The 288,358-nt window shown below is 46.2% G+C and overlaps 2 protein-coding genes across 5 annotated transcripts in view; both read left to right on the forward strand.

Annotated features, from left to right (window-relative positions):
* Positions 1-3,077: 3,077 nt before the first annotated feature.
* On the forward strand, positions 3,078-141,009 carry PIGN (phosphatidylinositol glycan anchor biosynthesis class N). Its single transcript, XM_060244280.1, has 28 exons — positions 3,078-3,342; positions 3,893-4,014; positions 5,231-5,329; positions 13,870-13,976; positions 15,600-15,724; positions 20,016-20,146; positions 23,266-23,382; positions 26,768-26,808; positions 27,782-27,841; positions 29,887-29,979; positions 36,918-36,973; positions 45,708-45,786; positions 47,122-47,298; positions 52,912-53,051; positions 55,624-55,723; positions 55,820-55,912; positions 60,209-60,300; positions 62,794-62,905; positions 74,167-74,275; positions 76,786-76,888; positions 77,551-77,653; positions 80,647-80,733; positions 83,946-84,001; positions 85,945-86,020; positions 91,022-91,095; positions 99,097-99,139; positions 101,157-101,209; positions 140,319-141,009. Exons 1-28 carry the CDS (start codon positions 3,116-3,118, stop codon positions 140,440-140,442), a joined length of 2,799 nt encoding a protein of 932 aa, XP_060100263.1. The 5' UTR covers positions 3,078-3,115; the 3' UTR covers positions 140,443-141,009.
* Positions 141,010-170,516: 29,507 nt separating this feature from the next.
* Positions 170,517-288,358, forward strand: part of RNF152 (ring finger protein 152) — a 130,003-nt gene continuing 12,161 nt past the window's right edge. The window contains exons 1-2 of one of the 4 annotated variants that reach the window (XM_060244281.1): positions 229,873-229,959; positions 232,522-232,668. The gene's annotated coding sequence lies outside the window, so the exon portion shown is untranslated. Of the gene's footprint in view, positions 170,595-229,872; positions 229,960-232,010; positions 232,031-232,521; positions 232,669-288,358 lie in introns of those variants that run through there. The other 3 variants (XM_060244284.1, XM_060244283.1, XM_060244282.1) reach the window with 3 other exon arrangements.

A 288,358-nucleotide genomic window follows, 5' to 3' on the forward strand; every position in this document is an offset into this window, starting at 1 on the left:
TTTCAGTTGTGTAGTAGTTATGACTGCGGGCCATTTGGCATTTGTTGTTGAGGTAAGAATAGCATCATGTATCCCACTATCTGTAGACTGTCAAATGGGACTGTTTTGTGCACTGAGCCCTTCCCTTCCCCCACATTTTGTTTGGTCAGCAGACCCTTACGGGCAACATAGTATGTAAAATGGGGGTGGGGAGGGGTGCAGCGGGGGAGAGGAGTCAACAGAAATTACAGCTGCTTCTGCAAATGGAAACGCTTCCCCATTAGAGGATTGGGTTTGAGACCCAGTGTTTCATTGAGCCTTCAACCCACAGTGGGTCTTGTTGGTAACTTGATGGCTGTCAGGAGTAGATTCAGACTGTAATTGCGACTTGGTTCTGGCCCAAGAATCTCAGGGGAATCTGCTGTTGAAAACTTGAACTGATGGGCCCAAATGGGTCACGTCATACTCTCTGTAAAAAGCTAAATGTAGTCCCTTGCGCAAGCACCAGTTGTTTCCAACTCTAGGGTGACATCACATCATGACATTTTCACGGCAGACTTTTCTTTTTTACGGGGTGGTTTGCCATTGCCTTCCCCAGTCATCTACACTCCCCCCCCCCCAGCAAGCTGGGTACTCATTTGACCGACCTCAGAAGGATGGAAGGCCGAGTCAACCTTGAGCCAGCTACCTGAACCCAGCTTCCGCCTGGATCGAACTCAGGTCGTGAGCGGCGCTTGGACTGCAGTACTGCAGCTTACCATGCTGCACCACGGGGCTCAAACCCTTATGTGAATTGGTGTAACTTGGGCAATGACTCTGTTAGCTGCAGATAATCGTCCTTTGCTTCCCCTCTGCCACGACTTCATCCTGCCTCCTGCTTCATAGGATCTGGGTCTGACACAGAGTGAAACTATTGTTAAGCATAGTGTAGAGTAACTGCTGTTCTGGCCTGGACGGCCCAGGCTACCCTGATCTCAGAAGCTAAGCTGGGTCAGCTTGGCTAGTGTTTGGATGGGAGACCTCCAAAGAATACCAGGGTTGTGACATGGAGGCAGGCAAATCAGTGCCACTCCTGAACGTCTCTTGCCCTGAAAACCCTATGGGGTTGCCGTCAGTTGGCGGTGACTTGGTGGTGGGGGTGGGGAGAGAATGAACGAACTGGGTGCTACCACTGTGCTTTCGTTTTGTTCCTGTCTGCTCCAGTTTCTTGTCCTAGACTGGCATTTCTCTATGGCTTGCGTTAAAAGTCAATACACCAGTTTCTGGCAGTCCCAGGCTAAAATTGAAGGGAGGTAACATGGCCACACCAGAGTGGCATCATTTGTTGGGAGCGTGTAGCAGCCTTTGGAAGGTCCGAGGAGGGGACAGCAGCACACAGGGACAGCACTTGTTAAAGAGTCCCAGTTTCCATTGGAATCAGCCTCCGATTAAACCAGTGATTGTAGCAAGTGGTTATAAAGTTATTGTCTCAGGGTTAGCAGAGCAAGTAAACAATCTCAGAGGAAGTACTTTCTGTAGACGTTTTTGTCTTTCAGCCGAATCCAATGGTTCTAAGAAGACCAGCTCAGACACAGAAGTAGATTTTACTTGACTAAACCTGTATGCTCCAACACCATTTGAGCATATGTTTGGTGTAGTGGTTAAGTATGCGGACTCTTATCTGGGAGAACTGGGTTTGAGTCCCCACTCCTCTACTTGCACCTGCTGGAATGGCCTTGGGTCAGCCATAGCTTTCACAGGAGTAGTCCTTGAAAGGGCAGCTGCTGTAAAAAGCTCTCTCAGCCCCACCTACCCCACAGGGTGTCTGTTGTGGAGGGGGGGTGAGGTAAAGGAGATTGTGACCGCTCTGAGATTCAGACTATAGGGTGGGATACAATTCCAATACCATCATGTTCTTTTATTAACATTGCTGCTCCACTGTTTGGTAATGAGCAGCCCATTGGGGGTCATCAAGGGAACATCTCTTGTTTTATGTTCAAAAAAATAAAAAGTTTAGTGAAATTCTAAAATCTGTGTGATAACAGTCTTGGAGCATCTTAAGGAGAAATACACTCAGAAGGTGATCCTGCACTGGTCTGCTCAGAAGTAAGCCCTGCAGTATTCATTGCTTGCTCTCAGGGAAGTGTTTTCTTAGGATTATAGCCTTATTGTGGGATATGGTTTTGTCAGCTTTGTAAAGCCTTTTTTTTTTTTTTGCATTTTTACTCAATGAGCAGAAATAAGTAGAAATGTATAAATTTAAAATGTTTATAAATGGTTCTTCTGTTGTGCACCAGAGCCCCTAAGCAGTAAGCTACAGATAATTATTCTGTTTGTTTGTTTGTTTGTATGGCATGGACTTCATCTATTTGTAATGCTATCAATCAATGTTCCCTCTAAGCTGCAGAGTCTTGTGACCAAAAATTCTATTTTGTGAGCTACTGGCATGAAAGTTGTGAGCTACTGCATAATTAGTGTGCCCTGAGGACATCCTTCCCGAGCTAAGACTAAAATGTGTAAGCTGGAGTTTGGTACAAGGTGCTGGTTATTACCTTTAAAGCCCTATATGGCCTAGGACCTGCCTACCTTAGGGACCGTCTCTCCCCACATGTTCCCCAGAGAGTGCTGAGATCGAGTTCTCAAAACCTGCTTGCAATCCCCGGGCCAAAGGGGGCCCGACTTAAGTCGACCAGAGACGGGGCCTTTTCAATCACAGCTCCTTGCTGGTGGAACCAGCTACCAGAAGAGGTGAGGGCCCTGCAGGACCTTGGGCAGTTCTGCAGGGCCTGTAAGACAGTCCTCTTCCGGTTGGCATACAACTGATCGGTACTTGAAAATTTCGAATAGAAGGCTGTAGTATGGTATTTTGGTAAATGGCTTTGTTTTACTGTTTTTACTGGTATATGTTTAAATGTTGTAAACTGATGTATTTTAAAATTTAATCCTATGTTAGAACTTTTGTGTTGTGAGCCGCCCTGAGCCGCTTTGGTGGGAAGGGCGGGATATAAACTAAATGAAATGAAATGAAAATCTGTGAGCTAGCTCACGCTCACTCAGCTTAAAGGGAACACTGCTGTCCATGCTTCGCTTGGTTGACCACTGACAATTGTTTTGCTCTTCTTAGTGCTGGACTTTTCTCCGATGACAACCCATCACCATGGATATGTCAATCTTCATAGTGGCTGGCCTCCTGGTGCATTGTGTGTTCCTGATCTCTATTTTTGATATTTACTTCACTTCTCCTTTGGTTCACGGTATGCCTCCTCATCAGACAATGCTGCCACCGCCTGCCCGGCGCTTAGTACTTTTTGTTGCAGACGGCCTCCGTGCAGATTCCCTCTATGAGCTGGATGATAACAATACATCTGTGGCTCCTTACCTAAGGTGTGTTAGTTCTTCTTCCTGCAATCTTTCTAATGTTAGAAGTTGTTTGTCGTTAGGCTAGCTAGGCTGTCCGGATCTCGTCCAATCTTGGAAGCTAAGCCGGGTCAGCCCTGGCTAGTACATCGAAGGAACACCAGGGTCATGACGTGGAAGCAGGTAGCGGTAGGCCACCTCTGAAATGTCTTTTGCCTTAAAAACAAGCCTAGCTCACCACCTAGTGGCACATAATACTAAAAGAGCTAGAACTTCTGGCTGCCAGACAATCTTAGGATCTCTTGGCTATACTACACACAATATCATGTGGTGATGATGATAATAATTATCATAGTTGTTATTATTAAGCTGGGGATGAGATTTGCTCTAGAAAGACCAAATTTTGTAATGAGGGGAAAACTGAGTTCTGCAGTTAGGGCAAGATGGATCAAACTATGCAGATTTGCCCAAATGACCATACTCATATATCTGTTAGCCATAGGTAAGAGTTATTGTAACCTGCCTCTGTTTATCACCTCTGTAAACGATGCACGTTACCCCAGTATTTTATTTTCAGGAATATCGTAACATCCAAAGGCAGCTGGGGGGTTTCTCATACTCGTGTCCCAACAGAGTCTAGACCAGGGCATGTCGCTCTCATAGCTGGATTTTATGAAGATGTCAGCGCTGTTGCCAGAGGTATGCCAATAGCTCATTGATCCAATTGAGGTTTTACTGACCGAGTGTAAAAGATGTTTATCTTCTGTTAAATCGTTTTTCATTTGCTAGATGCATTCATCAGAAGGTTCAGGGGTTTTAGTGAAGATATGTCCATTGTTGCTGCTACTTTTAATTAGGGCGAGTTTGCTCAGATGTTCTTGCTCATGTTAGAGAATTCTAGACTAAATCAGGAGTGTCAAACATGTGGCCCAGGGGCCAAATCAGGCCCCTGAGCAACTGGCTGTCATTTGCTTTCTTCTCCCTCTCACTTGCTTCCTTCTGCATCACAGCATGCTTTGCCAGGCTTGCTCAATTGCAAAGGGGCTAAAGAGCAAAGCCTCAGCTGCCCTGAGCGTGCCTCGGTGGGGAGGGCAGAATATAAATCAAATAAAAATAAGTAAATCCATTGGCTGAGGCTCCTCCCTTGGAGAGGAAGGGGGAGAGGGAAGCTTGCTTTGCCAGGCTCTCAATCACACAGCAGAGCTACTGAGCCAAACCTGTCTTCCTTCTTTTGGCTGAGGCTCCTCTTTCTCCTGGTCTCCTGGGGAAGGAAGGAAAGAGCCAGAGCTTCCTTTGCCCAGTTCCCTGGATCCCATGGGAGAGATACAAAGAAAGCACGTTTAAGACCAAGGAGTGCTAAGGTTATAAGCGTGTTTTAAGTTAAAAAAAAACCTTTGTGTTTGTCTTGTGTCTTTTATAAAGTGTATATCTCTGTTACCTAGCATTACATTTTATGCCACACATGGTCCAGCCCAACAAGGTCTCATTTATGTCAGATCTGGCCCTCAGAACAAATGAGTTCGACACCCCTGCATAGTATTCGAAAAGTTCTGAATGCTCAATGGCAGGCAGTCTGTAATCAGACCTGCAGAAATGGGGGACACTCAAGGACTTGCAGGGGGCACCTTGTTTCTCCTTGTATCCACTTCTTCACACTGTTTCCTCTTTCCCTCCTTCTAGCAGCCCTCATATTTTAACTTTTTCTTGTTTCAATCTCTTCTTCCCACCACTTATCTTTTATCTCCCCCCCCCACCATCTTCAGCTTTACTATTTAATTTATACCCCGCCTTTCTCCACAGTGGGGATCTAAAGCAATTGTTGTTTGAAGATAATTTGTTTCTTTTTGAACATGTTGCTACTTAATACAATTTAATTAAAAACCCTAGCAGTAACAATGTGATTCTTGACCAACAGGATGGAAAGAAAACCCAGTGGAATTTGATTCACTCTTCAATGAAAGTAAATACGCTTGGAGTTGGGGCAGTCCCGATATTCTCCCTATGTTTGCGAAAGGTAAGCCTGCTTTAGTCTTAGCTGCAGAATTTCAAGGCATCATCACAAAAATGCAGCATTAAAAAGAAGCTCTTTGTATGTTCCTCAGCCGTTCTCTTCTGGAATATATAAATTTGAATTTAAGCCTGATTCCCACAATATACGTATCACATTCTTGGCTGGTGACATGATGTCTGGAGTGAGCAGTTGCCACAAATGTTGATTGTTGCCGACGCTAATCTGCATTGTGTTCTGTAAAGGATTTGAGTTTGTTTGTTTTAAAAACTCTTTTAAGAACATAAAAAAAGCCATGTCGGATCAGGCCAATGGCCAATCCAGTCCAACAAAAAAAACAGGTGCCCTCAGGAGGTCCATCAGTGGGGCCAGGACACTAGAAGCCTTCCCACTGTCGCCTCCCCCCCAAGCACCAAGAATACAGAGTATCACTGCCCCAGACAGAGAGTTCCATCTATACCTTGTGGCTAACAGCCACTGGTGGACTCTGCTCCATATGCTTATCCAGTCCCATCTTGAAGCTGGCTATGCTTGTAGCCACCACAACTTCCTGTGGCAGTGAATTCCACGTGTTAATCACCCTTTGGGTGAAGAAGTGCTTCCTTTTATCCGTTCTAACCCAACTGCTGTAATTTTCTATTACAGTGTGTCCCTCTCTCTCTTTTCTAGGAGCCCCGGAGGGTTCCTATCCTGTAAGTCTTTGCTAACTTTCTACAGGAAGTTGTAGGACACCACTTTCAGGGAGAACCATAGACACACGTATGGCCAGGCATTCTCTGTGATTGAAGTGTTTGGAATTGGAACTCAGTGACGAAAGATATCTACAGTCTGGCTCCCTGCAGGTATAATGCAAACTTCCGAATTGCTTGGGCGGCAGGCCAAAAAAAGATGATATCAAATCATCATGGAATTGTTTAGGCGGATTCGTGAGGTGGCAAGATAACAGCCCAAGTGATAATTGGCAAGTGCACATGATAATTCTTGTAAATGAACACTGGACCTGAGAACACTCTTTAGCTCGTTGTCATACTGTGTTGGATAAGAAATATTTGTCTTGCTGAAGAGCTGGTGTTTCTTAACACATGGTTTCTTCTTGACTTTCCAATAACTATTGCGAGCATTCGTTTGAATCCTCCTCCACTACTGAGGCCATAGAGATACGCTTTTTATTTTTTAAAAAGACCGTAGATTTATCCCCCGCCCTTCTCTCTGAATCAGTCTCAGAACGGCTCACCATCTCCTTTATCTTCTTCCCCCACAAAAGACACCCTGTGAGGTAGGTGGGGCTGAGAGAGCTCTCACAGCAGCTGCCCATTCAAGGACAACCTCTGCCAGAGCTATGGCTGACCCAAGGCCATTCCAGCAACTCCAAGCAGAGGTGTGGAGAATCAAACCTGGTTCTCCCAGATAAGAGTCCGTGCACTTAACCACTGTACCAAACTGGTCCTTAGAACACAACACATGAAGGTGCCTTATACTAAGTAGGACTGTTGGTCTATCAAGGTCAGCATCTTCTACCTCACAAGGTGTGTGTTGTGGGGAGAGGAAGGAAAGGTGATTATAAGCAGCTTTGAGACACCTGAGGCCTGCTGGGTGACCTTGGGCCAATCACAGTTCTCTCAGAACTCTCTCAGACGCACCTACCTCACAAGGTGTGTGTTGTGGGGAGAGGAAGGAAAGGTGATTATAAGCAGCTTTGAGACACCTGAGGCCTGCTGGGTGACCTTGGGCCAATCACAGTTCTCTCAGAACTCTCTCAGACCCACCTACCTCACAAGGTGCGTGTTGTGGGGAGAGGAAGGGAAGGCAATTATAAGCCGCTTTGAGACACCTGAGGCCTGCTGGGTGACCTTGGGCCAGTCAGTTCTCTCAGAACTCTCTCAGACCCACCTACCTCACAAGGTGCGTGTTGTGGGGAGAGGAAGGGAAGGTGATTATAAGCAGCTTTGAGACACCTGAGGCCTGCTGGGTGACCTTGGGCCAATCACAGTTCTCTCAGAACTCTCTCAGACCCACCTACCTCACAAGGTGCGTGTTGTGGGGAGAGGAAGGAAAGGCGATTATAAGCAGCTTTGAGACACCTGAAGCCTGCTGGGTGACCTTGGGCCAATCACAGTTCTCTCAGAACTCTCTCAGACCCACCTACCTCACAAGGTGCGTGTTGTGGGGAGAGGAAGGGAAGGCGATTATAAGCAGCTTTGAGACACCTGAGGCCTGCTGGGTGACCTTGGGCCAGTCACAGTTCTCTCAGAACTCTCTCAGACCCACCTACCTCACAAGGTGCGTGTTGTGGGGAGAGGAAGGGAAGGCGATTATAAGCAGTTTTGAGACACCTGAGGCCTGCTGGGTGACCTTGGGCCAGTCACAGTTCTCTCAGAACTCTCTCAGACCCACCTACCTCACAAGGTGCGTGTTGTGGGGAGAGGAAGGGAAGGCGATTATAAGCAGCTTTGAGACACCTGAGGCCTGCTGGGTGACCTTGGGCCAGTCACAGTTTTCTCAGAACTCTCTCAGACCCACCTACCTCACAAGGTGTGCGTTGTGGGGAAAGGAAGGGAAGGCGATTATAAGCCGCTTTGAGACACCTGAGGCCTGCTGGGTGACCTTGGGCCAGTCACAGTTCTCTCAGAACTCTCTCATACCCACCTACCTGACAAGGTGCCTCTCATGGGGAGAGGAAGGGAAAATGATAGTAAGCTGCTTTGAGACTTTGTAAGGTAGAGTAAGCCAGGGTATAAGAACCTACTCTTCTGCTGCTATTTTCCAGAAAAAAATATTGAAGGAGGTTCATGAGTCTTTCAGGGGTGCATCTGGCTTGACCTTCTCTGGCTTGTGATATTTTTTTATTTTGTGATATTTATTATTATTATTATTGTTACTTTCCTGGTTTAGAACTACAGTCTGTCCTTTTCGGAAACATTCCGGAATGTTCTTTGTTGTTCAGAACCATGTCTTTTGAACCGATTATAAAAACCTTAAAGAAATCCTGCCCTGTTTCTTTCCAGAATGATAGAAGCTATGCTCTAGGAATACCAAGGAGTTGATAAGAGACAGGAGTGACAAATGAGAAAACCTTGGGCTGTGTAAATGATGCAAAGAACCCCCCGGGGAGAAGAAACTATGTACCACAGTTCTGAAACCCATGGACCGGAATAATGTGATAAACTTCAGGGCCTTCCCTCGCTGTATATCATTTTGGAACTGCCAGAAGGACTTTTTAAAAATGGCAGTTGGCTGTACTGTGCTTGAAGCTTGCCATTTCCTGAATTTGGAATGCCCCTTTTCTTTTTTCCGTTATACTCTCATCTTTGGAAAACGCTTCTGGTGCAATACTGAGAAGAGTTACAGCCGTTTAAGACTATTGACTTCAGTAGATTTAGAATTTAGTTTAGAATTCACTGTTGGGGTTGGAATTGTCTCCTTCAGGTTATACCTGGGGTGGCCAAACTGTGGCTCAGGAGCCATATGTGGCCCTTTCACACATATCGTGTGGCTCTTGAAGCGCCCACTGCCTCATTGGCCAGCTTAGAGAGAAGGCATTGAAAGATAAAGTTGCTTTCTTTCCCCCTCCCTCCCTCCCTGCCTTCCTCATCTGACATTCATGTCTTGTGGCTTTCAAACAGCTGACATTTATACTGTGGGGCTCTTACATTAAGCAAATTTGGCTGCCCCTGGGTTATACTTTTTCTTTCAGGAGAGACCCTCCTTGGAAACTGGAAAACACAGGAGAATAGCGGGTTGTATCCTGCCTCCCTGCTCGGCTAACAGATGCATGTTCCTTTGACGCAAGAAGCCTTCTTTTGACTGTTGTGTTGGAAGAAGGCACTTTGCGCTGGCGGAAGGCACCTCTGTGAACCGAGCAGAGCATTTGTATGCATTATTTAGTTGTGCTCTGTTTTTAAGAACGTTGGGATGATTTCCAGAGAGTGTGTTCTGTAGAGGCTCCTGCCTTGTGGAATGGATCGCTCCCGCCATCTGGACCTTTTGCAAGCTATACGAAACTGAACTATTCAAGAGGGTTTTTCTCTGCAGATAATAAGGCTGCATAGCGCAAAATGGTTTCACAAACGTGCTTGGGTTTCTGGGAACTTGAGTTCTTTACTGCTGACTAAACATATGGAGTAGAGGTCTGTCACTGGCTCTTAGCCAAAAAATATAGATGGAACACTATGTCTGGGACAGTGTTGCTCTGTCTTCTTGGTGCTTGGGGAGCAACAATGGGGAGGGCTTCTGGAGTTCTGGCCCCGCTGGTGGACCTCCTGGTGGCACCACTGTGGGGCATAGTGTTTTGGACTGGATGGGTCTTTGGCCTGATCCAATATGGCTTCTCTTATGTTCTTATGTCTGGGGCAGTGTTGGTCCTTGGTGGGCAACAGTGGGAGGGCTTCTGGAGTTCTGATCCCAGTGGTAGACCTCCTGGTAGCACCTGGGTTTTCGCCACTGTATGGCATATAGTGTTGGACTGGATGGGCCATTGGCCTGATCCAGCGTGGCTTCTCTTATGTTCTTACATCTGAGGAAGTGCTGTTCTGTCTTCTTGGTGCTTGGGGGGCAACAGTGGGAGGGCTTCTGGAGTTCTGGCTCCACTGGTGGACCTCCTAGTGGCACCTGGGTTTTGGCCACTCTGTGGCATAGAGTGTTGGACTGGATGGACCATCAGCCTGATCCAGCATGGTTTTTCTCATGTTACATAGTGTATTGTCAGTAGGATCCTACTGTGTCATTTCCAGACTTCTAATACTCTAGTTCATGGTTTATTTAATGCTCCAATTTGCTTATTGAAGTGGCTCACTCACTGTAATCCATCTTGAGTCCATGTGAGAAAGGTGGACTATAAATAATAAGTGAAAAAATACATAAAATCTAGTAGTGGGCTTACTTAGTTTGGGTACAATGCCTCTTTGTTGTTCTATGCCAAGGGTGGCCAATGGTAGCTCTCCAGATGTTTTTTTGCCTACAACTCCCATCAGCCCCAGCCAGCATGGCCAATTGCTGGGGCTGATGGGAGTTGTAGGCAAAAAAAAAATCTGGAGAGCTGCTGTTGGCCAGCCCTGTTCTATTGGATGGGCATCCTGGCTGTAGATATGGGAAAGGCAAGGCTTTTTTTGTAGCAGAAACTCCTTTGCATATTAGGCTCTTACAGAGCCAGTTTGGTGTAGTGGTTAAGTGTGTGGACTCTTATTTGGGAGAACCAGGTTTGATTCCCCACTCCTTCATGTGCACCTGCTGGAATGGCCTTGGGTCAGCCATAGCTCTGGCAGAGGTTGTCCTTGAAAGGGCAGCTGCTGTGAGAGTCCTCTCACCCCCACCCACCTCACAGGGTGTCTGTTGTGGGGGGAGACGATATAGGAGATTGTAGGCCACTCTGAGTCTCTGATTCAGAGAGAAGGGCGGGGTCATCCTAGGGTTGCCAAGTCCAATTCAAGAAATATCTGGGGACTTTGGGGGGTGGAGCTAGGAGACTTTGGGGGTGGAGCCAGGAGCAAGCATAACTGAACTCCAAAGGGAGTTCTGGCCACCACATTTAAAGGGACCGCACACCTTTTAAAATGCCTTCCTTTCATAGGAAATAATGAAGGATAAGAGCACCTTCTTTTGGGGTTCATAGAATTGGACCCCCTTGTCCAATCTTTTTGAAATTTGGGGGGTATTTTGTGGGAGAGGCTTTGGATGTTATGCTGAAAATTCAGTGCCTCTACTTCAAAAAAACAGCCCCCCACAGAGCCCCAGATACCTGCAGATCAATTCTCCATTATTTCCTATGGGAATAAGTCTCCATAGGGAATAATGGAGTGCCCAGCAGACATTTCCCACCCCTCCCCCCACTTTCTGATGACCCTGAAGTGCGGGGAGGACCTCCAAACCGGGGGATCCCCTGCCCCCACCTGGGATTGAGCAACCAACAAAGAGCAATGCGGATAATGCAGCAAGGAGTAAAGGTTACAGCGAACCTCTGCAAAAATCAGCCTCAAAATTAATATACAGTTCAAAAACCATTCACAACATTTGATAAATCTACAAAATTTGGATATTGATTATGCCAAACGGATGTTGATGTAAGCAGCAGCATTTAAACTGGACGTAGTTATTCTTTGGAAAGCTCGTAGAAGCAATAGCAAAATGTGGATTGAGTACTACCACGTCGCGTTTTGCTTCCTGTGCCTTGCTGTACAGCAGATAAAATTTGTGGAGCGTGGATCTCCGAGGAAGACTTTTTCGAACACAACTTCAACCTTTTAGGAGCGGCGCTCCGTATGAAAGACTTTACCATTTGAATTTTCACCTACACCCAACTTTTGAAATATATCGGCGATTAATTTGCTTCTATGCGATTGGTGGGGTGGGTGTTTGTTCCTTAACGCCTTGCAATTTGCGAGTTGCGCAATAGAAATTTTGTAGATGTATCAAATGTCGCGAATGGTTTTCGAACTGTATATTAATTTCGAGGCTGGTTCTTGCAGAAGTTCGCTGTAACTTTTACTCCTTGCCCCACCTGGGAATTGGCAACCCTAGGTCATCCATACTAGTCCTTTGAAAAACCACTCCTGAATACTGAAATGATTCTCTGCTGCTGTTCCCTCTGAGTGTCCCAGGATTGTGCGTTTGAGCTGTCATTTCTGTATTGTCGGATGTTTGCTGCCTTTGGAAATTGCAAGCCTTAAAAAAAAAATGCATACTGGCTGCTACCGATAAAGCAGTAGATCCCGCCCAGTATATATTTTCTCTGGGAAGCTATGCGGAACCGGTGGAAATGGGCTCTCCAGACATCCGCACCATCGGTCAGTCAGGTGTTCAATGCCGTTGTTCATGAAGCAGTTGTGTTCGGCTGTTCTGAAGATGTCGGAACAGAAGCCTGCTCTCTGTTTCTCTGTTCTAAGGGGGGGGAATCAATAACAGTTCATTTTCAAAAAGATCTGTAATCAAGATTTCCGCCCCCCCACCCCCAAGCATTTTCTAGGTTACTTCATCCATGCAGGCAGAATATAGCGAGTATGCACTTGTGAAAATTTGAATCCCTGCTGATCATCTGCTTGGTGGGGAAGCAGAGGAGTGTGGCTGAACCCCTAGCTGGATTTCTTCCCTCTACCCCACTCCTTGCTGCCGGCTTGGAGAGTGCAATGGTTTTGGGGTGATACAATTGTGCACTTTATTTCTATTAGTTTGGCATGGTGGTTAAGTGTGCGGACTCTTATCTGGGAGAACCGGGTTTGATTCCCCACTCCTCCACTTCCACCTGCTGGAATGACCTTGGGTTAGCCATAGTTCTCTCAGAGTTGTCCTTGAAAGGGTGGCTGCTGGGAGAGCACTCTCAGCCCCACCCACCTCACAGACTGTTCATTGTGGGGGAGGAAGGGAAAGCAGATTGTGAGCTGCTCTGAGACTCTGAAATTTGGAGTGGAGGGCAGGATATAAATCCAATGTCTTCTTATTTTTATTATTACTACATTGTAATATATAATGAAATAATTATACAACTCAGGGCCCAGTTGCTAACAGGCCACAGACCAGTACTGCTCCATGGCCCTGGGGTTGGGGACCCCTGGTGTAGTGGATAGAGTGACTGTGGCTAGATAGAGCTCAAACTTCCATCTGCATTCGGTGACCCTTGGCTAGTCACCCTCTTTTGGCCTGACCTTTTTTACAAGGACTGCTATGCAGAGGCGTCACTAGGGTGGGTTGCACCCTGGGGTGTAACTGATTCAAGTCACCCCCCCCCCATTGGGCATCACCCCTTTTGGAGGACTGCGTCACCCCCTCCGCACACTTCACATGGCCCCTCCCTCATCCGTAATCCAAGATACCAGTTTTGCAGCATTTAAGTTTCCCCCACTCACCCACACGCTTTTAGCTGAGCCGGCGGCAGCGCGGCCCCGGTTTCAGAATCCCAGCCAGCCCACACACAGCAGCAGCGTTCTAGTCCCAGGGCCAGCCCCTTCCTGTTGGGGGGGACCATGGGTCAGTGCCTGGGGCCAATGAGAATGCTCTGGGGGAGGGCCGATAGCCCCCTTGGCCCCGCCCTAGTGACGCCGCTGCTGCTATGTTCACAAAGGATGGAGGAGAGGGGAAGAACCACGCCTGATAGGATGGGAAAGGACAGGGGTGGAATTCTAGCAGGAGCTCCTTTGCATATTAGGCCACACACCCCTGATGTAGCCAGTCCTCCAAGAGCTTACAAAAAAGAGCTTTGTAAGCTCTTGGAGGACTGGCTACAACAGAGGGTGTGGCCTAATAGGCAAAGGAGCTCCTGCTAGAATTCCACCCCTGGGAAAGGGCCAGATAAATATAAAATATAACAGAAATGACAGTATGGAAAATGCATTCCATAATCCAAAGAATTCAGCTTGTCAATCCATATATATTAGTGCACATGGTTATTATTAATGATCACATAAAGGAAAGATTTCACTCTCTTCTGTTTTTTCCTCTGGCTACTTTTTTTTTGTAATAACCTTTTTAAAAGGTTATATGTAGTTAGTATGGAAGTGGATCCTGCTTTTCTTAACAAAACAGGTTTGTGGTCCCTCATCTATAGTACTTTCTTGCAGGTGCCAGCGGGGATCATGTTTATACGCACTGTTATGAAGCGGAAAGTGAAGATTTTGGAGCCAAAGATGCCACTGTGCTGGACTCTTGGGTTTTCGACCATGTTAAGGTGAATAAAGATCTCTGCTTTTCCCCCTCTAGCGTTGTATAATTTGAACCTGGCCTGACCAGATTTTGAACAAAATGCACCTTTAAGGGCCACTTGGTAATTATATTCATACAGACAGGTGCCAGGCTGGGGAATCCCATCTCTCTCTCATTCTTACTGGTCTCCATGCACCTCCCGGTCTTTCCTGCACCTGCCGCTGGTCCCACTTGCACAGAGAATGCTGTTTTAGTTTGGGGAAAGTTTAACACACACACACACCCCATGTATTTTTAAAAAAAGATTTCAGATTTTTCTGCAAACTTGTTGTTGGTGGTAGGGGTCGTCCAAGTTTGCAGAAAAATCTGTTTTGTGCAGGTGTGGCTATAATCTCTGGATTTAAGTAACAGTATATAGCAGGGGTGGCCAAAGTTGATTTAACGTAAGAGCCACATAGAATAAACATTGGATGTTTGAGAGCCATGAGACATGAACATCAGATGTTTGAGAGCCGAAGGGGAGGGGAGGGAAGGGAAGGGAAGGGAAGGGAAGGGAAGGGAAGGAAGGAAGGAAGGAAGGAAGGAAGGAAGGAAGGAAGGAAGGAAGGAAGGAAGGAAGGAAGGAAGGAAGGAAGGAAGGAAGGAAGGAAGGAAAGGAGGGAAAGGAGGGAGGAAGGAAGATGGGGGAGGGAGAGGTGAAAAAGAAAAGCAACTAACTTTAAATGTATTCTCCAAGCCTCCAGCTGGCTTGGCTTGAAAAAATGACTTAAAGAGAGAAATGCCTTTTCCAAACAGGCCAATGTGGTGAGATGGAAGCTTCAAGAGCTGCACAATATGTGTGAAAAAGCCCCATGTGGCTCCCAAGCCGTAGTTTGGCCACCCCCGGTATATAGCATGAGAAATAATATCTAGATTCTCCTCTTTACTTTGGGCTCTGGGTGCAGAGTCTCCTTCGGTATAGTGTGGGAGGTGTACACATTTGGCATTTATGGCAATGGGGCTCCATGTGCCTGGTGTCTACAAATTTCTTGGCTCTTTCCCACCTCCTCAGGATTGCCTCGGCATTCCCAAATGCCAAAGGAGTTATTACGAGAAACTTCTTGGCCTCCAATCAGGAAACGGTTAAGATGGGGAGCGGGGTCAATTTGCCCCACTGTGTAGACACTGAGATGGTCCTTGACAAGGTAGGGCCGAGACCTCAGTGACACTTGTAGTTTCTCTACAGCCAGTTTGGTGTAGTGGTTAAGTGTGCAGACTCTTATCTGGAAGAACCAGGTTTGATTCCCCACTCCTCCACTTGCAGCTGCTGGAATGGCCTTGGCTCAGCCATAGCTCTCATAGCAGTTGTCCTTGAAAGGGAGAGCTCTCTCAGCCCCACCCACCTCACAGGGTGTCTGTTGTGGGGGAAGAAGGTAAAGGAGATTGTGAGCCGCTCTGAGATGCTGATTCAGAGAGAATGGCAGGGTATAAATCTACAGTCTTCTTCTGCATCTTCTTTTACAAGTGAGCAGAATCATTCATTTACAAAAAGTTCATAGTGGTTGTCTCTTCTGTGTGCATGCTTAGCAATACGATTCTAAACAAAAATGTCACTTGGCATTTGTGTAGCATTCAGATTAACTTCTATAAACCCTTTTTCCCCATGTAGGATTTTTTCAGCTCTGCTAGAAACAATGAAACTCTGTTTTCTAAGCTGCATGAGCAGAAAATTGTTTTCTTCTTGCACTTATTAGGGATAGACACAAATGGGCACGCTCATCGACCTCATTCAAGGTACGCTGTGTTAATTCTCATCATTTGGAATGTAATACAAGTTGAGTGTAATCCAGGCACAGCTGAACAGTTTCGAGTTCCTCTGATATCCATCAGAGAGATTGAAGGGTATGCTTAATTCTGCCATTCAGATCAGTGAACTTCAAAATGTGTTATCGTGATTGTATCAAACCCTCTTTGTTCTCCGGTTTTGTTGAATACTTTTGTTTCAACCACGTTAACCCCTTTTTGACAAATGCGTGCATGTCGTACGTCGATGCTGCAATGGGACTTGAAATTCAGACTCTTTGGAACGTTGGTTAACTTTCTCCTTGCGCTTAATTCCATCATAGCACTTCAGAATGTAATTTGCAGCGCCGGCTTCAAGCCTTCAATGGCACCCGAATAACAGCTGGGATCAGTGTTCCCTCTAAGCTGAGTTAGTGTGAGCTAGCTCACAGTTTTTTAGCCTCCAGCTCAGCCATTTTTGTCTTAGCTCAGGAAATATAGCCCCAGAGCAAACTAATTTATGTAGTAGCTTCCAACTTTAATGCCAAAGCCACTTTAATTACTCCACAGCTTAGAGGGAACATTGGTTGTGAGCCAGCAATTTAGCTACTGCATAAATTAGTGTGCTCTGGGGCCATCCTTCCTGAGCTAAGACAAAAAATGTGTGAGCTGGAGGCTAAAAACTGAGCTGGCTCACACTAACTCAGCTTAGAGGGAACACTGGTTACAACAGGAGCATAATCAAAGGCAACTGCATGTAGAATCCCACCCCATTCTGAAGATTCTGGTATGTACCAGTGTTCCCTTGAAGCTGAGTGAGTGTGAGCCTAGCTTTTTTAGCCTCCAGCTCACACATGTTTGTCTTAGCTCAGGAAATATGGCCCCAGAGCAAGCTAATTTATGCAGTGGCTCACAACTTTAATGCCAGTAGCTCTCGAAATAGAATTTTTGCTCGCAAGACTCCACAGTTTAGAGGGAGTACTGGCTGGGATCCAGTAATGTATGCTGGGGGGAAACAGTGGGTTTCAGCAGTGTTTTGTGATCCATTGTAGCAGGTAGATCCAAGTGGGCAGCCATGTTGGTCTTGAAGCAGTGGAACAAAGTAGGGGTCAAGTTTCACCTTTAAGACCAACCAAGTTTTATTCAGAATGCAAGCTGGGGCTGAGAGAGCTCTGAGAGAACTGGGACTGGCCCATCTTCAGAAGTGTGCATGCACACGAAAGCTTACATTCTGAATAAAACTTGGTTGGTCTTAAAGGTGACCTTGACTCCTGCTTTGTTCCAATGTAGCAGGGTTGGAGGAAGGAATGGTTTCCAGAGGAAGCCCAGGAAGCCCTGTTGAGGGTTAGCCCTTTTCTAATTGGTAAAGAATCTTGTTGGATTGCAGGCAGCCATATATGCTGATGTAGCAGACCTAAGAACTCCAGTGGGGCAGGTAGGGTTGGTGTGTTAAGATGTATCTCGTGTTTAATAAAATCCTTAATGCGATGTGCAGAATTTTGGGGATGAATTAAAGAATGACGATTCCCGATACTAGGGTTGATGTGTTAAGGTGCATCCCATGTTTAATAACATTCTTAATGTGATGTGCAGAATGTTTGGCATTCGTTAAAAATGACGATTCCTGGTTCTAGGGCAGCAGAACAGAAAAAAACCCCTTCATCCGCATTACTGGTTCAGAAGACCTGCCCCAAATGGACCGTGGAATGGTCTTTTGGGGGATAGTGCTCCATAATTGTGAACATAAGAACATAAAAGAAGCCATGTTGGATCAGGCCAATGGCCCATCCAGTCCAACACTCTGTACACACAATGGCCAAAAAACCCCCAGGTGCCATCAGGAGGTCCACCAGTGTGGCCAGGACACTAGAAGCCCTCCCACTGTTGCCCCTCCCAGCTGAGAATGCTAAAATTTTAGCATGAATGCTAAAAAAATCTCACTTGCTGAAAAGAATTTGGGTACCTGGGAGATTCAGAAGTAAGAAGGCCTATTGTAATTAATATCACAGATTTAAATATGCCATAGCTTCTTTCAAGGAGCTACAGCATTGTAGTCTGAAGTTGATGAGTTCCTGTCTGTTTCTCAGAAAAATTCAAGTATAGCCAGTATAACATAAGTATAGTCCAGTATAGCATAAGAACATAAGAGAAGCCATGTTGGATCAGGCCAGTGGCCCATCCAGTCCAACACTCTGTCACACAGTGGCCAAAAAACCCAGGTACTGTCATGAGGTCCATCAGTGGGGCCAGGACACTAGAAGTCCTCCCACTGTTGCCCCCCACAAAGCACCAAAAATACAGAGCATCACTGCCCCAGACAGAGAGTTCCAACAAAACGCTGTGGCTAATAGCCACTGATGGACCAATCCCCTCTTAAGAGCTGGGTCATCAGTGGCTTGTAGCCACAGCGTCTGTGGACCTCTCCTGTGGGGCAGTGAATTCCATGTGTTCATCACCCTTTGGGTGAAGTACTTCCTTTTATCAGTTCTAACCTGACTGCTCAGCAATTTCATTGAGTGGCCATGAGTTCTCGCATTGTGAGAAAGGGAGAAAAAGGACTTCTTTCTCTACCTTCTCTATCCCATGCATAATCTTGTAAACCTCGATCAGGTCACCCCTCAGTTAACGTTTCTCCAAGCTAAAGAGCCCCAAACGTTTTAACCCTTCTTCACAGGGAAAATGTTCCAACCCTTTAATCATTCTCGTTGCCCTTTTCTGCACTTTTTCCAGTGCTATAATATCTTTTTTGACCTTAAAGAGTAACAAGATTTGTGGCAAAGTGAGAGCATTCATGAGGCACTGGTCACTTCTTCAGATTCCAGTGTGGAGAAGAAAAGAGCAGCGACTCACAAAAGCTCCTGCTCTGCCACAAATTTTGATAGCTTTTAAGGTGCTCCTGGATTTTTGTTTTTTCCCCCCTACTGTTACAGACAGACACAGCTAACCATCTTGAAGTTTCTCAGAAGCTTGTCAGAATCCGGGCCCCTACCTGGTGGAACGAGCTCCCATTGGAGATCCGGGCCCTGTGGGACTTACCTAAGTTTTGCAAGGCCTGTAACCCTCTGACCTTCCCCCAGCACTTTACTCTCCATGCGCTTGAGTTGGGTCAAGGGTCTGAGGAGGAGGAGGAGGAGAAGAAGAAGAAGAAGAAGTGCAGATTTATATCCCGCCCTTCTCCCTGAATCAGAGACTCAGAGCAGCTTACAATCTCCTATGTCTTCTCCCCTCACAACAGACACCCTGTGAGGTGGGTGGGGCTGGAGAGGGCTCTCACAGCAGCTGCCCTTTCAAGGACAACCTCTGCCAGAGCTGTGGCTGACCCAAGGCCATTCCAGCAGGTGCAAGTGGAGGAGTGGGGAATCAAACCTGGTTCTCCCAGATAAGAGTCCGCACACTTAACCACTACACCAAACTGGCTCTCCACACCAAACTGGCTCTCCAACCTTAAGTGGCGTCAATGTCCTGGAGCTGTGCTAAGTGGTGTTAAGTAGCTGAAGTCATACCAACTGCTGAACTATGGCCTTTGGCTGTATTATTGTTGGAGTTATGACCCTCTATTTTATGTATTATGTTTATGAGATATTTTAAATTTGTTGTGTTTAATTGGATATGTTTTATTTATTGTTATTGCAGTGTTTTAATGTTGTAAGCCGCCCTGAGCCTGCCTTGCGGGATAGGGCGGGGTATAAATCACAAAATTAAATTAAATTAAGCTTAATTTCTAAGTTTGGTGTAGTGGTTAACTGCATGGACTCTTATCTGGGAGAACTTGGTTTGATTCCCCACTCCTCCACTTGCAGCTGCTGGAATGGCCTGAGGTTGTCCTTGAAAGGGCAGCTGCTGTGAGAGTCCTCTCAGCCCTACCCACTTCACAGGGTGTCTGCTGTGGGGTGGAGAAGATATAGGAGATTGTAAGCCGCTCTGAGTCTGATTCAGAGAGAAGGGTGGGATATAAATCTGCAGTCTTCTCCTCCTCCTCCTCCTCCTCCTTCATGATTGTGTGAGTTCGTGAAGGGAGAGGTTTGATGGAAGAGCCCATCACTCACATTCTCCAAATCTTTTCTGTTTGTACAGTACCTGTCTCTGTCATGCCCATAAGAAATCATTTTTTAAAATAAATTGGATAGTGCCATAAATCCAGAGGTCTAAGTGTGATTTGTGAAGGGAGACCACTGAAATGCAAACGGGAAAGAAAAACCTAACTCTTATTTATTTCTGTTGGTCACGTTGAAAAATCAGTCTTTGCTCCAAACATGTTTTGGTTATAATTCCATCAGAAAGTGATACTTTCTTTCCTCTGTAGCGAGTACAAGAGGAACATCGGGAAAGTTGACGAAGGCATAAAAGAAATTGTGTCGCTGGTTGAGGATTTTTACGGAAATGACAGCAACACAGCTTTTATCTTGACCTCAGACCACGGAATGACAGATTGGGGTGAGATTTTGCAGAACCTCACATGAGCAAACTTAATAGTTGTAGCGGCTGAAAGAGCCGAGAATGGGAAGAATGCAAACACAGAATGTTATTGTAGATGAGAAGAAGAGTAGGTTTTTCTACCCCATTTGTCTCTATCCTAAGGAATCTCCAAGCTTACAACCAACTTCCCTGCCTCTCTCCCCGGCAGACACCCTGTGAGGCAGGTGGGGCTGAGAGAGCTCTGAGAGAACTGGGACTGGCCCAAGATCACCCAGCAGGCTTCAGGTGAAAGAAGAGTGGGGAATCAAACCTTGTTCTCCAGATTAGAGTCCACCACTCCTAACCAGTACACCACTCTGGCTCTTGTAGCAATTGCCTGCATGGTCAGAGCCCTGATGAGCCATTTTGGTGCAGTGGTTAAGTGCGTGGACTCTTATGTGGGAGAACCGGGTTTGATTCCCCACTCCTCCACTTGCACCTGCTGGAACAGCCTTGGGTCAGCCATAGCTCTGGCAGAGGTTGTCCTTGAAAGGGCAGCTGCTGTGAGAGCCCTCTCAGCCCCACCCACCTCACTGGGTGTCTGTTGTGGAGGGAGAAGATATAGGAGATTGTGAGCCGCTCTTAGTCTCTGATTCAAAGAGAAGGGCGGGGTACAAATCTGCAATTCTTCTTCTTCTTGAAAGGGCAGCTGCTGCAAGAGTTCTCTCAGCCCCACCCACCTCATGGGGTGTCTGTTGTGGGGGGAGAAGATGAAGGAGATTGTAAGCCGCTCTGAATCTCTGATTCAGAGAGAAGGGCGGGGTATAAATCTGCAATTCTTCTTCTTAATCATCTCCATCTCCCTTACCAACATAGTGCCCTTTTTTCTTTTGTTTTGTTTTTCCTAAACAAAAACCATCAGAGGAGACTAGCTCATTCAGCTTGAGTTGTGCTTCTGCATCAATGGGGGGGGGGGGGAGGAGAATATTAATGCCAGAAATGACCTGTTGCTATTGAAGATGCTGATGCTGGGTTGGGTCCCATGAATGCCCTTTCTTTCATCACAAAGAGCTGTCTCTTGATGCGCACCTATCAGGGAAGGCTCCATGAGCAAAAGGAAAGCGCAACTGCAAGCGGAATGGATCTGACCAGATGATATTCATATAGGGCAGAACTGGTTTAATGTAAGAGCCACATAGAAATAAATGTCTTGACCTCAGACATCTGATGTTCGAGAGCTGCAAGACATGGATGTCAGATGTTTTGAGAGCCACGTGACAGGGAGAGAGGGAAGGAAGGAAATAGATGGGGAAGGGAGGAGGGAGGGAGAGGTGGAAAGAAAGCAACTTTAACTCTGAATGCATTATCTAAGCTGCCAGCTGGCTTGGCTTTGAGAAGTGGTTTAAAGCAGTGGCCCCCAACCTTTTTGGCACCAGGGGCTGGTTTTGTGGAAGACAATTTTTCCACAGACCAGTGGGGGTTGGAGTGCTGGGCTTTTGGCTGTCCCAGGCTGCCCCCACGCCCACACCCTGTCCCTGCCCCCCTATGGGGGTCTTTAAATGAGGAGTAGGCAAAGGTCTCTGCCTCACTCCATGGCCCAGTTGCTAACTGGCCACGGCCCAGGGGTTGGGGACCCCTGGGGACCCCTGGAGAGCCAGTTTGGTGTAGTGGTTAAGTGAGCGGACTCTTATCTGGGAGAACCGGGTTTGATTCCCCACTCCTCCACTTGCACCTGCTAGCATGGCCTTGGGTCAGCCATAGCTCTGGCAGAGGTTGTCCTTGAAAGGGCAGCTGCTGTGAGAGCCCTCTCCAGCCCCACCCACCTCACAGGGTGTCTGTTGTGGGGGAGGAAGGTAAAGGAGATTGTGAGCCGCTCTGAGACTCTTCGGAGTGGAGGGTGGGATATAAATCCAATATCTTCTTCTTCTTCTTCTTCTTCTTAAAGAGACCAATGCCTTCTCCAAGCTGGCCGATGGGATCTCAGGGGTTTTGAGAACCACATAATATGTGTGAAAGAGCCACGTGTGGCTCCCAAGCTGCAGTTTTGCCACCCCTGCTATGGGGTCTGCATAGGTGATGTTTTACAGAGCAACGTATCCTGCATTTGAGGGGCTTACAGTTTTAATTGAAAGGGGAGGCGAGGACGAAATAGCACAAGTGCGACACGTGCGAACAGCCGTGCTTCACATAAGGCTTGTTTTAGTTGCGGTGAACTGAAGGCTTCAACCTGATGAAGTCTTAGTAGGTTATCCAAAGACTGCATCGAAGCCATGTTTTTAACACTGGGTAAGGTGAGGCAGGCACTGACTTGGGCAGCCCAGACTAGGCCCAGATCTCAGGAGCTAAGCAGGGTTGGTCCTGGTTAGTATTAGGGTGGGAGCCCACCAAGCAGTGTCAGGGTTGCTGTGCAGAGGCAGGCAATGAATGGCAAACCGCCTCTGGACGTCTCTTTTGCCCTGAAAACCCTAGAGGGGTCGCCAGCAGCCATTTGACGGTCCTTTGGACCATTGCCTGGATACTGGAGATGGGGCGGAGGCGGTTTGGAGGCAACGAGATAATCAGGATTTCTTGAGATATTGAGGCTTTTAGGTGGCTGAGGCTAGTAAACATGAAGGGGGAAGAGGGCTGGTGTGCAAGGCTGTTATTGCAGCAGGGTAGATACGTGGGGAGAGGTGATGTGGCTGGGAAATGTCCATCAAGATTGTGTAAGGAAACGATGTGCTTCGCATTTCCCATTTGGGATTCTTCAGCAGGAAGCTATAAGCCGCCCTGAGCCTGCTTCGGCGGGGAGGGCGGGATATAAATAAAACTTATTATTATTATTATAAACAAACATAAATGTGCCAAGCAGGGCTTATTTTTGGTAGCAGGAGCTCCTTTGCATATTAGACCACATACCCCTGATGTAGCCAATCCTCCTGGAGCTTACAGTAGGCCCTTTACTAAGAGCCCTGTAAACTCTTGGAGGATTGGCTACATCAGGGGTGTGTGGCCTAATATGCAAAGGAGTTTCTGCTACAAAAAAAGGCCCTGGTGCCAAGTTACCATTTTGTATCTGTAGTTCCAGGGAGTCTAGACCAGGAGTGTGATGATAGAAGGCCAGCAACTTATTCTGAAGTAACTTTCAATTTTTATTTTTATTTTGCTCATGGGCTTAGGGTCTCATGGGGCTGGTCATCCCTCAGAGACTTTAACGCCGTTAGTTGCCTGGGGTGCAGGAATCAAATCTCCACAGCGAGTCTCTTCCCAGCAATTCGAAGACGAATTTTTGAAAGGTATGTGGGAGTGTCTGCATGGGTGATGTTTTTGTGACAGTTTAATGTCCCAGTGAGCCCCATGATGCAGAGTGGTAAAGCTGCAGTACTGCAGTCCGAGCTCTTTGCTCACGACCTGAGTTCGATCCCGGCGGAAGCTGGGTTCAGGTTTGAGGTTGGCTCAGTCTTCCAACCTTCCGAGGTCGGTAAAATTAGTACCCAGCTTGCTGGGGGGGGGGGGGAGTGTAGATGACTGGGGAAGGCAATGGCAAACCACCCCGTTAAAAAGTCTGCTGTGAAAACGTCATGATGAGACGATTGCACCTTTAAGACCAATTTAGTTTTATTCAGAACGTAAGCTTTCATGTGCTCTCTAAGCACACTTCATCAGACGAGGAATCTGGTACAGTGAGTAGAGCCACACATAGCTGGTAGGCAGTGGCCCAGAATGCAAAATGGTGATGCAGATGTAGGGTTCAAACAACCAGCCTGCCAGTAAACCAAAGGGGTAATTATAGAAGAAGTAGAAAACAGCAAGAGTCCAGGAGCACCTTAAAGACTAAAAAAATGATAGCAGAGCATGAGCTTTTGTGCGTCGTTGCTCACTCCTTCAGATGGAGCCAGTTTGGTGTAGTGCAGGGGTGGCCAACGGTAGCTCTCCAGATGTTTTTTTGCCTACAACTCCCATCAGCCCCAGCCATTGGCCATGCTGGCTGGGGCTGATGGGAGTTGTAGGCAAAAAAAATCTGGAGATCTACCGTTGGCCACCCCTGGTGTAGTGGTTAAGTGTGCAGACTCTTATCTGGGAGAGCCGGGTTTGATTCCCCCCTCCTCCACTTGCACCTGCTGGAATAGCCTTGGGTCAGCCGTAGCTCTTGTAGGAGTTATCCTTGAAAGGGCAGCTGCTGTAAGAGCTCTCTCAGCCCCACATACCTCACAGGGTGACTGTTGTGGGGTGGGGGGAGAAGGCACAGGAGATTGTGACTGCTCTGAGATTCAGAGTATGTAGGGTGGGATATAAACCCAATATCATCATCTCCTCCTTCTTTCTTTCCTCCTTCTTCTCCTTTCTCCTCCTCCTCCTTCTCCTCCTCCTCCTCCTTCTTCTCCTTCTGCTCCTTTCTCCTCCTTCTTCTCCTTTCTCCTCCTCCTCCTACTTCTTCTTCTCCTTCTCCTTCTTCTCTTTCTTCTTCTTCACGTTGTGACTCACAAAAGCTCCTCCCCTGCCACAAATTTGGCTATTCTTTTTAAGGTGCTCTCGGACTCTTGCTCTTTTCTGCAAGGAGATTGTGACTGCTCTGAGATTCAGAGTATGTAGGGTGGGATATAAACCCAATATCATCATCATCTCCTCCTTCTTCCTTTCCTCCTTCTTCTCCTTTCTCCTCCTCCTCCTTCTCCTCCTCCTCCTCCTTCTTCTCCTTTCTCCTCCTCCTCCTACTTCTTCTTCTCCTTCTCCTTCTTCTCTTTCTTCTTCTTCACGTTGTGACTCACAAAAGCTCCTCCCCTGCCCCAAATTTGGCTATTCTTTTTAAGGTGCTCTCGGACTCTTGCTCTTTTCTGCTGTTCCAAACAAGCTACCATGGCGACTCGATCTTGATCTGTCTCTGTAGGAGAAGAGCAGCGGGGCAGGGCAGGGTGAGGACGAAGCTTCATAGTAGTTCCTGTGTGGGGAGGGGGGCAGAAGGCAGAAAGCTGCAGTGGGAGTTTCCTGGTAAGTGGGGAAGGGTGCAAGAGAGCTGGAGATGGGGGTTCAAGTCTCACTCCCTCCACAAGCCTGCCCTTTTTTGGGGGGCGGGTATCCATTTGGCAGCTGTATCCTCAGAAAAGGGCGGGGCACCTGGATTAGAAACTCGGGCTTGGATCCCACAACTCCCTCCTGCCATGTTTCTCTCTGACCCTCTTCACTGAAGAATGATGTAACTTTGTTAGAGGAAACCTTTCCCGATCAGAAAGAGTTGTTCTCTTTTGGAGGAAGACTTTGTCTGCTGAAGGAAGATTTTGCGCGGGGATGTCAAACACGGGGGCCAAATCAGGCCCCAGAGGGCTCCTATCAGGCCCCCAAGCAACTGGCTGTCATCTGCTTCCTTCTCCATCACAGCTTGCCTCACCAGGTTTGCTCAATAGCACATCAGCTACAGAGCAAAATCTCTATTTTCTCAATTGGCTGAGACTCCTCCCTTGGGGAAGAAGGGGGGGGCAGAGTTTGCTTTGCCAGGCTCGCTCAGTTGCACAGCTTTATTTTAAGTTTTTTAAAAATTAATTGTGTTTGTGTTCTTTATAAAGTTTATGTCTCTGCTACCTAATCTTAAATAGGCACACACATGGCCCAGCCCGACATGGCCCGGCCCAACAAGGTCTCATTAATGTCAGATCTGGCCCTCATAACAAATGACTTTGTCACCCCTGATTTAGCGAAAGGGAGTCATGGGATTCCTGCTCCAGAAAGCCCCATCGTCTTCATTCTGCTGCAGAAACAAACAAAAGAAAGATTCATGTGGGACTTTTAGTGTTGCCAAGTTCCAGGTGCTACCTGGAGATCTCCCACTAATTGCAGTTGAAAGATGAGAAAGATCAGTTTCCCTGGAGGAAACGGCTGCTTTGGAGGGTGGACTCCATGATATGATGCCCTGCTAAAGTCCCTCTCCTCCTCAAACCTTGCCCTCCTCAGGCTCCACACCCCCCCCCCAAGATCTCCAGGGATTTTCCAACCCAGGGCTAGCAGCCCTAGACCTTGGTGGCTCAGTGTCCCATCAGGGGCTCAGTCTTCCATCAGAGGCTCAGTCTCCCATCAGGCGCTCAGTCTCCCATCAGGCGCTCAGTCTCCCATCAGGCGCTCAGTCTCCCATCAGGGGCTCAGTCTCCATCAGGGTCTCAGTCTCTCATCAGGGGCTCAGTCTCTCATCAGGGGCTCAGTCTCTCATCAGGGGCTCAGTCTCCATCAGGGGCTCAGTCTCTATTAGACTTCCTTCTCCCAGCTCCATAGAGATCAGGGCAGCCTCAGTAGGGAGCTGTAGCTCAGCGGGACTGCACGTAGTTTGCATACGAGGTCCCAGGACAAGATCTTTTCAAATGCTTACCTGTTGGCTTAAGGCTTTCTGTATCTGAAGTTGCCTTCTGCAGCTTTGCTGGGAAGCTCAAGCTTTCTGTGTACAATTTTGCCTTTTTTTGACAATGCATTTTTTAAAAGCTGAAACTGGTCTGTTTGGAATGCCTTTGGCGTTCTCCCTAGATTTGTATACTGAAACCGGAACATGCATCTCTTTTAGTAGGAAAAAAAGATCGTTATTGCTTTAGGAAGTCCTGGCAAATCATTGAGCATCACATGAGTTATTTTCCTCAGATTTGCTTATATCAGTTAGTAATGTCTCAAAATGTCTTTGCTTTTCTGTTATCCTGTTTATAGAGTGGAAACTGGAGACGTGGAGGCGGCAGGATGTCAACCAGGTACCTAGTTTATGGAGCTCGCCGCTTATTAATGTGTCTCTTTAATTTAAGCCACCGCTCCAGATATAGTTGGAAAGCTTATGCATTAACACCTGATAAAGCATGCAAAAAAACTGCAACAGCTAGAGTCGTGTTTCTGGTTTGCTAGGCCAGGTGAATCTGGATCAAGGTAATGTTCCACATGAAGAATGGAAGAAGCGATGGTTTTTATATCCCACATTTCTGTACCTCAAAGCAGCTTACAATCACATTTCCTTTCCTTCCCCACAATGGGCACCTTGGGAGGGAGGTGGGGTTTAGAGAGTTCTGAGCGAACCGTGACTGGCTGTAGGTCAGCCAGCCAGGCTCATGTGTCTCAAAGCAGTTTGCAGTCTTCTTTCCTCCCTCTCAGCGGGCACCTTGTGGGGTAGGTGGTGCTGAGGGAGTTCTGGGAGAACCGTGACTGACCCAAGGTCACCCAGCTGGGTGAATGTGGAGGAGTGGGGGGATCAACCCCAGATTATAGAGCTCTCCCAGAAGCTGCCCTTCCTAGAACAACTCATGTGAGAGCTATGGCTGACCCAAGGCCATTCCAGCAGCTGCAAATGGAGGAGTGGGGAATCAAACCCGGTTCTCCCAGATAAGAGTCCGTGCACTTAACCACTACACCAAATTGGCTCTCAAGGTTGAGGTGACCTTAACTCTGGTGTGTCATCTGCCTGCCTGTCTCAGAGGTGCTCAATTCCCAAACCGAACTTGTCTGTGCATTTCCTACCAACAGCATCAGGCTCCTCTTCTCCTTACACTCTTTGTGAAGTTTGGGTCTTTCTGCTGAATGCTCTAAAAGTATGAAATGTCAGCATCTCCCTAAATGCGGAAATAACGATTTCATAAATAGCTGTCTAACGTCACTGGTAACTTTAAAGTGCCACAGCTCTCTGTGTTTTGCTTATTAAACTTTTGTTTATTTCACCGTATCCTTTTTTGTTTGCAGGCTGATATTGCACCTCTGATGGCTTCTCTCATCGGAGTTCCTTTCCCTCTGAATTCTGTGGTAAGCCCTCTCTCTTGCATTCTCCAAGCCACTGGCTGGCTTGGGTTGGAGAAAGGATTTGAAGAGGCAAAATGCCTTCCACAAGCTGGCCAGCAGGGTGGTGAGGGCTTCAAGAGCCACACAGTAGGGGTGAAAGAGCCACGTGTGGCCACCCCGGACTAGACCAAGCTCACCCAGCAGGGTTCTCGGCCGAGGGGGCCCTAAACAGCTGGCTCTTGTGCCCTGCCCGTTTCCCTCTGTTGTCCTTGCTTTTGTGCCGCTGAGAGGGAGAAGCTAGGAAGGTGGCTGAAATAGAACTCCGTCAAACACAGGCAGGTGCCCAGATACAAATCCATGCCAACAGAAGGCCCAACAAAATGCCCATTGGACTACTGGGGGTGGGAAGCAATGCCAGAGGATTTAGAAATGGCCGCAAGTAATAAACAGCTTTGAAAGGGGATTAGATAGATTCATGGAGAATAAATCATGGTGACTGAGAAGAAGGAGGCTGCAGATTTATACCCCGCCTTTCTCTTAGAATCAGAGACTCAGAGTGGCTCACACTCTCCTTTATCTTCTCCCCCCACAACAGACACCCTGTGAGGTGGGTGGGGCTGAGAGGGCTCTTACAGCAGCTGCCCTTTCAAGGATAACTCCTACGAGAGCTATGATTGACCCAAGGCCATTCCAGCAACTGCAAGTGGAGGAGTGGGGAATCAAACCCGGTTCTCCCAGATAAGAGTCCGCACACTTAACCACTACACCAAACTGACTCTCCCAACTGAACCTCCATATCCAGAGGCACTAAACCTCTGAATCCCAGGGACTGGAGGCAACACCAGGGGAAGGTCTCGCCCTCTATGCCCTGTTGTTGGGCCTCCACAGGAACTGGTTGGCCATTGAGTGAGACAGGATGCTGCACGAGATGGACCACTGGTCTGATCCAGCAGGGCTCATTTTATATTCTTAGTTTTAAGAAAAGTAGAAATGTTGGGGAGTGTTTTTTTAAAGGGGTGGGAGAGTTTAACAGTTAATTAGGCAGGGGTTTTTTTGTAACAGGACCTCCTTTGCATATTAGGCCACACACCCCTGATGCAGCCAATTTTCCAAGAGCTTACAGTAGGCCCTGTACGAAGAGCCCTGTAAACTCCTGGAGGATCAGATACATCAGGGGTGTGTGGCCTAATATACAAAGTAGTTCTTGCTGCAAAAAAAAGCCCTGCGATTAGTTATTTGAAAGACTAAACTCTCATTAAAGGTCAGCACTGGAACATTTTCAAATGCACTGGAACTTTTTTGCAAGATTTTCATGCCTTAGGCAGTTCAGCCTGGTTGGAAACGTTGATCAGGGGTTCTCAGTTTTCACAGCTAATGAAAAGGGAGCGCAGATGTGTGAAAGCGCCTCTAATAGTCTGTGCCCAAATACGCTGGCTCACTTCTGCAGATCACTTGCATGAGCGGCGTAGCGTCAGCGGCTGTGAAATCATGTGAACGCAGGAGCTCTTCTGCGAACTGGGTCAGTTGCAGTGAGCCGTTTCTCTGCTTCATGCGCACTTGTGGCTCTGATCTCCTTCCATGGCTGTGGTCTTCCTTGTTCCGTACCAGAAAATGCCTCAGGCCAATCTCTCAGAGTGTGGCCTGCCAAAGTTTGAAATCAATATTGCTCGCGATGTTCACTTGCCTGAGTAGTGATTAGAGGAAACGAGACGGAAGCCAGCCAGGAGAACCCATCTCTGAGAAGAAATGGGAACATGGGCTTCAATCCGGACTAGATGGTTCTGTCAAGGATTCTGCCCTTGGACCATGATTTTCCCTTCCAACGATGGCCCCAAATGCCCCCTGAAATCCTGTTCTTTGCAGAGAAGAGAGGCAGGAAAACTGTGCTATGTAGATTCAATCCAGGGAAGGCATTACAAAGAGAAAAGGCATTTACACATTTCCCCTTAGAAACTGTACAGAACAACAGGTTTTGCCACCTAATAGAAACTACTGCTGTGTGGTTGTGTTTTTCTCCTTTTCCTTGTCTTGGATTGCGCGCATGAACGCAAATATTGTTATATTTTCAGGGAATTCTGCCTTTGGGATACCTGAACAACACAGCTCGTTTTAAGACAGAAAGCATGTTTACGAATGCTGCTCAGATCCTCGAACAGTTTAAGGTAAACTGTAACCCAGAAGCATTATGCATTCTCTCAAAGATGGGTAAGATAGTTGGTTCCCTTCCTCGAGTGCGGCGACCTGGCAACTGTGATCCATCCGGTCACCTCGAGACTGGACTACTGTAATGCCCTCTACATGGGGCTGCCCCTGTCTTGAATCCAGAAACTACAGCTAGTGCAGAATGCGGCGGCCTGGCTGCTATTGGGACTCCCCGGGTGGGAGCACATACGGCCGGGGCTGCGGGAGCTGCACTGGCTGCCAATAGTGTACTGGATTTGCTACAAGGTGTTGGTTATTACCTTTAAAGCCCTATATGGCCGAGGACCTGTCTACCTTAGGGACCGTCTCTCCCCACATATTCCCCAGAGGGTACTCAGATCTGGAACACGAAATCTATTAGCAATCCCCGGGTCAAGGGAAGCTAGACTACAGTCCACCAGAGAGAGGGCCTTCACGATTGCTGCCCCCTATTGGTGGAACCAGCTGCCGGAGGAAGGTAGGGCCTTGCGGGACCTCGCCCAGTTCCACAAGGCCTGTAAGACCGACACTATTCCGGCTGGCCTTCAACTAATTAATAAGTATTGTGCGCCATCGGAAATGAAATAACATCAAATGATATTAGCCCCTGACTATTTTAATGTTTTAATTGTAATTTAATTATGATGTATTTATGTGTTATTTATGTATATTGTGCTTTTATGGGTTGTGAGCCACCCTGAGCCTGCTTCGGTGGAGAGGGCAGGATAGAAGAAGAAGAAGATGAAGATGAAGATATTGGATTTATATCCCGCCCTTCACTCTGAAGAGTCTCAGAGCGGCTCACAATCTCCTTTACCTTCCTCCCCCACAACAGACACCCTGTGAGGTGGGTGGGGCTGGAGAGGGCTCTCACAGCAGCTGCCCTTTCAAGGACAACCTCTGCCAGAGCTATGGCTGACCCAAGGCCATGCTAGCAGGTGCAAGTGGAGGAGTGGGGAATCAAACCTGGTTCTCCCAGATAAGAGTCCGCACACTTAACCACACCAAACTGGCTCTCCAGAAGGTATTGGATTTATATCCCGCCCTCCACTCTGAATCTCAGAGTCTCAGAGCGGCTCACAATCTCCTTTATCTTCTCCCCTGACAACAGACACCCTGTGAGGTGGTGGGGCTGAGAGGGCTCTCACAGCAGCTGCCCTTTCAAGGACAACCTCTCTGCCAGAGCTACAGCTAACCCAAGGCCATTCCAGCAGGTGCAAGTGGAGGAGTGGGGAATCAAACCCGGTTCCCCCAGATAAGAGTCCACGCATTTAACCACTACACCAAACTGGCTCTATAAATCTAATTATACCTAAAACCTAAATACTTCCAGGGCAGAACCGCTTGGCTTTTATCACTCTCACAGTAGGAAGCACAAAAATGTTGGAAGTTTATGTCATTTATGGCGCAACCCTAAAAATACTTTTCCTGGGAGTAAGCCCCATTGAGTAGACCTGAGACGGATTCTGAGTTAGTCCTGCTTGCGATGGATCATTTAGGCAGCAAGCCGAATCTGGTCTAAGGACAAGGGAGTCCCCTGCGCAAGCACTGAGTCGTTACCGACCCATGGGGTGACATTGCATCATGACATTTTCTTGGCAGACTTTTTACGGGGTGGTTTGCCATTGCCTTCCCCAGTCATCTACACTTTCCCCCCAGCAAGCTGGGTGCTCATTTTCCTGACCTCGGAAGGATGGAAGGCTGAGTCAACCTTGAGCCAGCTACCTGAACCAGCTTCTGCCGGGATCGAATTCAGGTCATGAGCAGAGCTTGGACTGCAGAACTGCGGCTTACCGCTCTTCTATCTTGTTTTAACAATTTATTGATAACATATGGTTACAATGTTTAATTATATCCTTACTATCTCTAACCCATATGATATTTTCTATCCCCCCTCCCTCCGTTACTAGACTTCCCCCGAAGTTATATATTTAAATTCAATTGTAAAGGTACCCCTAACCAATCAAAGTTCAGTATCTTTTTCTTCTCATTCATGTTAGAAAATTGTCCGATTTTTTTTATGTTCCATTCTTGCTCTATATATCTTTTAAATTTCTTCCACTCATTTTTAAACACATCCAAATCACAGTCTCTTAAAGTTCTTGTTAATTTATCCATCTCACTCCACGATAAAACTTTCACAATCCAGTCCCATTTCTCTGGTATTTTTTCTTGCTTCCACAACTGCGCATACAATGTCCTAGCAGCTGAGAGCAAATACCAAATTAAAGTCCTGTCTTCTTTTGGAAATTTTCTATTTGTAATCCTAGCAGAAAAGTCTCTGCAACTTTCTTACCACTCTTCTTTGAAGCAAATCCAGTTTCATTCACTGGGGCTTACTCGCAGGATACCATCCTTGGATTTGAAGCCTTGGTATGGTAAAACGATCGCCCACTTAACTGTGATAATGAATTCATTAAAAAAAAATCAGCTCAGTGCAGCCTTAACAAAAATTGGCTTGAATTCTTGCAGCTGTCTGATATTTTTTGTTGACTTTGAGCATGCATATAAACGTTTCATGGTAACTGTGGTATTTGGCCTGGGGTAGGGACATTTAAATTTGAAAGTTCAACCTCCGGCTAGCCAACGTGAATCGAGGCCAGTGAAAGCAGTGCTTTAATAGAGGGGTAGAATTGGATTGGTTCTGAATTCTGATCTCTTAACTGTGTGGTAAAAGACTGTTGCTCGCTGTCCCGGTAGTGGTTTGCTGGCATGTGCTCTTGGTGCAGAGAACGGGGGCGTGAGTTCATATCCAGCTACGGAACTGGGGCTCCTGTTTCCTCGCAATTGAGACTGGAATGTTCCTGGTACTTGGCAAATAAAATCATGCTTGAAAGCAGAACCTCAGATTATTCCGTGGTTTATAACAGATCTGACGCTTCTGTAGCCTTTATAATAGACAAGGGAGCTGCTAGGGCAGCCTGTTTTGGGGATGCGTGGATTCAAACCGTTTCCAGTATGCCCGGGGAATTCTGTGCTGTCGTTCCATCTCTGTTTTTGATAGACAGGTTGGAAAGGGCAGCTGCCCCTGGCTATTGATGCGTCTGGTTCTGGGCATCCTCTGCAGAGACAGCAAATCCAGGTCTCCGTGGGGTATAATTGTTGGATTAAAGGGGGGGGGGGGATTCATTTGACTAATAATCATTTGACTCCTTCCTGAGACTGATTTCCTTTCCTTTTATTTGCTAGCTTCTTTGACCAATGGCCTTAAGCTCAAGATAAAACAAGAAAGTAAATAGAAAACAAATTACAGATAATTTAAAACCAAAATAGACTAACCACAAGAAGGACTGATTTCCTAGATCTTTTGACTCTGGTACTGGAGCAGGTTTTGCAATTGAGCCTGGTTTTGCCGTTACGCTTGACAGTCTTCCTTTGGAGACAGGCAGACGGATCACGATCCTATTCGTTCTCCTGTACCAGGGGTGGCCAGACTTACTTGATGTAAGAGCCACAGAGACCCCCAAGACATGAACGTCAGATGTTTGGAAGAGGAAGGAAGGAAGATAGATGGGGAGAGAGAGGTGGAAAGAAAGCAACTTTAACTTCAAATGCCTTTCCCAATGGGGCATTGGGGGCTTCGAGAGCCACACAATATGTGTGAAAGAGCCACACGTGGCTCCCAAGCTGCAGTTTGGCCACCCCGGTCCTATACCTTTCAGTGGCTTTTGAAATATTTTCTCCTCAAACGCTCCTGCGCAGCATGCCGGTTTGGGAGTGAGTGGGTGACGTCACTTTGTAGTGGCTTCATTCCTCTCTCTGTCTGGGTATATCCAGAAGGCAGCACTTTGCGCCCGTGAGTTCACAGCAAGAGATCTTGCAGGATTCACATCCCCAGGACTCTTGACCCTTCACATGCAGCTTCTGGGAGTGATCCCCTTGTCCACCGTTTCCCCACCTTTTTGGTATGGTGACCCCCAAGTCCAAATTTACTCTGTGTGTTCAAATGCCTAATAAAGGTTTCAGTTATCATACTCAGTGTGGTAACCTATCCAGGAGTGGACCAAGGGTGTTTGGGGGTTGTTTTTGCACCCTAGGCGAACTATGACCCGGTCACCCATCTAGTTCTGCATTCTATTTTCTACAGTGGCTAACCAGATGTTTTTGAGAAACCAAGGAATGTTGCACAAAAAGGGCGTGGCTGCCCCTGCTGTGAACCCCAAGCAAGTGGCATTTCGACACACGCAGTCTTTGCATGGGGAAGTAACCTTCCACTTTGACCACTCTCTGCTACTTCATCTCTCCCTCAATCCCCACCCCCCCACCTGGCCCGGTCCTGCCGCTAGGCGATTGGCTGATGGCTGGGGCTGATGGAAGTTGTAGGCAAAAAACATCTGGGGAGCTATCATTAGCCACCGCTGGCCTAGGGCGCTGGGGTCACCAAATTGGGCACCCCCCATATGACTCAGTGATGTTATCAGTGCAGGGGTGGGAGCTCCAGAAGTTAGCCACATCTAGGGTGCCACGCAGTCTAGGACTGGCCCTCCTCCCCATTTATAAGAAACTCACTCCCATTTTACTTAAGAACATAAGAGAAGCCATGTTGGATCAGGCCAATGGCCCATCCAGTCCAACACTCTGTGTCACACAGTGGCAAAAATTTTTTATACTTAATCAACATTAACTGCAATGTAGAAAAAAGACCAAGTAGTTTATGACATGGAAGATTCTGTTTCCTGGGTCAGATCTTGGTTTCCGACATTTAAAATAGAGTGATGGAAAGGGCGCAGGGGCAGCCATTAGGAAAGGCTGCCTCGTGACCCATGGTCCTGACCCACAGTTTGGGAAACACTGGCCTAGTCCATTTTGCATGCAGCACCATCAAAATGCTGATGGAAGCCATTTTTCCCCCCCATCAAATCCAGGATCAGCTGAGCCTAGGTCAGGGGTGACCAAACTTGCTTAACGTAAGAGCCACATAGAACAAACATCAGATGTTTGAGAGCCACAAGACATGAACGTCAGATGTTGGAGGAAGGGCAGGCATGCAAATAGATAGAGAGACGGAGGAGGGAGGGAAAGGCGGAAAGAAAGCAACTTGAACATTAAATGCATCCTCCAGGCTGCCAGCTTGAGGTGTTGTTGTAATGCAAATGAAGGGTAATAGCTGGAAACTGAGTCCAGATAAGACAGAGGCGCTGACCCCAACAGTTCCCAGAAGAAGTTTGTAGAACAGATCTCCCCAAATGTTCCTTTAGCAGTCTTGCCCCAGATCTCCCCTCATAACTGGGAGTCTCTTGAGCAAAACATATACAATAAATGGATTTGAACTTTGGAAACCTTATTCAGCCATTCCAACATTGAATCAAGTATCGACAGAGCACTTCTGAGCATATCTTCACATCCATAAGGGCAAGAAAGTTGCTCTTTTTAAACAGGAAAGAACAATGCAAAAGTATTTATCACTAATATGGGTTCCTTAGAATCATAGAGTTGGAAGGGACCTCCGGAGTCATCGAGTCCAATTCCTTGCACAATGCAGGAAAATCACAGGTACCTCTCCCTGCCCTCCTTCTCATGATCTGCCTGAGTTCACAGAATCAGCATTGCTGAGATAGTTGAGTGATTTGTCTTAAGAAATGTACTTGCACAAAAGAGAGCATAGTTTGATCATTGGGGCTGAGATGAAAGGCCCATGATGCTTAAGGGAGGAGAACATGTAAGTAAACAGACAATACCTGGATGAAAGAAATTATCGCCTGTTTGGTGTAGTGGTTAAGTGCACGGACTCTTATCTGGGAGAACCAGGTTTGATTCCCCACTCCTCCACTTGCACCTACTGGAATGGCCTTGGGTCAGCCATATCTTCCGTAGGAGATGTCCTTGAAAGGGCAGCTTCTGTGAGAGCTCTCTCAGCCCCACCCACCTCGCAGGGTGTCTCTTGTGGGGGAAGAGGATAAAGGAAACTGCTCTAAAATTCTGATTGAGAGAGAAGGGCAGGGTATAAATCTGCGGTCATCTTCTTCTGCAGGGCTTTTTTTGTAGCAAAAGCCCAGCAGGAACACACTTGCTTATTAGGCTGCACTCCCTGATGTCACTGTTGTTTCACACAGGGCTTCTTTGTAGAAAAAGCCCAGCAGGAACTCGTTTGTATATTAGGTCACACCCCTGGCACCAAGGTAGCTGGAACTACATTCCTCCGCGTGCCTGCTCAAAAAAGAGCCCTGTTCTTCTGTAAATAAGGTGGTCAAGTGCCAGGATTGTGCACCTCAGCCGTAGACAGCTTCTAGAAGAAGATGTTGATCCTGAAGATGTTTTAGATATTTATGGAACCACCGGCACCTCTTTTTCTACAAAATGACCCCTGCTGCATATGGGGGTGCGGTACAGAGGTGGACACAGAGAGATCCATTTGAGGTCAGGAAGTGAGTCAAAGGACCAAACTGCACAAGTTCTCACTTCTCTTACCCCTCTAACTCCATTCCTCTCCTCTTTTGGAAATGAATTCCTTTTCTAGCCCCCAGTAACCACAGTCGTGACTTAAGGAAGAAGAAAAAGTAGGGGGGTTTTAGCACGCCACTTTTCTCTGCTTTCAGAAGTCTCAAAGCGGCTTGAAGTCACATTCCCTTCCTGTCCCCACAACAGGCACCCTGTGAGGTAGGTGAGGCTGAGAGAGCTCTGAGAGAACTGGGACTGGCCCAAGGTCACCCAGCAGGCTTCAAGTGGAGGAGGAGTGGGGAATCAAACCCGGGCCTCCAGATTAGAATCCACCTGTCTTAACCACTATACCATACTGGCTGTCTTGAAGAAGGATACTGAAGTTGACAGGATGCTGGCATTTACTTCTTCTTCTTTTGGTCTTAAGTTTTATTTATTTTGCCTGTTAAAAATGTTCATGTCCTACTGTTTCAGTAGGTGTAAGCAGCCTACGTAGAAAGATTTGAAACAGCTTTTGTTGTCTTTCTCTGGTTATGTTCAGGTGAAGATGGCTCAGAGGAAGAAAACCACGTTACCATTTCTGTTCTCGCCGTTCAAGTGAGTGCGTCTACCACGTCTGCATTTTCTTCTGTAGTTGTTTTTTTTTAAAAAAAAATCTGTACTTTCTGCCTTCTTTCATATGCCAATGGCCAACGATCAAGAAATAAGCAGTAAAATGAGAGCAGCCCAAGCATTAAGCAGTAATGCTTAATTATTCATTAAGCAGTAAAATGAGAGCAGCCCAAGCAAATTAGTGAGGGTGGGAAGGTGTGGGTAAGATCCAGCAATAACGGCCACTGTCGCCAGGGATTTCCACTAGTGGAATAGGGCTCTGTCAGCTCCCCTGTCCTTCTGCAGGTGGAAATGGGGGCCTTGGGGAGACCAGGGGAGACCTGGGACAAAGGAGAGTTGGAGGAAGTGAACTGAAACTGCAACTCATGTCTGACACGGGGTGGGGTGGGGGGAGCCTGGGCTCATCCTGTGTACTCCATAAGGTGTGAATCTGCCATTACCCTCAGGGTGTGATGCAGTCAAAAGAAAAAAGAAGAGATTGGATTTATACCCCACCCTTTATGACCTGACAGAGTGTCCTAGTGGCTTACAATCTCTTTTCCTTCCCCTCCGCACAACAGACACCCTGTGAGGTGGGTGGGGCTGAGAGAGCTTTCCCAAAACTGCTCTTGAGCAGAACAGCTCTGAGAGAGTGATGGCTGACCCAAGGGCATTCCAGCGGCTGCAAGCAGAGGAGCGGGGAATCAAACCCGGTTCTCCCAGATAAGAGTCCGTGCACTTAACCACAGCGCCAAACTGGCTCAAGCTGAATTCGCACCTCTGATGTGGTCTCACTGCTTGGCATCAGTATCTCACTATCTCAGCCTTATTTACCAAGGTTTTAAGTGAACATGGGACTTACCCGTTTGGTGTAGTGGTTAAGTGTGCGGACTCTTATCTGGGAGAACCAGGTTTGATTCCCCACTCCTCCACTTGCACCTGCTGGAATGGCCTTGGGTCAGCCATAGCTCCGGCAGAGGTTGTCCTTGAAAGGGCAGCTGCTGTGAGAGCCCTCTCCAGCCCCACCCACCTCACAGGGTGTCTGTTGTGGGGGAGGAAGGGAAAGGAGATTGTGAGCCGCTCTGAGACTTTTCGGAGTGGAGGGCGGGATATAAATCCAATATCTTCTTCATCATCTTCTTCTTCTTCTTCGACTGGCACAGATGTGGAGCCGTGTCCCTCCTCTTTCTCCCAGATTCTTCCTCCAGAAGGCAGGGGACACCCTTATCCCACCTGCTTGGCCTCCCTTCCCTGTCGTGATGCTGTCTTATCTTAATTTATTATTACATCCTTGGGCCTGCAGTTGTTAGCCGCCCAGAGTCTGCTTGCGAAGTGGGTGACATAGAAATCCAATGTAAATAAAAGAAATACTGATTTATAGAATGTACCCAGTGGAAATTACTGCCTATGGCATATATGCTGCTTTGTTTTATTGTATTGTTACGATTTTAGTTTGTAAGTTTTAAAATTGTTTTAACTTCCACCCCGAGCCCGTTCGTGGGAAAGGGCGGAATACAAGCTAACAAAAATAAAGAAGGATTGGTTTCCCGGCGAACTGAATAACGTAGGAAAGATTTCCAGCTGTGCCGGATTTTCAGAAGAGCTTTTTTTGTCTGACACTTCTAGACTCAGCAGTGTTTGTTGCGGTCACGGAATCAAATGCGGATGGAAGTGAGCAGGTCAAGCGAATCCATACAAATACCTGCAGCCCATAGATTAATGACAATCCCTGTTTGCATTTGTAAAGTTCTTTGATGTAATAAAAACCACAGTGCTTACATTGTTCACAGTACAATCCTATGCAGAGTTACTACAATCTAAGCCTGTTGATTTCAGTGGGACTCAGACTGGTGCAACTCTGCATAGGATTGTGCCGTTGAGAGTCCTTTCGCTACAGATATGACAGTGGTCAGTATTGTTTGCATACAGTAGCTGCGGCTGAGTAGTTTGCCAAAGGTCGCCTCCGGAATGTGTGGCAGAGCCTGGGATATTCTGCGTATAAAGCACGTGCTCCACTACTCAGCTCTGGCTCTTCCAAAGGTGTAATTCAGAGTCAGACAGAAAGTCATCTCATGGAGGAAATGACACCCACCTCTGTCTGAGTGATGCTGGGCCAGAGGTCCCCATCAGGGTGCCTGTGGATGCTGTGGCACCTGCCAACACCATTCATGGTGCCCCCAATTAAGCGTGCGGACTCTTATCTGGGAGAACCGGGTTTGATTCTCCACTCCTCCACTTGCAGCTGCTGGAATGGCCTTGGGTCAGCCATAGCTCTCACAGAGCCGTCCTTGAAAGGGCAGCTTCCGTGAAAGCTCTCTTAGCCCCACCCACATCATAGGGTGTCTGTTATGGGGTGGGGGGAGGTAAAGGAGATTGTGAGCCACTCTGAGACTCAGAGTGGAGGGTGGGGTATAAACCCAATTTCTTCTTCTCTCTGTTAGATTTTTTTTTTTAGTTACCGCTTGCCCAAAGGGTCTCATGGCGACTTGCAACATTAAGTACCAGTAAGGTAAAAACAAATATAAAGTATTAACACTGAAATATTAAAATTACCATACTATTAGCACACCACTGTTAAAACAGCCCAAACGTGTGGTTATCCTCCAAAAGCCAACCTAAAGAATGCAGCTGTGCATGCCCTGTGTATACACAGCAAGTCTGGCAGAGCATGGGTGTCATCTGACAGTCCATTCCACAGAACAGGAGCCACAACTGAGAAGGCTCTTCTCCACAGGGGCCACAACTGAGAAGGCTAACCAACCCATCTGGAGGCTAGGCACTTGTATGAGACAATGACCAAAGGGAGCACAGGGGTTATAATGGGAGAGGTGCTGCCGTAGGTATGTGGGTCCCAGACTGCTAAGGGCTTTAAAGCAGGGGTGGGGAACCTCTGTCTTGAGGGCCGTATGCGGCCCTCGAGGTCACTTGGTGTGGCCCTCGGGGATTGCTGGGCCGAACCGAGCCATGTGGCAGCCTCTCTGGGGTCCGGCTGGCCAGCGAGCATCATGGAGCCCAGCTGCGCTGTGCAGCAGCCTCCCCAGGGCCAAGCAGGGATCACAGGGCCCAGATGTACTGTGCAGCAGCCTCCCTGGGGCCTTGCTGGCCGGCCAGAATTGCTGCAGGGCCTGGAAAAGTTACTGTCACAGTTCAGTTTGCACTTGATTATCCCAGATGGTGTGGCCTAATATGCTAATGAGTGTGTGACCTAATATGCTAATATTAGGGGATGTGGTCTAATATGCTACTGAGTTCCTGCTGGGCTTTTTCTACAAAAAAGCCCTGGACCTATGCATTTGCCTAGGGCGGTAGGCCAGGGGTGTGTGTGTGTGTGTGTGCCAGATTAGGCTCTCCCCACATGACTTCAAATAGAAAACAATTATTTGCATTAATTTTGCTGGCCTGAATCATTCTCCCTTGGTGGAGCACTGTTTTTTAAGTTGATAATTTTTTATGGCCCACGAATGATGTTATAAATATCCATATGGCCCTTGGCGGAAAAAAGGTTCCCCACCCCTGCTTTAAAGGTTAACACTAACACCTTGAATTGGATCCAGAGACTAACTGGTAACCAGGGCAGCTGCCACAGAACTGGAGTACTATGAGCTGAGCATGATGTTCCAGTCAGCAACCTGGCAGGTGTGTTCTGGACCACCTACAGTTTCCACTCGGTCTTCAAGGGTAACACTACGCAGAGCGCATTGCAGTAGTCCAGTCTGGAGGTGACCATTGCATGGACCAATGCTTCAAGGTCTGACCAAGACAAATAAAGAGCCAGCTGGCGGACCTGGCATAGGAGAAACAACGCTGACAGTTCTACCGTGGTTACTCATTGGCAGCTGTAGATTTCATTGGCTGTTCAGATTTTTTTAAACTATTGTTTTGTCAGCAGTTGCCACCACAAAACAAGGGTCTTCACTGTGCAACTGAAGGTAGGCTGTGGCAGCCATTTTGCAGGTGGAGCGATTTCCTGCAACAGCTGTTTTGTGGCAGCCCACAGTCCAAAAAAGGTTTGGGGGACCCCTGTGCTAGGCTGTGAACTGAGCGCTTGCCCTTGCCTGGAAGCCACTGTCATGTCTGAACTGGGCCTCGGTTGCAGTGAGGTGCCTCGACAGAACGGTATTGTTCATGTTCTGTTGGTTCATCCTAGGTCTTCATTAGTCTTCATTAGTGCATGCAATTTTTTTTTTAAATTGTTCTTGTTTGGGACCCAAGCCTACTTGCAACATCTTTTTTTCCCTCCTCTATTTTTTTTGTCAAAAACGATATTGTAGCTTTGGAAAAAGTCCAGAAAAGGGCAACTAGAATGATTAAAGGATTGGAACTTTCCCTACGAAGAAAAGTTAAAACACTTGGGGCTTTTTAGCTTGGAGAAATGTTGACTGAGGGGTGGCATAATAGAAGTTTACAAGATTATGCACGGGATGGAGAAGGTAGAGAAAAAAAGTACTTTTTTCCCTTTCTCACAATACAAGACCTTGTGGGCACTCAATGAAATTGCTGAGCAGTCGGGTTACAATGGATAAAAGGAAGTTCTTCTTAAGCCAAAGGGTGATTAACACATGGAATTCACTGCCACAGGAGGTGATGGCAGCTACAAGCATAGCCAGCTTCAAGAGGGCCCTTGGCAGAAAACACCTTGAATTGGATCCATATGGAGCAGAGGTCCATCAGTGGCTATTAGCCACAGCGTATTGTTGGAACTCTGTCTGGGGCAGTGGTGTTCTGTCTGGAGCAGTGATGCTCTGTATTCTTGGTGCTTGAAGGGGCTACAGTGTGAGGACTTCTAGTTTCCTGGCCCCACTGATGGACTTCCTGATGGCACCTGGGTTTTTAGGCCACTGCGTACAGAGTTCTGTACTGAATGGGCCATTGGCCTGATCCAACATGGCTTCTCTTATGTTCTCATGTTATCTTTAAAATAATAGCCATTTGAGACAGGTTACTTATGCTATTTTTTATTACTTACATTATTTGTTATCTGCCATGAGTTAAAATATTTTATCCCTCCCTCCCACCCCGTTAAAACTTCATATAAGGCAGGGGTGGCTAAACTTGCTTACTATAAGAGCCGCATAGAAAAAAGTCAGACGTTTGAGAGCTGCAAGACATGAACATCAAGTGTTTGAGAGCAGCAAGGAAGGAAGGAAAATAGAAAAATAGATGGAGGAGCTGGAGCTGGAAAGAAAGCAACTTTAAATGCATTCTCCAAGCTGCCAGCCAGTAGGGCAGTGGGGGATTTCAGAGCCACACAATATATGTGAAAGAGCCACATGCGATTCCTGTGCCAGTTTAGCCACTCCTGATATAAGGGAACTTCAAACAAAACAAAAGAGAAATGGGTGCGTGAGAGAGAAAATGACTGGCTAAAGATCACCTACCGAGCTTCCATGGCAGAGTGAGATTCAGACCTGGGCCTCCCAGAACGTCGTTTGACAAGCTAACCACTGCTCCGCTCTGGCTATACCACTGAGTAAATGAGCTAGGCAAAATCCTACTGTAAATTCCCAAGGCTCTTTCACCATCCTTAAAAAATGAGAGAGAGAGAAGGGGGGGGAGGGATTGAGCGTGCATAGCAGTGTGTGTGTGTTGTTCCGTCAGAGTTTCTAGATTTTTATCTTCTTAAAGGGAGGAAAACAAAATTGGCAGAGATAAGGTCTTCCGCCAGAAGCGACAGGAGAGGGAATTGCTGGCCAGGCAGAACTCCCTTGAGATTCCTCCACCGGGTTCATTTTGATCACAGACTTGCTCTCTCGGCTGTCAAATGAGATTCATTTAAAAAAAAAAAAAACAGGGATCATGATTGATGTGGTGGAAATATTAATTTTGTCAGGTGTACTCCCAGCGAGAGAAAGTAACATCTCATAAGGGACAATTTATAAGCCTCGGTACAATTAGCCCTCATGTTCAGTTACATAATTAACTGTGTTTGCGCAGGGACGAGGTTATTTGTATTACTGGGAACTAAAGAGCTTTGGTTATAACTGTTGTGGGGCTTCTTTGGTGAGCTGTTGTGATTTTAGAGGCTGCATCAGAGACCTTTTGGTCTCTTCAGCAGTGCATGAATCCAGTCCCTGTAAGATCTTGTTAGCTTGAGTGCGGACCTCCGAACTGCATTCACAGTAGTCACAGGCAGGCGTCATTTTGTAGAAAAATAGGTGGTGGAGCTCATTAACATAACTCATTAGCATATGCCACCCCTCTCCAGCCAATGCAAGAAAGGAGAGCCCCAAGCGAGCAAGGCCTGCTTGGGCTGGCTAGAGATCCAGCCAGCCCAAGCAGGCCTCACTCGCCTGGGGCTCTCCTGGGCCGCCTCTCCCCCAGTCAAAAGGCCAGCAAGCCACCCGCCACCCAAAATCCCATAAGAAGTAGAGAGAGGGTGGTGCGGGCTTCTCCAGGAGTTAATGAGGGCTGCCGGGGGTGTGGCAAAGTCCCTGGTGGTTGGCTGCCCGCTCTCCTAATCCAGGGATTGTTATGCAGCTGCACCTACTATTCAATGGACAAGGTAGGTGGGGAGGAAGAGGCAGAACTGCCAGAAAGGTTCATGTGAGCTCCTGCTGAATCTGAGGCCTGGTCACAGGTAATGCAGATTTATAGGCTGAATTTACTTTGTGGCAGAGGGATAGCCTCTGGGAAAGTGCAAAGATCCCTGCATTCCCAAGCAAGCAGTCTCTCCTGTCTCCAGCCAAGGGCCAACCCTCTCCTTAAAACCATAGAGTGCTGTCATCTAAGTTTTCAGCACCCAGAAAATCACTCTCTCACTCTTTGGTAGGGCTGCCAGCTCTGGGTGGGGAATTATCTAGAGATTTTTAGGGGTGGAGCCCAGGCAGGGCAGAGTTTGGGGAAGGGAGGGACCTCAGCTAGGGTCGCCAGGTCCGACTCAGGAAATATCTGGGGGCTTTGGGGGTGGAGCAAGGGGACTTTTCCATTCTGTAAATAACTAATACAGCAGTGCAGTTCCCCTAAAAACAGTACTCATTTCATCCTCCTCTTTTTTTGCTTACCCTGAAGGCTGCACTTCTACTAAATGAAAGTGAAATTTGTCATACCCCCGCAAGTCCCCTTGTCAGACTTTGGAAGCATTTCCAGGAATGGCTTTTTAAAGGGACACGCATGTACACTCACAAAGCAGCCAAAATAAACACTTTTTGCAAACCCACACTTTTGTGATCTCACTGTAATTTACTTATAGGAGTAGCTGAATGTAACCATCTGCTGTATTTCAGTCAGTTTCTTCAAGCATAGGAACACAAACAGAGAGCAGCCTAGGGGGTGGTGATGTCATCCATCCCATAATCAGGTTCCAACTAACACTTTACTATCCATTTTAATATAGAAACAACTTCTGAAGTTAATGCAAAATAAATGGAGGGACTGCGCTCCCTTCTCTGCCTTTCTCATACATGCCTTTCTGCCCATGTGGCTCTGCCTGCTCTCCCCACCCCCATCCAGCTCTCCTGCCGCCAAGATTTAAAGGCACACACACATTTGGAAACAACAGTTGCAAGCATGTCCCAACCCTGCTGAGATTTAAAGACTTATTCCCATATGAAATAATGGAGAATTGATCCGTGGGTATCTGGGGCTCTGCAGGCCCTGTTTTTTGAGGTAGAGGCACCAGATTTTCAGCATAGTATTGAGTGCCTATCCCCAAAATGCTCCCTAAGTTTCAAGAAGATTGGACCAGGGGGTCTAATTCTATGAGCCCCCAAAGAAGGTGACCCTATCCATTATTTCCTATGGAAGGAAGGCATTGAAAAGGTGTGCGGTCCCTTGAAATATGATGGCCAGAACTCCCTTTGGAGTTCAATTATGCTTGTCACACCCTTGCTCCTGGCTCCACCCCAATGTCTCCTGGCTCTACCCCCACAGTCCCCAGATATGTCTTGAATTGGACTTGGCAACCCTAAGTATAACTAATAGATAGATCTCACATTGTTTCCAGTAACCAGCTTAGTTTCAGCTTTCCAGTCTTTAACTTGTAAGAAAACCAAATCGATGCATTTCTTATGCATTCAAATTTTACCTTTTCCAATAGGTCAGTAAACGTATCTTCTAGCTAGTGAAAGATGATGCTAAGCAGCCAGTCACGGAGTATCCAACCAAACGTAACACATTCAGTGGCCTATGAATTAAACTAGAAAAGGCACTTCAGACCATCAGATGCAGGGTGTTAGCCTTATTTATTTAATTTTATTTTAAAAGTTTTGTTTCCTGCTTCGTCTCCTTAGCCTTATGAAGGCTTTCGGGCCTAGTTCCAAAGTGAGGTTTTGAGGTTCTTTGACTACACTGGGAATGGCAATTTTAAAAGAAAAGAAAAAGCATAAAATACCCCCATTGTTTTGTGACATCTCTCCTTCAAAAATGATATTGCCTAAAGTCCTATCTTTATGTGGCCTGCTTACCCGTAACTCTACTTTTTGGTACAGTTCTCCTCAGACTCCATGGCTTTCTGGTGAGGCTTTAATTCTGGCCGTAAATCTCTTTGCTTTTTCTGTTGCTCTGGATGTTAAAAGCACCCAAGGGGCTGTCTTTCCAATGAAAAATATCTTGCAGGGCTTTTTTTTTTTTGTAATTGTGCTCACTGTGAGACAATGATCAGTGGAAAGCAGAGCTTTAAACTTAAGAATGACCTGATACAAAATAGCTATTTGTCTGTCTCACCACAGTTACATCTTCCTTGCAAATTGAAATAAAAGCAGTATTTTAAGCTGTTTCCGCCCCCTATATTTTTTTTGTACAGGTCTCTTTCTGATTCAGAACAACTAGACTTTCTCAGAAAAGCAAGGACTTCTATTCAGCATGAAAAATACGAGGAAGGGGTAAGTGAAGGGTCAGAGTGACACTTAATAGTCCATCATCAACCCCATGAAGGTTCCTTATAGTGAGTGAGATCAAAGTCTTAAGGTCAAGAGTGTCAACTCTGACTGGCAAAAGCTCTCCAGGGTTTCAGGCAAAAGGTCTTTTCCCATCCCCCATGACCCAGTCCTTTTAAACTGGAAATGCCAGTGATTGGACCACAGCGCCCTCCCCATTTAGTTTTCTGTATGCCGCTTGAACTAGCTGCGCAACATCTTATCAAATGAGTTCGACACCCGTGCTCTATCAGTTGCTCCAAAATTGGGTTTGCAGTTAAAAATTCTTTTTTCTACTGAACGGAGCAAAGCGGCTTGAAGAAGAACCTGCAGAGGTGACTCGCTGTCACCTTCCTCTGCGAAGAAACCCCAGTCTTCTTGGTAGTCTCCTGTCCAAGTCCTGACTGCGGATGACTGTGCTGAGCTCCCAAGGTCTGGCAAGCCCGAGCCAAGCCAGGCTGTTTGGGCTGTTCAGCTAGCAGTTCAGGGAGCACAATTTTGAATGCACGGGTCGGGGAGGGGGGGAAGAGGCTTCTGTTTTAAGCTCAGTTTCATTTAATGTTTTTCATTAAAGTAAAAAACAACACAAGGGGAAGAATCAGTCTGCTGAAACATCATGTTTGGGGAGGGACGGTGGCTCAGTGGTAGAGCATCTGCTTGGTAAGCAGAAGGTCCCAGGTTCAATCCCCGGCATCTCCAAAAAAGGGTCCAGGCAAAAGAGGTGTGAAAAACCTCAGCTTGAGACCCTGGAGAGCTGCTGCCAGTCTGAGAAGACAATACTGACTTTGATGGACCAAGGTCTGATTCAGTATAAGGCAGCTTAATATGTTCATATATATGTTCATGTTACCGTTAGCAGGCCTCAGATTCAGCAGGAGCTCACAGGAGCACAGCTCCTGAACCTTTCTGACGGTTCCCCATCCTCCTCCCCACCTACCTACCTTGTCTGTTGAATAGTAGGTGCAGCTGCATAACAATCCCTGGATTAGGAGTGCAGTCAGCCAGACAGCCACCAGGGGCTTTGCCGCACCCTCAGCAGCCCTCATTAACCCCTGGAGAAGCTCACACCACCCTTTCTCCATTTCTTATGGGATTTTGGGTGGCAGGTGGCTTGCTGGCCTTTTGACTGTGGGGGGCAGCCAAGGAGAGCCCCAGTTGAGCGAGGCCTGCTTGGGCTGGCTGGATCTACAAAACGACCCCTGACCATTAGTCTTTCCTTGGCAGGCATTGGGGTTGCAAGAGACCAAGAGTTGGACTTCTGATTTGTAAAGTGACTCTTTACTGCTTCTTTTGTATCCACAGGTATCTCTTTGCAGTCAGCTGATCAGTCTGGCTTTAGAAGGACTGTCGTATTACCATACCTATGACAGATTCTTCCTAGGCACAAGCGTCGCCCTGAGTTTTGTAGGATGGACATCTTACGTTATTCTGGTCATTATAAAGGCGGAGGCAGGTCTGAGCTGGAGGACCCCAAATAAGGTAAGTTAAAATGTGTTTCCCTCTTTGCTCGCTCAAACATTTGAGCAAGATAAAGAGGTTTACAAGATAATGCATGGGATGGAGAAAGTAGAGAAAGAGGTCCTTTCTCACAATACAAGAACTCGTGGGCATTCGATGAAATTGCTGAGCAGACAGGTTAAAACAGATAAAAGGAAGTACTTCTTCACCCAAAGGGTGATTAACATGTGGAATTCACTGCCACAGGAGGTGGTGGCGGCCACAAGCATGGCCACCTTCAAGAGGGGTTTAGATAAAAATATGGAGCAGAGGTCCATCAGTGGCTATTAGACACAGTGTGTGTGTGTGTGTATATAACATTTTTTTGGCCACTGTGTGATACAGAGTGTTGGACTGGATGGGCCATTGGCCTGATCCAACATGGCTTCTCTTATGTTCTTAACATTTGCATAGTAAAAGCTGTTGCTACGTCTGATACACAAAACGTTTCTTGGTAGTATTGCACAAGTGACGTCCAGTGTTCCCTCTAAGCTGAGTTAGCATGAGCTAGCTCACAGATTTTTAGCCAGCTCACACCTTTTTGTTTTAGCTCAGGAAAATTGACCCCCCCCCCAAGACCACAATAATTTATGCAGTAGCTCACAACTTTAATGCCAGTTGCTCACAAAGTAGAATTTTTCCCTAAGGAGGCCAAACTTAAAACGACCAGGGAGCTGGCCTTCTCTATAAAAGCCCCCCAATGGTGAAATCAGCTACCGGAGGAGGTGCGGGCCCTGTGGGACTTCAATCAGTTCCGCAGGGCCTGCAAAACTGCCCTCTTCCAAGAAGCCTTTAAGATGTAACCAGAATAAATATTATGCTGCTGGATAAATAGCACCACTGTATTGTTTTAACTTTTTATAATAATTTATATTTGTACTTATACTGTTATTGATTTTATCTGTTATTATGATATCATGATTCCGTATCATGTCCTGTAAGTCGCCCTGAGCCTGCCTCGGCGGGGAGGGCGGGGTATAAATAAAAATAAAAATTTACTTACTTACTTACTTCACAAGACTCTGCAACGTAGAGGGAACACTGGTGACATGCCAGTGCTAGTTCAACCTGCACGGAAGGATTTTAAGTTGGTAGAGAGTTTATCAGCTGTACTTTGTTGCAAAAGGTTAAGAGGGAAAGGCCTTCTTTTAAAAACTTAATTAGAATAGCTAATGTAGTAATATCAAGCCACCAGCTGTGGGGGAGAGGGTGTGCTTGTCAGCTCCCGTAGCCAGAAGTACCACAGTGCTTCTGAGGGAAGCATGGTTTCTGCTAAGGGTGGGCACTAATTGAAGTTCAAGTCACGTTTTGTGCCTAAAATTGCCGATTTATGCTTTGTTCTGAATCAGTTTGGGTACTAGTGATGTACACGTCTTACAAAACGAAGCAGCTTGTTTTGGGGGCTTGAGTCATTTGTGTCATTATCGGCGGGGGATTCTTCTCGCGCGCCGTGGTATGCCCAGCGTGATGACGCCACCCGGAAGTGATGGTTGTTGTGCCAGGTAAGTTGCCCTGGCGAACATGCCCAGCTCGATGACATCACTTCCAGGTGACGTCGTCGCATCAGACACGTTGCGACACGCCGACGCTTTCTAGCCCTCTCGAACCAAATGAACCTTGATTCGTTAAAAAAAAATTAAAAAACACAAAATGAACCAACAAAATGAACCTGGAGAGCAAGTTTGGTGTAGTGGTTAAGTGTGCGGACTCTTATCTGGGAGAACCGGGTTTGATTCCCCACTCCTCCACTTGCACCTGCTAGCATGGCCTTGGGTCAGCCATAGCCCTGGCAGAGGTTGTCCTTGAAAGGGCAGCTGCTGTGAGAGCCCTCTCCAGCCCCACCCACCTCACAGGGTGTCTGTTGTGGGGGAGGAAGGGAAAGGAGATTGTGAACCACTCTGAGACTCTTCGGAGTGGATTGCGGGATATAAATCCAATATCTTCATCTTCTTCTTCAAATCACTGAATTGGGCGAACCAACGAATCGCAAAACTAAATGAACCACCATTTTCACGTTTCGTGCCCATCTCTAGTTCCCGCCCCTGCCCGTCTCAGAGCCAGTTAAAAAGCCTGCACTGATGTCCGTCGTAGAGCCTGCCAAGCTGGTGGCTCTGGTGTTGCTCCACGAAGGCCTAAGTGTGGAATATGTCAGAGAGACCCCAGGTAGGAGAGGAAACATCAGCTTTCTCTGTGGAGCAGCCCTGTTGACACCTGTACTTAAGAGCAGGTATATTCGTCACACAAACAGGCAATGAAGTAGATTTGGGTGGGCAGCCGTGTTGGTCCGAAGCGGCAGGACAAAATTCAAGTCTGGGAGCACCCTTAAGACCGACAAAGTTTTATTCAAGGTATAAGTTTTTCATGTGCAAGCACACGTCTTCAGAAGTCATAGTTACTAATACCTTGCAGTTTAAGTAATTTATTTTCAAAAACCTTTAGAAGAGAATATTTACAGAAGAACAATGAAGTAGTTAGACTGATACTGGGTTTTGGCACTCCAAACCTGGATTGAAACAATGAGCCTTGTTTCAATCCAGGTTTGGAGATTCCTGATAGGCTCTCCTAGGGGACAGTCATGCCCTTCAGATCTCTCCCTAAAACCCCTCTTTTCCACAAATGCATTGGTTTATCCCAGCATCAAAATGTAGCTTCTTAGACACTTCTTGAGCCATTGGTAGGATTGTCAGGTCCAATTCAAGAAATGTCTAGGGACTTTGGGGGTGGAGCCAGAAGACACTGAGGGTGGAGGCGGGAGACATTGGGTGGTGGAACCAGGAGCAAGGTTGTGACAGGCATCATTGAACTCCGAAGGGAGTTCTGGTCATCACATTTAAAGGGACTGCACACCTTTTAAATGCCTTCCTTCCTTTGGAAATAGTGAAGGATGGGGGCACCTTCTTTTGAGGCTCATAGAATTGGACTCCCTGGTCCAATCTTTTTGAAACTTGGAGGGTCTTTTGAGGAGAGGCACTGGATGCTGTGCTGCAAATTTGGTGCCTCTACCTTAAAAACAGCCCCCCACCCCCGAGCCCTAGATAACTGCGGCTCACTTCTCCATTATACCCTATGGGAATCAGTCTCTCCCCCCCCCACCACTTTTGATGACCCTGAAGTGAGGGGAGGACCTCCAAACTGGGTGATCCCCTCCTCCCACCTGGGGTTGACAACCCTAGCCATTGGCCTTGGCTTTTTTCCTTTTGTTGCTGTGAGTGCTAATTTTCCTTGATACGTACCATAGTAGGAAGCTTCTGTGGGTAAGCAATACAGCTTTAAATGCTCTTTTTCATTTGCTAGTTTCCTCAGTGCCCCAACGAAAGGGCACATACCCAAGACTTCAATAGTCTTTAATTTCAGAACCTAAAAGCAAGTCATCTTCCTTTATTTAGAAAATTAAAAGGCATTTTGCTCGAAAAAATGACTAGAAAGCAAAAATGTTTTAGTGGATGAAAATTAGAGCTCTCCTAACCAAATACTTCCTGTGAGTAACCAAATACACACAAGCTGTGGAGTCCTGCAAGCAAAAATTCTACTTTGTGAGCTACTGGCATTGAAGTTGTGAGCTGCTGAATAAATTAGTTAGCTATGGGGCTATTTTTTATTGAGTTAAGGAAAAACGTGTGAGCCGGAGGTTAAAAAACTGTCAGCTAGCTCACATTAACTCAGCTTAGAGGGGACACTGCTCCTAACAAAACTATTTGTTTCATTAAACTACTTTCTAATAAATCATTCTGATCACGCTTCTGACCTTTTGCAATGTTTAGTGCAAAATGATGTAAGCTTTGCAAAAGCTTCCAAATAAATACCAAACACATTTAGAGTGGTAACATTTCAGACTTGGTATTTGCTGTGAAATATCTTTCAAACAATTCCAAACTCTGAAATATTAACTCTGTAAATGTTATCTTTTAAAGGTTTTTTTTTAAACTGATTTACTGAAAGTGCAAGGTATTAGCAACTTAAGCAAACATACCAGTATTTAGAAGATTTTTATCACTTAAACATTGTCGACTGCCATTTCCATAATAAGTGTTCTTAAAACAGTAGAAAAAAAGCAAGAGTTCCGGTACCACCTTAAAAACTAACACAGGGCTGTCGAACTCATTTGTTATGAGGGCCTGATCATCACCTTGTTGGGCCGGGCTATGTGTGTCATAAAATGTAATGCCAGGTATGGGAGATATAAACTTCATAAAGCACACAAACACACACAGCCTAATCCACCTCACTGGCTTGTTGAGCCTCAGCCAACTGAAGGAGGAGAGGCTTGGCTCAGTAGCTCTGCTGTGCATCTGAGAGAGCCTGGCAAAGCTAGCTCTCCTTCCCCCACTTCCTTCCCAAGAGAAGAGTTTTGCTCTAGCTCCTGTGCAGTTGAGCAAGTCTGGAAAAGCAAGTGGTGATGCAGAAGGAAGCAGGAGAGAGGGAGAAGGAAGCAGACAACAGTGAGCAGCTCACGGGCCTGATAGGAGCCCTCTGGGGGCCTGGTTTGGCCCCCGGGCCGCATGTTTGACACCCCTGGACTAACAAAAGTCTGTGGCAAGGTATGCGCCTTTGTGACTCACTGATCATTTCTTCAGTTACCAAAGAGCAAGAGTCCAGTAGCACCTTAAAGACTAACCAAAATTTGTGGCAGGGCATTAGCTTTTGTGAGTCACTACTCATTTCTTTAGATAACAATATTAACTTAAAATAAGATAATTACCTGAGATTTTTCCCTCTCTTTTGCAGCTTGACCATAGACTTGCTTTGTTTTCCATTTATGCTGTGCTACTGATGCTGTTGTTTTATAAGCTTTAAAAGCTTTTTTTTTTTTTTTAAATCTAAAAACCATGATTTGGTTGGATCCAAAGGTGTCTTTGGTAGCCCCGTGGCACAGAGTGGTAAAGCTGCCGTACTGCAGTCGGAGCCCTCTGCTCACGAACTGAGTTCAATCCCAGCGGAAGCTGGTTCAGGTAGCCGGCTCCAGGTCGACTCAGCCTTCCATCCTTCCGAGGTTGGTCAAGTGAGTACTCAGCTTGCTGGGGGGAAAGTGTAGGTGACTGGGGAAGGCAGTGGCAACCCACCCCGTAAAAAGTCTGCATTGAAAACGTTGTGAAAGTGACTGGTGTTGAGAATGACTGTTGCTTGCACAGGGTACCGCCTTGACCTTTTTTTTTTTAAGGTGTCTTTGCAATAATGGGAAATGCACATGTGCAATGGGGGACACGGTCCCTTCCTTTTCCCAGTGGAGGCCCTGTTGCCACATGCCACTGCATACCTCATTCCAGAGGTTTCCTGACTCTCAAAAATGCCAGAGGAGAGGTATAGGAGACTGGGAGCAAAATTCCAGATATAGGCAGGGGTAGAATTCTAGCAGGAGCTCCTTTACATATCAGGCCGCACACCCCTGATGTAGCCAATCCTCCATGAGTTTACAAGGCTCTTTTTTGTAAGCTCTCGGAAGATTGGCTACATCAGGGGTCTGTGGCCTAATATGCAAAGGAGCTCCTGCTAGAATTCCACCCCTGGATATAGGTAAACGTTGTAAATCTGATGTCTCGAAGAGATATATTTTAAAATATCAGGGTAATATTTACAAATTATCTGTTTGATTTTTAGGAGATGATCAGTCTTCTCTGGTATGCCTTTTCCGCTGTTGGAGTACTGATAGCTATTTTCCTGCTCATTCAGAGCCTGCCGTGGACTTATTACATATATTGTCTGTTACCGGTCCCCATATGGCATGCCGTTTTAAAAGAGTAAGTTTTAAAATAAAAAAACCCTACTTTTTAAAATATGTTTTCAGATAAGAAATTTTATTTAATACATTCTGCATACTTATCACCCCACAATTTTTTTTTTTTGAAATTTACTAGGATGTGAGTAAACTTTAAAAGTAAGGTTTGCAAGAACGGGAGTGTCACGGAAAGGAGGAGACCGAGACCTCTCGTTGCTGCTCCACCGTTTATTTCTCTTCTCCTCTTCCATGCAACCCGTGACCACCACCCCATTTCTTTTTATCCCCTTCTTCCCCACACCTGGCTGCTCACGCAGCTGTCCTCACTAATCCAGCGGCTCCTGGCCTCTTAAAGGGGCCGCCGCTCTCCCGTCCCTGTCACAAGGAGCTTACAGAATCAAGAGAAACATCAGCAGAAAATCAGGGCAAGGAAGTCCGACAATACATATCGGAGCTAATCAGAAACTGGCCCTGACCAAATGACTTTGGCCGTTTTCCCACTGACCTTACCCCAGAGCAACGTCCCTCTTCACCGCGCAGCGTCTGCGCGGATTTCCCACCAACTGCTGCGCAGAATCAGGAAGTGCCGCAGCTTTTGCGTTGCAGATGTAAACCGCTAAAAACCAGTTTACATCTGCGACGCAAAAGCCGCGGCTCTTCCTGGTTATGCGCAGCAATTGGTGGGAAATCCGCGCAGACGCTGCGCGGTGAAGAGGGACGTCGCTCCGGGGTAAGGTCAGTGGGAAAACGGCCTTAGAATCCACCCCATACCACAGGAAAGGGACCTCTTCCACACCCTACTTCTCTGAAATATCTGGGACCTGCCAGCAAGAGACCCCCCTCCAAATGCACATAAAAATTAAGTCGGGGGTGGGGGAGGAAGAGGCCAAAGCAGTGGGCCCACCATCCCAAATTTATATACTGACTAAGAGAGCCAGCTTGGTATAGTGGTTAAGTGTGCGGACTCTTATCTGGGAGAACCAGGTTTGATTCCCCACTCCTCCACTTGCACCTGCTGGAATGGCCTTGGGTCAGCCACAGCTCTCACAGGGCAGCTGCTGTGAGAGCCCTCTGAGCCCCACCCACCTCACAGGGTGTCTGTTGTGGGGGGAGAAGATATAGGAGATTGTAAGTCACGCTGAGATGTTGATTCAGAGAGATGGGCGGGGTATAAATCTGCAGTCTTTTTCTTCTTCTTCTAAGGGTAAAAAAAGGAAAAGGCCAAAGCAAAGAGCTCACCTTCCCCCAAACACTTCACAGATAAAACCAGGGCATTTTTTTTTGTGGCAGGAACTTCTTTGCATATTAGGTCACACACCCCTGATGTAGTTAGTCCTCCAAGAGCTTACAGTAGGCCCTGTATGAAGAGCATTGGAGCTCTTGAAGCATTGGCTACATCAGGGGGGGTGGCCTAATATACAAAGGATATATGTTGTATGCCGCCCTGAGCTACTTGGTGGGAAGGGCGGGATATAAATCATAAAATAAATAAATAAATAAATAAATACGGAGTGCCTGCTACAAAAAAAGCCCTGGATAAAACCAGTGACACTACAAGAAAACTTACTAAGCCACAGTGCTCTCATTACAGGAGGAGGGAAAGACAATTATTTAGGAACAGTTCTGTTCGTAACTGTATAATGATATTTCTATCAAGTGACTGTATTCATGGCCTTTTTGACTTTGATTTTTTTTTCCTCTTAAGAGCCTCAAATCTAGATACAGAACTTGAACAGCTATTACTACGTACTTCTACCCTTCTGTGTTTTTGTATTCCCCGGTCCATTTCTGCTTTGTTTGGTTCTTAGTATGTTCCTCTTCCTGCTCTTGTAACATTTCCTCAGAAGGGTCATGTTGGGTTTTTAGGGTTCTAATCCATTCTTCCTGCCATGCTGTGTCACAATACCTGATCCCCTCGTCTGATGACGTGTGCTTAGAGAGCACAGGAAAGTCTACGTTCTCAATAAAACTTGGTTGGTCTTAAAGGTGCAACTTGACTCCTGCTCGGTTCAACTGCTTCAGACCAACACGGCTGCCCTCGTGGATTTATTTTTAAATTGTTTTCCAAATGATTGTTGATGTATGTAATTGTTGATTTAAATTGTTTTCATTGATGATTAATGATTGTTGATGTATGGAATTGGTTTATTATATATTTTATTTTTAATACTCTGTTTGTTAATTGTTAATGTTTTTAAACTGTTGTTAGCTGCCCTGAGCCCATCAGGGAAGGGTGGGATATAAATCTATTAGATAGATGGATAGATGGATGATAGACAAACAGACAGACAGATGGATGGATGATGGATGGATGGATGGATAGATAGATGGAGGATGGATGGATGGATGGATAGATAGATGGAAGATGGATAGATAGATGGAAGATGGATGGATGATGGATGGATAGATAGATAGATAGATAGATAGATAGATAGATAGATAGATAGATAGATAGATAGATAGATAGATAGATAGATAGATAGATGGAGGATGAATGGATGGATGGATGCAAAATAAGAAGCTAGTGGTGATATTTCTGGTTCGTAGGCACTTATGCATTTCAGAGGTTGTCCAATGGAATCTTTTTCTAACAGATACCACGTCATTCAAGCACTGGCCACGTCTCTCCTGAACCTGCCATGGACTCATTCTGTTGGATTTCTGCTAGCATCTGCTATGGGAATTGAAATATTAGTAAGTAATGTGCCCATTTATTCACTTTTTAATGGAAAATGTCATGGTTGCTAATATGTCTCTCGGTTTTTCCCCTCCTCATTTTGTTCGCACTAGGTCTTCTCCTTTTTCTACCGCTCCATGCTTAGCTTTGGCCTGATCTCCTTTTCGATGTGGCCCTTGGTCAGTCGGCTGTGGACTCAAGCTAAGGTATTTGCTGCCAGGGAGGATCTAGTAGCTTTGATACAAGGAGTTGTCTTGCCCATCTTTATATCTACGTGGGAATTTCCCTGGTTCTTAATTAATCAAAACTTCAAAGCAACAAGGGAAAGCAGAACTTGGAGTGTGGATAGGAGAGCATCTTGGGGGAGGTCCCTGGTGACTTTGAGATCTCTAGAATTAATAAATTAAGTAATTCCCTGCAATACTCCCTCTAAGCTGTGAGGTCACGTGAGCAAAAATTCTACTTTGTGAGCTACTGGCATTAAAGTTGTGAGCTACTGCTTAAACTAGTTTGCTCTGGGGGCAAAGACACAAATGTGAGGGCTGGAAGCTAAAAAACTGTGAGCTAGCTCACACTAATTCAGCTTAGAGGGAACATCGATTCCCTGAATGAATTCTTCCATGGACCAGTGGGTTGTCTGGAAGAAAAAAAAGTCTTACACCACTCTTATCTGCCTGGACTCTTATCTGGGAGAACCGGGTTTGATTCCCCACTCCTCCACCTGCCCCTGCTGGAATGGCCTTGGGTCAGCCATAGCTCTGGCAGAGGTTGTCCTTGAAAGGGCAGCTGCTGTGAGCACCCTCTCAGCCCCACCCACCTCACAGGGTGTCTGTTGGGAGAGAAGATATAGGAGGTTGTAAGCCTTTCTGAGTCTCTAATTCAGAGAGAAGGGCGAGGTATAAATCTGCAGTCTTCTTCTTCTTCTTGGAGGTTGGTGAACTCCAATCAGTGCCTGACTTTAAAAACTGAGAGAGATCTTCCTAAGATGTTTGCATATCCTATCCTGTGAATCCTTGCCTCTTATCTGAAACTATGTGGATAGGGATAGTCACAAACTAAAGTCCATGACAAATTTTGGCTGGTTCATGGTTCACAAAGTGAAGTTCGTGGCTGGTCAGCCAGCACAAACTTTCCATCTGTTCCTAGTGGTTTGTAAATGGATACATTTCCAGACAAACTGTCTCCACTCAAATCTAATTTTTTCAAAACTTCAAAGCAATGAGGAAGCAGAACTTGGAGGGTAGAGAAGCATGGTGGGGAGAGGTCTCTGGTGACTTTGATTACCTCTAACACGGCAAATATAAGGGGAAGACATGGAAGTAGTGACAGACTTCACATTTCTTGGATCCAACATCACTGCAGATGGTGATTGTAGCCATGAAATGAAAAGACATTTGCTCCTTGGGAGGACAGCTATGGCGAATCTGGGCAGTATAATAAAAAGCAGAGACATCACCCTGCCAACAAAAGTCCATATAGTCAAAGTGATGTATTCCCGGTAGTAATGTATGGCTGTGAGAGCTGGACCATAAGGAAGGCTGAGCGCAGAAGAATAGATGCTTTTGAGCTGTGGTGCTGAAGAAGAAACTTGAGAGTCCCTTGGACTGCAAGAAGATCAAATCAGTCGTAAGGGAAATCAACCCTGACTGTTCCCTGGAAGATCAGATGCTAAAGCTGAAGCTCAATACTTTGGCCACCAAATGAGAAGGGAGCACTCCCTGGAGAAGACCCTGATGCTGGGAAAGACAGAAGGCAAAAGAAGAAGGGGACGGCAAAAGATGAGATGGCTGGACAGCGTTACTGATGTGACTAACATGAATTTGAGCAGACTTCGGAGGATGGTGGAAGACAGGAGGGCCTGGTGTGACTTGGTCCATAGGGTCACAAAGAGTCAGACTCAGCCGTGCGACTGAACAACAACAAAGCTTGCACAAGGTCTGTTTTATGCACTCCTAAAACTGCGTCTGTCAAAATGACCGCCTATCAATGACTGCCTGGATTTACGAGGGTCAAGTTATGGTCCTCAGGAAAATGCTTTCTGGGGAAACGACAGACTCCGTAAATCCAATCCTCACCAAACGTGGAGGGCAGGTAGAGGAAAATCAACCAGAGATCCCCTACGCATCCGGGAGGGGGGGCGGCATTCCACTAGATAATGAACTGAACCGATTTGTTAGGCAGCTAAAATTTTGTGCTGATTCATGGTTCGCGAACTGGACACACCAGAAACCATGAACCAAACTGCATTTTCTCAGCTTGTGCCCCGTCCCTGATGGTGGACTGGTTGTGATTTCACAGTGCCTGCTGACACCTTCCCTAGTGCCTAGGGTTGCCAGTCCCCAGGTGGGAATTACAATAGAGGGAATCACGGAGAGAATGAAAACCCAACGAGAAACCGTGACAAAATAACGAACACAATTGTTAATTCATTTACAAATATTTAAGTATGCAACTTCAAAGCACTGATTATTATAACCCAATTCGACAATTAATATATCAAGGTAGGTACATGTAACTCATTTCCAAAAATGCATCTAAGCGCACACTTCATTAGAACAAATTGCTTAAAGTGCTTAGTGCTACAGAGTGCTTGTAGGTCAAAGTGCCTGTGCAGATTTTTCCAAAAGGAATGAATCCGAAGATTCCCCGACGTCCCTCTGACGGAGCCTGGAGCCGGCAGGACGCTTGTCGCACCGTTTCCGCTGTCTTTATCAAAGAGGGATATCCAAATTGATGTATTTCACAATGGCACTGTTAGCAAAGGCTGAAGCTAATACAAGCACGCGGTATCATTCCTAAGGCGTATTACTGCGGTAATAGGAATGATACTGTGTGCTTAGAGGGAACATTGGTGGCAACCATTTTATGGCTGTGTTCACTGCAGTTTGTTAGAACTCCCAAAATGGCCACAGGCTGAAAAACATTGGGGACCCCTGCTGTGTATCTAATTAGAACATATGAACATATGAAGCTGCCTTATACTGAATCAGACCTTTGGTCCATCAAAGTCAGTATTGTCTTCTCAGACTGGCAGCGGTTCTCCAGGGTCTCAAGCTGAGGTTTTTCACACCTATTTGCCTGCACCCTTTTTTGGAGATGCCAGGGATTGAACCTGAGACCTTCTGCTTCCCAAGCAGATGCTCTACCACTGAGCCACCGTCCCTCCCCCGTCTCAAACGGTGTCAGTGCTGTGCAGTTTTTTAGCCTCCGGCTCACCGTTTTTTGTCTTGGCTCATGAAAAATGGCCCCAGAGCAAACTAATTTGTTGTGAGCAACTGCATTGATTTGTTTGCTCTGGGGCCATTTTTCGTGAGCTTAGACAAAAATGGGTGAGCCGGAGGCTAAAAAACGGTGAGCTGGCTCACACTCACCCAGCTTAGAGGGAACACTGATCCCTACCAGTCTTCAGTGCACATCTCACCACTTTCATGCCAGGAGCTCACAAAGTAGAATTTCTGCTCACAAGACTCCACAGCGTAGAGGCAACATTGGCAGGGATTGAAGGCAGGTAGGTAAGGATGGGCAGATCCATGCATACAGGCACACCTGCCCAGTGTCTGATTCCAAATAAGTCTCTTTTGAACAGATTAAAGGTCCAGGTAGTCCCCTGTGCAAGCACCAGTCGTTTCCGACTCTGGGGTGACGTCGCATCACAATGTTTTCGCAGCAGACTTCTTTACGGGGTGGTTTGCCAGTGCCTTCCCCAGTCATCTACGCTTTCCACTCAGCAAGCTGGGTACTCATTTGACCGACCTCAGAAGGATGGAAGGCTGAGTCAACCTCGAGCCGGCTACCTGAACCCAGCTTCCGCTGGGATCAAACTCAGGTTGTGAGCAGAGAGTTTGGACTGCAGTACTGGAGCTTTACCACTATGCACCATGGGGTTCTTGGGCTTTAAACAGATTAGCTGAGGATCTTTTCTAAATTGATCTGTTTTTGTCAGATTGGGGAGGCCTCTGGGTCTCAGGTGCTCCCTATTCTGTTGCCCAGAAGGTTATGGGACTATATTGGCTTTGCCTGTTCATTGACTTCAGTGATAGGAACTGTAGGGAGGACGTTTCCACACATCAACCACACTACCCGTGGATGAGATCTAGTTTTCACTATGCTGTCACAGTGTGCACGCTGCATGTACCATGCTGTGTTCTCTGATATGCTCATAGAAGAAGAAGAGATTGGATTTATAGCCCACCCTTCACTCAGAGTGGCTTACAGTCTCCTTCCTCTCCCCACAACAGACACCTTGGGAGGTAGGTGGGGCTGAGGGAGCTCTTTGGAGAACAGTTTTCTCCCTACAGCATCAGGACCATCTCACAAATGTATTGTGAGACCCGCAGCCGCATCTTGAAGTTGTACACATCTTTTCCTTATTCAGAGCTTTCAGATAGCAAATCGCCAAGACTCGACCTTAACTCAGTTTATTTTTTTAAACTTTTGCATTTCATTTTCCACAATTATTTCTCTTTGTGCATGTGAATCTCTGTGAATTTGTTTTCTTTCAGGCAACGATGCTAAGCTGGATTCTTTCCTGTTTGCTTCTGTCCGTCTTCCCCTTGATGCCTGTCGTAGGAAGAGATCAAAATATTCCTCTGGTGTAAGAGCACAAACTCTTGTTTTCTTCATTTTCCCAGTTTTCCTTCTCTCAACTTACACTGATTTAAATAGAATTTTATCATTGGGTGGGAATTTCTCTTGGCAGCCTCCTGACGCTATTGCTGATGTTCTGAATTTAATAAAGTAATTACGGGTAAATGCATTCTTTGTTGAGAGCGATTAAATTGCTTCTGATTTTTTTGAATGATCCCCCTCCCCACGGAAGCATTGCTATCCTTTTTGTGCAAAAGGACATCCAAAAGCTAATGGGTATGTCCATTCCAACTACTTTAGTTCCTCCCAGGGGTGCAATTCTAGCAGGAGCTCCTTTGCACATTAGGCCACACACCCCTGATGTAGCTAGTCCTCTAAGAGCTTACAAGTCTCTTTTTTGCAAGCTCTTGGAGGATTGGCTACATCAGGGGTGTGTGGCCTAATGTGCAAAGGAGCTCCTGCTAGAATTCCACCCCTGGTTCCTCCCATGTGTGAATGTTCTTAGTGTGTAACAGCAATTCTTAGCATGTGGGTAGGATTTGAAGAAGAAGATTAGATTGGATTTATATCCCGCCCTATACTCTGAATCTCAGAGCGGTCACAATCTCCTTTACCTCCCCCCCCCCAAAAAAGACACCCTGTGAGGTGGGTGGGGCTGAGAGCGCTCTTACAGCAGCTGCCCTTTCAAGGACAACCTCTTCCAGAGCTATGGCTGACCCAAGGCCATTCCAGCAGGTGCAAGTGGAGGAGTGGGGAATTGAACCCGGTTCTCCCAGATAAGAGCCCACACACTTAACCACTACACCAAACTGGCAGTCACAGTCTGCTTTCTTCAGGGTTGGCCCTGCCACTAGGCAAGCTTGGCAATTGCCTAGGACTCCAGCTTTCTGGGGGCACCAAATTGGGTGCCCTACCATGTAACTTGGTGACGTTATCAGTGCAGGAAGGACACCAGAAATTAGCCTTGCCTAGGGTGCCAGACAGGCTGGGGCCAGTCCTGGCTTTCTTAAACAGGAAAGTAACTTTATTACTAAAGAGTAAACTAGATCCAAGAGGGCAGCCGTGTCGGTCTGAAGCAGTTGAAGAAAGCAGGAGTCAAGTGTCACCTTTAAGACCAAGTTTTATTCAGAACGTAAGCTTTCGTGTGCTCTCTCAGCCCGCTATACCTGACCCCCTCGTCTGATGAAGTGTGCTTAGAGAGCACACGAAAGCTTACGTTCTGAATAAAACTTGGTTGGTCTTAAAGGTGGGACTTGACTCCTGCTTTGTTAAAGAGTAAACTAATGCTTTACTACTAAAGATTAAGCAAGAGCTATCATAGTTAGGAGCAATGCTTTTTTCCTGGGGGAATGTGGCGGAACAGAGTTCCAGAACCTCTTTGTGGAAACGGGATTCTCAAAAAATGTTTAAAAGTTCATGAGGGAAGAGGGGCGGGCACCCATGTGCTTCTCCATTTCCCTCTTGAGAGTTCCAGCACTTCTTTTTCCAGAAAAGAAGCCCTAGTTAGGAGATACAGATCTAAGGAAAAGAAAGCATGAAACTTTAGCTAAATTCAGATGGGTTGAATTGAAGCAGCAGAACAAAGTTTAGTCTAGCTAAGTTACCATATAGGAAAGTTACCTTAGGAGGAGCAAAACATGCCCCAGTGTCTCTTCTGCCCCCTTGACAAAGGAAGATGAGTCTCAGAGGTCACAGCACCTGAGCAAAGTGTTTGAACCCAGAACAAAGGGAGATGCCACCTTTTAAAACGTTGGCCTGCTTAGGTGAACTCCCCTCCCCCAAATCCAGAGTTCGGAATTCTGCCCCTTGTGGGAGATATTCTGAGCTCTGCCAGTGAGAAAAACCTGCTCAAGAGGAGACAGCCATGGGCTGTTGTGCCAAAAGCCCATGGCTATCTCCTCTTGAGCAGGTTTTTATGATGCCCATTTGTCTCTTCCTTTGGCAGGTTAGCAGGCAAGTGACCATGAGGCTAGTGCTTGAGAGGAAACGGTGGATGGATAAAGATATTGAGCTGAGTTGAAAAGGTAGACGTGGTCAAGACTCAGTTGACTCAACTGTCTCACCTCTTCTAAAAGCTTAGCTGAACATTTTATGCATCTTCTTTAATTGTGCGCTAGAAGTTTAGATTGCTTTATCTTGGTGAGCAGCCTCGTGGTGCAGAGTGGTAAAGCTGCAGTACTGCAGTCCAAACTCTCTGCTCACGACCTGCGTTTGATCCTGGCGGAAGCTGGGTTCAGGTAGCCGGCTCAGGTTGGCTCAGCCTTCCATCCTTCCGAGGTCGGTCAAATGAGTCCCCAGCTTGCTGGGGGGAAAGTGTAGAAGACTGGGGAAGGCAATGGCAAATCGCCCTGTAAAAAGTCTGCCGTGAAAACATTGTGATGCGACGTCACCCCAGAGTCAGAAACGACTGATTGCTTGCACAGGGGACTGCCTTTACCTTTATCTTGGTGAGGAGCATTCCTAAAACTGTGCGATCTCACTGAGAGCCTGTCTTCTACAGAACAGCAGCGGGCTTCTTGGTCCTCCTATCTTCATCCTGCCTGGTGGCCTTACTTTGGAAAAGCAAGAAAAGACACGTGCCTGGTAAAGATCTCTACCTGTATCTCATTCAGGTCAGTAAGTCCTGTAATAACAATTACAGATAAATTGTAGCGTTCGTTTTCCCAGCCACTGTCTGAAATCAGGCCTGCCTGTTTGCCCAGTCATGTTCATTTTCATAGCGGGAAACTGTGTCAAGTGGTCCTCCCCCGCCCCAGCCTGGTAAGAACTGCTTACCTCAGATAGAAACAGATGGTGTTCACTGCCACAGGAGGTGGTGGCGGCCACAAGCATAGCCACCTTCAAGAGGGGTTTAGATAAAAATATGGAGCAGAGGTCCATCAGTGGCTATTAGCCACAGTGTGTGTATATATAAATTTTTTTGCCACTGTGTGACACAGAGTGTTGGACTGGATGGGCCGTTGGCCTGATCCAACATGGTTTCTCTTATGTTCTGCTATGAAAACAAATTATAATTTATTGAGCATTTGGGTTCTGATTAAAGAAGGTTATATGCAGGACCGGCGCGTGGGACTAGGCAAACCAGGCAATTGCCTAGGGCTCCAGCTCCCTGCAGGGGTGGGCACCCCCTCCCGGGACACGCCCTCCCGAGCCTTGGACTCACTTCCCGTCTGCAGCCCCTGCCGAACGCAAGCGCCACTGAGGGGAAGTGCCTAGTGTTTTTTCTTGGCTTTAATTTTTTAAAATTTATTTTAGTATATTTCTATTCTGCCCATTCCCCACAGGGCTCAGGGCAGAGTACAACATACGATAAAACAATCAAATACAATAAAAACATTTTATAAACAGACAACTCAACAGCACTCAAGAAGTATACCGTAATCACATATTGCCCAGCCTGGTCGTCTCACATCATGATAGCCCATAGAGACGGCAGATATTATTCTGTTTTATAGCACAGGTGACAGTGCCGATAGGGGAGGCCAACCAGATCAAGAATAGACGCCCGCAGCCTCAACTCAAGGCCTGGTGGAACAGCTTCGTTTTACAGGCCCTACGGAAGGCTAATAAGCCAGGTAGGGCCCGGATCTCTGTAGGGAGCTGATTCTACCAGGTCGGGGCCAGGACTGAAAAAGCCCTGGCCCTAGTTGAGGTAAGGTGGCCGTCTCTTGGGCCAGGGACGGCCAACAGACGTTGGAAGGCCGAATGTAACGACCTCCTGGGCATATATGGAAGGAGACGGTCCCACAGGTATGTTGGTCCCAGGCCGCGTAAGGCTTTAAATGTTAGAACCAAAACCTTAAAGCAGATCCGGTACTCAGTGGGCAGCCAGTGCAGACTGCGGAGCACCGGGCGAATGCCCACCTGTAAAGGTGGTGCAGTCAGTTCTCTGACCCCTTAAAGTCAAGAAAAAATGGGACTTGGCTTCCCTTCTGCTGTGCTTGCTGAGGTCAGCACTGCTGAGGGAAACTGACCAGTGTTTTTTCTTGACTTTAAGGGGTCAGGGGAGTTCTCCGACCCCTTAAAGCCAAGAAAACCGGCATTTCCCCTCTCCAGCACCCGCCCAGCGCCACGGAAGGGACATGGTGAGAGCCGGTGTGATGATGTCACCTCTTGGTGACATCATTCCACGTGCACACTTTGTGTACGCGTGAAATGTCTACTTGGGGGGAGGACATTGGGGTTCTGCCTCAGGCAACAGAACCCCACGCGCTGGGACTGCTTATGTGTCCACGAACCAGAAGAAGATCTTGTTTGAAACATGCCTAGAAACCTGGGATGTCCGTAGTCACGTTGTTTAATTCCTGACCAGAGAAACTTTGTCAATTTCAGCAGTCATGGGTACTGGTGGCTTGGATGTTGCAGCCACTGTTCAGCTCATGAATTTTGATTGGATGCTATGGACAATTAATTGATTCAAGGAGATCATTTTTTGTCAATTGTATGTTGGAAGAGATTTAGGGACATTCAGTTAATAAATAATATATCGTCTGATGAAAAAATCAAATTTATTAAGTATTCATGACATTGTTGTAAGTGGATTTATAATTGTAAATTGGCATAAATTCACGGTGTTTACATGTAGTTTTTGCTGTTGTCATTCAGCATCTGAAATCACATTCCAGCTGTATCTGAAGACGTTATCAATGACTCACTTAAAACACCAATCCTGCCACAAATTTGGTTACTCTCTAAGGTGCTTCTAGACCAGGGGTGGCCAAACTGACTGTGGCTCAGGAGCCACATGTGGCTCTTTCACATATTGTGTGGCTCTCAAAGCCCACACCGCCCCATCAGCTGGTTTGGAGAAGGCGTTTGTCTCTTTAAATCACTTCTCCAAGCAAAGCAAGCCGGCATTTAAAGTTATGCATTTAAGAAGTTAAATGCATTTAAAGAAGAAATGCATTTAATGAAGAATGCATTTAAAGTTAAAGTTGCTTTCTTTCCTCCTCTCCCTCTCACCTCCTACCCCCCCATCTATTTGGCTTTCTTTCCTTCCTTCCTGTCTTGCAGCTCTCAAACACCTAACATTCATGTCTTGCATGTCTCAAACACCTGATGTTTATTCTATGTGGCTCTTACATTAAGTGAGTTTGGCCACCCTTGTACTAGACCAGGCGTGGCCAAACTTGCTTAACATAAGAGCCACATAGAATAAACATCAGATGTTTGAGAGCCACAAGACAGCAACATCAGATAAGGAAGGAAGGAAGGAAGGAAGGAAGGAAGGAAGGAAGGAAGGAAGGAAGGAAGGAAGGAAGGAAGGAAGGAAGGAAGGAAGGAAGGATAGATGAGGGGAGGGAGGAGGGGGAGAGAGGTGGAAATAAAGCAGTTTAACTTTAAATGCATTCTCCAAGCTGCTAGCTGGTTTGGAGAAGTGATTTAAAGAGAGAAATGCCTTCTCCAAGCTGACCAACAGGGTTTGGGGAGCTTCAAGAGTTGCACCATATGTGTGAAAGAGCCACAAGTGGCTCCCAAGCCGCAGTTTGGCCACCCCTGTACTAGACTCTTGCTCTGTTCTACTGCTACAGAGAGACTTAACTTGGCTACCCATCTTGAGTGACTTGTGCGTATATCACACAAATTTGACCCATTTGCCAATCTTGTAGATGGTTCATACTTGTAAGGATTTGACTTAGCATTAACTATTCCTTTCCTAGGCAAAAAGTTTATCTAGAAGTGGTTAGTCTGCTTTTAATGGATGCCGATACATGTTGTTAAAGTAAATGTTCTCAGCCAAAGGAGCCCCTTTTGAAACGTGTTTCCAGCTTCCACTAGGTGTCACTGTAAATATGGGGTGGATAGAAAAAAGTTAACACCCACATGCACAAGGCAGCCTTTATTGGCATATATAAGATTATAAAATAGAGGGTCGGCCAGGTTACATATTAAAAGAATTATGTAATCCATACAAAATAAAATTGGGATTACAATATAAAAACAAAGTAGCAACATAGTAAAACCTGATACTTATCAGGACGAGTAACCATAGCTCTATAAAAAAAACCTTTGCTACTAATTCTGTTATTTCCGGATCAGAATTATCAAGCAAGAAAAGCACCTTAAAAGCATCAGAGGTCTCTGAAATTTGGGCCAATATGGAATATAAAAGATCCCGGCGGGACGCCAAATAGAGAGGACATTGGAGAAGAACATGGGCGACAGTCTCAACACAAAATAGGAGTCGATTGCACCTTTAAGACCAACTTAGTTTTATTCAGAACGTAAGCTTTCTTGTACTCTCTACACAATCCATCTTACAAGGACAGCACCTACTTTAATAGGGAGTCCCTCGGAATCCGCCAAATAAAATGGCTGACGGAAGGGCATTGAATCTGGCCCAGGAAAAAGCTCTGTGCAGATTTGGAGCTAGAAGTTGGTAGAAGTACACAGCTAGAATATTTGCGTTTGGAACAATCCCTAAGTTTAGGGGAGAACAGGTTCTTTTGGCAAGACTATAAAGATTTTGTAGCTCCGAGCTTAGTAGACGAGATTTTATTTCTAAAAAAGTCTTGGACTCAGAAAGCAAGGATAAGGATTCTAAAGATAGATTCAGTTTAAAAAAAATGTAATTTGCCCTACCTCTCAATTAGCATCTGACTTGCTTTGAAATGCTTCAGATTACCCTCTCTCCCCCCACCCCCCCAGCCTGGCATGAACTGGCTTCCACCAATTTGGCACAATTGGCTTTGCCATTAGCATCACTACTAGGAATAAGAACAATTCAAATGAGGATCACAAAGAGTGTAATTGATTTTGCTGTTGATCTGTGCGTTTCCGGTAGAGTCACCTTCAGTTTAAGTCAAAAGGGGATCAGAGGGAGAGTTCACCCACCGTGAATCGAGAGTTGAGAACTTCCAGAATTGCGATTAAGTACTAATCTTTTCTGGAAATTTATTTTTCCGGTAAGGATTAGCTTTTGCAATCGATTGCTGGTTTTACCTGATATCGTAACTTGGGTTTTGCCCAGCTCTGCTTTCCACTTGTCGCTGAGGCTGGTTTGTTATCCTATGGACATCCTCTTAGTTTTGGCTTGTTGCTCTGGGTCTGTGGCATCGCATCAGAACACCCCAAAGATGCCACCTGCAGCTTATGTATATTAGTGAACAGTTGCTAAGTTTCTTCTTAAAAACTTTATTTTTGCACTTAAAATGTCTTTGGTGTGTATCAAGGAAATAGAATGTGCAAAGTGATCCCTGGTATACTTGGCAGAAGAAAGTGGTCTTGTTTAGAACACCATTTATCATGTGATTTCCCACTCAGAATTTTTATTTAATTTGCACTTGGTCTTGCTCTGTGTGTGTGAAATTCCTATGAAACAAGAGGGGGAACAATTCAGGTTTTAGCCCAGTTGTGTCATCTGTGTCCCAATGGGCTTGGCTTGATAGGGTTGTCAATCTCCAAGTGGACCTCGCCTAGAGTATTGTGTGCAGTTTTGGGCACCACAATTTAAGAAGGATATAGACAAGAGAAGAAGAGTTTGGATTTACACCCCACCCTTCACTACCCAAAGGAGTCTCAGAGCAGCTTACAACTCTCCTTTCCCTTCCCCTCCCCACAGACACCCTGTGAGGTAGGTGGGGCTGAGAGCTGTCTCCCAGAACTACTCTTGAGCAGAACAGCTTTGAGAGAACTTGCGGCTGACCCAAGGTCACATCAGCAGGTGCATGTGGAAGAGTGGAGAATCAAACCCAGTTCTCCCAGATAAGAGTCCGCGCAGTCAACCACTACACCAAGCTTGCTGTGTGTGTGTGTGTGAAATTCCTATGAAACTAGAGGGAAACATGTCCAGAGGAGGGCAACAAAGATGGTGAGGGGTCTGAAGACCAAGTCCTACGAGGAAAGGCTGAAGAAGCTGGGTATGTTTAGCTTGGAGAAGAGATGACTGAGAGGTGATATGATCACCATCTTTAAGTAGTTGAAGGGCTGTCACCTAGAGGATGGTGTGGAGTTGTTTTCTGTTGCCCCAGAAAATCAGACCAGAACCAGTGGGATGAAATCAAATCAAAAGAGTTTCCGGCTCAACATTAGGAAGAAGTTCCTGACCGTTAGAACGATTCCTCAGTGGAACAGGCTTCCTCAGGAGGTGGTGGGCTCTCCTTCTTTGGAAGTTTTTAAAGAGAGGCTAGATGGCCATCTGACAGCAGTTACGATTCTGTGAATTTAGGTAGATCATGAGCAGGAGGGCAGGGGGAGGTTCTTATGATTTTCCTGCATTGTCCAGGGGGTTGGACTAGATGACTGTGGAGGTCTCTTCCAACTCTATGATTTTATCTCCTGGAGTTCAGTTCAGATGGAGAAAATAGCTGCTTTAACTGCATTATAATCCCACTGAGGTACCTCCCCAATCCCCACTCGGCCGAGGCTCACAACCACAGATCTCGAGGAGTTTCCCAGCCGCTTGAAACCTGGCCCCAAGTCCTGTTCTTGTGGTAAGAGCCCTGTGATCCAGTTAGCCTGACCAGAAATTGCCTCTTTCCAGCTTTTGCCGTTTAGCTCATTTCCACCCACACCCTTCAACCACCTCTACTCACAGCAGCTGTATTTCCACATAGACTGTGTGGAGTTCTGAAGCATTTCAGAGTGTTCCAAAACAGCCAGACAGAACCCCGTATAGCAGGGGGGTCAACCATGCAGCCTTCAGGCCCCCAGAAGGCTCCTTTCAGGCCCGCAAGTAACTCACTGTCATCTGCTATCTTCTCTTTCTCTCTTGCTTCCCTCTGCATCGCAGCTTGCTTTGCCAGGCTTGCTCCATTGCACAGGAGCTACAGAGCAAAGCCTCTGTTTTCTCCATTGGCTGAACCTCCTCCCTTGGGGAGAAAGATGGGAAGGGAGAGCTTGCTTTGCCAGGCTCTCTCAAGTGCACAGGATAGCTACTGAGTCAAGACTCTCTTCCTTCTGTTGGCTGAGGCTCCTCCCCCTCCTGGTCCCCTGGGGAAGGAAGGAAAGAGCCAGAGCTTCCTTTGCCCAGTTCCCTAGATCCCATGGGAGAGATACAAAGAAAATACGTTTAAGACCAACGAGTGCTAATGTTTTAAGCGTGTTTTGTTTTACGCTTTTAAAAAATCATTGTGTTTGTCTGTGTCTTTTATAAAGCTTATCTCTCTGTTACCTGGCATTACATTTTATGACACCCATGGCCCGACCCAACAAGGTCTCATTTATGTCAGATCCGGTCCTCGTAACAAATGAGTGACATCCCTGCCATGTAGTGTTACATTCCCCTTTGCTTATTTTTGTGGGGCCGCTGCTCTGATTTTAATTTCGCTGTCATGAAAAGGGCACTGAAGAACCCTAAAGCAAAAGCGCCCTGGCCTGTCATTGTTTGCTTGTCGACATGGGACACATGGTACATTTTTGGTGATCAGCTGGGTGGGTAGATTGCGAATGCAGTTGTGGAGGCAAGCAGAAATACTGCAGCACCATCTCGCCATAGGGCTCACTGAATCATCACGTTGGGGAGCCGGCTGCGGGTGCCTTTTGGATGGAACCATCTGGGCGTGTTGGAGCAACATGTGCGAATATGCTTGAGCCTTTTCTAGCCAGCTCTCTGTGCCTAATTCCCTTCTCTCTTCCTCTGCTACGGGTGGGTGGGGACCGCCTCCCTGGTAAGAACCGTGACTCCTTTCTTGACGACGGGCTGGATTCCTTTCAGCTCTTTTGTTTCCCCAAGCATTTAACTCTTAAGGGGAATAACAACATACCATCGGCAAGAACCTGAGATCGCCTTTGTAGAATTAGGATGGGGGAAGGTTAGTGTTATTTTTGCTAAGTCCAAAGCCTGGGATGATTGCAGGGGGGGAAGGAGAGCCCGGAGCCCAGTGTGTATGTCTTACGGTTTCCCCTATGGATAGTCACTTGATGGCACATCAGGAGAAGTTCATTAAACCCACATAAAAACCAGCACCAAATAGCTGCTGCTCGATGTTCGCCTCTAATTACCTCTCCAATCTGTAATGCTGAAAGCTTGAAACAGACTCCTATTGACAAATCAGGCTCACTTTCTTAAAAAAAAACCCCTCAAACTTCCTCCCAAGTCCTTCTTTTGGCTGAACTCGAGCGTGAAATACGGTTATGCAAGTATGAATCAACAGTTTGCTCTAGGAGGTGCTGAACGGTTGAAGGGCATCCAAGATGTAGTGGGAGTTATACAACCTGCTGGCTGTCGAACAAAAGCATGATATTCACATGAGAAAAATGCAAGTGGGGAGGGAGGGAGGATGTAGGGCTGGAAGAGGCCTCACACTGCAGGCCAACTGGCCCCAGCCTCCCCGCTCAAAGCCAGAAGACGGTTGTCCAGCCTTTGGCTGATGACCTCCCAGTGCAGGGTGGCCAGGTCTGTGTTGGAAAATACCTGGAGACTAAGGGGGTGGATCTGGGAGAGGGAGGGGGGAGGGGAGGGGTGGGGCCTCAGCATGGTGCAGTGCCATAGAGTCCACCCTGCAAAGCAGCCGTTTTCTCCAGGGGAGCTGATCTCCGCCAGCTGGAGATCAGTTGTAAAAGTGGGAGATTTCCAGGCCTCACCCGGAGGCTGGCAACCCAGTGGCAGAACCTCCCGGAGCTGCAGAGAGCAAGTCTTTGCCCTCTCTTCCAGCCCGTGTTTGAAGAACACGATCTCCCCTCAGTCTGTGGGCTAAATGTTTTAGGGGTGCCAGCCTCCAAGTGGGAATTGGAGCGCCTCTCCAGACTGCAGAGATCAGTTCTCCTGGAGAAAAGGGATGCTTTGGGGGGTGGACTCTCTGGCATTGCCGCCCAGGCTTCATCCCCAAATCTCCAGGCATTTCCCATCCTGGATCTTGCACCCCTACCCCCCCATCCCCCACCAGTGGCCAGGAGGCACCCCTCATGTATACTCAGTTCCTTCAACCTATTCTGTATTTTATGTATTTATTGATTATATCATAAATCGTCATATCCCACTTTTCCTCCTGGTTCAAAACACCTTACAATATTAGTTGAGACACTTTCAGTTTGAAAGCAATCATAGCAACCCCCCAAATCTCTCCCTTGCCTCCCTTATTTAGGACTTCCTTTGCAGGGTTAAAGCTGCAGTACTGCAGTCCTAAGCTCTGCTCACGACCTGAGTTCGATCCCCGGCGGAAGCTGGGTTTTCATGTAGCCGGCTCCAGGTTGACTCAGCCTTCCATCCTTCCGAGGTCGGTCAAATGAGTCCCCAGCTTGCTGGGGGAAAAGCGTAGATGACTGGGGAATGCAATGGCAAACCACCCCTTAAAAAGTCTGCCATGAAAACGTGAAAGCAATGTCACCCCAGAATCGAAAACGACTGGTGCTTGCACAGGGGACCTTTCCTTTCCTTGCAGGCTCCTCCCCCCAGCTCTCTTTGCTCCCTTCCTTTAACCCCATTCCCATTTCATACACTCATAGAATCATAGCATCGGAAGGGACCTCCAGGGCCATCTACTCCAAAACCCTGCATAATGCAGGTAACCCACAAATACCTCCCCAGTACACATGCACCCAGTGACCCCTGCTCTGTGCCCAGATGGCAAAAAACCTCCAGGATCCCTCGCCAAACTGGCCTGGAGAAAAATTGCTGCCCGATCCCAAAGTGGTGATCAGCATTTTGCTGGGCCACGAGAACCGAGCCCTAATGCAGCCTTTCCTGCAATCCTTCTTATGATCTGAGTTCACCCAATCAGCAATGCCGTCAGATGAACATTTAGCCTCTGTTTAAAATTCTCCAAAGGAGAACTGACCACCTCCCCAGAAAGCCTGTTCTACTGAGGAACTGCTCTCTCAGGAAGTTCTTCCTAACATGTGCTTGAAAACTCTTTTGATTTAATTTCAACCCGTTGGTTCTTGTCTGACCGCCTGGGACCGTAGAAAGCAACTCCGCACCATCCTCACCAACTTCATCGCCCTCCTCTGGACACGGTGAGCTACGCTGTAATTTCGAACAGCCGTTGAAAGTGCCAAAGTTGCATTTGGTTTTGGAGGTTCTCTGTAGTTTTTCAAGCAAGGAAAACTGATGGGAGATTTGGAAAGGCTGATATAGAATTTATAGGGAACATGTCATTTGCAAACAACGACAACAACAAAACCATAAGGGTTTTTTTTGTTGAAGAAAAACAAGAGATTCCAAAAATTCACCCTGTAGGCATCAGAATAAAGTCATGCTCTCTGTCCTCCTACAACATGCCCAGAACTCAGTCTGTGTTAGTCTGTCCGAAGCAGCAGAAAAGTGCAAGCACCTTCGAGACTAACACAGTTTGTGGCCAGTGTGCCCTCTAAGCTGAGCTGGCGTGAGCTAGCACACAGATTTGTAGCCTCCAGCTCACCCATTTTTGTCTTGGCTCGGGAAAGATGGCCCCAGAGCACACTCAGTTACGCAGCAGCTCACAACTTTCATGCCAGTCGCTCACAAAGCAGAATTTTTGCTCACAAGACTCTGCAGCTTAGAGGGAACATTGTTTGTGGCAGGGCAGGAGCTTTCATGGAGTCACTGCTCACGTCTTCAGATATGAACGGTGCCCCCTGGGCTTGTGTTTCAGGTCTAGCCCTAGCTTGTGTTCCAGGCAAATCTGCAGTTGTCTGCAGTTGTCTGCACCACTACCGCTCCTCAGTGATATTATATATAAGGAACATGTGTAGAGAGCAGGAGAAATACACGCAAGCCAGTGTGGCATCGTAGCAGCCCCAAATGCTCCGGTGCTGGGAAACTTCTCATGTAACAGTGATCAAATTTTGCTGGTCACGGCCCTGCCTTGTCATCTCTCCTTGCAAAGTTCTGATGCTGAAGATCTTCAGAATTACCCAGGTGGTGCTGTCCATTGTGAATGGCGTTTTTGTTTAACTATAAAAACTTGGGCTGAAATCTGAACATTTAAGCAAAAATGTGTTGTTTACAATCGATAGCACGGGGAGTCATTTCATAGAAAAAGAGGTGCCGGTGCTCATTAGCACAAACCATTTGCCTGTGCCGCACAGCCCTGACATCACTGGGAGGTGCACTAAATTGGATCAGCTCAGCATCTACCTTAAAATGCTTCCTGAATTATAATTGTCATCATAAAACCTTATCCCCATCATACTTTTAAAATTACTTTCTTCTGTGTGGCCGCAGTGGCAGGATGAAGATTTTTATCTCTCTGCTTTATATGTTTTGGTTATTTTCCCTTTTTTTTGTGTGTGTGTGTAAAAATATTAGCATGTTTGTCAGATCTTAGAATTCAGCAAAATTCTCACAGGGGGCTTGAACAATGGAGCCCAGAAGCAAGGATTTGGGGAGGAGGGAAGGGATGGTAAAAAGGAAAGGAAGGGGGAGAGAGGAAGGGAGGGAGGGGGAGAGAGAAAAGAAGGAAGGAAAGGAAGGAAGGGGGAGAGAGAAAGGAAGGAAAGGAAGGAAGGGAGGGGGAGAGAGGAAGGAAGGGAGGGAGGGGGAGAGAGAAAAGAAGGAAGGAAAGGAAGGAAGGGGGAGAGAGAAAAGAAGGAAGGAAAGGAAGGAAGGGAGGGGGAGAGAGAAAGGAAGGAAGGGAGGGAGGGAAGGGGAGAGAGAAAAGAAGGAAGGAAGGGGGAGAGAGAAAGGAAGGAAAGAAGGAAAGGTAGGAAGGAACGAAGAATTTAGAGGTTCTGGAGCTCCTGCCCAAAATGAGGCCTGGATAGCATCTTATGTAAATTATGCCACTTAAGATAGGGAATCTCGACCCTAGTAAGAAGACCTACTTATTTCTCATTTCCTTTTCTTAGTTTGAATTTTAAAAGGTGAGTGTGTAGAATCTGTACGGTAACATTAACTTTTCTCCTGTCCGCTTCTCCTTAATCACCACCTTGTGGAAGAACCAGCTGGGCGACTGGCCCTCTTCCTTAAAAGCACCTGGTTCTTTTCTTCTCTATGTTTTGCTTTCTTTCGTAGTTGCTGAGCCTGGCGCTTTCCTCGTACCTTGTGAAAAACACCCACAGCAGTCTGGAAAGCAAGCAAGGATTGCCTTTAATAAATCAAGTTATGAGCTGGACAACGCTAGGTGAGCCTCCTTGTCTTGGTCTCGATTAATCTGGAATATGGATGATGTGGGGCTTGCAAAGGAAGATGTTGGTTTGCTGCTGTCTCTGTTACTTTCTAGGGGGCGGGGGTTGGATCCCATTGATCCGTACCCCTTTGATGAAGGCATCTTGCTTGAAGAGCATCTTTATTGATAGGTATAGCAGAGTTGCAGTATATAACTCTCCCAGGAAGTATATTGCAAAAGTTAAACTTATATTCAAGTATCGATCCATTTGGGCAGCCATGTTGGTCTGAAGCAACAGAACAAAGTAGGAGTTCAGTAGCACCTTTAAGACCAACCAAGTTTTCCCCCCGAATGTATTATTCAGAATATATTCAAGTATATTCAGTTCACATTCCGGTTGCAGTTGAAAAGAGAACGTAAGAGGAGCACTGCTTGATCAGACCAGTAGTCTATCTGGTCCAACATTCTGTCTCACACGGTAGCCAACCAGTTCCTCTAAATAGCCAGCAACAAGGCTTAAAGGCCAAGGCCTTCATGAGAACGTAAGAAGATCCCTGCTGGATCAGACCAGTAGTCCACCTACTCAAGCATCCTGTCTCACACTGTGACCAATCAGTTCCTTTGGACAGCCACCAATAGGGCATAAAGAGCAAGGCCTTCCTGAGAACACAAGAAGGGCCCTGCTGGATCAGACCAGTAGCCCATCTAGCCCAGCATTCTGTCTCACACAGAGGCCACCCAGTTCCTCTGAATAGCCATCAGCAGGGCATAAAGGCCAAGGCCTTCCCCTGATGTTGGCTCCCGGCTCTGGGATTCAGAGGTTGACTGCCTCTGAATGGGGAGGTTCCTCTCAGTCACCACGGCTAGTAACCATTTATAGGCTTATCTGTCTGAATCCCCTTTGAAAGTTATTTATTCCTGTGGCCATCATTACATCTTCCAGCAGCGAGGTCCACATTTTAATCACTGTGTAAAGTAGTATTCCCTTTTGTCTGTTCTGAACCTATTGCCCATCAGCTTTATTGGAATTCCGTGAGTTCTAGTATTTTGGGAGAGGGTGGGGAAAAGTTCTTTTCCTCTCTCCATCCCAGGCATAATTTTATCATGCCCCCCCTTTAGTCCAATGTTCCCTCTAAGCTGTTCCTCCATATTCCCCCCGAGAAAAGCCCTGCCCATATGAAATATTCTCTCTTGATAGGCGCCACCTGTGCATGACTTCCTGGGTAGGCCAAAGCAATTGCGTTTTAGCCTTCCTACAAGTAGAAAGTTCTCCCTGTGGGGAGAAGTTTCCCCCAGGTTAGTTCCATCTTTTGTGAGGTAAATTCAAAATGGTGGCAGCAAAGGAAGTATTTCTCATTTGTTTTTCTGTCTGGTTATACTGGAATTCTCACTATAGAAGAGCGAAAAGAGTGTCTCTTACTGTTGCCTCTGAGCTAGACCAGGGGTCCCCAACCTTTCTGGGCTTATGCGCACATTTGGAATTGTAACACGGTGCTAGGGTTGCCAAGTCCAATTTAAGAAATATGTGGGGACTTTGGGGGTGGAGCCAGGAGACTTTGGGGGTGGAGCTAGGAGACATTAGGGGTGGAGCCAAGATCAAGGCTGTGACAAACATAATTGAACTCCAAAGGGAGTTCTGGCCATCACATTTAAAGGGACAGCACACCTTTTCAATGCCTTCCTTCCATAGGAAATAATGAAGGATAGGGGCACCTTCTTTTGGGGCTCATAGAATTGGACCCCCTGGTTCAATCTTTTTGAAACTTTGGGGGGTATTTTGGGGAGAGGCACTAGATGCTATACTGAAAATTTGGTGCCTCTACCTCAAAAAGCAGCCCCCCCAGAGCCCCAGATACCCGCGGATCAATTCTCTATTATTTTCTATGGGAATAAATCTCCCTAGGGAATAAAAGAGTTCCCAGCAGACATTTCCCTCCCCTCCCCCCGCTTTCTGACGACCCTGAAGCGGGGGGAGGGCCTCCAAACTGGGGGATCCCCTGCCCCCACCTGGGGATTGGCAACCCTACACGGTGCACAAAATGGCTGCTACAGGAGGTGAGGCCTCACAGAGGAAGAAGAGGGTTAGTTTAAAAAAATACACTGGGAAAGAGGGGTAGCAGAACCAACATAGTGGTATATATAGACATTGAAACTATATTACTTTAGCTATATTACTGAAACTATATTACTTTAACCTACATAGCCAATCAGATCTTCAGATGATCTACATAGCCAATCAGATAAGAAGCCGTACTGGGCAAGAGCCCCGCCTGGACCCACCTACTTTCAGAAACACTCAGTGGGCTCCAAGAAAGCTGTTGGCAGGCGCCATGACACCTGCGGACACAGTGCTGGGGACTCGTGAGGTAAACTTGGCTTCCAGGAGTAGGAATGCACAATAGCTGCTGGTTCATAAGAAACAATGAAACTTTTTTTCCCTCAGTAGCGCACCACTTTTGAGAGCAGTCAAGGGAGGGATTGTTCAAGTCCTCTTGCCCTGACCAATTATTTTCGATGTCTTGCAGCTTCATCCTTGATCGTACCACTGTTAAGCTCTACAGTGCTCTTCTTGAGGCTCCTGAGCATTTTCCTTTCACTGATGTCCACGTACCTTCTGCTTAGCACAGGGTAACACACTTTGTTGTGTTGGGTTTTTTTACAAAAAGAATTCAATATATTCTGTGTGTGTTATGTATCAAGTGCATCGAGTTGGTCCTGGAGGCAGGACTGGGGAAACCCCCCGGACTTAATGTGGCTGCCACAAAGTGGGGGAGAGCTTCCCTTTGAAGAGTCGTCACCTCAGAGAAAACGTTCTGCACGAATCCAGCGTGCCTCCTGCATGCTTTTTAGTATCTGATGAGTTAAAGGCTGTGCAATTGAAGTCCATGACTGCATGGAATGTACTCTCTTGACAGACACAGCCTGTGAGTGCCTTCCTGGGTAGGCCAAAGCAATTGAGTTTTAAACCTGTCTACAAGTAGAAAGTGGGAAACCCTACAGGGGGAAGTTTCCCTCAAGTTAGTCCCAGCTTTTGTGAGGTAAATTCAAAATGGTGCAAGTCCATTCACTTAAATATAGAAACTTGAGTTGTGGACTCCTGTTCCGTCAGGCTTTGTTAGTTCCTGGATCGGCTATCTACCCCCTTTTATCTGTTGTTAGTGTTCCCTGTGCATGTGTGAATGTGCACGTGGGGGAGAATAAATGGGGAATAAAAATCTATATTTTGGCCTCTTTATTTCCCTGATTTTACAGCTTAACTAAAACCTTTGTCGTCATTTGTGTTGGTGTAGATATGAAGCGCTTTTCCCACCAGCCTTGACATTGTTAATGTTTGTGTGGATTACTATGGAACAAGAAGCGCAGAAAAGTTATGGAGTTTCACTGAAGCCAAAGGTAATGTTTGATTTGTAACCCCCATTTACGCTGGAAACCTCTTTCACAAGTTACAGGCAATATGCATACCGTCTGTGCACAGTAGGCACTTGATTTTTCTTCATAATTTGAGTAATTCTCATGCTACATTCAGCAAATGTACAGCTGAAACATGTGATTGAAACCACAAGTTTATCCAACTCCTCATCCCTTGTTTCATCTGTTAAGTGAACATGTGTTGGCTCTTTCTTACCAATAGATATATATGCATTCACCGTAACATATTACTCTATGGTGACCGCTTCAAATTTTGACTTCAGTTAGAGTCTTCTGCTGGATGCAATTATTTATTCTGGAGGCCTCACTTCAAGAAGGGTGTGGACAGAAGGGGAGGGGTGCAGAGGAGAGCGACAAGGATGATCCGGGCCCCAGAGACCAATGTTCCCTCTAAACTGCAGAGTCCCGTGAACAAAAATTCTACTTTGTGAGCTACTGGCATTAAAGTTGTGAGCTACTGCATAAATTAGTGTGCTCAGGGTCATCCTTCCTGAGCTAAGACAAAAATGTGTGTGCTGAAGGCTAAAAATTTGTGAGCTAGTTCACACTAACTCAGCTTAGAGGAAACGCTGCTGGAGACCAAGCCCTATGAAGAAAGGCTGAAGGACTTAGGAATGTTCAGTCTGGAGGAGGCTGAGGGGGTGGGATATGATTGCTCTCTTGAAGTCTTTGAAGGGCTGTCACTTAGAGGAGGTCAGAGAGCTGTTGGAAAGGACACACATTAATGGGTTTTAATTAAGGGTGGGAAGGTACCAGCTGGATAAAGGTTAAAACGCTTGGGGCTCTTTAGCTTGGAGAAACGTCGACTGTGTGGTGACATGATAGAGGTTTACAAGATTATGAATGGGATGGAGAAAGTAGAGAAAGAAGTACTTTTCTCCCTTTCTCACAATACAAGAACTCGTGGACATTCAATGAAATTGCTGAGCAGTCAGGTTAAAACGGATAAAAGGAAGTACTTCTTCACCCAAAGGGTGATTAACATGTGGAATTCACTGCCACAGGAGGTGGTGGCGGCTACAAGCACAGCCAGCTTTAAGAGGGGATTGGATAAAAATATGGAGCAGAGGTCCATCAGTGGCTATTAGCCACAGTGTGTGTGTATATAAATATGTGTGTGTGGGTGGGTGTGTATACACACATACATATATTGGCCACTGTGTGACACAGAGTGTTGGACTGGATGGGCCATTCGCCTGATCCAACATGGCTTCTCTTATGTTCTCATGGATAGTAGGAAAAACTTTTTTACAGTAAGAATTTGATTCCAGCGGAAGCTGGTTCAAGTAGCCAGCTCAAGGTTGATTCAGCCTTCCATCCTTCCAAGGTCGGTAAAACGAGTCCCCAGCTTGCTGGAGGGAAAGTGTAATGACTGGGGAAGGAAATGGCAAACCACCCCGTAAAAAGGTCTGCCGTGAAAATGTTGTGAAAGCAGCATCACCCCAGAGTCGGAAACAGCTGGTGCTTGCACAGAGGACCTTTCCTTTTTTCTTCAACAGTGGAAGCAGCTACCAAAGGAGGTGGTGAGCTTCCCCTTTTTGACAGCTAAGCAGCAGCTGGACAAACACTTGTTGGAAGTGCTGTAGGCCAGAGGTGGCCAAATTGCGGCTCAGGAGCCACAGGGAGCTCTTTCACACATATTGTGTGGTTCTTAAAGCCCCCACCCCACCGCATCAGCTGGCTTGGAGAAGGCATTTGTCGCTTTAAGCCACTTCTCCAAACCAAGCCACCTGGCAGCTTGACTTGGAGAACCTCTGATGAGTGGCTTTTGAGAAAGCAAGCCTTTGGACAGGGGTGGCTGAACTTGCTTAATGTAAGAGCCACATAGATTAAATGTCAGTTGTTTGAGAGCGGCAAGGAAGGAAAGGTAGAAAGGAAGCAGATAGATGGTGGAAAGAAAGCAACTTGAACTTTAAATGCATTCTCCAAGCTGGCTTGGCTTGGCGAAGTGCTTTAAAGAAGATGAAGACTGCAGATTTATACCCCGCCCTTCTCTCTGAATCAGAGACTCAGAGCGACTTACAATCTCCTATATCTTCTCCCCCCACAACAGACACCCTGTGAGGTGGGTGGGGCTGAGTGCTCTCACAGCAGCTGCTCTTTCAAGGACAACTCCTGCGAGAGCTATGGCTAACCCAAGGCCATTCCAGCAGGTGCAAGTGGAGGAGTGCAGAATCAAACCCGGTTCTCTTGGATAAGAGTCCGTACACTTAACCACTACACCAAACTAGCTCTCTGGCTTAAAGAGACAAATGACGGGGTGGTGGAGGCTTTGAGAGCCACAGAATATGTGTGAAAGAGCCATATATGGTTCCCGTGCTGTGGTTTGGCCACCCCTGCCTTAGGAGAACCACAGAAGTTGTGCTATCTTCGCCTATCTCAGAGGCTAGCTGGATTTGTTCTAGGGTATCCCTGATATCTTCAAATCCAAGGTATGTTTCTCCTAAAGGAGTACTGGAAGGAGTTATAGGAGGGTAGATTTCAGCTGATCATTAGGATTTAGCCCCAGAGGCCTAGGATGTGGGTTCTCGTTCTCGTGCTGTGGAGATGGAGCTCTGCAATTCCTTTCCTCCGAGACTCACCAGGGGATATCGTTAAAGCTGCCGAACCCCATGTGACTTTTGCGAATAACGGCAATATGTCTCTTCCCATCAGTAGGTTTGGTGGAAAGGAAGGGGAAATAAGGTGGCAAACAGAAAGGTCAAGGAATTATTTCCTTACCTGTGGTGGTGGAGCTATTTCTACTGGATCACTCCAGTTCAGCGATAACTTTCTTGAAGAGAGCCATTAAAGTGTAATAAAACTGTGGGAGAAGCGGCTTCCATGGCGGCCCCGGCTGGCTTCCGTGAAGCAGCAGCTCCTTAATTTCTCATTTGTTCCCCTGAAAATATATCTTTAATATCAACATGAACTTAACTGACACTGCCGTATTGATTCTCTCTCACTATCTTTTATAGCTTGCTGCTCTCAGCTTTTCGCACACGGCCGATATAACTGAATTTCGACAACTGCACGTGGGTGACATCAGGCGATCTTTTTTCTACGTATCCTTGAGCAGTCCTTCATTGAGGAAACTTCAACTGTTGCACAGAAATCCCTGGGTTTACCAGGGGTCAGCGTGGGCCCCACGGAAAAATCATAGGGAGGGGACCCATTTGGAAGAACTGTTTTCCTAACCCCAAAATCTGTCCTCCCAAAATCCTCTAAACTCTCAGGGGCAAGCTGATTCCCTCTCTTTCCCTTTAATTAATACTTGACTGCTTTCAATGTGTAGTGGCTAGTGTATTGAACTTATGGAAATCCAGGTTCGAATCCTGATTCTGCCATGGAAGGTTGCCGGGTGACCTTGGGCCAGTCACAGACTCTCAGCTTCACCAACCTCACAGGTTGTAACAAGGATAAAATGGGTTGAGAATGACGGAGAGTTGTAACAAGGATAAAATGAATGAGAATGATGGAGAGAAAGGCAAATAAAAATTCAGTAACTATTTCCCCTTCTGGACCATTCTCATCTCTTATCAGGCAGTGTTTTGAGGGGTTTTCTCTCTTTTTGTTTAGTTTGCAAAGGCATGCTTTTTCGTATGTAGCCGGGGAGCCTCCTAAGTAGGTCGAGACTGCTGCTTTGAGCGTGGAGAACGAGATCTGGTGACTTTCATCATCCGGGTGGGGGTGAGTTTTCTGTTGGGTGCAGAGGGCCACTGGACTTAATTTGAAGGTGATGCTATCCGGGCCAACAGCCTAAACCCCAGTGGATCGTTACTTTGAAAGTAATAATCTCACTTGAAATGGCCCATGGATATTATTTCCCAAAAAAAAGAGAGTCCATCAGTACGATAGGCTGTCTGAGTGTAATGAAGTCTTTTATAGGGTATCCTTGTGCGATTTGCATGCAGATGTTTATTGTGCCCTGTAGGCTTTTCTCTCTTCATAATCTTGTCTCTGGATGTAGCACTATTTCACTTAGTAGAAGTCAATGGCAACTATTTATGAAGCTGCTCGTTCCCCTGATGACCCCTGTGGCCCCAAGCCAAATTAGTTGTATAGATCAGGACCTCTACAGAAGACCGTACTGGGCTCAGTTTCTTGGTCACTTTGGAATAAAGCTTTATTGTAGGTGGTCAGAGCGTTGGATTATGGCTGGGGAGATTGAGGTTCAAATCCCTGCTGTGCACAGGGCAGCTATCGGGCAAGGAGTTCTCATCCCAAATGATCTCAGTTTGTATATAACAACACAAGAAGAGCCCTGCTGTATCAGACTAGTGCACTGCTTTCTTTAACACTGTGCCAAGCAGGGCTTTTTTGAGCAGGAATACACTTCCGGCTAGCTTGGAATCAGGGGTGTGGCCTAATATGCAAATTAGTTCCTCCTGTGCAAATGAGAGCCAGTTTGGTATAGTGGCTAAGTGTGTGGACTCTTATCTGGAAGAACCGGGTTTGATTCCCCACTCCTCCACTTGCATCTGCTAGCATGGCCTTGAGTCAGCCATAGCTCTGGCAGAGGTTGTCCTTGTAAAGGCAGCTTCTGGGAGAGCCCTCTCAGCCCCACCCACCTCACAGGGTGTCTGTTGTGGGGGTAGAAGACATAGGAGATTGTAAGCCGCTCTGAGTTTCTGATTCAGGGAGATGGGGGGGGTATAAATCTGCAATTTTTCTTCTACAAATAAAGCTCTGGTGCCAAGTATGGTAATACCGCAATCTTGTGATACAAAATAAATGAATAAAACTTTATTGGGTTGATACCAGTCCGTTTTTGGAGAGCTGATGATTAAGTCTGGAGATCTGGGAGGAGGCCAGGAGAGAGACCACTCAGACGCCTCCTTCACTTAATCTGTCTCACTAAAGAAAACCTAGAGGCCAAAGTCTGTCATTAGTGTCCCCCCTGGACAGTTGAAGGGTGGGGCATGGCTGAGAAGGCCATAGAGACCCCTCCTCACCCCGGTCATAGAAGTAGGCAGGGCTTCTTTTGTAGCAGGAGCTCCTTTGCACATTAAGCCACACACCCCTGATGTAGCCAATCCTCCAAGAGCTTCCAGGGCTCTTTGTACAGGCAGGGCTGGTGCTGGGGTTTTTGGTGCACTAGGAGAGCTGCCCACTAGCGCCCCCGTCCAGAAATTAAAAAAAAAAGAGAATTGTAGCAGAAATGAAGAAACTTGAAACTATTTACAGTTTTAATTTACAGTTTTTTATTTGAAATTTTATTTTTTTTTTAAATTGTGAGATTAAGCAATGCAAATTGTGAGAATACTACTTGATCTTTTTAGCTGAAGGTGCCGGGGACAATGAGCCAGGCAGCGTCTGCACTCCATGGAGCCTGCTTTCTATTGGGGAAGGCAAGCTCCAAGGAGCACCCACGCTGCGTGTGGGAAGAGGGGGCGCCTAGTGGTGCCCCTTGGCTAGGTGGCACCCTAGGTGGCTGCCTACTTAGCCTCCTCCCGCACACCGGCCATGGGTGCAGGGCCTACTGTAAGCTCCAGGAGGATTGGCTACTTCAGGGAGTGGGGCCTAATATGCAAAGGAGTTCCTGCTGCAAAAAAAGCCCTGGGATAGGAGCAGACTCCCCTCCCTGCTGCCATCTTTTCCTTTTAGGCAGCAGAAGCTGAAGCACTGGGGCGTTGTGCTTTCAGACTCTTTCAAGATGCCTATGAGGTTAGCTCAAGGTGGTGCATTAAGACCTGCGTGGATCCAGCATGGCAGAAGGAAGCAGGAGGAAATGAGCCAAAGTCTGGTGCCTCAGGTCAGCTGAGGGCTGCAGGGAGTGGTGAGGTGCCTGGAATATTTTCAAGCCCACCTGTAGGTTCATTCAGACAAATGCCTCATAGGTCCTACCTCTTGGCTCCCTAGCAGTACATTCTTGGAGCAGCTTTCAGGCTTGTGTGCTTCTTTGTTGTCCTTGCTCTACATGAGATAGTCCTGTCCAAACAGGTCCAAACAGTACTGCGGAGGAGGTGTCTAAAGAGGCCCTAATTCACAAGCTGAGTAAAGTCTCTCTCATTCTAAAAGCGTGTCCAAATAGCAGCATTCCCAGAGGGGCTCTCTAATGTGCTTTTCTCACTTCAGTCCTTATTGAAGCTAAATCTTTAAATATGAGAATTCTTATATTGGATACAAAACTTGAGATTTCTTCCTTGACTGGTTGATTAAATATACCCTCCCTTTCCTTCAAAATGGCTGGAATATTGCTGGAATAGAAAAGAATTGCGATATTTTGCTTAAAAAAGGAATATGTTGTGGTTTGTTTTCCTTAAGACCCATGCAGGTTTTTTTCATAGTGACAGCCTTTTTCGGGACTGGAAACATTGCTTCTATCAACAGGTAACTATTGGTAGTTCCATTGAGAATCTGTGTGATGCTGTGGTTAGCTTGTTGGTCTGTTTGGTGTAGTGGTTAAGTGTGCGGACTCTTATCTGGAAGAGCCGGGTTTGATTCCCCACTCCTCCACTTGCAGCTTCTGGAATGACCTTGGATCAGCCATAGCTCTCGCAGGAGTTGTCCTTGAAAGGGCAGCTGCTGAAAGAGCTCTCTCAGCCCCACCTGCCTCACAGGGTGTTTGTTGTGGGAGAGGAAGATAAAGGAGATTGTAAGCCACTCTGAGACTCTGATTCAGAGAGAAGGGCGGGGTATAAATCTAATTCTTCTGAGGAGACCTGGGTTTGAATTCACATCCTTCCATGAAGCATGCTGGTTGACCTTAGCCTTCTCTCCCTCGTAAGGCTGTTGTGAGGATAAAATGAAGAGAGGAGAACTGTGTACTCCAGTCCGATCTTCAGGAAGGAAGGAAGGGATTGAAGTGTGCTAGACAGACAGAAACAGACTGAGTGGAAGAGGATGGCAGGCCATGCAAAACTGGGCAGATTGGCAGAATTTCTCTTACTTTGCACTGGTCTGCCATTTTAAAAATTGTTTTTAAGATAATTCCGATTTTGGTGTTTATAGGGACAGTTTTTTTCATCCCATGGATTTCAGGCTAGCTTATGTGATATAATCACTCCACGCCCCATGTGATCCTCACAACAAGCCTGTGAGGGAGGTTAAGCTAAGTTTGATCAATCCAAGGTCAGCCAGTTAGCTTCATGACTTTGTGGAGGGGGCAGGGGTGGAATTCTAGCAGGAGCTCCTTTGCATATTAGGCCACACACCCCTGATGTAGCCAATCCTCCAAGAGCTTAGAAGGCTCTTTTTTGTAAGCTTGGTTTGGCTACATCAGGGGTGTGTGGCCTAATATGCAAAGGAGCTCCTGCTAGAATTCCACGCCTGAGAGGGAGAGTCTGTACCTCGGTATCCCTGCTCCTAATCTGATGCTGTAATCACTTTAGCTGCATTTTTGTTGTTGTTAAAATTTAATTGTTATACTGTCCATTCCCTGTAAACAGGGCTCAGGGCGGTGTACAACAACAAAAAGTAAGGAAAGTAAAAGGCTGTGAAATCTATAAGGAAAGTAAAAGATTGTGGAACTGGAGAGGGCTGAGAATACAGCCGGAAGGCCTGAGGCTAAGAGCAGCTCAATTGCATGTGTAGGCTTTTGCAGAAGCCCACACAAGCACACACCTCTTTGGGGATGCTGGAACATGAGCCGTGCCAGATCTGTAAATGTAGATTGTAGCAGCTCCTCTTGTTTTCACAACACTGTGTCTGTGGTTGGTCTGGATGTATCCAAACGGAGCCATTGGCAATAGTTATGAATACAAATTAGAGAGTCCTTTTGTAGAACAAGAAAGTTCCAGTAAGAAGGAGCATTTCTTAGCAGGCAAGGACGACTGGTTCCAGACTTAAAACTCAAAGCAGAAATGAAAAGTATAATAATAATAATAATAATAATAATAATAATAATAATAATGGTGCCATCCCAAACAATTATACCCTTCTAAAGTCCACTGAAAAAAAGAGTGTACTTAGTAAGGTACAACTCTGTTTAGGATTGCAGTGCGATCCTGTAGTGTATCAACTTTTTTAATGATGAGGTAGACAAATGAAACACGTTGCTTCCAATGTTCCCTCTAAGCTGCAGAGTCTTGTGAGCAAAAATTCTACTCTGTGAGTTACTGGCATTAAAGCTGGGAGCTCCTGCATCAATGAGTGTGCTTCGGGGTCATCCTTCCTGAGCGAAGACAAAAATGTGTGAGCTGGAGGCTAAAAAGGTGTGAGCCTGCTCACACCAATTCAGCTTAGAGGGAACGCTGGTTGCTTCCTAATGGAGATAATTCTCATGCAAAATGCATCTGATTAATGTGAATTCTGCTTTTCTCCTGGGTGGGTAGCTTTGATCCAGCCTCTGTCTACTGTTTCTTGACCGTCTTCAGCCCTTTCATGATGGGAGGCTTGCTACTGTGGAAGGTCAGTAATTGCTTCTTGAAGAAAGGCTGCCATCCAGTTCACAGAATTTACCATGTTGCAGGCCTTTCGTATAGGACCAGCTGTGTGCTTCGCTAATTCCGCCCCTCCCCCAAGGTGCAGGCAGGGGGGGAAACCCGCACCTTCTGTCTATAATTCGTTTTGAATGCCTGCTGTGTAACATTATGGTTTTAACATGGTTAGGCTTTAACATACGTTTAACCTGATCGTCTGTATTTTTTGTAAAGTTACAGCCTGTGGCGACCTCTGGATAAAATAAATAAAATTAACGGTTTTGCAAATATGCCGAATTGCATATTAAATGACATTCGTAGCTGCAGCTTTTCATGGCAATAAATCATAACAAAACCTAAAAAAAGCAAAAGCCTGCAAGGTCTTTTCTCTGTCTTTTGCTGCACAAATTGCTAAGCGCAGAGCCTTTTCGAAATGCCAGATCACTCGTTCAGGTGGCGCTCACCCTGGCACAAGTGGCATGAGCTGCAGGGCATTGCCAGCTCTTATTTATCTGGGACCCCTGCAATATTGGCCAGCACTGTACTATCAAGCAGTGAAACTGAAGCAGTAGTTCCATGTGAACCTCTATAAGAGAGGCTGAGAGCCAGCGTGGTGTAGTGCTTAAGAGCGATGGACTCTAATCTGGAGAACCAGGTTTGATTCCCCACTCTTCTACATGCTGCCAGCTGGGTGACCTTGGGCCAGTCACAGTTCTCTCAGAAGTCTCTCAGCCCTGCCTTCCTCCTAGGGTGTCTGCTGTGAGGTCAGGAAGGGAAGGAGACTATAAGTCACTTTGAGACTCTTGAGTGAAGGACGGGGTATAAATCCAACCCTCCTTCTTATAAAGAATATAAGTGTACATCCCTAGAAGCCTAGGGATGCCAGCCTCCAGGTGGGACCTGTAGAACCCCTGGAATTTCAGCTTATCTCCAGACTACAGAGATCAGTCAGTTCCCTGGAGAAAATGGATGTCTTAGAAAGTTGACTCTACAGCACTATACCCCACTGAGCTCCCTGTCCCCAGGCTCCCTTCCCAAATCTCCAGGAATTTCCCAACCTGGAGCTGGCAACCCTACTCCCACATCCTGCCACTGGTCAGGGGGGACCTGGCAAGTCTAATTACTTTTGAGAAGAACAGACAGACCTTAACATTAGGGCCATGGAGGGGGAGGAGCTTATGTTGTTGTTGTTCAGTCGAGTCCTACTCTTTGCGACCCCATGGACCAGGTCACGCCAGGCCCTCCTGTCTTCCACCATCCTCCGAAGTCTGCTCAAATTCATGTTAGTCACATCAGTAACGCTGTCCAGCCATCTCATCTTTTGCCGTCCCCTCCTTCTTTTGCCTTCTGTCGTTCCCAGCATCAGGGTCTTTTCCAGGGAGTGCTTCCCTTTCATTTGGTGGCCAAAGTATTTGAGCTTCAGCATCTGACCTTTCAGGGAACAGTCAGGGTTCATTTCCCTGAGGACTGACGGATTTTATATACTTGCAGTCCAAGGGACTCTCAAGAGTCTTCTCCAGCAACACAGCTCAAAAGCATCTATTCTTCTGCGTTCAGCCTTCCTTATGGTCCAACTCTCACAGCCCTACATTACTACTGGGGATACCATCGCTAGGAGCTTCTGACAACCCCATTATTAAGCGTGTTTGTTTTGGTCTTATGATTTGCTGAGTAAGGCTAACAGAAGAAGTTCAGGAGAGGCTGGCAAATCACCAGATTGAAATCTACCTGCAGCAGGTGTTCAGGGTTGCAGATTGTCTCCTCTTTCTCCCCTGCAGTTCCATCTGATTTGGGGAGAGTTGATACCTGTACCAGCGTAAGAACTAGTTGGATAAGCAGGCAACGGTGAGGAAAGGGATTGGACACCTTTCCTTCCTCTTGCATAAGAGGATAGTGCCACTGTGAACAGGACAGATCAGTGTGATCCAACCTGGTGGGTGAGGCTTCTGATGGACTCTTGGAGATTTGATTGACTGTGCAGATTTTTAAAAATGTTGCTTAACATAAGAGCCACATAGACTACATGTCAGATGTTTGAAAGCCACAAGACATGATTGTCAGGAAGGAAGGAAGAAAGATAGATGATAGATGATAGATAGTTGGATAGTTGGATGATGGACAGACAGACAGGGGGAGGTGGAAAGAGAACAACTTTAACTTTAAATGCATTTTCCAAGCCGCTGACTGGCTTGGCTTGGAGAAATGATTTAAAGAGAAATGCCTTCTCCAAGCTGGCTGACGGAGCAGTGCGGGCTTTGCGAGCCTCACAATGTGTGTCAAAGAGCCACAAGTGGCTCCCGAGCCACAGTTTGGCCACCCCTGATCTCCACTGTGTTACTGAAATTATGCTGTGGGAATAATTTTGTGACTGTTGTGTTGCTGCGCCCACCATGCCGTGTCTCAGAATTCCAGGCTCAGAAAAGTCCGGAAACACTGGGCTAGACCATGTGTATGCTATTTGTCATAGAAACCAAAGGAAGCCACATTACAGTAGAATATCACTACACGCCTCGTGTTTAGTAATAGTTACTACCAGTGCCTTTTAGTTGAAATGTGTTTCTCCATTTAAATTCCTGCTCCGAGTTTTATTATTTAGTCAATGAACAAGCGCCTAGCATTGCCTGGTTTGCAGACGCATCTTTCGAGCTTCACTGCCTCCCACCCTATCCTTGTAACTCCTTTAAAAGGTGCAGGTTAATTGACCAATCCATCAACATCTGAAGAAGAAGAAGAAAAATTAAAGTCAACTCGCTGCAAAAATACCCAAGTGGATGGAAAACAAACTGCCGTCAAGATTTTAAACCTCCAAGAGCCTGGTGAACCTGAAAACGAGTCTGAAAGTCAATTTGCTTCAGATGTGATTTGTTGACTTTTGACAATTCCACAAACATGAAAATCCATTTTGTTTCAGCTCTTCCGTTAGTGTTGCTTCAATGTTTTCTCCCCAGCTAGCATACATTAGAACAGCGATCCGAAACAGAACTGAACATATAATGAAAGGACAGGCGAGGACACAACAAATTTAGGGTTTGTTTTTTAAAATGGATTTGTCATTAAAACAGATGGCATATCTTTCAGATGACATTTGATCTGATTGAACAGCCTGCTGGTATCGGTAATACTTGACTAAGTTATTGGAATGATAATAATTGGTTTAAGAAATAGGTCTCGATTCCGAATGATGAAACTAGATTGGGATGCTGTGCTTTAAGCTATAGGGTGTGTATCATTTTGAGAGAATCTTTTCTTATCCTAGAGTCTGGTGGGGGCCGTAATAGTATTTTCCTTATTCTGTTATGCATCGCTGAGGCTTTTAGCATCTGGAAGCTGTTTCCAAATATATGAAATTCTATACCAAAATACATGGACAATAATATGTCCATTTGTGTGTGAAGCTTAGGTTAGTGCAGTGGGTGGCCACGTGCAGATCTTTCCATACATATTATGTGGCTCTCAAAGCCCCTGCTGCTGCGTTGGCCAGCTTGGAGAAGGCATTTGGCTCTTTGAATCACTTCGCCAAGCCAGATGGTGGCTTGGCTAATGTATTTACAGTTAAAGTTGCTTTCTTTCAACCTCTCTCTCACTCCCTCACCCCATCTATTTTCCTTCCTTCCTTCCTCCAAAAATCTGACTTTCATGTCTTGCAGCTCTCAAACATCTGCTGCTTATTCTGTGGCTCTTATGTTAAGCAAGTTTGGTCACTCTTGGGTTAGTGCCTGTTTTGCTCTGTCAGCTTGAGTAGTCTTCAAATACTTGCCTAAGAAAGACGCTGCTTTTCAAGGTAGTTAGCGGAGAGGAATCTCTTAGGCTTGTATTCTCCCTGCCTTTCCTCCTCTTCCTCCTTGCTGGAAGTGTTCAGTAAAGTCCAAATTGCTCTACACCAGGGGTGGAATTCTAGCAGGAGCTCCTTTGCATATTAGGCCACATACCCCTGATGTAGCCAGTCCTCCAAGAACTTACAAAAAAGAGCCTTGTAAGCTCTTGGAGGATTGGCTACATCAGGGATGTGTGGCCTAATATGCAAAGGAGCTCCTGTTAGAATTCCACCCCTGTTCTACACCCATCTGCACATGGGATTTTTGGAACATATGAATCTACCTGGTAGGCTTTGAACCTTATGCTTTCATGCGGGAACGCTTCCTCTGACCATTGGAGCAAAGGGCTGCCATTGGTGGACTGGATCAGTATGATCTAACCCAACATCTGTTCTGTGGAAAAAATGAGCGAGGAAAGGGTGTTCATACCAGAGGGACCAGCTAATGAGGGAGTACAACATGGTTTTTAAATTCTTTCCCAAGGAGCTTACTGTGGACCCTTTGGAAAGTTATCATGGTTTCCTCATTGAGATTGTAAGAACAGATAAATTGTTGGAAAGATGACTAGCAGTAGAGAAACTGTCTTTTGCATCAATATTCATCATATTCCAGAACCAGGCCTTTTTGTGTAGAAAAAGCCCTGCAGGGACTCATTTGCATATAAGGCCACACCCCCTGATGTCACCATTGTTTCACACAGGAACACCACTGTTTCACACAGCAGGGGCTCATTTGCATATTAGACAACACCCCCTGACACCTAGCCAGCCAGAATGGCATGCCTGCGCAAAAAAAGCCCCACCCAGAGCCCTCTGCAAAGCATTACCAACAAGTACAAGTTTCACAGCACATGACTCAGTGCAGAACATGGTCTTTGTAAGTAGGCAATCCGAAAACTGTTAGTATAACACTTTTTCTTGTGTCTTAATGGTGTTTCTCAAATATTTACCATACTAGACGGAATGAAACAAGGCCTGTTAATATGTCTCAGTGTATTATGTGGAACTGATGTTACCTTTGTTGACTGTTAGGTATCTATTAGGTAGATGAAATGTTTGGATTTGGGGACACGCTCAGCGGCCTCTGTGAATATTAGCAATCTTAATTTGGTTTGGGGCAGTTGGGCTTTCTGATAGGCTGCCGTTAGCTTAACACAGTTTCTGTGTCCTCCACAGATCGCAATCCCTTTTCTTCTCGTGTCATGTGCTTTCGAAGCTGTTCAAGTCACTACACAGCTGTCATCTAAAAGGTACAGTACGCATTTCAAGTTGCTTTTGGGCTTCATTACAGGGGAGGGGTGCAAGTCAAACAGTCTCTCCAGCTCCTGTTTTCTAAATCCCTGGACTGGGGACAGCCTGTACCTATCTCTGTTCACTCTTCAGGGAATTCAGGAGCAACAAAACTCTGGTGGGCGCACCCCACCCCAGTTGAAAAAATCTTATAATAGTATATACATATAGTAATACCGTACTATATACATATATATATAGTATTACTATATATATATAGTAATAATAGAGCTTTTTGTAGAAAAAGCCCAGCAGGAACTCATTTGCATATTAGGCCACATCCCCTGACCCCAAGCCAGCCAGAACAGCATTCCTGCTCAAAAAAAGCCCTGATAATAGTACATATATATTTTCTAATAATTACAAAAATAATTACAAAAGTCATTATATGTATATAAAAGAAAGGAAAAATCTTGCAATCGTGGCCGTATTCTTACAGTGCAGCTTCGTAGGCATTGGGTTGGATGATTCATAAAGTCTGTTTAGGGGGTGCTGAGACCCCAGGAAACTGAAGTAGTGGTCTGCATGGGGAGGACGGAATTACCAGAAATCCCCTTCCCACAAGAATAGGATACAACCATTTAAATAGCAATAGCAGTCTTCATCTTATCCACAGTACTGCGTTATTTTGAAGTTCTGTGCAAACACAAAGAAGCCATGTAGAAAGTGCACAAGCCTAGGAAATGCAATTTGTCTGATGTTTTAGTTTTTGCTGTACTGAGGTGTCTTTTTATGGGCAAGCATTCATATTTTATTTATCTGCATTTACATAAAGGCACGTATCCTGCTTTTCTTCCACACTGGGACCTCTAAGAGCCTTCCGAAGCAAAATGTACAAGCAATACAATTAAAATAGACCTCGCCACAGGCTCCCAGTCAAATCTCAAATCAGTTGGGCCCAAGAGTGTCGCAGCCTGGTGCTGGTTCCATCAGCACAGCTCACACGGCTGCAGGCTGCAGGTCGCAAGCTGAGAGCCCTTTGAGTCTTGCCATAAGGCCTCTGTGCCCAAGCCTGGACTTTTTGCCTGCAAATAAGGAAGTTGTCAACAATGAATAGGAGAACACAGAAAAGGCTAGCCACAATATAGAAGAATCAGTGTTCTAAGACACTTCGTAGTGTAGACAATGAAAACTATATTCATAAACAGTAAATACACTGTTTGAACTGTATTTACTGTTTATGAATATAGTTTTCACTGTCTACAAAAGGGGTGTTGGACTCATTTGTTATGAGGGCTGGATCTGACATAAATGAGCCAGTTTGGTGTAGTGGTTAAGTGTGCGGACTCTTATCTGGGAGAACCGGGTTTGATTCCCCACTCCTCCACTTGCACCTGCTGGAATGGCCTTGGGTCAGCCATAGCTATCTCAGGAGTTGTCCTTGAAAGGGTAGCTGCTGTGAGAGCCCTCTCAGCCCCACCCACCGCACAGGGTGTCTGTTGTGGGGGAAGAAGGTAAAGGAGATTGTGAGCTGCTCTGAGATTCGGAGTGGAGGGCGGGATATAAATCCAATATCATATTATTATTATTGGGTCGGGCCACATGTGCCATGAAATGTAATGCCAGGTAGCTGAGATATAAACTTTATAAAGGACACAAACACAAAGATTTTTTTAAAACCCTTAAAATAAAATATGCTTAAAAGATTAGCACTCTTGCAATATTTTGTTTATCTAACCGTTTCTGATAACTGTTCTGAATTATTGCATCACAATCTGGAGATTGTGAATTATTCTGAATTATTGTTCTGAATTATTGCATCACAATCTGGAGATGATGTCTCTGCTGTAGCAATCCTGAGTATGCTGTTCAGACTTGCTCGTGGGCCTGATAGAAGCCCTCTGGGAGCCTAATCCGGCCTCTGGGCTGCATGTTTGACACCCCTGGTCTATATTGTGTAGCATCTTAGAACACGGATCCTTCTATATTGTGACTGCAAGTAAGGAAGGGGAGATGCTTAGCCCAGGTCTTATTCCACTTGCTTATTTCCACTATCTTCCCCTTCACATGATAACTACAACCCAGCAATAGATTGGTCAGGCAAGTCTACTGCGAGTGGATCTCAAAACTTTGATCCTGACCCAATTCAAAAGAGCAGGAGTCCAGTAGCCACTTAAAAGATGGAAAAAAATGGTGGCAGGGTAGGAACTGTTGTGAGTCGCTGCTCACTTCTTCGTGAAAGCCCTGCCGCAAATGTCGTTCGTCCTTAATGTGCTACTGGACTCTTGCTTTTTTCTACTGTACCAGCTGCCCATCGCGATCTGATCCAATCCAGACGCTTATTAGTCAGTGACAGGCAGATGATGGTGCGGTACAGCAGCAGAATTTGCCCTCTTTCCACCCCGTGCTATAAATCAGACGTGAGACATGACAACTCCAAGCAGAAAACCGTTCATGCGGCCGCCCATTTATCAAAGCAATGGGAGGAGGGAGACACCATGCAAATCAGGCTTTTGCATATCGGGGGCTCTTCCTGTGGAAAGACAGCAGTTGCCTGATAAGTGCTCTTTTCCTGCTGTCCAGCGGCGACATCTTTAAACTATCATTAGTGTCATCTGGACAGCTTGATGGGCTCACTTTTCTGTATGCTGTAATAGAGCGTATGTTTAACTTGTGGACTGAGGTTAGAATCACAGAGTGGGAAGGGGCCATACAGGCCATCTCATCCAACCCCCTGCTCAATGCAGGGTCAGCCTAAAGCAGGGGTGTCAAACATGTGGCCCAGGGGCCAAATCAGGCCTCCAAAGGGCTCCTATCAGGTCCCTGAGCAACTGGCTGTCATCTGCTTCTTTCTCCCTCTCTCTTGCTTCCTTCTGCATCACAGCTTGCTCTGCAAGGCTTGCTCAATTGCACTGGAGCTGCAGAACAAAACCTCTATTTTCTCCATTGGCTGAGACTCTTCCCTTGGGGAGGAAGGGGGGAAGGCAGAGCTTGTTTTTCCAGGCTTTCTCAATCGCACAGCAGAGCTACTGAGCCAAGCCTCTCTCCCTTCTGTTGGGTAAGGCTGCGCCTCCTCCTGGTCCCCTGGGGAAGGAAGGAAAGAGCCAGAGCATCCTTTGCTCTGTTCCCTGGATTCATGGGAGAAATACAAAGAAAGCACCTTTAAGACCAATGAGTGTTAATGTTTTAAGCATGTTTTAAGTTTTTTAAAAAAAATCAATTGTGTTTTTCTGTGTCCTTTACAAAGTTTATATCTTTGCTGTCTAATCTTAAATAGGTACACACATGGCCTGGCGCGACATGGCCTGGCCCAACCTGACATGGCCCAGCCCAACAAGGTCTCGTTTATGTCAAATCCGGCCCTTATAGCAAATGAGTTTGACACTCCTGGGCTAGAGCATCCCTGACAAGTGCTTGTCCAGCTGCTGCTTGAAAACTGCCAGTGAGGGGGAGCTCACCATCTCTCTCAGCAGCTTAATGTATTGTTGAACAACTCTTAGGCTGCAATCACACACACTAAATCAGGGGTGTCAAACTCATTTGTCATGAGGGCCAAAATTGACATAAATGAAACCCTGTTGGGCCAGACCATGTTGGACTGGGCCACGCATGTACTTATTTAAGATTAGGAAGCAGAGATATAAACTTTATTTAAAAACTTTAAAAAAACCCCAAAACTTAAAACACGCTTAAAATATTAGCAGGCATTGGTCTTAAAGGTGCTTTCTTTGTATTTTTCCCATGGGATCCAGGGAACTGGGCAAAGGAAGCTCTGGCTCTTTCCCTCCCTCCCCAGGGGACTAGGAGGGGGAGGAGCCTCAGCCAATAGAAGGAAGAGAGACTTGGCTCAGTAGCTCTGCTGTGCAATTGAGAGAGCCTGGCAAAGCAAGCTCTGCCTCCCCCGCCTTCCGCCCCAAGGGAGGAACCTCAGCCAATGGAGAAAATAAGAGGTTTTGCTCTGTAACTCTGATACATTTGAGCAAACTTTGCAAAGCAAGCTGCTATGCAGAAGGAGGCAAGAGAAAAGGAGAAGGAAGCAGACGACAGCCAGTTGCTCAGGGTCCTGATAGGAGCCCTCCGGGGGCCTCATTCGGCCACCGGGCCGCATGTTTGATACCCCTGCTCTAAATAACGCACTTTCAATCCAGTCGGAACCTTCCCACCTTTAATTTAAACCCATGATTGCGAGTCCTCTCCTCTGCTGCCACCAGGAACAGCACCCTGCCCTCCTCTAAGCGACAGCCCTTCAAAGACTTAAAGGTGAGCCAGTTGTGTGTCCAACGGGTGCTTTTTGCTGCTGGCAGTCCTCAATGGGATGTAACAAACGTTCTTGTGGGTGATCTCTGATGTATGTTTATTTCTCTGTGACATTGCTGCAGAATGTTTTGATTGTAGTGTCTGGAATTTGATGGTATCCAGTTGTGCTTCTGATTTAGGAACTTTTAAGTTAATCTGTAAGAACTTGGCTTTGTCAGATTGTTAACGAACTTGCAAAGGTATCATTGATACAGCTAATGCTAAGGAAACAGGACCAGATTGTGTTGGCTCCCCCCCCACCCCGGCCAGCAAGAGAATTGTTATAGGCCATTGAGATACTTTTGCGTAATGCTGTGGTGTGGCACATTTTAACAAAATTTTACAGTGCAGCTGATAGCATTCTTATAATACTAGTTCTTATGGATAGCATTTATATTATAGCTAATGATCCATTACAGTTTCCTGTTACTAGGTCAGCCCTTTGCAGCATCCTTTCAGTGCAGTTCCTGGGCAAAACCAATCATTAGCGATTTATAGCAGTGTCCACGTTGCTTAATATTTCAGTTACTTAATGAAAAAAGATAATGAAGAGGTCTTTAGCAGGATTTCACTGCATTTGCTCAGAGTCCATCTCATTTGCTGAAATCTGCTTTTCAGAGCACAAAATGGCCTTGTGCTGGTTTCATGTGCCTTGAGGCAAAGTGGAAAAGCAGCAGTCAACCATTCACAAAACTGTGGAGTCTGTCTCCGAACAGCCTTCCCTAAAGGGAGACTGCTTTATCATCCTGGAACACATTTTAAAAAAACCCAGTGTTCTGTTGACTACCAGCCTGCCCCTGCAGCTCTTGAGCTGTGCTGAGTTGTGATGGGATAGAGAAGGTAGAGAAAGAAGTATTTGTCTCCCTTTCTCACGAGAACTCGTGGACATTCAATGAAATTGCTGAGCAGTCGGGTTAGAACGGATAAAAGGAAGTACTTCTTCACCCAAAGGGTGATTCACACATGGAAGTCACTGCCACAGGAGGTGGTGGCAGCTACAAGCGTAGCCAACTTTAAGAGGGGATTGGATAAGCATATGGAGCAGAGGTCCATTAGTGGCTATTAGCTATTAGGATGTTAGTTAGAACTTTCTGTCTGGGGTAGTGATGCTCTGTATTCTGGGTGCTTGTGGGGGCACAGTGGGAGGGCTTCTAGTGTCCTGGCCCCACTGGTGGACCTCCTGATGGCACTTGGGGTTTTTGGCCACTGTGTGACACAAGAGTGTTGGACTGGATGGGCCATTGGCCTGATCCACCATGGCTTCTCTTATGTTCTTATGGGTATTGAGCCTTAGTTCTGTGATTAGAAACTTGACTTGATGAGTGGAGGGGAAATGGAGTGGAGGAAAACAGCTTCAGCTAAGAGCTCTTCCTAAGCAGGGCCGGTCCTTCCGCTAGGCAAAGTAGGGTATTGCCTAGGGTGCCAGCCTTCTGGGGGTGCCAATTGGGTGCCCCCCTTATGACTCGGTGACGTTGTCAGTGCGGGGGGGGGGGGGAAGCACCAGGCATTAGCCTTGCCTAGGGTGCCAGACAGTCTGGGGCCGGCCTTGTGAGTCCTACGGAGCGCCCAGCACCAGAAACAGTCGGTTGAATGTGCGGAATGTGCATACCAGTTGAATGTTTCAGCTGGCGTGAAAATGTGCAAAAGGATGACAGGAGCATCTGAGCACATGCAGCGGTGTTAGCTTTTCTTTCTTTGGATTTCCTCAAGCAAACCGTGGGCAGCATACCCCGGATTCTCTCTCCCATGTTTAGCCTGGAGAGGAGGTGGCTGAGGTGATATGATCACCATCTTCAAGAACTTGAAGGGCTGTCATATAGAGGATGGTGTGGAATTGTTTTCTGTGGACCAGAACCAATGGGTTGAAATTAAATCAAAAGAGTTTCCAGCTCAACATTAGGAAGAACTTCCTGTCCGCTTGAGCAGTTCCTCAGTGGAACAGGCTTCCTCGGGAGGTGGTGGGCTCTCCTTCCTTGGAGGTTTTTAAACAGAGGCTGGATAGCCATCTGACAGCAATGCGGATCCTGTGAATTTAGGGGGAGGTGTTTGTGAGCTTCCTGCATTGTTCAGGGGATAGGACTAGATGACCCTGGAGGTCCCTTCCAACTCTATGGTTCTGTGTTGTTGGACTTCCCTTCCTCGTGGCCCCCTGTATTGGCCTGGGTGACTCCATCTTTGCTAGCTGCCCTGAGTCCCTTGGGAGGACAGCATGAGCTGCTCTCAGGAACATTCCCGCTCTTGTGCTTGTGAGCAGGTGCTTTTCTTCCAAGCCTAGGTTGTTTCTTCCCCACCCACCCCGGAAGCCAGGTGCTAGATGGTCTGGCTCATCCAAAGGTTTGGAATAACTTAATTAATCATCCTTCCAGCTCACAGCTGGCAGAGTATAAGACGCCTAGTTCCAGTTATGCCCTGGCTCTTGAGGGTTGGCTAAGCTCTGCTCTATGTGTGCGCACGTGCCTGGAGGCCAGATGATTGGAGCTCAGCCCTAAATTTGCTTTCATAACTGGGGCTGATTCTGCACTAACCTTGCTCCGCGCCAGGCTTCCGTTTCTCTCCAGAGCAAGCTTGCGATGTCGCACCAGCTGCTCCGCGCTGCCATTTTGCGCAGGGAAAACCCGCAATTTGCCGCGCCACGGCAGAAACCTGTTTTTCCACTCTAGGGCATTGGACCATGCTGAGACTCCTCCCCTCCCCAAACCCCGCCCTCTCCCAGATCCACCCCCAAAGTCTCCAGGTGTTTCCCAACAGAGACCTGGCAAGCCCAGCACAGAAGCTGGTCCTGGCCACAAAGCAGAGGCAGGGCCGCCTCCGAATGTCTCTCGCCTTGAAAATCCCATGGGGTTGCCATAACCTTTAACGCCCTCTATGGCCTGGGAGCTGTCTGCCTTTGGGACCCCCTCTCCCCATACGTACCCCAGAGAGCACTACGTTCAGGGTCTCAAAATCTCCTGAAGATCCCCAGACCGAAAGAAGTTTGATTGCCCACCACCAGAGCCAGAGCGTTCTCGGTGACAGCCCCCGCTCTGTTGAATGCCCTCCCCGCGCGACCTGCTGCAGTTCTGCAGGGCCTGTAAGAGCGAACTGTTCAAACTTGCTTTCAGCGGTTATGTGGAGGTGGCTATTATTCCACAGCACTGACAATCTCACTGAACTAGCAAAACTGAAAGATCAGAATAACCAGAACATCAACGTGCATCTTGGACTTTTAATGACTACAGAATGAATGGAAATGATTTTATTGTATATTCTGTTTTTTAATTTTTTATGTTGCTTTTACTTGTTGATAGCCACCCTGAGCCTGTCAGGGAAGGGCGGGATATAAATTTGATTAAAAAATAAACAAGTCAGCTATTGGACTTGGTGGCAAAAAGGTGTGTGCGGGGGGGGGGGGAGGGGAAGGAGAGAAGGGGGCTGGCTTCATGTAAACAGATCACAAACCTTCGTTTTTTCTTGGTACATAATTTACGGAGCGAGTTTTTTATTTGGAGGGGGGGTGGCTTGCACTGGAACAGTATTTGCATAGCCGGGGCAACCTGAATGTGTGATCCTAATAAAACAGATCAAAAGAGAATGGCAGCACGCCTTGGGAACTGGCTTTGTCATGTTCTTGGAATTTTGCGAAGCTTTGTTATTGCACTGTTGAACCATGAATTACGGTCTTCCTCTGACATGCTGTCTCTCTCTTTCTCTCTCTCTCTTTTTCTCTCTTCCCCCCCCCCCCCCAGGCTTTTTCTCATTGTTCTTGTGATTTCAGACATCATGGCTTTGGTAAGCTGCTGTTGGACATTCTGTACAAATAAGATCAAAACCCAGAGAGCGCCGCTTAATTCAATCAAGAGACATCTGAATTAGTTTCTGACTTCAAAGTTTCCAGAACTGGGGCAGGGAGCGGGAGTTGAAATCCTGCATAAATTGCGGATAGAAATCCACCTCCCTCCCCCCCCCCCCCATCTCAATCCCTTGTACATCATCTAATGAATGCATCAGAAGAGACATAATCTTTATTACTCCGGCTCCTTTCCGTGTGCTATTTTTAAGCTCGCACTCCTTGATTTTCATGTATTGCATAGTGGATGTTCGAATCTGTGAGCGAAAGAGAACGCCAGATGCACCTAGGTGCCTAGTTTAATTTTTCATCTTTTTTTAGAACAAAAAGAAAATATGTCATGGGTGGCCTTTTTTTGTTTTGTTTTCGAAGCAGAGATGAAAATGACTGTATCAAGTAGAGGGGGGGTAAAATTGTAAGAGTACGCCGTGAGGAGGAGAAGTCTGCCATTAACAACCGCCTCGTAAATTTTGAGGTTAAAAAATTATTAAAACCCTAACGGCCTCTTTAAAAATGCAACCTGTCACATTAACATCCCCCAAAAGCACACTCATTCCATCGTTCTGTATTTACATGTTGTAAAATGGCTTCAAGGGAAAAGCTTTCAAAGCAGCAGGAGGGGAAATAAGGGTGGTTATATTCTTTTGCATTCTCAGTTCCCACTTCTCCGTTTTTCCCCACTAGAACTTGAACTGACAATACCCCCTGTTGTGTTATCTTACAGTGGAAGAGGCTACCATAGAAGAAAGGCATCTGACCATAGATATGGGATGTTGTTGTGATTTTGGTAAACAAGCAAATGTGTAGTGTTTAAAAGGTCAGGCAGGAAGTGATGTGAAAAGACTGCTGAGTCTCTGGACTCAGTTACAGCAGACAATACTGACCTTGATAATTTCATATTCTGACTTGTAGGCATTTGTAGGTGTTCAAGATGTCAAAATGTCTTTAGTGTGTCCTGTGGGTGGGTTAAGTGCTGTTTTGACTTATGGGCACCCTATGAATTAATCTCCAAATTCAGGGGCACTAACCTCTGAATCCCAGAGCTAGACGGCAACATCAGGGGAAGGCCTCAGCCTCTCTGCCCTCTTGCTGGCTGTTCAGAGGAACTGGTTGGCCACTGTGTGAGATAGGATACTGGACTAGATGGGCCACTGGTCTGACCCAGCAGGGCTCTTCTGATGTTCTTATGAAGGCCTCGGCCTCCAGCTACCTGGCATCTCCCCCCCCCCCCAAATGTGTACAACTTTTGAGAAAAAAACAATCCAGAGGAACTGGTTGGCCACTATGTGAGACAGGATACTGGACAAGATGGCCCACTGGTCTGATCTAGCAAGGCTCTTCTGATGTTCTTATGAAGGCCTCGGCCTCTCTGCCCTGTTCTTGGCCCACCAGAGGAACTGATTGGCCACTGTGTGAAAGAGGATGCTGGACTAGATGGACCACTGGTCTGATCCAGCAGGCCTCTTCTGATGTTCTTATATTCTTAAAGAACTCCAAAATGTCCATTCATAAACAGAAGACGCAAACATGGAATCCCCTATAAGAAGCAGCTGACAGAGTGGAGCGGGGGCAAGGGAACAGACCGTAGTCATTAGTGAGTTGTTTATTCCCAAAAGTTGTAGACATGGGGGGGGGGGGGGAGATGCCAGGTAGCTGCTCTCTCCAGTTGCCTCACACACACAAGCTTTGTGAAACTGCTTTGACCCTGAGGATCTGCAAGGGAATTTGAACCTTCCTCTCCCCTGTTCAAGCCTACCTCCCGAATGACTTGTTTCCTGACCCCTTCTTGATTCAGTTAAACATTTTCTGCGGGATCCTGCCCTGATGTTCACTTCAAGATTTCAAAGCCCTGATTTAGCAGCCTGGAACATGAGTTTCTGCCTTGTCACGATCTCATTGTGCAATGTTTATTGACTGACCAAAGTTGTTATTTTGTTTTTTCCCCTCCTTCGCCTCCAGCACTTCTTTTTTCTGGTTAAAGATTATGGAAGCTGGCTGGATATCGGAACAAGGTACAAGGCTTTTCTTTTTCCTCTTCCTCTTTTTTTGTTTTATCTGCAGTGCTTGAGCACACTTTGCTTCTCAATAAAACATTACGCTGCCAACATCAGGAGGCAAATGGTTTAGGACTCTTTCCACTGTCTCACTTCCTGATATGGAAATTGTAATTGTAAATGTAAATTGTAAGGGAGAGCCAGTTTGGTGTAGTGGTTAAGGGCGCGGACTCTTATCTGGGAGTACCGTGTTTGATTCCCCACTCCTCCACTTGCACCTGCTGGAATGGCCTTGGGTCAGCCAGAGCTCTGGCAGAGGTTGTCCTTGAAAGGGCAGCTGCTGTGAGAGCCCTCTCAGCCCCACCCACCTCACAGGGTGTCTGTTGTAGGGGGAGAAGATATAGGAGATTGTAAGCCGCTCTGAGTCTCTGATTCAGAGAGAAGGGTGGGGTATAAATCTGCAGTTCTTCTAAATTGTAATAATGGTGTACCTGCCATTTTAGAATTTCTTCCCTGCCTCATTTGAGTTCCTTCACTGAGTGATGGTTTTGGAAGTCTGCAGTTAGATTTGAATCCAGTAGCACAGTACCTTAGAGACCAACTAGAACAGGGGCGTCAAACATAAGGCCCAGGGACCAGCACCAGCCTGTCTGGGCCGCTTACCCAGCCTGCAAGCAACTGGTATATATGTCAATGTAAGGTACTGTCGCTTTTTGGAAAAAACCTAGTCTTGCATGTGATTAAAACTATTTATTGGGGCTTTTGTGGTCTCCCCAGTAAATCATTTGCTTTCATTGCTAGGAATCAATTACTTCTGTTTGTATTGTGAGAAAAAAGATAATATCATTACTTGGGTTTCCCTGTGTCCTTTATAAAATGTATCTCCCCGGTACCTGGCATTGCATTTTGTGGCACATGTGGCTCAGCCCGGCCAAACAAAGTGAGGAGGAGGAGGAGGAGGAGGGGAAGGAGAAGACTACCATAGATTTATACTCTGCCCTTCTCTCTGAATCAGTCTCAAAACAGCTTACAGTCTTCTTTACCTTCCTTCCTGTGAGATAGGTGGGGCTGAGAGAGTTCTCATAGAAGATGCCCTTTTAAGGACACCTCTGGGAGAGCTATGGCTGACCCAAGGGCATTCCAGTGGCTGCAAGTGGAGGAGTGGGGAATCAAACCCGGTTCTCCCAGGAAAGAGTCTGCACACTTAACCGCTACACCAAATTACGTACCCAAAATGTCAGATCAGGCCCTCGTAACAAATGAGTTCGACACCTCTGAACTAGAGTTTCAGGTGGAAGCTCTCGAGAGTCATAGCTGGAGCCTGGGCTCTCAGAAGCTTCCACCCTGAAGCTCTTGTTGGTCTCTGAAGTGTCAAGGGGCCTTGCCATGAATATTGTCATTTCTGTTACCTTCTATAAGCGCCATGGGGATGTTTGGGGGAGTTTTGCTGTGCTTGCTTTGCATCTGTCTGTAACTTACCAAGTAATTATTCTGCCCTGGTGGAGGTTCCTGGACTTGGACTTCAAGGACATTACCTCTTGGCATTTGCTATGCACGAAAGGGGGGCTAGGTGAGAAGCGGCTATACTTGCTTTGCTCGGGCTTTTTGGGCTGCAGGTTTTGGTGGGCTCGTAACGGCCTAGGAAGAGAGTCATACTGCTGTAAAGTGTGTATCAATGAAATGAACCTTTACTGACCTTCAGAAAGGTCTAATTACTGAGGACCAGCTCAGGAGCTGACATAGTGCTACTGGACTAAAATCTGACTGTTAATGAATGATGCTCCCTGTAAACTGGAGCCTCCTCTGACATTTCTATTTCCCATGATTCCCTTTCTGTCTGCTTTTTTTACGTGTTCAGTCTGCTTTTCGCAGTAGCAAACTTCTGGGTTTTCCCCCTCCACCACTGAGAAAGGATGGAAATTGCTTTCCATATATTAAAAAAAAGATTTTTCTGGCTTCCTTGGAAGTTTCTAGCTTTTAAATAGTTCAGTGACATCGCCAAAGGACAGCTTGGTATATTATCAAATTGGTTTAGTCTTGGTTGAAAATGAGTTTTTTTTTCTTGTGGAGCTGCTTTCCCAGTCGCACAAAACCAGAAAGATGGTTTGAAAGGTAGGTTTGTTAACAGAAATAAGATTAAAATGATGCTTCCACCATCTTGTTATTATGTAGATGTCTGTTGTGGGGGGAGAAGATATAGGAGATTGTAAGCCGCTCTGAGTCTCTGATCCCAAGAGAAGGGCGGGGTATAAATCTGTAGTCTTCTTTTTCTAGATGCATGAGTACCATCGTCACCTTGAACCTGCTCTGATTGATTTCTTTCCTCGGAAAGTGCCTCTTTTGCCATCAGCTGAATTATTGTGACTGTATTGTGTAGGGTTTGCAAAGCAAAGCATTCATAGAGGTTATCTTCCACTGCCTGCCTTTGCGCAAGGACACTGATATTCCTTGGTGGTCTCCCATCCAATATCGGACCAGAGCCAACCCTGCTTAGGTTCTGAGATCTGACCCGATTGGGCTATCCAGGTCAGGGCAGGAAACACCTTATCCTGAGAGGGAATCTGCAGCCCTAATGTCTTCAGTTGTCATTTAGCTGAGACCTAGGCGATAATATTCTTCTATTGTCACTTAGAACCCCGTGGTGCAGAGTGGTAAAGCTGCAGTACTGCAGTCTGAACTCTCTTCTCACAACCTGAGTTCTATCCTGGCAGAAGCTGGTTCAGGTAGCCGGCTCAGGTTGACTCAGCCTTCCATCCTTCCGAGGTTGGTAAAATGAGTACCCTGCTTGCTGGGGGGAAAGTGTAGATGACTGGGGAAGGCAATGGCAAACCACCCCATAAAAAGTCTGCCGTGAAAACATTATGAAAGCAATGTCACCCCAGAGTCAGAAACGACTGGTGCTTGCACAGGCGACTACCTTTACCTTTTTTTTAATTGTCACTTACTTTGTAAAATAAATCCAGTGGTCCTCCAAGGCCATGGAGAGCCAGCTTGGTGTAGTGGTTAAGTGCATGGACTCTTATCTGGGAGAACCGGGTTTGATTCCCCACTCCTCCACTTGCAGCTGCTAGCATGCCCTTGGGTCATCCATAGCTCTGGCAGGAGTTGTCCTTGAAAGGGCAGCTTCTGAGAGAGGCCCACGCACCTCACAGGGTGTTTGTTGTGGGGGAGGAAGATAAAGGAAATTGTGAGCCCCTCCGAGACTCTGAAATTTGGAGTGGAGGGTGGGATATAAATCCGATACCATCTTCTTCTTCCTCAGAATATCCTGGTGAGGTAGGTTAGGCTAAGGGAAGAGCACCTGGGAAACCAGTGAGTTTGGGGACAGATGAGGGATTTGAATTCAGGTCTCCACTGTGGTAATCTGGCACTCCTTCCATCCCACTGTGCTGTCCACCAAGTTTAGTGCCAGTGTGTTAGGACAACGGTCCCCAACCTTTTTGGCAGCAGGGACTGGTTTTGTGGAAGACAATTTTTCCATGGACCGGGGATGGGGGGGTGGGATGGTTTTGGGATGATACAATTGTTAACTTTATTTCTATTAGTATGGTGTGGTGGTTAAGTGTGCGGACTCTTATCTGGGACAAAGTGGTTTGATTCTCCACTCCTCAATGTGCAGCTGCTGGAATGGCCTTGGGTTAGCCATAGCTCTCGCAGAGCTATCCTTGAAAGGGCAGCTTCTGGGGAGAGCTCTCAGCCCCACCTACCTCACAGGGTGTCTGTTGCGGGGGAGGAAGGGAAAGGAGATTGTGAGCCGCTCTGAGACTCTGAGATTCGAAGTGGAAGGCAGGATATAAATCCAATGTTTTCTTATTATTATTACATTGTACTATATAATGAAGTAATTATTCAACTCATGTCCCGGTTGCTAACAGGACCCGGACCGGTACTGGTCCACAGATCAGGGGTTGGGGACCCCTGTGTTAGAACTGTTGCTAGTTAAGTATCCATTGCATCTGCTCCCCGACTATCTGGATGCTGATTGTTAGTAACTCTTTCTGGAGCGCAATCCCTACTTGCTGAGCAGGTACAAAACTTTTCTTTTTCTCAATCTCCTGGGCCCGTTTTCTCCAAGACTGTCAGGAGGCATCACTTTGAGGTGTTATGGAACTGTAGTCCATGAAGCTATTCAAGAAAAGCCAGGGGTTTTTTTGAGCAGGAACTCACAGGAAGAAGAAGACTGCAGTTTTATACCCCTTCTCTCTGAATCGGAGTATCAGAACGGCTCACAATCTCCTATATCTTCTCCCCCAACAACAGACACCCTGTGAGATGGGTGGGGCTGAGAGGGCTCCCACAGCAGCTGCCCTTTCAAGGACAACTTCTGAAAGAGCTGTGGTTGACCCAAGGCCATTCCGGCAGCTGCAAGTGGAGGAGTGGGGAATCAAACCCGGTTCTCCCAGATAAGAGTCCGCGCACTTAACCACTATACCAAACTGGCTTGGCATCAGGGAGTGTGCCCTAATATGCAAATTAGTTCCTGCTGGGCTTTTTCTACCAAAAAAAGGCCTGAGAAAAGTGTTCCAAGTCCAGAAGACAACCATTTTATGATTCGGTTTGGAAAGTTTCTTTCCTGTAGTCAGTTTAGTTTGGGGCCCAGGCAAAGGTCAGTGTTTCTTAATGGGAGTAATTCCTATGATTGCGCCCGTTGGACCTTCCATGACTGCTAATCATGGCACTACTTCCTTGCTGTATTTTATACAATGACTTGTTTTGGCATTTATATCCCTGATCTATTTCTGCATTTAATTGGCCTGCCATTTTCCCTCCTTCCCTGGCTTCTCATGGTTCATTGTTGAGGCTATTAAATAATTGTTGAGGTTATTCAATAATTGTTACCAATCCTAGCAGTATGACATTCTGTTAATTGCCATGCCAACACTGATTATTTTCCCCTCCCTTAACATTTTCCCCTCCTCTTCAGATAATGGTAAACTACACATTACAATGAACATGGGGCTTCGACTAAAAACATTTGACTCCATAATGTTCAGTCAGACTTAACCTGTCTTTTGACATCACCACATGGTTCATTTCCTTATCTTACCAATGGTATAGAGGAACCCCGTGGCACAGAGTGGTAAAGCTGCATTACTGCAGTCCAAGCTCTCTGCTCACGACCTGAGTCCGATCCCAGTGGCAGCTGGTTTCAGGTAGCCAGCTCCAGGCTGACTCAGCCTTCCATCCTTCCGGGGTGTGTCAAAGGAGTCCCCAGCTTGCTGAGGGGAAAGTATAGATGACTGGGGAAGGCAATGGCAAACCACCCCGTAAAAGTCTTCCAAGAAAATGTCCTGATGTGACATCACCCCATGGGTCAGTAACAACCTGGTGCTTGCACTGGGGACTCCCTTTACCAAAGGTATGGAGTGTTACCAAAGTAACACAGTTGGGAGTCCAGTAGCACCTTTAAGACCAATGAAGTGTTATTCAGAATGTAAGCTTTCATGTGCATGCACACTTCAGAGAGCCAGTTTGGTGTAGTGTTTAAGTGTGCTGACTCTTATCTGGGAGAACGGGTTTGATTCTCCACTCCTCCATTTGCACCTGCTGGCCTTGGGTTAACCATGGGTTTCGCAAGAGTTGTCCTTGAAAGGGCAGCTGCTGTGAGAGCTCTCTCAGCCCCACCTACTTCACAGGGTGTTTGTTGTGGGAGGAGAAGATATAGGAGATTGTAAGATGTTCTGAGTCTCTGATTCAGAGAGAAGGGTGGTGTATAAATCTGCAGTCTTCTTCATCAGATGATAAAATGGTTCTACTGGGCTCCAACTCTGTTCTGTTGCTTCAGACCAACACGCCTGCCCACCTGGGTGTATCTGCATGGTAACCCAGAGTATGAAAGATATATAGGTAAGTTTTGCTGCACATTTTGGAGGTGACACAGAAGACCTTCAGTTCTGGTTGTGGATTGCCCGTGTTAACTGCTAACTTGTAGCTCTGTCCTGAATCTCTTCTTAGATCTTGTTAGAGATGTGTGATTACCGGGTTCAAACGCTTACCAGGACTGCACAAGCTGTCCTGGTAAATGTTTTAACACTGTAATCACACATCTCGAACAAGAGGATCTAAGCACATTTTCTAGATGCAGGGTCAAATAAACGTCAGGGCAAAGCTTGTGCCAACAGCCCACGGAAAGCAAATTTTCGTTTAAGGGTAATAAAACCCACAACTTTGTTTACACCAGTTAAGTTTATTGATTGGCTTCCTAGAACCCAAGAACAGTGTGAAAAAGAGTGTCTGGGAGTGTGATAGACCCAAGTGGGCAGCCGTGTTGGCCTGAAGCAGTAGAACAAAACAGGAGTCAAGTGGCACCTTTAAGACCAACCAAGTTTTATTCAGAATGTCAGCTTTCATGTGCTCTCTAAGCACACTTCTTCAGACGAGGGGACGGGGTACAGTGAGCTGAAATACATATAGCTGGCAGGTTAAGAGTGTAAACTGATATAAAAAGTTAGGCTCAAATGGCAAAACAGTGTAGTAAATGGGAAGACCATTTGGTCTGGGTAACAATAAAAGGTAATAGAAGTTGCCTGTTAATTGCTTTTGCTGCAAGTCTAGGTAAAACAAAAGGACATGTATTTCCTACTGATGTTCTTGTCCACCTAATTTACTTTTTAACATCATTCTCTACATTATAAACATCATTCTAGTTTGCCATTAGGAAAAAAAGTGAAAACGGGTTAAGTATATAGAATATAGCTACATTCTGTCTGGGAGTGTGGTAGGAATCTTCCACAATAGGACTGGCTTGGGTGGTGAGCATTCTCCTGCGTGAGTGCGGTGGGAGGAGTAGTGATACCCGGCTTCCTTTCCCACCCTCGCCTCCACCCCCAGAAGGGCATAACACCCACAAAGGGCACACGTGTGTGTACAGCGGTGATAGCACACAGGCCTAGATTCACAGGGTTATTTCTAGAATATTATCTGGGCAGTCAACCACACAGTCTAAGCCTGCAGTCGCTGGAAAATGTGTGTGCGCATCCTTTCTGAGAGCCAGTTTGGTGTAGTGGTTAAATGCGCGGACTCTTATGCAGGGGTTCATGCGAGATTAAAACAGAGGCGAAGCTGATGATGCGAGCCGCTTTGGGTACCCACTGGGGAGAAACTCATCCCCCTCTCCCAGGTTATTGGAAAACGCTACAACTGTCTGTACCAGTTGTGGTAGGCCACCAGCCTGTTCTAAGATAGGCTATGAGTTTTATTTAAGCACCAGGCTGAAATTAAAACAGAGGAATTTTCAACTAAACGTTAGGAAGAACTTCCTGACAGAGTAGTTCCTCAGTGGAATAGGCTTCCTCAGGAGGTGGCGAGCTCACCTTCTGACGTTTTTAAACAGAGGCTCGAGGAGCCCCTTGGCGCAGAGTGGTAAAGCTGCAGTATTGTAGTCCTAAGCTCTGCTCATGACCTGAGTTCAATCTCGGCGGAAGCTGGGTTCAGGTAGCCAGCTCGAGGCTGACTCAGCCTTCCATCGTTCGGAGGTGGGTAAAATGAGTACCCAGCTTGCTAGGGGGAAAGTGTAGATGTCTGCGGAAGGCAATGGCAAACCACCCCGTAAAAAGTCTGCTGTGAAAACGTCGTGATGCGACGCCACCCCAAAGTCAGAAACGACAGGTGTTTGCACAGGGGACCACCTTTACCTTTTCAGATGGCCATCTGACAGCAATGCTGAGTCTGTGAATTAAGAAGAACATGAGAAGGAGAGCAGGAAGGGCTGCATCAGCGCATAGTTCTCGTAGCCCTTTCTTACACATCTAGGGTAATGCTGTTTGCCACTTGGGGATCAGGCAGCAATTTTCCTCCAGGCCAGTTTGGCCAGGGGTCCTGGAGGTTGATTTTTGGGGTGTTTTGCCATCTTCTGGGCATGGAGCAGGTGTCCCTGGGGGTGTGTGGGGGGGCAGGTATTTGTGAGTTTCCTTCATTGTGCAGGGGGTTTGACTAGATGACCCTAGAGGTCCCTTCCAACTCTATGATTCTACCTGTAGCCAGCGTACCAGACTTGATAATGGCAGGGCTTTTTTTGAGCAGGAACGCACAGGAATGTCGTTCAGCTGGCTTGGCATCAGGGGTGTGGCCTAATATGCAAATGCATCCCTGCTAGGCTTTTTCTACCCCCCCAAAAGCTTTGGATAATGGTGGAAGGTTCTGACATCTGACCAGCACGATTTGAATGGAAGTCATGCAGATGCCTTATCGGATGGCTCCGTGTTGTAATTTTGGGAGATCTATATGAGAGTCTGCTTGCGAGGAAGACATGGATCTGCTGAGTTGCTCACAGGTTCCACTTGTATGTGTGGTTTTGTTTTCAGAGCAGGTTTGGTGTAGTGGTTAAGTGTGCGGACTCTTACCTGGGAGAACCAGGTTTGATTCCCCGCTCCTCCACTTGCACCTGCTGGAATGGCCTTGGGTCAGCCATAGCTCTGGCAGAGGTTGTCCTTGAAAGGGCAGCTGCTGGGGGAGCCCTCTCAGCCCCACCCACCTCACAGGGTGTCTGTTGTGGGGGAGGAAGATATAGGAGATTGTGAGCCGCTCTGAGACTCTTGATTCAGAGAGAAGAGCGGGGCATAAATCTGCAATTCTTCTTCTTTATGATAATGGAAATATTTGAGAGACGATGGGTGTGCATTAGGTTTGTAACAACTTTGAAATCATAATATGAGAACTGACCCTTAAATCCTACCCGCTAAGATATCTGGACAGAACCATAAGAACATAATGTATGTCAGGGGTGGCCAAGGGTAGCTCTCCAAAGATGTTTTTTGCCTACAACTCACATCAGCCCCAGCCATGCTGGCTGGGGCTGATGAGAGTTGTAAGCAAAAAACATCTGGAGAGCTACCCTTGGCCACCCCGATGTATGTAATGGGACTCGTAGGGTTTAATCACCTTTTGTGTCCTCCCCACTCCCCACCTTAGCATATTGGCAGACTCAATTCCTTGTTGCTTCTAAGCACCCAAGTGGACTTTATTCAGGTTGCCTCTTCAGCTTTTAATAGCACTATTTTATAGAGCGCACCTTTATCTTTTAATTGGAAGGGCAGGTATATAAAGACGTCAGAAGCACTGGGCATGACCCAAGTAAGTGAATCTGCTTATGGTCAGATGTAGGGGAAACAACTGTCTTCTTTAATAATAATAAAAAAATATTGTTTCACCCTGAATGCTAAATGTCATATAGCTTTAAATGTAGACATTAACAAAAAAAAAAAAATAGGAAGTAAAGATTTAGTTATTGCAAGCAGCAAACCCAGGACTTGATATGAATGGAAATCACATATTCTCCAACAAAAAGTAGCTGATGGCAACACATTCGCGCCCCCCCCCCCCCCATGGGGAGGGAGGGTGGCAGAGCATCTGCTTGGTGAGCAGAAGGTCCCAGGTTCAATCCCTGGCATCTCCAACTAAAAAAGGACCAGGCAAGGAGGCGTGAAAAACCCCAGCTGGAGACTCTGGACAGCTGCTATCAGTCTGAATAGACAATACTGACTTATAGACAAAACAACTCCTAAGGGTCTGATTCAGTAGAAGGCAGCTTCATATGTCTTGTGACCCTTAGGAGTCGTTTTCCAGGTAACAGTAAAAGCTGCAGCAGCTAGGGAGAGGGGGAAGGAATCTATGACTTGGATCTGATGAAAGGAGCATATCCGTTCACAGCATGCTGCCCTCTTATCTCCTCTCTCCCACTGCAGCCCAAAATTTCCCCTGAAATGCTGAGCAAGGGCGAAGGGGAGGATCGGTATGAAGGAGGAGTTGATGGTCTGCCACAAAAGGGCAGAACCATAAAACAGAAATCCAACTGCCATGCCTTCTGCGAATGGAGGAGAACATCCAGGTTTGAGTGGGAAAGCTTGTAGAAGGTGGCAGATCTCTCCAAGCTTTCTGTCAGTGTGCTGTAGTGGTTAAGAGCGTTGGGCTCTGGTTTGGAGAACCAGATTTGATTCCCTGCTTCCAACAGCCAGTTGGGTGTAGTGGTTAAGTGTGCAGACTCTTATCTGGGAAAACTGGGTTTGATTCCCCACTCCTCCCTTTGCACCTGCTGGAATGGCCTTGGGTCAGCCATAGCTCTCCCAGAGTTGTCCTTGAAAGGGCAGCTTCTGGGTGTGATCTCTCAGCCCCACCCACCTCAAAAGGAGATTGTAAGCCACAGACTCTGATTCAGAGGGAAGGAAGGGTGTGGTCTTCTTCTTCTCCTCCATGTGAAGCCTGCTGGGTGGCCCTCAGCTCCACCACCCTCACAAGATTCCTGAGGTAGGGAGAGGGGGGGAAAGGTCAAGGTAGTCCTCTGTGCAAGCACCAGTCGTTTCCGACTCTGGGGTGACGTTGCTTTCACAACGTTTCCACGGCAGACTTTTAACGGGGTGGTTTGCCATTGCCTTCCCCAGTCACCTACGCTTTTCCCCCAGCCAGCTGGGGACTCCTTTGACTGACCTCGGAAGGATGGAACGCTGAGTCAACCTTGAGCCAGCTACCTGAACCCAGCTTCCGCCGGGATCAAACTCGGGTCATGAGCAGAGGGCTCCGACTGCAGTGCTGCAGCTTCACCACTTTGGGAAAGGCAACTGTAAGCCCATTGTGAGGCTCCTCAAGCTAGAGGAAAGTGGGGTATAAAAACCAGCTCTGCTGCTGCTGCTGTGTGAGTCCTGAAAATATTTTCCAAGATTTGCATGGACCCTCATGACCGAACTGAACCACTGGCTGGATTGGGAGTGGGGACTGTGTTAGGAGGGAGAACCAGAAGTCAGTCCTGCCGCTTCATTGCAGGCAAAGTACTTGGTGCTGCGGCTCATTTTTGTTCACAAAGCTCTCCTGACCCTTGTAAGATTTTCAGAACGAGTAGCAGGGTAACTGGGGAAAGAGGAAGGCAGGGGAAAGGTCTGCTAGAATAGCTCCTTCCGCAAACATCTCCACCGGATCCAGCCACCTGTGTCTAGGCAAAGGTGACAGAATCATAGTTACTGCTGTAAATGAAGCAAGGTCAGGTACAATACTGTAAATCATATCACATCAACCTATGTAAGTACATGGGGCTGGATCACGGGTAGATTTTCACATGTCAGTGTGGGGAGCAATTTTTGCCAATTCCCACCCCCCCACCCCCATGCACACACACACAGCAGCCCGAATCACCCCCAGAATTGTTTCTTGGGGATCAGACATGGCAATCTACATGGGATCCAAACCATGTGTTTGTTTTTAAAGTTGCAATACTAATCCAGTGGTTGATCATAATCCTTTTTATAATAATAATTTTAAAAAGGTAGTCCCCTGTCCAAACACCAGTTGTTTCAGACTCTGGGGTGACATCGCATCACAGCGTTTTCACAGCAGACTTTTTACGGGGTGGTTTGCCATTGCCTTCCCCAGTCATCTACACTTTCCTCCCAGCAAGCTGGGGACTCATTTTACCGACCTCGGAAGCACAGAAGGCTGAGTCAACCTTGAGCCGGCTACCTGAACCCAGCTTCTGACGGGATCAAACTCAGGTCATGAGCAGAGCTTGGAATGCAGCTTTACCACTCTGTACCACGGGGCCGCTAATTATGTTGGTCATAACATAAGAGAGAGCTGGTTTGGTGTAGTGGTTAAGTGTGCGGACTCTTATCTAGGAGAACCGGGTTTGATTCCCCACTCCTCCACTTGCATCTACTAGCATGGCCTTGGGTCAGCCATAGCTCTGGCAGAGGTTGTCCTTGAAAGGGCAGCTGCTGTGAGAGCCCTCTCCAGCCCCACCCACCTCACAGGGTGACTGTTGTGGGGGAGGAAGGTAAAGGAGATTGTGAGCCGCTCTGAGACTCTTCGGAGTGGAGGGCGGGATATAAATCCAATATCTTCTTCTTCTTCTTCTTCTTCTTCTTCTTCATAATCCTTTTATATAATAGAAACTGTCTATTATATCTGTTGGTGCTGTGGCAGATATCTGGGACATGTACTCAAAAGAACAAATAATGTATGGATCCAAGCCATACTTTCTTTCCTGGCCTTATCTTTTCCTTATGGATCTCTCTGTTCCTTTCTTGTAACATTATTATAGTCCTCTTTTACAATTTAACATCAGGTGCTCCCTTCAGAAAAAATGTGACTACCTAGGTGGGACATCCATTTCAAATGTGGCTAGAGAGGGGGAACATGTCTCAATGCTTTATCCATTAAAAAATAATAATAAGAGGATGGTGCAGAATTGTTTTCTGTTGCCCCAGAAGGTCAGACCAGAAGCAATGGGTTACAATTAAATCAAGAGTTTCTGGCTAAACAGCAGGAAGAACTTCCTGAAAGTTAGAGCTGTTCCTCAGTGGAACAGGCTTCCTTGGGAGGTGGTGGGCTCTCCTTCCAGTTTGGTGTAGTGGTTAAGTGCGTGGACTCTTATCTGGGAGAACTGGGTTTGATTGCCCACTCCTCCACTTGCACCTGCTGGCATGGCCTTGGGTCAGCCATAGCTCTGGCAGAGGTTACAAACTCAGTATATATGAACATACGAAGCTGCCTTATACTGAATCAGACCCTTGGTCCATCAAAGTCAGTATTGTCTTCTCAGACAGGCAGCGGCTCTCCAGGGTCTCAAGCTGAAGTTTTTCACACCTATTTGCCTGGACCCTTTTTAGTTGGCATGCCAGGGATTGAACCTGGGACCTTCTGCTTACCAAGCAGATGCTCTACCACTGAGCTACCATCCCCTCCCTCAAGGTTGTCCTTGAAAAAGGGCAGCTGCTGGGAGAGCCCTCTCCAGCCCCACCCACCTCACAGGGTGTCTGTTGTGGGGGGAGAAGATAAAGGAGATTGTAAGCCGCTCTGATTCAGAGAGGACAGGGTATAAATCTGCGATTATTCTTCTTCCTTGGAGGTTTTAAACAGAGGCTAGATGCCCATTTGACAGCAATGCTGATTGTGTGAATTAGGCAGGTGGTGATAAGGAGGGCAGGAAGGGCTGCATCAGCACTTAGTTCTTGTGGCCCTTTCTTACATGTCCAGGGAAATGCTGTTCACCACTTTGGGGTTAGGAAGCAATATTCCTCCAAGCCACTGTGGCCAGGGATCCTGGAGGTTTTTTGCCATCTTCTGGGTATGGAGCCTGCAGGGGGCACTGGGGATATGTGTGTAAGGGGGAGTTTTCCTGCATGGTGCAGGGGTTCAACTAGATGACCTTGGAGGTCCCTTCCAACTATGATTTTATGGTTCTTATGGTTTTCTGGTTTATTTTTCTTATAAATAGCTAGCATGCCAGGGAGAACAGTGTGGGCATATTTTCTGAGTGCATACATATGTGAAGTGTTCAGGTGGGCAGTCTTGAACCAGCGCTGGGAAGAAGCACAGGCCTAGGATAACTTTGTTGTTGTTGTTCAGTTGACTCTATGGCGCTATATCCCACTGAGGTTCCTGTCCTCAGGCTCTCTCCCCAAATCTCCAGGAATTTCCCAACCTGGAGCTGGCAACCCTACTCTCATCCCCTGCCACTGGTCTGGGGGGACCTGGCAAGTCTAATTACTTTTGAGAACAACAGAGAGACCTTAACAGTAGGGCCATGGAGGGGGAGGAGCTTATGTTGTTGTTCAGTCACACAGTCGAGTCCGACTCTTTGGGACCCCATGGACAAAGTCGCGCCAGGCCCTCCTGTCTTCCACCATCCTCTGAAATCTGCTCAAATTCGTATTAATCACATCAGTAATGCTGTCCATCCATCTCCTTTTTTGCCATCCCCCCCTTCTTTTCCCTTCTGTCTTTCCCAGCGTCAGGATCTTCTCCAGTGAGTGCTCCCTTCTCATTTGGTGGCCCAAGTATTTCAGCTTCAGCATCTGACCTTCCAGTGAACAGTCTGGGTTGATTTTTCTTAGGACTGACTGATTTGATCTTCTTGCAGTCCAAGGGACCCTCAAGAGTCTTCTCCAGCACCACAGCTCAAAAGCATCTATTCTTCTGTGCTCGGCCTTTCTTATGGTCCAACTCTCACAGCCATACATTACTACTGGGAATACCACCGCTTTGACTAAATCAAAGCGTTTCCGGCTGAACATTAGGAAGAACTTCCTGACAGTTAGAGCAGTTCCTCAGTGGAATAGGCTTCCTCAGGAGGTGGTGGGCGCTCCTTCCTTGGAGGCTTTTAAACAGAGGCTAGATGGCCATCTGACAGCGATGAAGATCCTGTGAATTTAGGGGGAGGTATTTGTGACTTTCCTGCATTGTGCAGGAAGTTGGACTAGATGACCCTGGAGGTCCCTTCCAACTCTTATGATTCTATACAGACTTTTGTTTGTAGGTGATGTCTCTACTTTTTATTATATTGCCTAGGTTTGCCATAGCTGTCCTCCCAAGGAGCAAACATCTTTTAATTTCATGGCTACAGTCATATTATTCATGGATACAGTCATGATACAGGATAACTTGACCAAACAGTATTTCTGAATTTTTCAACTTGATCTTAAACACAGACATTCTCCTGCTCTGCTGTGGTTTCTCCTTCACTCTTACACTGTCTCACCCTCCTGTGTTAATACTGTACCTGCAGCTTCAGTCCTCGCTGAGTCTGCCCTGAGCTAAGATGAAGCTGTGCATTAGATACCGCAGCAACTGTGGAATTAGGCTGAGCTAGAACAATTAAGGAACAAGACTATCAGACCTCACCAAGCTGCCGTAACGAGACGTTGCCCTTTTTAAGTTCAGGCGGGCTGTCTTTTTTGTTGCATCCTTTTAAAATTACAACACTGCTCCCTGCATGAAAACTAATTTTCCAGGCCAGTCCGCCTGTGGGCATGGCAGTCCTCGTTCCTGATAGCCTCGGCTCTATTGGCAGGCTGCCTTTATGTGATAACAAATGGAGTAGGAATTGCTTTTAATTGCATTCTGTGGGAAGGGCGATTTCTGTTCCTCCGCGGCCTTTTTGGCGAATGTTCTCTTGCACGGCCGACTCTGGCACAGCCTTATAAGGAAGGAATAAATCCCACTTCTCTCCCCGTTTTGTTTCCCACTTTTAAATGGCACAGGAGGCCATGTTTGTGGCTTGATGACTCGCACGGATCATCTCTGAGGGAAGACTCCTGTGGTCTTATGGCATGTTCATGCCTTCAGGCCAGCAGGTGATGTGCTAGTACAGCGGTGTCAAATATGCAGCCCAAGGGAGGCCCTTGGAGGGCTCCTGGCAGGCCCCCGAGCAACTGGCTGTCATCTGCTTCCTTCTCCCTCTCTCTGGCTTCCTTCTGCATCACAGCTTGCTTTGCAAGGCTTTCTCGATAGCACAGGAGCTACAGAGCAAAGCCTCTATTTTCTCTATTGGCTGAGGCTCCTCCCTTGGGGGGGAGGAGAGCTTGCTTTGACAGGCTTTCTCATTTGTACAGCAGAGCTACTGAGCCTAGCCTCGCTTTCTTCAATTGGCTGAGACTCCTTCCCCTCCTGGGGAAGGGAAGGGAAGGAAACAGCCAGAGCTTCCTTTGCTCAGTTCCCTGGATCCCATGGGAGAAATACAAAGAATGCACCTTTAAGACCACTAAGTGTTGATGTTTTATTTAAAGCTTTTTTAAAACTTTATAAAGTTTATATGTCCGCTACCTGGCATTATATTTTATAACACACATGGCCTGGCCCAACAAGGTCTCATTTATGTCAGATCTGGGCCTCATAACAAATGAGTTCAACACTTCTGTGCTAGTGTGTGGTAACTGGCTCTTCGACAGAGGCTACTTCCACACAGGTGGGGTTCCTCAGGTGGAGCACAGCACACACACACACACCGTTTGGGGAGCTTCCTTTCAATGCCAAGCTCTTTCTGAGCACGACTCGCAGGTCGGCCAGAGCAAAAAAACCCCCACCCTGTGACCCTGCAGCAGCCACAGATAGCAAAGACTCCAAGCAAAAGCTGACAGAGAAATTTTCCTCCCTCTCCCCAAAATGCTAGAATTCAAGAGCAGCTGATGAAGCTGATGTGCAGTGGGTTTCCGGACGGACAAAAGGAAATACTATTTTACACAGAGAGTCATTAAGGACATTGCATGCCCTCCATTTCCTAATGTGGAGTCTTTCTACCTTCTTTTCTCTTGATTTGATTATTGAAAGATGCCTGGGTGCTTAGGGGCAGTGTTCCCTCTAAGCTGAGTTAGTGTGAGCTAACTCACAGTTTTTTAGCCTCCGGCTCACACATTTTTGTCTTAGCTCAGGAAAAATGAGCCCCAGAGCAACTTTAATGCCAGCAGCTCACAAAGCAGAATTTTTGCTCACAAGACTCCACAGCTTAGAGGGAGCATTGCTTAGGGGTCCCAGAATTTTCAGCATTTCCTCACAGGAAAGGTGCTCCAACCCCTTAAATCCTCCTGCTGGCCCTCTTCTGCTCTTTTCCCTTAATAAATAAATTATTTATTCACTGCCTAAGCCAGCATTTAAAGCAGTAAAATCATACAAAATTAAAACTGATTGTCCATAAAATCATACATAAAAGGCATAAAATACTGTTATAAAACTACAAATATAACAAAACATGGCAGTTACAGCCAACAGATTGGCAAAGGTGTTCAGCCGTTTCCTGACTGAATCAGTTTTCCTTATTCTTGTGGCAAGCCAGCCAGATTTTGCTAATTTGTATGTAACCTCAGGGTTCCTATCGCTAAGAAGATTCTTAAGGAGTTGCAATTTTTGGCTACTGGTAAAAGGTATGGCCGTGGGAAATGGAAGTACTTCTCGATGATCATTATAAGCCTCACAGTCAAATATGAGATTCGATACCATCATTGCAGCAGGGACATAATCTTCTTGCCGTTCTTGGAACGGCACCTTTTTGTATCTCCCCTCCACCACCGCTGGAGGGAGAACGTCCCACCTCATAAGAGTAAACGTTCTCCTGTATTCATTGTATATTAAGCGGTATAGGTAGGGCATCAGGGTCACCCTGTTGATTGGTTCTGTCAGAGCCATTTGGTTGTGCTGTTAAGGTCATTTTGTCTGACAACGTCCAATATTCTCTGTTCCCAAGCATTATCATAAGTGAGAGAACTGAGATATTGTTTGGAAAGGCTGTAATAATGAATTCTGTCCTCTATGGCCTTAATCCATCTTGGGACCAAAGTATCTTGCAGAATTAAACTGATCAAGCCCTTAGGAAAAGACATAAGTTTCAACCAGAACTGGATGGCCAAAATCCAAAGCCTCGCTTCTACTGTAATCATGCCAGTTTCTATTCTAATTAACGCATTCGGAATGCCCTTGGGTACCAGGAGAACTGTTTTTAAAATTTTTGGTTGAACACTCTCCAGTTTTTTGTAGATCTTCTTTGTGGTCTCTGTGCAGTCCCACACATGGGTCTTGCCGCAGGCAACGGATCCATACCTCGGAGCTCCAATAGCTCGTTTATAACGTCTTTTGGCGCGCTTTCCTCCCGCCCTGGGGAGCAGGCAGCGACTGCGCATGCCTGGAGCGGGGGGAGAGCGCCAATTCCACTCTGTTTCTTCCCTTCCGCCGCCCGGACAACACCTACCTCGTTGCGTTCCTCCTCTGGCTCGTCTCTTGACTGCCACGACCCGTCGGCTTCCAGCACTTCCGCCCTTGCTACGGCTGCGCAATCGGCTTCGACGGCTGCGCAATCGGCTTCGACGGCTGCGCAATCGGCTTCTGCGCAGTCGGCTCCTTCCGTGATTTCTCACTCGAATCCGATCTTACCAATCGAACTCTCGGCTCCTTCCGATGTCATCTCGGAAATGCCCCGCCTCACTCAGCCTTCTATTGAAGTGATCCCGATTGGCTCTAGATCGCCCTCGGTACACAGTCTCCCTCCTATCGATATTCTCGAGTCCGATCCTCCACCTCTTCGACCCGAATCCTTCCTCGACATTACAACACCAGTGCTTAAGGACATTACAACTCCATTGCTTAAGGAGTCTTCTACCCAGGTCTCGTCTCATCGACTCCGATCTCGATCCCCGTGGCTCCGCTCTCGCTCGCGGTCTCCGCTCCGTCCAAGATCTCCGATCCGAGATCGCCTCAACTCTCCGCATCGAGATGACCACCGTGACCATCGCCGCGATCGCTCCCGGTCCCAGTATGGTGACTACCATCGTGGCTATCGACGGGACCGTTCTCCATCCCGGTCTCCGTCCCCTCCACCTCACTCACGTTACCATCGGTACTTGCGTTCGCCATCGCGCCACAGCTACAAGCATCTCTCCGACTTCGAACCAGAGCCTCTCTCCAGGGATGTCTATATGCCTCGACTCAGGGAATATTATTCTCCCGGACCCCGTGACTACTACCGTTCACGTGACCAGCGATCTTACTACCGCCATCTGTCTCCCGGTTGCTATGATGATTATCAGCATCACTACTACTCTCCTCGAGAAGAAGCAACCCCTCGCACCTGGGATGATGCAACAGCCCCTCGGACCCGAGATGATTTCGGCTCCCATACTGTACAGGGATCCCACAACGTTGTGCAGCCTCCTGTCCTTACTCGGAACCGAGATTCTCCCAGGACAGCATCCGCATCGGTTTCCAAACCGCCTACTTCACCGCTTAAACGTCCTCGGGACCCTTCACCTGTCGAGCCCAAGTCACCTCAACACCCTGTCTCGACTTCAGATAAAGATACCTCTGACCACTCTGACTCCGAGGAGGCTCCAGCCTCGCCTTCATCGGACCAACCTCCTAGTCTCTCACCATCCGATAGCTCTAAGGCTTACCTTAATTTGATCACAACTATGGCTTCCGCACTGAACATCCCCATGTCCTCTGATTCACCTAAAGTCTCGGATGTGGTACACGACCTGGTTCGCACAGACTTCCCGGATAGCTCTACGCTTCCTATGCTTCCTGTACACCTTGAAGGTCTTCGGGAAGCCTGGGAGAAGCCGGCCTCGATCCCTACTCTTTCCCGACGCCTGGATTCTCTTTATAGGGTGCACGCAGCTGACTGCAAATTCCTCGCCTCCCACCCGGCACCCAACTCTATTGTTGTCCATTCCGCCACCAAGAACAAACAATCTCGCCACCCCGTTCCTCCGGACCGCGAGGGCCGGAAATTGGACACTCTAGCTAAGAAAATTTATAGCTTCTCTTCAACCAACTCTAAGTTGAACAATTACTTAGCCTATTTTGCGGCTTACTCCTTCAACTTGGCAAACCAGATCACCCCACACATCACATCCATCCCTGACTCATCTCAGAAAGCTGTTTCGGCTCTCGTCTCTGAGCTCTCCCGTGTCTCAAAACAACAAATAAATTCTATCCGCCATGCGGTTTCCTGTTCCTCCCGAGTCTTCGCAACTTCGGTGGCCCTACGTCGCCACGCCTGGCTGCGCTCAACGAACTTACAGCCAGACATCAAGCAGCGTATAGAAGACCTTCCTTTCGATGGTCTGGGACTATTCCATGCGTCCACGGACGAGGTCCTCGCATCGGTCGATGACGGCCGCAAAAGAGCGAAACGTCTTGGGGTCACACAACCAACCTCACTGCCCTCTAATAGGCAAAGACCGTGGAAGCCATCCTTTCAGCGCCGTCAACGGTCTCCTAAGTCTCAGGATTTCTGGAAAAGGAAACCTCTCCCAAAGCAGCCTTTTCATCAGAGGCCACGGGCTCAATCTTCTAAGAAGCAATCCCAGACAGGTAAGCAGTCTCTTTGACTCTCCCAACAGGCATACCAGACTATCTCCCTTTTACCCAAGCTGGAGTTCCATCACCACCGACTCTTGGGTTCTTACCATCGTGCGTCTAGGTTACGCAATAGAGTTCGTTTCGCCACCACACCACCACCACTTTATAGCTACCCCTCCATCTGCACTCCTCCATCAGGAAATTCTGGACTTGCTCCAGAAGAATGCCATAGAACCCGTTCCTCCCCAACATCGAGGGACGGGATTCTACTCAAGATACTTCCTGGTCCCCAAAAGGGATGGAGGAAAGCGCCCTATCCTAGATCTTCGGAAGCTAAACAAGTTCATCGAATACAGGAAGTTCAGAATGATCTCCCTACAGGCCATCCTGCCTCTTATTCCCAGGAATTCCTGGATGGCTTCCCTAGATCTTCAGGACGCTTACTTCCATGTGACAATCCGACCTCATCATCGGAAGTATCTGCGATTCGCCATGGGACAAGACCACTTCCAGTACGTATCCCTGCCCTTTGGCCTCTCCACCGCGCCAAGGGTATTCACCAAGTGTATGGCGGTGGTGGCAGCTGCCCTCCGACTTCGAGACATCACAGTCTTCCCATATATTGACGACTGGCTTCTCATAGCACCGACTCAACGTCGTTTGCAGAGCAATATCAACACAACGCTCTCTCTTCTCAATTCCCTGGGTCTATGTGTGAACACATCCAAATCCCATCTCGAGCCTACTCAGGACATCAAGTTTATAGGGGCTCTCCTCCGCACTTCTCTCCACCGTGCTTTCCTCCCCGAGGATCGAGCAATAACTATCGTCACCTTAGCCAGGTCAATTCAACGACAGCCTTGCCAGTCTGCATTCACAATCCAACGCTTGCTGGGCCTCATGGCCGCCACGACTTCCGTCATCCACTTTGCCAAGCTACGAATGCGACAACTACAGCTTTGGTTTGTAAGAGCCTACCATCCTCAATTGCAACCGCAGAGTGTCTTACTCACTGTTTCCCAGAGAGCACTTTCATCCCTCACGTGGTGGACTGTACCCAGCAATCTCCTCGCGGGCATGCCATTTCTACCGACGCCTCCAGTGGCTGTTGTGACAACGGACGCCTCAAAGTGGGGATGGGGAGCCCACTTAGAGGACAAGACCGTCAGAGGCCTTTGGACTCCCTCCGAGAGGGCCATGCACATAAACTGCTTAGAACTGATTGCCGTGCACAGGGCCCTCTTATCTTTTCTCCCGCTGATCAACGGAAGGCATGTTCAGATTTCAACGGACAACATGGCAACCGTCTATTATATCAACAAGCAGGGAGGAACCAGGTCTCTCCGGCTTTGCCATATAGCCATTTTGCTCTGGGAATGGTGTCTGAAGCACAACATTTACTTGACCGCCGTTCACCTCCCAGGTGTCGACAATGTTCTGGCCGACTCTCTGAGCAGGTTTCGCTTGGACGACCACGAGTGGTCCCTCAATCCGACCTACCTTCGACGCATTTTCAGATGTTTCGGAACACCCATGGTGGATGCCTTTGCTTCCAGGGACAATGCCAAATGCCCACGCTATTTTTCGAGAAGGGGGAACGACGCCTTCCTACACAGCTGGACGGGCCCTCTTCATTACAACTTCCCACCAACCCCTCTACTGACTCGGGTACTGATGAAGATCGCACAAGACGGCACGGACTGCATCCTGGTAGCCCCTTGGTGGCCACGGCAACCGTGGTTCACGAGACTTCTCCAGTTATCTCATCACACTTACCGTCGCCTCCCTCTTGTGAGCGACCTTCTGTCCCAAGCCAATGGTCAGATATTGCACCACAACCCTCAGGTGCTGGCCTTGACGGCCTGGAGAATTCGCCCTCCTGCCTCTCCACAGAGGTAGCCCACATCATTCTCAACGCGAGGAAGCCCTCCACAAGGCTTTCGTACCAACATAAATGGAAGCGCTTCTGTTCATTCACGACTGCTAACCATCTACTTCCAGAGTCCGTACCTCTCAATATGATCTTAGAGTATTTACTTTCTCTACAGAAATCAGGACTCTGTTACTCATCCCTGAAAGTTCATCTGTCTGCCATCTCTGCGTTCCACAATCCGGTAGACGGTAAAACAGTTTTTTCTCATGCCTTGTCTAAGTCTTTTCTCAAGGGCATGTTGCACCTCAATCCACCCGTTAAACCCCTTGTCCCAACTTGGAGTTTATCCCTAGTTCTTTCCTCGCTGATGAAAGCGCCATTTGAACCTATGGCTACCATAGACCTCAACCTTCTTTCCTGGAAGACAGCATTGCTGATTGCCCTTACCTCTGGCAAACGGGCAAGTGACTTATGCGCCTTCCGCCACGATCCTCCTTACACCATTTTCCACAAGGAAAAAGTTGTTCTGAGACCGGACCCTGCATTCCTTCCTAAAGTTGTCTCCCAGTTCCACTTATCGACTTCAACCTCTCTACCAACCTTTTTCCCCAACCCAACCGACCAAGGACAACGGGCCTTGCATTCTTTGGATGCCAGAAGGGCTTTATCTTTCTACCTTGATCGTACACAGCCCTTCCGTAAGGACCCTAATCTGTTTGTGGCATACGGAAAACCTTGCAAGGGACACAAAATTTCTACCCAGAGACTGTCTAAATGGGTAGTTAGTGCCATCAGGCTGTGCTCTCTCTCTCTCGGCTTGGCTTCGCGAACGAAGATTTAAGAAGGGTGCAATAGTCCACGTTTGCTGCAGGCTCGCTGGTGGCTGACAAGACCAATGTGGGACAGGCAGGTCCGGCCACAGCGGCTGCAGGGAAAAGTCTGATTTAGGGTTGGTCCTGTAGCAGTGCGATTCTTCCTCAATCTCCTTTTGTCCTCAAGACCAGCTATGCGTGCGTTCTCAAAGGAAGAGACAGCCTGGTGGATGGTGTGCCTCCATGCTTTGCGATCTGAGGCTAGGTCAGACCACTGGTGATGGTTGATGTGACAGGTGCTAAGGGATTTCTTCAAGGAGTCCTTGTACCTCTTCTTTGGTGCCCCTCTATTTCGATGGCCGGTGGAGAGTTCGCCATACAGGGCAATCTTGGGAAGGCGGTGGTTTTCCATCCTAGAAATATGCCCTGCCCAGCGCAGCTGCGTCTTCAACAGCAGTGCCTCGATGCTGGTAACCTCTGCCCGCTTGAGGACTTCAGTGTTGGTCACAAAGTCACTCCAGTGGATGTTGAGGATGGTGCGAAGGCAGCGCTGATGAAAGCGCTCAAGGAGTCGCAGGTGATGACGGTATAAAACCCACGATTCGGAGCCATAGATGAGGGTTGTCATCACAACCTCTTTGTAAACATTGATCTTTGTGCCTTTTTTCAGATGCTTGTTGCTCCACACTCTTTTGTGCAGTCGGCCAAATGCACGGTTTGCCTTTGCCAGCCTGTTGTCAATCTCCTTGTCGATCTTGGCATCTGAGGAGATGATGCACCCCAGGTAGCTGAACTGCTGGACTGTCTTCAGAACTGATTCACCCACAGTGATGCAGGGAGGGTGATAATCTTCCTGGGGTGCAGGCTGGTGGAGAACTTCTGTCTTCTTCAGACTAACTTCTAGGCCGAATAGCTTGGCAGCCTCTGCAAAGCAGGACGTCATATGCTGCAGAGCTGATACCGAGTGGGAGACGAGAGCAGCATCATCAGCAAACAGTAGCTCTCGGATGAGTTTTCCCATTGTCTTGGAGTGTGCCTTTAGTCGCCTCAGGTTGAACAGGCTGCCATCGGTGCGATAGCGGATGTAGACACCATCGTCCTCATCTAGATCTACTGCGGCTCTTTGAAGCATCATGCTAAAGAAGATCGTAAAGAGAGTTGGCGTGAGAACGCAGCCTTGCTTTACACCTGTGCCTATTGGGAAGGGCTCCGAGAGGTCGTTGCAGTGTCTGACTTGGCCTCGCTGGTCTTCGTGTAGCTGGATGATCATGCTGAGGAACCTTGGGGGACATCCTAAACGTTCCAAGATTTGCCACAGGCCTTTCCTGCTAACGGTATCGAAAGCTTTGGTAAGGTCGACAAAAGTCACATACAGACCCTTGTTCTGTTCCCTGCATTTCTCTTGGAGCTGCCTGAGAACAAATACCATGTCGGTGGTGCTCCTGTTAGCTCTGAAGCCGCACTGGCTCTCTGGGAGGAGTTCTTCTGCAATGGTGGGCACCAGTCTGTTCAGGAGTATTCTGGCAAGGATTTTGCCTGCGATGGAGAGCAGGGTTATCCCCCGGTAGTTGGAGCAGTCTGACTTTTCCCCTTTGTTCTTGTATAGGGTGATGATGATTGCATCGCGAAAGTCCTGTGGTAATTTGCCTTGTTCCCAGCAGGTGACAAGTACTTTGTGAAGTGAGCTATGTAGTACTGTGCCCCCATGCTTCCAGATCTCTGGTGGAATTCCATCAACTCCTGCTGCCTTGCCACTTTTCAGTTGCTTGATGGCTTTAACAGTCTCTTCTAGGGTGGGGATCTCATCTAACTCTGTTTTCACCGGTTGAAGTGGGGTGAGGTGGATTGCTGAATCTTGAACTACGCGGTTGGCACTGAAGAGAACCTGAAAATACTCCGACCACCGGTTCAGTATGGATGCCTTGTCTGTGAGGAGCACTTGGCCGTTTGCACTATGCAAGGGACTCTGAGCCTGATATGATGGACCATATACTGCCTTCAGGGCTTCGTAGAACCCTCTTAAATCACCAGTGTCTGCACACAGCTGGGTTCTCTCTGCAAGCTTGGTCCACCACTCGTTCTGAATGTCTCGAAGCTTGCGCTGGAGGTTGCTACATGCAGCGCGAAAGGTTGCTTTTTTCCCAGGACAGGAGGGCTGAGCAAGATGTGCTTGGTAGGCAGATCTCTTTTTTGCCAGTAATTCTTGGATCTCTTGATTGTTCTCATCAAACCAGTCCTTGTTCTTCCTTGTGGAGAACCCGAGGACTTCTTCAGAGATCTGCAGGACGGTAGTTTTTAGGTGTTCCCAGAGTGATTCTGGAGAAGGGTCTGTGGGGCAACTGAGGTCCTCAATTCTTGACTGGAGTTTTGCCTGGAAGGCAGCTTTAACTTCGGCTGACTGGAGGCTGCCAACCTGAAACTTCCTCCGAGGGATACCTCCTCTCCTGGGTGTGGGTTTAAAGTGAAGACGGAGATTGCAGCGTACAAGACGATGATCCGTATGACATTCTGCGCTGGGCATTACTCGGGTGTGTAAGACATCTCGAAGGTCTCTCTGGCGCACCAGAATGTAGTCGATAAGGTGCCAATGCTTGGACCGTGGGTGCATCCAGGTTGTCTTCAGACTGTTCTTCTGCTGGAATATAGTGTTGGTGATGGTGAGCTGGTGCTCCATGCAGAATTCTAGCAGGAGGCGCCCGTTGTCATTGCAGTTGCCAATGCCGTGTTTGCCAAGTACTCCTTTCCAGGCTTCCGAGTCTTTACCTACTCTGGCATTGAAGTCGCCAAGGATGATCACCTTGTCCTCTGTAGGGGTCTTCCGTACGAGGTTGCATAGATCAGCATAGAACTTGTTCTTTTCTGCAGGATCTGCTTGAAGGGTTGGGGCATACACACTGAAGAGTGTTGCATGCTGCTTGTTTTGAAGTGGGAGGCGCATGGACATGATGCGATCTGAGTGACCTGTTGGAAGGTTTTCGAGTTTGGAGGCAATGGAGTTCCTGACCATGAAGCCAACGCCAGAAAGGCGGCTCTCAGCCTTTGACTTACCCGACCAGTAGAGGGTATAGCCAGCACCGTGTTCTTGAAGACTACCTTCCTCAGGGAAACGGACCTCACTGAGAGCTGCTATGTCGATATTCAACTTGAGAAGTTCGTGGGCAACTAGAGCAGAGCGTCGTTCAGGGCGACCACTGCCTACTGTGTCAAGCATGGTTCTGATGTTCCAACACGCAAGCTTTAGTCTTTGCACACTTTGTGAGGCAGGTGCATGCCTTTTCTTTGTTGTTATTTTTCGACCGCAAGTAAGGATGCCCGTTGACCGCGGCTAGCCAACTGGGGTGGGGGAGACGAGCTTTGTTTAGGCCACCTTTTCTAGGCCCCTCTCCGTGTGGAGCAAGCAGTGCTGTCCCTAGATAAGGCTGCTTGGTCGTTCAGGGTGCTGCCGAAAGATGCTTTCGTCTCCGGGTTAGCATCAGGCGACCAATATCCTGAACCGCCTACATGCAGGATCGGGACTGCGGATTCCAGTGGCACCGTCCACCTGCCGTTTCGCCCCTTGCCTATCGCTGCAGGACTTGATGCGTTGTGGGTTGTGTGTGTGGATATGCCCTTCAGGCCTGCGCAGAGGAATTTTTTAGGTGAAGCGCAGTGTGCGCGGTACTGGCTCCACCCTTTCACCTGGGGGTCATCTGCCATGGCCCAGTAAGCCGGGACGCCGGCAGTGAGTCCTCCAGGTGGTAGGTGTTACATTAACGAGCTCTATCTGCCCGGGTTTGATGTTAGAGTTTTCCTTCTCTTAGGCTGACGAGGTTGGTGGGCCCAGCCTGCCCATCTGGTTATACCGCCGGACAATTCGGTCGCACCATGACGTAGCAAACTCTGTGAAAACGGGGGGGACCAGCGAGAAGGTGTTGCTACGGATGCAGTAATGCAGGAGAGGCCATTGCAGTGACCATCTGCCAGGCATAGCCAGACAGTGACCACGCGGCGTTCACTACACCGGGAGAGGAGAGGCTATGTATTGCGCATGCACTTTCCCTGGGGGGGTAGGATTCCCAGAGGGAGCCCACCCCCCCCCCCCCAGGCTGTGCTACGAACTGGCTAAACAGCCTCTGCCCGAAGGCCTTAAGGCTCACTCTACTAGAGCGGTCTCGACGTCTTCGGCTTTCCTGCACGGCGTCTCCCTAGAGGACATCTGTGCTGCTGCATCGTGGTCCTCTCCTTCCACGTTCGTCTCCCATTATGCGTTGGACGTTCGTGCGAGACGTGACGCCTCCTTCGGCCAAGCGGTCCTCAGATCCATCTTTCACTGAGATGAGGGGTGAGTGCATCCGCTTATATTTCTATGTCATACAATCTTTGTTATTGGCCATGTGACTAACTTCTTTCTTTTCCAGCACCCTCCTCCAGGACACTTAGCTGGCTAGTCACCCATGTGTGGGACTGCACAGAGACCACGAAGAAGATAAACAGGTTGCTTACCTGTAACTGATGATCTTCGAGTGGTCATCTGTGCAGTCACACACGCCCACCCAGCCTTCCCCGCTGCTGACCTTTGGTACTTCTTGCTTAAACTTTTGTAGTCTCACTGCCAGTGGCGGCTGGAAGAAACTGAGTGGAATTGGCGCTCTCCCCCCGCTCCAGGCATGCGCAGTCGCTGCCTGCTCCCCAGGGCGGGAGGAAAGCGTACCAAAAGACGGTATAAACGAGCTATTGGAGCTCCGAGGTATGGATCCGTTGCCTGCGGCAAGACCCATGTGTGTGACTGCACAGATGACCACTCGAAGATCATCAGTTACAGGTAAGCAACCTGTTTTTTGTAGTGATGTTGATTGGGGCACCAAATGTTAGCTGGCAAAGCTTTAAACAATCTAAGGGCCGCAATTATGCATTTACCCCCTTTGCCCCAGTAAAATTTTTGGATAGCCCCCACACTCCTTTTGGCATTTGAGGTAATCATGTTTATATTGGTGGTTCTTCCATTCGCTTGAAACATTACCCGAGGTACTTAAAGCATGAAACTTGTTCAATGGGAATAGAATTTAAGTACCAATGGTGTGATCTGGGTATCTTTTTGCCAAAGACCATTACTTTGGTTTTAGTGTAATTTACCTCTAGATTGTTTTCCAGGCAATATTGAGCGAAAGCTTTCAAGGCTCTTCTGAGGCCTAAGGGAGTCCTTGAAAGTAAAACAGCATCATCAGCATAAAGGAGCACCCCTATATAATTGTTACCTAGCTTTGGCGAGTGGCATTCTGGTTTTATTTATATGTGACGCCAAATCATTGATATATAAGTTAAATAAGTAGGGGGCCAGGAGGCATCCTTGCTTAACCCCTTTGTTGGTAGAAATGGGGACTGTCAAATAGTCTTGATGGGAATATTTGACCCAGATGGTTGTTTGATCATAAAGGGCCTGAATGAGAAATAACAGCCGTCTGTCAATGTTGGTGGCTCTTAATTTGTCCCATAGGATGGTCCTAGAGATAGAGTCAAAGGCTGACTTCAGGTCTAGAAATTCAGCATATAATGACACACTTGAGTTTGAAGAATATTTTACAACCAAGTGGTCCAACAGCATGCAGTGGTTTAATAAGCCACAACCTTCTCTGAAGCCAGCCTGTTCCTCACCTAGACAAAAATCGTTCTCAAGCCAGTCTCTAAATTTCCACAGTAAGTGTCTAGCGTATAGCTTGCTTGTTACGCTCAACAGGCTGATCGGCCCATAGTTGTTTGGATCTTCTTTGTTACCTTTTTTATATATAGGGATGATGATAGCTGCTCCCCAGTCCTTGGGAATTTCCTGATTGATGAATTTGTGAAAACAAAGCTGCCAAAACTGGGGCCCACAATTCTGCATTCATTTCAAATAGCTCTGGTGGAATTGGGTCAATGCCTGGGACTTTCCCTGGCTTCAAAGGATCAATGAGCTGCTTTACTTCTGTACACCCCACTGGAGGCCAAGTTGGTTAAGTTATGGATGATATCAAAATTAAGTGGGCTTGTCATTGTTGCCCCATATACCATCTTATAATGATGTAACCAGGCATCTGGCAAAATAGAGCTATTAAATATATTTGGTGACCTATATGATGCATCAGAGACTGAGTTTTTTTCTTTAACTGCCTTCCAAAGTTCCCCCCCAAGAAGCCATAATGACTTCCTATGTCTTTCTTCTACTGAGGACCTTATATTGGGCTTTTTGGTGTTTTAAAGCTATGTTGCTTCAGGGTTAGTTCTATATTTTGCATAGTTAACATTAAGGGCATAGTTTGCCCTTTTGCATTCTGCATCAAACCATGGTTTGTGCGCTCCAGTTCTTTGGTTTAAAGGCCCTGATTTAGCTCTTTTCAATTCCTTCTGTATCGCCCTTGAAATTAGATTATATTCCTCTAGGCAGGTATCAATATTGACTGCATTCACCAATCGGTGAAGGGTGTTATTAACGGACTCAGAGGACAAAAAAAGACCCATCCTCCTTTCCAATGAGGATGTCCATCTAGGGTGATTATAGCTAGAGCCATCTGTTGGTTTTAGCCTAGTGTTATGGGATTTACTGTAATGCATGACTAGCTCTTGTAAATCAGTTTTTAGGACTAGAGGCAAATGGTCGCTATCACAATATGGAGCAACTTCAAAATGCTCTTTTCCCAGCTCTGCAGTGTTCTTTTCAAGATGCCGTGACCAGAATTGCATTCCATATTCCAAATAGGGTTGCCAGGTTACCAACTCAGAAAATACTTGGGGACTTTGGGGGTGGAACCAGGAGACTTTCCCCTTTCCCTAAAATAAATAAAAACACAGCAGTTCAGTTCCCCTGAATACAGTCTTCATTTCCTCATTCCCCAGAAGTGGCCTGAAAAAAAACCTCATTTGGGAGTGGGATTTCCCCCACTCACCAGCTGGCCAGTGGCAGGGAAGCCCTCTGCAAATCTGGGGGTCCCCCACTGGGACCAGGAAACTGGGATCCCTAGCCCGGTGCGTTGACGTCACCCTGAAGTTAAATCATCATGCTGGAGACACTCTGGTGTTTGGGAAAACTGTGGGTTTTTTCCAGCCTCAAAACTTTAGGCTAAATGACTAAATGCCAGAGCGTCCTGGTGTGATGATGTCACTTGCAGGTGATGTCATTGCCTTGGGGATGTTTTGCAGTGATGTCCCTGTTTGGGAATGGGGCTTCCCCAGATGGCCAGCAGTGTGCTGAAGCCCCCAAAACCGAGGTTTTCCCCAGCATCACTGGGGGAATAGTAACCCCCTAATCCAAGTCCACCTAGCAGGCTTCCATGGCAGAGTGAGGATTTGAACATGGGTCTTCCAGGATCCCAGTCGGACCCTACACATCCTGTCTTTCTTGGAATTCTGAAGCCATGAAGTCCTTTTTTTAATTTTTCAAAAATACTTGCAGTGTTCTCTTAGAATAAGAACACTGATGGAAATTGTCATTAAAGATCAGCATTTTTTTTTTTTTGCCACAAATGTGAAGACAACTGATTTATCCCTGGCTGTCAGCTTGTGCTTTGGAGAAGCTATGAAGTAGCTCTTAAAAAGCTCTCCTCGGAATGCTTTTTACCCATATCCAGCTCCGTATCTCTCTATATTTGAGCAACCCTGAATCTCCCCCCTCCCCCTCCCCCCCAAAAAGAGGAAAGGAAAGGTCCCCTGTGCAAGCACCAGTCGTTTCCGACTCTGGGGTGACGTTGCTTTCACAACATTTTCATGACAGACTTTTTACGGGGTGGTTTGCGATTGCCTTCCCCAGTCATCTACGCTTTCCCCCCAGCAAGCTGGGGACTCATTTGACCGACCTCGGAAGGATGGAATGCTGAGTCAAAAAAAGGAGAGAGAGACCCAATTCAGCTCTGGCAGCTGGGTTGCAAGATTAGGTTTGTCTCCGAAGAGAGGTTCCTGTTATCAGTTGGCTGGAAGTGTTCCCGTGAGCAGCAGAGTCCAAAGGGGGCTGACCCGGCTGTTCAGGCAGCTCCTCCTGCACTTCAACGAAGGAGATTGAATATTATCAGCGTCTGAACTTGCACCTGCTTTGCGGAAGGGCAGCAGCCCACACAGCCTTTAATGGGCTTTTTCCATTTAGCTGTTACGGGGGGGTGGGGAAGGTGTCCATCTTTTCTCCTAATGAGAGCAGCACGGCTTTCTTAATATAATTTCAAACATCGCCATTCCCTTCGCTCTCCAGCTCGCTGAGGCCATTGAATGGGCTTTGATGGATGGCCGATCATCCTGTTTACTAAGGAAATTTCGGGGATAGTTTTCTTCATTTGTATCAGTGGCTGTCCACACATCTTCATAGTGATTCAGAAGCGGAAAGAACTGCGTTTATCACAAGCGGGGTGTTGGCTTGGACTTGTGGGTACAGTCTGCCCAGTCTTAGAGGTGTCTTGCATCAGAAGAAAAGACTTAACTAAAATGTTCTGATGGTGTTAATTTAACACCTTGCAGTTAAACAAATTCAGACTTGCTGTGCAGGAAGAATGATTTGTGTTCCTGAATAGGGATTATCTGAAAGCTCACAGGCTTGCATAGGGAGTTAACTGGCCTATTTCAAGATGCATGCATGAGTTTTGCATATTCAGAATTCAAGAGCTCATATATAAAAATGCAAATACCCTGATTAGTTTGGAATTGGTACAGATTGTTTTCTAGGGAGAACTTGTGGCTCAGTGATAGAGCATCTGCTTAACATGCAGAAGCTCCCAGGTTCAATCCTTGGCATCTCCATGCAGCAGGTGATGTAAAAGGCCTCTCTCTGCCCGAGACCTTGGAGAGCAGCTGCCAGTCAGAGTAGACAATACTAGCCTTGATGGACCAGGGGTCTGATTCAGTAGAAGGCAGCTTCATGTGTTCACGCATCTTTCTCTCCATGTCTCTCTCTCACTGCCTGGTTCTGATCTGGAGGAAGTTAGTCATTATGAACTTGTATTGGGCAAGTCAATTGCAACTAACTTATCTTTCATTTTGGTGGTACTCAGTGTCTCTCTTGGACTGGTTCTTAGAAGAAGTTAGTCTTGATGAACTTGTATTGGCCAAGTCAGTTGCAACTTGCCACTAACTTGCCTTTCGTTTTGGTGGTACTTAAGCATGAATAACTCCTTCTAGATTGAGACCTGTGTGTTTCATGCCCCAGCTAGCATGAGGATCTGGTTGACTTTATAATGTGTGTAATTTTATAATCGGTGTAATTTTACCATGTGTCAATGCATTGTCAGGCTGTTCTGAAACCAGGAACTTAGCTGTATTCCTCCTTGATTCTTCAGAACCTGATATCAACACTGTCTTTCCCTAATAATCCAGTGGTCACCCTCTTGCTAGATAAGAAGTAAAACAGGTCCACAAGCAACGTAATCTACTTGCGCCCTATTTGGAGTAGATCCAGGCAGGGTCATTCTGACCCAAAGCTGGGTATGTGTTAAAGGCTCTTTTTTTTCTAGATTCTTTAGGGAGCTGTAGTGATTCTAGACTGGGAAATCTGTTCCGGTGGCTGGATTCAAAACGAAGATGCCCCAATGTTTGCTGTCCAGTCATACTTGGATTTGCAGGGCATTTGTGGTTGCTCAGAACTCTGAATCCTACAAGCAGTACCCTGGTAGCAATCGCTAGGCATAGTGGTTTGGGTAGGTATGGTATTCCACACAGTTTGCACTTCTTTCTGGCTTATTACACTCTACATCAGGGATGGCCAAACCGTGGCTAGAGAGCCATACGTGGCTCTTTCACACATATAGTGTGGCTCCCAGAGGTCAAGGAGGAGCCTAATGCAGGCTTACTCTCAAAGAAGCATGATTAGTATTGGGACCTCAGTCAGCCTCTGCGTTCTGATCCATAAGTAGGCAACTATTTCCATCATGCATGAAGCGGGGAAGGAGTGGGAAATAGGCAGGCTTGCAAGTCTTCACCACAGAGGTCACCTGGAGATGTACAGCAAGTAAAGAGAGCACAAGAGCCTAGGGAGTCACTGGAAAGAGGGACTGAATTAAAGAGGGTGGCGCAGGGTTCCCCCTTATTTTCATAGCTCTTGTAAAAGCTATATTTATTAACCTTGATGTCAAGGCAAAGACAGATGCATAATGATGCAAACAGTAGTTTAATATGGTACATGTGTGTTTCCTTCTCCCACTGGGTGCCAAAAATAATTCCCTAACCTTTCTCTGTGCTGGTCTTATGGGGACTGTTATTCCCAGCTTTTGTTTTTAAAGAAGTCTCCTAGCATGGTTGTGTTGTAAAGTGCATGCATATGCATTTTATCTTTCTGTGCAAAGGAAGTATTAAGAGTTTTAATAAAGATGTGTGTGTAATATTTGTTCATGTCTTGCAACTCTCAAGCATCTGACATATCTTCTTCGTGGTCTCTGTGCAGTCCCACACATGGGTCTTGCCGCAGGCAACGGATCCATACCTCGGAGCTCCAATAGCTCGCTTATAGGGATTTTTGGCGCGCTTCCCTCCCGCCCCGGGGAGCAGGCACCGACCGCGCATGCCTGGAGCGGGGGGGGAGCGGCCATCCCACTCAGTTTCTTCCCTTCCGCCGCCCGGACAACACCTACCTTGCTGCGTTCCTCCTTCTGCTTCGCCTCATCTTGGTATCGTACCACTCTTTCTTCTTTCTGTTTCTCCTTTCCTTTCTGATTTTTCGTCCAAAAAAAAAAAGAGAGAAAAAAAAAGGAAGCCTCCTCTGCGCTGTTCTTCCCCCCCCCCTTCCCTTCCATCTTCCCCTCCCCGTCCGGAGCGCATGGAAGGGAAAACATCGTTTAAAAAGTGTGCGAGGTGTGGGGCGAAGTTCCCTTCTTCTGACGGCCACTCTCAGTGCCTATTCTGCTTGGGGGAATCCCATCATGTCGACTCCTGTACTCATTGCGCCAGTTTTTGCAAGCAGGCGCGGAAAAATAGAGCGGCCCGCCTTCACAGTTTCCTCATAGAAAGGTCCCTCCGGGCGATGCCCTCTTCGGATCCGCCGCCTCCCCCACAGAGAGCAGGAGATTCGGCTGTGTCGGCCCTTCTGCATATTCCTAAGAAGCATAAGTCCGACAAAAAGTCATCTAAACACTCTGAGGGCAAGGTACCGAAAAAACTGCATCATTCGGAATCGCCCTCTGGGTCCGAAGGCAAGGCGCCTAAAAAACTGCGTCACTCCGGATCGTCCTCGGCATCGAAGTCTCGCCACTCTAGTCCGACGGCCTCCAGCCCGAAATCGTCGGTTCCCAAATCGTCGGTTCCTAAGCGACCTCGCGACCCGCTCGCTTCCACTACCGCTCTCGCCATGTCTTCTACACAATCCACTTCGGCTGGGACAGGACGCTCGATTCCGATTGTGCCTCCGGAACTCTCGGCGCCGTCCGATGTTATTACAGACATGCCGCAGCTGACTCCTCAGTCCCCAAGGATTGAGATCATCCCGATTGGCTCCAGGTCACCCTCGATCCACAGCGAAGTGCCATCGGACTTTCTTCAACCGGAAACGTCTAGCGTCCGTCCCGAGCTTTTTCGAGACATTCCAGTTTCCGTGCAAGTCAAGGACTCTTCTACCCAGGTCTGCATTCAAAGATTCCGCTCACGCTCTCCGGTCCGTGGCGAACGTATTCGCTCCACTTCCCCGTACCGAGACGACTATCGGGATCGCTATCGGGATCGCTACTACGACCGCTCCCAGTCTAGATCCCCATCTCTTAGAACCCATACATCGGACCGAAGAGACTTTCGATCTCCTTCTGAACAATATTCTGACTTCGAACCCGAGCCAGACATTCGCGACGTTTTGACTCCTCGGATCCGTGATGCCTATTCTCCCCGGTGCCGTTCTCAGGATCATGACTTTCACCATTATCGACACACGTCTCCCTACTACTCTAGAGACCGATCGTATCGGACCCGAGATGCTCGGACCCGGGAGATTCTCGAATCCGCCAGGGGTCAACATCACTACACCCATCGGTCTCGTGAGGCCTTCGAGATTCCTTCTCACTCTCGAATCCGAGATCTTCCGAAACCTCCTCCTAAACCACCTTCCGCAGCGGTTTCTAAACCACCTCCATCGGGGTCTCCGCGCGCCGGGCCGTCCCCATCCGGGTCTCCTCGCGCTGGGCCGTCTCGGGACCGGTCTCCTCGCGCTGGGCTGTCTCGGGACCGTTCACCGCGCAGGTCCATGACGCCTCAACGACAGGATTCACTCTCAGAGGTCGACACTTCAGACCATTCAGACTCTGAGGGCCTCCAGCCTCGCCTAATTCTGACGTTCCCACTCGGCTTTCACCATCGGACAGTTCTAAGGCATATCTCAACCTAATAACTACTATGGCCACGGCCCTTAATATTCCTATGCCATCGGACTCTCCTAGGGTCTCCGACGTGGTACATGACCTCGTCCAATCCGACTTACCTGAGGGCTCAACACTGCCTATGCTTCCTGTCCATCTGGAGGCCCTCTGTGAATCTTGGGAAAAGCCTGCCTCCATACCTGCTATTTCCAAACGCCTCGACTCCCTCTACAGGGTGCATGCTACTGATTGTAAATTTCTAGCCTCCCATCCGGCTCCTAACTCTATAATAGTGCATTCGGCCACTAAGGCCAAACAATCTCGTCACCCTGCTTCTCCCGACCGCGAGGGTAGGAAATTGGACACTTTAGCAAGGAAAATTTACGGCTTTGCCTGCACTAACTCCAAACTAAACAACTATCTCGCTTATTTTGCGGCATACACGTTCAATCTCGCAAACCAGATAACACCTCACCTTGCTTCTATGCCTGACTCCTCACAGAAGACCGTTTCCGGCCTGGTTTCGGAGTTGTCGCGTGTCTCTAAACAACAGATAAATTCCCTTAGACACGCCGTCTCTTGTTCCTCCAGAGTGTTTGCCACCTCAGTGGCCCTGCGGCGCCATGCCTGGCTACGGTCGACTAACCTGCAGCCAGATATTAAACAGAAGATAGAAGATCTTCCGTTTGACGGTCTCGGACTGTTCCACGCTTCGATGGATGAAGTTCTCACCTCTGTGGACGATGGACAGAAGCGAGCCAAGCGCTTGGGGGTCTCACAATCGACCTCTCAGACCTTTACCAAGCAAAGACCATGGAAACCTCCTTTTCAGCGCCGTCAACGCTCTCCCAGACAGCAAGATCTCTGGAGAAAAAAGCCTCAACACCAGAAACAACCGTTCCAACAACGGCCACGTGTGCAATCGTCCAAAAAGCCATCTCAACCAACTAAGCAGTCTCTTTGACTCTCTTCCAACCCTACCGCTGAGTCCTCTGTACCAGACCAGACTACTCCCATTTTACCCAACTTGGCATTCCATCACCACCGATTCCTGGGTTCTCACCATTGTGCGTCTAGGTTACGCAATAGAGTTCGCTTCACCTCCTCACCTCCGTTACTTTATAGTTACTCCACCCTCTCCTCACCTCCAACAGGAAATTCTGGACTTGCTCCAAAAAAACGCAATAGAACCAGTTCCTCCTCTACACCGCGGGACGGGGTTCTATTCAAGGTACTTCCTAGTCCCAAAGAGGGACGGGGGCAGGCGCCCTATCCTGGATCTTCGGAAGCTAAACGAACACATAATTTACAAGAAATTCAGAATGATTTCTCTCCAGTCCATACTCCCTCTCATTCCCCAAGACTCCTGGATGGCTTCCCTAGATCTTCAGGACGCCTACTTCCATATAACAATCCGCCCCCACCACCGCAGGTACCTGCGTTTTGCAATAGGTCATCAACACTTCCAATACCGATCCCTACCCTTTGGACTTTCCACTGCACCCAGAGTGTTTACAAAGTGCATGGCAGTGGTGGCAGCTGCCCTGCGCCTTCAGAACATTTCAGTATTCCCGTACATAGACGACTGGCTCCTGATTGCACCAACTCAGCACCAGCTGCAGAGAAATCTCGACACAACCCTCTCTCTGCTGGCCTCCCTGGGCCTCTGTGTGAATACCACCAAATCACACCTCATGCCGACCCAGGACCTCCAGTTTATAGGTGCTCGTCTATGTACGTCCCCTCACTTGGCGTTCCTTCCGCACGACCGCGCCCAGTCCATCATATCACTGGCCAATCTATTTCTTCTCAACCCATGCCAGTCTGCTTTCAACATTCAGAGACTCTTGGGCCTCATGGCTGCGACCACTTCGGTGCTTCGCTTTGCTCGACTGAGAATGCGACATCTTCAACTCTGGTTCGTCCGGGCTTACCACCCGCATGCACAACCACAGAGCACTCTTCTCACCGTTCCCCTAACGGCTTTGCACTCCCTTTGTTGGTGGACAATACTAGAGAATCTCTCATCCGGAATGCCCTTCCTTCTTCCTCTGCCATCAGTTGTTCTAACCACGGACGCCTCTATGTGGGGATGGGGAGCCCACTTAGAGGGCAAGACCGTCAGAGGCCTTTGGACAGGGGCCGAGCGGGCAAATCACATCAATTGCCTGGAATTGATCGCAGTTCACCGGGCCCTTCATTCGTTCCTGCCTTTAGTCGCAGGTCGTCATGTTCAGGTCTCCACCGACAATATGGCGACTGTATTTTATGTCAACAAACAGGGGGGCACAAGATCTCTTCGGCTATGCCGCATTGCTATACGGCTCTGGGAATGGTGTGTGAAACACAACATCTACTTGACTGCTATCCACCTTCCGGGTGTGGAGAATGTTCTGGCCGACTCCCTCAGCAGAATTCGGATAGACGACCACGAGTGGTCCCTCAATCAAGTCTACCTCCGGCGCATCTTTCGCTGCTTTGGGATACCCAGGATAGATGTTTTCGCCTCAAGGGACAATGCGAAATGTCCTCGTTTTTACACCAGGAGGGGCAACGATGCGTTCCTGCACACCTGGAAAGGGCCACTACATTACCTGTTTCCACCGACCCCCCTCATAACACGGGTGTTAATCAAGATTGCTCGAGACGGCACAGACTGTATCCTCATTGCTCCATGGTGGCCACGGCAGCCATGGTTCACGAGACTACTTCAAATGTCAAGTCACACCTACCGCCGGCTTCCTTTAGCGGGCGATCTCTTGACTCAAGCGAACGGCAGGGTGCTGCATCACAATCCACGCACCCTGGCCCTAACAGCATGGAGGATCCGTCCTCCTTCCTCTCTACAGAGGTAGCGAATGTTATCCTTAATGCTAGGAAGCCTTCCACCAGACTTTTGTATAAACACAAATGGAAGCGTTTCTGTTCTTTCGCTGCCTCCAATCACCTCCGAGCAGAATCTGTGCCTCTCAATCTGATCCTGGACTACCTACTTTCGTTGCAGACATCAGGCCTCTGCTACTCCTCCTTAAGGGTTCATCTTTCGGCTATCTCCGCGTTCCATGACCCGGTAGAGGGTAAAACAGTTTTTTCCCATAAGTTAACGAAAGCCTTTCTTAAGGGCATGCTGCACTTGCATCCACCTACTAAACCTTTTGCCCCTTCTTGGAGTTTATCCCTAGTTCTCTCTTGCCTAATGAGAACCCCATTCGAACCTATGGCCACCACGCAGCTTAACCTCCTGTCCTGGAAAACAGCATTGCTGGTAGCCCTTACCTCAGGCAAATGGGCAAGTGACTTATGCGCCTTTCGCCATGACCCTCCCTACACCATTTTCCATAAGGACAAGGTTGTTCTGCGACCGGATCCTGCGTTCCTTCCTAAGGTTGTCTCCCAGTTCCACCTGTCGACTACAACTTCTCTGCCAACGTTTTTCTCCAACCCATCCGACCAGGGACAACGAGCCCTACATTCGCTGGACGTTAGAAGGGCTTTATCCTTCTACCTTGATCGTACACAACCTTTCCGTAAGGACCCTAATCTGTTTGTGGCCTACGGAAATCCTCACAGAGGACACAAAATCTCTACCCAGAGACTATCTAAATGGGTAGTTAGTGCCATCAGGTTGTGCTACGAACTGGCTAATCAGCCTCTGCCCGAAGGTCTTAAGGCCCACTCTACTAGAGCGGTCTCGACGTCTTCGGCTTTCCTGCAGGGCGTCTCCCTAGAGGACATTTGTGCGGCTGCATCGTGGTCCTCACCATCCACGTTCGTCTCCCACTATGCTCTAGACGTTCGTGCGAGACGTGACGCCTCCTTCGGTCAAGCGGTCCTCAGATCCATCTTCCACTGAAGTCAGGGGTGAGTGCATCCGCTTCCATCTCTGTGTTGCATAATATCATATGCTTTGGTTAGGTGACTAACTTTCTTCTTTACCAGCACCCTCCTCCAGGACATTTAGCTGGCTAGTCACCCATGTGTGGGACTGCACAGAGACCACGAAGAAGATAAACAGGTTGCTTACCTGTAACTGATGATCTTCGAGTGGTCATCTGTGCAGTCACACACGCCCACCCAGCCTTCCCCGCTGCTGGCCTTTTCTTATCGTTCCTTACCTTATACTTTTAGTGTCAGTGGCGGCTGGAAGAAACTGAGTGGGATGGCCGCTCCCCCCCCCCGCTCCAGGCATGCGCGGTCGGTGCCTGCTCCTCGGGGCGGGAGGAAAGCGCGCCAAAAATCCCTATAGGCGAGCTATTGGAGCTCCGAGGTATGGATCCGTTGCCTGCGGCAAGACCCATGTGTGTGACTGCACAGATGACCACTCGAAGATCATCAGTTACAGGTAAGCAACCTGTTTTTATTCTCTGTGGCTCTTATTTTAAGCAGGTTTGGCCACCCTTGCTCTACATGTTGAGAGATTAAATCTGCCTATGGTTTTTGTGTTGTCTCTGCATTCTGTATTGCTATGGCTAACTCCATTAATAAACTGTTGATGAATGGACCTTTCTGGTGGCAAAGCCATCAAGGTTATCTTGCTTGAATTTACCAGTGAGCTTGGTTTCTGGTAAGCTTTTTGAAGGACAATCTTTTTTCCCCCTAACCAATATTTTTCTGTCTATCCGCAGCATTAGCCACTACGTCCTGGTCATGTCCTTTGCCATCTTCTTGATGCTTTTAAGTGGACTGTCCCAGCTGCTGACCACAAAGAGACTAGAGCTGTGGAAAAGAACCAAGCGCCATTCATTGTGACCAAATGAATGATTGATATTTTTTTTTTGAAACCTTCAGTCAACCTGAGGAACAAATAAAGTTAACTTGAATACCTGGAAAACTTGATGCTACAAATGGCACCTTGATAACTCTTCCTTCCCTGTTTTTGGGATCTGAATCTTATCTTACAGACACACAGACACATGCACACACTGGAGTGCGTCGTAAGGATGCCCGTTGTGCTCAGTACACCACTTGTGAATCAGGTGGTCGCTAGGACATCTGAGAAATCACCTTGGAAAATATGACAAGTTCATGCCAAAATCTATTGCCTATAGCAAGCATTTTGCCCACTGTGTCTCTCAATGTTCACTTCTGGAATTAGTAACGGACCGAAGTGTGGGAAGATCAACACTGCTCTGTTGGGCTTCATTATAGGTCTTTGCTTATTCCCAAGGAAAGACCACATTTGGAGACTTTCATATATGAGATAAGACTGGGGGCGGGGACTCTAATTATGTTGTTATTTTTAAAGGATGCATGTTTTAGTGTACATTTTAAAGAAACTGTTCTTTTTTAATAAGAAAATGCGATGGGTTAATTTTACATTTTGTTGCTGTTGTTTATTGAGGGTTTTGCGTTCTGATGCGCCCGCAGCCAAGGATGAGATTTTGCTTTGCCGGTTCCCCGCTCTTCTGAGGAGCTCAGTTATCCTCGTCCTCTGAGTTAAATTAGAGTGGGAGTCAGTGATTTGCCCAAAGGTGATCAAGATGCACAGTGGAGGAAGGACCGAAATTTCTCCCCATTCTGACTGACGCGTTTTTCGCTGCAACGAAGGGAAAATTCGCCAAGGTACTAGGAATCTGTGATAGGATCTCCCATCTCTTTACACTTTAATAAGAAGTAGGGGAGGCTAGTGGAGGAGGGGACGTTGATTGGGGACCACGGTGGGGAAAGTGGTTTCAGTTTGTGCCCGCCATCCTGTTTCCACATGGGTTAGATCCAGCTATCAAGCAGATTGTTTTCCTTATGGATAGCCAAGGGCTTATTAATTGCCTTCTTGCTCTCTTTGTACAGATCTTCTGCTTGCTTCATTTGAGAACAGACAGAATTTGCCTTTAGCAGGGAAATGTTGATATGACTTAATGGCATTTGCCGTTGTCTATAACTGTGTCTTTGAAATTAGGCTGGAGGGCACCACCGTACACCAAGAGACCTGTTCCTTCCCGTACCAAATATTCACAACCTCTGAACCCCCCCTCCCCCCAAAAAGTCATAAGCATAAGAGCCAGTTTGGTGTAGTGGTTAAGTGTGCAGACTCTTATCTGGGAGAACCGGGTTTGATTCCCCACTCCTCCACTTGCGGCTGCTGGAGTGGCCTTAGGTTAGCCATAGCTCTCACAGAATAGTACTTAAAAGGGCAGCGTCTGGGAGAGCTCTCTCAGCCCCACCTACCTCACAGGAGTGTTTGTTGTGGGGAAGAAGATAAAGGAGATTGTAAGCTGCTCTGAGATTCAAAGTATAGGGCAGGATATAAATCCAATATCATCATCATCACCTTCTTATCCTTAGTCACTGCACATGGCAGCATCACCGGAACTCCCAAGGAACCACAACAGACCCATGAAATGTGCACACCATGTTGGCAGCCAAAAATTGTAAGATGCCAATAATGTATAGATGCATCAGTCAATCCATTTAGCTTTTTGGCAATACAGCTGTTGAATCTAGGCATCCCAGTAGGCATGTTGGCAGTGTGAAATGGGATACTAACATCCATCTCTTCATCCGCCCCCTGTCATGATGTGATGGGAAAGCAATCATCTACTTAGGCACTTTCACTGTGTTTTTGCAGCTGGATCTTCCTGTGCGAAACAGGAAAATCTACTTGCAAAAAGTGGCTAAAGTGCATTGAAAGTGCATTATCCAATGTGTGTGAAATTATTTATTCACTTATTTCATTAGATTTGTATCCCGCCATCCCCTTAAGGGCTCAGGGCAGCTAACAAAATGTTAAAATCAACAATTCAGCTTAAAAACAATATAATGAAACAACAGTATAACAGTTTACAGAACTATAGGCTAGTCATGAAGAGCCCCGTGGCGCAGAGTGGTAAAGCCACAGTACTGCAGTTGGAGCTCTCTGCTCACGACCTGAGTTTGATCCCAGCAGAAGCTGGTTCAGGAAACTAGCTCCAGGTTGATTCAGCCTTCCATCCTTCCAAGATCAGTAAAATGAGTACCCAGCTTGCTGGGGGGAAAGTGTAGATGACTGGGGAAGGCAATCGCAAACCACCCCATAAAAAGTCTGCCGTGAAAACGTGAAAGTAACGTCACCCCAGAGTTGAAAAAATGACTGGTGCTTGCACAGGGGACTAGCTTGACCTTTAGGCTAGTCATCCAAGATTCATTCAAAGTCTCACAATGGCAGCTGTTCCTTCAGCTAATCCATGTGCCACGTGTACTCTTGGAACAAGGAAACAGGCATAGGTACTCAGTGCTATGGATAAAATACTGTAAAAACATCCTGTCCCTGTTTCATGGGAGTTGATACCTTACCAAGCGACACAAGCCACTCAGATTTTCCAGAGCAGTAAGAGGCAATGCAGCACTTAAACTTAAAGCTCTCTGATTTTCAATAAATGTGAGCCCACCACACCTGTAAGCAGATTGCTCTCCAACCAGACAGAAACCTCAAATTACATTTTGCAACAGAAGCTTCTGTTTCTGTTTAACAGCATCAACGAGCGGCGTTTCAACTAAATGTGTTTAATTTTGCATCATATGCGCATGTGAGATTGCCAGCTCTGGGCTGAAAAACGAAATGTGCTTTGTTTTGCAGAATTCGTTCCATCACTTAGTAAACTGAATTCGGGGCTTTTTTTTGTAGAAAAAGCCCAGCAGGAGCTTCCCCGAGCCTTCCCCAGTACGCCTGCTGCAGTGGGCACACTGAGGAAGGCTGAAGGCTTCAGGAAGATGTTTAAAGATGCCTCCCCATGCCTTCCCCAGCGTGCCAGCCGGAGCTCTGGCCAGCCCAGGCAAAGCACTGCTGCTGTGCGCTCCTGTCCAAAAAAAGCCCTGAAACTGATTATGCAGAAGATTTGGATTTGTGTGAGGTTATAAGAAGAAGGCTGTAAGCAAAAGGTGAGGGCAGAATATGCCATCTTTATTAGGTAGGCTGGGGTTCCCAACCTTTTCCAGGCTGTGGGCACTTTCTGGGTTCTGACGCAGCCGGGTGGGGGAAGCCACAAAATGGCCGTCATAGGAGGTGGCACCAGCCAGGAAGTGGCTGATGAAAATCTTTGTGCTGTGGTGGAAGCTGATGCTAAAGCAACATTTTCTATTAAAAAAAAATCTAGAGCCAGTCAAATCTCCAATCAGAAGCAAATCTCCAAAGCAAAAGCCCAATTTGGTACCACCCACTTTCTAAAAACACTTGGTGGGTACTGGGAAAGATGTCAGCCACGGCACCCATGAACCAGCCCTGAAATAGACCTTTTGGAAAAACGTAGTCCAAGTAGGGGACAAGACCATTGGTTAGAGATATGGGATGACTATGGTCACGGGTAGAATTCTAGCAGAAGCTCCTTTGCATATTAGGCCACACACCCCTAATGTAGCCAATCCTCCCAAGAGCTTACCAAAAAGAGCCTTGTAAGCTCTTGGAGGATTGACTTCGTCAGGGGGTGTGGCCTAATATGCAAATGAGCTCCTGCTAGAATTCCACCCCTGGCCATGGTACTTCTTCACTGGGGAAAAACGATAAGCTTTTACATATGTATGAATGCATGGATTGGGAAAGTTGACGTGAACGTTTGGTTCCCAGCCTCTGCTCTACTAATATGCCCAGCAAGATGAATTGGCTAATTCCCTCTGACAATGTTGGTGACCTTACTTGACGCCCTCTGACTATTTTATTAACTTTGTTACTAGTGAAATTATATCTGGGGCTATTTTACAAAGGGCCTGATTGGCTGCGCTGTTCCTGGATTTCCTCTTGAGTGAGAGCAGGCACGAGTCTTTTGGCGGCCTGTCCGGAAGCCAGCAGAACTCAGCTAGTTAAGCAGTCGTAGCCAGCCTGTTGTATTGTGGAATTATGCTCCTCCCCCCAGTACATAAAGAAGAAGACCACAGATTTATTCCCCACTCTCCATCCAAATCTCAAAGTGGCTTACAATCTCCTTTATCTTCTCCCCCCACAACAGACACCCTGTGAGGTGGGTGGGGCTGAGAGAGCTCTCCCAGAAGCTGCCCTTTCAAGGACAATTCCTGTGAGAGCTATGGGTAACCCAAGGCCATTGAAGCAGCTGCAAGTGGAGGAGTGGGGAATCAAACCCATTCCTCCCAGATAAGAGTCCATGCACTTAACCACTACACCAAACAGATTCTAATTAATGAACTGTGTATGCACACAAAAGCTTACATCCAGAATTAAATTTTGTTGGTCTTAAAGGTGCCAGTGGACTCCAATGTCATTCTAGTACTTCATATCTGAAGAAGTGTACATGCACACAAAATAAACTTCGTTGGTCTTAAAGGTGCCAACAAGGGGGAGGGAAAGGGGGAAAGTAAGCAACTTTAATTTTAAATGTGGTCTCCAAACTGCCAGCTGGCTTGGCTTAGAGAAGTGATTTAAAGAGGGAAATGCCTTCTCCATGCCAACCAGTGGGGTGCTGGGGCTCCTTTGCATATTAGGCCACACACCCCTGATGTAGCCAATCCTCCAAGAGCTTACAAAAAAGAGCCTTGTAAGCTCTTGGAGGACTGGCTACACCAGGGGTGTGTGGCCTAATATGCAAAGGAGCTCCTGCTAGAATCCCACCCCTGACTATGAGCGACACAATATGTGTGAAAGAACCACATGTGGCTCCCGAGATGCAGTTTGGCCACCCCAGCCTACAACATACCTACGTGGGTTCTCTCAGAGCAACGGAAGTCACACTGACAGCTGGTGGTTGTTTCTTCTGGACTCATCAGTCCAGCCTTAATTTTCTTTATCCAGCAGTGAAGTTTTCTTTCAGCAGCTCTCAACCCCTTGCACAACTCCGGTCTCCGCACTTAAAAAAAAAACCAGTCCAGAGAGGTCACCCTTTTTAATGGGAAGCAAATTGGCTCAGAACTTCTGGCTCATAAATATCATGCCTCCCCATAACCTTACAAATGTCGTTCCAGTTGCAATTAACAAACTGTTTATCGATTGGCCATGCTCACTGAACATATGAACAAGTGGGAGGGTTGGTGATTTATGAATTGCAGGCTGCCCATGCAAGGAAAATGAGAGAGTGAAGTTGCAAGCCCTTCTTTGGAGATATTTTGAAGCAGGCATTTTAGAAGAAGAAGAAGACTGCAGATTTATACCCCGCCCTTCTCTCTGAGTCAGAGACTCAGAGCGGCTTACAATTTCCTATATCTTCTCCCCCCACAACAGACACCCTGTGAGGTGGGTGGGGCTGAGAGGGCTCTTCCGGCAGCTGTAAGTGGAGGAGTGGGGAAGCAAACCCAGTTCTCCCAGATAAAGAGTCCATGCGCTTAACCACTACACCAGGGGTGGCCAAACTTGCTTAATATAAGAGCCACACAGAATAAATGTCAGACATTTGAGATCTGCTGGACATGAATATCAAGTGTTTGAGAGCCACTAGGAAGGATAGAAGGAAGGAAGGATGGAAAGCAGCTAGATGGGGGAGGGAGGTTGAGGTGGAAAGAATGCAACTTTAACTTTGCATTCTCCAAGCCACCAGCTGGCTTGGCTTGAATAAGTGATTTAAAGAGAGAAATGCCATCTCCAAGCTGGCAAACAGGTTGGTGGGGGCTTCAAGAGCCACACAATGTGTGTGAAAGAGCCACACGTGGCTTCTGAGCCACAGTTTGGCCACCCCTGGCTCTAAAAGAGCTGCAGTGCCTATTTTTTAAAAAAATCGGAATCCCTATCTAGCTACAGTTGGCAATTACCCAAGTTCCACAGGGAACAATTTGACTTACTTCTTGCAACTAAATTTTTCCTCTGGCTTCAAAGAGAATTTACCACCAGCAGCCTTAGCTAAATTAGAGCCTTTTAAAAAGCATGGGAATACTGGGCCCTGGCTTACCCCAAACCAGTTTTGTTGCAGCTAAACCAAACTTGGCAGGCCCCTTTTGAGTAAACAGACTCAGAGGAGTATTTGAAGTTATTAAATAGGTCTTTTGTGTTTTTGTTAGAGGAAGTTATATTTACACAGAGAGTAAGCATGCAGAAAAAAACAAGGGAGTGTTACATAAACACCATTCCTCCCATGGAGACCAGAAAAATAGAATACAAAAAGAACTGTCTCATCTAGAAAATAGGATCAAATTTACAAACTTTTAATAAAGGGGGTTAATAACGCTGAAATATTCTGCATCACCACCAGATGTTCACATCATATAGCGAATTCGGGTAATGTTACCTCATTGGTGGTGAACCTTTTCGGTATGATGAAGTTAATTATACCAACAACAATTCCTCGGTTTGTGCGCTTATGTGACTTTGTTGCTGTGTTATGCTCAAGCCTACCTGTGTTTATCCACAAGTAAATCCAACTGATTTCCGAGGAGTTTACCATTTACACAGAAAAGTTTAGGATTACGGAAGCAGAAGTGAATGTTTAGGCTTCGTTGGAGATTATGTGGTTTGCATCTCACAGATCAGGGGTGGCCAAACTTGCTTAACCTAAGAGCCACGTAGAATAAACGTCAGATGTTTGAGAGCGGGAAGGAAGGAAATGCATGGGAAGAGAGAGAGAGGCTGAAAGAAAGCAACTTTAACTTTAAATGCATTTTCCAAGCTGCTGGCTAGCTTGGCTTGGAGAAGTGACTTAAAGAGATGAGTGCCTTTTTCAAATCAGCTGACAAGGCAATGGGGGCTACGAGAGCCACTCAATTTGTGTGAAAGAGCCACAGTTTGGCCACCCCTGCCATAGATCTTAGCCAGGCTTTCCTTTTTCTTATTACTGTTATGGTCTTTCCATGCTGTTTCCCCTTTGTGGGAGGCCTGTCCTGCCAACTGAGGAGACCCACACAACTGCCTATGATTTTGGGGAACCAGGTTTGTTTTAGTCTATAAACCATAGGTGTCGCACTCATTTTTTACGAGGTCCAAATCTGACATAAATGAGACCTTGTCGGGCCGGGCCATGTGTATCATAAAATGTAATGCCAGGTAGCGAACATATAAACTTTATAAAGGGCACAGATACACAATTACGTATTTTTTAACTTAAAATAAAACATGTTTAAAATATTAGCACGCTTGCAATATTTTGTTTTACAGTCTCTAATAAATGTCACCTCTTGCTATGAATTATTGCATCAAAAACTGCAGACAATGTGCTGTATCAGTCTTGAATATGTGCTGTTCAGGTGTGCACATCTGTCAGTTGCAAACCTACTTTTGATTCATTACAGACATCTCATGGTCAATGCTTTGAGCCTAAGACTCAGAGGAACATGAAGCAGCTGGGCATTGTGAGCTTTTGTACAGAAGTTGCTTCACGTACTAGTCAAGAACATGTGAAGGCGCCATGGCACAGACTGAGGGCTATGTGCTTGTCTACAAAACTATCGTTTCCCCCAGAAAAATGACTACAACTCCCCCCCCCCCCAAAAAAAAACAACTACAAGAACAGAGAAACAGTCACGTACAGTGGTCAGTGTCAGGCTACTGTCTGGGAAGTCTAAATTCAAGACCCCCAATCAAAGGAAAATGTGAAAGAAAAATTAAGGAAAATTTGTTGGGTAAACCTGGGGTGGAACACACACTCAAGCCTAATTTTGATATTTTTCTTCTAAATAGTTCACATGCTTTCCTATTGAGAAAGACTGGAGGGCATGAGTACAGTGAAAAAGAGGAGGGGAACCCAGTTACAACCATAACAAGCCCAACAAAACTCTCTCTCTCTGTAGCAAGGCAAAATGTTCATACCTTCACTAAAACGTTGCTAGTCTTAAAAGCACTCTTTGTAGTTCTCTTGACCTGATGGTGGGGACTGGCAAAGGAAACTCTGGCTCTTTCTTTCCTTCCCTGGGGCACGAGGAGGAGGAGGAGCCTCAGCCATTCATTAGAAGGAAGAGAGGCTTGTCTCAGTAGCTCTGCAGAGTGATTAATTGAGCCTGGCAAACTTAATCACCCAGCAGAGCTATAGAACCAAGTTCCCTCATTGGCTGAGGCTGCTCCTCCCTTTGAGAAAAGGGAGGGGGGAGAGGGAAAGGCTGCTTCGCTGCTCTGGCTTATCTGAGAAGAAACACAAAATGGCGACCGAAAAAAGCAGGCAAAGGAAAATATAGCAGACGACAGCCAGTTGCCGGAGGGCCTGATTGGAGCCCTCTGCAGGGCTGATCCAGCCCACGGGCCGTATGTTTGACACCCTTGAGCTAGCCACTAGATTGGATCTTCTCACCTACACAGGGTTTCACCTCCCCTACCACCACCACTAGCCCTTTCAAGAGACAGGTTAAAATGGCACAAGGTCTGCTCATCACCTGATACTGGCCTAAAAATTGAATACTCTATTCTCTCAGGGAAGTAGAGCCAAACCACCCTGAAAGGCTGAGCTACCCTTCACTCCATCTGCTCTTTTGCTGAGCCAGACCTGAGCTACCATTTTTCTCTGCCTGCGGCCGAACTCCTCTCGTATGTCGTGTGGTGCTTCCCTCCACTGTTCCAAAAGTGATGGACACCAGAGCAGCATGCCCACAGGCGCGGCTGAGTGGCTGTTCCCCTTTCCAGGGCGGGACAGCCTCCTGTCCATCATAGTTGGCTTACCCTGGGCTCAGTAGCAAATGTGTGTTTGGAACAGGCGTAAGACTGTCCAATCTTGAATTCCACTGAGTGGCTGGGGATCACGTCAAGGAGCAACAAGGATGGGCTTTGCCTGTTGTGCCTCCTCAACTGATATTGTTTCCTCTCCCTCTTCCCATTCAAATGAAAGTTATTGTTTGCTCTTAAGCACTTAACCTTCTCTTGCTCCATTGACTTGACTTGTACCCAGGGGTGGAATTCTGGCAGGAAGTCCTTTGCATATAAGGCCACACACCCCTGAAGCAGCCAATCCTCCAAGAGCTTACAAAAAAGAGCCTTGTTAAGCTCTTGGAGGATTGGCTATATCAGGGGGTGTGGCCTAATATGCAAAGGAGCTCCTGCTAGAATTCCACCCCTGCTTGCACCCCGTTTCATTCCCTCCATTCAGTTGCTGCACTTCCGCTCACTAAATCCTAAAATCCTTTCTTTATCTCTCTTAGGGTTGCCAGGTCTGGAGACTTTGGGGGTGGAGCTGGGAAAGGGTGAGGTTTGATGAGGGGAGGGGCATCAGCATGGTACAATGCCATTGTGTTTTGTAACCAGCTGCTATTCTGGAAGCTTTGCCCCATATGTGGAGTTGTGTGGACTTTTTCACCATTAGACTTCTTCTGTGATGGCATTTTGTAACCAGCTGCTATTCTGGAAGCAATACTGTATGTTTAAATACAGGGCCAGTTTGTTGTAGTGGTTAGGTGTGTGGACTCTTATCTGGGAGAACCAGGTTTGATTCCCCACTCCTCCACTTGCACCTGCTGGAATGGCCTTGGGACAGCCATAGCTCTCGCAGAGTTGTCCTTGAAAGGGCAGCTTCTGGGAGAGCTCTCTCAGCCTCACCTACCTCATAGGGTGTCTATTGTGGGGGAAGGAGATAAAGGGGATTGTAAGCCACTCTGAGACTCTAATTCAGAGAGAAGGGCAGGATATAAACCTGTTATCTTCTTCTAAATATTGTCAAGTCTTTGTCACTTAGATATATGTTTGTACACACTTTGGAGTGATAACAAGTATATTTCTGGTGTTGATTATATTGTTCCATATTTACACATCAGAACCTGTTGGATTTATATTTTCTGCAGGGGAGCTGATCTCCGCCAGCTGGAGAGCAGGGGGGGGGGGGTTTACACAAAATGTTTCTTTATTGTAGAAAATTGATATATACAACAAGAAAAGAGCAAAAAGCGGGAGATCTCCAGTCCTCACATGGAGGCTGGCAACCCTCTCTAACTCCCTGCTCCAAGCCTTTTCTTTTTGTTCCCTTCCTTTGGTGCACCCAAACACATCCTCAGCAGAGACCAAAGCATATCTCAGAGGAAAGCAAAGGGGCCAAAATTCCTGGAGAAGAAAAAAAGTCCTGTTCCTTTCAATGTTTTAAAGGGACAAGACTATTTTTCTCCAGGCAGTTGGCAACCCTACCAGTCATGCCGCGGAAAACTGGCCAGTTTGCACCCCCCAACTGCACTTGTTCCAATGTGTTGCAAAGGGAATTTGGGAAAGCAATAAGTTTCCAGACTACTGCATGAAATGTTCCCTCATTAAAGTTAATATATATTAACAAGCAACATTTAAACCGGCCCTTTGGCTAAATGGCTTTACTAAGGCTTTTTAATGGCGGTTTCGGGAGCAGGGGGACTCTGTGGCAAGCAGTTTAGAGAAGAGGCATCAGGAAGATGGTACCCACAGCCAAAGCAATCATTGTCTCACCCCCAGAAGTAATTGCATTCAATTAAGCACCACACTGACATCATAGCTGGGGTAATTAACAACTTGGTGTTTGATTGGGAAAATATGGTCTGGTAGATGTTCAAGCCTGCTGCAAATGTAATTGCTTGTTGAGCACCACAGATATTTAAAACTCGAGCAGCCAGTCTTATGGGGAAGGGCAGAATAAATCTCACATTTGTCTATTGACTTGAAAATACAAAGCTCTTGTCCTGAGTCACATTGGTCTTCCAGTGGTCTGCCCCGTTCTTAGGTCTTTTTGTCTATTCTGACTGAAGATATTGGATTTATATCCCACCCTCCACTCCGAATCTCAGAGTCTCAGGGCTGTCACAATCTCCTTTACCTTCCCCAATCCCACAACAGACACCCTGTGAGGTGGGTGGGGCTGAGAGACAGCAGCTGCCCTTTCAAGGACAACTCCTACGAGAGCTAAGGCTGACCCAAGGCCATTCCAGCTGTGCAAGTGGAGGAGTGGGATGGGACGGTAGCTCAGTGGTAGAGCATCTGCTTGGTAAACAGAAGGTCCCAGGTTCAACCCCTGGCATCTCCAACTAAAAAAAAATGGTTCAGGCAAATAGGCATGAAAAACCTTAGCTTGAGACCCTGGAAAGTCACTGCCAGTCTGAGTAGACAAGACTGACTTTGATGGACCAAGAGTATGATTAGGTATAAGGCAGCTTCATATGTTCATAAACCCGGTTCTCCCAGATAAGAGTCTGTGCACTTAACCACAACACCAAACTGGCTCTCATTGGCTGTGGCTATCCTGGGTCTCAGGCAGAGGTGTTTCGTATCACAAACTACCTGGTTCTTTCAGGTGGGTAGCCGTGTTGGGCTGAAGCAATAGAACAAAGTTTGAGCCTATCAGCACCTTGAAGACTGGCAAAGTTTAATTCTGGGTATCAGCTTTTGTATGCAAGTAAGGACACTTTTTCAGATATGTACACAGGACTGCCAACCACATGAAGAGACAGTTTCCTGCCCCTGTAAGAGAGTCATGTGTGGAAAGGGGCAGCTGAAGTTTTTTTGTGTGGCATGGACACAAATCCTGGTGAATAGCATCCCATTAAGTAGGTTTGCCAGCCTCCTGGTGGTAGAGCAAACCATGGACTTGTTGAGACAAGGAAAGCTGGAAGCTCCGTGCAAATAACGTCTCAAACCACCTTCCTTATAACCATATTTAAGGAAACTGTTTGTGAAGCGACTAGAAGAAGAAGAATTGCAGATTTATACCCCACCCTTCTCTCTGAATCAGAGACGCAGAGTGGCTTTCAATCTCCTTCATCTTCTCCCCCCCACCACAGACATCCTGTGAGGTGGGTGGTGGAACTGAGAGGGCTCTCACAGCAGCTGCCCTTTCAAGGACAACCTCTGCCAGAGCTATGGCTAACCCAAGGCCATTCCAGCAGGTGCAAGTGGAGGAGTGGGGAATCAAACCCGGTTCTCCCAGATAAGAGTCCACACACTTAACCACTACGCCAAACTGGCTCTCAAACTTTGTTCTATTGATTCAGCCCAACACGGCTGCCCACCTGAAAGACTAGTTCTGGAGAGGTTTTCCCTAGCCTGTAAAAGCTTGGAAAAAGTGACCAGTGAAAACAGGACTTGCGTACCAGTTCCACCTGTTGCTGCGATTTGCACTTCAAATGGATTTGAGATCCTTTATTTTCTGAACTCCAACACAAGGAATGGAAGAAACCCTGTTTGAATAATATAACAGATTGTGTTTGGATATAAAAATCTTTGCCTGATGGATCACAGGGGTTGCCTGTTCCACCTATTGGTATTTATAAGAGACTAGTCTTTAATTGGAATGTGAATTTCATCTTTATTTCACATAAATTACCGATTTAATAAGGAAGGTGGTTTGAGACTTTATTTGCATGGAGCTTTTGGCTTTTCTAGTCTCTAGGCAAGGCCGGATTAACAATTAGGCAAATTAGGCAATTAGGCAAAGTAGGCACTGGCCTCTGGGCCCCCACAGCTTTAGGAGCCCCGGGCCAGCTTCCCCCTCTCCGGTTTCCCCCCTGCTTGCATCCCTTCCAGCCTGCGCGTGCAGCCAGCAACTGAGCCGCTCTTTGCCCAACTTGCCTGGTGTGGCTGCCACTGGTGGCAGCGCCAAGTTTGCCTCTCTCTGCCTCTCTCCTGCAGCTTTGTCAAGGGGGCTTTTGAGAAGGTACCTGCAGGCTGCAGAGGGGGCTGTGGGTGGCGGGGTGGGCACTCCAACTCTGAAATAATTTGCGAGGGGCCCCTTAGAGCCCCGTGGTGCAGAGTGGTAAAGCTGCAGTACTACACTCGGAGCCCTCTGCTCACGACCTGAGTTCGATCCCAGCGAGCGGAAGCTGGTTCAGGTAGCCGACTTGAGGTTGATTCAGCCTTCCATCCTTCTGAGGTTAGTAAAATGAGTAACCATCTTCCTGGGGGGAAAGTGTAGATGACTGGGGAAAGCAATGGCAAACCACCCCGTAAAAAGGTCTGCCGTGAAAGCGTTGTGAAAGCAACGTCACCCCAGAGTCGGAAACGACTGGTGCTTGCACAGGGGACCTTTCCTTCCCCTTCCCCAAGATTTTGGCTGCCTAGGGGCCTCCATAGGGTTTAATCCAGCACTGTCTCCAGGTGGTGGCTGAAGGTCTTCTGGGATTACAACTGATCTCCAAGCGACACAGATCAGTTCCCCTGGAGAAAATGGCTGCTTTGGAAGGTGGGCTCTAGGGCATTATGCCCCATTGAAGTTTCGGGCTTTATACTCCATAGAAGACCTCAGGAATTTCCAATCCTGCAGCTGGCATCCCTGGCTAAAGAAGGAAGACATCTCTTCTCCAGGTTGTTGGCGATCCTACCCCCCCCCCCCCCTTTCTGGTCAGTTTCTGGATAAAGGCTATTTTTCACATAATGGAAAGAATGGGAGACAGGCTGATTCTTGAATGTTTAGTGCCATTTAAGGCAAAAGAATTTACAGTGCTACACCTTAAGGACCTTTACAGCATGAGGCTTCCAGCCGATTTTAACTTTCATTTTCAGTCCAGGCATTTTCTGTGTTTCAAAAGCAACCTCTCTGTAAATACTGCAGTTGAGTTTTCTGCCTTTAGCCCCTGATATCTTTTCAGATACAGAAAATGTATTTGTATGTGTGCTGGAACTTTTAGATGCAGGACTTTTTTTGGGGTGGGGGGAACTGGGTTCTGGAACTTCTTTGTGGAAACAAACTTCTCAAAAAAATGTTTAAAAGTTCAGGAGGGGCATTCATGTGTTTCTCCTTCATTTCCCTCTGGAGAGTTCTGGCACCTCTTTTCCCAGGAAATAAGCCCTGTTTCAATGAATTAATATTTTCTCTTTGCTCCACTTTTTGACTCCTTTGTTCTATTCTTGGACCTTAACCCCACTGGGTTTCACTTCTTAGCCTACTCCACTGGTTCCATCCCTAGATGAGATCTATACCATGTCAGGATTTATGCCTTCCAAGAGTTGACAACTTTAACTGTAGTTAACTAATATGCTAATACAGGGATGGAATTCTAGCAGGAGCTCCTTTGCATATTAGGCCACACATCCTTGATTTAGCCAATCCTTCAAGAGCTTACAAAAAAGAGCATTGTAAGCTCTTGAAGGATTGGCTACATCAGGGGGTGTGGCCTAATATGCAAATGAGCTCCTGCTAGAATTCCACCCCTGTGCTAATAACAGTGAAACCAATAAATAAGTTTGAGTTAAATATTTTCCTAGGGGTTCTGCAGATATTTTAAGAATGTCATTGAGGTTTGTGATCATGACAGAATTACGCAGATGGTCAGCTAACTTATCTTATGGGAGTAACTGCTAAATGGGTTTAAAATGAAAATGTTTGCCCATTGACAAATGTTGCATTATAAAATGCTTTCCATCCCAATGTGCATATTTCATAAACTAGACAAAAAAGGTATAGTAAAATCAAACTCTGTGAATAGTGGTATTTACAAGGAGTTATTGATGTTCCCAAAATTGTCAATACATTTGAAGAATTGGAGGGGGGGGGAGTAGGATTGCATGGTTTATTACCAACATTGACCAGCGTAAAGGACAAAGAGTCCAACCGCACCTATAAGACCAACAACGTTTTATTCAAAGTATGAGCTTTTGTGTGCATGCACACTTCCTCAGATTCAAAGAAAGGGAGGGTAGCCCTTCAAACTAGACAGAGGCTAACGAGGAAGTTAGCATGTAACTTTTTTGTTCATTTTGCCGTTCAGCCTCTGTCTATAAGTTTGAAGGGCTACCTTCCATTTCTTTGTATCTGAGGAAGTGTGCAAGCACACGAAAGCTCATACCTTGGATAAAACTTTGTTGGTCTTAAAGGTGCCACTGGACTCTGACTTTGTTCTGTTGCTACAGACCAGGGGTGGCGAAACTGCTGCTTGGGAGCCACATGTGGCTCTTTCACACACATTGTGTGGCTCTCAAAGCCCCCACTGCTCCATCGGCAAGCCTGAAGAAGCCATTTGTCGCCTTAAATCACTTCTCCAAGCCAAGCCATCTATTTGCTTTCCTTCTTTCCTTGCAGCTCTTAGACATCTGTCTTGTGGCCCTCAAACATCTGATGTTTATTCTATGTGGCTCTTACGTTAAGCAAGTTTGGCCACCCCTGCTACAGACCAACACAGCTGCTCACCTGGATTGATCAAGGCATGCTTCTGAGATACTGTGGGATATACTCACAACTACCTACAAGTCTTATAACTTGGAGCTGATGTAATGCTGGCTCCCTTTTAATTTAAGAGGGCCCTTATAACGTCTCCATCCTTCCTCATCTGTGGCTAATACAATGATTAACAACGGTTATGCTAACCTACGGTTCCATTTAACCAGGATGTGGAACCAATATTCAGCTGTGGTCAGGAGTCTAGTGAAATGGCAACCTTGGTTAATATTAGCAGTAACTGAAGTTAAAGTCCCAAGAGCAGCATGTGCTACTGTAATTCTCAGCACCTGCCAACCTTTGTAATTGCTAGAGAGGGAGATAGACCTAGATAATTTCTTGAAGGCATTGTATGATGCTTGAATTTTACAGTAAATCCCATAATTTAAGTCACAAGGCTTATTTCTGGGGTGTAGCAGGCTACCTGAGGAGACCTGTGGTGCAGTGTGGTAAAGCTGCAGTACTGCATTCCAAGCTCTCTGCTCACAACTTGAGTTCGATCCCAGCGGAGGCTGGGTTCAGGTAGCCGGCTCAAGGTTGACTCAGCCTTCCATCCTTCCGAGGTGGGTCAAATGAGTACCCAGCTTGCTTGGGAGTGGGGAGTGTAGATGACTGGGGAAGGCAAGGGCAAACCACCCCGTAAAAAGTCTGCCGTGAAAACGTTGTGATGCGATGTCACCCCAGAGTCAGAAATGACTGGTGCTTGCGCAGGGGATTAGCTTTTTTTTTTTTTTAAACACAGGCTACCTTGGCAAAACATTGAGTGTTGAACACATAAACTCACATAGAAGAAGAAGAAGAATTGCAGATTTATACCCCGCCCTTCTCTCTGAATCAGAGACTCAGAGCGGCTTACAATCTCCTATATCTTCTCCCCCCACAACAGACACCCTGTGAGGTGGGTGGGACTGAGACAGCTCTCACAGCAGCTGCACTTTCAAGGACACCCTTTGCCAGAGCTATGGCTGACCCAAAGCCATTCCAGCAGGTGCAGGTGGAGGAGTGGGGAAACAAACCCAGTTCTCCCAGATAAGAGTCTGCACACTTAACCACTATACCAAACTGGCTCTCATAGCTGAATCAGACCCTGAGCCCATCAAGGTCAGTTTTGTCTACTCAGACTTGGAACAGCTGCCCAGGGTCTCTTTCCCATCACCTCCTGCCTGGTCCTTTCCATTAGAGAAGCTGGGGATTGAACTTGGACCACTCTGAGCCACGGCCCCTTCCTGCTACATGATGGAAATGTCAATAAAATTAACACAGACAGATATTTAACAGTGCAGATAGTAAGGGAGGGGAGCAATGCATATTATTATTAGAAACAGACCCAGGTTTAACCCCTTTTAAATAACACTTTTTGTTTTATGTCATTAGCAGGCCAGTTCCTGCAAGCTAATTATTGCATGGGTCTTCAACAACTCCTCCTCAGAGGCCATTTACCAAGATCCCAAGCTTTCAGATGTCATGTTTGTCTTTTAAAACCGTGCACATAGTGGTGAGTAAGGCTTCGTGAGAGAGGGAATGTCTTAATGAATCTCAGCGCCGAAGGAAAAAACGTTTTAAAATATGAAAGAACGTTGGATTTATTTTTCACTAAGTCATCCCAGCCCTCACTTAATTCCTTTGCGGATCTCCTTACCTCAGTAAGATCTGACAGGACATCTTTTCCAATATGGATCTTCTGAGGAACGGTCTGCAATACTTCTTGGCTCGTAGGACAGAGATGAATCCCGCTCTTGGGGTAAATACAGACTACCATTTCACCACACGTCTGCACTTCATTGGCGGATTAATTTCCCTTACTCTTCACCTCATGGAAGATTGGCTATCTATATCTTCCTGCTAAGTGGCTGAGCAGCATGTGCCGAAGTGGTCATCTGTATCCGGAAAAAAATTACCAAGGGCACAGTCAATAATGTGGAGTAATGATTGATTGATCTTCTTCAGAGGAATTTACCTAGCAGTAGAACGTGCATATTGTAGCTCTTTCTATGAAGACTTAGAAGAGCTGTGTCTCCAAGCATGGACAGAGCTTTTAAGACCTACCAGCTAAATCTTCTGTATAACATATGAACATATGAAGCTGCCTTATACTGAATCAGACCCTCAGGGGTCCATCAAAGTTGGTATTGTCTACTCAGACTGGCAGCGGTTCTCCAGGGTCTCAAACTGAGGTTTTTCCCGCCTATTTGTCTGGACCCTTTTTAGTTGGAGATGCCGGGGATTGAACCTGGGACCTTCTGCTTACCAAGCAGATGCTCTACCACTGAGCCACCGTCCCTCCCCATGTTGGGGAATATTCACTTAAATGATCATTTTCCATTATTAGTTTTGCCCCCATTTTTTTTTCCTGGCTTCAGGTCCTCTGCCTCACATTTTGGTCATCGGCGTTCCCCCAGACACTCAATTTAACCAGCTAGGGGATATGACCAAACTGGTAAGTTTCTGTTTGGTAAATGGTCAACTGCAGGGCTTCTTTTTGTAAAAAATGAAAAGCCCAGAAGGAACGTATTTGCATATTTGGCCACACCCCCTGACATCACTTGTTTTGTACAGGGTTTTTGGTAGAAGAAGCCCAGTGGGATCTCATTTGCATATTAGGCCACATCCCCTGCCACCAAGCCAGCCGGAACTTCTTGCCTGTGCATTCCTGCTCAAAAAAACAAACAAACCCTGGTTAACTGTACCTACCTGTGATGGGCAGATTTTACAACCTCCTGGTGATGGAGAAAATAGCCACTTTGCAAGGTAGAATTTGTGGCATTTACAGCCCACTCTGCGCTGGCGGGTTGGAGGTCCCCAAACTGGGGGGAACCCTGCCCCCAGTGGGAGCTTGGCAGCCCTATTCTAACTCATTCTCCAGTTATGGCCCAAGACCTCAGCTTCTCCCTTCTGGCAAGACAAATCCTGACAGACTATATAGCTGGCACTAAGGACCAGGTTGTCTGGCTGGAGGGTAGCACCTGAGGAGGAGGAGGAGCATCATGGACACTATGATGTAGGGAAGCCAGCCCCCAAATGGGACCTGGGGATTCCCCAGTATTACAGCTCATCTACAGACTTAAAATCTACAGGCTACAAAGATCAGTTCCCCTGGAGAAAATGGCTGCTTTAGAGGGTGGGCTCTATTGCCCTGTATCCCACTGAAGTCCCTGCCCTCCCCAGGTGCAACCCCCAAATCAATACGGTGAAGAAAAGAAGGGGGGAACTGAACCCATTGCATTCTCTCTTCTGAAAGCCCCTCCAGCTCAGTTTTGTGTCCTTTGTGAAAACCTGGATTTGTTTTGGAGTCATGATGTTTCAAAGGACTGAGTCAAGCATTCATAGGAAATGTGCATTTCAGAAGCTGTAGATCTCTTTGTTCTTCTGGGTTCTCAATTTTAAATATGACACTTGAATTTTTAACATGTTGGGGGGAGGTGAGTAGTGAAAAAGGTAAAATCATTAGGTTAAATAGCCTTAATATAAGACTGTTGAGTTTTGACGCTAAAGGAATAACTTCCTGTGATCAGGAGAAGAGAGTCTGTAAGGAGTACAAATTGCTGATCTAGGATCTCAGAAACCTGGGTTTGAATCCCCACTATGCCAAAGAAATTGACTGGGCGATTTTGGGCCAGACACATACTTTCAGTCTAACCTACCTCACAGACGGTTGTGGTCAGAATAAAATGGAAGATAGGAGAATTATATAAACTGCCTCAGATCCCAAAATACTCTCCAAGTTTCAAAAGGATTGGGCCAGGGGGTCCAATCCTATGAGCCCCAAAAGAAGGTGCCCCTATCTTTCATTATTTCCTATGGAAGGGAGGAATTGAAATGGTGTGCGGTTCCTTTAAATGTGATGGCCAGAACTCCCTTTGGAGTTCAGATATGCTTGTCACAACCCTGCTGCTGGCTCCACCCCCAAAGTCCCCAGATATTTCTTGAACTGGACCTGGCAACCCTAACTTTAGCACAACGATGCTGAGTGTCAGAAATATTAACAAATGTAACCTCACTCCAGGGGAAAGTCATTTGACAGCAGCTCACCAAAGGAACGGCAAACAATCCCACACATGGTCAGAAACCTGAAGATGACCGTGGGTAAAAGAGAGATGGGGAGGGGGTAAATCAGGTCAGAGTGTGGGCTAGGAGAGTGAGAGGAGATGAGAGCCGAGATGGGAGCCAAAGAGCGCCGGGGAGAGAGAGCACTGCAAATAAAGGGCAAGATATTTGCACTGGACGGGAGAGCAACCAGGGACAGAATTATCCATAGGCGGAAGCTGAAGTGGTGTGGTCAGAAAGGAGTAACAGAGGCAAATCAGCCTGATGGCTGAGATTTGGGCTAGGCTCGAGGGATCTGCAAGAGGGGCAGTGTGTACATATAACAAGAAGGTGGGAGACATTTCGGGGCCTCCCCTTTGGAGGATGGAGCTGGAGGCTGATGGAATGGGAGGGGAGACGGCAGCAGAGGGCCTGGATTGTCCCAGCAGACTTGCAGATCAATCCCATGGAATTAAAAATAGCTGTATGCATATTGACTGTTTTCATTAGCAGCTTTAAAACCCAATGAATCACATTTCTCATCTTCACAGTTTCCGGAGCGATATTAGCAGATCATTTACCCAACCGCCACTGTGAGTGTAATTTTTAGATGTAATATGTGACAATATTTTGACACAGGTAACGAACCCCTTTTTTTCATCAGAATCCGTGATTTGCTTAGTCGATCCCATTTGATGTTAGTGAACAAAGGTTTCCCAGCTGTTCTTAGAATCATAACCTTAGACAGGGTCGTTTTGTAGAAAAATAGGTGGTGGAGCTCATCCAGGGATTGTTATGCAGCTGCACCCCAGTGACAGGGGATTCCCACCTCCAGCAGCATGGCCGGTAGCCGGTACTTCACCGGTAGCCAATCACAGATAGAGGTCATGTGTGAAAGTGAATCAGGACACTTCAGGACCAGCCAGAACAAGACAATAGTCCAAGAATGTGGCAGCAAAACAAAACTGTGAACCTGTTGGAACATCTTTCAAGGGAAGGCTTTGGGAGCTGAGAATAGGCCTGAGTGGCATTCCATGATGGGAAGAGGGGGAAGAACAGAGGTCTGGGAGACAAAAGCTAGATGTGGGAAAGCAGTTCAGGGTGGGATTGGGGGATGGGACATTGATCAAAAGGAGCAGAGGCAGTGATGGGTGGGCGTGGGCCCTGTAGTTCATGAGGGTCATGAGAATGTTTGAAGCTTGCAGACTGAGAGTCTTTGTGTATATAACTGATGAACGGTGGTAAATATTTTCCTGAACGCTATCCCGGCTGCTACAGACTGGGGGTGGGAGGTGGGAGGTGGGTGGGTGGGCAGGCAGGAATGCATGTTTGATTTGGCCTCCTGTGTCAAGCTCCCTGCAGATCTCTTCCTGGTGAGCTGTAGTTCATGTGTTTTGTAGGTGATCTTTGTTTCTAATATTTGGCTGTATGACCAGGGCTTTTTTTGTAGCAGGAACTCCTTTGCATATTAGGGCACACACCCCTGATGTAGCCAGTCCTCCAAGAGCTTACAGGGCTCTTAGCACAGGGCCTACTCTAAGCTCCAGGAGGATTGGCTACATCAGGGAGGTGTGGCCTAATATGCAAAGGAGTTCCTGCTACAAAAAAGCTGTATCCCAAAAAGGTGAAGGTGTGACCTTTCTCCAGGCCTGATGGTTTTCTTTGTTCTTGGAAGACTTTAAAAAGTGTGTGCGTGGGCAGGGGTCATGGGATATAAACATTCAGTCCTGGACTTGAGCTCCCAAGGAATAACTACAGATACCTATCACACAAGCCTGCTGATTATGAAGCCCTGCCCTCCTCACCCGATTACACTGCTTATGCGCATATCATAAAATGGTTTACAGTTACAGTTCTCTTGCCAAGAAGATAGGTCAAGAGGGATAGCCATGTTAGTCCATCTGTAGCAGTAGAAAAAAGAAGACGACTGCAGATTTATACCCCGCCCTTCTCTCTGAATCAGAGACTCAGAGCGGCTTGCAATCTCCTTTATCTTCTCCCCCCACAACAGACACCCTGTGAGGTGGTTGGGGCTGAGAGGGCTCTCCCAGAAGCTGCCCTTTCAAGGACAACTCCTATGAGAGCTATGGCTAACTCAAGGCCATGCTAGCAGCTGCAAGTGGGGGAGTGGGGAATCAAACCCGGTTCTCCCAGATAAGAGTCCGCACACTTCACCACTACACCAAACTGAGTCTAGGAGCACCTTGAAGCCTAACAAAATTTGTGGCAGGGTTGTAGCTTTTATGAGTCACTGTTCATTTCTTCAGATACAGCTAGAATGCGAATCCATCTGTCATATCTTGGAGCGTGGAGTGATTTCAGATGCTGAATGACAACAGCAGGCAAATGACAGGTGAATGATAATAGCAGGTGTGATGGGATTAGATGTGATATTCAGAGGAGAAATCAATGCTGGCTATGAGACAGGAAACCTTGGTCTTGATTTGGTCCAGGAGGATGCCTTGTCTTGAGCTTCATTATCAATTGCCAATTCAGTAGTCTCTCTTTTTAATCTCCCTTTGAAATTATCTGGCAAGAGAACTGCTACTGTTAGGTCAGCAACTGAATGTCCTGGAAAGTTAAAATGTTTCCCAAGATGAACTCACATTCTAGCTGTATCTGAAGAAGAGAGCAGTAACTCATGAAAGCTCCTCTCTGGCCCTGTCACAAATTCTGTTAGTCTTTAAGGCACTCCTGGTCTCTTGCTCTTTCTAGATAGCCAGTTTGGTGTAGTGGATAAGTACACGGACTTTTATCTGGGAGAACCGGGTTTGATTCTCCACTCCTCCACTTGCAGCTGTGGGAATGGCCTTGGGTCAGCCATAGGTCTTGCAAAGTTGTCCTTGAAAGGGCAGCTTCTGGGAGTGCTCTCTCAGCCCCACCCACCGCACAGGGTGTCTTTTGTGGGGGGAGGAGATAAAGGAGATTGTAAGCAGCTCTGAGACTCTGATTCAGAGAGAAGGGCAGGGTATAAATCTGCGGTCTCCTCCTCCTCTTGCCAGCATGTGTGGTGGTTATTCTGTCTGTATAGTGAGTTGCATGAATGTAGAGTTGCCAAGTCCAATTCAAGAAATATCTGGGGACTTTGGGGGTGGAGCCAGGATACATTGGGGGTGGAGCCAGGAGCAAGGGTGTGGCAAGCATCATTGAACTCCAAAGGGAGTTCTGGCCCTCACATTTAAAGGGACCACACACCTTTTAAATGCCTTCCCTCCATTGGAAATAATGAAGGATAGGGGCACCTTCTTTTGGGGCTCATAGAATTGGACACCCTGGTCCAATCTTTTTGCTACTTGGAGGGTATTTTGAGGAGAGGCACCCGATGCTAAGCTGCAAATTTGGTGCCTCTACCTCAAAAAGCAGCCCCTCCCCCCGAGCCTCAGATACTCACGGATCAATTCTCCATTATACCCTATGGGAATTGGTCTCCATAGGGAATAACGGTGTGCCCAGCAGACATTCCCCTCCCTCCTCCCACTTTCTGATGACCCTGAAGTTGGGGGAGGGACTCCAAAATGGGGGGATCCCCTGCCCCCACTTGGGGATTGGCAACCCTACGTGAATGGCATCTATTTTCCCTTCACAGCAGCCACATTTCCATGTTGGTGATATTCATCATTCGCTCCCCCCTCTCTTTTGTCTTGCGATGGCAAAACTGTCGCCTTGCCTTTTCCTTCTCTTGGCACTTGTGACACGTCAGTCAGGCCCCCCCCCCGCCCCCAGCAAGTTCATTAGAAAATGTCTTGAGACAGGAATGGCAGTTCTGGGCCCAGAGCTACGAAAGCTGCTAGGAGGATCAGCATAAGGACAGCCTGAGGGGGAAGGACCAATGCTGAGGTAATAACAGACATCGGGCTTTACATAATGTTCTCTGATCCGTTTTTAAAGGGATTATTAATACTCCTTCAGCCTCGGTAATGTTTGACATTTTAATTTTGGAGGGTTTGAAAAAATTGCCTTGGCACCGTCCTTCTTTGCGCTTATTCATGGTCTCTGTGTTTTCACTTGCTAATAACGACGCCTGTAAGTCATCAGAAAGGGAGATATTTCTCCCTCCAACAACACCAGGGGGTTGGGTTGCTGGCTCTGCGTTGGGAAATACCAGGATATTTGGGGTGGGTGGAGCCCGAGGAAGGTGGGGCTCAGGAAGGGGAGGGGCTTCAGCCGTAGAGTCCACCTTTCAGAGCGGCCATTTTCTCCAAGTGAACTGATCTCTGTCACCTGGAAATCAGTTGTAATAGCAAGGGATCTCCATCCACTGCCTGGAGGTTGGCAACACCACCAGGGGAGACAGACGCGTCTCTCTCTCTCTCTCCCCCCCCCATTCCCCCCTCCTTGTAGGGATGCCAGTCTCCAAATGGGACTTGGGGATCCTCAGAATTACAGCTCATCTCCAAACTACAGAGATCATTTCCCCTGGAGAAAATAGAGGCACCGTACCCCACTGAGGAAGGTCCCTGTCCTCCCCAGGCCCTGGCTCCAAATCTCCAGGAGTTTCCCAACCTGGAGCTGGCAACCCTAGCCCTCCGTCCCCTTCTGGTGGCTAGTGCGGGGAGGGGACCTGGCAGCTTTATCCCCTTGCCATAGTCTTTAGTAGCAGGGCTGGCCCTAGATTGTCTGGCACCCTAGGTTAACTTCTGGTGCCCCCCTTGCACTGATAATGTCACCAGGGCACATGGGGGGCACCCTGTTCTTCACCCCCCGAAGGCCAGCACCCTAGGCAGTCACCTAGTTTGCCTTTTGGCAGGGCTGGCCCTGCCAGTAGGACTGGGCTTCCGTGGAGATTTTAAAAGTAAAGAAGCAGGTTATTAAAAGAGCTCTGTGGCTCCAGACTCAGAGATGCAATATCTTTCAATTTGGCTCTGAAACTCCTTGTCCTTGCAAGTAGGTTTCTTGTGTCAGAGAAAGGTGTCAGAGCGCCAGTGTGGTGTAGCGGTTAAGTGTTTGGACTCTTATCTGGGAGAACCAGGTTTGATTCCCCACTCCTCCACTTACAGCTGCTGCCTTGGGTCAGCCATAGCTCTGGCAGAGCTGTCCTTGAAAGGGTAGCTTCTGGGAGAGCTCTCTCAGCCCCGCCTACCTCACAGGCTGTCTGTTGTGGGGGAAGAAGATAAATGAGATTGTAAGCCGCTCTGAGACTCTGATTCAGACAGAAGGGTGGGGTATAAATCTGCAGCCTTCTTCATCTTCTTCCTCCTCCTCCTCCGTTGGCAGACTGGAATCACAGAACCCAACCGCATTACTCCTGATTATTATAAATCATTCATGTTTTAATAAGTTATATTCAGACACTGGTCCTGTACATGAGTGATGCTGAAAGAAAGAAAAATCCCTACGGGCTTATCATCCTGGTTATAGACACAGCTTAGAAATAATAGCCTAATGAAACCAAATAGTCCAGAGAATAAGAAGAAAATAAAAGTGAAAAGCTCTATTAAAACCTATGTTCTGGCTCTCAGTGGGACCTTTGTGAGTTTCTATGGCACTGAAGGTTGGTTTTATATGGGGGTTTATCATTTCTATCCAAGACGACTTTATTTAGGTAACCACATTTGAAAGGGGAGATGGCAGAGGGACCAGACACTCATCACATCATCACATAGCGGCTGGCATGTGTCAGTTAACCATCAGAGATCAAAGCTACAGACAGAAGTTTTAAATTCCCCCATCAAGTCATCTCCAAAAACCCATTTCAGCTGTGCTGGTTTTGTGTATCTCAGCTGTGATGAAAACTGAAGTGACAACAATCACACAGGTGTGGACCGATATCTCATACTCCATCATTGCACCTCCCCCCCCCCCCCGTGTTAATACTAATTCAAGAGAGAAGAAGATGTCAAATCCGGCCCTCATAACAAATGAGTTCAACACCCCAGCTCCAGGTATTTTGCAATTCAGAGCTGGCATCCCTATTTTAAAAATACACTGATCATAGATTAGAAAATGCACAGAATTAAAATAAGTTTATTCTCCACCAGAAACTTTTTGGAATAATGTCTTCCTCTTCCTGACTGTTGTGAGTGGAGGTGCCCTTCTTCACACCCACTCTGGTAGACCTTTCTGAAGGTGTGGCCCAACCATGGGAGAAGCCCATGGGCTAGTTGTTCCTGAGCCGATAGTCCTAAAAAAGGAGTGCTGTAGTGAAGTCTGACTGAAGAATGTAGCTGGCACACGGGGGTATTCTGTTCAGAACTGAGACCTTCCTGTGTGTTGTTATAAAATATTTACTCTGAGCATTTTTAAGACTTTGAACATCCAACAGTCATCAGTGTAATAGCATCAGGTCCATTCAGGGCACACTTTAAGTACCCATTTGGAGTTGTTAAAGCCCATCTCAGAGCACATTATTAACATTTAATTGCTGCACTCCATTCTCTTGTCATGTCTTAACGTCACAAGCTATGAAAAAGACCAGGTATTGTTGGAACCACGGTGGTCTCTGAAAATAAATCATTCAAAGGCAAAGGAAAACTTACACTGAAAACAGCAAAAACGGAGACTCAGTTATTGCATTCCACTTAACTGCCATGCTATTTGCAAAATGTACACATTTGAAAAGAAGGAAGCAAAAAGTTAAGGGCTTCATAGATCCTATACTGCTCAGAAACTTAAAAGCTCTTCCTTCCTTCCTTCCTTCCTTCCTTCCTTCCTTCCTTCCTTCCTTCCTTCCTTCCTTCCTTCCTTCGGGTCTCTTTGAAACTAGATTTGAGTCTGGGATTAGAAGTAAGCAACACAGAGGATTTTTGTAAGAACAAGTGTTGAAGACAAACGGATGAAGTTTTTGTTGTGTCTCTAGTTCTACTTTAAGGTGTCCGCTGGAGTAGTTCTTGTGAACGATGTGCGGTCCATTAGTAAAAGAGGACACTCAAAATGAAAAGCACATGTCTGGAAGTCTTTGTTGGAACATCTTGGACTTTTGGACATTAGATACGTCTTCTTGGACTTTACAGCATTTCTACCACTTAAATGTGATTATATTGTCCATCTGATCTTTTTACAAGGGTTGTGTTCTCATTTCTTTTATCATAAATGTGTAATCCTATTTGATATGTATGAACTGATGATTATTTCCTGAACTATAATCAATGTTAAGGTGCACAGCACTTTGGAACGGTTTCTTTTGCATAAGTGTCATCACCAAAACGTTCTAGGAGGTTCCCAAAACCATATGATAAAAAAACCCCAAACTCATAGAGACTTGGGCAATTTCAAGAGAATTGTGCAGTGTGGCAAAATCACGGCCAGGTTCCTAGCTGGAACTGGTGCTTCACAATGCCATGTCCTCCACATTTGTTCACACACCCGCACACACAGCACTCCACTGAGTACCAGCAGGAACAGGGAATGTCAGTGGGGGACCCCCCTTCCTAGCAGGCACATGGCAGCCCTGCTTGTGAGGTAGGTTCATCACTTCTTGGCAGAGGTGGAATTCTAGCAGGAGCTCCTTTGCATATTAGGCCCCTGATGTAGCCGCTCCTCCAAGAGCTTACAAAAAAGAGCCTAATATGCAAAGGAGCTCCTGCTAGAATTCCACCCCTGCTTCTCGGCCTTTTGGCTAAGATCAAGTGTGTGAGAGGTAGGTTAGGCTGAAGGAAAATGATTGACCCGATGCCATCCAGCAAGTTTCACAACATGTAAGGATTTGATTCTGCAAGTTGCAAGTCGCCCTTCATAGAACAGACACCTCACTCATCTGACCAACTCCCAGCTACTTTCTGCTACCAGGCTGTTATATACTGGGTTCAATGGTAAGGATGAGGGCACCAAGCATAGAGATCAGCAGTGTTCCCTCTGAGCTGAGTTAACATGAGCTAGCTCACAGATTTTTAGCCTCCAGCTTGCACCTTTTTGTCTTCGCTCAGGAAAAATAGCCCCAGTACACAATAACTTAGACCAGTTCCGCAGGGCCTGCAAGACCGCCCTCTTCAAACAGGCGTTCACCAATAACTGAATTTAATGTTTACCGCCAGTGTTAATTTAGGAATGTTTTAATTAATTATTGACTATTGACTGGTTTTTAATGTGAATTTTAATGTGAATTTAATGTTTTTATTATTGTATTGTTTACTTGAAATGCTGTTAGCCGCCCTGAGCCTGCTTCGGCGGGGGAGGGCGGGATATAAATAAAATTTTACATTACATTACATTACATAATTTATGCGGCAGCTCACAACTTTAATGCCAGGAGCTTAGAGGGAGTGCTGGTGATCAGCTCATCTTATTGTGATTTTTTGCCTCAAAGCTGCAGTCTTGTAAGCTAAAATTCAACTTTGTGAGCTCCTGACATTAAAGTTGTGAGCTACTGCACAAATTACTGTGCTCTGGGGTCATCCTTCCTGAGCTAAGACAAAAATGTGTGAGGTGGAGGCTAAAAATCTGTGGGCTGGCTCATGCTCAGCTTAGAGGGAACACTGATTCCAGCAAATAACTGCAACACACAGGCCGCAGCCTAAAACTTCACCTACTCCCCAAACTATTGGAAGGTTCAAACTGACCCCCAGGCACCCTATTGGTTGTCTGCAGCAGCCCGGCCTGCGGATTCCACAATCCTAGTGGTCAATTGTTCTAAACACCAAGCTCCCACTGTGTCTTGGAGGACAAGTCCAGGCATGCCCCCCCAGCCAGTCGCTATGCAGCAAGGTATAAAAAAAAATTAAAGAGCCCCATGGTGCAGAGTGGTAAAGCTGCACTACTGCAGTCTGAACTCTCTGCTCACGACCTGAGTTTGATCCCAGCGGAAGCTGGGTTCAGGTAGCTGGCTCTAGGTTGACTCAGCCTTCCATCCTTCTGAGGACAGTAGAATGAGTACCCACCTTGCTGGGGGTAAAGTGTAGAGACTGAGGAAGGCAATGGCAAACCACCTCATAAAAAGACTGCAGTGAAAACGTAGTGATGGGACATCACCCCAGAGTCGGAAATGACTGGTGCTTGCACAGGGGACTACCTTTACCTTATAAGAAAACAAGCCAAGACATAACACAGACTTTGGGTACATTGGTGCATTCTGTGGTCAAGAGAAAAACGGGGGCCAGTTTGACCATTCACTCAAAAACTTGTATTTATTTTTAATTCATTCAGGTTATTCATAGTTTGCTTTTCTCACAGGCACTCAAAGTGAGAAAGTTTTTTACCCCATTGCAACACCTTACAACCACTTTGCTTCTCCTTTCCTCTCTCCGCAACAGGCGTCTTGTAAGGTCTGAGAGAACTGGGACTGGCCCAAGGTCACCCAGCAGGCTTCATGTGGAGGAGGAGTGGGGAATCAAACTGGGCTCTCCAGATTAGAGTCCACAGCTCTTAACTACTACCCCATGCTGGCTCAAGGTAGATTAAACATAGGGTTTTTTTGGGGGGGGGTGTTTAATATTCAAACCCATTTAGAAGGTGTGCTTTCCCTTTAAATGTGATGGCCAGAACTCCCTTTGGAGTTCAATTATGCTTGTCACAACCTTGCTCTTGGCACCACCTACAATGTCTCCTGGCTCCACCCTCAAAGTCCCCAGATATTTCTTAAATTGGACCTGGCCAGGGCTTTTTTTGTAGCAGGAACTCCTTTGCATATTAAGCCACACACCCCTGATGTAGCCAATCCTCATGGAACTTACAGTAGACCCTTTACTAAGACCCTGTAAGCTCTTTGAAGATTGGCTACATCAGGGGTGTGTGGCCTAATATGCAAAGGAGTTCCTGCTACAAAAAAAGCCCTGGACCTGGCAACCCTAGTTTGTGCCACTTAAAAATAGCTGCCCTGAGGGCAACTGGGCTGGAGTCGTCTCTGGAAAGTTTAAACATACCGATCTGCTGCTGCCACATCTGTGCTGTTTGCACACAGATGTTTTCCGCTGATTTTTTCCCCCTTACTACAGCCCTGTTTTCAGGAACGTACACATGATATCATCTTCCATTCATTCTACTGCTGTGTTTTTTCTCTACTTTTGTGCCATCTTTCCTGAACTTGATTTGAGAGGATCTTTTTGGAACAACTGTGGGCAAAAGCGCCTTTGAGCACAAATATGGATAAGAAAATGTGCATTTTTCCATGTCCATCCTTCATTGGGTGCTATTCACTTCAGTCCCTGTGGCTGCCATTCTCCCCCCACCCAGACTTTTATAGAGGCTTTTTAAAAAATCAGAGATAGCTAGATTGCAGAAGCATTATAATGATGCAATAAATGTACTAGTCTCTTGATCACGCAATAAAAGAAAAAGTAGGTCTTTAGCTCTTTTTCTTGCATAGACATAAGAAGAAATCTGCAGACTCCAGATTTCCCCTGACATCTATGCAACAAAAGAGCTGGACACTTCTCTGCATTCTCCTTCATCTTACATTAACAGCAGATGTTCAGGTATGCTATGGGTGTGTGTTCAGAGGGAAAGACTGGGGGAAGTGGGTGGGACAGCTGCAATTCCTTTATCTTCCACTTTGACAGTAGGTTCGCCAATCCCCAGGTGGGGTGGGGGATTCCCTAATTTGGAGGCCCTCACCCCACTTCAGGGTCACCAGAAAGCAAGGGGGGGAGGGAAATGTCTGCTGAGCTCTTCATTGTTCCCTATGGAGACTGATTCCCATAGGGTATAATGGAGAATTGAGCCGCAGGTATCTGGGGCTCTGGGGGGCCTGTTTTTTGAGGTAGAGGCACCAAATTTTCAGCATAGCATCCAATGCCTCTTCTCAAAACACCCTCCGAATTTCAAAAAGACTGGACCAGAGGGTCCAATTCCATGAGCCGCAAAAGAAGGTGCCCCTATCCTTCATTATTTCCAATGGAGAGAAGGCATTTAAAAGGTGTGCAGTCCCTTTAAATGTGATGGCCAGAACTCCCTTTGGAGTTCAATTATGCTTGTCACAAACTTGCTACTAGCTCCACCCCCAAAGTCCCCAGATATTTCTTAAATTGTACCTGGCAACAACAGCTATTCGACAGTAAGGAAGACTGCCTTTGAATTAACCTCTGTGGGGTGAGTCTTTCTGCTGAATATTCTGCAATTTTTAAAATATATAGACTCTACCTGTATGGTAAAGGCTTACACTTGCTCTTACCCCTCAAAGAGTTTGTAGCAGCTGTGGGTATTTGCTGAAGCATGTATGCCTTCTAGGGAAAGAGAATGAAGGGAATTCTTCCAGGGAGCTCTCTTTAATTAATCTCTGCCACAAAAATTTTAGCAAGGACTCTCTCAGGGAACCAAAGCCTCACAAGTGATTAATTTCCTGAACCTCCAAACCAAACTGCAAGTGCATGAAGTGAACAAGGCAGGTATAAGGAAACTCATTGCAAAAAAGCAGTGCTAGGGATGCTATAGTAATATGAGACTGTAACATTTTGCAATGCCCCAAGGTTTTTTTCATATGGTACAGTTTGGGGGATTTACAGCATTGTAAAAGACCATGTTTATATCTTCAAATTTTAAAAGTTACAGTGGCCAGGGAGAGAAGGATATTACTCTTTATTATTTGAATGATATGAGGAGGAGAAAAAAAAGAACCTTTTTTCTGGCAGGGCGTCTGTGCCTTTCAGCATCTCTCTTTCAACCAGGTATGTTTCTCACCCTTTTATCTACCTGCCAGTAAAATCTTAAAACAATGCACTTTTCCTAATTTTCATTTTCCTTGTTTGTTAAGTTCCTGTTTCTTGAGGTGGGGGAGTGGGGGGGGGGTTGTTCTGTTCCTACCTGTTCTGCTCCCTCTAGTGGCTGATTCGATATTACACTGCTTTATTTCTGGCAAAAAACCCTGCAGTTTAAATCTGCAAAGAAATATGCCGGGCATAAGCCAGTGTAATATTGAACTGACCACTAGAGGGAGCAAAAACATGCGGAACAGATCCCCCTGAAAGAAGCAGGGACTCACAAGGGAGGAAAGCCTAGTGAGAGGGATAGGCAACTCCTAGCACACATGCTGAACTGTATCCCGGCAGACTAGTTCTCTCGTCTCTCAGGGCTGGTCTTCTGCCCAGGGAACTGAGGTGAGGTGCTGGCTGTGCCACTAGGGCTCTACACCCACTGCCATCTGTCCACGTATAACCTTCATGTCCTCCACTGCCCATCTTGTTGGCACACCAACATCTTCTCAACCTAGCACTGCTCAATCTATCACTGAAGTATGCCACTGTGTTATTCCCCGTGATGCAACTGATCTGACAATGCCCCCTGGCAGTTGTGACGTTCACTCAAGCCAGATGCAGATACAGGGAACAGCGGGGTTGACCCACTTGGGGGTGATCTGTAGGAAACCATCCTCTTTAACTCACGTTGTAGTGCCTGGGCTGTTGTGGGTTTCCAAGGCTATGTTAGGAAAAGATCTAAGGTAAGCATAATACAGCTTGCTAAGAGTCAAAGACCAAAACCTATGTGCCCCTGGGGGGCGTTTAGGTGCCACTTTTATTTATTGGATCGGTGCCAGTATCCCTTATTAGCAGCCTAGCATCCAGAAAGTAAGCTAGCATACCGTATAGGTTTGCCCATCACTTTATCTTCATGGCAAGAAAAGATTCAATCAAGGTCACTAACTTTTACTGAACTACGCTTCTGTGACTCCGTAATAAGAAGATAATTACAGCAACCTACTGTCCACAGGGGGAGGGAGGCAGCATGGTATAGCCCAATCTTGTCAGATCTTGGAAGCTAAGCCGGGTCAGTGCTCGGGAAGACCTCCAAGGAAGACTCTGCAGAGGAAGGTCATGGCAAACCATCTCCACTTCAGATTTATCTCAAAAGCCCCTTGCTGGGGTCACTGTAAGCTGTCTGTGACTTGACAGTAGTTTACACAAATACAATATCCACATGTCAAGCTGCTTTTGAAGACAGAAGCAAAAGCAGATTCTTTAAAAAAAAAAAAAACACCCTGGCAACTGTAGTTACAGCACCTATGTCTTTCCACCCCCTCCACTGTTACATCTCTTATAGCATCCAGCTGTTTGGGTATCTCTGCAGGGGTGTCAAACATGCAGCCCGGGGGCTATATCAGGCCCCCGGAGGGCTACTATCAGGCCCCCAAGCAATTGGCTGTCATCTCCCTTCTCTCTCTCTCTTGCTTCCTTCTGCATAATAGCTTATTTTGCAATCACACAGGAACTACAGAGCAAAACCTTTACTTTCTCCATTGGCTGAAACTCCTCCCTTGGGGAGGAGGGGGGGCAGAGTTGCTTTGCCAGGCTCTCTCTATCGCACTGCAGAGCTACTAAGCCAAGCCTCTCTTCCTTCTATTGGCTGAGGCTTCTCCCCCTCTTAGTTGCCTGGGGAAGGAAGGAAAGAGACAGAGCTTCCTTTGCCTAGTTCCCTGAATCCCATGGGAGAAATACAAAGAAAGCACCTTTAAGACCCACAAGTGCTAATGTTTTAAGCAAGTTTTAAGTTTTTTTTTTTAAATCTTTAATTGTGTTTATCTGTGTCCTTTATAAAGTTTTTATCTCTGCTATCTAATCTTAAATAGGTACACTCATGGCCCAACCTGACAAGGTCTCATTTATGTCAGATCTGGTCCTCATAATGTGAGTTCTGTTGGAATTATGTATCTGTTCTGTATGTCCTTTGCAATGTTCTAAAGTTCCAGTCATTATAGGATTAATACTGTGCCAGATTCCCTATTGTCTGCATGACCTAGGAAGAAGATCCTGACTGCTGTCAATCAAGATCTAAAAGCGGGAAAACTTGTTCTTTTGTTTGGTCAGTTAGTCAGGTGACTCCTTTGTTTAAGCAGCCTATAAAGGTCAAGAAGGAGCGGGAAGTGTGCTCTCCCTGTCTTCTCTCTTAGCCGTGTTTTCTTTGTGTTAGGATGTAGTTCTTACCTCCCAGTACCCTTGCCCTGTAGTAATAAATATATTTTTGCTTTCACATTAAATGCCTCTCAATGCTTATTCGATCCGCGATCCATCAAACTGTTTGAGATAAAGAAATAGAATTCCAAACGGTAAATTTTCCCCATCAAGTTCGACACCCCTGTCTTATAGCATCCAGCTGTTTAAATAAAAAATGGAAGAGATACTTAAGCAGGAGGAAGGCTTCTTAGGCTGGAAGAAGGCTTTACAATTTGCTTAGTGGAGTGGTAGGATACATGCCATCCTCTCTCTTCCATGGACTGGGGCCAAGGTGTTAACAGGAACCAAAGTCCCTTGGGCTGGAGTGCAAGCATGAGAACTGCTTACAGAATTTTTTCTTCTGTGCACAGCAGTCCTAGCCTTTGATGTAGTCATTTTCCCAGGCTTTCCTGCATCCTTTCCAGGATCTGATTGCTTCAGTCCTGTCTTTTGATGCCTGTCTCCCCAATTCATTGGTCCTCAAGGAAGTCTCTGCTCCTTTCTCATAATCAAATGTGTTGACCTAGTTGTAACACATGGTTTATTTAATTTTCTCTGAGAATTTGTGAGTAAAGTGCTCTGAAAGATCACATATGTGCACGAGGGAAGGTTAAGAGCTGTTCTGCTGGTGTTATTCATAAATTTAGAGAAATCAGTAACAGTTATAAGAATATAAGAGGAGCTGTGATGGATTGCCCTTTGAACAGCTTAGAAGTGCTGTACAAACAGGTAAAGGACTGTGAACGGTTAATTCCTCACAGAGCCAGAGAGCCTTGAGTGACAGTCCAAGGGATCTGAGGGGTTAGCATCAGCTGAACGGAGAAAGGCAGAGTGGGTAGTTAGAAAAAGACTCCCATTCAGGCCAAGAAAAGAGGATCGATCATCTAGTGAGAGAAGAAATTTCCCTAACCAGTTAAATCAATGAGGTAGCTCTGAAACATATGAACTAAAGTCTGTGCATATGCTCATTTACTTCAGAGTTCTGAGAGCTGATTTGGTGCAGTGGTTAAGAGTGGTGTACTCTGATCTGGAGAACTGGGGTTGATGCCCCACTCCTCCACATGCAGCTGCTGGGTGACCTTGGGTCAGTCACAGTTCTCTCAGAACTGTTCTCTCAAGAGCAGTTCACTCAGAGCAGGACATTGTAAACTGCTCTGAGTGAAAGGCAGGGTATAAATCAACATAATCATCACCATCTTCTTCTTTTCTCCTCTTCCTCCTCCTTCCTCACTCAGAAATTTTACTCCTGATTTCATCTGATCTTTCCCCTCCATGTTGAATATTTTGAAATTGAATGGCCTTGGATGCCATTTAAGTTTAAGATAAAGGGAGAAATGGTGGACTGTCTACTTCTCCTCTGTGAAAAAGATGACTGAAATGAGCAAGCTACATAGCAAGAGGTAGAGTGATGTCCAATTACTATATTCTTGGCACTTTATGGACTTCAAAGGAACATAGAGCCTTTTCCGTACAAGCTGAGCCAACAGCCAAAATATCATACTGTGACAGGGTGGGACAGCCTGAGTTTTTCAGGAAGAAGCAAACAGATACCTAGCGTAGCTCTCAGAAGTGAAAAGCAAAATGGAGGGGAAATCGTGCCTCTGAAGGAGGGAAGTGGATCTGCACTGGAAGGATATTGTGCTTGTTCATACTGTTAAGGGCTGCAAATGGTTTGGAATATGGAAATAGTGGACAGTCTACTACCCCTCCATGAGGAAGATGACTGAAATGAGCTGAACAGTTAGCAAGCTACGTGGAGGTGGACAGTGACATCCAGTTACTATATTCTTGGCACTTTATGGACTTTGAAGGAACACAGAGACTTCTCTGCACCAGCACTTTGTTGTACAAAATTGTTGTGAGCTCATTGCCATTTTAAATCTATCTCATTGTATTTATGCTTATTTGACTTGTGGGTAGGGGTTGTTTTGTAGAAAAATAGGTGGTGGAGCTCATTAGCATTACTCATTAGCATATGCTGCCCCCCACCAAGCAAAAACAACCCAACCAGCCCAAGAAGGCCTTGCTCACCTGGGACTCTCCTTGACCCCCCCCCCAGTTAAAAGGCCAGCAGCAAGCCACCCACCACCCAAAATCCCATAAGAAGTAGAGAAAGGGTGGTGTGGGCTTCTCCAGGGGTTAATGAGGGCTGCTGGGGGTGTGGCAAAGCCCCTGGTGGCTGGCTGGCTGCCTGCCTGCTCTCCTAATCCAGGGATTGTTATGCAGCTGCATCTACTATTCAATGGACAAGGTAGGTAGGTGGGGAGGAGGAGGGGGAACCCTCAGAAAGGTTCAGGAGCTACAATTCTGTGAGCTCCTGCTGAATCTGAGGTCTGCTTGTAGGAAATGTCTATATATTGATTTAATATATATCATTAAGATTAGTTGGAATATAGCTTAAGTGTTCTATTAGTTATTATTCATGGTTTTTTCTTTTTTTGATAAGCCTCCAGGTAGTAGCTGAAGTTTTCCTACTATTATGACCAGTGTTCCCTCTAAGCTGCGGAGTCTTGTGAGCAAGAATTCTACTTTGTGAGCTACTGGCATTAAAATTGTGAGTTACTGCATGAATTAGTTTGCTCTGGAGCCATTTTTCCTGAGCTGAGACAAAAATGTGTGAGCTGGAGGCTAAAAAATTGTGATCTGGCTCACACTAGCTCAGCTTAGAGGGAACATTGATTATGACTGATCTGCAGGTGAGAGAGATCAGTTCACCTGGAGAAAGTGAGTGCTTTGGAAGGTGGACTCTATGGCATTACGCCCCACTGAAGCCCCTCCCCAAACCCTGCCCTCTTTAGGCTCAGGGTGGAATTCTAGCAGGAGCTCCTTTGCATATTAGGCCACACACCCCTGGGGTAGCCAATCCTCCCAGAGCTTACAAAGCTCTTTTTTGTAAACTCTTGGAGAACTGGCTACATCAGGGGTGTGTGGCCTAATAGGTAAAGGAGCTCCTGCTAGAATTCCACCCCTGCTTAGGCTTCACCCCACCTCCAAATTTCCAGATATTTCCAACCCAAATCCAGCAATCCTGAGCAGGTTCTACTTCCCTGGCCTCAGTTGGAGGCCAGGGGGCTTTTCTGAATAAATAGGCAGCCAGTTTAGCATCCTGTTGACAGCTGTAGAATGCTGCCTCCATATCCCTTGAGGCGGTGGAGCAGTGCGGAGATGTCAAGTGACTGTAATCATAGACCCCATCCCTACTAAAAGTCGTTTGTCTTTGTTCATGGAAGCTGTGCAGCTGCAACTGTACTCATCACAGGCTATCCAGAAACCAACTAACCAACTTTCTGAGATATAAGATTAAGAGATGAAGCTCATATGAAAAGCACATATCCCATTTGTCTTGAGTAAGTGTAGTTCTAGAACACACTGGTTTCCACTGAATTATGTTTAAATAAAAAAGGCAAGAGCAGAAACAAACCTCACCCTTGTTCTGCCTCAGGTTATTCTTTATGTCTTGTTCAGAAATGCTTGAGGATTTCTAGGAATTTAATTTTAATCTCCATCCCTTGTAGAAGATGAAGGATTGCCTGGCAGAGAGATTTATATTTTTTAATACAGTTTAGGAGATCTTTGCACAGATAAGTGGGTTTTTTGTTTCATTGAGAAGCTGTCTTTAAGTGTGTGTGTGTGTAGGCAGGCAAGTGTTTGTAAGAATACAAAGGCCATATCTAGCAGGGAGTCCAACCTCCTTGTTTCTCTCCGCACCTCAGGGGTACAGTTCCATTTAAAATCTCCACAGATTTTCTCTTACTTTCATTTATATGTATTTTTTTTAAAGACAAGCTTCATTCAACTGCATCAGCACTTTGTAGGGATGCCAGCCTCCAGGTGGGGCCTGGGGATCTCCAGAATTCCATCTTATCTCCCCCCACAACAGACACTCTGTGAGGTGGGTGAGGCTGAGAGAGCTCTCACAGCAGCTGCCCTTTCCAGGACAGCTCTGCCAGAGCAATGACTAACCCAAGGCCATTCCAGCAGCTGCAAGTGGAGGAGTGGGGAATCAAACCCAGTTCTCCCAGATAAGATTCTGCATACTTAACCACTACACCAAACTAATAGAAATAAAGCGCACAATTGTATCATCCTGAAACCATGCCCCCCCACCCCAGTCCATGGAAAAACTGTCTTCTACAAAACTGGTCCCTGGTGCCAAAAGGTTTGGGGACCACTGGCCTAGGGTGCTGGCCTTCTGGGGGTGCTGAAATGGGCACCCCATGTGACTTGGTGACATCTGCCTGCCCGCCTCTGTGCAGGCCTCTCAGAGTCTCCAAGAGGCATGAGGGGGGGACATCCTTCCCCTGGGGTGCAAAAGTGGGAGAAGGACCTCCCCCCACCCCATGCCTCTAGGAGATTCTGAGAGGCACGGGTAGCAGGTCAACCCCTTCTCTGGAGTCACTGCAACCCCATTCCTCCATTCTATCCTATGGGCCCACAGGATTATATGGAGCTCCGGAACCTCTAAATTTTATTGTGATCTTTCTTAACCCCCCCCCCAACCCCTCCCCATTGTTCAAACCCCCTGAACTCTAAGATATGACAAATTTTCTAATATTTTTCCTCATGAAAATGGGAAAATAGCCAAACATATAAAGCTGACTGATGAAAATCTTCTTCATGCCACTGTGGCCACATAGGAGAAAGTAATTTTAAAAGTTTGATGGGAGTAAGGTGTTATGAGGACAATGATAATTTAAGAAGCATTTCAAAGTAGATGCTGAACTGATATACTTTAATCCATCTTCCGGTGATGTCAGGGGTGTGTGGCATATGCAAATGAGTTATGCAAATGAGTTGTGCTAATGAGCTCTGGCACCTCTTTTTCTACGGAATGACCCCTGATCACACCCACTTATTTAGCTCTCAATCAGCCTACCAGCAGAAGGCTACCGACTTGGGCTGGTGGTGTTTGTGTCTGGTGTGCCCTGAAGTTGTGACCTTGCAAGATATAAAGCAATGGAGGATGCGAGAGCCACACACTTCCCCATCCTCTAGGAATAGTTAAAGGAGAGGGTAATTAAAACCACTGAGGCATGGTGTGGAGCAGATGCTATTCCTCCCTCACCAGAGGTAAGAAGGGACAGTCTCACTGGTTTTTTTTCCTTCTGGCAGGAAGTTACAGGAGTATGAAGTATTCACTGACAGGCAGATGTTCTTGTAAGGATGGTTTAGTCCCCTCTGCATGATATAATGCTTGTCAACGTACTGAACAATCATTAGAAATTACTTAGAGACTAATGCTAAGACGGGATGATTTGGAGCTGTGTCTGGGAGTTGGGGCAAACAAAAGAGTAGCTCTTCCCACAACAGTTGTTGTTTTAGTCAGCCTCAACTTAATAGAGAAGACAGAAGGTTTTAATTGCACCAGCCTGTTGTCTCTGTGGGCTTGGGCTTGGTTACAGGTCCCAAGTGAAGATAAATACCACACGAGCTGCTGTTCAGATGAAATCCCAGATGGCCTGGCAGAGAAGATGCTGAAGATCTTCAGTAAGGACTGAGAAGGGATGGGTGAGATGATGCAATGCTGTTTCAAACATCTTGTTTGAAATTTTCTTAAAGTCTGACAGGGAGAAAGCCCGATGACTTCGAACTCAGGGAGTGATCATGACACACACGTTGTTTGTCATGAAATGACTGCCCCCGAATGTATTTACTCATTCATTTATTTAAAGCATTTTATCAGACTCCCTTGCAACTTCCAACTCAAACACAACTCACCCTTATTTTTGAAACCATTTGGTTTCCTTTCTTGGAAAGCTTGACACCACATGAAGAATATTCGACTTTTCTAGATGGAGTTAACATGATATATTGATCTCTTGACATTGTATTAATAGCTTTGGTTAATATGGAATGCACAAACTGGACTGTGATTGTAACAGTATTACAGCGAAACATAACTTTTCCATTTCTTATTTTTTTGTTGTATCTGTCTCACTTATGTGTTTTAACAATTTATTGATAGCATATGGTTACACAACTTAATTATTTCTTAATTATTTCAGTATTAGCCCATATGACATTTCAATCCCTCCTCCCTCCTATATTGACTTCCCTGAGGTTATAAATTCAAATTCAATACTAAAGGTACTACTAACTGATCCAAATTCAATATATATGTTCTTACTACTAAAAAATTGTCCAATGTCTTTTTACTTTCCACTCTTTCTCCATATATCCTTTAAATTTCCTCCACTCCCTTTTGAATATCTCTAAATCATAGTCTCTTAGTGTTCTAGTTAGTTTGTCCATTTCACACCACGATAAAACTTTCATGGTCCAGTCCCATTTCTCCGGTATTTTTTCTTGCTTCCAAAGCTGCGCGTATAATGTCCTAGCAGCTGATAGCAGGTACCAAATTAAAGTCCTGTCTTCCTTTGGCAATTTTTCTAATTGTAATCCAAGCAAAAACGTCTCTGCAGTTTTCTTAAAATCATAGCCCAAAATTTTGGAGATTTCTTGTTGTATCATCTTCCAGTATTCTTTCGCTTTTTCACATGTCCACCACATATGGAAGAAAGAACCTTCATGTTTTTTACATTTCCAACATCTATCCGACATTTTCTTGCTCATCTTAGCCAGCTTTTTCGGGGTCATAAAGCACCTGTACATCATCTTAAAACAGTTCTCTTTTATACTCTGACAAGTTGATATCTTCATTGAGTTCTTCCAAAGGTGTTCCCATGCATCCATTTGTATTTCTCTGTTCACGTTGATTGCCCATTTGACCATTTGAGACTTTACTACTTCTTCTTCTGTAGACCATTTCAATAATAACTTATATACTTTTGATATCAGTTTTTCATTATCACCTAGCAGGACCCTTTCCAGTTCTGTTTGTTCTCGTCTAATTCCCTCCGATTTTATGTCATTTTCCATCAAGCTTTTAATTTGTTGCATTTGAAACCAATCATACTTGTTATTTAGCTCTTCCGAGGTTTTTAATTCAATTTTGTCTCCTTGAATCTTGAGCAGTTGATTATATGACATTTCTCTTTCTTCATCGGATTCAGCTGTTATTTTTATTACTTCTGCTGGCACTATCCACAGCAGTTTTCTCTCGTCCCCATATTTCTTATACTTTATCCAAGTACTTAGTAAGGTATTTCTAACATAATGGTGAGAGAAAAAACCATCCATTTTATTCTTCCCATAGTACATGTACGCGTGCCAGCCGAATTTATTTCCGTGAGCTTCTAGCCATAAAGGTTTTTTGTCTAACAGCATTATCCAATCTTTTATCCATGTCAAACAGACCGCATCATGATACAATCTTAGATCAGGAAGTTGAAAACCTCCTCTCTCTTTGGCATCCGTTAAGATCTTCATCTTTATCCTTGGTTTCTTTCCGGCCCAAATAAAATCAGAAATTTTCCTTTGCCATTTGTTAAATTGTTTTGCATCTTTTACAATCGGGATGGTGTATCTGTCTCACTTATGAGTTACTAATTTTGATGTAACATTGTACGACTATTTTTTTTGTCTCAATAAAGCTTTCAAAACTTAAAAAAAAAAACATTTTAATGCCACCTTTCCACCCAGTCGGAGTCCACAAGTGGCAAACAGAAAAGCATTAAAACATTTGAACAATAAAAAATACATTTAAAATGAAAAAAATGATTCAATTAAGAACACTTAACACCAGAAGGAGAGCCAGTAACTGTTATTGGAGGTATGCCAGATAAAACAAAACAAAACAAAATCTCCACTTGCTGGCAAAATACACCAGAAGAGGGAGACAGACTAATCTCCCTGGGGAGAGAATTCCAAAGTTTTTGGTGCCACAGCCAAGAAGGCCCTGGGGCATGCACACACAAAATAATTTTCCAGCAGGTCGGGGGAGACTTACCTAGAAAAACAGAAAGGACCAAGCCTCGTCAATGGAAGTGATGTCATCACACCAGTGATGTCCAGGTGACACTGATACTTAGAGGAAAACTCTATGGTAAAACTGGTTTCTACCATAGAGTTTTTACACAGAGTGTCACCTGGATTTTGCTGGTTGTGATGGTGTTACTTCCTGTGTGATGTCAGCAGCAAGGTCTTTCTCTTTCTCCAGGTAAATCCCCCTGGCAGCCAGCTGTTGGGCAACTGGGGAGCAGTACCTGGCAGCAGGGGACCCCCGCCTCCCTTTGGGTCTGGCAACCTTAGCAGCATTTAGTCCAGGGATGGCCAAACAGTGGCTCGGAAGCCACTTGTGGCGCTTTCACATACCTTGTATGGCTCTCAAAGGCCCCACTGCCCTGTCAGCTGGCTTGGAGAAGGCATTTATCTCTTTAAATCATGTCTCCAAGACAAGCCAGCCAGTGACTTGGAAAATGCGTTTAAAGTTAAAGTTGCTTTCTTTTCACCTCTTCATCCCTCCCCTTCCCCATCTATTTTCCTTCCTTCTTCCCTCCCTCCCTTCCTTCCTGTCTTGCAGCACTCAAACATATCACGTTCATGTCTTGCGGCTCTCAAACATATGATGTTTATTCTATGTGGCTCTTACATTAAGCAAGTTTGGCCACCCCTGGTCTAGACAAATTTCTACTGCATTACATATGGGTAATTTCACTGAGTTAGAACAGAAAGCTATAAAGCCCAAGGAAACTCTACTTAGCTCCAAAAAAGCCACATCTGCTCAAAGTCTGAAAATCCTGATATTCATATTAATGCCTCTTGATATTGGTTTTGTTTATCTCTGATGCCACAAATCTGGGAAGAGTAGGAAAAAATTCCACAAGACCTTAGAGGTGGCCATCCCCTACTTCTAGATTCCAGTGGGATTCCAAAATATCACAAAATAGTGCAAATTTGTCTAAATTTATACAAATGACCTTCCAACCTGTCATTTATGATATATTTCTAGGATGCCTGTCAATGGTTGGGCAATAGAGGATGAAGAAAAGTGACCTCAGTGATTGGAATGGTTCTGGCCTTGAACATGAAGCACGTCAAAAGGAAATCATGAAATACCCCCAGGTCAAGCAGTAGACTATGCAGATACTGTTTTTCCTAAACAGCTTTCTTGACTCTTTGCTACTGAAACATTGTCATGTAACCCAACATGCTTCTTTCTTCAACAAAACATCCAGTAGTTCGTTCAAAATTATTTCTTTTTATAATTAAGGCACCAGTATTTTAGTGGTTTAGTGGCTAGAGGCCCGTGGCATAGAGTGGTAAAGCTGCAGTACTGCAGTCGGAGCCCTCTGCTCGCGACCTGAGTTCGATCCCAGCGAGAGCTGGTTCAGGTAGCCGGCTCCAGGTTGACTCAGCCTTCCATCCTTCTGAGGTTGGTAAAACGAGTACCCAGCTTGCTGGGGGGAAAGTGTAGATGACTGGGGAAGGCAATGGCAAACCACCACATAAAAAGTCTGCCGTGAAAATGTTGTGAAAGCAACGTCACCCCAGAGTCGAAAACGACTGGTGCTTGCACAGGGGACTACCTTTACCTTTATTGTAGTGGTACACCCTCCCTCAAACAACAGAAGACTACGTAAGGGCTATCTTCTCCTGTGGAAGTAAAAATACACAGAATCCTTTACCATAAAAACACTTCAGGCATGCCATTGGTGCATAGGTAGGGTTGCCAGATCCAGGTTGGGAAATACCTGGAGATTTTGGGGGTGGAGCCTGAGGAGGGCAGGGTTTGGGGAGGGGAGGGGCTTCTGCGCTCGGCCTTCCTTATGGTCCAGCTCTCACGGTCATATATTACTACTAGGAATACCATCGCTTTGACTATAAGGACTTTTGTTGGCAGGATGATGTCTCTACTTTTTAGTATACTGCCCAGGTTCGCCATAGCTGTCCTCCCAAGGAGCAAACGTCTTTTAATTTCATGGCTACAGTCACCATCTGCAGTGATCTTGGATCCCAGAAATGTGAAGTCTGTCACTACTTCCATGTCTTCCCCTCTATTTGCCAAGGTGTGATGGAGCCAGATGCCATGATCTTAGTTTTTTTGATGTTGAGTTTCAAGCCTACTTTTGTGCTCTCCTCTTTCACCCTCAACAAAATGACTCCAGAGCACAATAATTTAAGCAGTAGCTCACAACTTTAAGGCCAATAGCTCACAACTTTAATGCCAGTAGCTCACAAAGTAGAATTTTTGCTCTCAAGACTGCAGCTTAGAGGGAACATTGCTTCTGACTGACCAAACTGGTATTTTCTAGGAATTGCAGTCTGTATTATGTCTGTCATGTTGTAGCTAGATTGTGCATCTGTGTGGGACTAAGCAAAACCCAAAGAAAACTGACTTTGAGCAGAATTCCCCCAGCAGAGAACAGCGAAGGACAGCTTGGTACTGCAACTGCATTTTAAGTTTGGGTTTTGTTTTTTTAAATCCAAACAAATCAGGTCTGAAAAGCTCCACAGAAAATACTGCAGTGAATTATCTGAAAAATTATGAATGGCAATTCCAGACTGAATACAAAGTATGGAATCCGCCCTGGTTTGAGAGACATCCTGGGCTTATTTATTAATTTACTGTATTTCCATACTGCTTCTTCTTATGGCTCAAAGTGATTTTTCAAAACAACATGCAATAAGGACATTTCTGCTCTCCCCACTTTGAGGTAATTGTGGTCATTTTCACAGGTAATGGCACCTTCTTGGGGGCTGGAGCTTTCCCTTGTAAGAACTGTGCAGCTGGATACATTAGCAAGTGTTTCTCAGCATTGGCAATAGGATTCTTTGCTCTTCAGCCAGAACCTCTGTCTATAATGGCAGCCACTCAAACACTCCTGCATTGTTTCCAGCTGACTAAATGAACAGGTTGGAAAATCCCACATATCAGTGCCCACTGGGCTTCAGATTAGGTCTCTGAGGGGGTTATATGACAACACACACCTGTATCTTACAGGAGTGTTGACAGCTATGATAGTAATTTTAGAACATAAGAGAAGCCATGTTAGACTGGATGGGCCATCCAGTTCAACACTGTCGCACAGTGACCCGAACCCAGGTGCCATCAGGAGGTCCACTAGTGGGGCCAGGACACTCAAAGCCCTTCCACTGTTGTCCCCCAAGCACCAAGTATGCAGAGCATCACTGCCCCAGACAGTGTTCCATCAGTACCTGGTGGCTAACACCCACGGGTGGATCTCTGCTTCATATATTTATCCAACCCCTTCTTGAAGCTGTCTATGCTGGTAGCTTCCACCAGTGTTCCCTCTAAGCTGAATTAGTGTGAGCTAGCTCACAGTTTTTAGCCTCCGGCTCCCACATTTTTGTCTTAGCTCAGGAAAAATGGCTCCAGAGCAAATTAATTTATTCAGTAGCTCACAACTTTGATGCCAGGAACTCACAAAGTAGGATTTTTGCTTACAAGACTCCACAGCTTAAAGGGAGTATTGGCTGCCACCACTTTTTTGCAGCAGTGAATTCCATGTGCTAATTACTCTTTGGCAGAATAAATTCTTCCTTCTGTACAGAAAACACTGTTTATCCTTTAAACATCCTGCATAAACCTTCGACAGAAAGGCCTACTTAAGATGTTTATAGAGTTACCAGCAGTGTTTTAAGGGTGTGCCATCCTGCTTTCTCTAAAAACAAAAAAATATTTCTGATTTCTCCTCTCCCCTTGCAAGGTCCAGGGTTATTGTAAAAGTGGCAGAACATGTTCCCCAGACTGCCTGTTTATGCCCACAGAATGCCTGGGGTTGGGCTCTGTGTTGTAAGAATATATTCACACACCATAAAATCATTGAAGGGTTAATCTTATCTTTGTTTATGAAGTGACACTAGAGTTGTTATCTCATCTCTAAAGTCTGATTACAAATCAAGGACGCCTAGGAACTTTATCCCACAGGCAAAAAAAAGGTAAATGTAACTTATGTTATTGCATATAAGTCATGCAAAGCCAAGTTTGAGGTCTTCTCTAAGGATCAAGTTATATGTGCAATATATGTAGCCACGGGGGGGGGGGGGCATGGCCCCTCCACCCAACCCCACCTTTGTCCTATATGGCCCCTTCTTTTCCCGCAGTTCATTCCCCCATTTTTGCGCCACACTCTTCCCAGGCTCTTCCCACTCCATTCCTGCCTCCCCTGGTCTCCCTGCAGCCCCGTTTTCACTGCTGCCGCTCTCCCCGGGCTCTTCCCTGCCTCCCCCGCTCTCCCCACCCCCAAGAGCGTGAGAGCAAGGGAGCTGGGGCCAGTCAGCCGGCCACTGGAAAAAGCAGCCAAGCCTCCACGGCCCCCCCACCCAAAATTTTATGCCTTGGGCCTCCCCCCACCAAAAAATTTTTGGCTACAGGGCTGCCTTCACATCTTCCCTGTGTCTACCACGAGCACTTTCAATCACGTGTATTGCCGGTTCCTAACTCAGAACTGAATTTCCCAGTGCAATGGTATGGTTGCCAGGTCTGTATTAGAAAATACCTGGAGACGCCCCTCCAAAAACCACCCCTTTTGAGCTTCCGGTCAATGGCGGGGCGAGGCGGCTGCGTTGTGCGGTGAGCTCCGTTGAGACGCGCCGAACCGCGGCTTCTAGGGGGGCTTGTGTGCCCGCACACACCTCCTGTCGTTGGAGGCAGTGCACCGAGGGGGCTGAGGGAAGTGCTGGAAGGGGTCTTTTGGCTCCCCAAGCACTACGCCCTCTTTTCCTGTCCCGAAGCCGAGAGGCGCCGCTAAGGCGACTCAGCTCCGACCGCCGGTATGAGGAGGGCTCTGTTTGGAAGGCGGTTCTAGGAAATAAAGAGGTTTTCCAACTTGGACTCGGTCTGCTTGGCGGTCTCACTACGTTTTTGCTGAGGAAGACTTCCCTGGATCAAATTAACCCGGACGGCAGAGGAGGAAGGCTCTAGTCTGTCTTTTCTTTGCGGTGGATCCGAAAATGGCGGCGGCGTGAGGGAGAAGAAGGAGCCAGAGGCGTTGGCGCTAGAAGGGACGGTAGAAACTCAAGTTGTGTTTTTCTTTTTCCCTTATCCCTTCGGTTGGCGGGCTTCCCGACTGGTGGACTTCTTAATACCCAGTCTTCACTATCTGGACCTTATTGTTACCTTTTTCAAGCTATTTTTTTTTAGTTTAAAAAGGACAGAGCGAAACTGGAGATGAAGAGAGTTTTGGACTGAGGGAGAGACGGAGAGGAAGGGAGCGATTTGGTGATTTGTAAACTTTATAGAATTTGAGCTGGGACTTGTTGCAAGAATCTTGGAAGATATTACTCATTAGAAAAGGCTGAGCTACAGAGATTCAAACGGCTTTGAAACGAACTTGGACTTGGTTTTTCAATATTTATCCCCTCTCCCCCCTCCCCTTCTTTCCGTTTTAACTATATAGTTTTCTCCTTTCCTTTTTTTCTTATCAGAAGAACTTTGGTTGGGGGAGGTGAAGAGGGAAGTGGGGAGTGAAAGGGGAGTGGGAGGTGAAGTGGGAGAGCCTCTCTCTTTCTCTGCAGATTTGTATTTTTTTTTCTTTCTTTTGTAGACTTTGCAGACTTTGTATTTTTGCTTTCAATGTAGGTAGGGGTGGAGGTGGAGGCGGTGGCCAGAACGCTGATTTATAATACCAGCCGTAGTTTTTGTAGAGCTTTGTAGAATTGTTTAAAATGTCTCAGCAGGCTAAAGCTAAGTTCTCACCTGGCCAACCCAAATCAGTAGGGGCGTCAATCTCTCAGGAAGCCCTCAAAGAAATGCAACAATTTTATCTTGAGAATTTGAAGCAGACTCAAGTTGTATTAAGCAATCAGATAGAGAGTCTTGCTAACAAAATAGAAGCTTTAGATGATAAGTGCAAGGATACCAAGAAGGATATTGCTGAAGTGGTCAAAATTACAAAGTCAATAGAAGGGAAGTTCAAACAAACCGACCTAAGGATAGGAGAAATTGCAAGCAAACAAGAAGAACAAGATATTAAAACGGCCAAATTGGAACAGGGTCAAGCAGATTACATACTCAGATTAGTTAATATCCCTGAGGACAAAGGCGAGAATTTAATGGAGATGGTAACAGAGGCACTTACAAACATTATAAGGAAAGACCAGGAGGAGATAGAAAAAGAAATTGATTATATAATAAGAGTGGGATCACAGTATGCAAGGAAAAACGATCTTCCGAGGGAAGTCCATGTAAAGTTTGTGAGAAGATGTATTAAAGAAAAAATTTGGAGAGAAATAAGGGAGGTTCCACTCATGGTTAAAGGAACTAGGATCAAAGTGATGAGAGAGATCCCTTGGGCAATAAGGTATAAAAGGAAACCATATGCGAATTTAGTGGCAATGTTACAAAATCAAGGGATCATGTATAGATGGCTGTTCCCAGAGGGGCTGCTGTTTACACATAGGGGAACAAGATACAAGATAGATTCTTATGAGAAGGCGGAAGATTTTTTGATAAACCAAGCTAAATCTTGGGTATGGAAAGGAGAGAGAGGCAAATTCAGGGAAAAACAGGACAAGACTGATTCAAGTGGCGTGGGAGAACCGGATGATCCGGCCTCCTCAAGCGAAAGAGAGGAGGGGGAAGTACAGGGAGAGGAAAGGTCTCAGAGAGAAACCAGGGCGCAGAGAAAAAAGAAAAACTTTCCAGGTGAATAAAAAGCCGGTTCTTTCTTTTCCTTTCTTTCCTTCCCCAAATAAGAATGAACAAGTTAAAATTTATTTCGTTGAATGTTAATGGTTTGAATTCCCCAAACAAAAGAAGACGTACATTTTTGCAATTAAAGAAAATAAATTCAGATATTATATGTTTGCAGGAGACACATTTGAGAAAGAGAGATGAATGGCTATTACGGAATGAAAAACTAGGTAGGGCATTTATAACCTCTGAAGCACAAAAGAAAAAAAGAGGATTAGTTACTTATGTTAGAGGGAACTTGCAAGCCAGAATGGTTTTTCAATCGGAAGATGCAAGATTTCAGGGGATAGAAATCGTTAAAGAATCTTTGAAAATCTTATTGGTTAATATATATGCACCAAACGACAAACAGAACAAGTTTTATAAGGATCTTTATAGGGAAATCAGAACTCAAGATTATGATAGGATATGTCTGTTGGGTGATTTTAACGCGGTTTCATGCCCAAAGCTAGATAGAAGCTCTAGAAGATCCGGAAGTAATACCCTACCGGAGGTCTTTTTTAGGCTGGTAGAAGAATTTACTTTAGTAGACATTTGGCGAACTCTAAATCCGGACAAAAATGATTTTACTTTCTTTTCCTGTAGACACAACTCATGGTCTCGTATAGACATGATGTGGATCTCAGTAAACTTAACGAAATTAATTGAGGAAGTAGAAATCCTCCCCAACACAATTGCTGACCATAATCCCATTATCATGGCAATGAGAGATGTTAAGAGAAGTCCAGGGTGGAGAATGAATCCAAAACTGTTAGAGGATAAAGAATTTATTAAACATGCCAGAAAAGAGTTGAAGGCCTTTTTTCAATTAAATACACAGGAAGACATTTCTTATACAACCTTATGGGAAACGAGTAAAGCATACATGAGAGGTATAGCTATCAGCTACAATGCTTTTAAGAGTCGGGAGGAAAATAGAACCCTAACAGATTTAACAGAAAAAATAAAGATAAAAGAAAGACAGCTAAAAGAGAAACCGACCTTACAAGAAATGAAATCAGAATTAAAGATGTTGCAACATAAGGTCCACCTAATATTTTTGGCAGAGATGCAGAAAAAGGTCAGACACGCCAAACAACAGTTTTTTGAAAATGCGAATAAGCCAGGGAGATGGTTAGCCTACAAAGTCAGAAAAGAGAGAGAGAGGAAAATAATAAATACCCTGAAGGATAAAGAAGGTAATCAAAAAACATCTCTAGCAGAGATGAAACGTATAGTCTGTGATTTCTATACTCAGCTATATAGAGGCAGTGATATCGACGGGGACGCACAAGATAGGTATCTTAAACAAAAGGTAACACAAAGACTAACTAAGGATCAGAAAGAAATTTTGGGCCATTCTCCCACGATGTTAGAATTAGAAGAAGCTTGGTCTAAACTCAAGAAACATAAAGCAGCGGGACCGGATGGCTTCCCCGCTGAATATTATATAATGCTGAAAGAGACCCTGATAACACATTTTAAACTTCTTATTGATGAAGTCTGGAGTGTATGTAAGACTCCAGACTCTTGGAATGGGGCCAATGTAGTCTTAATCCCAAAAACCATAATTGACTTAGACCAGATTAGAAACTATCGGCCGATCTCGCTGTTAAACGTAGATTATAAAATTTATGCGTTGATTTTGGCCAACAGAGTGAAGAAGATATTAAAAACATTAATACATGAGGATCAGGCAGGTTTTCTACCAAAGAGACATTTGAGAACCAATATAAGAATTGTATCAAACATTTTAGAATATTATGAGGTTCATAGGGAAAAGGAAATGCTATTGTTTTTTATCGATGCCGAAAAAGCATTCGATAATCTTAATTGGGGGTTTATGTTTCGTTTATTAGAAATAATGGACTTTGAGGAACAGTTTACCAAAAATATTCAGGCTATCTACAAAGATCAAACGGCAAAGATAATAATAAATGGAAGTCTGACCGAGGAGATAATAATACATAAGGGGACGAGACAGGGCTGTCCGCTCTCACCGTTACTTTTTATTCTGTCCTTGGAGGTCTTAAACTCTTCTATAAGAGCTAATGATAAAATCTCAGGATTGAATGTCAAAGGGGAATCCTATAAAGTCTTATCATACGCAGATGACATGGCCCTGATTCTACAAAATAATAAGGTGACTATAGACGAAACGCTAAAAGAATTGGCGGAATATGGGTCTGTGGCAGGATTAAGAATAAACAAACAGAAATCCAAAATACTCACCAAAAATATGTCACCACAAAGGATAAAGGAATTGGAGACAAAAACAGGGTTTAGTAATCACCCAAAAGTTAGATACTTGGGCATAGAATTCACAGGCAGATGTAGTAATCTCTATGAAAATAACTGTGGACCACTGTTAAAAGAGATTGAATCCCTATTAAAAAAATGGGCAAATTTAAAGATCTCTTTTATGGGTAGAGTTGCACTTGTCAAGATGACCATTTTACCTAAAGTCATGTTTTTGTTTCAAACAATCAATTTTGTGATAAAGAAACCCTTTTTTGATAAGTTGGACCAATTAATTAAAAAATTTATATGGCTAGGAAAAAAACCTAGAGTGAAATGGAAATTATTGAAAGATAGAAAGGAAAATGGTGGCTTAGGACTCCCGGATTGGGAATCATATCACATTGCCTGTGTTATGCTTTGGTTAAAAGAGTGGATCTTATTGGAGAACAACAGAATTTTAGCTCTTGAGGGTTTCAATCTTCACGCAGGGTGGCATGCGAACCTTTGGTATGTTTCCAAGGGACAGAACTATTTTAAGAACCAGTTAATACGTAAAACTATTCTAGAGACCTGGTTAAAGGTAAAAAGAAAAGTTTATGTTAAAACCCCGAGATGGTTATCCCCCGAAGAAGCTTCAATTCTACCTCAATTATGGCATCTTAATAGAAAGGCTAGATATTCAGATATATTAGACGAGAAAGATAATCTTAGAACGAATGAAGATCTTGAATCCAGAGGGGTAAAGTTCGATTGGTGGACGAGGAATCAAATAGTTGCAAAATATAACATGGACAAGCCTAAGGGCTTCACTAAAGATAATTTTGACTTTGACAAGATATTAGTTAAAGAGGATGAAAAAGTAATTAAAAAAGTTTATAACTATTTGATGCAAATTAAGCTAGAAGATGAGGTGGTAAAGGAACCAATGATAAAGTGGGCGCAAAACCTGCAGAAGACTGTAGATTTAGAAGAATGGGATTCCTACTGGAGGCTAAATTATAAATACATTAAACCAATAAATCTCAGAGAAAATTCTTTTAAAATCTTTCACAGATGGTACATTACTCCTCTACAACTCTCCAAAATAGATAAATCCATCTCACCAAAGTGCTGGAAATGCGGCTCGGCAATAGGCTCCTTTTTCCACATCTGGTGGAATTGTAAAGCCACAAATAAATTCTGGATAATGGTTTACGAGCTCTTAAAGGCAATATTACAAATTGACATCCAATTTAAACCAGAACTGATGTTATTATCTTTTGTTAGAAAAGTAATCCCCAAAGAAGATATTCAGGTGACGATGTATATTCTTACATCTGCAAGGACAATTTTCGCCAGATATTGGCGACAAGAGAAGTGCCCCAAAATAGAGGAGGTGGTGGATAAGATTTTTAATGCAGCAGAAATGGATATACTTTCGAGTTTGTTGAAAGGGGACTCTGAATCAGAGGCCAAAATGAAGTGGGAGAAATTTTATAGATGGTATGAGGGAAACAGGCAAGAATCTGTGTTAGTAAATTAAATGTTTGACAAATTCCTTATTATTAATGTTAAATTATATACAATTTGGTTTCTTGTATGAAATATTTAGAATGAGAACTTTGTGAGTTTGGTTAAAATTGCCAATTGCGGATATAAAACTACAGATGACCCTTCTCAAGGACGACTATGACTAATAATCACAGCAGTATATATTATTGCCTTTTTTTTCTTTTTTTTTTTCTCTTTTCCGTTCGCTTGTAAGATTACAAATGTTGTAACTCTTTGTATGCTGTTTTTCGATTGAATAAAACATTAAAAAACCAAAAAAAAAAAAAAAAAAAAAAAAAGAAAATACCTGGAGACTTTGGGGGTGGATCCAGGAGAGGGTGGGTTTTGGAGAAGGGAGGGGCCTCCACATGGTACAATGCCATAGAGTCCACCCTTCGAAGCAGCCATTTTCTCCAAGGGAGCTGGAGATCACCTGTAAAAGCGGGAGATATCCAGGACCCACCTGAAGGTTGGCAAGGCAGCTCTATCAGAACTATGGAATGTGGGAAAGGGCGGAGAGGGGGAGGGCTTAAGATGTCTCCTTGTGCCAGGGATACCAGCCTCCAACGAGACCTATGGATTTCCTGGAATTACAGCTCATCTTCTGACTACAGAGATCAATTCTGGATGCTTTGGAGGGTGGACTCTGTGACCCTGTACCCCACTGAGGTCCCTGCCCTTCCCAGGCTCCACCCCCAAATCTCCAGGAGTCCCCAGCCTGTATCTGCAATCCTACTCCCCCATCCCTTGCCAGAGGCCACAAGCGATCTGGCAACTCTTCATCATGCTGTTTTCCTTACCTGAAATGTATTATAGTATCCTGATGGTTTGTATACTGTTTATTGCCCTATGTGGCATTTTATCTGGTCTTTGACCACAATAAAGCTGAACTGAACTTACCTGAAATGGCCCTAGGGAGTTACTATTTGCCTTACATGTACTGATGGCTGTGCATAGGTTTCCCCAGGGGGCAAATCACAGCTCTTCAAGATCGTTTCTGGGTTTGGGGAAAGGCTTAATCCCCCCTCTCCCTCCACACCACAATCTTGATCTGAATCAGGTTCCTGTGGAGCCAAGAAAGATGTGAAGATAATGTAGCACATAGGGTGTTTTTACACTGACAGTTTGTGACTCCCTATCACTGCATTGGAAACTCACCTTTTACATTACCTAACATTCTCACAATTGTTTTGCGTCCTTGCTGCCCAAAGCATCTACATTTGTTTCAGTGAGATGAGTTCTGGTGCTGCTGTTGCAACATTTTTCTCAAAACTAGTTTTGATTCGGTGATGTCTCTACAGCCGTTTCAAACTTGTATTGTGGAAGTTTTCATGCATTTTAAAAGACTCCTCCAAAAGCCACAAGGTGCAGTAATTTGCATGAGAACTGACAGCACTTGAAATTTTTACATATCATTGCTTGCCTCATCTTGTAATTTAAATGAGTATTGTTTTTGCAGTGTTGAAATGATTTCCAAGCAATTGTATACATTTAACTAAGCACTGGTATTCTGGCTGTCCTCTGATTGCCCCCCCCCCCCAATTGAAACGCTTTCAGCAGGAAATATAGAAGTTTGGCTACGCAAAATGAGCGCAGCAAATCCACCAATGAAAAAGGAAAATAATTAAAGCGGAATGGTGGCAGGCGATTTGAATACTCTAAAACTCTGGCTCAAACTGAATGTAAAAACACCCATAGTCAGGGTGAGAGCCAGTTTGGTGTAGTGATTAAGTGTGCAAACTCTAATCTGGGAGAACCGGGTTTGGTTCTCCACTCCTCCACTTGCAGCTGCTGATGTGACCTTGGGTCAATCACAGTTCTCTCAGAGCTGTTTTCTCAAGAGCCATTCTTTGAAAGAGCTCTCTCAGTCCCACTTATCCCACAGGGCGTCTGTTGTGGGGAGAGGAAGGGAAGGTGATTGTAAAGCTGCTCTGAGACTCGAGGGAAGGGCAAGGTATAAATCCAATCTCCTGCTCCTCCAGGGTTGCCAGCAATACTCCCTCTAAGCTGTGGAGTCCTGTGAGCAAAAAGTCTACTTCAGGGGTGGCCAAACTGTGGCTCAGGAGCCACATGTGGCTCTTTCACACATATTGTGTGGCTCTCCAAGCCCCACCTCCCTGTCCGCCAGCTTGGAGAAGGCATTTCTCTCTTGAAATCACTTCTCCAAGCCAAGCCAGCCGACGGCTTGGAGAATGCATTTAAAGTTGCTTTCTTTCCACCTCTTCTTCCGCCATCTATTTCCCTCCCTTCATGTCTTGAACATCTGACGTCCATGTCTTGCGGCTCTCAAACATCTGGTGTTTATTCTATGTGGCTCTTCTCTTAAGCAAGTTTGGCCACCCCTGGTCTACTTCATGAGCTGGGCCGCACCCCACCCCCAGTCAAAAGGCCAGCAAGCCACTGGCTGCCCAGAATCACATAAGAAGTGGAGGAAGGGTGGTGTGGGCTTCTCTAGGGCAGGGGTGGCCAACAGTAGCTCTCCAAATGTTTTTTTGCCTACAACTCCCATCAGCCCCAGCCATCCCCAGGCAGCATGGCCAATGGCTGGGGCTGATGGGAGTTGTAGGCAAAAAACATCTGGAGATCTACCATTGGCCACCCGTGTTCTAGGGGTTAACGAGGGCTGCTGGGTGTGAAAAGCTCCTGGTACCTGGCTAGCTGCCCGCTCTCCTAATCCAAGGACTGTTATGCAGCTGCACGTACTATTCAGTGGACAAGGCAGGTAGGTGGGGAGGAGGAGGGGGGCCATCAGGAAGGTTCAGGAGCTCCGTTCCTGTGAGCTCCTGCTGAATCTGAGGCCTGGTAACCACAGAATTGGAACATGGCTTTGGACATTACATTGATGTTTGCAAATGAGTTTGGGCAGCTGTTGCTTCCTTTTATAAGAGTTTACTGTCTGAGTTGGTTGCAAAGAAGTCAGCTAGTCAATGAAATGGATTTCCTGGCTAAAAGCTTGAAACTAGAAGAATAACACACACTTTAAGTCACATTTTAAGAAGAATTAAGGAAGGTGTCATCGTGGGAGAGGGAGAAGAAGGGTATTGCTGGGTGGCAAAGATATATAAGGAGCTATGTGTAGGAAGGTTGTACGATTATTATTGATCTGACCACCTTGAAATTCACCTTTTAAAACTTTATTTTACCTCAACGGAAGGTTTGCTATCTATTCTAATTACATTGTTTTGCATTCTCTGTACAGACTAGTCATGCAAACAGTCATGGTGCTTTCGTGAGCCATCCAAAACAAAACTGAAAAGAACTAGAAAGACATCTGGAAATGAGTTGTTCTGCTCAGCCCTAACCTGTTTTGGGAGACTGCGGGAGGAAACAGGGATGTTCCATTTTGGACACTATAAAAAAAATCCTGAAAACAAGAAGCTCAAGTCTTCTGCCTTCTGTGCCTGTTACAGGTTATCATGTCCAAATCTGATTTTATTTATCCAGAATGGAAGAGAAGGAATTTGGAGAACAAGAGGAGATCAACTTCACTTTATATACATAAAAAACAAAAATAAAAATTCTAATGAGAGAAAAGAAAGTTTCTCTCAACTGCTCCAACTGAAAAACTGCTTTCTAATGAGACAGGGAGTGGCAGGGCTTTTTTGGTAGCAGGAACTCCTTTGCATATTAGGCCACACACCCTGATGTAGCCAATCCTCCAAGAGCTTACAGGGCTCTTAGTGGAGGGCCTACTATAAGCTCCAGGAGGACTGGCTACATCAGGGGTATGTGGCCTAATATGCAAAGAAGTTCCTGCTCCAAAAAAAAAAAAGCCCTGGGGAACGGCATACCTAGGAAGAAAAGAAATGGGGCTCCTCTTGTTACTCCCTACTGTTTCATTAACAGCACCTGGGAAGTAAAGCAGGTATTAAACAAGCTTGTTCAGGGATGAGAAAGCAGAACCAGAGCAGATTAATGGCCTACCCAAGGCCACAGAGGGCATCATACTTAGAATTTGTAATCACAAGTTTCCCCCAGGCCCCAGATTGCATTAATACAATGAGTTTACGCTTCATGCGCCTTCCTCCTTCCACAGTCATATACACCCCAGCAGGCATGTGGAATATTGCTCTGCACTCCTTACTTCCCTGATGAGTGAGAAGTCCTGGGTCACAGCTGAAGAGTTCAGTTTCATTTGGACGACAGAACACTGGAGATTTATGGTGTCTGAGTAAGGTCTATTTATTTACACATATACAAGCAGAGAGCTTGGGAAGCAAACAGGATAACTGCTGATCCCGCATCAGATGCCCAGGATGAGCAGTGAGACGCCCAAGGCACTTCCCCTTCAGCTATCTCATCTCTCTGGCCAGATTCAGACTTTTCTTATCTGCCTTTCCTCCAAATGCTGATGGGCCAGGGCTTTTTTTTTTGTACTAGGAACTCCTTTGCATATTAGGCCACTCCCCCAATGTAGCCAATCCTCCAAGAGCTTACAGGCCTCTTAGTACAGGGCCTACTGCAAGCTCCAGGAGGATTGGCTACATCAGGTGGGAGTGGCTTAATATGCAAAGGAGTTCCTGCTACAAAAAAACCCTTGCTGATGGCTATTATATTCCAAAGGCTATATCAGTGCAGCCCTTTGTGAAGCATGGGTTCCGCAAGAGGTGATAACTTTAAGCAAGAACACAGCAATGTGGGCCATTCATGAACTGGACTGCAGTGCTAAGCTTTGTGTGTGGAAATGCAGATCATTGCGAAAGAGAGCATGCAAGAAAAAGTAGATGTGTGAGAGAATATACTCATTTTTGCAGCAGTGTGTACATGTGCAAGCAATGCTCCCTCTAAGCTATGGAGCCTTGTGAGCAAAAATTCTACTTTGTGAGCTACTGGCATTAAAGTTATGAGCTGCTGCATCAATTACCGTATTTTTCGCACCATAAGATGCACTTCCCCCCCAAAAAAAGTGGGGGGGAAAGTCTGTGCGTCTTATGGAGCGAAGGTACCATACGTACCTTCCTGGGGGGGTGATCCGCTGCCTCCGTCCCGGCGCTTCCCCGCGCCTGCCTGGCTCCAGCTCTGACGCTTACAGCAAGCACCAGGATCGCTCGCTCCGCCCTCCAATCCCAGCGCTTGCTTTAAGCATCAGCGCTGAAGCCATGCAAACAGGCAGGGAGAAAGCACGCCGCCCCCTCCACAGCCGGTGCTTGCGAAGCGCTGGGTTTGTGGAGGGGGGGGTGCTTCCTCTGTGCCTGTCTGCCTGGCTTCAGCTGCTGCTTATAGCAAGGGCTGGGATCGGAGGCAGCCAAGCCTCCGATCCCAGCCCTTGCTATAAGCAGCATCTGAAGCCAGGCACAGGGGAAGCACCCCCCCCCTCCGCAAACCCAGCGCTTCGCGAAGCGCTGGGTTTGCGGAGGGGGCGGCATGCTTTTTCCGTGCCTGCGTGCCTGGCTGGGAGACAAGCGGCGAGATCGCTCCCTCCGCCCCCACCGCAAACCCAGCACTTCGCAGGGAGCGATCTCGCTGCTTGTCTCCCAGCCAGGCACACAGGCGCGGGGGAAGCACGCCAGCGCCTGCGTGCCTGGCTGGGAGACAAGCGGCGAGATCGCTCCCTGCGAAGTGCTGGGTTTGCGGTGGGGGCGGAGGGAGCGATCTCGCCGCTTGTCTCCCAGCCAGGCACCTGCGTCTTATGGTCCGGAGCGTCCAATGGACTGAAAAATACGGTAGTTTGCTCTGAGGCCATTTTTCCTGAGCTAAGACAAAACTGTGTGAGCTGGAGGCTTAAAAACTGTGAGCTAGCTCACACTAACTCAGCTTAGAGGGAACACTGCCTGCAAGAATTCATGTGTATCTGCAAATCTACATGTGTGCATGTGACCGTGTGCGTTAAGACAACATGAGTGTAAAATTATGTGTGTACACAAGATCTGAATAGCGATGTGTATTTTGTGGGGGGGAAAGACAGGCCTGGGAACAGAAAGCAGGGTGAAAAGGTAGATAAGGAAACAGCAAGTACAGAGAAGTTATGATACCAGGAGAGCCAAGTGAAAGTCTAGAGGAGTGACCGTGAGATGTTAAGAAAGAAAGTTGCCTATTGTCCCCTTTTCCAAGGTACTAGACTAGTCCTTTGAGGGAGGAAGGGTCCAGGCATAACAGGGGTGGGGTGGGGAGAGAGTTTGCTTTGATACTGACAGCAATATGCAAGACTGCTAATAGTTTAAGCATATTTTATTTTATTTTTTTTAATATTTAATTATGTCTATCTGTGTCCTTTATAAAATGTATATCGCCGCTACCTGGCATTACATTTCATGACAAGCATGGCCCCACCTGACAAGGCCTCATTTATGTCAGATCTGGCCCTCATAACAAATGAGTTTGGACTAGTAGGAGAAACAGTGGGGGGCAGAGATGATGTTGCATTATGGATAGACATCACCATATTGGCGACATGCAACAACAACAAAACCCTGGAGTGTTGACTGTAATATGAGGTTTGTCACATCCATGATGTCAGCACATGGAATGACATCATTTCTGCCCCTTGCCCCACCCTCACAGCTTTTGGGTGTGCTAGAAAGGGGCTTGGCTCCTTAGTACTACCCACCCCCCCCTCCCCAAAGTGTGCTCAGGGCCAGCCCTAAATTGTCTGGCACCCTAGGCAAGGCCAACTTCCGAGGCCCCCTCCCACACTGATAATGTCACCAAGTCACAGAGGCACCCAATTCAGTGCCCCTAAAAGGCAATCACTCAGTTTGCCTAGTGGCAGGGCTGGCCATGGAGTGTGCCATGGACTCCGAGGCAAGCACCAGCCGTTGCGCTAAAAATAGGCCAGTGAAAGGTTCTTGCATGCCAAGAATCTGTACCCAACAAAGACAAATTATGAGATTGTAGACAGTGGTTTATGTCTTTCGATAGCTCTTATCCCAGCAGAAAGAAAAGAAAATCCTTTTGTGAAAGGAACCCTTTATTGCTGCCATCATCTTCATAGGCCTGCGTTTCTGGTATTTGTATATCCTATCGATAGCATCAAGCTAAAACTCAACAACAGAGTCAAATTAGATTTGAGGAAGGCAGTCAATAGAGGTGCAAGAAAGCAAAGAGCACCTAAGTGGGCAATTTGGGAAAAGTTAGCTGCACTGAAATCCCATAGAAATCAATGAGACCAAGTGCAATCCTGAACAGAGTTATGCCTTTCTAAGCCCATGCACTTCAATGGACTTGGAAAAGGTATAACTCTATTTAGGAACGCACTGCAAACCATTTCCGGTTGCACTTAACGGCAATTGATTTTTAGTGGGGTTTAACCCAGCAATAGGACACCAATTTGCTTGTGGCTGAGCTCTGTTCACTCCAAGGGAACTTATGGACCTTCGGTATATTTAGTACTGCAGCTCTGAAACCTGATTCTAGGCATGCTTGCTCGCAGGGGTTGTTTTGTAGAAAAATAGGTGGTGGAGCTCATTAGCATAACTCATTAGCATATGCCACGCCCTCTGGCAAGCAAGGCCAGCTTGCGCTGGCTAGAGATCCAGCCAGCCCAAGCAGTCCTCGTTCACCTGGGGCTCTCCTTGGCCACTCCTCCCCAGTCAAAAGGCCAGCAAGCCACCCACCACTCAAAATCACATAAGAAGTGGAGAAGGGGTAGTGTGGGCTTCTCCAGGGGTGAATGGGGGCTGCTGGGGGTGTGGCAAAGCCCCTGATAGTTGGCTGGCTGCCCACTCTCCTAATCCAGGGATTGTTATGCAGCTGCACCTCCTATTCAATGGACAAGGTAGGTGGGGGGGGGAGGAGGAGGGGGCTGTCAAAAAGGTTCAGGAGCTGTGCTCCTGTGAGCTGCTGCTGAATTCAAAGCCTGCTCACTCGGAAGCAAGTTCCACTGAGTTCAAGGCAGCTTTGCACGTGGATTAACTTGTGCTGCTGTGCACTTTTTCAGCTCATCTGGTAGTAGTGGAAAGTGCCATCAAGTTGTAGCTGACTTGTGGTGACCCCATGGGGTTTTTGAGGCAAGAGACACTGAATTGTGGTTTGCAATTGCCTGCCTCTCTCTTTAGCACCTCAGGACTTCCTGGGTGGTCTCCCATCCAAATATTAACCAGGGCTGACCCTGCTTAGCTTCCATGATCTGGTGGGATTGGAATAGCCTGGGCCATTTATTTCAGGGTCTCAATGTATGTACGTATATGTGTTGTTGTTGTTCAGTTGCACAGTTGGGTCCGACTCTCTGTGACCCCATGAACAAAGTCACGCCTGTCTTCCACCATCCTCCGAAGACTGCTCAAATTCATGTTAGTCACATCAGTAACGCTATCCAGCCATCTTATCTTTTGCTGTCCCCTTCTTCTTTTGCCTTCTGTTTTTCCCAGCATCAGGGTCTTCTCCAGTGAGTGCTCCCTTCTCATTTGGTGGCCAAAGTATTTGAGCTTCAGCTTCAGCATCTGACCTTTCAGGGAACAATCTGGGTTGATTTCCCTTAGGACTGACTGATTTGATCTTCTTGCAGTCCAAGGGACTCTCAAGAATCTTCTCCAGCACCACAGCTCAAAAGCATCTATTCTTCTGTGCTCGGCCTTCCTTATGGTCCAGCTCTCACAGCCATACATGACTATTGGGAATACCATCGTTTTGACTATACGGACTTTTGTTGGCTGGGTGATGTCTCTACTTTTTATTATACTGCCCAGGTTTGCCATAGCTGTCCTCCCAAGGAGCAAACGTCTTTTAATTTCATGGTTACAGTCACCATCTGCAGTGATCTTGGATCCCAGAAATGTGAAGTGATATGTACATATATGTACTAATTTCAGCTTCAAGAAGGACCAGGGGTTATTTCGTAGAAAAAGAGGTGCTGGAGCTCATTAACACAACTCATTTTCATATGCCACACACCCCTGACATCACTGGGAGGTGTACTACATTATATCAGCTCAGTATCTACCTTAAAATGCTTCCTGAATTATAACTGTCGTCATAAAACCTTACTCCCATTCAATGCTCCCTCTTAAGCCATGGAGTCTTGTGAGCAAAAATTCTACTTCGTGAGCTACCAGCGTTAAAGCTGTGAGTGAGTGGTTCGGCTACTGCATAAATTAGTTTGCTCTGGGGCCATTTTTCCTGAGCTAAGACAAAAATGTGTGAGTCGGAGGCTAAAGAACTGTGAGCTAGCTCACACTAACTCAGCTTAGAGGGAACACTGCTCCCATCATACTTTTTAAATGACTTTCTCCTATGTGGCCACAGGGGCATGAGGAAAATTTCCATCTGTCTGCTTTATATGTTTTGGTTCTTTTCCCATTTTTTTTTGGTGGGGAAAAATATTAGAAAGTTTGTCAAATCTTAAGAGTACAGCAAAATTTTCACAGGAGGGTTGAACAATGGAGCCCAATAGCAAGTATTTGGTGGTGTGGGGTAAGAACGAAAGAGCGCAATAAAATTTAGAGGTTCTGGAGCTCCGCTTCTGTGAGCTCCTGCCCAAAATGCGGCCTAAGAAGGACCCCTGCATTTGCCCATAATTTTGTGAAAATGAGGTCAATGATTCCTAACAAAATAACCTGAGAGCCAATACTTGATGTCAGAACTGAAGCCCACAGTACAGCTTGAATGGGAAACATCAAGCAAGGCTTTAGCCTGCCCCCTCCCCCTCCCATGCTGATTATGATGATTAAAAGAAAGAACTGCAGGAAAATCACCAGCAACAATGAAGGAAGCCTGGCCTCTGGGATGCACAACACAGTGAGGCGGAAGATGGCTGGAGAAGCCTGCAGAATGAGGAGGCCGTATCAGTGGCAGACAGACCTGGGATGGGAAACAGATAAGGCAGGATCAAAGGCTGTGGAATGGAGCCAGATAAAAGAAGCTTTGGTGAAGGATGCGAGGCAACCGGGAGAGGAGCCAAAATGGAAGAAGCTCTGTGTTTTATCTGACGTAGAATGTCAAAGATAAGAATAAAAGAAGAACCCTGATGCAGCATTCTGTTTCACACAGTGGCCAACCAAATACTCTAAAGGCCCATTGATAGGGCATAGAGGCCAAGGGCTTTCCCTGTGTTGCCTTCTAGCAGTGGATATGCTATGGTGGCTGTATAGCCCTCTGGATATGGGTATCTTAAGAACATAAGAGAAGCCACGTTGGATCAGGCCAATGGCCATCCAGTCCAACACTTTGCGTCACACAGTGGCCATCAGGAGGTCCACCAGTGAGGCCAGGACACTAGAAGCCCTCCCACTGTTGCGCCCCTCCAAGCACCAAGAATACAGAGTATCACTGCCCCAGACAGAGAGTTCCAATGATAAGCTGTGGCTAATAGTCACTGATGGACCTCTGCTCCACATGCTTATCCAATCCCCTCTTGAAGCTGGCTATGCTTGTAGTCGCCGCCACCTCCTGTGGCAGTGAATTCCACATGTTAATCACCCTTTGGGTGAAAAAGTACTTCCTTTTATCAGTTCTAACCCAACTGTTCATCAATTGCATTGAATGTCTATGAGTTCAATGAAATTGAACTCTTTTTTAGCCATTGTTGCTAGTAGCCATTCCTGGACCTATTCTCCAAAAATCTGTCTAAGCTTTTTTTGCAACAATCTATACCTGTGACCACAGTGCATCCACTGGCATGGATTTCCACTATTTACTTATTCAACGAGTACTGCTCTTGTGTTGGCAAGAGGATCCTTGCATCAGAGCAGGGGTGTCAAACTCATTTGTTATGAGGGCCGGATCTGACATAAATGAGACTTTGTCGGCCAGGCTATATTGGTCTGGGCCATGTGTGTTCCTATTTAAGATTAGGTAGCAGAGATATAAACTTTATAAAGAACACAGACAAACACAAAGATTTTTTTAAAAAAAAGACTTAAAATAAAACATGCTTAAAGCATTAGAGCTTGTTGGTCTTAAAGGTGCTTTCTTTATATTTCTCCCATGGGATCCAGGGAACTAGGCAAAGGAAGCTCTGGCTCTTTCCTTCCTTCCCCAGGGAAGAGGGAGGAGCCTCAGCCAACAGAAGGAAGAGAGGCTTGGCTCAGTAGCTCTGCTGTGCGATTGAGAGAGTCAGGCAAAGCAAGCTCTGCCTTCTCCCCTTCCTCCCCAAGGGAGGAGCCTCAGCCAATGAAGAAAATAAAGGTTTTGCTCTGTAGCTCCTGTGCAATTGAGCAAGCCTGGCAAAGCAAGCTGTGATGCAGAAGGAAGCAGATGACAGCCAGTTGCTCAGAGGCCTGATAGGAGCCCTCTAGGGTTCTGATTTGGCCCCCGAGCCACATGTTTGACACCCCTGCATCAGAGGCACCAGCAGAACAGACTTGGATCTTGTCCAATGTGTTTTCTACATTAGATCAACAAGCCATCAAATATCACAAGTCAACAAATTAATGAAGAGGCAGTAATCCTGTCTTCTTTAAGTGATATCTGCCCTTGGAATAAGCACCCCATATTCCATTTCTTCTACCTCATGGGATACACTCAGAGTTAACCATGAGATACATAGGATCAGAAGAAAAACAACAAAAAATAAGTCTCTGAATCCCAGAACCAGGAGGCAATATCAAGGGAAGGCCTAAGCCTCTATGCCCTGTTGAGGCCCTCCAGAGGAACTGGTTGGCCAGTGTAAGACTGGATGCTGGACTAGATGGACCACTAGACTGATCCAGCAGGGCTCACCTGATGTTCTTCTGAAGGCCTTGGCCTCTCTGCTCTATTGTTGGCTGTCCAGAGGAACTGGTTGGCCACTGTGAGACAGGATGCTGGCCTAGATGGACCATTGGTCTGATCCAACAGGGCTCTTATGTTCTTATAAAGGCCTCTGCCTATATTCCCTGTTGTTGGCCATCCAGAGGAACTGGATGGTCACTACGTGAGACAAGATGATGGACTATTGGTCTGATCAACAGGGCTATTATGTTCTTAGAATGGGCGAAGCCTGGGTGCAGAAAAAAGACTGTGCTCTGTTGTGCATAGTGCAGTTGCAGTGTCAAAAATTCAGGAGGCTGAAGGCAGCCACCATTTCAAAACCCAAGGCTCTATTGTAGGCTGAAACAGTGACTTTTCCACCTAATTTAGATGCAATTGCTCATCCCCAGAATTAGAAAAAATCGATGATGAGCTCATAAAATGGGGTGACTCCTATTTCAGTGAAGGCGGACAGGAAACTTGCCTGATGGGGTGATTTCTTTTGATGACATTTCAAGTCACCGAGTCCCAACTGTCAAACTATAAATTGGCTTGTGGTTATTATGGAAATAGCTAGCCCTTACAGCAAATGGGAGGAAACTCTGTGTGGTTTGGTAGCGCCTAATTTGCTTCACTGATGTGCGCCTGATGATATAACTAATTGCAGTTTGAGTGGGGAAATAATAAAGCCATATGTATAACTGCTGCGCATATTTCATAAACGAGATGGCGCTGCTATAAACTGTGAAATTAAATACAACTTCACAGAATGGGAGTGGGCTAATGTGCCAGTGCCCTGCAGTTTTTTTCTAGAGGAAGCCACAGTTAAGTCACTGTGTCCCACTTCGTGGTGGACATTTACAAAATGATTATAGAAGGTAATGTTCCCTCTAATTCCCCCCCACACACACACACACCCTTACTGCTTGGAGCAGTTCACATCCTGAGCAGAACATAACTGCTGTAATCGTAAAACAGGCAACGGACAGTGCAAGACCCTGTGTGGCTCCAGATTGCTGCTGAGCGAGGCTTCCCGTGTTAATGAGCAGCTGCTCACAGGCACAGCTTAGCGGGAACATTGAGTAGGAGGCTCTTTTTGATCTTTTTTAGGACAGGGGTAGCCAAACTTGCTTAACTTAAGAGCCACACAGACTAAACAGTAGATGTTTGAGAGCTGCGAGACATGAACAGGTATTACATACATGTCTTTATTAAAACTCTTAATATTTTCTTTGCACAGAAAGATAAAATACATATATATGCACTTTGCAACACAACTGTGCTAGAAGGAGACTTTAAAAAAAGCTGGGAATAACAGTCCCCATAAGACCAACATAGAGAAAGGTTAAGGAATTGTTTTTTAGCACCAGTGGGAGAAGGAAACACACATGTACCATATAAATCACTGACCACTGTTTGTATCATTATGCATCTCTCTTTGCCTTGACATCAAGGTTAGTAAACACAATTCCTACAAGAGCTATGAAACTAAGGGGAACCCTGTGCTGCCCTCTTTAATTCCATCCCTCCTTCCAGTGGCTACCTTGGCTCTTGTGCTTTCTTTCCCTGCTTTAGGTCTCCAGGTTATCTTGGTGGTGGAGAAGAGCTTGCAAGCCTGCCTATTTCACCCCTCCTCCCCCTTCACACATGGTGGAAATAGTTGCCAGTCTATGTGTCAGCGCTCAGAGGCTGACTGAAGTCCCAATGCTAAGCACACTTACTTGAGAGTAAGCCTGCATTAAGTTCCTCCTCAGCCTCCAGGAGCTGCACAATATATGTGTAAGAGCCACATGTGGCTCCCGAGCTGCAGTTTGGCCACCCCTGTTTTAGGGCAAAATGTGTTGTCTGATTTGTGATTCTTACTCCTAATACTGGGAATGATTTTTTCCCCTTTTGCTAGTTATAAGATCAATAGAACTTAGCATCCTTTTGTAGGAACACATCTGCTTTGCCCTTAGCCTACTATCCAAAAGGGCACTGTTGCAGGAACAGAGCCCCAGATACACTGGAAGAACATCATTGGTATATATACAACATGGACTTTCTGCTGTGCCAAACGGCACCGGACAAACTCTTGCTGATCCTGGGATTGTAGTCCATGAACATCTGGACTAGTAACACCAGCAAGACATCTAAAATAAAGCGAAGTGCAATAAAATAAAGGGAGAAAGATGGCAGGCACTAGAGAGGTTTGTAATTTTATACTTCGTTTCCTAGCAGACATCCAGAATGAATTTTAAACGACTCAGTGCAAAACCCAGACAGGAAACCATTCCCAAACAAAGTCAGAAACATACAGCTCAGGATACCAAGAAACTGGAGACGGGGAGACCATCAGGGCATTAAAACCTGGCATTATAGATGTGAACACTTTCCATACCTACTTGTATCTAACAAAGGGGGCTTTGAGGCGCAGAAGGTTATACCCTGGGAAGCTGGTTGGTATTGAAAGTGCTGCTGGACTCGCCCTGACCTGGATAGGCCAGGCAAGCCTGATCTTGTCAGATCTTGGAAGCTAAGCAGGGTTGACTGCAGCTAGTACTTGGATGGGAGACTGTCCTTGAAATACCCAGTTGAGAGGTGGGGACAGGCTTATTCAGTCACCTCCCTGAACATCCTCCAGGTCCCCAGTGGTCAACATGACTTCCCAGGTGCACACATGAACACACACACACACACAAACCAAAATAAAAAGTGCTGCTGGACTAAAATCTTGCTTTCCAAGAGGTGGTCTATGCCACCTCCAAGAGTTCTGCTTGAGGCAGCTTACAATTAAAAACCATGGCATAAAAAAATCTCCAGTCCATTAAAAATCAAGCTGCTAGACATGAGCAGCATAAAAACTGTCCATAAAACAGAAGCAGACAAGACTCCTGGTAAAAAGACAGGTCTAAGCCTACTGCATAAAAGAAAATGAAGCAGATACCGGGGAGCCATGTCAAAGGGGAAGTGCACCCACAGGAAGTGCCCAGTCTCTAGTCACCATCCACCTCACCTCTGAAAGCAGGACTACAGACAGCAGGGCTTGAGAGGCAGATCTTCATTGGCTGGCCAGACAATAAGGGAGAAGATGGTCCTTCAGGGAGGGGCTGTAGCTCAGTGGCAAAGTGTCTGCTTGGCATGCAGAAGGTCCCAAATTCAATCCCCACCACCTCCAGTCAAAAGATCTTTCTACAGGTGATGTGAAAGACCTCAGCCTGAGACCATGGAGAGCTGCTGCTAGTCTAAATGGACAACACTGACTTCAATGGACTAAGGCTCTGTTTCAGTCAAAGGCAGTTCCATGTGTTCATCTGATCAAGGTATACCAGTCACTGGCCATTGAGGGCTATAAAGGTAAGAACCAGCACTTTGAATTGAGCCTGGAAACAGATGAGTAACCCGTGTAGCTCTTTCAGCACAGGGGTGATGCAATCCCTGTAACCAACCCTTGATAACAGCCTGAGTGCTACATTTTGGGCTAACTGAAGTTTCCAAACTGTTTTCAAAGGTGGCCCCATGTAGAGCACGTTCCAGTAATCTGACATGGATATGATCAGCGCGTGGATCATTGTAGCCAGATTACGCTTTTCAAGGGATGGCCATAGACGGCAAGCCAGCCAGAGCTGATAAAAGGCACTATATGCCAAGGAAGAGAACTGATCCTCCAACATTAGGCCAGGATCTGAGACAGGGGTGGCCAAACTATGGCTCAGGAGTCATATGTGGCTCTTTCACACATATTGTGTGGCTCTCAAAGCCCCCACCACCCTGTTGGAGAAGGCATTTGCCTCTTTAAATCTCTTCTCTAAGCCAAGCCAACCAGTGGCTTGGAGAATGCATTTAAAGTTAAAGTTGCTTTCTTTCCACCTCTCCCTCCTCCCATCTGTTTAGCTTCCTTCCTTCCTTCCTGAAGCTCTCAAACACCTGACGTTCATGTCTTCCAGCTCTCAAACATCTGATGTTTATTCTATGTGGCTTTTACATTAAGCAGGTTTGGCCACCCCTGATCTAACGCCCCAAACTGTGAATCTGCTTCTTTTATGGATTTTTTTTTTGTTATAAGCTGTTTCAAATAAGGTTGTGAGGCCCCTGTTTTGCAAATCTGCATACATCACCCCAATCACATGGGAATGGCAGAAGCTGAGCTTGGGCCTCTTACTACAGAGAATGGATGTGGTTTATATATTCTAGGCTTGCCAGTCTCCAGGTCCTGGAGGGGGATCCCTGGTTCTGCAGGCTCCTCCCCACCACCAGCTAACTGGCTGTTGGGGGAAGCCCGCTCCAACAGCCATGATATGCCTTTAAACCTTGGCAGGCTTAAAAGAACCTTGCTAAGTGCTTCTGTTTTAGACTCTGTGTGTGCCTTTAAATCTCAGCAGCAGGAAAGCAGAGGCCAGGGCAAGCAGACAGAGCCATGAGTGTGTGAAGCTGTGAGAAACGTAGAGAGCAGAGTCTCCCTGTTTTGCATTTACTTTGAAAGTTGTTTCTATAATTAAAATGGATAGGAAAGAGTTGACCTGATTATGGGATGGAGGAAAATGCCACCCCCTTGGCTGCTCTCCTTTCCTGTTCCTGTCTGAAGAAGCTGGTTGAAATACAGCAGATGGTTACATTCAGCAACTCCCATGAGTAAATTGCACCAGTGAGATCACAAATGTGTGAGCTTGCAAACTGTGTTTATTTTGGTTGCTTTGTGAGGGTGTATGCATGTCTCTTTAAAAAGTCATGCTTGGAAATGCTTCCCAAGACTGATAAGGGGACTTGTGGGGGTATGACAAATTACAGTTTTATTTAGTGGACATGATGCTGCCAGGGGAGGCAAAAAAAAAAGCGAGAGAGAGGATGAAGAAATGAAGATTATTCAGGGGAACTGTACTATCACATTTTTATTTATTTATTTATTTAGGGAATGGAAAAGGCTCTTGGCTCCACCCCCAAAGTCCCCAGATATTTTCTGAGTTGAATCTGGCAACTCTAATATATTCACTGGCAAAATGGACAAGACTCTTGGAAGACAAAAAGGGAACTAGGCTGCCCTGACAGGAATCCAGTCTTCAAGTTATGATGAGGGTATGCTATCTTATTACTATCAAAAGGTCTGTCAAAAGGTCTGATTTCTCTTTATCCAAAGCAGCTAGAGGAAAATAGCTTCCTCCCTTTCCCCTCATAAGAAAATCTTGTGAACTAATCGCATCTGAAAGTAAATCCAATGTTGTTAGCTGCCAAAATGGCTGCCAAGATGGCAAACCAGTGGGCTGTTAGGGTGGACAGATGGAAGTTTATTTCTGGCTGAAAGGTTCTTCTTCTCTATAAAAATGTCTGCCACAAATACGGTGCTGATCCAAACTGTGAAGTACAAATTCAGTTAAAGGAGCATCATGGGAGATTTTAAATAAAACCTTCAGAAGTTGACTAAATGTACGTCTTTTAATTTTATTTTCCACTTACATTGCTGAAGCTTTTGTGACAGAATTATCACTGGTTGCACAGGGACGAGTCTAAATTGTGGATTTGTCTCCATAATGGGAGAGAGGGAGGGAAATGACTTATTACTGTCAGCAATCTTTTTTGGTGTATGGTATGGCTGAACAGGTCTGAGAAATATTGGTCCCTCATGCAGCAACTTGCAAGGACAGCTGTTTTTGCAATATAAAAATAATCTAATGGAAAAAAAGAAGAGAAGACCCAGCTAGTTCAAAGCAATAGAAGCAAAGAGACCTGAAGCTGGTTCCCCATGTAGATTTAGCGTACTATATCAAACTAGGACTAAGGCCCATTGGGAAAATAAATACAACATGCTCCAGAAAGAGGTTCTAGGTGAGTGCCCTGGACTTGGGCACTCTGCATCAATTTGCTATGGCGTCATAGCATGATGACGATCACGCAGATGCTGAAGCTCAGCATTCCTTTCATCTGCAGTGCATTCTTGCCGCCTTCTCCTGTTGTATTCAGCCTTGCAGTGTTTAGTATCAGCATGTGCTTGTGGCATGAACTTTTTTTGGGGGGGTGGGCTGGCATGGCTGTGTTATGGTATACCATAGAATATGCACCCATTTTCTGTAGGGGAATTGATCTTTCAGCTTTCCATCTCCCCCGCCCCCCCAGACACCCATAGCCTCTACCTAGGAATAGTACAGTCTTTCTCCACAGAGTAGACCAAAGCAGGAAGGAACCAACCTCAGCAGGGTATAATGATGTAGAATCCACCTTGCAAAGCAGCCATTTTCTCCAGGGGAAGTGATTTCTGCCATCTGGAGAGCAGTTACCATTCTGAGTGATCTCCAGCCCTCAGCCCGGGGATTGGGAACAGCGGTTCCTCAGAAGAAAATGGTGGGTTTGGAGGGTGGAGTCTATAGCAGGGGTGGCCAACGGTAGTTCTCCAGATGTTTTTGCCTACAACTCCCATCAGCCCCAGCCATTGGCCATGCTGGCTGGGGCTGATGGGAATTGTAGGCAAAAAACATCTGGAGAGCTACCGTTGGCCACCCTTGGTCTATAGCATTGTACCTGTCTGAGGTCCCATTCTTCCTCAACTCCACCCTCTCTAGGTTCCAGCCCTTAAATCTCCAGGAATTTCCCAAACTGGAGTTGGCAATCCTATCTCCTTCTCAGCCAACCACCAACCTACCTTTTTCTGCCCCTCTGACTTCAGCTTTCCATCTCCTCCTCCCCTCCCTGCAGCCTCTACCTAGGAAAAGTACAGTCTTTCACCACAGTGGGGACCAAAGCAGCTTACATCATTCTCTTCTCCTCCTTTTGAACTGCACAACAACCCTGTGAGGCAGTTAGGCTGAAATTTTGTGACTGGTTGAAAATCACCCAGTCAGCTCCCACAGCAAGAACCTGGACCTGGCAGAACCTGTTCTGAAGCACTAACTGCTACGCCACACTGGCTGTCATAGGCTTTTGCTGAACAGGAACAAGCAGTCCTGCCTAGTTAAGTCATGCCAGTCAGGTACCATCAAGTCACCCAGAGGGCACTGCCAGGCCTAGGGTAGCCAACCTCCAGGTGGAGCCTGAAGATCTCCTGGCATCACAACTGAACTCAGACAACAGATCTCTCTCCCCCTGGAGAAAATAACTGCTTTGGAGGGTGGAGTCTATGGGATTATATTCAGCTGAGACCTCTCCCCTCCCCAAACTTTGGCTTTGTTACAAAAAAACCAGGAATTTCCCAACCCGGAGCTGGCAATCCTAGATTAGCTCCAATGAGTTCTAGTATTCTAAGCTTGCCTAGCAAAAGGCACTGAAAGAAAATTGATCCACCGAGATGGGCCAATAGGACATGAAGACAGCTTTCGAAGTGGCCCAATCGTCATCTGTCCTGGGTTGCTCTTCATGGAGACTGAGAAACATGCAGCTCAGCCAATGGGAGGGTAGGTGAGTTGTTGCCAAGACGGCTTGCCTTTTATATCTATACAAGATAACCACACCTCCTATCTTTCTAGAAGCTTCCTAAAATTTATTGCATATAAGAGGAAGGCATACATAAAAATCACAGTGTTTTAGTTCACATTAATTACTTGTGGCTGCTTGGAAAGTTGAAAAAAACATACAGGATGTTGGATGGTGGTGTAGCCCAACAAAATGTCTCATGGGAAGACTTGGTGAATGCCTATGTTCACACATGTATATTTCTCATGGAAAGACTACGTGGCTGCATGGGAACTGCATATCTCTGAGCAGCTCCCATGAGGCTATGGAAATGCTTAAATGGTCCAAAAACAAGGACAGAGGCGGATCACAGAGGTCTCTCCCATAAGATTTGGTCACCGCCATTATGATCTGTCCCCCAAGTTCATGTTTGGGTCATTTACAGAACAATCCTAAGAACGCTATCCGATAGGGAGTGAGCTTCATTGAATAGATCTGAATAGGATTCTATGCTGATCTCTTTTGGAAAAAAAGAAAAGAAATAACAATAAATTGCACCAAGAGTATACTACCAATGTACAAGCAACCGTTCAGTGAGGCTTTTGCAGGGATTAAAGTTGCCTGTGAGGGGTCATCTGTTTAGCAAGTCAGCCATAAGGGTTCCCAAACAACAAGTCAGAACAAGGGTTTAAAATAAAAGCCATCTATGATAGGATGGGTTGGATGGAAGGAAATCTCTCTCCTTCATATGTTGTAGGACTGGAGCACAAACCAATACAAACTTGGATTGTTGCACCACCAATGTTGTCCGGGTGGTATCCTACATGACAAAGAGTTTGCCCATAACAAACTGATACTTGATTTCACCAAACCTTGATTGTTGGTGGAGTTGGTGATTTCCATGCTGCCACAATAGTCAACCCATGACTTACCCGCCATTCATGAAAGCAATTTTTTTTGTCCTGTGCATGAAAAGGCGACCTGCACATGCGAATCAGTGCAGAACAATCAACACCAATAGAACCTTCAGACACCTCAAGCACAATACACTAGTCAGGTCACATATTCTGCTGCAATAATTTAATTGTTGCATAAGCAAGTCCTATTTGGGAACATGTAAAGCAGTCCCCCGAACTGACTGCTGTATCATAAGTCAAGGAAGATAGCAGAGAGTCCAGTAGCACCTTTAAATCTTATTGTAGCATAAGCTTTTGAGAAACACAGCTCTCTTCGTCATCTGATGAAGAGAGCTGTGTTTCTCAGAAGCTTATACTACAATGAAATGTGTTAGGCTTAGAGGTGCTACTGGACTTTTTACAATTTTGCAGCAAGAGACGAACATGGCTAACTCTTCTGGATACTCCCCCCAAGAGAGATTGCGAGAAGACAAGATTACTGTATGTGTAGGTGTTGAAGGCTTTGAAAACATTGCCTCGACACAATAATGGGATGCACTGGATTGCATCCAGCCAGCCTCTTTTGCTCCGTCTCACCTAATTCCCCTTCTTACTACAGCCCCAATCCTGCATTGTCCATGCAAGTCCCATGAACTCTGTATTCTTTTGGTGTTCAAAGGAGATCCCCCTCTCCTTTTCTCACCAATAAAAATCTGGTTGGACCCAACCCATTAAGTTCAAACCAAAAATTGATTTCCCTTCAATGTATAAATAGTCCAAGATGGATTAAATGCAATTCAAAATTAAGCTTTATTCATTTATATCCTGCTTGTCTACCACCATGAAATTCAAGGCGCCTTACCTAAGAGTCCTTGGAGAACCCCCAGCCAATTACTGACGAGACCTAGACATTTAACTTTACCAAGATTTCTGCATAGTGCAGCTGTTGTGTACGAGGCCTCAAGTGAAGACTTAAAAGGGCGTTCCTGCCTGGCTCATTGGAGCCATACGAATGGAGCTTGGGGACTTGGGAACAATGGGCAGTAGGATCCAAATCCCTGCTGCCCTGTTCAGTCACAGGATCCCTGCTGGTTTGAATGGTCCAATACATGCTTGTGCGGGAGCCCGGAGTTGTCTATAGTTGGCCCAGTTCCTCTGTCTTTAAGTGCAGTCTACCTTATGCTGTACTCAATAAAGAGTTGATGTTCACTACCACCTCGCCTCTTCCTTGCGTTGAACCCACTATATCAGGGGTGGCCAACGGTAGCTCTTCAGATGCTTTTTGCCTACAACTCCCATCAGCCCAGCATGGCCAATGGCTGGGGCTGATGGGAGTTGTAGGCAAAAAAAACCCATCTGGAGAGCTACCATCTGGAGAACAAAACCATCTGGAGAGCTACCGTTGGCCACCCCTGCACTACGTTGGCCACCCCTGCACCCCTGGCCGCCCTGAGCCACCTGGTGGGAAGGGCGGGATATAAATCTCAGATAAATAAATAAATAAATATATTATAGCACCCTCCAACCATATATTGGGAGGGGAATTTATAAATGAAAACATACACATTTCCATAGTGGAATACAAAGCGCAGGCCTTAAGAAATCCAGTGGAATAGAAAGAGGGGCCGGCTCTTGCTTATAAAGTGAAAATTTCCTGTTTCCAATGTGAAAGTGTCATATCTTTTGACAGGCAATTTTTCACTGCCTTTTATTTAAAGTTTAAACATATTTCAGAGACCAACGACATAACTTATTAAGGTGCTTCGGACAGCGACAGGAAATTATCTTGCCGCCTTGGTCTTGAATTCTAAAGTGATAGGTTTAAAGGTCCTTTTTGTTCATTTTACCCGCTTTGATTTTTGTATCAGTGCAGGGCATTTTTTAAATGGCCGATACAGTGATCTTGTCCCTGGCTCTCACCTGCCTGGGGAGATTGGGAGCACTCCCATCAGGTCTGAGGATCTATATCACCAGGGCTTTTTCGGTAGAACAAGCCCAGCAGGAACTCATCAGCATATTAGGCCACACCCCCTGACATCACCATTGTTTTTATATAAGGATTTTTGCAGAAAAAGCCCAGCAGTAACTCCTTTGCATATTAGGCCACACCCTCTGACACCAAGCCAGCCGGAACTGCATTTCTGTGCGTTCCTGCTCAAAAAAAGCCCTGTATCTCACTAGCAAGAAGCATTAGAAACGGTGGGAGTGGGGAGGCCCCACCAGCTCACTCCCCTTAAGCACCTAAGATCCAGAGGAGCTAGCCGTGTTAGTCTGTTGCTGCAAAATAGTAAAAAGTCTTTTAGCACCTTTTAAGACTAACAAATTGTATTGTAACGTAAGCTTTCAAGAAACACAGCTCTCGTCAGATTCATCTGAGATGTCCTTTTTGAGACGCAGTGACCAGAACTCCTTGTGGTCCACCCATAGTTACCATTTGCATAATAGTCAACACACAATGCATGGTTTCTTTTGAAATTTGGTATATCCACATTCCAGAGCTTTTTTTTGTAGCAGGATCTCCTTTGCATATTAGGCCACACACCCCTGGTGTAGCCAATCCTCCAAGAGCTTACAGGACACAGGGCCTACTGTAAGCTCTTGGAGGACTGCCTACACCAGGGATGTGTGGCCTAATATGCAAAGGAGATCCTGCTACAAAAAAAGCCCTGCAGAGATCTATTGAGGCCTGCATGAAGGGGAGAGTGAAAAATTATCACAATCATGTTGGGAAAATAAGCAGTAAAATTACTGGCAGAATAGTAGGAAATTATGATTGGATGGGATGTGGGGAGCTGAGCAAAAAGAAAGGAATCCTCAATGACGAATGACTTGGAAAATTATTTCAGTGAGGCCACTGGGCCATAAGCCAATGACCAGTTAGCTCTAGACTACAGTGTCTTGAGTTTTTGTGTATGCGTGACGTCACTTTCTCTGCAAGTCAGTTGTTGAACTAAAGATGTTTTGCATTTTAAGTTTGCACTTTTCTATGGATTTCTCTGGCTCCACACCATCCTCTTTCATTATTAGAGCATGTGGCTGGGATCCATTTGTGCATGCTGCTGGTGATGGAAGTGAGAAAGGCCATGGCCCATAAAGACATCAAAGGCCCCACGTTGTTTCTTTTTTCTTGTTGCCTATGTAGTTAAGGTTTCTCATGGAATGGGTCCTAATTCTGTGTGACAAAATGAAGGCTTTCGTTTGTTTGTTTTTAAAATAAGTTTTTTCCCCCAAGAGATTTTTTTTGGGGGGGGGGGGGCGTGAATTAAGCTTACACAAAGAAGATTAGAATGGAAAGGGGATTGGTTGCTGCTGGTGTTGTCTGTGATAGGTTAAGTTGGTAAGCTGTGCACCTGATTGGTGGAAATGTAAAAATTCTAAGGCTGTGGAGAGTCAGTTAGAGCCAGTTGGGAAAAGGGAAAGATGAAGAGAAGATGATGAAGGAAACTGTTAAGAAATTAGGATCTCATAGGGTTTGGTTTCCAAAATATTCTAGAAAAGTTAATGAGGTGGATACAAATGTAATGGAAATAGGAAGGTTACTCTGTCTAAGCAGGGTATGTACAAGGAAAGTGGTTAGAAGTAGTGTTGTGTTTTGTTCTGGGGTTATTTTCCTGGGCTTCCTATGCTATAAATTGAAATTTCTTCTGTTATTTAAATCTTAAATCCATTGTCTCAACCATCCCCTACATTCAACACTGGATTGTATCTGTTACCATGCTATATCTCTCAAGATATACTTGAAGCTACCAATGGGGTAAAGGCAAAAAATACCTCAACTGGTGGCACTACTTTGAACCAATTATATGTCCTGTTTTGCCCCCTCTAAATTGCTGGCAAGCAACCCGAGGATAGTTTTGGACCTCTGAAAGGCACATTTCGATATCCCTGGGATGAGATTGGGATCTACATTTTCCATTTGACTTTGCCACGTGCTTTCCCATTAAACTGTTGGGCTATGAACTTGAGACCACTGTGTAATTTCTTCCTTGGAAATGTGGTTCCCGTCTCTGTTCCTGCTGCTTACTGTGCGTGGGCTGCCTGGGGACTGAAATGCCTGTATTGTGCCAACTCTTGTAGCTAGAGGTGTCGAGTGTTGTGATCATTTCCACCGAGCTACAGGAAAACTCAAGCGAGGCAAACATCCTCAAGGCACTCTCTGGCAGCAGATTCGTGTACTGTGTGAAGGATGGCAGACTCCTAGATAATATTACAGTATTAATGCCATCAACCACTTATTGAGTGTTTGTCTTCCATTTGCAGCTCATATGGGGGATGCATTGGTGGTTTTTCAGGTGGAGTGGCCAATGAATAGAAGGAAGAAGACAACACACCTTATTTATTTATTTGCTTCATTTTTATCATGCTTTGGGGCTGCAAAGTCCCTCCTAGCAACCAGCAGGGAATGGGGGAGGAGTCTTACTGGAAGCTTGAGGGTAGGGTTGCCAAGTCCAATTCAAGAAATATCTGGGGACTTTGGGGGGGGGAGCCAGGAGAATTTGGGGGTGGAGCCAGGAGACATTAGGGGTGGAGCCAAGATCAAGGCTGTGACAAGCCCTAGGGAATAACGGAGTTCCCAGCAGACATTTCCCTCCCCTCCCCCCGCTTTCTGACAACCCTGAAGGGGGGGAGGGCCTCCAAACCGGGGGATCCCCTGCCCCCACCTGGGGATTGGCAACCCTATCGGCCAGCAGGGAAGGCAAGGATGGCCTCTCCCTCCGGCTACCAGCGCAGCTCCCCTCCTGCCTTCCGCCAGCCTTCTGCATCGCCCCCGGCCTTACCCAGTCCTTGGCTCAGAAGGCCTGCACGCAGCGGGAGCCTCCGCCGCAGCTAGGGTTGCCAAGTCCAATTTAAGAAATATCTGGGGACTTTGGGGGTGGAGCCAGGAGACTTTGGGGTGGGGCCAGGAGACATTAGGGGTGGAGCCAAGATCAAGGCCACGTGCCCCGTCCTGAACCCGTGTTAGAGCTCCCTTCCTCCCGCCTCCCCCGCTCGGGAGACTCACTTGAGGTTGTTGAGGGAGCGGACGTTGCAGGCGGCGCTGCCGTGCCCGCCGCCCCAGCTACACGACCGCCCGAACATGCCGGTGGCTGCCTCGCCTCCACTCTCTGGCTACGGCCTTGCTCCCCTCATCGGCATCGCCTCTGCCGGCCCCGCACTGCCATTCGGCTGCCACACACAGCTGCCCAGCTGTGGAAGGAGCTTTGCGGCACACGCCGGGAAACGTAGCCCCTGAGGAGACACCGCCTGGCAGCCGGAGAGGACGCAAGGACCACGAGTCCCAGCGTGCACCTCGCGAAGGGAGGCCGGATTGGAGCGAATAGCAGGTCGGCGGTGGGCGGGTCTTTGTGACCTGGAGGAAGGGAGGAGCCTAAAGCCTGCAAGGGGCGGGGAAAGAGTGTCTCTGCTTGAGAGAGTGGCACCAAAATTGGCGCCGTCCCCCCCCCCCGCTTCCAGATTTTTGGAGAGCGGGGGAGGAGGTTGCTAAATAAGGGGTCCCCCACCAGGGCAGGGGGGGGGGGTTGGGAAGCCTACCTCCCGGGGAACTGATCTCCATTATCTGGAGATCAATTATAATTCTGGGAGCTCTTCAATCAACCCTAACTTTAGCCCTGAGTTGGCAACCCTAACTTTAGCCCTGGTTCTAACTATGAACTACTCCTTAGCCCCTTCATATGCAGCATAAACAAGGCAAGGGAATGGCCTGCACGGACATTCCTTGTGTGCTTTCGTCACTTATAAAACGTTTATTCTCTGTGTCAGGCTCTACGCTGCATGCCCAGCCCTTTCAAAACCATATGAAGCAGAACTGGGCCTATAGATGCAAGCAGCCTGCCTCTGTCACAGCAAAAAAAGAGCGTGACGTACAAATAATTAAGGCAGTGGGGGTTGTGCATAGAAGCCACATGTCTGGAATTCTTCTGCGTTCTTATCATTCCTCAATTGCCTTTGGAGCCACAGTTATTGTGGTTTCATACTGTTTTGACAAGCGGCCACAATCTCCAAATACGGTCCTTTCACTATGCAGATGAGACCTGCATATATTTAGATGTAATTGGTGTGGAATTTGTGCAAATTGGAATTGTCCTGAGGGAAAGTGGCTGTGTTTAAGGAGCTCATCATCTGTGGACATTCACTTCCGAGTGAGGAAATTGGTTTATTTTTAAACGAGAGGCGGAAAGCTACTCTCTTGTGGTGGAAAGCCAGTGTTGTTTAGTTGTAGGGTTGTCAACTCCAGCTTCGGAAATTACTGAAGTTTTGGGGTGTGGTACTGGGGGAGACCAGAATTTGAGGAGGAAGCTCAGGAGAGATGTGATCCCCTGGTTGCTTGTGGGGGAAGCTGCTTTTGCCTGCTTTGCATGTGCAGTGCAATGACATCACCCAGAAGTGACATCACTGCAATGGGCGTGTTGCATGTGGGACACTCTAGCATTTGGATAAAAAACTCTATGGTGCCATAGAGTTTTTACCCAATGCTAGAATGTCCCGTGCACGATGTCACTTCTAGGTGACATCATCGTGCATGGCATGTCAGGTGTCAATGTAGGTTTTGGGGGGCAGGGATCTCCCCGCCAGCCAACTCCATACTGGTGGGTTGGAGGCCCCCAAATTGGGGGGAAACCCGCTCCAAGTAGGTGGCTGGGAACCCTATCCTAGAGTCCTCCCTCCAAAGTTGCCATTTTTGCCAGGGGAACTGATCTTCACGATCTGGAGATTGATTGAAATTCTAGGAGAATTCTAGACCCACCTGGATGCTGGCAGCCCTAGCAGAGTGCCAGACTAGGCCGTGGGAGACTCAAGTTTGAATTTTCACTCCACTATGGAAGTTTTCTAGGTGACCATGGGCTAGTCACTGTGTCTGCCTAACCTACCTCACAGGTTTGTTGCTGTTCTGGGCATAAATTGGAGGAGGGAAGAATAAAGTTTAAAATGTAGACAGTCTCTTGTGTCTGACACACGTCAGTGGATAAGTCTTAGGAATCTTTGTGGGAGGAGGAGCAGGAAAAATTGTCTATGTGGAATATACTATGTGGAGTATACTAACCTGTACATGGTGACATATCTGAAAACTGCTAAGCTTCACCAAAAGCCCACTGCCTAACTGAATTGTCACCATGTACAGGCTGCCACCGGACATCACACAGAACGCCAGTGATCACTGTTTGGAATTCTAATGCTGCTATAATGTAGGGATTCAGCACTTTAAAATGGTTTTAATAATTTTTAACTGTAATATGTTTTTTAAACTGAAAATGTTAAATTATGGTTTTATATATTGTACTGGTTTAATTGTGTAGATACTGTGAGCCGCCCTGAGTCCGCTTGCGGAGAGGGCGGGATATAAATCAAATGTAATAAATAAATAAATAATAAATATAGTATATACCACATAGATTCAAAGCCTGTGTGACTGTAGCAGTTCCCTCCATTTCAGCTACAACAGAAAACAAAACCCAGCATTAAAGTCCTGCTAATTCTAGAACTAGTATCTAGAGCATATTTGCATATAGAAAGGGCAGGGATCCTTTTTACTCATTCACTGAGGTCATAGCAGAGTTTTCAGAAATGACTGCGCCTCCAGGCTTTGTAAAAATGTGATTAGATGTATGTTTTTTCCCTTCTACAGCTTTTTGGGTGAGAGTTTCCTCCCCTCCAAACTATGGCTAGATTAAGAGCTGACTATTAAAATGAGTGCTGAGGGGGGGAGTGTAGATGACTGGGGAAGGCAATGGCAAACCACCTCGTAAAAAGTCTGCCGTGAAAACGTTGTGAAAGCAACGTCACCCCAGAGTCGGAAACGACTGGTCATTTTACTGACTTTGGAAGGATGGAAGGCTGAGTCAACCTCAAGCCGGCTACCTGAACCCAGCTTCCGCTGGGATTGAACTCAGGTTGTGAGCAGAGGCTCCAACTGCAGTACTGCAGCTTTACCACTCTGCACCACGGGGCACACCTTTACCTTTTTTAATTTTGAACTTTCTTTCTAACAGTCCAGCTATAGCCATGAGCCTTTGAAATGAGGCAGAGGGACACAGACAGAGAGAACAAGGAGCAGATAACTTTTCATATCACTGTTAAAAAGCAATTATTCATATCCGTGGATATTAAAAAGTGGATATTATGCCAAAGAAATAACAAGAGGATAGTCCCCTTGACTTTTGAAAATACGAAGTTTCCTTATGTAAACTACAGCTTATCTAAACCTTTCTTATCCACTCCCACAAGCAATGATCTCTTCTATTTGGAAATGCCTAGGACTGAACCTAGGACCCTTTGCCTACCAGCTGTAAGCTATGGCACACACACCCCTTTGCATTCTTCTTAATGCCTATGCAAACAGAATGATAGACTTGTGAATCTCATCTATTGCAGGAATGCTGCAGTTTTGCTCACAATGGGATGCTGCGCAGAGACTGAATGTACTCTCCTGGTCTTTCCCACTGTGCATGGGAGGCTTGTATCCGCAGAACAGCTGTTTTGAGCATGGGGGGAGGGAACCTCTCTGCATATTGCAGAAAACTGCTGAATTTGGGGACATAGGATTGGATAAGCCAGATGCCAGAGAGCTTCCTTCCATAGGCATAAAGAACAGGAACATCTAAGAGTAGCATTTGTGGGTGGGCATCTTGGGCTGTGTGCCCTCACCAAAAGATGGCCCAGGTTAGCCCAATATTGTCAGATCTCGGAAGCTAAGCAGGGTCCGGCTCTGGTTAGAATTTGGATGGAAGACCACCAAAATACAGGGTTGCTATGCAGATACAGGCCATGGCAAACCCCCTCTGAATGTCTCTTGCCTTGAAAACCCTGCAGGGTCACCATAAGTCAACTGTGACCCAACAACATTTTCCATCAACACCGTTTCAGGCTCTAGTGGGAAGGGGAACTGGGAAAGTCACACTCTGGGCAGAAGTCCTGTCATCTGAAAATGCACTGGTGGACCCATGCATGATTTCTCTGGTGGCTTTCAGAGGAATTTCACAATTCAGGCGTGCAAGGACAAATCCTGTGCTCTGAGACTGGGAAATGCGTTTCTTAATCACTAACATGCAGGGAAGGACTATCTGATGAAGGAAATGGAGCCTGCACAAGCTGATCTTTGTGGAGATTATTTTTGTTATGACTTCATCTGTTCCCCAAACCGGTCTTGACCTTGTAAACAGGTCTAGAGACTCAGACTCTGAGTTTGAATTGATAAAATATAATATACAAAAGGCCTGAATATGCTGTACATGTACACAAAATATCAGAATACTTCATAACAATTAGAAACTAGTTTTAAATGGCATAATACTTGATTTTAAGAAATATATCCTGGTCTCTTTTTTTTCGTAATGAAATTATATTAAGAACTGACCTAATAAAGAACAGGCTTTATATCTGTCCACCATCATTTAGTTGATCAATCTAGATTCTAAAGTGGGAAGAAAATAACCATGTTCTTATTTTATGAGTATCCATTGGTCAACATTCTCAAGAGTGTAATGATACCAGTGATTAAATAAAACTGATGAATAACTAGGGTTTTTTCCCTGGGGGAGCATGGCAGAACAGAGTTCCAGAACCAATTTGTGAACACCAAATTCTAAAAAAAAAAAGTTTAAAGGTTCATGACTGGCACCTCTATATTTCTCCTTCATTTCACTCTTGAGAATTCTGGCACCTTCTTTTCCCAGAAAATAAGCCCTGTGAATAACTGATTCAGTTCTAATAAAAAAGCCACCACTAACTGAACAGTCAACTTAGCCAGCACAGATTTCCCTCTCCACCCTGGGAAAACAAATACAAAGGGAGGAGAAAAATACCTCTAGAAGCTGACATCCAAAGACAACATAGTTTACCTTATCAACATCTTTTCACAACACACATAAAGGCATTATCTAGAAATTTTTAAATATATGACCACACGCCTGAAACATTTACATTTAAAACAGTGTTATCCCTATCTACAGAGTCGGATGATATATAGGGGTTAGTAGCAGCGATGTACCAAGGGCAGGGCAGTTGGAGCAGTCTGCTCCAGGTGCAGAAGTCCTCCCCACCCCCCAAGAATCCAAAGAGCCCGGCTGCCAGGCCTTGCCTTGCAGTTCACACTGTGCATTTAGTCCAGCTGCTTCCTCCCCTGGGATGAAAAGGCTCATCTCAAGCAAATTCTGCACCAGTGATGGGTGCAGAAGATTTAGTATACCTTTGCATCAGCCGCATGACTTTTGTTTCCCTTTCATTTGTGCACCCAAGGGAAGATCTGGGGGCTGGGGCTGAATGCAGTGTAGTGGTAAAGAAGCAAAACAAAACAAAATGCATGGATGTCTGCGGTGCAGCAGCAACAAGGAGTATACAACAAAGCAGTAGACAAGTGCACCTCTAAGACCAACTATGTTTTATTCAGAACGTAAGCTTTCGTATGCTCTTAAGCAGACTTCATCAGACAAAATGGGAATGGCAATGAGCAATTCTTAATATAAGTGGGCAGTGAGTCGGTACACAGAATCATGAGAATGTTTTTAGCAGAATAAAAGAATCACAAATAGGGATCTGTGTTTGTTAGTGTTAGAACAAAGCAGGGCTGAAACAACACTGGAGGGTGATAAAAAGCAGACTGCTGTTGTAGGTGCGAAGTGCCATAAATCTAGGTAACATTCTGGCTTTGTTAGTTTAAATAGAGGGCATGGTTTCTCAAGAGGTTATAACATACATTATAGTTTGCCAGGAGTTTACAAACAGTCTCTTGGTGGGAAGTAGACTTTAGAAAGAAGGCTGTGCTTTTGCAGTTAGGGCCCCCTCTCCCTCTCCAGCAGGCCTCTTCAGCCCTAGTGGGGGAAAGTGATGTTAAGTTACAGCTGACTTAAGGGGACCCCATAGAGTTTTTGCCATTGCCTGCCTTTGTTTAACAACACCTGGATTTCCTTGGTAGTCTCCCATTTACCTATTACCCAGGGCCAACCCTGCTTAGCTTTCAAGATCTGACAAGATCAGACTAGCCTGGGCCTCTTCAGGTCAGGACAGTCTGTGGCTAGGCATTGTCAGCTGTGTCAAAAGAACAGAATTCTTGGTCTGGAGAAATGAACAGGATCTGATTCTGTTTTTTGTTCTCAAATGGCAAGTAAGACGTCACTCAGCAGTTTAATCCTAGCCATGTTGACTTGTAAGCATACTTCACTAATGTCATTAAAAGCAAGGATAGTTCACACATACACGTTTATCACAACATATCCAGTGATAGTTTTGCACATGTGAGTTTGCAGATCTAATATCATGGACTTTTTCATGAGCGCTTTAAAGACTAACAAAATTTGTGGTAGCAGATGAGCTTTCTTGAGTCGCTTCTCACTTCTGCAGATATCTGGTATATGAAAAGGTGAGCAATGACTCATGAAAGCTCACACCCTTTTTTGTTAGTCTTTAAGGTGCTACTTTTCACGAGCACCTTAAAGACTAAAAGACAAACAGCCAGTTTGGTGTAGTGGTTAAGTGCATGGACTCTAATGTGGGATAACAGGGTTTGATTTGGTTCTCGGGGAGGGAAATGGGGAGGAAGCAGCGGAGGTGGTGGGCGCTTTTTCAGCGGCTTGCTGGTCTGGAGAGCACCCGAATGGCATAGGAGCGCCGGCACGGTTTTTCCTGCCAATCAGCTGATCGTCGGGAGGGGGCACCTTGAAAGAGCCCCAGGAGCCAGCGCTTCACCGGGTGGGTGAGTGACAGGGAGGCGCCGCAGAGGGGGGGTGGGGGCCGCCAGAGCGGTGGGGAGATCGGGCCCGTAAGAGTGGCAGCGGCGGAGAGAGCAAGGGCTGCCAGAGCGGGGGGGCCCCTCCATCAGAAATTTTATTCCGTGGGGCCCCACACCTAACATTTTCTGGCTACGGCCCTGCTCACCAGACAAATTGGGCAAAGAGTGGATCAGTTGCTGGCTGCATGTGCAGGCTCCGAGAACTGCAAGCAGGGGAGAAACTGGGGAGGGGGGGGAGCCGGCCTGGGGTCCCTAAAGACGTTGGGGCCATAGGCCAGTGCCTACTTGGCCTAATTGTTAATCCAGCCCTGTTCCTCCTTCTCTCTCAACTCTTTTCTACAGCTACAAACAGACTAACACAGCTACCCTTCTTGATGTACTTTCCATATTACACCAAATCAGCTCAAACATTTTTTAGTACAGGCAGTTTGGGCTGCTAACCCAATTAACTTTGTATAGAGGTCAACGTGTATAATTGTCACAGCCTCTTTGAGTTCGTCAGATATTAAAAACCTGCCCTACCGGTGTCCCTTAAAAAAGAGAGACCCGCACAGATTCCTCATGTATGATTTCTATTTTCAGTTTTGTTGGAAATGTGAAAACTAAACTCAGCTTCAAAAAATCTCAACTTGCTTATGGACAAGCCCTAAAGAAACCATTCTTTGTTGTAGGTCATGCAGGGCACACAATTTACCTTGAGAACAAAAGCAGAACAAACACCCAAGCTTTATGATAGTTAATGGGTTTGGAATTAATTCTTCAGCCTTCAGGCTGAGGAAACTCCACTGAGGAGAAGCGGCTCTGCTTAATACTAACTACTGTGATGGGACAGTAAAACCAACAATGGAGGGTAAATGGAGGTTTGATTCCCTTTGTGATCTGAGAGCAGGTCTTAAGGTTTTTGACCACTGCATGAAAGCGAAAAGAAACTCTTGTGTATGGTCATGCAGCAGATGTCAACCAGCATTTGTCAAGGCAAGCAGGATCTGTCCTGAGTGATCATCTGTAGACTGAATCTCGAGGTTCATAAACTAATCATAGTTAAAATAAACTGTAGTTTGCATTATGTCTGAACTGAATTGCCTTGTATAACTGTTTCTAGGCTTGCCAGGCCTTAACTGACTCCCAGTGGGGGGAAGTTCCTCATGCATGCTTTGTGCGGCGCAATGATGTCACCCGGAAGTGAGCACATTGCACACGGATGTTCTAGCAATTTGGGTACAAACTCTATGGTGCCAACGTCACTTCCAGATGATGTCATCATGCCAGGAACGTTGGGCACGATACAGCTATTTGGGGGCGGGGATCCCCCCGGTGATCAGTTCTGCGCTGTTGGGTTGGGGGCCCCAAAACCAGGGGAACCCCCCTCCCCAAGCTGGAGGCTGGGAATCCTACCTGTTTCCTATCTGACTAGTCTGTTACTGTTCAGACATTTAAACCAGCATGGCATCTGTGGGTACAATGGCATCTGCCAGCACCTTTTCTGGCACCCACCAAGTGTTTTTAGAAAGTTAGCATGGCCAGGTGGGGCTGCTACTTAGCAGAACTTCTAATTGGTATTGGAGATCTGATTGACTGATTGAAATAACATTGTTTCAGCGCAAGCTGCCACCATAGTGTTTGTTTTATTCTCTGTCTCCTGTTTTCTACTGTATTTTTAAAAATTACTCTTCTTGTTCCCTGCATATGGGTTTCCTGTGTGTGTGTCTAGTACCTCCTGGTAGCCATTTTGTGGCTGGCTCCACCTCCCATGGCAGCCATTTTGTAGTTGCACCCATCACCATGGCTGATTCCGCATTAATCTTGCTCTGTGCCAGGCTTCTGTTTCTCTCCGGAACAAGCTAGCGATTTCGCACCAGCTGCTCTGTGCCTCCATTTTGTGCGGGGAAAACCCATGACTTGCCGCACCGCAGTGTAACCCTGAAAAAACAGGTTTATGCTGTGGTGCGGCAAATCGTGGGTTTTCCTCGCGCAAAATGGCAGCGCGGAGTGGCTGGTGCGAAATCGCTAGCTTGCTCCAGAAAGAAATGGAAGCCTGGCGTGGAGCAAGGTTAGTGCAGAATCAGCCCATGTGTCAGAACTCCCAAGGTGCCCACAGGCTCAAAAAGGTTGGGTACCCCTGCATTAAACAACACACAGGTTGAGTCTGGGATCCCCATCCTGTTCAATGAATCTGCGGGTTCCCGATTTCTGTGCACTTGCTGCCTAATTTAGGTTGCCTTTGTGACATTTCTATGGAAGAGTCTGGAGCTTTCTCCCAAAACACTGCTTTCCTGACCTGAAACATTCTGGGGTGGGGCACTGTTTGATCTGCTGAGACTGTCGCTCAGTGGTAGAGCATCCACTCGGCATGCAGAAGGCCCCAGGTTCAATCCTCAGCATTTCCAGTTAAAACAGTTAGGCGGTGGGTGATGTGAAACCTTCTAGCCTGGAGAACTGCTGCTGGTCTGAGTAGACAATACTGACTTTGACAGATCAAGGGTCTGACTCAATATAAGGCAATTTAATGTGTTCATGAGAAATCCACATGTATCCTCAGGGGTTGTTTTGTAGAAAAACAGGTGGCAGAGCATAACTCATTAGCATATCCCCCCAGCCAAAAGCAACCCAATGCAGGAAATGAGAGCCCTGGGCAAGTGAAGCCTGCTTAGGTTGGCTAGAAATCCAGCCAGCCCAAGCAGGCCTCGCTTGTCTGGGGCTCTCCTGGGCACACCCCCCCCCAGTCAAAAGGCCAGTAAGCCACCCATCCACTCAAATCACATAAGAAGTGGAGAAAGGGTGGTGTGGGAACCCTCAGAAAGGTTCAGGAGCTGTGCTCCTGTGAGCTCCTGCTGAATCTGAGGCCTGTGTATCCTAGGGAATTTCATATATTCCTTTTCAATGCCTTCCACCCATACAACTGTTTATAGTCCTTTTAATATTCTGCTTTCTTTCCCAGGCCGTGTAATCAAATCCCGAATAAACATCTCTTGCGGAGGTGGCATGCGGTGCTGTGATTCTGCCAGGTCAATTGCAACATGTTACCAGTTTCTCTCCTTTGATTTCTTTTGCTCGGCTCTGAATAACTGCAATATGAAGTAATTACAATAATTACTTTTTAATACAGTTTAATACACTTGGCAGGGTGGATTACCCTTTAAAGGGTCATTTTGACCATTAGAACGATTGATTTAAAACTGTTTAAAAGATCCAATGATGATTTTTAGAAAAGATCCAATTCTGCTTTTTTTTTTTTTTTAAGAATAATGTTTCACTGCTCTCAACCATAATATCACATGCGTGGCAAAGATTCTGCTCTAGATAGCTTTGCAGTGGCAAGAGATCTCCATCAGACATGTAACATATAGGGTTCTCAGCTTTGGGTTAGGAAATACCTGGAGATTTTGAGGCTAAAGTCAGAGAAGGGCAGGGTTTGGGGTGGGGAGGTGGGGAGTGGGGTGGGGAGAGACTTCAACAGGGTGTAATGCCATAGACTAGCCTACCTTCCAAAGTGGCCATTTTCTCCAGGTGAACTGATCTCTGTTGCCTGGAGATCAGTTGTAATCCCAGGAGATCTCTAGGCACAGTTACCAGCATGATGATAATCTCCACTGCATGTCTTTGGCTGCTTCCGGCAGGAGACTCTACATGATGACGCCAAGCTATGTGAAACCCAGCAAACAATACCTTTTCCAGCAGAGAGATGCAATGACAGGGAGAATGTAACTGGCTGAATTTCTGAGCGTGAAACTGTTGCTGGCAAAAAATATAGACCTGTTGGCCAGAAAGAAAGATGGGAAATAGTCAAAATTTAACATGGTTCCTGAAACTAACAGGATCGAGTGCCAAGCAAACAGACAAGGGGAGGCCATTCGTAAATGTGTGTGTGTGGGGGGGGGGGACCACAGAAAAGGCTGTTTTTGAAGTCTACTTCATAAGAAGTGGGGAGCACAGAAAACAGCCTTAGCAGATGGTCGAAGGGCAGGTGCTTGACTGTTTCCCACATGCAGCCCTTTACTTCTAAAAGGAGAAGAACTGAAAAGGATCATACTCTGGACACATGCAGAGTCAGGGCTTTTTTGTGTAGTAGGAACTCTTTTGCATATTAGGCCACACACCCCTGATGTAGCCAATGCTCCTGGAGCTTACAGGGCTCTTAGTACAGGGCCTACTGTAAGCCCCAGGAGGACAGGCTACATCAGGGGTGTGTGGCCTAATATGCAAAGGAGTTCCTACTACAAAATGTTTTAACTTTTAAATGTAATAAATCTGAACTCTGTTGTATTGTTTTATTGTTTGCTGTGAGCCGCCCTGAGCCATTTTGTGGGAAGGGCAGGATATAAGTTATAGAATAAATAAATAAATAAAGCCCTGTGCAGAGATATTTTCTGATAATGTTCTGTTATTGAATGCAACTATAACTTAACGGCAGCTCCCCACCGCCCTTCCAGCATGAAGGTCTGATATTGTGTGTGAGTTGTGCATCGTATATGTGGAAGAGTGTTATCAGTTCCAGATTGGAAAATACCTGGCAATTTGGGAGGTGGAGCTTGAAGAGGGAGGGGTTTGGGGAGGGGTATAAGGCCCTAGAGTCCACTTTCCAAAGCGGCTGTTTTCTCCAGGGGAATCGATCTTTGTTGCCTGGAAAACAGTTGTAATCCTGGGAAATCTCCAACCACCACCCGGAGTTTGCCAACTTTATAACCTATAATTTCTAGCTGAAGGCTGTGAGGTGACTTTTAGGGGTAGGAAATAGCTACTGACAGTGTCTCAGCGGAGTCTTATTTTAATCTCATAATTTGTCACGCTTGGGTATGTCTTTTTGTTTTGTTCTTTTTAAAAAATGAATATTGACACTCTGAGAAATTATTGTTGAGAAATTAAGTGGAAACGAGATCATACTTTTGTTATATGTGTCAAACTGTCCTCAACAAAGACAAAATGTAATAACTGTTGATGTTTAATGACTTTCTGATTTCAATATCCCCCTCCTTTTCTGTAAACCATTACCTAAATCATGGGTGGCCATTGGCCCAACAGTGGCTTGGGAGCCACATGTGGCTCTTTCACATATATTGTGTGGCTCTCAAAGCCCCTTCATCAGCTGGCTTGGAGAAGGCATTTCTCCCTTTAAATGACTTCTCCAAGTCAAGCCAGCTGGCAGCTTGGTGAATGCATTTAAAGTTAAAGTTGCTTTCTTTCCACCTCTCTCCCTCATCCATCTATTTGCCTTCCTGCCTTCCTTCCTTGCGGCTTTCAAACATCTGATGTTTATTCTGTGTGGCTTTTATATTAAGCAAATTTAGCCACCCCTGACAATAACAACAACAACAAGAACAACAACGCTGGCAGCTTGGAGAAAAGTTAACGTTGCTTTCTTTCCACCTCTCCCTCCTCCATCTATTTGCCTTCCTTCCTTCCTTGCGGCTCTCAAACATCTGACGTTTATTCTGTGCGGCTCTTATGTTAAGCAAGTTTGGCCACCCCTGACCATGTCAATGTTGATGATAATAATGATAATAATAACTTTGTTACAAAAGTCTATCTCAGTGACACTCGTTAGCGCTTGTAAAAAAAAGAGCAGAGTTCAGCAGCACCTTAAAGACTAACAAAATTTGTGGCAAAATTTTAGCTTTCCTGGGTCACCCCTCAAGATACCTGAAGAAGTGAGCGGTGACTCACGAATGCCCTGCCACAAATTTTGTTAGTCGTTAAGGTGCCTTTACATGCAGCCCTGTGGCGCAGAGTGATAAAGCTGCAGTACTGCAGTCCGAGCTCTCTGCTCACAACCTGAGTTCAATCCCAGCGGAAGCTGGGTTCAGGTAGCCGGCTTGAGGTTGACTCAGCCTTCCATCCTTCCAAAGTCAGTAAAATGAGTCCCCAGCTTGCTGGGGGGAAAGTGTAGATGACTGGGGAAGGCAATGGCAAACCACCCCATAAAAAAAAGTCTGTCACGAAAATGTTGTGACGCAACGTCACCCCAGAGTCGAAAACGACTGATGCTTGCACAGGGGACTACCTGGACTTTTACGGTGCCTCTGGGCCAGGGGTGGCCAAACTGCGGCTCTTTCACACATATTGTGTGGCTCTCAAGCCCCTATTGCCCTGTTGGCTGGCTTGGAGAAGGCCTTTATCTCTTTGAATCACTTCTGGAAGTCAAGCCAGCTGATGGCTTGGAGAATGCATTTGAAGTTGCTTTCTTTCCCCTCTCCCTCCATCTGTTTCCTTCCTCCCTGTATCGCCGCTCTCAAACATCTCATGTTCATGCCTTGCAGCTCTCAAATATCTGACATTTATTCTATGCGGCTCTTACATTAAGCAAGTTTGGCCACCCCAGCTCTGCTGCCACAAACTTAACTGAGGCAGAGCCATTTGGATGGGTCTCCCTCAGGGGCGCTTCGTTTATCCCTCAGCCTGCCCCTCCCCCCACCCCGCGTGCGAGGAGAGGGACGCAAAAAGGCGGGAAAAAGGGGCGCCAACCGCTTTCTGCCTGCAGCAGCCGACGGCTCCCAGGCAGGGGGCGGGGCCTCCCTAGGGCCCGCCTCCCGCCTGGCCCTTTGGAACGCCCCGCCCACCCGCCGGGTCCTCCAGCTCCCGGTCTCAGTCTGCTGCCAGCGGCGGAGCAGGCGAGGCGGCGAGGCTGCAGGCGCGACACGCACACGCATGGGTAGGAGCGCTGCCATGCAGAGCGGAGCGGGCTTGCTTGCCTTCTTCCCTGGAGCTCCATGCGCCCTTCCCCCCAAAAGTCACACGCCTCCCCTGGGAAGCTGCTTTGTGCTGGACGGGGCGCTGGGTTTGCTTTTTTTGGGAGGCGAGCGGGGTGGAGAGGGAAAGTTGCCGGGATGGGGGGAAAGAGCCGGCTGCAGGGACACGAGGAGGAGGAAAGGGCAGTTGAGAGCGAGTTCCCTCTGCACCCCCAAACCGGATCCCAACTGTTGAACACGCTTCATGAAAGCAAGAGGTTGGGCGCTCCTTCCTTCCTTCTTTCTTTTTCTTCCCCTCTCCTTCCTTTCTTTTCCTTCCTTCCTGAAAGCAAGAGGTTGGCCTTTCTTTCTTTTCTTTTCTTTCTTTTCTTTTCTTTTCTTTTCCTTTCCCTCCCCTTTCTTTTCCTTCCTTTTCTTTCCTTCCTTCCTGAAAGAAAGTGGTTGGGCTTTCTCTCTCTCTCTCTCTCTCTCTGTCTTTCTTTCGTTTCCTTCATGAAAGCAAGAGGTTGGGCTTTCTTTCTTTTCCTTCCCCTCCCCTTTCTTTTCCTTCATTTTCTTTCCTTCCTTCCTGAAAGCAAGTGGTTGGGCTTTCTCTCTCTCTCTCTTTCTTTCCTTCCTGAAAGCAAGAGGTTGGGCTTTCTTTCTTTTCCTTCCCCCCTTTCTTTTCCTTCCTTTTCTTTCCTTCCTTCCTGAAAGCAAGAGGTCTTTATTTCTTTTCCTTCCTTCCTTCCTTCCTGAAAGCAAGAGGTCTTTATTTCTTTTCCTTCCTTCCTTCCTTCCTTCCTTCCTTCCTTCCTTCCTTCCTTCCTTCCTTCCTTCCTTCCTTCCTTCCTTCCTTCCTTCCTCCCTCCCTCCCTCCCTCCCTCCCTCCCTCCCTTCCTTCCTTCCTTCCTTCCTTCCCTCCCTCTCTTCCTTCCTTCCTTCCTTCCTTCCTTCCTTCCTTCCTTCCTTCCTTCCTTCCTTCCTTCCTTCCCTCCCTCTCTTTCTTTCTTCCTTCCTTCCTTCCTTCCTTCCTTCCTTCCTTCCTTCCTTCCTTCCTTCCTTCCTTCCCTCCCTCCCTCTCTTTCTTTCTTTCTTTCTTTCTTTCTTTCTTTTCTTTCTTTCTTTCTTTCTTTCTTTCTTTCTTTCTTTCTTTCTTTCTTTCTTTCTTTCTTTCTTTCTTTCTTTCTTTCTTCCTTCCTTCCTTCCTTCCTTCCTTCCTTCCTTCCTTCCTGAGGTTGGGCTCTTTCTCTCTCTCTCTCTCTCTCTCTCCCCCCTCCCTCTAAAAGTGACATCTGATCATGCAGTTTGTTGCTCTCCCCCCTAATATTACTGGGGAGCGTTTTGCGTGGAAAGAAATCGGTCCCAGGGAGGGACCCCTTTGTTTGGCCTTCCCGGGGTTTCTGGCTACCTTTGCCTGGATCCTGATCCAAACGTGACTCCTAAAGGGGGACTTGAAGAGGTTTGCTTGGGGTCGTCTGCAGACTGTGGAGGGAGGGGGTGGGGCGGGAGATAAGTATGTGTGGAGTGGGTCTGGATGGTCGCTACACCAGGAAGATCTCCATGTGACCCAGAGATGTGTCCTTAGATGCCTTCTGGCCAAATTTGGCAAAGGGCAGCCGTCCACCACCATCTCCTCTCCCTCATTCTCTGACACCAGGGAGGGAGAGGGATGGCTCTCTTTTTAAAAAGCACCCCCTTGAAAAGAAAAAAAAAAGCTTAGTTGCCTGTTACTGTATGCCATCTAGCCACAGCTTTGTTGCGGGGGGGGGGGGGAGTGGGAGGGAGACCCGTATACGTTTTCTTTACACATCTCCAGCATGGATTCTTCTCTCCCCCCCCCCCCCCCCGCACGCCCTTTCAGGAGGAGGAGGTGCCAGGAAAAAGAAGAGACAGATGTTGAGGTCTTTTCATTTGGCCGATTGCTGCTTGACAGGGGCGAAGCAATCGCTGGAAGGGCAAACCAAAAAAAGAGTAGGGGGTAGAGATGAGCATTGCAGGCTCCAAGGGAGAGAGAGAGAGAAAGCTTTGCACCTTTCCTTGCATTTGGGAGGGGTAAGTCTTTTGTTTTGGTGGTGGTGTTTTTTTTAAAAAAAAAATCACACGCTTGGGAAAAGGGGAGGCGGGGAGCCAGCGTTTGGCCAGTTGGCTGGGACGCGATGGTCACCGAATGCCGGATTATGCAAGTTCCTCCGCGGCTGTATTTATAGAGAGCTGCATCTAGACGCACAACTCTATTCCCTCCACATCAACTCTGATCTGTAATAGCTACAGGGTGCCTGTCTCCCGGGCTGGCGTTGAGGGAGTCGCTGACGGGAAAGCTGCTTCCCGTAGGAAAGATGAACTTGCACGTTCAGGAAAATGAGAAATCTGCAAATGCAACAACAGCATATTCTTCAGCTGAGGCAGGGCCCCCCCCTCCCCTCCCCTCCTCTCCCCCAAGCCATCTCCGATGTAGATGCACACACTGGCTATAAAGGACACTTTGATTCCCTAATTTGTTGCCGCTGCCTCGTCTCACTCTGGCTTCCTGTAATTCACTGCAGGCAGAACAAAGCTCTTGTCACAACTGTACTTCCTGATTGTCGCCTCCTGTCTGCAACCCGATGAATCTCTCCCTCCTTCCTCCCCCCCCCCCTCCGCTTGATATCATCATGCAGAAAGAGAGGAATGAGACGCAATAAGAGATTCAGGTAATGTCACCCAAAATATGTTCGGTATCTGTTGCTAAAGCTGCTCCCCGCTGGAGCGTTGCCGTGCCGTGGAGATCTTGCTGAACTCTGTTGTTATGTCTGCGGTTGCATCACTGTAGGTTTTCACGAGAGCAGTGCTGAGCCGTGAGGTTCATTAACAACAACAAAAAAATGAAGCTGAATTGGGGACCGGGTCTTTTATTCGAGTAACCTGCCTGCAAAGGAAGTCAAGTGTTGACAGACATGTACTGCTAATGCTTTTTAAAAAAAAAAATACCTTGTTTGCTTTGTGACAGTCCAGTGTCAAAAACTAAAACACCTTAAATGTCTGGGTGCAGTCAAATCTGTTTATGGTTTTTTGTTTTAAAAAAAAAATTGGTGTGGTGGTGGTGGAAACAATGGAATTTGCCTGGATGAGAAGGTTGTTGGGAGAGCCGAGAAGACAAAATAATGTTAACGGATGGCTATAGGTATCATGAGGAATTCCAACATGTAATTCGCTGGAGTGACTTTCTTTGGAAACAATTCAATGTTGGACTCCCAGCATAAAACTGGTAAAAGATTGGAATGCACCAAAGTTGCTGAGAGTGTTGGGGGGTGGGATGGGGAAATTGCCGAGTGTGTTTGTGTAATATGCGGTGAAGGGGAGTGATTACAGATTCTGGGATCGGTGAAGTGACAGTTAAACTGTGGAAGACTCTAATTCATCAATTTGGCTTTGTGGTTACCTTTGCAAATTACTGAGATCCTTAATTTGTCCTTTTTAATCTCTGTGTTTAATGGAATTTTTGAGTGCCTTTTCTCCCCTCTGACCAAGGCTCCAATTATATTTTGATTTCGAAAGTGGCCCAGGTCTTCAGGTTTACAGGTCTTCCTTTTCAACCTCTGTGCTTAAGTTGAGGTCACGGGGCTCTCAGAAAATAAGGGTTAGCATCAAATCTCTTCTTGGTGATTTTCTTTACTATTCTTTGTCACTGTAGTTAATGCATTCACTCAGTTTTGTTTTGGTCTTTTTTTTTTTTTAATGCGTTGGAAAGAAACCTTTTGTGGGAAAGGACTGCAAAGTCTTGGAATAGTTTTTTGTAAGGCTGTCATTCATAAGATTTGATCTAGCTTCTGGACCTACCTGCCTCTATATATAGCTAGGTCAAGATGGGAAGCTGTGTTAGTCTCTCTGTAGCGGTAGAAAAGAGCAAGATTCCAAAAGCACCTTAAAAGACTAACAAAATTTGTGGCAGAGTACAAGCATTCGTGAGTCACTGCTCATTGAAATGATTGACGAAAGCTGCCACAGATCTTTTTTAGTCTTTTAAGGCGCTACCGGGCTTGTACTATTTTCTGTCTCTGTAGTTACTTTTCCCTTCCCACCTTGGGCCTTCATTTGAAATAAAATTAAAGAGGGGGGGGGGGGAGAGAGCTCAGCTAAGTGGATAATTCGTAACAGCTGCTGCTTTTCCAAGGTGACATTTCTACAGCTGTCAAAGAAAGCAGGAAAAAGGGAGAACTTTGGGTTCGTTTTGTTGGCCGCTGCTCCATATACAAGCAGCATTAAAATAAATACGACTCTCATGGGGACTGTACTTGATGGACTGAACCCTCAAAATGCAGAAACTGTTCAGGCCACATTAGGAAAAATATACGGTTGCAGTTTTCACTAGCTCGTGCTGATCAACAATGACCTTGTGGGGAATACATGTAACTCTGAGAGTCCAAAATTTAGTGAGTGTTCACAGTCATGCGTAAACGTCGAGAACTTTGGATGGAATTTGTGGATGTCTGCAAACAGCTACTTATTTTGCTACTTTTTCAGACTTGTGCCAGTGAATGCTAACAAACACTTCTTAATGATATTGCACATTCGCCAGAATTTCCCTTGAGTTCGCAGACACTGACAAAATCATGTCTGGAATCGTTGGGAGAATCAGATATATACTGTAGAACACGTCTGTCAACAGCTACTAGCCATGGTGCCTGAGGGGAACCTCCACATTCAGAGGCAGTCAACCTCTGAATCCCAGAGCAACATTAGGGGAAGGCCTCAGCCTCTTTGCCCTGTTGTTGGCACTCCAGAGGAACTGATTGGCTGTGCGCGAGACAGGATGCTGGACTAGATGGACCATTGGTCTGATCCAGCGTGGCTCTTCTTATGTTCTCATGAAGGCCTTGGCTTCTATGCCTTGTTGGCCATCCAGAGGAACTGGTTGGCCACTGTATGAGACAGGATGCTGGACTAGATGGACCACTGTCCTAATCCAGCAGGGTTCTTCTTATGTTCTCATGAAGGCCTCGGCCTCTATGCCGTGTCGTTGGCCATCCAGAGGAACTGGTTGGCTCCTGTGTGTGACAGAAGGCTGGACTAGGTGGACCACTGGTCTGATCCATCAGGGCTCTTCTTATGAAGGCCTCAGAAGTGGTTGGCCACTGTGTGGGACAGGAGGCTAGACTAGGTGGGCTACTGGTCTGATCCAGAATGGCTGTTTTTGTGTTCTTATGTCCTTGTATAATTGGCTCAGTAAAGCCAACTGGACATACGGACATATGAAGCTGCCTTATACTGAATCAGACCCTTGGTCCATCAAAGTCAATATTGTCTACTCAGACTGGCAGCGGCTCTCCAGGGTCTCAAGCTGAGGGTTTTCACACCTATTTGCCTGGACCCTTTTTTGGAGATGTCAGGGATTGAACCTGGGACTTTCTGCTTACCAAGCAGATGCTCTACCACTGAGCCACAGCCCCATTCATGGCTCTCCAGGGTCTCAAGCTGAGGTTTTTCACACCTGTTTGCCTGGACCCTTTTTTGGTGATGCCAGGGATTGAACCTGGGACCTGCTGCTTCCCAAGCAGATGCTCTACCACTGAGCCACCGTCCCTCCCCTGGATTTGTCTCCTGTTTGTGAATTGCCCATGGATAAGCAACGTGTGTGTGTGTGTGTGTGTATTAAGTAATGTATGTATGAATGAAAAAGTTGCAAGGCAGAAAACTATTTGTTCCCTTTTCACAGGCAATAAAGCAATTTCCATTAACTTTAATGGGATTAAAGGGCATCTGGGCACATAATGCAGCAACCTCGCTGAAGCCTGGTCAGTGACTGGATGGGGGCGGGGGAGGGGCTGCCTGCCAATTGTGCATAAACTGCCTTAAGCAAAGGCAAGATAGAAACGGCAGGGATTTATAATAAATAAGAAGCCTGTAGTTTTAAGTTGGAACATAGGGTGTCGAGGGAGTTACTAAATTATAGTTCTCCTTTGTAGGCTGATTTTTTCTCTCTCTCCAATGCTTGCAGTATTGCTGTGGTTTTAGCTTTGCCTCAGATGTGTGTTGCTCTCCCTTGCACGCATAATACCTAGGGAAGTTGTGGTAATTTTGTATGATGCTACAGTTAGGTTTTGAGTGAGGACGGAAGACATCTGATGTGTTTAGTTTCTGTTTTAGTCAGCAAGGCAACTCAGTTGCATAAAATTTAGATGCACACTGCTTGGTTCTCTCTCACGGACCACAAGGCTCTTTTGACTTTACCATGTACCATGTCTTAGTATAAGAGGGCAGGATAGGGTCAGAATTGCTTGTTGCGAAGCAAATGCAAGCTGGGAGGCATTTCGTACGGGAGAATTGGTGGGACACGGGGCTCTTTTGGTTGCAGGAACTGCTTTGCATATTAGACCAGACATCCCTGATGTAGCCAGTCCTCCAAGAGCTTACATGGCACTTTTTTGTAAGCTCTTGGAAGATTGGCCACATCAGGTGTTTGTGGCCTAATATGCAAAGGAGCTCCTGCTAGAATTCCACCCCTGCCACCCATCATTTAAACCCACTATTGCAAGTCTTGTTCTCAGTGGCCAACAGCTCTGTGCCCTCCTCTAAGTGACAGCCTTTCAAATACTTCAAGAGATCAATCATTACCCCTCTCCAACTTCTTCTCCAGACTGAATTCTCTTAAATTAGTTTTTAAAATTCTTTTTGTCCTTAGCTGGGTTGGATGAAACATGGTAGGGAGGGGAGAATCAGTAGCAATTCGAAGGGTTAAGGCCCTCTTTGCGCATGATTGCATTGATGTAGGAGAGTTGCATTTGGGAAATGAAAGTTTGCCTGTGCAACAGAACTCTGATCAAAACAATACAGGGTTATACCCAAATATCTCAGGTGATAGGCTCTTGATAACCACACACAGAATGCAAAAGGGGAAAATGCACAAGTGCGGGAACAGGGAAGATATGTACCTTTTTTTTTTTTTAGGAGCTGAACGTCCTCAATTTGGTAGCGTGTGCATAGAAAGCATTTCTAGGTTTGCAACTGAAGCTTGAAAATGAGGTGACCGAATGTAAAGACGACTGGTGGCAGATTCCATATTTCTGAATGCTTCTTTACCCCAAAATTCAATGCAAGTAGAAAACTAGCACAACAGGGTTTAAGCGTCTACCTCCTCTTGGTTTACTGTGCCGGTTTGCCGTCTGCAGGAAGTCGATTCATCATTTAATTCTCCGCCTGTAGTATGGTGTGTGGTATAGGTTATTCTGCAACTTCAGCCTTACCTGGTTCTCTTGCAAATCAGGCTTTAGTTGGACAACAGAATGCATTCCCCATCTGTAAAATAGTCACACTCAGAACTTTTTTTGAGCAGGAATGCAGAGGAATGCAGTTTCAGCTGGCTTGCCACCAGGGGCCTAATATGCAAATGAGTTCCTGATGGTTTTTTCCTACCAAAAACCCTGTGCAAAACAATGGTGCTGTTGGGGTGTGGCCTAATATGCAAATGAGTTCCAGCTGGGCTTTTTCTACAACCCCCCCTGCTCAAAACAATGGTGCTGTCAGGGGGTGAGGCCTAATATGCAAATGAGTTCCCAGCTGGGTTTTTCTACAAAAAAAGCCCTGGTCACACTTATAATAGTTGTATGGCTAATATGTGTGTTATGACTTCACAGCGTTCAGGTGATGTCCAGAAGAACTGAGGGTACGTTGAATGGTCATTGCATTTTTACTGTCTGCTTTTCACCTATTTTCATGCATATTTATTTTAGGCCACTGAGTGGTGTTTTGGTTTCTTTTTATGGCTTTGTTTTTATGCTGTTAGTTATAGTTTTATTGTATTTTTTTACTTTGCTAGTTACCATGGGCAGATCTCTGAAAAGGCGGTGTATAATAAACATAGATTAAATTTTAACTGAGGTGTGGGGAAAATTTGTCCACAGATTCATTGGTAAGGAAATATTTTCAAGATGTAACAAATAGGGTGCATACTTCAGGGTCAGATCTCTCCCCCCCCCCTCTCTTTTTCTGGAGCTCGTATATAATATCTAATTGTGAAGCTGTTACTGCTGGATGGTGCCGGCATTATTATTATTATTAGATTTTTTGTGTGACCTTGAGATGGATAGTCTGAATGCAAAATACGTCTCGGGCACAAAGTATGGGCCAGAGGAAAGACTCCCAAGGGTACATAATTTGCTTATCCCTGGCTTAAGCAGTAGCTATGTTAAATTCACTATTTGTCTGCTGGAAAGGTTTGTGAATTGGCTCATTGTCATGCTTAAGTGATGAAATGAGAATACCGTATATACTTCATCTGCGCTTAGAGGAGATCTATTATTGTATGTGTTCAGGGCTTTTTTGGTAGCAGGAACTCCTTTGCATATTAGGCCACAAACCCCTGATGTAGCCAATCCTCCTGGAGCTTACGGTAGACCCTGTAAGTAGAGCCCTGTAAGCTCTTGGAGGATTGGCTACTTCAGGGGTGTGTGACGTAATATGCAAAGGAGTTCCTGCTACAACAAAAGCAAAGGAGTTCCTTCTACAAAAAAAGCGCCGTGCTTATGTGTTTTGTGGGTTAAAAATTTCAAATTCTTTTTGCATGGCCCTATGTGTTCATTTCCAGCAGGGGTATGTAAGTACTGTATATGCAGTAATTTCCCCCATTCTTCTGATAGCTAAAGGACACTTTTCAAAAAAGAAAACCAGAGAAGCATTTTACTCTTGCGTGCCCTCCCCTCAAAAAATATTGGTGCCTGTGTCCTCTGAGCATAAGTGACTAATCAGAAGTTGCTTCCAGACTGGAAGAACCCAAGGCTGGAGCAGTGACACAATCTAGAATCAGGAGGCTGCCTCCATCTGAAGTTGGGTCATTCCACTATACCCGGGGCTTTTTTTTGTAGCAGGAACTCCTTTGCATATTAGGCCACACACCCCTGATGCAGCCAATCCTCTGAGAGCTTACAAAAAAGAGCCCTGTAAGCTCTTGTAGGATTGGCTACTTCAGGGGTGTGTGGCCTAATATGCAAAGGAGCTCCTGTTAGGAATTCTGCCCCTGGGCATGACAAACTTTGACACGTAAGTCCCAGTGTTTGAAATGCACCACATCTCCACATATTCATAGCCGTTGCAGTTTTTTGCACTGCTTGTAAAGCTGTCTCAGGTTGTTGCTGTTAGTTGAAAGGTAAAACTAAATCTTGGTGCTTTTTTTGCTCTTCGCAAAGCATGCAAATACTCCAGACTGCAAACGATACCGCCAGAACCCTCCACGACTGGTTTGGATCCAGTCTGGAACGGCTGGCTGCTGTGCTGATGTCACATTCTCTGAAATTACCATTCAGCTGGGTTTTATGGAGGGAGCCAGGAGGCTCTGAAAACCTCTTGCGTAGCTTTTTTTTTGTATGGCTTTACTCGCTGTGCAGGATTCCTCGTCTGTGCTTAAGAACACACGGAAGCTAAATAAAAATTGGTTGCTCTTAAAGGTGCAACTTGACTCCTGCTTTGTTCTTGCATAGCTTGTCACAGTAAACAGCATAAAGCAAAAAAAAAAAAAAATGTGTGCAAGCCTCTGACTGAAAGCTTCCAAATTTTTTTTTAAAAAAACCCTATTTACGCAGAAAGAGATTCTAAAAAGATGAGTGATGTTTTCCCAGCCTCAACTACTCTGACGGTGCTGCAGATCTAACCTCTTTCGAATAATCTCTCGCTATGGAGAGCTTTGTACATGCTGCACCAACCCTCAGAGGTTACAAGTGTCCCCTGAACAACAGAATGGCATTTGGTACCTTCCAAAGAAAATAAAAAGTGTTGGTGGGAGAAGAAGACGACCATAGATTTATATCCCGCCCTTCTCTCTGAATTAGAGTCTCAGAGTGGCTTACAATATCCTTTATTAGGCTTTGTAGAATCTTTCGGGCTCAAGTGCCGTGTTCTGCTGGAGAAAGTTTTTCTTCCAGACGTTTCGTTCTCGGCTGCGGGGAACGTCCTCGGTGGCGTTGCAGCCGGAGCAGGCGCTCTGACCTTCTTGGCTGCTGTGCATTGAGTGAGGCCAGGGCTGCTGGAGAGCTGCTATTTCTAGGCTGGAGGGGGTGTGGTGAAAGGGCAATAGGTTTGTGGCTGTGCCCATTGTTTGGTGGGGCTTCCTGGAAGGGTAGTGATAAGGAAACTTCCAGGAAGCCCCACCAAACAGTGGGCATAGCCACAAACTTATTGCCCTTTCACCACACCCCCTCCAGCCTAGAAATAGCAGCCCTGGCCTCACTCAATGCACAGCAGCCAAGAAGGTCAGAGCGCCTGCTCCGGCTGCAACGCCACTGAGGATGTTCTCCGCAGCCGAGAACGAAACGTCTGGAAGAAAAACTTTCTCCAGTAGAACATGGCACTTGAGCCCAAAAGATTCTACAAACCCTAATGATGTTACCAGCCGTGAAAACCTGAAATCTTTGATAATCTCCTTTATCTTCTTCCCCCACAGAAGACACCCTGTGAGGTAAGTGGGGCTGAGAGAGCTCTTACAGAAGCTGCCTTTTCAAGGACAATCTCTGTGAAAGCTATGGCTGACCCAAGGCTATTCCAGCAGCTGCAAGTGGAGGAGTGTGGAATCAAACCCAGTTCTCCCAGATGAGATTCCGCACACTTAACCACTACACCAGACTGGCTCTCAAGAAATAAAGTTGAAACAGGAAAATATTTCAGAATGACCAGAGTTGGGTGGTGAAAGTTGGCATTTATGTCTCACTTGCAGGGCTTTTTTTTGTAACAGGAGCTCCTTTGCTTATTAGGCCACACCCCTCTGATGTAGCCAATCCACCTGGAGCTTACAGTTGGCCCTGTACTAAGAGTCCTGCAAGCTCTTGAAGGACTGTCTACATTGGTGGGTGCGGCCTAATTTTCAAAGGAGTTCCTACTATTAATAAAGTCCTGCTCACTTGCTTTCTTATTGCAGTTATCTCTGAGGTATGGTTTTCTCCAGTGCAGCTACAATGATTTGTTGATGCTACCACTGAACAGAGGTGGGCAGAGTACGTTGTGGGGCTATGCCAGTGACAGGCATTGCTTCTGCAGAAGTAGTTAGGACAAGGGTGCCAGAGTGTCTGCTGGCACCTTTTCTGGCATGAGCCAAGTATTTTTAGAAGGTGGGGCTTTTGTCCATTAAGATTTTTTAAAAAGTGTTGCTTTTGCAAAATATGCACTGTGTTACTGAAGATAAGCTGTGGCAATCATTTTGTGGCTGGCTCCGCCTCCTACGGCTGCCATTTTGTTGCTGCGCTCATTGTGCTATGTTGGAATTCCAACTGCCTGTTGGTTGAAGAAAAAGAGAAGAAGAGATTGGATTTATACCCTGCCCTTCGCTACCCAAAGGAGTCTCGGAGCCACTTACAAATCTCCTTTCCCTTCCCCTCTCCACAGACACCTTGTGAAGTAGGTAGGGCTGAGAGAGCTCTCCCGGAACTGCTCTTGAGCAGAACAGCTCTGTGAGAACTTGTGGCTGACCCAAAATCACATCAGCAGGTGCATGTGTAGTAGTGGGGAATCAAACCTGGTTCTACCAGATAAGAGTCTGCGCATCCCTGAATTAGGATATGAAGATGCAGCAGATGGGAGGTAGACGAGGGCAGAATTTCACTTGGATGCTGAGATTAGCCACGTAGCTCTAGGAAGCAGCAAGAGTCAAAGTCTAGAGACTGCAGTCTCCTTCTGTTTCTGCTTCACTGGTGCGTTTGGATGAAGAGGAAATGTATGAAATGAAGAAAACTAGTGATGCAGAGAAGGAACACACCTGCAGGCCCCAAGTGTGCTTTATGGAGTGGTGTTTTCAGGGATGTGAGGAAGACACCAATGTTGTGCAAAGATTTCAGAGTCTAAAAAGCTGAGCTTTTCCATTGTACTTTTGATGGTTTGTGAGTGGAGATTAGGTAGTGTGATGGGTAATGACTTGGTCTCTTATCTTAGAGAGCGTTTCTGTAGATTAAGCCGGCACCATGGCTTTTTTTAATAGCAGGAACTCCTTTGCATATTAGGCCACACACCTCTGATGTAGCCCATCCTCCAAGAGCTTACAGGGCTCTTAGTACCGAGCCTACTGTAAGCTCCAGGGCTGGCTACATCAGGGGTGTGTGGCTGAATATGCAAAGGAGTTCCTGCTACAAAAGAGCCCTGGAGAAATGCAATATGATATTTTTAATAAAATTAAGTTAGAATTTATGATTATCTTTTGGCCTGTTTAAAGACCGGCTGCCCAAATAGCAAACTGCATAGAATAGGGTGAATTGGGTGAAATCAAGAGAATCTGAATCGTTAATTTAGGTGCAGTCCTACACAAAACGACAAGGGTATAAGTGATGTTGAATGGAACGTGCTTCAGTGTAAACAGGAAGGAAATTTGTCTGCTAAACCTGGTTTAACAGATTGAGATGAAGCTTGTTTTTGCAATTTGTGGGGAAATCTGGGTTTAGAAAGAAAGCATGACATGCAAGCAGCAGTTCTGCAAAGGTAGCATCCTGTTGTCTAACCTCTGAATTGGCGTTAGCAATAATAATTTATGCAGTTCTTGAAAAACACCAGTGTGCCGTTTCCAGGAAGGACTCTGCAGATGTTGACTCATTTTGAAAGAGCCAGCTTCTTTCGAGATAATTAATTGTGAGGCGCAGGGAAAACCTGAATAGCAAAGTTTCCTGGGGACAGCTCATTGGGAGATTATTTGGTGTCTTCTTTCGAATGGCTTGATCGTCATTTTCATGTACTTTCCTTTACAACAGGTAAAGGTGTGTTTTATTAGTTCTGAATGATAAAGCTCTGACCATGTTTCAGATTCTGACTGAGACCAGACCAGCAGCTTGGGGCGGCAGTGTCCCGGCTCAGAAGAAAGCCAGCCCAGTGGAAAGCAACCCCAGAGTGGTCAGGCGGCGCATACCCTAATGTCGGGAGAGGGATGGGCCGTGCGCACGCCACAGCAGCGGTCCCCAATCTTTTTGGCACCAGGGACCGGTTTTGTGGAAGACAATTTTTTCACAGACCGGAGGAGGGGGCGATGGTTTCGGGATGATACAATTGTGCGCTTTATTTCTATTAGTTTGGTATGGAGGTTTAAGTGTGCGGACTCTTATCTGGGAGAACTGGGTTTGATTCCCCACTCCTCCACTTGCAGCTGCTGGAATGGTCTTGGGTCAGCCATAGCTCTCACAGAATTGTCCTTGAAAGGGCAGCTGCCGTGAGAGCCCTCTCAAGCCCACCCATCTCACAGGGTATCTGTTGTGGGGGAGGAAGGTAAAGAAGATTGTTACCCACTCTGAGATTCTCAAATTCAGTGGGCAGGATATAAATCCAATTCTATTATTATTATTATTATTATTATTATTATTATTATTATGCATTGTTATATATAATGAAATAATTATACAACTCACGGACCGGTTGCTAACAATCCATGGACCCGTACTGGTCCACAGACCGGGGGTTGGGGACCCCTTCTTTAGAGGAGCGGTCAGACCGCTCAAGCTCTTGAGAGGCGCTTCCCAAGTGCTCCCCAGCCGTTCAGATGACCAGGAAAGGTGGCAGGGAAGCGTTTGGGAGCTCTGCTACCACTTAGGAAGTGGTAGCTTTTTATGCCGCTCTAGAGATGCTGGAAGAGCTCTGTGGCACAGAGTGATAAAGCTGCAGTCCTAACGTCTGCTCTCTCGACCTGAGTTCGATCCCGGTTTTCACAGCAGACTTTTTTTATGGGGTGGTTTGCCGTTGCCTTCCCCAGTCATCTACACTTGCCCTCCAGCAAGCTGGGTAGTCATTTGACTGACCTCAGAAGGATGGAAGGCTGAGTCAATCTTGAGCAATGGCAAACCACCCCATAAAAAAAAGCCTGCCGTGAAAACGTTGTGATGCAACGTCACCCCAGAGTCGGAAACGACTGATGCTTGCACGGGGGACTACCTTGATCTTTAAGGTGCCTCTGGACCAGGGGTGGCCAAACTGTGACTCGGAAGCCACATGTGGCTCTTTCAAACATATTGTGTGGCTTGTGTGTCACCACTCAAGATATCTGAGGAAGTGAGCGGTGACTCATGAATGCCCTGCCACGAATTTTGTTAGTCTTTAAGGTGCCTCTACATGCAGCAGAGTGGTAAAGCTGCAGTACTGCAGTTTGAGCTCTCTGCTCACAACTTGAGTTCGATCCCAGTGGAAGCTGGGTTCAGGTACCCGGCTTCAGGTAGCCGGCTCAAGGTTGACTCAGCCTTCCATTCTTCCGAGGTTGGTTAAATGAGTACCCAGCTTGCTGGGGGGAAAGTGTAGATGACTGGGGAAGGAAATGGCAAAAAAGGTAAAGGTAAAGCTAGTCCCCTGTGCAAGCACCAGTCGTTTCCGACTCGGGGTTGACGTTGCTTTCACAACGTTTTCATGGCAGACTTTTTACAGGGTGGTTTGCCATTGCCTTCCCCGTGTTCTCTAGTTACGAGCCTGTCTGGGGGTTGTCCTTCTGTCAGCTCTAACCGGCCATCTGGACCCAGCCTCTGACTTGGTAACTAATATTTGTGACTTTCCCATTAAACATTACATCAGAGGGGGGGTTTAAAGCCCCTCCAAAAAAACAAAAGCATGGTCTATGCTTACACAGACAATGCGCCTGCCTGTCTCCTCTTTGGCAGCAGTGGACAGGATCCATGGTGGGCCGGCAGTTGTGAAGAGCAAGTTTGCTGTAGTGGTTAAGTGTGAGGACTCTTATTTGGGAGAACTGGGTTTGATTCCCACTCCTCTACTTGCAGCTGCTGGAATGGCTTGGGTCAGCCATAGCTCTCACAGGAGTTGTTCTTGAAAGGGTAGCTTCTGGAAGCGCTCTCTCAGCTCCACCCACCTCACAGGGTGTCTGTTGTGGGAGAAAGATAAAGGAGATTTTGAGCTGCTCTGAGATGCTGAGATTCGGAGTGGAGGGTGGGATATAAATCCAATATCATCATCATCTTCTTGGTTCTGGGCCTAGCAGCGGAGACTGGGAGCCATACCATGCCCAGTGGGGCAGCAGCAGCGATGGAGGGATGTAGCAGAGACTGCAGCAGGCTGGCGGCAGAAGCTTCGAGCCATGCTGGGCTCCCTGATGGGGTGTGGGCTGGGAGCCATGGTCATTCTGCAGCGGATGTTGGGAGCTACACCAGGCCCATCAGCGGTGGTGATGGGGAGGAGCCACAGTGGGAGGGTGACCCATTCCGAGCCCTACAGTGGTAGTGATGACGCGGTAAGAAAGCCACAGCGGGCTCGGTGGCAATAGTGGAGGGGTGTGGCCAAGAGCTGCAGTAAGCCGTGATGGGCTTGAGAATAAGGGGTGGGTGGGAAGATCCTCCCCAGGAGCAGGGCTTTTCTTTGTAGCAGAAATGCCTTTGCATATTAGGCCACACCCCCAATTGTAGCCAATCCTCCTGGAGCTTATAGTAGGCCCTGTACTAAGAGCCCTGTAAGCTCTTGAAGGATTGGCTACATCAGGGGTGTGTGGCCTAATATGCAAAGGAGCTCCTACAAAAAGATGCCCACGAGTATTGTGGGCCTCCACTTGTTTCCCCTAACATGAAGTTTCATGATTGAAGGCCTATCATCAAAGCTGGAAAAGGGGCCTGCCCATAAATAAGGTCAGATTTCTGCATATTTAGGTGACTTCCTCATTATGAAGAAAATCTTGGAGATGTAAAATAGCAACAGTAGGTGCATCCTCTCCTCCTAATGGCCTGATGAGAGACTGATGCAGTGTTATGTGGTAGCTAAAAAGGCAAATGCAGTTTTGGGCTGTATCAACAGAAGTATAGTGTCCAGATCACGCAAAGTGATGGCATTGCTTTACTCTGTTCTGGTTAGACCTCACCTAGAGCACTGTGTTCAGTTTTGGGCACCACAATTTAAGAAGGATATAGACAAGCTGGAACATGTCCAGAAGAGGGCAACAAAGATTGTGAGGGGTCTGGAGACCCAAGTCCTGTAAGGAAAGGCTGAAGGAGCTGGGGATGTTTAGCCTGGAAAGGATACTCAGTATAGATTAGGAAAAGCAACAAAAACTGAGTAGCACAAAACACATGTATTCTTAAAGATACAGTACCAATCGCAAAACAAGAAGTCAATATCATGAAAAAGTCCTGTATGGAAATCAAATCCTCAGTATCCATCGTTCCTTGACGTGAACCCAGGGAAAGTAGCCATCAACGTAGCAACGTAGCAAAGAGATAGTCCACAATATTGGTTTTGGCCACACCTTTTTCAATTGTAGACTTTTGCACCAACCAATGCGTCACTGCTTCCTAATATCAACAATTATTTGTAAACAGGGACTCCAGTACAAAGCTTAAACAGGCACCGCCTTCTGACATTCATATTACTGGTCGGACCATAACTGGTGGGTTGAAATTAAATCAGAAGAGTTTTCGGCTAAATGTTAAACTTCCTGACAGCAGTTGCTCAGTGGGACAGGCTTCCTTGGGAGGTGGGGGGCTCTCCTTCCTTGGAAGTTTTTAAACAGAGGCCATCTGACAGCAAGGCTGATTCTGTGAACTTGGGCAGAGGGGAGCTACCTGAGCTTGAATTTTGTGAAGCTGCATGGCTGTGAGAATGTATTCATCGGGGCCTCGAAAAGGAAAATTTTCTTGTATGAGTGTGAATAATTAGACCAATAGAATTATCCTTAAGTGGAATAAGACTGCCTGACGAAGCGCTACGCTCTGAAACACGGCAAGACATCTGGAAATCGCGTTGTATATTTCAGGAGGCTTCTATACATCAGATTATGCCTATTTGGGAATATTACCATCAGAATACTTGGAGGAGGATTTTCTGCCCCGTTTCAAGGACATTGTTTAGAACTGAGCCTTTTGGAGTTTTGATACTTGTTACTGGTTCGTTATGTGTTGTTGATATTGTATAAATATTATTTGCATGATTTTGTAGCAATATCGAACACAGTTTCTCTGTAGTTATTTCTCAGATTCTGTGAACTTGGGCAGATGGTGACAGGGAGGGCTGGAAGAACTGCATCAGTGCCTAGTTCTCATGGCCTTTTGTGATATGTCCAGGAAAATGCTGATTGCCACTTTGGGTCAGACCATTTTTGCCAGAGATTTTTTTGGGCTATCTTCTGGGTATGGAGCAGGGGTCACTGGGGGTGTGTGTAGGGGGAAGTGAATTTCCTGCACTGTGCAGGGGTTTGGAGTAGATGCCCCTGGAGGTCCCTTCCAACTCTATGATTCTAGGGATACCAGCCTCCAGGTGAGACCCGGGAATTCCCTGAAATTACAGCTCATCACCAGACTGCAGTGGGAAGCCTATGACACTTGTCTTCCCCAAGCTCCACCTCCAAATCCCGAGGAGTTTCCCAACCTGGAACTGACAACCCTGTCCCCCCACCCCCTGCCAGCTACCAGGGGGATTTAGCAACCCTAGGGGATGAGAACACTCTTTTGACATTGCATATTGACAGCCATTTGAAGGGGGAAGGAAATGGGGTAATCGGCCTCTTCGGACCACCTGAAGCTTATCCTACTGGTGGGGAAGGATGATTTGGGTTAAGGGAAGTTTCCCAAGTGTTTTTTCCTCTCTGCCAGTCACATTCTGATGTCTTTGGTTTTGCTTTCTGCAGCAGGATAGAAATGGGAAAGTGGGCTGGGAAGAAGCTGTGCACAAGAAAACCTCTCTCCTCAAATGCTCCCTTTTCCTTTCTCCATCTCCTGTTGGAGTTTTGCTTTTCAAAAGTGTGCAGATCTAAGAATGGGGTGCTCATGAAAAAGAGGTGAAGGTAGACAGCAGTTTTGGCCTGCCCAGTTGCTCCTAAGAGCCAGTTTGGTGTAGTGGTTAAGGGTGCGGGCTCTTATCTGGGAGAACTGGGTTTGATTCTCCATTCCTCCACTTGCACCTGCTGGAATGGCCTTGGGTCAGCCATAGCTCTCACAGAGGTTGTCCTTGAAAGAGCAGCTTCTGGGAGAGCTCTCTCAGCCTCACCCACCTCACAGGGTGCCTGTTGTAAGGGAGGAAGGTAAAGGAGATTGTAAGCAGCTCTGAGGCTGACATTCAGAGTGAAGGGCGGGATATAAATCCAATATCATCATCATATTCTTCCTCTTCTCCTCCTCCTCCTTCTGGCACATTTGGCAAGGTCATAGATCAAGATATGTTAATCTGTCTGTTACAGTAGAAAACAGTAAGAGTCCAATAGCACCTCAAAGACTTAACAAAATTTGTGGTAGGTTATAAGCTTTTGTGAGTCACTGCTCACTTCTTCAGAAACTGCTAAAGAAGTAAAAGCTCATACCCTACCATAAAGGTTGTTAGTCTTTAAGACACTACTGCATTCTTTGGCAAGGCCAGTTTGCTATGAAGAAGAGAAGAAAGAAGAGTGAGTTGTTTATACCTCACTTTTCTCTACCCTGGGAGTCTCAAAGTTGCTTACAATCACATTCTTTTCCTCTGCCCATCCGCCAGGCTATGACCCTATTCGGAGAGGAAGGAACTAAAACACATACACTTTTTAGTGTATGGCCACCTCTGATCTGTGGCGTTTGGGGACAAAATGGAAGCCCGTGTAACTTCCACCGCTTCCCCCCTTGTCTAACTACTTATATCCTATAATAATTTTTTTTTTTAAAAAAAGAATGAGTAATTTGCTGTGTAACTAAAGGTAAAAGGTAAAGGTAGTTCCCTGTGCATGCACCAGTCGTTTTCAACTTTGGGGTGATGTTGCTTTCACAACGTTTTCAATGCAGACTTTTTATGGGGTAGTTCGCCATTGCCTTCCCCAGTCCTCTACACTTCCCCCCCCCCCCCCCAGCAAGCTGGTTCCTCATTTTACCAACCTCGGAAGGATGGAAGGCTGAGTCAACCTGGAGCCGGCTACCTGAACCAGCTTCCGCTGGGATCGAACTCGGGTCGTGAGCAGAGGGCTCCGACTGCAGTACTGCAGCTTTACCACTCTGCACCACGGGGCTCTTTGTGTAACTAAACAGGGACTGATTTTTGTATTGGGCAAAGACAGATATTCAGTTGGTATCCTTGTGAGGTAGGTGAAGCTGAGAGAGCTCTGAAAGAACTGAGACTGGCTCAGAGTCACCCATCAGGCTACAACCCTATTTGGAGAGAGAGAAGAAAGAAGGTACTAAAACGAAGGTAGAGAGGGGCTGACCAGAGAGTGGGAAGGCTGGAGCCCTTATGTGGAATCCTACAGCATGCACAGTTGTCTACACTTTGAAATAGCAATTTATCCCTTTGTGTCTAAGAAGGTCAAGCCCATTTTATTCCATAGCATGCTCAGAGACAACTTGGGTGACTTAATGTCAAACCAAACTAATCAGCACAGGGGCAGTGTTTATGGTAAAAATATCATACCAGTGTTTTCCCCCTTGAACTTTCTGTGTGTGTGTGTGCTGGGCAGTTTTCTTTGGGGAAAACATGCAGTTGCCTTTCTTATACATCGCTGTGCATAGCAAAAGCATTTTTAAATGTGCAAATTATTTGTCAACCAGGCACATTTTAATTACCTGTCCATGCTTTTGTGTGAACGCTGAATATTTCAGCAGTGGAAAAGCTCTCTGACTCCCTGGATTATAGGGTATAGTGTGTGTCTCTATATGTCTTTGTGTGAGAGTGAAATAAATAGAATGCCTTGCTAAATTTTGGTTTCTTCATCTTATCTGTGTTTCAAAAACGGAAATAAACATTTTAAAGCATTTGTAATTATAATGCAGCTGTAAGACCAAGCATTCAGTGCGGTGCTACCTAAACCAGTACTCCATCTAAGCTGTGGAGTCTTGTGAACAAAAATTCTACTTCATGAACTGGCATTAAAGTTTGTTAGCTATTGCATACATTAGCTTGCTCTGCGGCCATTTTTCCCTGAGCTAAGACAAAAATGTGTGAGCCAGAGGCTAAAAAAAATGTGAACTAGCTCACACTAATTTAGTTTAGAGGGAACACTGTGTCCTAAACTAGTTGGTAGTCAACCGGAAATTACACAGACCACAGATTGACAGCTCTGACTTGGGCAATTCATGGTGGTTTGGGGGCGGTAATTGCAGAAGAGTGGAGTTTGGGGAAGGGAGGGAGGTTGGGGGGATGTGTTTCCCCTCTGAACATGCTGTTTCCTCCAGGGGAACTGATCTCAGTTGTAATTCTGGGAGAACTTTTAGGCCTCACTGGGAGGTTGGTCACTCTATGGTTTGTTGTGGGACAGGGTTGCCAACTCTGGGTTGGGAAATTCCTGGAGATTTAGAAGTCAAACCTGGGGAGGATGGGTTTGGGGAGGGGAGGGACCTCAGCGGGGTATAATGCCATGGAGTCTACCCTCTTAAGCAGCTGTTTTCTCCAGGGGAACTGCTCTGTTTTCTGGAGATCAGCTGTAGTTCCAGGAGTTCTACACACCCCACCTGGAAATGGGCAAACCTATTGCAGGGGCCAAGGAGGTGTTCGGGCCTAGTTATGGCTTAAGATCAGACTTCTGCTGCTATTTGCTTCCCAGCTCAGCAGGTTGCACTGAAACAACACACCTGAGTGGCTTTATCTCCTTAAAAACATACACACATATCTTTTAGCTTATGGCCTCCTCTGATCTGTGGTGTTTGGGGACAGAATGGAAGCTCTCCTAGTCTAACTACTTAGATCCTACCCTAAATTTTTTATACCTTTTTTTTAAAAGTTCTGCATTTAGGTAGGAAAAATCCAGTGCATGGCTATAGGATGGGGGAGACTTGTCTTAGCAGTAGTATGTGCGAAAAGGATCTAGGGGCCTTAGTGGATCATATGCTGAACATGAGTCAACAGTGTGATACGGTGGCTAAAAAGGCAAATGCAATTTTGGGTTGTATCAACAGAAGTATAGTGTCCAGATCATGTGAAGTGATGTTATCGCTTTACTCTGCTCTGGTAAGACTTCACCTGGAGTATTGTGTTCAGTTTTGGGCACCACGTTTTAAGAAGGATATAGACAAGCTGGAACAGGTCCAGGGGAGGCCGATGAAGATGGTGAGGGGTCTGGAGACCCAGGTCCTACAAAGAAAGGTTGTAGGAGCTGGGGATGTTTGGCCTGGAAAGGAGGCGGCTGAGAGGAGATAAGATCACCATCTTCAAGGACTTGAAGGGCTGTCATCTAGAGGATGGTGTGGAATTGTTTTCTGTGGCCCCGGAAGGTAGGACCAGAACCAATGGGTTGAGATTAAAAGAGTTTCCGGCTCAACATTAGGAAGAATTTCCTGACCATTAGAGCGGTTCCTCAGTGGAACAGGCTTCCTCAGGAGGTGGTGGGCTCTCCTTCCTTGGGGGTTTTCAAACAGAGGCTAGATGGCCATCTGACAGCAATGAAGATCCTGTGAATTTAGGGGAGGTGTTTGTGAGTTTCCCGCATTGTGCAGGGGTTGGACTAGATGACCCTGGAGATCCCTTCCAACTCTATGATTCTATGAAAAGAATGAGTAATTTGCTGTGTAACTAAACAGGGTCTGATTTTTTTGTTTTGGATAAAACACGTAGACATTAAATTGGTTTCCCTATGTATGCTTCCCCTCCATTTAGCTAAAAGTAAAGCAGAGAAAGTTTCTGGGGTCCGGGCTATCCTGATCTCCTCAGATCTCAGAAGCTAAGCAATAATAATAAAATAATAAAATTTTATTTATATCCCGCCCTCCCCGCCGAGGCGGGCTCAGGGCGGCTAACAACATTTCATAAAATTATACAGGGTTTAAAATCACATTAACTTTAAAACTTTCCAATTAACAGATTTCCAGGTGCTAATTCCAATTATAAATGATAATAGCAAAGTCACCCACAGCAGTCTCTCAGCCAGCAAAGGCCATCCTGAAAAGAGTGGTCTTGCAGGCCCTGCGGAACTGGTCAAGGCACAGTAATAAGGAGGGTCAGCCTCGGTCCGTATTTGGATGGGAGACCACCAAGGAAGTCTTGGTGCAGAGTCAGGCCATGGCAACTCCCTCCGAATGCCTCTTGCTTTGAAAACCCTGCAGAGTCGCTATGAGTAAGCTGTGACTCGACAGCACTTTAAAAAAAAAGAAAAGTTTCCGGAGCTGTGAATTGAGCAAATTACTGCAGATGAATCCTACTGGCAGCTTTCCTAAAGCCCTTCCACTGCCAATTAATTTACTTTTTAATACCTGACAATTGCGCGCTGAAAAGTAAGACTTAAGATTGAGCCAGAACACCTGGAGGTGTTCCGAAGAGCAGAAGGAGGAATTTGTTTTGTCTTCCCACATCGTGGGACATGATGAAACCCTGCAGCATCCGAACTGCTTTGAGCCGCTGCACAAAGACGATAATTATACATTTATGTGTCTGAGCGGAGAAGGCAGCGTGACGGAGTAGTCTGAAGAAAAGTTTGTTGTCTGTGACGTTTGCAGGTGTGCGTCCCTGCTGCCACAAAGCCAGTTCCGAGCATTTCACATTTCCAGGTTTGCTCCAGTTGCATAGGTCAGGAACGAACGCTGCACTTTGGCTTGCGCTGGGCCAGTGAAATCAGGCAGGCAAACGGTCCTCCCCCTCAGTTCCTGTCTGACCTCAGCATGGAGTATTTGTTTATATCTAGAAGGGCGTGCCAAACTGTGGTTATAGTAACCAGCTAGCTGGGTGGAAAAGCTTAAAGCTAATGTTACAGGAGAAAGTTGCCTAGTGGGAAGGAGGTAGATATTGGATCAAACGTGTTCAGTGGGACGCTTCCCATCCCTGTGGCGAAGGGCAGAAGCTGCTGCGGCCTCCACTTTTTAAAATACCTCCGGAGTCGGTGATGATTGTAGTCGTGGATCCTTTCTGGTTGATTTATGCTAGCTGGACTTGAGGAACAGAATGAGGGGCAGGCAGCAATTCTGCCTGTAATAACGCCACAGCACCCCGTACCAAGAACAGAACAGAACTTTACTACAACATAAGCTAGGCCAGGGGTGACCAAACTTGCTTGATGTAAGAGCCGCATAGAATACATGTCAGATGTTTGAGGTCCGCAAGACGTGAACGTCAGATGTTTGAGAGCCAAAAAAAAGAGGAAGGAGGGAAAATAGATAGGGAGGGAGAGGTAGAAAGAAAGCGACTTTAATTTTTAATTGCATCCTCCAAGCAGTCTGGCTTGACTTGGAGAAGTGATTTAAAGAGATAAATGCCTTCTCCAAGCCAGCCAACAGGGTCGCGGGGGCGTTGAAAGCCACACAATGTGTATGAAAGAGCCATACGTTGGCCATCTGTGAGTTAGACCAAGCACACGAGTGAAACTGAAGTGAAGGCTTTTACCATAAGGGATCATGTTGAAATACCTATACTGAACAATCAGGGAATGTCAACAAATTAAGAACTGGCCACAATATAGCACTCCTTAGGGGTGAGAACACACAGGTCTCGGAGTCAGCAGGAGATCACAGGAGAGCAGCGCCTGAATCTTTCTGAGGGTTCTCCCTCCTCCTCCCCACCTTGTCCATTGAATAGTAGGTGCAGCTGCATAACAATCCCTGGATGAGCTCCACCACCTATTTTTCTACAAAGCGACCCCTGAGAACACATATCTACACTAGTGATTTGTGCACACTGATGATGGCCTTGAAGAAAACAAGGATCCAGGCTTGCTTGCTTTTTGTAAAAACCCTAATTGACTGGTCTCTGGTGTTTGCATAGGAGATTACCTTTAATCGCTTGTGTAGCTGGAAACATGGCTTATTTACCACAAGTAACCCGACAAGTGGTTCCCTGCCTCATGTAGAGTTGCCCTTAGCTGGCAGTGCTGTTGGGCTGTGAAAGCAATGCTTGTTTATTAATTTTGCTAAACAGAGATCTGTTTCACTGGGATTCCTGTTTTCGGGGGGCCTTAAAAAAACATTCCCCACTTCCTCTTCTGCTGGGTCCATGCAGCAGCGGGGTGAATTGATGCCAGCCACTTCCTTCCTGTACTCAAGGCTCAAGCTATTTCATCTGTTTATTTAACTTTGAAAAAGGCTCAGCAACAATCAGAACTTCTGCTTTTAATCTTTGCTAGCAATTTGTCAAGATAGACCTCTGCGTTGTACTCTGGGACTATCAACACTCATGCTGCGGAAATTTGACCTAATATATGTGCTCCAGCTGTCTTTCAAATACCTAGTCTGATCTGTTGTTCTTTGCGTTGCTTTTCTTCTACGCTCATTAATTTATATCCGTTTCTTACTGACATAGTGTCATCGGCTAAAACTGACATGATTGTAAGGAGATAATAGACCTCGCAACTGCAAGAATCGTTTCTTTCAAAACCTAATTGGAAACATGTTTTTGAGGAAGGTTTTAAGCTGCAGAGACGAAGAGTGGTGAAAAAGAGAGGCTGTATTACCCGCCCCCCTTTTACAGCTTTACAGATGTTGTTTCATAGATCTAGAGATTTGTGTATGTGTAAATTTGTTTTTAATTTGTTTTTAATTGTGCACCCACAATTGTGAGCCCACAGAGCCAGTTTGGTGTAGTGGTTAAGTGTGCAGACTCTTATCTGGGAGAACCAGGTTTGATTCCCCGCTCCTCCACTTGCAGCTGCTGGAATGGCCTTGGGTCAGCCATAGCTCTGGCAGAGGATGTCCTTGAAAGGGCAGCTGCTGTGAAAGTTCTCTCAGCCCCACCCACCTCGCAGGATGTCTGTTGTGGGGGAGGAAGGGAAAGGAGATTGTAGGCTGCTCTGAGACTCTATCCTTGAAAGGGCAGCTTCTGGGAGAGCTCTCTAAGCCTCACCCACCTTACTGGGTGTCTGTTGTGAGGGGAGAAGATATAGGACAGTGGTGGCCAACGGTAGCTCTCCAGATGTTTTTTTGCCTACAACTCCCATCAGCCCCAGCCAGCATGGCCAATGGCTGGGGCTGATGGGAGCTGTAGGCAAAAAACATCTGGAGAGCTACAGTTGGCCACCCCTGGAGATTATAAGCCACTCTGAGTCTCTGATTCAGAGAGAAGGGCGGGTTATAAATCTACAGTCTTCTTCTTCTTCTTGTACAACATACCGTTTTAGATCCAGATGGGTAGCCATGTTAGTCTGAGCGACAGAATAAAGTTAAGAGTGTGAGCATGCACACGAAAGCTCATACCTTAAATAAAATTTTGTTAGTCTTAAAGGAGCCACTGGGCTCTAATTTTATTCTATGACATGTACATGAATGATGTTTGTTGTTCAAATACAAACATTCTGCTTAGAGGTATTCCAAAATTCCAATCTGCCAAAGATCTTCCTGGACAGAATCGAAGGCTAGTTTTCTTGTCATTTACTAATGTGTACTATTATCATTTGGCATCTGAAACTACTCCACTCTCCAAGATATAAGGACCAATCCAAGTATTCTAATTCCTAATCAGGGAATTTTCTTTTTGAAAGAAAAGAAATCCAGGTAGGAGCAGAGAAATCCAGTCTTTTTTTTTTTAAACAACACTTTTTCAGAATAAGCCAAAATTATTTCCTCAGTGTACATTATGCTTGTCAGAAGAATCCATCCACTCTCCCTCCCTCTCTCCGAAGAAGTGTGCTTGCACCAAAAGCTTATACATTGAATAAAACATTGTTGGTCTTGAAGCTGCCATTGTAGACTCCAACTTCGTTCTTTCTCTCTCTCTCTCTTTTTCCTCCCACTCCCTTCCTCCCCAAAAGAGGAGTAGCCCTGGAGAAGGAAGCAGAAGCTCTATGGTTTTTTCCGCACTAAACTTGCTCCGTGCCAGGCTTCCGTTTTGCTCCAGAGCAAGCTAGCGATTCTGCACCAGCTGCTCCGCGCCACCACTTCGCGCTGGGGCAACCAATGATTTGGTGTGATTTGGTGCATAGCAGCAGAAATCTGTTTTTTCAGAATCATGGGTTACCCTGGCACAAAATGGTGGCACGGAGCAGCTGGTGCAGAATCACTAGCTTGCTCCGGAGCGAAACGGAAGCCTGGCGCGGAGCAAGGTTTGTGCGGAAAAAGCCTATGTGTGTGTATGCAAGAGAGAGAGAGGCTTGTCTTTGTATCTCTCTAGCAGGAAGCAGCCACAGAATCCTCTGTGTGCCTCTGTGTGTGTGTGTGTGTGTGTGTGTGAGAGAGAGAGAGAGAGAGAGAGAGAGAGAGAGAGGAGGAAGGCAAGAGGTAGGAAGGAGGAAGCAGAGGCAGGGAGAGAGCAGGGGGAAAAGCAAGCTATTGCGTGGCTGCAGCAGCAGCCCTAGAAAAGAAAGCAGGAGATAGAAGTTGCTGGGGGGGGGGGCAGCTTTGAGCCCTAGGTGAGCCAAACCCAGTCTGTGGGCCGCATGTTTGAAACCCCTGCTCTAAACCAAGCACTTCTACAACCTTTTTTCAGAAGTTGGAGTGGGATCTCGAATGGTGGGGGCAGAGATCTTTTGGAAAAGCTAGCTCAGCAAAAGAGCGGGGGATCAGCCAGTGTCGGTATTAATACTCTTTCAGAGTTGATGGATGGGAGAGTTATAAAACTGCAGACGGACGCGAAAAGCTTAACAGAACTCAACTTTTAATTACGTCCAGGCTCCACGTAGTGGTCCTGCTGATCAAGTCTACCATAGCACGATTGAGAATGCCCTTGAAGTATAAGCGTTAGACTCCGTGGCATTGTCAAGAGCAGTAATTTTGCTTTCTCTGAGCTGAACTGTTTTTGTTTCGATCCCGTCAGTCCCTTCTAAAATGTGTGTGGCAGTCTGAAATGTCTTGTGGCTATATATCCCTATGTAGCAACAGGGGAATATATATACATAGGAATTACTTTCCAGATTCTCTATTTCTTGTCTTGGGAGGATCTGGTTGCAAACACCATCTTTGTTGCCTCCTTTTCCACAGGGCAGGTGGTGAAGATGCTAAGCATCCTTAGGAAGCCTTGGGAATTCCAGATCCTTAGGAATATTCTTTGGAAGGTTCAGCTTCCCTCCCAGTTGCCAACAATCCCTAATCCAGGGGTGTCGAACTCATTTGTTATGAGGGCTGGATCTGACATAAATGAGTCTTTGTTGGGCCGGGCTATGTTGGGCTGTGCCATGTATGTATCTATTTGAGATTAGGTAGCAGAGATATAAACTTTTTAAAGGACGCAGACAAACACGACTAATTTTTTTTTAAAAAAACTTAAAGCATGCTTAAAACATCAGCACGTGTTGGTCTCAAAGGTGCTTTCTTTGGATTTCTTCCATGGGATCCAGGGAACTGGGCAAAGGAACCTCTGGCTCTTTCCCTCCCTCCCCAGGGGACCAGGAGGGGGGGAGGAGCCTCGGCCAACAGAAGGAAGAAAGGCTTGGTACAGTAGTTCTCCTGTGTGATTGAGAGAGCCTGGCAAACCAAGAGAGAAGCCTCAACCAATTGAGGTTTTGCTCTGTAGCTCCTGTGTGATTGAACAAGCCGTGTAAAACAAGCTGAGGTGCAGAAGGAAGCAAGAAAGAGGGAGAAGGAAGCAGACAAGAGCCAGTTGCTTGGGGCCCTGATAGAAGCCCTCCAGGGGCCTGATTCGGCCCCTGGGTTGCTTGTTTGACACCCCTGCCTTATTCCCTTATCTCCAGCTTCTAGTAATAAATACAAAAGCTTATTTTCCATACTGCTTCAAAGTATATAGAATTGTCAGAAAGAGCCCTGCAAGCTCTTGGAGGATAGGCTACATCAGGGGTGTGTGGCCTAATATGCAAAGGAGCTCCTGCTACAAAAAAGCCCTGCTTATTGGTATTGTATAAATAGAGTTAAATCATGAACGACACTTTGCTTTGCTTATAGTTAGATTGGTATCTAAAGGAGCGGAGGTGGAGAGTGCTATCCAGTTGTAGGCAACTTACGGCAAGAGATGTTCAGATGTGGTTGACCATTGCCTGCTACTGTTCCTGGATTTCCTTGGTGGGCTCCCATCCAAATGCTAGCTAGGACTAACCCTTTTTAGCTTGCGAAATCTGATGAAATCAGGCTAGCCTGCACCAGGTGTAGCCAGTTTGAAGAAGAATTGCAGATTTATACCCCGCCCTTCTCTCTGAATCAGAGACTCAGAGCGGCTTACAATCTCCTGTATCTTCTCCTCCCACAACAGACACCCTGTGAGGTGGGTGGGGCTGAGAGGGCTCTCACAGCAGCTGCCCTTTCAAGGACAACCTCTGCCAGAGCTATGGCTGACCCAAGGCCATTCCAGCAGGTGCAAGTGGAGGAGTGGGGAATCAAAGCCGGTTCTCCCAGATAAGAGTCCATGCGCTTAACTACTACACCAAACTGACTCTGTCTTTGGTGTGGTGGTTAAGTGCATGAACTCTTATCTGGGAGAACCGGGATTGATTCCCCACTCCTCCACGTGCAGCTTCTGGAATGGCCTTGGGTCAGCCACAGCTCTCATAGGAGTTGTCCTTGAAAGGGCAGCTGCTGTGAGAGCTCTCTCAGCCCCACCTGCCCCACAGGGTGTCTGTTGTGGGGGAGGAAGATAAAGGAGATTGTAAGCCACTCTGAGATTCAGCGTATAGGCCAGGATATAAATCCAATATCATCATCATCACCATCAGAGTCAGGGCATCTAAAGAAGTAGTTGGTATCAATTCAAGAGAAGGGGTAGGGAAGGAGAAATGATACGTAACTATCGTCAGAAAAAATGTTATGGAATTTGCGATCTCCATTGATACCAGTCCAGTGAGCATTTCCTGTGTTTTGACGTTTGCTTCTTATCTGACGCGTTTGTCGGTATCCCTAATTCCATCCTTATCTAGAACATTTCATGGCTGTGATACAGGTACCTGTTCAAGAAGGGCAAGGAGCAAAAGTCATCCTTTTCTTTAGGGCATCTTGCTCGTTCTACCAAAAATGGCAGAGTGCAGCATAATCGCAGTTAGTGCTTGAAACCTCCTGCTGAAGAAGTGACAAGCGCTGCAAGTGAGCGGCACTGCCTTGTGACGCCTCGAATGATGAGAATTTTTGACACCGCCTGCAGTGAAATTGCTCTCCGTTGCATCTGCCTCTGTGCGTGCGCATTTTGTGGGATGGTGCAAGTCAGGATTTCTCAAAACAAGATATCTGAACCTACCTGGCGGGAAGGAAAGGTAGCTGAGGGAAGTCTTATAGGAACATGTAGCTGGCACTGGGTGGCTAAAACTGCTTATGGCAGGACACACGCATTTGGCTGAAAGTGAGCTAATGAGAGGAGCAGAGAAGATGTTGGATGTAGCGAGTGGGAACCTCTGATATGGAGGAATGCTGGATAGGTATCTTGAGAGGCTTTCTGTCTTATGCAATGAAGAGTTTTTGGACACCAAGGAAATAATTTGTTTTCTGCTACAATTGTACATTCCTTCTCTTCCTTTCCCACGTATCTGAGCACTTGTGGAATAAAGCCAGTTTCCGGTTAGGCACCTGTCAAACCGTAAATTGGCTTCATTCCACAAGTGCTTAGATACGTGGGAAAGGAAGAGAAGGAATATACAATCATAGCAGAAAAAAATTCTTTCTTTGGCATCCAAAAACACTTGATTGATGAAGATTATAATCGAAACGGAGAAATAAAAACCCCCGAGGTCTTCGTTTAGAATAATTCGGTTGGAAGAAATTCATTGTTGAACTCATAATTACATTGTCTAATGTCGTTTTTTTTTGCTTTTTGTTAATTGCTTGTATCATCACTCCATATAATTGTATATATTATGCAGTGAAGAGGCACGGTCAGATCTATTCTCGTTTGCTTGGCTGCGTGCGTCTAACCCATCATTCTGTCTTTCCCCCCTTTGTTTGTAGTCTGAGACTCAAAGTGAACTGCAGGATATAAAACATAAAGCAGTGCATACGGACAGCATAATGAACAACTAGTTACAGATTCCAGTGTGTAGCTGTATTGGTCTAAAGCAGCAGAACAAAGTTTGAGTCCAGTGGCACACTGAAGACCAACAAAGTTTTAAACAGCTGTTTGTTCAGTGTATTTATAAACATGTTTATGAAATGTATTAATTGTAACTAAAAACGGAAATCTAAGTGCAGAGGTTGAGATTCCGAGAAGGCAAAGAACAACTGGAAAGTGTCTCTGTGTATGCTTGCCGGAAAACACCAGTAGCTGGCACTGTACAACTCAGACAGACTTTTCCTAGGGAGTGGCTGCCAGGGGTAGGGAAGGAGGAAAAACTGTTCTGGGTGGTGAATTTTTTTTCAGTGTGTTTGAAGAAGTGTGTGTGCATATGAAAACTTGTACCTAGAATAAAACTTCATTGCTCTTAACGGTGTCTCTGGACTCAAACTAATTGCCTAATTAGAGAATGACAAGTGAGGAACCTGCCAAGGACTGGTGGTGGGTGATATCTCATTTCCCCTTCCGCCAGTATTTCTTCTTTCCCTGGAAGCCTCTGATGCCTCTCCCGTTTCTGCCTCCTTCTCTCCTGCCCACCTGCCAGCCCACCCATCAGCCACCCCCCGCTCTGTCTGCAGTTTTTTTCCCCTTCCCTTTCAGATGGACCAGTAGAATGTTGTTGTAGGATAGTAGTTCTTCTGAATTTCTCTGCAAGATTGGATTACAAGGACTACACTTTTGTCAGAGGGCTTCAGATTCTCCTTTCTCTCTTCCTCACAATACCATGCATTTAGTGAGATTTGTACAAACTTGGCTATAGCTTGTAATTTCCAGGGGGTTTTTTTGAGCCCAAATGCACAGGCAGTTCTGGCCGGCTTGGCATCGGGGTGTGGCCTATTATGCAAATGAGTTCCTGCTGGGCCTTTTCTACAAAAGCCCTGTGTGAGCCTATGGTGACATCAGGGTGTGTGTGACCTAATATGCAAATGAGTTCCTGGTGGGCTTTTTCTTAAAAAAAAAAAAGCTCTGGTAACTTCCTAGCTGCAAAAGAATATTTGAGATGCAAACACTTTAGCTGTTGCTGTCGTGTTGCAGCTGCAGCAAGAGTGAAGAGAAAATGTTAGAAAATCAGTTTCACTGCCTGATTTGCAACATGACTTGTTTTAAGTGTCTTTTTTTTCTTCCTTTGGTGAGATGCAGAAAAAAAAATCTCCATTCTGTAGGGAAAAAGCAATTTGAAAGAAATACGTTGCACAGTGAATGAACCCCAGGCTCCATTTAGCCGTAGTCTTTCCCATTGTCCGTTTTGTCTTCACTGCTAGAGACAATGGAAGCGTGGATCTCACAACATAACGTATTGGCTCAGTCTTGGTTTTAAGTCATAGGGTTGCCAACTTCCAGGTGGCATCTGGAGACTTTTCGTTATATTACAATGGATCTCCAGATGACCGAGATCAATTCCCTTGGAGAAAATGTCTGCTTTGGAGGGTGCACTCTTAAGACATTATGCCCTTCTGAGGTTCTTCCCCTCCCCAAACCCTGCTTTTCCCAGGCTCCGACACCTTCCCCTCCAAATCTTCAGGTGTTTTCCATCCCAGAGCGGGCAATCTTGTCTCTAGGGTTTGTAGAATCTTTCGGGCTCAAGTGCCGTGTTCTACTGGAGAAAGTTTTCCTTCCAGACATTTCGTTCTCAGCTGCGGAGAACATCCTCAGTGGCATTGCAGCCAGAGCAGGCACTCTGACCTTCTTGGCTGCTGTGCATTGAGTGGGGCCAGGGCTGCTGGAGAGCTGCTATTTCTAGGCTGGAGGGGGTGTGGTGAAAGGGCAATTGGTTTGTGGATGTGCCCATTGTTTGGTGGGGCTTCCTGGAAGGGTAGTGATAAGGAAACTGGCTGTTGAATGTGACCATTGTCTCTGGCCACGTTTGACAGACTTGTGTGGATTAACACAGGATGGGCTTTGCCATGCCTTTGTGTTTACAGGATTTCAGTCTCAGACAGGAGCAGTGGCCATCTTAACCAGTTCCGTAGGGCTTGTAAAACCGCCCTCTTCCAACTTGCCTTCTAAGGTGGAATCTTGGCAATGATATCAAGCCATCTTTAAATATGTAGCACCATTAATTTATATTGGTTTTAAATTATTTATTTAACTCAAAGTCACGAATTTGTATTTAACTGTATTTTATTGTATTAACAGTATTTTATTGTTATATCGTGGTATATGTACCATGTCTTGTAAGCCGCCCTGAGCCTGCCTAGGCGGGGAGGGCGGGATATAAATAAAAATTTATTATTATTATTATTATTCTGTCTAATGGTCTGGCATTTTCACTACATGATAATTAACTGGAGCTCAAACCTGGATATTTGCATCAGAACTTAGATCATTTAGGCCAGCTTTGCATTCGTAACATTCGTTACAGGTCTGCAATCATTTAGAAAAAAGGCTTTATGAAAATTTGCGAGAGATGGTTTTTAAACCACAATCAATATTCTCCTCCACTGAAAAACAGAACACTCCCCCCAAAACCTCCAATCCTGTAATATACGTTGACATATCGTATATTATGTGTAATATCCACAGTAATTACAAATGAAAGATGGAGATAGATGTTTTCCCTTGACTGTACCATTTATTTCTCCTAATGCTCATAATTTAAGTCAAGTTATGAAAGACTCAGTTTGAAATAGAAATTTATGACCTTATGGGCTAAAACCTCAGAGTATACCTCTGTCTATCAGTGTCCTTCCTGTCCTCCAAGGAATCCGGGATGGCACGCTGGGTTCTCCTGTTTTATCTTCCTAACCTTAATGGCCTTTTATGAAATATTCACTTGTATGATAGGCTGCTGCATATGATATCTTTATTATATATGTATGTATGGTGTGTTTTAATGTGCTTTAATGTATGTATAATGTGTTTTAATTGCTAATTGATACACTGTGTAATAAATATATATATTTAATGTTTGCTACACTCAGCCTTTTGAGTCCCTGACAGGTTGTGAAAGAGCAACTACCCAAGTTCATCCAAGTGGTTTCATAACAGAGGGGGGATTTGAACCCTTCAGACCTAGTGTCTTGACCCAAGGCCTAGTGAGGCCTGCAGACTCCAGAGAAGCCTGTATTGGAGTAGTAACAGGACCTACATTTCCTAGGATCCCTTCTGTCCCTCTGATTGGGTGGGCAGCAGTTTTGGAGGGAAAACCATAGCCTCAGTTTAGTAATTTTAGCTTCTAGGGAGAGTTCAGGCTTGGTTTAAAGACTAATCTGTCTTTTTTTTGGATGTCCGTTGAACTCTCCTCCAACGGCACATTTCAAAGGAATCAATTTTCTTCTGTCGGCTTTCTTCATCGTCCTGCTTCCACACTAAGGCTGCGATCACACACACTAAATAATCCCATTCCAACCCACTTTTCAACTGGATTTTACTGTCTGAACCGGCAAAATCCCGTTGGAAAGTGCATTAAAAGTGGATTGTTTAATGCAGGGGTGTCAAACTCATTTATTATGAGGACCAAATCTGACATAAATGAAGCCTTGTCAGACTGGGCCGGGCCGTGTCGGGCCGAACCTTGTGTGTTCTTGTTTAAGATTAAGCAAGCCTGACAAAGCAAACTGTAATGCAGAATGAAGCAAGAGAGAGGGAGAAGGAAGCAGATGACAGCCAGTCACTCAGGGGCCTGATAGGAGCCCTCCAGTGGCCTGATTTGCCCCCCGGGCCGCATGTTTGGCACCCCTGGTTTAGTGTGTGTGACTGCAACCCCATACGTAGTAATGGGGAATACTATAGCTTGCATCATCTAGGGACCTGTGCTTTTTAGATCATGGCTCCTGCCTTCTAGAACAGACTCCCTGGGGAAGTGTGTGGGGTGGGGGGAGAGGAAGGCCATGCCCGTCTTTAGCAGATACTGCAAGGTTTCTCTTTTTGATAGTGCTTTTAATAGGATGCATACTCTTAGGTCGTTTTCGCACTCACCTTCAGCCGGCGCGACCCCCCTCTTCACCGCGCAGGATCTGCGCGGATTTCGCACTAAACGCCGCGGAGCAGCCAGAAAAGCTGGAAGCTCCCGTCGCAAAAGCCGCGCAAACGCCAAACTGCTTTTTGGCGGTTTCAGTTTGAGCGGCTTTTGCGCCGGGAGCTTCCGGCTTTTCTGGCTGCTCCGCGGCGTTTAGTGCGAAATCCGCGCAGATCCTGCGCGGTGAAGAGGGGGGTCGCGCCGGCTGAAGGTGAGTGCGAAAACGACCTTAGCATTTTTAGAGGAGAGGGGTTGTATCTGGTTTTATTGTGTTCTGTATGTTTTAAATTTGAATTAATAAGCCACATTGAGCTACAGGAAAGGCATAAATACGGTGCCATCGTATAACCATTTCACAAATAAATAAATATGGTGGCATCACTGATGTATGGATTACACATTCTGCCTTTGAACATCTGCTTGGAGAATGGAAGGAGCCCTCAGAAAACAGAAGTTGGCCATCTCAGTTTCAAGCAACCGTTTAAATGAGTATAGCCAAGGCTTTTTTTTTTTTTAGCCGGAACTCCTTTACATATTAGGCCACACACCCCTGATGTAGCCAATCCTCCTGGAGCTTACAGTAGGCCCTGTACTAAGAGCCCTGTAAGCTCTTGGAGGATTGGCTACATCAGGGGTGTGTGGCCTAATATGCAAAGGAGTTCCTGCTACAAAAAAGCCCTGAATGGGAATAGGTTGGCAACATGGAAGTAACTGTTATGATTGGCAACGGGTTTATTTCTCCAAGAGAGGGAGAGTCAGGAAAACCAGGAACTGGGTTTTTTGGGGGGGTGGGGTGGGGAGCCCATTTGTTGTCTTTTCCAGTGACTGTTTTCATAATGTGACCAGAGTACCATAGCCTCAGCTTAGTTATTCTAGCTTCTAGGGAGAGTTGAGGCCTACCTGCCGAAGGAGGAGATAAACGGGCATCATAAAACTCCTGGGAGGGGAGATGTGGGTTACATGCCAAAGAACCTCACTGGCAAAGTTGAGAGTATCTTCCATGTGGGAGAGGATTCCCAACTCTGAATTGGAAGAGGAGGATTCCACTAAAGCAGGCGAAAAGTTTAGCAGGTGGAATCTTCCTCTTTTCTGAGTTCAGATGTTTCCTCCAGATGCTGTGATCTGTGTCAAGGGAGCAGTAAGGAGGATGGGGTGGCTTTGTTCCATCTAAGTTTCATTGTAACTTAACTAGACTCATGTTTTAGTTTCATTTTCCTTAGGCCTGTATCACCCAGCTGTGATAAACTATTGTCCGTGTTTGTATTGTAGTTTAATCCGGCCCTGCTGGTGGACCTCCTGATGGCACCTGGATTTTGGCCACTGTGTGACACAGAGTGTTGGACTGGATGGACCACTGGCCTGATTGAGCATGGCTTTTCTAATGTTCTCCCATAAGACTATAGATTGCCTTTTTAATAAATTGATTAGGATAAGACAGTGAGAAATTGTTAGAGATTCTCTCTTTATATTGTGCGTATCGGATTTGTTATTGGTGAGGAAAAGCAGAAAGGCATGTTTTTTGTTAACTCAAGAAGAAGAAGGATTCTTAAGAAGGAATCCATAAGTACTTTGTTAATAATTATTGCTTTTTTAATCCAACAAAAAGTAGGATATGCTAGGTACTTGCTCATTGATCGCTGTGCATAAACATTGAGGAGAAATGTGGGCTGCAAGTTAAATAAACGAAAGGGACTTGAGGACAGCCCCTTGTTTAAAACATTTACTTACATTTCGTTAATAGAGGCCCTTTGTTTCAGTGCTCTCATTCCAACTGAAGCTTCCAGTGTCAGAAATGCCCGGCCAATTTTGCTACTGATCTATGTGATGAGAGAGCGCAGTCCTTACCATGGGATCTGACGCTCTGTTCTCCACTTTCTATTATCTTTTGTGCAAAACCTTGTTCCTTATTATAAGTACTGGTCTTTTCCTGGCTGTTACCTTATTTGTCCTTCATTATCCAGAGCTTTCTTTAAATGCCAGATTGACATATTTCTAGCCAGGCTCTCAGACCTCTTAGTTAACTTTATGTGCTAATTGCTTTTTAGCCGAAGCTTAATCTGAATCCAGGAGCCTGTAACAATTCCAAATTCCTCTCTCTTTCTCCCTTTATTTAGCAAAATTTGCAAGTGCGCTATTAATAAGCATCTTAAAATAGCCCACAGTTATGAAAAGGGGAAGAAATTAACTATGAAGAGTTGGGACAGTAAAGGGCAATATAGTAATTAAATCTCTGTGGCACTGTTGAAGTTTGCCATGGCAAGCTCCAAACACAACTCATCATAGGGGTTTCTGCACAGGTTATTTGATCAGAGTCTGATGCTCGACTCCTGCGAGAGTTTGATGCCGTTAGGAAGTGGGGGTATATTCATGTACCTCCAGAGGTTTCCCTGGCTTTTCTCCTATGTTTCTCAAACCTGATTTCAGAGTAAATCGGTAAAGATTGCAACAAAAACCTGGGTGGTCATTTGTGAGGGGGAAAGTTCAGATTTTCTTCATCCAAAGAATAAGCAGCCATTTTCACCATGGTAGTCATTTCCTCTTCCAGCTGCAGAGGGTTTTTCTTTCTTTTTTTCAGTTGGCAGTTTAGTAGTATCATATTGATATACCAGGAGTCAAGTGGCACCTTTAAGACCAACAAACCTTTATTCAGAATGTAAGCTTTCTTGTGCTAGAAGCACACTTCATTGGACAAGGAATGAGGTACAGTAAGCAGAGCTACATATAGCTGGTGGGGTTTAGAATGCAAAGTGGTACAAAGTTAAAATCCAATAGCAGAATAGTAAAATTAACGAATTCAGAAAACCTTTTATCTGAGTAGCATTAGCGTGGGAAACCAATAAAACAGTAACATGTCAGAATGTGAGAGTGTCTGGTTGCTTACAGACTGGCATTTTGGGCTGATTCAGAGATGCCTCTGCATTCGACCCAAAAAATCCTTCCACACCCAAACATCTGCTGCCCGTCCTTGTCCTGAACTCACTCCAGCCTCTGGCCTCCATAGTGTGACTCAAAAAGCTGCCACTTCCGAAGTAGTAGCAAGTTTTTGAGCCGCATGCGAGTCGCCTCCTTGACGTCTGGAAGTGGAAGGGTGCAAGCGAGGTGCCTTGGTGGTGTGAAACCACCAAGCTGCCCAAAGTTGCATCCAGCTTTTTAAAAATATAAACTGTTCAATGCACATGAGCGTGCATGCACGCACAGGCGTGTGCATGTGCATGACTACTGAAAATGTATGGGGAAGCTGAGTGCAACAGCTATCTGCACACGCCCATGGCGCCCCATGGACGGAACGGGGACGGCTTGCGGGGGAGCATGTGGAGGCTCAGGACAGACCTTTTCGAGCCGTCCCAATTTGGGACGCCTCCCAGCCGCCCCCAAATGTCCATCTGTTATCGCCTTTTGTTAATTATTCTATTGCTAATAATACAAAATGAGGGCATTTCTTTCCCAGAGTTGTTCCTGTCCAACTAATTTACCTTTTAACATGTAACCTAAATATATATATCAGGTATGTCCAACAGGTAGATCGCGATCTACCAGTAGATCGCGGAGAGGTCAGAGGTAGATCACCAGCCCCACTTGGTCTCATGGTTTGCTGGACAGGTGTTTGGGTTTTTTTGATGATTGCTTGGTGTGGTGGTATTTGATTATTGGTACCAGTATGATGAATTCTTATTTTTACTTTTACAACTGCATGTGTGGTTTTGGCATCATCCAGAGGTCTTCTGTTCCTGTTGATCTTTAATACTTCGGGACCGCGACAGTTTTGGACCAGATTCAGCCAGTGTTAACTTAGCACCCCAGCCACCCCAGTATAACGAAGATGAGTGTTCCAAAGAAGAGCAAAACCTACCACTTTCATGATGAATGGGAAGTGGACTACTTATTCATCATGGTGAAAGACAAGTGTTGTCTATTTTGTAACACTGCTGTATCCTTGCCTAAAAATGGTAATCTGGAGCGTCATTATAAGGCTCTGCATAGCAATAAGTTTGATGCTGATTTTCCACCCAAAAGTGAAATTCGTAAACTGAAGCTCAAAGAACTTAAATCTAAATTGGCTGCACAGCAACAGTTGATGGCGAAGCCAAGGTCACATTCGGTCAATGCAGCCATGGCATCCTTCAAGGTCAGCAACCTGATTGCAAAGAAATGCAAACCTTTCAATGAAGGAGAATTTGTAAAAGGTTGTTTTCTTGAAGCAGCAAACAATCTTTTTGAATGATTTAAGAATAAGAAAGAGATAGCTGCTGTTCAAGATGTACAGTTGTCAAGAAACACTGTCGTGCGGTGAATAGAAAAGATGTGTGGAGACACAACTGAACAATTGTTGGAGGATGTTTCAGTTTGTGTTGCTTTCTCACTCCAACTGGATGAATCTACAGACATAAGAGACATAGCCCAGTTGCTGATCTTTATCCGGATGGTTTTTGAAGACTTCATTGTTAAAGAACTACTTGGAATGATTTCTTTAAAAGGGAGAACTACCGGTCCGGAAATATTCATCTCTTTCCATTCTTTTGTAGTAAAGTGTAATCTTCCATTGCATAAACTTGTTTCCATCACTACTGATGGAGCAAGAGCAATGACAGGTGAGGTTAATGGTTTCATAGGCCTCCGTAGACAGCGTGACGACTTTCTAGATTTCCTTTCTTACTGCTGCATCAGCAAGTTTTGGCAAGCAAGAGACTCAATACAAAGACTGTCATGGACATCACTTTCAAAATTGTAAATTCAGTTCGTGGAAGATCACTTCAAAGATGACTTTTCAATCTTACTCTTGATGAAGGCGCAGTGGAAATCATTTTGCACACAGATGTAAGGTGGCTAGTAGGCACAAATTTCTGCAAAGATTTTGTGATTTGCTGAATGAAATAAGAAAGTTTTGAAGGAGAGGGGAGATGACAAAGCAGGGTTGGAAGATGAGTGGTTATGTGATCTGGCATTTCTCGCTGAGTTTACAGGCGAACTAAGTGATATGAACGTTGAACTACAAGGTAAAAACAAATGCATTGGCGAGATGATGAGTACAATTTCATCCTACAAGAGCAAATTTGAGCTAATGATGACTCACCTTGCAAACAACACTTGATCATTTTCCTAATACACAGGACCATCTGGGACAATATCCAAATTTTGTTTATCAGAACAAGAAGTATGTGACAGAAATCTGCTCTGTTATCCAGGAATTCGAAAAAAGATTCTGTGACTTCCAAAGAATTGAAAAAGTTGTGGAGTACTCATACCAATTCAAAGCAGATATGGACATTAAGGAAACTGCAGCTGCTATCAGTAAAAATTACTCATTGAACAAAGCATTTCTTGAAAACGAAATAGTAACCCTTAAAAATGACATTTTTCTCAATACCCATGCTGAGCAAGAATCGTTTTGGAAGCTAGTGCCTAGAGACAAATTTCCCAGCTTGAGAAGATGCAGTGAAGCTGTACACTCCTCTTTTGGTTCAACTTATTTGTGTGAATCTGCATTTTCCCATCTGAAAATGACAAAGAGTACACAGCGTTCCAACATGACAGGTGAACATCTCCAGGATTCCCTGAGACTGCCCCTCACACAATGTTCACCCAACTTCAAAAAGTTGATGGATGAAATGCAGGCTCAGACGTCTCACTAATTAGCAAGAGCGAAGTTTTAAAGATTGTGCAAGATCAGCCTGGATCAATACTTGACCTACATTTAACACAAATTACTCGATAAAAGTTAAAGAAAGTTATTAAGGCAGTTAAAGAAAGTTATAACAATAAACATTTAAGACAAACTGTCCGCAGTTCTTTCTGGATCTTTGTCTCTCTGTTTTGTTTTTGCTTACCAGTAAATGACAGAAGGTGCATTGTAAGTGGGGGTGGGGGTGCGGTGGAACCCAACTTTGGTGGGTTAAAATCTAATTCGAAACGAATTTGAAACTTAATTTTCATGGTGGTAGATCACCAGCACTTTTGTCCTGGAAAAAATAGATCACAACCTTTTCGAAGTTGGACATGCCTGATCTACATCATTCTAGTTTGCCATTAGGGAAAAAAAATTACATTAAAATATAGTAGAAGATGGGTTTAGTATATGTAATGAGATAAACAGCCAATATCCCTTGTTTGAATATGTCAATACAAAAAAACAATCCTAGTGGTGTTCTGTTGTTTCCTTTTTTGGGGTCTGTCTTGTAACAGGTATCATTCTGGCTTTGTTAATTTGTTTTCCTGACTTCATTAGTTGGGTACTTTAGTTCCAAAAAGGTTTATATATCTATAGCTTGTCATTCCATTGGCCCTATCTGCGCAGTATTGCTTATTATTGAATATATAGGAACTCCACACAGGGATATACAAAATTTATTGGCATTGGTGGAAATGCCATCAAGTCACAGCTGGTTTATGGCGACCCCGTGGGGTTTTTGAGGCAAGAGATGTTCAGAGGTGGTTTGCCATTGCCTTCCTCCACATCACGACCCTGGTATTCCTTGGATGTCTCCCCCACAAATACTAGCCGGAGTCCATCCTGCTTAGTTTCCGAGATCTGATGAGATCAGGCTAGCCTGGGCTATCCAGGTCAAGACAGAAATAATTATTAGCTGATAAGTTTTTGAAGTAACCAACTTTTGTAAATTTGTACTAGTTCTGTAGCAAATCAATAGTCTGTAACGGGTGGCCAAACTGTGGCTCTTTCACACAGATTGTGTGGCTCTTGAAGCCCCTAATGCCCTGTTTTCCGGCTTGAAGAAGGTATTTGTCTCTTTAAATCACATCACCAAGCCATCTGGCAGCTTGGGGAGTGCATTTAAAATTAGAGTTGCTTTCTTTCCCCCTCTCCCTCTCCCCCACCTATTTCCTTTCTTTCCACCATCCTTTCCTCCTTCCTGACTTGTGGCTCTCAAACACCCGATGTTCGTGTCTTGCAGCTCTCAAACATCTGACGTTGATTCTATGTGGCTCTTTCGTTAAGTAAGTTTGGCCACCCCTGTTCTGTAATAACCAACATCTTTGTTTTCTAAAAGTCTTACTCTCTCAAGTGTCTGAAGCTGATCCTCCCACCCAGTAGAACCAAGCTGGTATTTAATTATGTGTTACTTGAATCTCAGTGTTTTACTGGGTTATTCTTAAATGAAATTAAATGTAAATTGCATTCAGATTAAACTCTTTGTCTCTACGGGACTTAATCTAAATTACATGATTTGGGAATGTAAGGTGAAAGACACAATACAAAGCAGATTAATTTAATCAAATATTGTCCCTTGGAATCCTTTACTAATAGTTCCCTGTAACTATAGCTCTGTTTGAGGACTAGAATTTTAATTTATTTATTTTAATGGGATGTTATCAGAAAACTTCTGGTTGAAAATATGGGTAAAAGGTAAAAGTAAAGGTAGTCCCCTGTGCAAGTACCAGTCGTTTTCGACTCAGGGGTGACGTTGCTTTCACAACGTTTTCACTGCAGACTTTTTACGGGGTGGTTTGCCATTGCCTTCCCCAGTCATCTACACTTTCCCCCCAGCAAGCTGGGTACTCATTTGACCGACCTTGGAAGGATGGAAGGCTGAGTCAACCTGGACCGGCTACCTGAGTCAGCTTTCGCTGGGATTGAACTCAGGTCGTGAGCAGAGGGCTTCGACTGCAGTACTGCAGCTTTACCACTCTGCGCTACAGGTACCACTTGCTAGAAGAGAAGTGATTACAGAAGGTGAACATCCAGTTTTGAAAGTCATTGTGTCCAAATGGCTGAACTAGAGTTTACTTCAAAACAGGGCCTGGCTTCAGATTTAATATTGCTCTCCAAAGCACATTTTGGAGATCAGGAATGCCCTGTAATCATTTGAATTTCTTCATTCCTTTCCCTTTTCTCCAATGAACTCTGTAGCATACATGAATGGGATGATCCTATTTCCCCCCTCATGACCACCCTGAGGTAGTTCAGATTGAGAGAGAACAATTTGCCCAAGGCAGGGATGGAATTCTAGCAGGAGCTCTTTTGCCTTTTAGGCCACACACCCCTGATGTAGCCAATCCTCCAAGAGAGCTCACAAGGTTTTTTTTTTTGTAAGCTCTTGAAGGATTGGCTACATCAGGGGTGTGTGGTCTCAACAGGCAAAGGAGCTCCTTCTAGAATTCCACCCCTGGCCCAAGGGCATTCATTGTGCTTCTAGCTGAGCGGGAATTTGAATCTAGGTCTCCTTAGTCCAAGTTCAAACAGCAACCACTATGCCACACTGGCCTGTTACTCCCTTCCTCCTGCCTTTACCAGGTGACAGCACTAAGCTTCACTCAGGTGGTACACACACAGCAGATAAAGCTTTGATCACTGATGTGATCAATCCACTTTCTCTGCCAACAGGTACCAAAGACACGACATCTGTGCGTGTGAGATAAGAACAGTGGGCTGTTCAAGTAGAGACAAGTCAGCATTTCTAAGAGTTCAGTGTACCGAGTGACTGAAAAGCGTGACAGATTGGTTGTTGCAGTTTTCTGAATTTTAGACAACACGCTGATTTTTCTTTGGTGATAGTTATTTTTTTTTAAGCAAACAGTTTTAGCTCTTCCCAATATTGAAATTTAGGAATAGGCTTTAAGTTATGTGATAAGGAATCTGTGAGATTCAGGAACTTGGCTTTTCAGCAGTCATGAACTTGTGTATTTATCTGTTTTGCAGCGTGGCATATGGATGAATAGGGTTGTGCCAGAGAACAGCATCTGCTTATACAGATGTGAGCAGCTTTCTTGGCTTTTCAGAGTAATAGCTGTTCTATTCTGTGGAAGAAAAGGTAAACAGGAGTCCAGTGACATCAGTAAAGAGCAGAGCTCACTTGATCACATGAGTGTAGGACAAGGTCCCCAATCTTTTTGAGCCTGCTGGCCCATTTGAAATTCTGACATGACATGATAGGTGCAGCCACAAAACGATTGCCACAGCTTAGCTTCAGTGCACAGTGTAGATTAGGGATGGGCACGAATTGAAGTACGAATAGCGATCTGTGCCTAAAATAACTGATTTGTGGTTTGTTCTGAATCAGTTTGGGCATTCATGCTATGCACAGTTTGCAAAGCGAAGCAGCTTTTTGGGCGGTTTGTCTGTGCTGATATCAGCAGAGGATCCTCCTCACATGCCGTGATGCGCCCGGCATGATGACGTCATCCAGAAATGATGCTGTTGCATCAGGCATGTCACCCTGGGAAACATGCTCGGTGCAGTTGCGTCGCTTCCAGGTGAGGTCATCGTGCTGGGCACGTTCACGGTGCGCTGGCGCTTTCTAGCCCTCTTGAATCAAACGAACCACAATTCGTTCAGAAAATTAAAAAAAAATGCAAAACGAACCAGTCCTCCAATTCGGGCACACCAATAAACCACGAAATGAAACAAACTACCATCTTTGTGTTCCGTGCCCATCCCTAGTGTAGACTCTTGTTCTGTGGTGGTAGCCGCTGCCAAAGCAACATCAAAAAAAAAATCTGCATGGACCATCAGAAGCCTTGCTGGGCTAAAAACCCTACCTGGCCCCAACTACTTCCCCAAAACACTTGATGGGCACCAGAAAAGGTATCAGAAAGCATCATGGTAACCCCAGACACCATGTTGAGGCCTTCTCAGCCATTATAGGTATTGACTAGCTCAGAAAAACTAGAGAATTGGCCAGTTGCTGCTGTTGTGCGTGGTCTCTGAACTTTTTTGATTACATTTGAATTTTATATAATTACGTGCAGGGGTGGAATTCTAACAGGAGCTCCTTTGCCTATTAGGCCACACACCCCTGATGTAGCCAATCCTCCAAGAGCTTACAAAAAAAGAACCTTGTGAGCTCTTGGAAAGAGCCCCGTGGCGCAAAGTGGTAAAACTGCAGTACTGCAGTCCTAAGCTCTGCTCATGACCTGAGTTCGATCCCGGCAGAAGCTGGGTTCAGATAGCTGGCTTTATGGTTGACTCAGCCTTCCATCCTTCCGAGGTCAGTAAAAGGAGTACCCAGCTTGCTGGGGGGGAAGTGTAGATGACTGGGGAAGGCAATGGCAAACCACCCCGTACAAAGTCTGCCGTGAAAACGTGGAAGCAGCGTCACCCCAGAGTTGGAAACGACTGGTGCTTGCACAGGAGATTACCTTTACCTTTTTTTTTTAAAAGCTCTTGGAGGATTGGCTTCATCAGGGAGGTGTGGCCTAATATGTAAAGGAGCTCCTGCTAGAATCCCACCACTGATTACGCGTCACACGTAGTTCCTGGATGTTATGGTCCCTTGACCCTGCTGTTTGTTATCCCTGAAATCTCCTGCATACCATGACTTTGACTGTGCCCCTCATAAGATCTCAAGAAGTGGGCTCAGAATTGTTATCTTATGGGGGAGGTATTTGGAAGGTGCCTCAGTACTTATTTTGCAGGAAATTCTCTGGGGGGTTTTGAGTGTTTCCTGCCCACATTTAATTGGCCAGACTGCACATTCTTTCTTAAAAGATTTCGCTTAGATCCATAATTTATTGCACAACTACGTTGCTTTTGGCCTAAGCCGTTTTTTTGCCCGTTATGCAGCAGTTAAGCAGCCCAATTTTTTTGTCTCTATCACGCCAGGGTGTCTTTTTTGATTCACGGCAGATGCCCTGTTTTTGCTTTCGCTGCCTTTTCTGCTGGCTGTGCTTTAGTATTTTGGCTGTGTTTACCCGTTTTAAAAATAAGAATGAAAAATGCATTGACGCTGTTGCTTAACACAGCACTATTGATTTATTAGCAGCAGGTTTCTTTCCCGCATCATAAATGCTTGTTGAATTTCTATGCTCCTGTGCCTCTATGCAAAAACTGCTTCAGGTGCACTGGGCATTTACAGCGTGGTTAAAGCAAACCTGTTTTCCATTACATTGTCTTGTGTGGGGGTTCCCCCCCCCCCCCCGTGAGAAAGATACAGGCTTTCAGAATCCCTAAACACAGAAACTGAACCTATACAATCCCTCTGTTCATTACCAACTGTTCAGTCAGAAGTGGAACATATAGCAAAAGAAACTAAATTGTAGCCGAAACATGTATTGAACTGAAATGGATGTGGTACCTACCCAGGGAATAAATAGAGTGATAGACAGGAGGGAGGTTTCCATTGCAACTCAATGCGCTTTGCTGTATAGCTGCAAATGTCTTTTCGTTTGCGAGATTTTCAGTATGCGTGTGGCGACTTATATTACTTTACGAAAGGGTAGGTGTTTTAGTTCAGTTCTCTCTGTATAAAACAGCATGGGTATATTAGTAATACCCTTTTCTTCTAGCACTAGCGGTACTTGCGAAGTGCCAAAGCCCATTTAGACTCCTACCTGTAGCTTTTAATGGAACAAGTCAAACCAATGCGCTCAGGGAGCATTTTATTTGTCTTCTGCCAACACCAATTGACTTCACAGGCTGACCCTCACTCAATTATGCCTTTCCCAGTGTGGGTTTTGTAGCTTTGGAGAGGTGCGGCTCTTCTGACTCCAGCGACATCACAGCTGCTGCAAATGCCGAAATGCTTGCTGCTCTTGGGGTTATGGAGGAGTCCAGTGCTGCAGAGACAGTTGTTGCAACACCGTCTTCTGGGCTGTTGCTCTTCAGCATTGCAGTTCGTGATTATGTTTGTATGCACTGGATTCAGGAAGGATATCCTTCTTTACTGCCCTTCTAGAATTCCACCCCTGCTGCCCTTCAATAAAAATTGATAAACCGCATCATGAATTAGAATTTGTACTGCTGAAGAATGGGGTTGAGTAGAAATGGTTGTCTCTGCTTTTGAGACTGGCTCCACTAATTGCCATGTTTCTACAGGAATCCCAGGCAGGCGTCCCATGCTAGGATCCTGGCTCACTTTTCTTCTCAAGGAACTGTAGAGCCCCAGGCTCCTGGCAACATCTGTAAACACATCTGCGCTTAGCATGTTGCATCTCACTCCCCTGCAATCACACCAACTCTGGGATATTTTTGCTTATGGGCTCGCCCTTTCCTTGCCATGGACTGTTACTTCTTGTCATGTTCTGTTTCTGAATGACAGATGTGTCACAGCAAGATTCTGCTGGAAAAGAAAATAATCCTCTGGATTTGCAGAACGAAAGATCTCTTCTTTCCCCCCCTCCCCCAACCAAGCTTTCTGTAGGAGCCATCAAGGGTCACCAAATGCAGAAGACATGAACCTTTTTGAGCCTGCAGAATTTTGAGAAAGGGTAGTTGGTGCCATCATGGAATGGCTGCGATGGGTGACTTTTACTCACAAGGTTCCAAATTCCAATTTAAGGAAATTTTCCACTTGCAAGCAATATTCCCTCTAAGCTGCAGAGTCTTGTGAGCAAAAATTCTACTTTGTCAGCTACTGGCAGGGCTTTTTGGTAGAGAACCCCCAGCAGGAACTCATTTGCATTTTAGGCCACACCCCCGATGTCACCATTGTTTCACACAGGGCTTTTGGGTAGGAAAAGCCCAGCAGGAATTCATTTGCATATTAAGCCATACACCCTCACACCAAGCCAACTGGAACTGAGTTCCTGTGCGTTCCTTGGCCCCCCCCCCCCCCAAAAAAAAAAAAAAAAAAAAAGCCCTGGCTACTGGCATTAAAGTTGTGCTACTGCATAAATTAGTGTACTCTGGGGTCATCCTTCCTGAGCTATGACAAAAATGTGTCAGCTGGAGACTAAAAATCTGTGAGCTAGCTCACGCTATCTCAGCTTAGAGGGAACACTGCTGCAAGTGAATGCTGGGGAGCCTGTGTATAACGGATTTTGTGTGTGTGAGAGAGGGAGAGGGAGATTATATCCTGGGCCGTGTTCTGTGGCAGATGCTAGGAGGGTGGGGTGGGATTGTGGAAAGACAAGGGAACCTTGAAAAGGAGATAGAAGTTACGCTGTCAGAAGAGAGGGAGAGTAGAAGGTCTATTTCCCACCTAGTACCCTCTGCCAAGAATTCAACAGTTCCATCCCATCCTCTTTCCACAGAGTGGGTGAAAAATAGAAACTCTAGTAAAGGGTAATTTGGGGGGGGGGGGTGGTAAAAAGGTAAAAGTAGTCCCATGTGCAAGCACCAGTCATTTCCGACTCTGGGGTGACGTTGCTTTCGCAACGTTTTCACGGCAGACTTTTTACGGGGTGGTTTGCCATTGCCTTCCCTAATCATCTGCGTTTTCCCCCCAGCAAGCTGGGTACTCATTCTACCGACCTCGGAAGGATGGAAGGCTGAGTCAACCTCGAGCCGGCTACCTGAACCCAGCTTCTGGTGGGATTGAACTCTGGTCGTGAGCAGAGCTTAGGACTGCAGTACTGCAGCTTTACCACTCATCTGCACAATATCTCAACTGTGGTTTTGCCCCTTTCCTGCCTGAAGCTATAAAGGCTGAAGGTGGCCAAAGTAATGAATCGGAGGACAAGAGCCAAGGGCCTGCTGTGCTGACTCAGCTGTGGGAGCCTTCAGGAACCAGCTTAGCGGTTAAGAGTGGCGGAATCTAATGTGGGAAACCAGGTTTGATTCCCTTCTCTTCCTCCACTTGAAGCCTTCTGGGTGACCTTGGACCAGCCCCAGTTCTCTCAGAGCTCTCTCAGCCCCACCTGTCTCATAGGGTGTCTGTTGCGGGGAGAAGAAGGGAAGGCAATAATAAGCCTGCTTTGGATAACGAAGGGCAGGGTGTAAACCAACGTTAGGAAGAACTTCCTGACAGTTAGAGCAGTTCCTCAGTGGAACAGGCTTCCTCAGGAGGTGGTGGGCCCTCCTTCCTTGGAGGTCTTTAAACAGAGGCTAGATGGCCCTCTGACAGCAATGAAGATCCTGTGAATTTAGAGGGAAGTGTTTGTGAGTTTCCTGCATTGTGCAGAGGGTTGGACTAGATGACCCTGGAGGTCCCTTCCAGCTGTATGATTCTATGATTCTTCTTCAAAGCTAAGTTTATAAGGTCATCATTATTTAGATTGAATTCCAGGGGAAATTCAATCTAAATAAATATGTCAGAATCGGCAGTAGACGTGTAAATATATCCTTAATTATGGAGCGTTAAGAGCAATTGTCTGACCCACACAAAACTAGCTTGAGACATACCCTAAACCAGGAGTGGCCAAACTGTGGCTCGGGAGCCACATGTAGCTCTTTCACACATATTGTGTGGCTCTTGAAGCCCTCACCACCACATCAGCCAGCTTGGAGAAGGCATTTCTCTCTTTAAATCACCTCTTCAAGCCAAACCAGCTGGCGGCTTGGAGTTAGTTGCTTTCTTTCCACCTCTCCCTCCCCATCTGTTTGCCTTCCTGCCTGCCTGCCTTCCCTCCAACATCTGACGTTCCTGTCTTGCGGCTCTCAAGCATTCTGACGTTCATGTCTGTGGCTCTCAAACATCTGACGTTCATGTCTTGCAGCTCTTATGTTAAGCAAGTTTGGTCACCCCTGCGTGCAGAAAGTAAATTACAAGGGTACAAGAAAGCACAAAAAACCAGATAATTCAGTAAACGTTGCAATAGACCACAATCCCATTCTTTCCTGAACTGCTTCATAAACTACACATCTGCCCCTTATAAAAATGCCCTTGTTCTTCTGTTATTCACTGATGCTGCATGGCTATAGTTAAGCAGCCGCACTTTAGAACATCTTAAATGCCTGTGAAGAAAAGGCAATAATAAAAATTTCTACACACGCTCAGGAAGAAACTGCAGTGCTATATATTACGTACACCCAAGAAATAGAAGCAATTGAGAAGTGGAAGGCATTTACACCCTTAGCAACCATGGAGAGATGCAAGAGGAGGAACGAACGATCCTTGCCTTCCCTTTAGGTTATGATCATTCAGAAAGGGTTATGACATCTTTTTTTAATAGAAGACCGGGTGTCTGCAAATTCAAGAGCTGCAAACCCCAGCTATGCATACCGGTTAGATGTTTGAAGGCTAGTCTTTGTAGAGTCAAGTTCAAGACATGATCTGAGCCACTATCGTACTGATACCTGGAGGAAACCAAGACGTGATGTCAAGGGAACTAGCCACGAGGTCAAAACTAAAGAGAGACGTGTCAGACTAGAGACCCAAATTAAAAGAAGAATAGGAACAGAGGATCAAGCGAGGCAACAGAAAGGTCCAGTCCAAGCTAGACTTTACGAGAATTGTTGGGCTGGACTGAGAGTGAGTGGGCGGGTCAAGCAGAGTACAAATAGTGAGAGAAGACAAGAGGGAACATAGAAAACCTTAGATCAGAAGTGTCAAACATGCAGCCCGGGGGCCAAATCAGGCCCCCCCGAGGGCTCTTACTAGGCCTCTGAGCTACTCACTGTCATCTGCTTCCTTTTCCCTCTTTTTTGCTTCCTTCTACATAACAGCTTGCTCTGCAAGGCTTGATCAATTGCACAGGAGCTACAGAGCAAAACCTCTGTTTTCTCCATTGACTGAGGTTCCTGCCTTGGGAAGGAAGGGGGGGAGGAATAGCTTGCTTTGCCAGGCTCTCTCAATCGCACAGCAGAGCTACTGAGCCAAGCCTCTTTTCCTTCTATTGACTGAGGCTCCTCCTCGTGGGGAAGGAAGGAAAGAGCCAGAGCGTCCTTTGCCCAGTTCCCTGGATCCCATGGGAGAAATACCAAGAAAGCACCATTAAGACCGAGTGCTAATGTTTCAAGGATGTTTTAAGATTTTTTTTAAAAAAATCTTTCATTGTGTTTGTATGCGTCCTTGATAAAGTTTATATTTCTGAAACCTAATCTTAAATAGGTACACACATGGCCCGGCCCGACAAGGTCTAATTGGTGTCAGATTTGGCCCTCATAACAAATGAGTTCGACACCCCTGCCCTAGATAGTCCAAGGTGTGGACAGAAATACCTCTGAGAAAAAGTTGTTCTCAGTTTAACACAGGGGTGGCAAGACTGTGGGTTGGGAGCCACAGGTGGCTCTTTCACACATATTGTGTGGCTCTCAAAGCCCCCACTGCCCCATGGGCTGGCTTGGAGAAGGCATTTCTCTCTTTAAATCACTTCTCCAAGCCAAGACAGCCAGAAGCTTGGAGAATGCATTTAAAATTAAAGTTGCTGTCTTTCCACATCTGCCTCCGCCATCTTCCTGCCTGTCTGCCTGGCTACCAACATCTGAAGTTCATGTCTTGCGGCTCTCAAACATCTGGCATTTATTCTATGTGGCTCTTACATTAAGCAAGTTTGGCCACCCCTGGTTTAACCCATGCTTGATGAGAAACAGAGTAATTAACAGACTCCACATTTACTGCCATTCTCACCATCATTCTCCAATTCCGACATGTCTGTTGCCTTTTGCCGTTTTCCCTCACCACTTATACTATTCAGACCAAACTTATTATTTCAGTTTGTTAATTTCACTATTTTGCCATTGGATCCTAACTTTGTACTATTTTGCGTATTTACCCACAAGCTATATGTAGCACTGCTAACTGTACCCCCATTTCATGGTCTAATGAAGTGTGCTTTTAGTGCACAAAAGCTTACATCAATAAAACTTCGTTGGTTTTAAAGGTGCTACTGGGCTCGACGCTTCTGCTGCTTCAGACCAACACGGCTGCCCACCTGGATCTCTCCAAGGTGTGACCTGTTAGGGTCACAGTCATGCAACAACATTATGCAGGGATACATGTGCATGTGCACACATTTATGTATGTGAGAGAATGCTGTGTGTATAGCAGCACATCATTCTGAGGGTCAGGGACATGCAGCAGAACGTGTCTAATACAGGATTTGTCTAATACAAAGCAACTCTACAGGTACAGGTTGCAAATCAAACCTCCCGTGGTATTTCAGTGCAGAGGTCAGTGCTATGAATTTAACGTTAGGGTGCTACTTGGAAGCTCCTTTCACACAACTTGGGAGGGTCAGGTCGAATGAATTCTACGGCAGAGGATCAGACTGCACAGCACGCTTTGTCCCTAGTCGATGTATAAGAGAAGATATTGGATTTATATCCCACCCTATATTCTGAATCTCAGAGTCTCAGAGCGGTCACAATCTCCTTTACCTTCCCCCCCCCCTCCCACAACAGACACTCTGTGAAGTAGGTGAGGCTGAGAGAGCTCTTACAGAAGCTGCCCTTTCAAGAACAACTCCTGCAAGAGCTACGGCTGACCCAGGGCCATTCCAGCAGCTGCAAGTGCGGAATCAAACTGGGTTCTCCCAGATAAGAGAGATATACTTATCACTATACAGATAAATATGTAGTGGTTACATACAGTATCCAAGTCTGTGTTTCTTTTTATCCAAATCACTCGGTGATATTGCAGAGGCCCTGAGCTGCAGCCTGACTGCCGTGGTGGGATGGCCAAGGCTGAACAAGTTGAAACTGATACCGATTTCGCACACAGCTTAACTCGTGGTCACTTTCCTCTTCTCTGCGCAGTGTCTGTCGGATTTCCTACTATCTGCGCCGGAGTTACAGGAAGTGTTGCGGTTTTTTGCATAGCAAACGTAAACTGCTAAAACCCCGTTTACGTTTGCTACGTGAAAGCCGTGGCACTTCCTGTAACTCCGGCGCAGATAGTGGGAAATCCGACAGACGAGGCACAGAGAGGAGGAACGTGACCGCGGGGTAAGCTGTGTGCGAAATCGGTTCAGATCTTGACAAGTCAGAGACGATTCCGTTTGGGAAGGCAGAAGTCCTGAAGGAGGTGGTGCTTACTGCATTTGATGGAATCTAGCTGACACTCGCTGACTCAGTTAAAATCGTAGGTTATACAGGACCCGGCGTTATTAGCGGAGAAGCGAGTTAACGCAGCTTCAAATAAATGCTTTCTTCCATCTTCATGAAGTCTGGAAAATGACTTGATTTTGCCAAACAGGCCCTGCAGATCCATGCTGTGGTTCCCATGGGAGTACTGTTATAAACCATACATAGGTCTGCCCTTAGTCTAGTTGATGCAGAACACCGCAGCTCAGTTACTGTCAGGAGCTATGCAGAGTATGCACAGGGCACCCATTCTGTTGTCACTCCATTTGTTACCAATCAGTTACTGGGTTCAGTTCAAGGTACTGATTGTTATTCAGAAAAGCCCTTAATGGTCTTGCCACCCACCTACCTGCAGATCTGTCCCTCCCAGTATGCAGGATGCTCTCTGCTATCTCTTTCAAGCACCCTTTCCATAGGGAAATCAGAGATTTCTCCAGGTGCATCTCTTCGAATATCCCAGTATGCAGTAAGGAGAAGTGCCTGAAAGAAGGCAATAGAACACAAGCGCTTCTTAGAATATAAGAGAAGCCATGTTGGTTCAGGCCAATGGCCCATCCAGTCCAACACTCTGTGTCACATAAGAACATAAGAGAAGCCATGTTGGATCAGGCCAATGGCCCATCCAGTCCAACACTCTGTGTCACACAGTGGCCAAAAAAACCAAGTGCCATCAAGAGGTACACCAGTGGGGCTAGTAGCCCTTCCACTGTGCCCCACCCTAAGCACCAAGAATGCAGAGCATCACTACCCCAGACAGAGAGTTCCAACAATAAGCTATGGCCAATAGCCACTAATGGACCTCTGCTCCATATGCTTAGCCATTCCCCTCTTGAAGCTGTCTGTGCTTGCAGCCGCCACCACCTCCTGTGGCAGTGAATTCCACATGTTAATCACCCTTTGGGTGAAGAAGTACTTCCTTTTATCCGTTCTAACCCGACTGCTCAGCAATTTCATTGAATGCCCACGAGTTCTTGTATTGTGAGAAAGGGAGAAAAGTATTTCTTTCTTGCTACTGGGTGTCTTTCTCACCAGAATATAGATGATCATGTCAGAGACCTCAGCAATGCTTTAGGGAGGCTCTGGGGCCACCTTCCATCCCCCCCAGGCCAGCCCTAAACTGTCTGGCACCCTAGTCAAGGCTAGCTTCTGTCACCCCCCATGCACTGATAACGTCAATAAGTCTCATGAGGGGCGGCCAATTTGGTACCCCCCCGAAAGCTGGTGCTCTAGGCAGTCACCTAGTTTGCCTAGTGACAGGGCTGGCTCTGATTCCCCCACTCCCACCCCCATTTTGAAAGTGTCTGAGAAAACAATGGAATTCTCTTGCACTAGAAGCCACCAAAGTATACTTTAGGTGAGTGCAAAAGAATACGAAATGCATTGGTGCTGCAGAGGCCTCCAGCTTCACTGTTGGAAGAGGTTCTGGAAGTTTGCAAAGAGTATGATTCTGTGGTGCAGGTGTGTGTGTGTTTCTTTAGGACAGGGGCGGCCAAACTCTTTCACACATATTGTGTGGCTCTTGAAGCCTTCACTGACACATCAGCCAGCTTGGAGAAGGCATTTCTCTCTTTAAATCATTTCGCCAAGCCAGCCTAGACTTTGGAGAATGCATTTAATGTTAAAGTTGATTCTCCCATCTATTTTCCTCCCTCCCTCCATCTGGTGGCTCTCAAACTTCTGACATTTTTGTCTTGCGGCTCTCAAACATCTGGCATTTATTCTAAGTGGCTCTTATGTTAAGCAAGTTTGGCCACTCCTTCAAGATGACTTGTTATGGGAAGAGGTGTGTCTATTAGATGAATGTAGGAAAGGAGGAGTGAATGCCGCTAAAGGGATGCGTTTCAACTGCTCTTTGGCAGAGACCCTAATAAACAGACTTCGGAATTTGATTTGGAGGCATTACTGAAGAGACATCACAAGTTCTTTCTAGACTCCTTTTAGCCCTGTTGGAGTTGGCAAAACAGAAAAGGGAGTGAGAGAGAAAGATGCTGCCAATAGTGTATCTCTCTTTGGCAGCCGACTTGTGCACCAATTCCAAAACTACTTCTGCAGCAAGGAGCCAAAACAGGGTGCCCAGGTCTTCTTCCGTATCAGGAGATCTCCTTTCCTAGTTCCTCGGACCGCTCAGTAGAGGAGCAGTGGGGGAAATTGGGCATTGTCACAGCGATGTGTTTTGGTGGAATCATAGAGCATCACAACACACTGACCTCACTTCTGGCTTTGTGCTGGAAGTGATGTGGTGGCATCACTGTGGGGCCTGCTTGGCAAATCCCTGCCCTGCAGCTCCTGCTGGCTGTTCCAATGCCAACCCTGAGCCAGAGGAAAGGACTGAATGTGTTGTCTCTGACCCCTTTACTAAAGCCAGAGAAGCTGGATTTGTGCCCACAGAGTCCTCTGTCAGAAGAGCTGACGTGGGAAGTATTCCCTCAGGGCATGAGGTCTGAAAAAAAAAAGTGTTCACAGTGCCTGCACACAAACACTTCCAAAAGTGCCTATTTAGACGACTTTGCCTTTCCTTCCCTGATAGTCCATTATGAGCTGTTGAAGAAGAAGACGACCGTGGATTTATACCCCTTCCCCCACCCTTCTCTCTGAATCAGTGTCTCAGAGGGGTTTATAATCTCCTTTATCTTCTTCTCCCACGACAGACGCCCTGTGAGGTGAGTGGGGCTGAGAGGGGTCTCCCAGAAGCTGCCTTTTCAAGGACAACCTCTGCCAGAGCTATGGCTGACCCGAGTCCATTCCAGCAGGTGCAAGTGGAGGAGTGGGGAATCAAACCTGGTCCACACACTTAACCACTACACCAAACTTGCTGAACATGTGTGCGTATTTACTATATCGAATCAGGAGGCGAATGAAAGAGACCAATATGGAATAATTTATTTCCTCGCTACCTCTTAATGAAGCCGTTTCTTTCAGGGAGAAAATAGAGCTTTGTTCCTTGCAACCACAGGTGCGCACGCACACAAATCACTTCCTCAGGAAATTATGTTTCCGTACGATACAGCAGGGTCAGCAACCTTGCTCACAACTGCAGGAAATCCTGAGCAGAGTGACAAACAATTAAGACCCTCGTTTTAACGGGCATTGTTGCCTTAGGTGTGCGTTTGCTTGCTGCAGGCTCTGAAGAATGTAATTTGTGTGAGTGTGTGTGTTATATTTTCTTCACTAACTTAGAGCCAAGGCTAACTCACTGCGTTGCCTCAAGAGTCACACAGTTATTTTCTGTCACGAGTTTGCTACCATAACACATCCTGATGCCAGCTTATTGGTGAACAGTGTGTTTGTGAAGAGATTTAAATGAGATTCCATTTTCAGACATCTTTTTTTAAAGTCTGGTGTTTATGAAGAGAATATCCAGTGGCTCCCATCGGTGAGTAGTGTGTTTGTGTGGAGATTTAAATGAGATTCCGTTTTCAGACATCTTTTTTTAAGGCTGGTCTTTATGAGGAGAATACCCAACTGGATGGTGAATGTGGCAGGAAAAAAAGGGATTTGGGGAGATTTGGTCATCCATCCTATTTGTAAAACTCCTTATCAAACACACGGCATAGAACTTGCTTGGAGAAACGTCGACTGCGGGGTGACATGATAGAGGTTTACAAAATTATGCATGGGACAGAGCAGGTAGAGAAAGAAGGACTTTTCTCCCTTTCTCACAATACAAGAACTCGCAGACGCTCATTGATTAAAAGTTAATTAAAAATGAAATTAAAAATAATTCTAAATCCAATTGAAATTGCTGAGCAGTCAGGTTTGAACAGATAAAAGGAAGTATTTCTTCATTCAAAGGGTGATTCACACATGGAATTCACTGCCACAGGTGGTGGCTACAAGCTCTCAAATATCTGACATTTATTCTATGTAGCTCTTGTGTTAAGCAAGTCTGGCCACCCTTGCTCTGTATTCTTGGTCCTTTTTTGGGAGGGAGGGGGGCTTCTAGTGTCCTGGCCGCATTAGTGGACTTCCTGATGGCACTTTTTTATTTTTTGCCACTGTGTGACACAGTTTTGGACTGGATGGGCCACTGGCCTGATCCAGAATGGCTTCTCTTGTGTTCTTAACTGTAAACAGGACAGAAAGTGTTTCTGCTTGAAAAAAGAGGCTGTTGTTAAAGTTACTTAGCAAACCAGTACTAATGAGGGGAATTGTGTTCCTTTGCTAAATGAAGCCAGAATAGCTGAGATGGTAGAATATTCACACTTGCCAAGGATGGAAGGGAGTAAATTCTTATCCCCCCTGTTCCTTTTTTGGGTGTCTCCCTCAGAGCTGGTATTTGCTGTACACTCCTCTCCTTGGGCCCAGGCTAGCTTGATCTTATCAGACCTCAGAAGCTAAGCAGGGTCGGCCCTGGCTAGTCTTTGGATGGGAGACCTCCAAGGAATACCAAGGTTGTGACGCAGAGGCAGGCAATGCAGCCGCCTCTGAACATCTTTTAAACCCTACAGGGTTGCCATAAGTTGGTTGTGACTTGAAGGAGAAGAAGATATTGGATTTATATCCCGCCCTCCACTCCGAATCTCAGAGTCTCAGAGCTACTCACAATCTCTGTCTTCCTCCCTCACAACAGATGCCCTGTGAGGTGGGTGAGGCTGAGAGAACTCTCCCAGAAGCTGCCCTTTTGAAGACAGCCCTGTGAGAGCTATGGCTGACCTAAGGGTATTCCAGCAGCTGCAAGTGGAGGAGTGGGGAATCAAACCCCATTTTCTCAGAGTCCACACACTTAACCATTACACCAAAGTGGCCCTCTTGGTGGTTCTTTCCACTCCCACCACCTCCCAATGAGGCACGCAGTTCTTGAGGGGCCTGTTTGAGCCCAGGAAAATGTGAAGAGAGCGTTAACTCCCCACCCCGTGCTGTAGTTGTTGTTCATCCTGGGGCCTTCTGAGACTGCCCTTTCTGAAGGAGAAGCCCTCTGAAGATTTGATTGGCAGCTTTTGCAGCCTCTCATATTGTTTGGCCTTTAGTAACAGAACATCAGTTGGACTGATGAACACACACGAGACTGCCTTACACCGAATCAGACTGTCAGTCCATCAAGACCAATATTGCCTGTTCAGACTGGCAGCAGCTCTCTTGTTGAAGCGGGGACCTTCTGTGTGCAAAGTTGCTATCCTCCCCCCCCTTTTAAATAAATGCCTGCCCACACATCAGTGTAAGGAATTGGGGACCTTAAAAGAGCAACAGCAGGGCTTTTGTTGAGCAGGAACGCAGTTCCGCCTGGCTTGGTGTCAGAAGGTGTGGCCTAATATGCAAATGAGTTCTGGATGGATTCCACCCCCACCCCCCAAAAAAGCCCTGTGTGAAACAATGGTGATGTCAGGGAGTGTGGCCTAATATGCAAATGAGTTCCTGCTGGACTTTCTCTACAGAAAAGCAGTGCATGAAACGATGGTGTTGTCAGGGGGTGTGGCCTAATATGCAAATGTGTTCTTGCTGGATTTTTTCTACAAAACAAGCCCTGAGTGGGAGAAACCTGTTTCTAGCTCTCCCGCCTGATCTCCTGCTTCTAAGCTGGTAGCCAGGGGTGGAATTCTAGTAGGAGCTCCTTTGCATATTAGGCCACACACCCCTGATGTAGCCAATCCTCCAAGAGTTTACAAAAAAGAGCCTTGTGAGCTCTTGGAGGATTGGCTACATCAGGGGGTGTGGCCTAATATGCAAAGGAGCTCCTGCGAGAATTCCACCCCTGCTGGTAGCTGTTTACAGCCCTTTCTGAAAATGACTAAAGGAAAAAATTCCCGCCTCCCCATTCCTTGTAATGTATGTTGCTGTTTGTGTATTGGTACAGTCATTCCTTTCCTCACATGGGAATACATTCATTTGCGTTTGTATGCTGCTGAGATACTGTTGGCAATTAGAGCCACAGGAGAGTCTATAAATAAGGTGAGCCCTTTTGTCCACAGGGAATATTCGGAGAAGTCAAATAGTTTAAAGCGCGGAGAGCGGCAGTGCCATTTTCATTTCAGAATAACAACCCGTGCTCAAACGCCAAACTCCTTTCTGACCATATAGAAATCATTTTAAATTCACAACACTTTCCCATTTTATTTTTAATTTGAAAAGCCTCCTAACAGCCATATCCTGTTACCATGGATGATTCTGGCAATTAATTTCTCCGTTGAGTACTTACACCACCTTGTCCCCCTCCATGTCTGCCTTTTCCCCCGTTTTTAACAGCTTTAGAGCAACAAACACATTAAGTCTCTGCCATAAATCATACAGTGCCTGTAATGGTTTCTAAGGATGTTTAATGTGTTTGGGGAGACTGCATAATGAACCTTTCCTGGAAAAAGGTGAAGCATTCTAATAGGCTGCCTTGCAGAAAGATTGAGAGTAACCTTGCAGAAAGGTGGTGTATTCCAAAGCATAAACCTTCACCACTGCTTACAACTTCAGCATTTGTCACGACTGTGTTAGCAGCCTGTTTTGTGGCTCAGGGCGGACGTGTGAAAAACTATAGGTTTTAATGTAAAGTTTGGAAATTAGGTGGGAGAAGTTTTAAAAGACATGCTAACTAGAAGAAGACTGCAGGGCTATACCCCACCCTTCTCTCTGAAACAGAGACTTCGAGCAGCTTACAATCTCCTATATCTTCTCCCCCAATAACAGTCACCCTGTGAGGTGGGTGGGGCTGAGAGGGCTCTCACAGCAGCTGCCCTTTCAAGGACAACCTCTGCCAGAGCTATGGCTGACCCAAGGCCATTCCAGCAGGTGCACGTGGACGAGTGGGGAATCAAACCCAGTTCTCCCAGATAAGAGTCTGCACTAGGCAGAGGACCTTGCCTGGTTGCTTCACGGGACCTGTTACTTGCCACAGGGAATCAAAAAGTGCTGATTGCCAGGTTCCTTATGATAGCCAGGCTCAGATAGAGGCCTGCATAGATATGGGAGACCTGTGCCAGTTTGATGTAGGGAGCCAGTTTGGTGTAGTGGTTAAGTGCGCAGACTCTTACCTGAGAGAACCAGGTTTGATTCCCCACTCCTCCACTTGCAGCTGCTGGAATGGCCTTGGGCCAGCCAGAGCTCTCTTATCTGGGACAACCAGGTTTGATTCCCCCCTCTTCCACTTGCAGCTGCTGGAATGGCCTTG

The sequence above is a fragment of the Heteronotia binoei genome, chromosome 7, assembly GCF_032191835.1.
Source record: "Heteronotia binoei isolate CCM8104 ecotype False Entrance Well chromosome 7, APGP_CSIRO_Hbin_v1, whole genome shotgun sequence".
In the NCBI taxonomy this organism is placed as follows: domain Eukaryota; kingdom Metazoa; phylum Chordata; class Lepidosauria; order Squamata; family Gekkonidae; genus Heteronotia; species Heteronotia binoei.

Bases quoted from the DNA above. Each gene is read 5' to 3' on its own strand.
- PIGN (XM_060244280.1), top strand. From the start codon at position 3,116: ATGGATATGTCAATCTTCATAGTGGCTGGCCTCCTGGTGCATTGTGTG. The intron at 77,654-80,646 runs GTAATGTTTGAT...TATCTTTTATAG, and splicing joins GAGTTTCACTGAAGCCAAAG to CTTGCTGCTCTCAGCTTTTC. The intron at 86,021-91,021 runs GTCAGTAATTGC...TGTCCTCCACAG, and splicing joins GAGGCTTGCTACTGTGGAAG to ATCGCAATCCCTTTTCTTCT.